The following is a 288,358-nucleotide window of genomic DNA, read 5'->3' as shown; positions in this document are numbered from 1 at the left end:
AAATTCCAGTCTACTATATTACCCATCCACCTGCACTTTGGGAGACGTAACTGGACCAGGAAAAAATAGGACTCATAGTTTGGCAGAAAGACTTAATGCAGGTGGATGTAGAAGAGACATATTGCCAAATGCAATAGGATGCTGATCCTTTTCACCCACCCCAGGAGCTGCCTGCTTTTCCCCCAGCAGCAAAGGCCATAAGGACCAGAAACTCCCGCAGCGGCAAGCAAGTTAATAGTTCTCCTAATGGCCTAAATGCGCTACATGCATCAAATGAAATGAGTATGAAAATGGTTCATTAGCTTCCTGCGTTCCAAGATCAGGTTTTTCAAAGGAATTCAGGTACATAAAGTTGCAGGTGGACAGCTAGTAATGTTTTCAAAAGCACTCATGTGCCAGATTCCCATGGATTTCAGTATAGGTTATACCCATGAAGATAGAGTATGTTTAGGCATCCAAGTCCTTTGAGAGGTGAAGTATTTTGCATTTATTGCAGTGTCCTTCAGGGTGCATAAGGATTATTACTACAGAGCAGCTTGTGTGCTGTCAGTCCAACATACTGGCTTACTCTGCAGTGGCTTGTTCATCTTCCCATACCCAGTGGTATAAGATCTGTTGCATACATCCCGTGTATCTACCATCCAGGGAACCATTCTTATTTGTGTTCTGGAAGCCTTCTCTTGAGTTCACTTTTCCTATTAAGAAGTGAAAAGTATGGTGGGGTGGGGGAAGGTGGGAGGTGGAGAGAGAGACAGGCATCAGTGTCCAGCACACAGCACATTACCAGCTACCCTGCCAATTAATGTGCCAGGATTCCCTCACTCGCACATGTTATGTTGTTTTGATGTAACTAAATGACAGTTGCATTCAGCTGCTTCTTTCTATGGAAAAAACATCTTCAAGAGAGCAGATGAGCGTGACCCCATTACTCATTTTGTTTCCCATTACTTTAATTGTATATATATTGAATATATCATCTATCATGGAAAATTGCTTTCGTCTCTGTAACATCTGCAGGACACTATTTTAGCAAACACTAGTGCATCTGCTGATGCAGCTTTTGCTCTCCCCATTTTTTATTCCATTTCATATTCACAAATTTCAAACCTGTGCTACTAGAGCTATACTGTTAAACCCACTGATTTCACTGGGAACAGCAGGTGCTCAGTGACACAGCCGATCTGGTCATTTTTGTTTAGGTGTCTAAATATGCCTTCACTAGCTTAGACATTTGGACTCAATGTTTTTGCTCTGGGAACATTAATCTTGCATCTCAAGTGTACACTTAATTCCAGTTTACTTCCTCTGTCTCAGTCTGTTAAAAATTTGGTTCCGTGTTTTTATTAATACCATTCAGCCGAGGGTTTTTTCTTTGTTTCACCACACTGTCAACCCGCTGCTTACTCATTGGTAACCCCAGAATGATCTACAAGTAATGTCCCATGTATGCATACAATTTTTATTGTTAGAAGATGAATGTAACCCTTATGCTGAGGCCAATACTTATAATTTCTTTGCATGCCAGGTTTGTGTGATTAACACTGAGGCTAATTTATTCTGTGAGTGGCTCTGCTTAATCCCGTGACTGTCTGTGTGCGGTGCATGCATATCATCCCCGAATGCCTTGATACACATGTTAACAATGGGAAAAGTACTTGGTGGAAGAATGTAACTTTCAAACTCAGCTGCTGCAGTTGGCACAGGCTGTTTGTCCCTTCATCCACAATTTGTCTTACTTGATCTTGTGACTGCCTGTGGAAATGCCCCAAATTGTTTTTCTTGCATTTTTCACCTGCAGGACTTTAAATTAGAGACAGGAAAAGCATTTCCGCACTATTGAAATAAATGTTTTTCTAAGTGTATGCTTTACTTTTTTTTTTCTATTGATTTTTTCAAAGCATCGCTTTAAAGACAAAAATACTCTAGTTGGGAAAAAGAAGGAGGTAGGAAACTGCAAAGTTCCACATGCTGAGTACTTTTTAATCTTATTTTTAGGGGAGTAAAGACAGTTTGCTTCCCTTCAAATGAGTTGTCAGTTTACTCTCCAAAGTGAGTGGAAGTCTTTCTGAGAGCCACAGAGATACTGGGATATATGCCAGGGATAAGGACATTCGTGACAAAGTTCAGTACCTGGTCTTACTTCCTGCCTTTTTCTCTTCCACTCAGTAATATCACCACACCCCAAGGGCTGAATGCCACTTGTGAATTCAGAGCCAAGAAACATATTCGGGACTGCGCCTGCAAATCATTTTTACCCACTCCTCACAGTACCATCAGTTTCTTCTCAAATCCCATTTGTAAGAGAGCCAGTCCAGCAACAAGACCTTGCAAGACAATACTGTAAAAACATCTCAAAGTTCTGTGCATGTGCATGTGTGAAGGCCAGTTTTTGTGATAGTTAAATTTTTTTATGTCTATATATATATATATATAGATATATAAAGCACCTTATATATACTTTAAAAATTTAGCATGATTTACTCTGGTTTGCTTAAATCCCAGAACACCCTAGGCAAAACAGAACCCAGGTTAGAGACAGTGAGAACATTTCCAGAAGCACTGAGCCCTGTCTTGCAGCTCCCATTCCATTGTATCCAGTTCCAGAGGCACCATCTCTAACAGTGCATGCATAAATCCTTACAGTGTTTTGAATCACCCCTATATTGTACCTTTGATCAGATTAATTGAGATTCTTGAAAAAAAAAAGAGTATTTTGTAGTGTGTTTGGTAAGTAATAATTATCAGGGAATTTATTAAAGAATAAATCTGATTTTGACAAGGAATTACCCAGAATCATAAATAAAGCTTATAGCCGAATTTTTAAAAGAACTGAACAGGTAATTTACTTTAAATGTATAAACGCTCACATGTAATGTGTTCAGAAAACTTTGAGTCTTTTTACAAGAGATCTACAAGTTCCTAAGTTCCTGCAACTTTCAGTAGGAATTAGGCTTGCTAAATTTTCATCGCAAAAAACCCAGAGAAAACCCAACAAAGATTCATGCTTCTAAGTCACTTCTGGTTCTTCGCAAACATTACATTACATTACATTACATTACATTACATTACATTACATTACATTCAACTCAGTCCTTATTTACAGCACAAAAGCTGATATCTTTACATGAAAGCAGGTGTTCTGTTCTCCTGCTGGTCTATTCCTTGCTTGATAGAACTGGCTTCCTCTTCTGTTTTTGAGTCACAACAGAATAGCTTTACAGTGGCCAGTAAACTATTTTTGTTTTTAAACAGACTAGCACACAACTCTTGTAAATTCACCACAAGCTATAGATAAGAAAGCAGGAGCTTACATTAGAGCAAATGTAAAAACATGCATTTAGTGTTTGCTTGTATTTAAGCCATTTACACATCTATGCTTCATTCCTGTGTGCAAACTAGGAGAATATGTGCTGAAAGCTGTGGAAATAAAATTGAAAGAATCCCAGCACATTTATTAGGAAAAAACCCTACCACTTTTCCTAATGTTTCCATCCCTGGATCTAGACAGTCTGCCAGGTCAGTCCTCTGTAGAAGTCAGTGGGAGTTTGCCACTCATTTCAATGGAAATAGGTTTTGGTTCTTTTACTGTATAATCCCCTCCTAAGAGAATCCTACTGGTCAGTAATGATGCATTCAGAAGCAGAGCTGTTTGAAAAAGCCCTTTTCTATATTCAGCATTGCTTAAAATTTATTATTTAAAAATTCATATAATGAATTAGCTCAGGAAATACAATTGAAACATTTCCTTTTAAAACCAGCCTCTTCCTCTCTTTACCCAGCTCCTCCTCCTAAAAAAGAAAAAAATAGTGAAGTATACAATAATGCCAGTAATTATGTGTTATGTGATTTTTATTGCTTTGCAATTTATTACAATGTTTTTGTGGGTGGTACAAAGTATTTGAACAGGTTTTAAAACTGGTGAGAAATTTATTAAATATTTGTGATTGTTATTACAGGTTGTGTTTTATGATCTAAGGTTGATTTATATGCACAAAAACCGAAAGGCAATGCAGTGTAACTCTTTCAGTATTCTTCTTCAGTAATGCTCTACAATGCACAGTGAGCCTCACCAAGCTGAAGGGGCCCTATGTATGCTCAAGAGCAAAAAGTGACCATTACTGAAACAGAAACAAAAAACAGAATATTCTGCATATCCTGTTGCTTCCACTAACTTAGGAAAGGTTTCTAGATAGTATTTACAAAGAGCTTTTTGCAAATTTTAAGAAACTTGAACTTCAGATGTTGAATTAAGAACATTTTGCTAAACTAAATGTTCAAGATCACTTGAAATGCATATGTAGAAATGCTTTCCAAAGGAGGAGTAAAATAATTGCCATTATGATGTATGTATGATTGATTCAAGGAAAGGCACAAGGCACATCATGTATAACAGCTAGACTATAAGTTTACCCAGATTATTTCATGATGCACACATTTTAAACTGCGCAGTAATGAGTAACAGTCGAAAAAAGGACACATGGATGTATCTGGCCAGCAGATGTCCTGCTATTTAGCTGACTTTCTCAAAAGTGCTGGTGGACCTTCCATATCCTATCCCATTTCAAATACAGATTGTAACATCAACCACACCGTGCAAGGATTCCCCATACATCTTCTCATTTGTTTTATTTTCCCTGTTGGTCACCCATCAGAAATGGTTTCCATCCTGACTGGTTTGAGAACAGATAATAATGAACAGCAACTAACCACAGAAAATCTTAAATCTGAACAGGATGTTTTCAGATAAATAAGAAACATGCTTCTGCCTGGAAAAAAAAAAAAAAAAAGAAAAAAGAAGAGGAAATTCAAATGCAATGGCTGTTTGTATACATAGAGGCTTTCCCTTCTTTCCCCCTAGCCGCTAGAAAACTATAGATTGCTGATAAATTTAGAAGTGGGTATTTGTTCCATCTTACTTTATGATGGAAAATCTTGAGGGAAAAAAGCATGGCTCTTGCAAGGACTGAGGTGGCTTCACGTTTTCTCCACAAGCCTGGCATATAAGAGCTTATAGACAAGTATCTTGCTGGCTCAGAAACTGGGCAGTAATTTGTCTTCAACTGTCAGAGGTAGTGGTGGTTGGGAAATGAGTCATATCTCCCCCTGCTTCTGTTGTTGAAGCAGAGGGACTGCCAAACTAATGACCTGCAAGACTGTCCAGGTTTCTCAAATTGTAAGGTCACAAAGTAAAAAAAAGCATGGCTTGTGCTTTGTTTGGGCCATCTCTATGAACTTGCATTGCAGCCAGCAGGAATAGGTTTCTGCTTCATTTCAGCCTTCAAAACCCATGGGATTTTTTTCTTACGTCCTTGAAGGCAGTGCAAAAAGATTGGTATTCCTGAGCATAGAAAGAAGTTGTCCAAGTGACCCTCTGGACTGACAGCAGAGGGGAAAAATCCCAACAAGACATATATTCAAATCCATGGTGGGCTGCTGAAGAATAGTCTACATTTTGATCCAAGTTCTTCTGGCCTTGAAAGCAAATCCTGTCTAAATCAAGCAATGATCCATGTGAACACTTTCTCTTCAGCTCTTTCCCCCCACCATACGGTGACTGTCAGCACACTCCCAAACCTTGCCTAAATTAAAACATGACACTGCACACTCAGCTCTCCCCTAAATAGCAGATGAAAGAAATGTTGTATAGCTTAAGACACCTTTGGAAAGCATAAAAGTGTTATACTGATGTAAATAGAAGTGTCATGCTGAATGACAGTAGAGGCTTTTATTTATTCATTGTCTGTTGGAGATTTTGATTGAAAATTTCTGTAAGCTCTTAATCTTTGGCGCAAGTTTTACGTCTCTGTTGAATCCATTAAAACACTAGGTTCTAGCAAAGAGGCACATCATTCCTTCTTTAGGCACTTTACTCCTATTTATATCAATGGAAATTAGATAATTCACACATCTGGTCCTTCGTCTAACTTTTCCAACTGTGTCCTTGGGGTAATGAACTTGAGACACTGAATAGGGCCTATTTTTAATGCTAAGAAAGTCACTTGCAGCATTCTAGGTACTGTTACAGTGAGTAAAGCTTGGCATTCCAGAGTGGAGGCACCTAAAGTCCCCAATTACTTTTAATCTATTTGATACCTTTATTTGCTTTTATGTAAAGGCAGTCAAAACAATATACAGCTTCTCTAGCTATATTTGTATCTTCCATCTTTAATTTCACAGTAACACCAAGGTCGTGGGTTCAATCCCCATAGAGAATGACTTTAAGAGTTGGACTCGATGAACCTTGTGGGTCAATTCCAACTCAGAATACTCTGTGAAATCTGTCCATTTAACATACATTCATAAGTAGGCCTCTTCTTAACTTTGAGGAAGGTTTCTCTTCACTATTCCTAGCTATTCCTTGATCCATCATAAATGTCACCTTTCATATTTATTATTCTGACTTTTCAAATTTCTTACTAAAAAGGCACACATGCACATGTGCCAGTACACATACATGTACATCCATAATTACTGTTTAGGTGATTGCACATATGGGACATGCATTTTGCTTGATATAGTAAAAAAGCCTGATTAAAATACAGTTTTTATTGTGCAGTATTCATAATGTCCATTTAAGCATCATTCTCATTTATGTAATATGTGCATTTCAGATGTATGTTTAAATTCAACACAGCTTAAAAGGAAGGCAATTGCTTTCCTCTAAAGAATTTATTTTTCTCTAGGTAGGTGAGACACTTGCTTTTAATTTCTCATCACAGAACATTCTTTCAAGTCTCATGATAATTTCATTGTTTTTTGCCTAGAACACTTCCAGGCAGTTAATTGGTTTCAGAAATAAATACAAAAATTCAGATGATGTCAAAACCAGCATGAAGATCCGCATGCTGATTTTACAAAGTAATAAGTACCCTGAGTGCAATACAGAAAATACATTTATCTGTAAGCATGCCCTTGTAGTATTTGTAGCCCGTGACTGAAACTTTCAATACAGCCAAATCAAAGTGAGATCTTCCTTTCAGCCCTGTAATGCTGGGGCTCTGCCCTGCCAATCTTTAAACCCTGGGTTGTGAGCACACTGCTGTACAGCTTGGGATCCTTATATTCAGTGCCCCCTGCTCTGTGACACTGCACCTCCCAGCAGTGCCTCACTGTGATCCTTCTCCTAGAGCACTAAGTGTGTATTTGGGTCAGATAGAATGACTTTACTTTGTGTCTTCCTGGACACACATCTAAACATCATGTAGGCAGTTTGCTGGGTTGTCTCTGCCTCAGAAATATGCTTGGTGGCCTTTCTTGGCAGTACCTGTAAGAAGCCATCATGATGCAAAATTGGGGCTAAGTATGCTAATCATATTCTAGGTACTGGTCTTTGCAAGGGACTTTTTCTTTTTTAACACAGAAGAGTGCAGACAAAAGGGCCAAGGGTTCCTGGTAGGGACACTGCAGCAGACAGCAGCTGAACATGGGTAAGTCTTGTGTGAGAGTGTATGAAAAATAAGGGTGGGCTCATCCCAGCCCTTACATTCACAAGAAGCCAGACTAAGCCAGACTTTGCCCTTTTTCAGAAGTCTATGATTTTCGAATCCTTTTAAGAGTACCATGTCTGTGGTTCAGACATTCTTCTGCTTTAACTTTGATCCTTGCTTTCGCATCATGTTGTCCTGGTGGGGAGGTTAAACTGGAAGTGTGGAAACGCTCCCCTGAAGCCCCAGATCAGTTTCCAAGAAGTGTGCATGAGCCTGGGGCAGCACAGAGTGGACTGGCTGTCCTGCAGGGTTTCACCTCCCTGGAAAGGAGTTGTATGAACTCTGGGGCTCCAGAGAGTGCAAGGGGAGGGCATTTGCCTCAGAAATGTCTGGGTTTGAAGCAGGTGGGACCCCATGGATTGAGCCCACTCACAGCAGACTGGTGACCTTACACAATGGGACTGAGCCAGGTTGTGACAGATGGTGTCCCTGGATCTGAGACTGGGTCCTGGCTCTTACTGTTTTGTTAATTAATTGGGAGGAACATAAAAATTAACTTGGTAAATTGTGTATACAGTATAAACCCTCTGATTTTGTAGACAGCGAATCCTGTGCTGGAGTAAAATGATAAGTATAATCAAAGTTGTTGGTAGATTCTGATGTTTTTCTCATAGCTCTTGTCAATTGACTCCCAGAAGTAAATTTGGAAGGACATTGCTAAAAGACCTATGATCTGATGAGGTTTATTGGATAGGCAGGACTGATGGGATAGAGCCATTCCTGGTGCTCATACATACCTCAGTAGAGTTTATCTTTAGTAAGTCCTCCTAGAAAAGCCGACTTGGTGGAGTGTATTTTTCCACAGCTAACAAAATCACCTAAGTGATGTATCTTACAGCAGCTACGTGTTGAAGTCTGATTTCTGAGACTGTTGCCTTAAATGTTTTACCTAGTTAAGAAGGAAAGAAAAAGAGACGGAAATATCCACCCTCTGTTGACACTGGCTGACACCCCTGTGCCAGTGGGAGAAATGAGTAGATTGGGTTCCTTGCTGTGCTTTGGGATGCAGGCTGCTGCCTGGGGAAGGGCTGTGCCTATCAGATGCAAACCATCATTTTGTGTATCCAGAATGTCACAGGAAATCAGAAATGGCAAGGCAAGGGTGAGCATTGGCATGAAGCCTTTTCTTGCAGGCACACCATCCATGCCAGCAGCTCGAGGGGAGTCAATTGTCCCAGTTAAACCCTCAGAGGAATGTCTTTCCCTTTGGTGAGATTCCAGATAACACACACACACTTTAAAGCATTTTTCTATCCCAGCGATGCCAGTCTCAGGGCAAGAGACCCATCCTCTTTAGTCAGTCCTTTTGAGATGTGGGTGATGCCTCTGTGCCAAGATAGTCGTTTACCTCCAGAGTGGCTTTTTCCAGCAGGTTTCCAGGAATGAGAAGAACAGCTGGAGAAACTGAATGCTATGCTTCATTGGTGGGGGAAATTCTCTGTACTGCAATATTAGTACTCACTGCCTGTTGTGGTCACCAAGCACTGTCATCAAGGAGCTTTCAAGGGGCTGGTAAGGAAGTGGGATGTACTGAAGCTCTCACGCTTGAGCTATTCAAATCCAGAAGGGTAATGCAGGGAGTATGTTTATCATGTAAACAGTGAACCGTCTGTAAAAAGGGAAGTTTTATGCAGTGATGGAGTTGTGGGAAATGAGAAACCACAAATTAATGAGAAACCCTACTGAGGTTGAAGTTATTTACTGATTAGTTTTGATTTCACTTTGTTTGGTCAGAGTGGAAGGGGGACAAGGCGTAGCATTGCATGATAAATCTTTTATTGGCACAGATCTGAGATTGTTCATAAGTGAGACTAACCCACATCAGTACTGATAGCTTATGCTGTATCATTCTGCCAGCTGGATGTGCCAGCTGAACAGCTGTTTCTGGCAAATTTTCTTAAACTTAATAGAAATTGTCTCTTCTCTGTTTACCTGTAGAGGTCCAGTAGGGTTTTCTGGTATTTATTCTTTAGGGGGATTTTGGAGAAATAAATAAATCACTAAAAATACCACTGTAGTTATATTGTGGCTAGAAGCAACCCAACTTCCCAGACTGACTTCTTGGGACCTTCCAAGTATAGTTACCAAGTTGTGTAGAAAATCAGGAATCTCCCCTTTCTATTCCGGCCATACCTTGTCCTCAAGGTCATGCAGCAAGTTACTTCTGTCCAATATCAGGATTTAATCTGATTGCTCTTTTTGGCTAAGGCAATATATTTGGGGAGTGTTTCTCCAGTTTGAGGAAAGACTGAGAATGGTGGGATGGTAGAGGATAGTTTCATTTCTAGGAGCAGAGATGAGGCACAATTTTAAAGGTTGGATACTTTTTTGTTGATGCGATTTATGACAAAATGCCAGTCTCTGATTATATAGAAATCAGAGTAATAACTTGTAGCCCAGGACAGTGACATTTGAGGTGAAGGAGAGGGGTTTTTACTAAGATAGAGACAATGGTAGAAACTTACTTTGCAGCAGAGTTTCAACTGTTTATTAAACTTTTGCCTGCAGGAAAGGAAAGGAAAGGAAGGAAAGGAAAGGGAAAGGGAAAGGGAAAGGGAAAGGGAAAGGGAAAGGGAAAGGGAAAGGGAAAGGGAAAGGGAAAGGGAAAGGGAAAGGGAAAGGGAAAGGGAAAGGGAAAGGGAAAGGGAAAGGGAAAGGGAAAGGGAAAGGGAAAGGGAAAGGGAAAGGAAAGGAAAGGAAAGGAAAGGAAAGGAAAGGAAAGGAAAGGAAAGGAAAGGAAAGGAAAGGAAAGGAAAGGAAAGGAAAGGAAAGGAAAGGAAAGGAAAGGAAAGGAAAGGAAAGGAAAGGAAAGGAAAGGAAAGGAAAGGAATCTAAATTCTAAAGCTGGTTTGGCCTAAAGAATTCAGGACATACTTATCTCACATATAATTGCCATGCATCCATTGCTTCTAGCATGCAGCTGGCTTGCATTTGACCAGCTCAACACATGGCAAAAAGTTGTTTGTTGCATCTCTCCTTTGGGTTTGGCTCAGTTGCTCTTGTTTGTTGCAAAGTAAGGTAGTTTATGCAATATTGCTGTAAAATGTGCTTGAAAGAAATAATAAATCTTCAGGAATGTTTTTCCTGTACTGTGGTCATGTTTCACTTGTACTTTATGACCAAATTGTTAATTCCTTGAAGTTACTATATCACTATGATCTGAATGTACGAAATTATTTATTAACGAAGTAAAAGCATGTGAGAAAGAGACAATATTCCCCTCCAGGTTGCATCATATGAGAAAAAAATAGCCATTTGGGAAATTACTGTCTCCTACACACAAGAAGTAACAGAGGGGAATTTTAAAAATGAAGTGTCTGCACAGATTGAGAGCAAAGCTTTTGAAATTATTCAGAACTCTAACAGATGAGACATGCCTACAATGCTCACAACTATCAAAGTCTACATGAAACTATTTTAACTTTCCAGGTGATACAGATGTGTGTATCGCTGTTTCAGAGCATCAGAATTCACAGTGTTCCATGTCTAGAACTACGGCTTTGACTTTTCGTGTATAAGCCAAAAGAATAATTTCTGAATGTAAATGCAGCTTAGGACAAGGTCAGGTCTGAGTTCAAAGAAGTCTAAGGTTTCAGTTCAGATTTGTTTGCTCTGAAATCTTGCCAGACCTCTATTGTCCGTTATGTCCTCTGTGTCTTTTAGCATAGCAGTTCAGTGATGGTGATTAATACACAGGAGCCCACAAAGAGCTTCTTTGTCATGTTTTACCACCTAATTGAAAATAAAGTTGAGTCTTCTTTTTTTCTCATGATGCTGATGGAGAAGTGGTATCCCTGGGACTCATAAAAATATTCCTATCTGTATCACATTTTGCAACAATAAAAGTTCTGACAGATAAAATCCATCTCCGCATTCCAGCTTCTCCCCACTAATAACGCCTATTGTGTAATGCTGTCATAGTTACTGGGTCTTATTAACGTAAAAGCTCTGATAATCCTCGTATCTAGACCAAGAAAGAGCAAGATACTTCCTGAGATTTCTGAAAAGAAGTTCAGAAGACCTAAATAAAAAGTTTTGATTTATGAAAATATATAACCATTTTTTCGTAAGGCAGGTCTCTCTTAGACCACTTGACTGACAAGTCAGCAATGTGGAGGCTGCAATACTAAAGTCACACTTCTACTGATATTTCTACCATCAGGTCTCAATATTTCACTTGATATCAAATTTGAAGCAGACTCAGTTTCCACTGAAAATTCACAGTGCCTGAATCCAATGGCCCCACTCACCTTTGGCATTTTGCATATGACTTCCTCATTATGGAGTGCTTGTGGGTTTTGATTCAATTATCCCCCTAAGACCCCATGCACAGAAGTGCATCATGGTGTTGTATATTTGGAGTGCTATTCTCAGCATGAGCAGTTTGTCAGAGTCAGGGCCTTTCACTCTAGTTCAAATGTTCCTGAAATCCAGAAGGGCTCTGATTTCATAGATCTAGTAGAGGTTTCTCACAAAACCAGAGGTATTTTCAAGATACCCAGAACCACAAATTCAGCCCCCACTGAATTTCAGTTTCCCTTACAGGTCATTATTGTTTTCACCACTTTATAGCAGTACTGGCCAAAATCAATCTTTTACAACTCCACTTCCTACTCATACTAAAAGAAAAAGGTTGGGGCTTTTAATTAGAGCTATTTATATTTTCAAAATGAGGAAGACATTCTGAAAAAGGAATTGTTTCTGCAGCCAATTCAGGGACCTTCTGTCTATAAAATCTGCTCTAGACACTTTCCCACCACAACTTTCTTTCCATTATTAGGAACTTATACCACTTTGTATTTAGCTTGGTATTTTGCCAAAAAAATGTTCTTTAGGTCTCTATAGTACAAAATCTGACAGAAAGCATAACACAGGGAAAAAAAGGTATTTTTAAGTCCCTACTTTTTTCCATTTTCCCATCAGAAAAAAATTTCTAAAATATTAGTAATATAAATCCATCTCTGTTCCAGTTTTTGCTCTGGTTATTTATACCCTTTAAATGTGATCCATGTAGAAAATTAAAAGTTATTAAATCCATTCAGATAGTTCTTCAATCTATTCAGAAGCTGAGTGTACCTGGCACAGGCACCAAATAATTCCTTTTAGTTTCTAAGCTAGAAATAATACTTGAAGTAAATTATTTTCTGCTATGATAATGATGATACTACCAGACGTCCTGAGTGGAAAAGGCCAGGGAGGTTCTGATCCTGACTCTCATTCTGATATTGTGTCTTACTCTTTTCCCTAAGAAAACTCATTTCAGATTCTGTCTGTGGTTTTCAGTAAAAACAGTCCTTTTCCCTTCTTCCTGCACAATTTTTCAGCCAGATTGACTGGACTTCGGAAAGGTCAAATGACTTACTTGAAGGGTAAAACATGAGTCAGTAGCACAGCTAGCACTGAATCAAATCCTTTCCTGTCTTCCCATCCAACCACTAGACAACACACAATTGCTTTCATTGACCAGAGAGCTTTAATGAAGTCAGCATTAGCTGTGGTATGTGCTAGCATGAGTCTCTGAACAGTTTTAGTATACATTAGTATGAGTCTGTGAAAATCAGTCACCTTCTACCAGCAATTCATAGGGTATGTGGCAGAGAGCAGACCTTGGGTCCCTTTCTATGCATGCCTTGTGTCCTGTCTGTGCCTTTCGCTGCTTGCACTCTCAAGCCATGCAGCTGTGCTCCCGTCTGCACTGGGAGCTGGTATGTATGGTCCTGGTCAGGGGCTGAACTACAACCTTCATTCTCAATCCTCAGTTCAGCTGCCTTTCCTTTACAGTCAAGAAGAGGGGAGAGGGACTGTTATTTTTTGCTGTAGTCATATGAGATCATGGTTTGGAAAATGTTCAGAAACACTGGAAAAGATAAACTCAACAATATATTTCGACCTTAGAGTCTACCGATGTTTGTTTAGCTGACCTATATGCATCTGCACATATTTTGGCAGATAGATGTCCGGAAACGCTGTAGAGAGGCTGATGGAAAATACTGTAAAAAAAAAAAAAGAAAATAGAAAAGGAGCTTTAGCAGGCATCTAATCTCTCCTCATCTAAAGCAAGATGGGCTTTGTCTACATTACTTGTAGCAGCTGACTCAACTGCTACCCTCTACCTCTCCAGGCAGTCTGTGGTGTCACTTCACAACTCAAATTCTTAGGTTAAACATTCAGGGAGTATTTGCTGCCCTCCCTTATTGAAATGAGAGTGTCACTTATGTATATGATGTAAAACAATCAAAAAAATAGAGCTCATGCAATACAGAATGGTATGTATTACAAAGTCAACAGTACAGAAGTATCCTCAGTGAGGATTTCTTTTCTCTTATTCTATCTTTTGCAGTACAGAGAGCCTTCCCCCACCTCCTCTTTTTACTGAATAATGCCCGGTACTGCCTTTCTCCTAATAAGACTCTATTTGCAAAGATTTTCCAAATGTTATTCTACACAGTTGCCTGAGTATGTGAAGAAAAGGTAATAGGAAAAAGAAATGGTTTTAAAATGACACTGAAGATTTGACTTTTCGGTTCTTCAAAGCCAGGAAATTAATATTGAATCATCTGACTGTGCTGCGCTGCGATGTTATAGCTCATATGCCACACAAGATAACCACTGTTCAGAGACCCTGCAGTAACTCAGCAAAATGGGATGCCTGGAGGATGACATTTCTGCTATAAATCATCAGGTCTGTAGTGTATATGTGTAATAGACAGGAGTTGGGAAGTAAGGAAAAATGGGACTGTTACGGAATGCCAGAAGGACTTTTAGCATATTTCTTTTACTGATGACTGGTTGGCAGCTCAAAAAAATCTCTCTAGTATAAGGTCATCATATAAATTAAAATGGGAAGAGCTACTATTAGATCCTCTTTTCCATCCCGTCACTGTGGAATTGTTCCCTGCAGTGTGTTCTTGAGTGTTTTGTCCAGTCTTCTCTGAAACAACTTAAGCAACAGGGTTTTCATTGCTTCTCCTTGGAATCCTACCCCACACTGCAGTAGATCTCATTAATAGGAAATGTTGCTCTAAAGCATAAATCTTCCTGCTCTCCATTTCATCTCATTAATTCCACTTATACTCCCTTCTCTGGTCCTAATCAATCCCTTTGCCTCTTAAGTGTTTGTATCCTCCTAAGACTTATGGGGAATTATCCTACCCAATTAGATATCATTCAGCCAAGATATGTGCAAAGCCCATTCCCTTCATTTTCCTTCAGCCCACATCTAAGCCCTGGCTCATTTTTTCCTCTCTCTGAAGTCCCTTCAGTTTGTCATCAAGTTGCCCTCAATTTAAGTAGAGGAGAGTTCTGGTCCCTACACTGCAGCCGGAGATGTGGTTCAGGTTTCCAGAACACCAGCGATCCCCAACTCACCACAAAGTCAGATGGAGTGGCCACAGAGACCACTCAGGAAGAGGAAAATAAAGGAGAGTAGCAGTTGGCAGGGAAAGAGCAAAGTAAAATGGCAACCAAACAGCACAAGCAGTGGCCCTGCAGGGAGAGGAGCCACAGCAAAGCTTTGCAGGAGTCCTGGGAGTTACACCATCGCAATGAGGAATGGCACCGATGGCTTACACCTGGCTGGCAGCCCTGAGGGGCACTGGTGGGGTAGAAACGCCCTCAGATCACTCCATGACCACCCCACACCAGTTGTGGCCGGCAGGGCTGGCGTCACCACTTCACAAACCACTCTGCACTGTCCTGAGCCATGACCTCAGGAACAGCAGCGACCTGGGTGTGCGTGTGTTTCGCAGATGGACAAAGCCCACTCTGTGTACAGGTTTTTTCCTTGTGGCTGTAAAACTAAGGAGTGGGAGAGAAACCTGGGCTATATCATAGTCTCCTGGTGGTCCACTCCCTCCACCCAGCCCTGCAGACCATCCAAAACGTTGTCATTTTACCCCAGAAGGCAAGCAGGCCTGGGGTAGATCCAGAATGGCTTACAACATAATCCAATTCACAAGGAGGGGTATTTTTGAAAGAGGATTTTTTTCTTTTTTCTCTGGCTGACTGCCAAAAATAAATAAATGCTGTAAGTATAATGTAATGTTTTTAGAGAGCACGGTGATGGAAAGAGAAAGCTCGTTTCTATATCCACATTAAAGGGAGGGAGAGGGTAATTTGATTTTTTGCAGCGTTGTACAAAGCAATCTGAGGGTATGAAAGGTATAAATGCCAGTATTTCACAGTGGAATTTCAAACACAGTCGTAGTCTGAAGAAAGCGGTGCTTCATTTCTAATCAGAACAATGTACTGTGGCTGTTTGGTCTGCATTTCAGCATCAAAAAGCCTCTGCCTGAACCTTTTGTGACCTTCAGAGAGTTTTGCATAATTAGCTTGATTAAAGACACAGCACAGTTTTAGCACCAGAGACCAAAAACCACAAATTACTGAGGATCACATGTTTTGCAAAATAATACCATTCATGTGATTATTTGTTTTGCTCTCATCATTTTTGAAATATTACTCCATTGCTTTGACTTGAATTTCTGGTTGTAACAGATAGCCAGTTCCCAAATAAAATATAATTCTCTAAAAAAATGTTTCCATTGCATAAAAAACTGTTATTGGGTTTCTGTAATATCATAGAGTTTGATATTTATATTAGGGATATGACTGAAAAACACCAGCAGTACAAAGACTTTCAGCTATGTAGAATGTCATTTCACAGGGCCTTCCTTAGACTTCGCTTTTACCATTTTGATCTTAGTATGTTAATATCAAATTTTAAAGTGTGACAAAGCCAATAAAAGACCAGATCAAGAACGTATGATAGATAATACATCAATCAACTTTCACATCCAGGGAGCATTGGGTCATCTTATGGAGAGCAATTTGGGGACTGCTTTTATCAAAGAATCCACAAGATAGCTGTGGGGGCTTGCAACAGAGAGGAGTACTGCCACAGTGTTTTCTTAGACCATGCATAGACAGCACATGCCCAAAGAACTGCCCAAATGGACACACCTGGCAGTGGCACCCACCTACCTCCTGCATTCTGAAATGGCGACCTCCTAGTTCTTTTCCTCTCCACTCACACAAGAGATAGTAATTTCCCACTGCCTAAGGGTGGTGGAAAGAAAAGTTCTCAGACTGTCCCAAGCATTCCATATGGAGAGCTCTTTTACAGGATCCTCATCCTCTGCCAAACACCATTTTTCCTTGCTGCTTTGGTGCAGAGTGGCTATGAATCCCAGCCCATCCGCTTGCCTTTTCTAACAGGTTTCCTGACATACTCCCTGTTCCTCTAACTATGGATAAAAAGGACTTGGGCAAGTGCACTTGGGCTCATACAATCTGTGTTCGTGTGCCTATGCAGCTATGTAAGGTCAAGTTTGCACCTCCTTCTCCTCTGTCCTGTTTCCAGTAGCTAACAGGCTAAAGAAAATGGTCAGCTACATTACAGGGCTTGCAAGCTGTTTAAAGTAACCCTGCCCTTGTCCACACTGTACCTACAGCCTTCAGAGTCTGCTGGAAAGGCTGCACAGATTTATGCAACCCTCTGCTGTTAGCACACCCTCATTGCTGCAAAAGATCTCAGCTTGAGACCTTCATGCGTTAAAAGAAATTAAGGAAGTTGCAAAATCTGTTGGTACAATAATAACAGTGGGTGTTCTTACAGAAACCAGTATAAGCTGGTTGAGTGGCACATCTGGGATGGTTTTAAGAAGAAACTTGATTAATACCACAGATGACTGCTATTTAAAGCCATTCATTTTGATGCATAGTTTGGGAGAGGTTCAGTTTACCCCTAAGGAAAAAGCAGGAGTTAACACAGACAGTGAGTGTTTGTGCTCCACTGGATAGTATTGATCACTGGCAATTTAGGTTTGATATTTTAAAAGTGGGGAACTTGATTACAATAAATATGAGGACATTTCAGAGAGGCAAAAAATGCAAGAAAAACAGTAGCAAATCCCTCTGCCCATTAGATCAGACATTTAAACTGAAGTTTGGGTGTGACAACCTTATTGGGAAAATAAATGCATTTGCATGTTGGTCATTCAAAGATTCCTGTTTCCAACACTCTTCTTTCAGGGATTTATGATCAGGGTTGAAGACTCTTGGATTGGAAGAACTTGGGAGAAACTTGTATTCAGTACAGTAATGGGACACCAGAGCACTCATCTGAAGGAAGTGTGAAAAAATAGGTGAGATACTGGCACAGGTATATATCCTAAGTAATTAGATATAGCTGTTGTTAACCAGGACTAGAAAGTCCACACACTGACTATTTGTAATAGATGAGAGGAAGAAGCTGGAAACCTTTTACTTCAAAGGATTAAGCTTCATATGCATCCTTGAGAAGGTGAGGAGTGAGTTAGCAAAAGTGAAGGACCATATTTGCAGTGTACAGCTTATAAAGGACCAAGGCCACACAGACTCTGCTAAGGAAATTCAGCTCTGCTCTTTGCCAGAGAGCCTGATCTGAGCATCTGTGTTCAGAAGTAGGTGGAGATGGGTGGTGAATCCTCTGTTACCACACTGGAACTCTTCAGAAGACATATGATAATGACTGTATCTTTGTGGGATGCAGGGAAGTGCTTCTCTTGGTGTAAGAGAGCCTAAGATGGATACAGCTTTTGGGATGAACAGATTTTAGGCAACATTCAGTTCAGCATACGGACTAGTTGCGGCACCATATGGAAGGTGATGATATTATAGCAATAGATGTAATGGATCTGATTGTGATCTGGCTTGCACCAGTTCTAGGCAGATGCAGCTCCTTCAGCTTTAATGGACTTACCACAGCTTCACACTAAATGAAGTGAAACAAGTTTTGGGTACAATACATCTACATTAAGCAATGAAAGACTGGTGATTTGTGTGATATCTTTTTTAATTTCTCTCTTTTTTTTTTTTTTTTTTTTTTAACTAAAGTGCTAGCATATTGTGTGGGGAGGCATATTTTATTCTTATTAACAGTTGGCATTCTGTTTGTTGTAAGCTCTGTGTGGGTTTCTGTGCAAGACAAAGGCATGGCACTGCTCTGGCTAGGGAGCTTTGTGCGAGCTCTTCACTGAGGAACTTCACAGCAGTTTTGGACATATTTTTCTACATTGGGAGTGGAGGGAAGAAAACAGAGCATGTGTGCACAGCAAAGGCGAACTTTCCAAACCTGGTTAATCTCACCGTACCCATGCTGTGCAAACTTCGTCTGCTCTAAATTAAATGGAGCTGGAGGAAGCAAAAGCACAAGGACTAAAAGAGAGAAAACAAAGGAGAGAAGCAGTGAAGAACATGAGGAGGTAACAAGATAGTGAGAGATCATTGAACATAAGGCAGGCTGTGATAGTAGTGCTGTTCTTGGAAAAGAAGCACACAGAGAGAAATATTTTTTGCAGATAAAAAAGACCTAGAGATTTGGAGCTGTGCTGCCTTTCCTCTCTGTCAGAACTTACCTCCTGACAATCCATTTTGCACCACTATTTATCAGCCTTTCCTGAGAATAGGTGGCTGGAGAAAATGGGCAAATACTCTTCTAAAAGAAAAGCTCCCAGCTTGGTTTAGGACATATATAAAATTCTCCTTCAGCTCTTGATCAGCCCTCAGCTCTTCCCATAGCTGCATAAATTAATATTGCCTCTTACAGGCAACCCTGCTTTTGGAAGGACAGGGAGTAAACTGGGGGAAGGTTAACAGGGTAGGGAAGATGGGAAGCAGCAGAGAAGGTCAGGGCTGAAGAAAACAGCAAGAAATTAATTCCATGGCCCTCTTCCTCCTCTTCTAGCCTCCTGCTTGGCTGTGGCTGGAGCACATCTGATGTGTAGGCAGCACCCGGGGCCCAGGAATTTGTATGGCCTTGACATTCACAGGAATAGGCTTCCACAGTTGTTAGAGATGCTTTTGTCTTTTCAACATGGAAAACAGCCTGGTTAAGTTCAGGCCTGGGAGAGAGTTGCAAATTAGGGAAATTGTCTTTAGAATTGTTTGTATGGGCCAATGTAAATTTGAAAAGGACAGTATGCTATTGCTTTACTTTTTTTGGCCACAACTAAATAAAGAAAATGTGTTGTAAATATAAGAGGTATCTACTTTCAGCTTTGGAGGCTTAAAAAGACTGATGATCTGGATTATAATCAAAGTTTGGGATTTCATTTTCCTATAGGCTGCTTTGATGAAACATGAAGAAAAATTGGCTTTTAAAATGTTACCCTCTGTGCAGAAAGACACTGCCGATTGTTCCAGCTGATCTGTTGCCTTTGCAATTGCTATCTGGCTGTCAAGTAGAAGTCAATAGAAGAATGTGCTGCAACAGCATGGTGGAGGGACTGGAAAGGCATCCCACAGGCTGACAGCATGTGATATCCACCTACCTCCACTACAGCTGTCCGTGCCATGATACGGAACAAGGGTAACCCCACAAACTACATTTGTGTAAGACCAGGGCTTCAGCTGCACAAACAAGGAGTTAGAGTCATAGTGTGACCACAGGCAGTTGAGCAAGATGCACCATGAGAGCAGCTCCTTTACCACTCTGTCTCTTCACACACAATCATTCTGCCCAAGCTCATTGAGTGAGAGTTGGGCCAGCCAGCAGAAGTGGCCCTGCATCATTTCTCTTTCATATTTATCTGTTGGACCACATGACCTGTTAGAAAAAGCAGACAAAGAGAAACTCATTTACAGTGCTTGAAAAGGGGAAAATAATTGTTGAAGTTCCCATGGTTTCTGGGGAAGTGATGAGGTGGAAATGCAACACAAGACACACCATGTGAGTGCATCAGCCATCCTTGCACTCATTTAGGTTGCCACAACAGCTGTGAAATGCCAAGGGCCAGGGTATGCACTTCTGCAAAGTTGCAGAAGGGAAAATACAGCATTTGTTCTGCTTTTAACTCAGCTGATGTCATAATCAACTCATATAAAAAGAAAGGCTTTTCTCTTTTGGTGTTTGAATGTTTTAATCTGTTCCATACTTCTATCACCAATAACCTGCCTTTGAATGTTGGAACAATCTGCATTATTCTTAACCCCTTATTAATGTAATTTTTTCTAATATGTCAAATGCTGCTAGGAAGCTACTCCTCAGTAAGGACTAGCTGTGTGGAGGATTTCAGCTCTTGGAGCTCAGCTGGTTTTAATTACCCACACAGATAAGTGTAGCCATTTATTTTCTTTGAACTGGAAAAGGTTGCTTTTCTATTTTTAACCCCTGAAGACAGCTGAGTAATTCAAATGAAAGTCCTCAGTCCAGAAATAACCTTTTTTTTCTTTTTGCCCTATGAGGATCAAATTGTTTCTCATGAGCCAAGGTTTAACCCATAGCTGTTCAGTTCAGTTTGATTATATTCAGGCCACGTTTTCATAGACTGGTAATAACCAGAGCCTCTGGTGCTCATCCAGCACAGCACTGAGCAGCATGGCTTGCAATTTTCTTTTGAGAGAGCGTACTTTTGCAGCAATACTCACATGGAGAGGTACTGCTTAGTAGGATTCCTCACTGAGTAAGATGCTACTCAACATGTATAAGGGTGGCAAGGTTTGGTCCAAAACAAACATGTATGACCAATTTTCTAAAAGAGCTCAACATGTTGCCATTAGTGCCACAATGGGGAGAATCTTCGTGCTAAGCACTTACAAAAATCTGGCCCTTGTTTGAATGTGAATGGGGGCTTGAACTCTTTAGAAAATCTGGCTGCAATTGTGGGTGCTGAGTACTGAGGAAGATGTGGTGGTCTTGAACCAGGACTGCCATTACTGATTTACACCCTTGTCAGCTGTTGATTTTCAGCAGAGTTACACTCTTCTGGAATTGGAGCAACACAGTCAGACTGCCATCATTTATAAATTAAAGCACATATAGATATTTATTTTTTTATTATTTTTTATTTTTTCAAGAAAATTCTTTTGAAATATTACCCTGTTGCCTGAATCCAGACTGCTCCTGACTGTCTGCCAGTTCCCAGATTAAATGTAAGTCATTACGGAATGTTTTCCTCACATGGGAAAGACTGGAGTGGCCCGGTGTTAGTTTTGCCCTCCGACATTAATTCTAATTACCTCAAAATGCAAACATGTTTGAATTTCCAGCAGATGACATTATTTTTTCTTTGACATCAGACATCAAAGAAAGAAAAATAAACATGGGACAGTGACAGCATTAGGCCTCTAGTCATTTTTCAGAAGGTTTTTCATGTCCTGTTCCAGACTGGTTCTTCTTTAAGTCTTGTCTTGGATATTAGGGAGGGGAAAGGTTTACAGACTCCAAGACTGATGGAGTCTTTTCCCTTCCAGTTCTCTGAGACAGATGGGGGGAAGGAGAGAAGCAGTCTGGTTTAGATCAGGGTTGGAGTCTTAGTTCTTAGAGACACACACACGCCCCCAATAGTTTGGTTATTTTCTTAAATTTTTTTTAGCTTTTCTTCTGAATGTTAATGGATGATAGTGCTGCATTTAAAAATTGCAATAATTCAAAGAGAACAGAAATTTGATAAATGTGGGTGAGCAAACACAAGAGCAGAACCTCAGAATTTTGCAGATGTTTAGTACTTTTGAGAGATCATTGTTCGGACAGGTGTCACTGCAGCTGAAAGCTGATGTTGCCAAATATTCCCTCTACAGAGCACTGACCTTTCAGACCTTTCAAGTCCACAGAATTTAAAAATGGACCAATCAAGGGAGCTGCCTCTACTTCTGTGTGTCAGGGTTTGGGATGTGCTAGCTTGAACCCACATGGCTTTCATGAAGCTGTGGCAGTGGCAACTCCCAGTCAACCTTCATGGATCCTGACACACTGTCGGGATCCTCTCAACTGCACCCCTGCTTGCACCTAGAGCCCACTTCTCCCCAGTTTTTCCCAGGCTCCTGGGCTGGCCCTGGAGCAGAGCATCTCTGCATCTGAAAATAGACATAAATGGAAATACCCCTGCTCAATCTGAGAGACACCGTGGAGAGATGTAAAGGCTCCATGATTAGAGACCCTGACTGTGCTTTGGTGAGGTATGCTGTCGAAAAATCCATGCAAGAAATCAAATTATGAGAAAATTACAGAAGTCTCTTCCCAGGGCCTGGGAGAACAAGGTTATTGCAGGACATGGCAAAGATGTACTATGCTGGCAGAGTTGTGCAGGGAGGCTCAAACAACATGTCTGTGCCACTTTCTCCTCACTTTTTGAGCACTAAACCTGACTCCTGAGCTTTAAAAAGGGTCAGCTTGGGATGGACCCAGCCTGCAGGAGCTGCTGCAGTGGCTTTACAATGCATCAGTTCAGGATGCTTCTTACTTTCGCTGATAGAAAAATAACTCCTTCCACTACATGGGGCAAGTAGTAGCTTTTTAGACCACGAGCCCTCCCTCCTCCACACTCCCAGACCTACCTCCATTTAAAAATTGTAGAAACAAATTCATTTTCAGTCAATAAATAACAATAAATAAATAAATAAATAAATAAATAAATAAGCCCTGTGCTCTGCAGTTGTTGCCTGCAGTGTGAGCTCTAGTGTTTTGAAGTGTTCTCATTGGGACCCACAAATGTTTGTAATAAAACTGACTAGCAAAATGTTGGGCCAGAGCCTCTAGGCTGCTCAGCCAGCTTCACACCCATCCTCCTGATCCATTTTCCCTTGATGCGTGCCCAGGGCAGGCAGCAGTTCCCCAGAAGCCCTGCAAGGGCTGTGTGCTGGAGTGACTGGGCTAAAGGGCATCAGCCAGCTCACCTCAGGCTCCCTGGAGAATGTTAATCCTCATGCTGAGGCAGCTGAAGACGGTGGAAAGATGCACTAAAATAATTTTTGCTTTTCTGCCCTCTTCTTGCAGTTTGACAGCATAGCCTAGAGGCTGATGCTGTCAAACTGGTTTTTTTCCATTCTCTGTAATACCTGGAAACTACACCATGACACTATTTCTCCCCAGAAGCATTGTAAGAAGGAACATGGTAGAGAGAAAACATTTGATTGAGGTTACCTTTCCAAAACTGCCTACAGACTCTGAGAGAGGTCTAGCAGGAGATATCCTGAAGGGCTCATTTGAAAACAAGAGTACTGAAAATCAGCCCTACAAAAGTCAGGGTTTCCATTTGAGTACTCAGAAATGAATGTACTTAAAATCAAGCTTTGTATGGAAATCTGAACCAGCCCGAATACTAATATTGGCAACAGCTCTGCATGTTGGTAGAGCATTCCTCTTCAGGCAGAGTGTATCGTTTAGGGGTATGTTTTCAAAATTAGATAACCCAAATGTTCTTACAAATGGCTTTGATTATTTTCTGTCACTACAAGACCAGGTTTTTGTAAGGGAATGGACAACTGCCTGAGGAGAAATGGTGGTAGGGTATGTGAGTATCCTTTTTCTCACACATCAGTGCATATTTGGTATATGAGGTGGTGCTTACACAGTCTTCCTCTCACTGTTCAGGCAGCCAGTTTTTTAAAATGTGGCCTCTGGTGTTTCTGTTTCTTTGATGTTTTCAAACGGGATCTAGTTATTTTAATATGTCTATTATATCTAATTCTCTGCTAAGGCCACCTCAAGGCTCTAGAGGAAATCAGAATTTATGTTGTCCGAACTATTTCACCCATCTCTAAATTAAAAGAAAAGGGAGCTGTATCCTCTGCTAAAATGACATTCATACTGCTTGTTTATGATGTGAGAAATTCTCTTGGTTCAGAAATGTGCAGTCCTTCCTTTCCACTTAACAGAGCATCCATTAGCTGCTGGAAACATTGGGCCAATGAAGAGTGGGTGACTTCTCATCTCTTCCTGGTGCTGTGTGATGGATGAGAGTTGTAGTTACATGCACACATTCAGAATCAGCCTGATGCTTCACCCAAGGTCATAAAATGAGACCAATTATATTGGAGCAGGATTACATCTTCAGCAAAATCTGAACAAGGCAGGCACTTCTAGGACTCCACCAAGAGAACAAGCCTAACCCAAATCAGTTTGTGCTCAAGCTGTTGCTATAAACCAGCTGAATATTTTACAGGATGTAGGACAACTGGTACGGCATGGGCTTTTTCATGAGTGATACTGGGCATCCCCAGCCCTTTGCTGGGATCATTGCATGTACAGAGACAGCTCAATCATTCCTCAGGTCAAGTCCTGGCTAAATTGTATCACTAGCAACACTGTAAATGTACAAAGCTGTACAAAATTATGTACGTGTGATAAGTAGCAATGTGTTCATTAATATTCTGTGACTTGTTAGAAGAGAGATTTTCTAGTGCAACTTCAGAAGTGCTTAGGACAACAAGATATTCTCTGTGGGAGCCGTCTACTTTCCATGTGGAAAATGCATGATGGGGTTTTGGGTAGGATTGGATATATTTTGCTGCTTTGAATTACTGTCTGGATGAGTCAAGCTATTTTTTGTCCTGTCGGATCTCTGCGGTGTTGGTGAATAGTTATTTCTGCATGGACGGTGCATTAAAATTCCTGCTAACAGTCAGGTTCTCTTCAGCAGCAGATGTTAATCTTTTTATATAAAAATAAGCATTTGAAAACAAATCCTCTGTTATCAATACCTGCTTGGCAGTTTCACCCTTTGGGAAGCATATGTCTGGATAGGAGTCAGAGCTTGTTTTGGAAAAGATGGCCTGTTGCCATACCCCCTTGCTGTTTCTTTTAAATCTGGCTGTAGTGCATCTTTAAACGTTGTGGAGGTTGTTGTTTCTCTCTCTGTTTCAGGACTAGCAGTGGGGCTTTATACAGTCACTAAGAAGGAGTCCAAAGATAAAGATTAGAAATTTAGGAAACTGTAAATGTCCTTATCTCTATTGCTGGTATAGGTAGAATGAGTGCCCCAGAGAAAAGTATTGTTTTGTATGAGGTAACAGCTGCTGTTTCTGTAGGTATTGAGTGAGGCTGTGATGCAGTCATTAATCTTGTACTGCTCCTGTAGCCTTTCACTAATGAGAAATAAAAGCAAGACCATCACTGTTTGGGGATTAGAAATGGAGACTGTACCATTCAGGAAGGAAGACCCAAATCCACTAATGATAGTAGCTGGGCATCTTTTCAGATGCAGCTTGGACTTCTGAGCTAATACTGCTTAGCTAGGAGCATCTCTTACAGTGAAATAGTGTCTAGGTGCTGTCAGTAGTTGCTGTGTGGACAGGAGGCAACCTTCACATGCGTGTTCATATTAACTGGGTGGGAACTGTACAGAAGTATACCATTCCTTGCTGAACATACCAACAGCCAGAACCTCTTCACAACTGTGTGAATGCCAGTAGAGAGCTCCCATCACAAACTGATTTATTATACATTATCACCATGCACCTAGCACACCAAGGAATCATTGTAATGAAAAAGTCATTAAGATTTAGATTTTTAAAACCAGCATGTTTTGTACTTGCTTGAAATTTTAAGAACAATTTGAAAGAAAAACATACCTCCCAAACCCAAAAATATAGGAGAAACATGAACAATGTGTACTGTGCTGTCCTGAACTACTGATGTTTGGATAGTAGTTGCTTGTTCCTCTCTGCTGGAGATTAACCTGGCAATATATCAGCAGCAACACCTACAGAAGTTCTTTGTAGCATGTTCAAGATTAACTCTTTCAAAAATGCCACAGAAAAAGAAAAAAGAAAAGGAACAGGCAGTCAGGATATTCTAGTGATTTACCATGTGCTGGGAGGAAAGCAAGTGTCTTGGATGGCTAACAAGTCTCTTGTGTGTGCAGTGGTGATGCACCGTGAAAACTGGGCAGCTTTTTTACTCTGAAGTTCTCAGGGAAACTGGTTAAGGAAGGTTCTAGATACTGCCCGTGTCATATGTTATGTGAGATTCATAGGGCTCCAGTTATCCTGCATGGCCTCTTGACAATCCCACTTCAGAAGGTACCTTTTGCACATGCCTTTCTCAGCACATCTGTGAATTCCTCAGTGTGCTGTGGGAAATACAGACCAACCCTTCTGTGATGGTGTGACTACATCAGTGGACAAGAGAAGGGCTGCAGATGTCATTTATCTGGACTTCTGTAATGACTTTGACATCATTCCCCAGAGCATCCTTCTCTCCAAATTGGAGAGAGATGGATTTGATGGATGGACTATACGGTGGATAAGGAATGTGGTTGGACAGTCACATCCACAGAATAATGGTCAATGCCTCTTCTGGATGGAGATCAGTGACAAGTGGTGTCCCTCAGGGGGATACTGGGACCAGTGCTGTTTAATAGCTTCATCAATTACAAACAAAGGGATGGAGTGCACCCTCAGCAAGTTTGCAGATTACACCAAGCTGAGTAGTACTGTTGCTTGAGAGATAGGATGCAATCCAGAGGAACCAGGATAAGCTTGGGAAGTAAGTCAAACACAGGAGTTTATCTACCAACTTCCTACTTCACGGCTAAGAGAAAAGCAGTGTGTTTAGCAGTTGCGGCAATTGCTTAACTTATTTTATGCATTTACATTGATATAGGAGTGTAAACACCATTACCTTTAAATTACCTAAATTACCTTTAAATTGGTAATTTAAAGTGCAAGGAAGGTGAGGCCAAAGATTATGAAGTTGGATAAAATAAGGCTTCTACAGCTAATGCTGTTAGTGGTGTCTTTTGATTTCTAATGCCTCTGAAAGTTGGAGTCTACTTCCATATTGTGGCACCAAAGCAGTCTAGTTTTCAAATGTCATTAGCACTAAATAGCCCAGTTGAAACCGGGAACTGAGACCTCTCCATCAGACTGTTTATGCAAGATATCAACAAAAAGCTTCCCTCAGTACCTGAAAAGTTCCTGTTTGTCATTCCAGAGCTGCCTGTAGCCTTTTCACTGCACACATATACTGCATGTATACCTCAATATGAAGTGTGTGCAAGGACTAATGCTTCTAGCACAGTCCAACACCCACAGCTTGAAAAAGTGCTCATTTTTCAGAATATCAGCTAGTAAGAGACCAAAAGAGAGACATATCGTCCTCTCAGGATTACTGGGTTCAGCCTTAAACCATGGGAAGAAACCCTTCAGTTTGTAAACACAGAGACTGGGGCTGAGTCTGAGGAGATGGAATGGAAGAAAAAGAAGTATTTTTAGGATCATAAAATGGTACCAGCTGGAAGCAGGATGCACCAACTACCTGGTTGCTGGAGAGGGGGCAGCATTTTACAGCAGAGATATGTTATAATAAGAAGTTCAAGGAATCCACTCTTATTCAACAGCTGGTTCAATCAAACCAGATGAAACTGCCTTCAATACCATCCTGGACCAGATTTTTCAGAAGAATTCAGCAGCTTGGTAGCTAAGCCCTTTTGCAAAACATCTTCCACTTATTGTCACAATAGAAGCTGCTGGATGCTGACCACTTCAGAGAATCTGGACCAAATGTGAGATGCCAGGCACTTGAAACTCTGGCACTGGACCCTGTAGAGAATTCTATCCATTATGTGCTGCTCCACTTCAAAGTGGTTAGCAGCTTGTGACAACCGTACAGCATCACAGCAAATGTCACTTTTTGTGCAAACATTTAACCAACATAAAGCGGCTTTTTAGCATGGTAGTAAATTTCACCCAAATCTCAATTTGCTTTGATTTTTTTTTTTTTTTTTTTTTTTTTTTTTTTTTTTAATTTTCACTGAATGGAAAAGAATTACTGAGTTTGGGCCTTTCGGATGGAAGCATTTAGAAAAATTTTCAGGGTATCTTCGGGTGCAAGGATGACACAGGAGTGTTTCCTTAATCTTTAATTCCTTAAAGTGTAACCAATCTTGTTTACCATTTTCTGATACAACAAAAAAACATTATTAGCACAAGTTTAAAAACAGAAAGAGAGATGAAACCGATTCTCCTGAGATTTTTTGTTGTTTTCAGCAGTTTCTTGTTTTAATTTTAAAAGAAGAGAAAGGACACACACACCTTCTTGAAGGAAAAGAGGAAGACAGTTTAGCACAGACTAAGAGCTGAGTTTCAACTCTGCAATCTGGGTTCATACCCATTTTCAGCTTTCAGTATAATCTTTCTTTGCGTATTCTTTTTTTTTTTTAATCAAACCCAGGAATTATACAGCTGTTGAGATAAGAATAATTAAGAACAATGCATTTCCTTTTAAAGCTCCTCAAAGGATAACTTCTAATAAGATGAATTGAGCGTCTCATGCAGGCCACACACAAATGATTGCTCATATTTAGTAAAAACATTTTTTGGGGTAAAGATAAGCTGATTTTGCTCAAGAGCAGAGGGTGGTCTTTAAGCCTTGCATTTGTCAAAGAAACAAGCAGTTTTTTATCTATTTCCTATAATCTTCTAGAGCTCAAGAGGAGTACTGTAGGGGGAGGGAAATTCAGTCAGTGTATTTATGTTGGAGCACAAGCCTGAGCATCTGAACAGGCCATAAAGTTAAAGAGACAAGGGGCTGGATTGTGGAAACCTCACTTGCAATCCAAGATTTGTATGTGCTGATGCTGTTGCTCCTGTAGGTACTCAGCCTTGCAAACAAGTGCTGGGTGCTGATGTGCCACAGAGCTCATTTGGCAGTATAAGGCAACTGGAAAACAGTTTCTCATAGCATTCATGCCTGTTGCTTTTTTAAATGCCCTTTTCTTTCTATGGAAAAGTTTCACTACTGATCTACATGGAACATCAGCAACATCATCACAGTGGAAGTGAGCCTGCAGGGTGCAGGGGGATCCCTGTGGTCCTCTGTTCCCTCCCAAAATCTGCTGTGATCTATGCCCTCTGGATGCTTAGTATTGGATGAATGGTTCTGTTCTGGCAGTATCCAGAAAGACACAATCAGGTCAGGCATTAGGATCCACATCTATGTGGTCCCTAGAGCCCACAGAGAGACTTACTCACAGTTTGCTCTCATGCAGACTGGTGTGAATCCAGAAAAGCACAGTGACAATGCTCCTTGGAAGCTTTGTGCAGGGTGTTGGAGAGCAGACCAAACTAGTGCTGGTTCTTTGTGCTCATGAAACTGACCTCATTTGAATAGTTCATGGGGGAAAGCCTAAATATGAAGAAAAGGCAAGACATAGTGCAAAACATGCCACTGACAGGTTCTCCTCCTCCCCTCAAGACATTTCACCTGAAAAAAGAAAAGTACCAGCTGGAGTTGTAAATTATTTCAGCTCCTAGTTGCCAAATGTTTCCACTCTCCCCTTTGTATCTGTTACAGATGCATCATCCACATATGAATGTTTCCTGGAATTTGGTTCCAGAGATTTGAGCCTGTGAAGTTTTGAGGCCAGACTCACTCAAATGGAACTCCCAGGGAGCAGAAATTGCTTCTCTGTTTAAATCAAGAGGCTTATCAGAGAATGTTAAATGATTTTTTTACAGCTTGAAGTCAAAAGACCTAACCATTCTTCTTCTTGCTATTTGCTGCATAGCTTTCAAATTAAAAAAAAAAAAAAAAAAAAACAAAAAAACCCAAAAACAAACAAAAAAACCCCAAAACCCAAGAAAATAAAAACAACAACAAAAAATCCCCAAACTATTTCCAGTCCCCCTTGTCCTCCAGACGGCTAAGTCTGCTCCTGTCACCACCCTTCTAATTACTGGAAAGACCCCACTTGGCTGGAGAGATCAATGCAGGATTGTTTTACACCAGCACAGATATTTTGCCTGCTTAAGCAGAATCTAAAAGAGTAACAGAGTGATCCATTAGCCGATGAAAGAGCATTCAATCAAGCAGTGCTCTTCATTTCTCCAGAATTTTTCACGGGAAGCAATTAAGCATTCATTGATTACAAGCATTAATTAGGTCTAATCACATGCCTGCATATGAGGCATTATGAAAACATGAAAATGAGTGCTGTGTTTTAAAATGGATTTTGGTGGTGAAGAAGGACATAGCAATCATGGGATTCCCAGAAGCTCTTCATGCACAAAATTCATAAAGACAAGGTACTGATCACCTCCCAAAAATCAGACCCTGCTGGTCTATCCCAGGCAGGGCTGTCAAACATTGAAGCCTCTGATTTTCTTTTTAGCTGAACTTCAACCACTACTCCATATTACTCCATTATAATGAAACAGAGCACAACAGGGGAGAACAGGCAAGTGAGCCGGAGGCCTGGCAGCACTGAGATCAGTGGCACAGCCATCCCGGCCAAGGACCACACACTGCACAGGGAACTGCTGGGGACAAGAGTAACTCAAAGCAGTTGCAGAGTTTGCCAGACTCCCTAGGACTACCTGGTGTGATTATGCTGTCATTTTTAATCCAAGGGTTGCTTTTCTACTTTTTTTTTTTTGGCAATTCAATTTACACATATGCCCATGTGTATTTAGTGCTTTTCACTAAAGGTGAAGTCACCTGGTTTGTTCCTGAGGTTGAATAGCAACTTAGAAAAGCTCTGTTAGCAACTCTATACCTGTCTGTTCTTTCTCTGTCTACTGAGTTGGTACTTGGTGCATTCATAGCACAGCTATAAGACAATGTCTTACCACTTAAAAGGGCTGTTCTCTCCCAAGCCCGGTCCTGCTTTTCATAAACTCAACCTTCTTGTTTTACACACTCCTCCATTCCACTCTAATTTCCATTGTTTAACCTCACCCAGCTCTTTCTGTCCCTCCCCTCAGCAGGACACAAAAAATAAAAATCGGCAATGCCTTCATTTTGCAATGTTGCGGAGCTGGGTGGGTTCATAGGAAAATATCAAAACAACAAAGAGGAAACCCAATCTTTTCTCCCAGCACCCATGGCTTGATTCCAAGGCCAAGAAAAGAAAAGACTGCAAGGCTGCATTCACAAGGGCTAGCATGGGCACCATGCTGCATGGCTGCAAGTCTGCCAAATTGCTCCTTGGGAACAGCATAAATCACGAGTGAAGCCTGGATCCTCCCTGCAGTGTGCACACACTTAGCTTTTTATGCATCCCTACTCTTTTTATGCAACCTACTCTTTTTCTAAAAGTTAATCAAGTGCAAGGACGTGGGGAGACCCAATGCAGTTGCATAGGTAAACATCAGTCGGCATGTAAAACCCTCAGCATCACGACACAGACCGCTTTCCTATCCCAGTGTAGCCCGCTCCGCCTTCCTCTATGCATGGGGCACAAAGTAGATCCTCAGACTTCCATTTTCTCGAAGGCTGCTCTTGGCATTGAAGGTGGTTTGCACCCAGCATAATGCCTGACTTCTCGTGCATGGTGCAGCAGCAATTCTTGTAACACACAGAGGAGGGATGCTCATAGCCCTCATGTCTCCAGTCCCTACACATTCAGAAGGGCCTATGTAAAGAATGTTGCTTTGACTTTGACTTTTCTCTTGACAGCAAAAATGAGGAGGAAGATCAGAGGTGTAGCACCACTGTAAACCAGAACATATGGCCCAGCACGTGGGGAAAAGGCAATCCCACAATGGGGATGATAATGATTACAAAGGGGTATATTGCAATTAGGATACTGGAAGCAGAGCCTTTCAGCAGAGAAGGTGCTGTATTAGCTCCAGCATTAAAGTGGTTGCAGTATATGAGAGTCATTTCAGAGGGAAGAGAAATCTGGGCGCCAAATGGTACAGCAAAGGACCCTTACAAAGCCTGTGAGCTGGGATGATGTGCAAATGGCAGAACACAGATGTTGACCTCCTTGTAATACTGCAAGGAGATCCAAACCAGAACAGGTCTAGATAAACTACTGACCTCTTACTCCTGGAGGTGGTCCCCCGTGGACTCAAGGGTAAGGCTATGAACAAAGCCAATCACAGAAGCCCTTGCTAGTGCCGCTGCTATTGCTCAATGGATGAAGTGTTTGGGAAATGCCTGCTGTTTCTTGGCATGGCAAGTAGGGTGGCAGCATCTGAGTCTCCGCTTTCTTCTGTTAGTGTTTAATGACTCCACAGGTCTCAGTGGAGTTGCCTCCATGTAAAACTGGCACATCAACAAGCCAAATCAGGCCTCAACATCTGTAAAACTGGATAGGTTCACAAGGATTTAATTCCCTCTTAAGTATGTACAAATCACATGGGATGACACTGCCTAATTCCCTGCATTTCTGCATAGCATGGTACTGTTACTATTCACTGGGAAAGAATTTAATATTTGCATTTTTTCAAATGCGGTAATACTGACATTGCTCATCTTCTCCTAACATTCAATAGCAATAATTTTTTCTCTGTCTCTGAAGAAAAAGGCACAAATTTTCCATATTACATCATACTGCCTATGGGGGTCCTTGTCCTGATTCAATCACCTCTGCAGTGAAGTGGAGAATAAGCACATCTAACCATGCATGCTTAAAAATCAGAAATAGAAGCAAACACAGGTTTTTACCTATGCCACTTTCGAAGTTGCAGACCTAGCTGAAGTTCTGCCTGCAGCTATCTGGTAAGTGCCAACAACTAGTACAGGCATTGGAGAGCAGATGAACATCATGCAATGCTTGTGTCAGTTGCTGACTCCAGCTCCAAATCTGGGAGTTCTACAGAGCCATTGGGAACCAGAACTTCTTGTCTCAGGTGCGGTACTAATAACCTGACTCTTCTTTCAAGAGTCACACTTCTCTTTTCTCATGGATTAGTGAGCAGTTGAACTAGCTCAATTGTCTGCACCATGCACTACTAAGAGTGGTAGGGCTTGCTCTGAGGGTGCAAGCAGGGTTTTCTCCTTGAAGAGACATAAGTTTTTTGGGTTTTACTTAGAGGACTGTATGTCCAGGCAGCCTCAGGAAAGGAGGTTATGTCCAGGAAAAGTCACAGACTTTGCTCTTTACTTAGATGACAGTCTAGCTCAAGTGCAAGAATACAGTCCCAGTTTAAATGCCCTAGTCACCTAATACCCTTCTGAGTGCCAGTAGAGGGCATGTCCCAGTCCCTGAAGCCTGAGGTCCTGCCAGGTACCCCAGGAGTGCTTCATGCTTATGCTAAGGCAGCTAGATCTGTGCATGTGGTACAATCGGATCATTTCAGAGTGGGTATGTCTGTGATTTAAGGACCTGCCCCTGCCCCTATGGGTTTCTTTCAGTGCAAGAAACAGTCTTACAGGACACCGTCTGACAGTTACCAGTGAAGAGGTGACATTCCTACCCCTTCTGAAAGGGTTGTCTCTCTAGACAGAGACATGAAGCTGCACAGGTGTTACCCATCCACCTACATTCCAGCTTGGCCCATCCTCTAACCAGGCTTCTCACACCCAGGAAAGCCAGTCTTAGGATTTATCTTGAAGAAGAACTTTCTTCTCAGCACAGAGACCCCAGTCTATCAGTGCAGGCAGTGGCAGATTCATTGTCCTGTTTGGAGCCCTGGTGAGGGGACACAGTGTCATGTGGAGGTGCATCATCAGTGGGACTGCTGTGTGATGCCATCAGCCCAGCTGCTTAAAGGCTGCATTGCAGCTACCACACCACATTCTGTCCAAACATATTTAGTGTAAGAAATCACACCTCCAGGCCTGTGTTCACCACAGTATGCTGGGGCTGTGTTTCATTTCACCCAGGAGTAAAAGGCTGTGCTGATCTGGAGCAGGGTCATTCCCAACTGTCAGGAGCAGTAGAGGAGGGAAAGTTGGCTGTGGTTTTTGCTCTGGGTCCAGCTCCCAGAGGCTGTGCAGATCCTGTACCATTAAACAAAGCTAAGCTCATGAGCTATACTTGTGTAGCTATTGTCTTTGCTGCTGTTTTTGTTGTTAATACTTTGGCTGCTGCTAGTATGTCTGGTGTTTTTAGCATGGGAGCCAAGAAAATAGCATTAACTGAACAACCTCAACGCAGCAGAGGTTGCCAGGTTGAGAAACCCTCTGATGCTGGGAAACAAAGCAAATGTCTCTCCCCACTTCAAGTCTGTGACCTGCGTTCACTTACGACCATGGAAACCCACAGAGCCCTGTGGCTGAGTGATGAGTGTGGTAAATACAAGTGTAAATGGCAGGTGATTGGGCTTGGTTATATTGTTTTGTAAATTACACCTGTCAAAGGTGAGAGTGAAAGCATTGAACAAACAGGCTACTTGAAAACATAGCAGCTACAATATGAGAAAACCAGTTGGTTATATTGGGTATTTTTTTAATTGCTCTGAATTATTCACAATATCAGTGGTTTCCTGTGACATCAAACTTCTGAACATTGCTTGATTGCCATAAACTGTGGTGTATCCAATTTTCCATTCCCGACTACACCCAAGCCACAGTTCATCTGAGAAGCTGCTTCTGCAGAAGGCATGTACAGGCTGGCAGCTGAATAACTCATGGATGGGGGTAACACAGAGGCACGTGGTACGGGGCACTCAGCACTGGCATGGATGGATCCATGTGATTTTTTCATTGTATTTCCAGAGAAATTATGGTAAAACAACTAATGAGTCAAAGGGAGGAAATGAGAGCAGAGGCTAACTAAGTGTGTGAAAGACAGAGCTCTGTGGACTGCTCTGCCTGTGCCAAGAACTGGGGAGTTTCTGTCAGCTGGTTGGGAAACTCGAGCAGACAGAGTATAAACTGCTGCCTTGACTGTGTCCGTGTGTCCGTAAGCACTACTGCCCTCTTTCGGGTGGAATTAGACCTGTGTGGCTGCTTCATCCACCAGCACTCGCTGCTGCGGCGCCTGGGTGCAAGGAAGGGGTCCTGCGGCAATGCTGGCAGCGGTGCTCCCGTGGGGAGAGCTGAGCAGCGGGATGCCAATGTGCAAAGGCTCTGCTCAGCAAGGATGCTGTCCGAAAGCACAGTGGCCATGGCATTACAGGTGTAGCACAGCAGCCTTGTCACCATGCTCTAGTCCAGCTGTGACAGGCCCCTCAGACAGGCTCCAGTTCCTTGGGTGAATCGTGACATCCAAGCTGCAGTTCCTTCAGGTGGTGCCTTTCCCCACGTCTGGCACTGTTCCACTCCATCATCTGCTGTGCAACAGGAAGAGAATGACTGAGCAGATTTGGCTCCAGACTTGCTGCAGGCAGGTAATTATGTCAGGTGTTGCACACCAATGCCAAGTTCTGCTGGAAACAGTACATCTGAGACCTTCACTGTGGAGGCACCAAAACGTGCTTTATTGGGGCAACATGCACCTTGAACTGAGCTCCCCCTCCTTTGTCCTAGTGTTTTGCTGGAGAATCTCTCATTAAGATGCAAGGGCTGTTGTTAGCAGCAGCATAGATTCAGGATATGGGTCAACCTAATGGTTCAGCATATTTGGTGACCTATGTCCAGCAACAGTCAGATCTTGTGGCAATGCTATTTGTCTCGAACAAGAGAACACATCCCTCTGAGAGCCCCCTCATGCCCCCAGACATATCCGATTACACTTAATTCAGCTTCCTCAGCTACGACCATGCCCGGTCACAATCTGACAAAGTCCTTACAGTGACCCAGACATAAAATTTGAGTTGATGAGTGACACTTTTTATAAGAACAACTGTTTCATTATGAAACTTTTGAGGTTGGAAAAAAAAAATCCCAAATAAATAAGAACATGTTCCTATTAAAAGACTGTCGGAGCATTTTAATGTATCCTCCTTGTAGCAATTGTGGCTGCGTGTAAAAAGCAAGCATGCCTTCTGATCGTGAGAGAGTGGCTAAAAAACATGAGTCACACAGTTGAACCTTGTGACTTGGTAGAAATAAGGAGGTCTCCTTAAAGGCAATTTGCGGAAGAATTGGAGAGAAACGCAATTTTTCAAGGTCAGCCAAAGGCTAATGAGCACTCTTTCATAGTGCGATTGTATTGCCTGAATTTCTGTGTTTCAAAGCCAGTCTAACTACTTTATTGCTAAAGCACTGTAACTGAAGAGGCTGTAATAATATTGACAAGTAATCCTGCCAGAATCTGAGATGGTATTCAGCATAATATGAAACATTTTCTCTTTGCCTGGACAAGTACAGAACAAAGAGTTAAACAAATATGTGGTTCCCCAGAGTACCACTTATCTTTCTTCCCGAAGGGCATGTGTACAGATGCTTTGTAAGTTGGGTTGTCAACAGTTGGGGCTTGTGGCCAGATTCACATGTTCCCCACCTTTTGCTTGTGAGCTGCAGGAGAGTCATCTCCAGAGGGACAGTTTTTCATAACTTAATTAGATTGGCGCCATTTGCACAGCTACAGTTTCAGGTTGGCTCAGCTTTACTTCTGCTCCAGCTCTCCAGTTCAGGGGATTACAGTAGCACTGAAATTGGTTTTGAACGAAACATTTGGCAGCTACCTCGGGTCAAGGAGGCAATTTGTGTTACTGCTGTTGCTAAATTAGAAATAAATAAATAATCAATGTGGGGCCCTTAATGAGAGACTAAGAATGAGAGACAAAATGTTTTTGCAGCTCTCCAATGTGAATGTACTTAGGAATATGTTGCCTTTTTTTTCCCCCATGAATGAACAACTCTAGTCTAGTAAACCACTTTAGCTGAAGAAGAGCAAGCTCCAAGTGCATTCTCTTAGCATGGTTTTGCACTATGCTTAATTTAGTGTAGCTTTAATCGGCTGAGAATCTGGATGGGCTAACCAAAAATCAGCCAAAGTGTTCCCACTGGAGTTTCAGTAATTTAACTGCATCAGTTTAGAAATGGATAGGAGTGAAATCACTGAGATTTTTAGCATGGAGACAAAGACCTTAGCCTTGACTAGCTTCATACTACTAAACTGCAACTCAAGAAAAAGATTTGGAAGCAGTGAGTGTAGACTGGAGGAAAAGTAAGAGTGGGGCCACCTTTCCAAGCAGTACACATAAAATGGGCACGTCCTGCCTGTGATGTGCAGTGTTCATTAGGGACAATCTATGAGAGTGAATATCTAGGCTCACTTCCATGCACTGTGAGCCACAGAGACTCACAGCCCATACTGCTCCCCACAAGCTCCTCAGTGTGGCTCATGGTGCATGTGGGTCTGCTGAGGTTTTAAAGTTTTGTCTGGGCAGCCGGTAGCTGGAAAGCTGCACAGTTGTGACTTCTTCAGCAGATTCAGTGATGGATGATAGCCCATCCCTATCATGCAGTTTTGAAGATGTCAGTTGATAAATAGCACTTTAGCAGGTGACAGATGTAATAAATTAAAAGGCATCTGGCAAACCTGCTGTAAAGGAAGAAATATAGATGTTTGTAGGGATGGAGAAAAATGACCACTACTCACAGAGAGCAAATAAGAGAGGAAAAAGTGTCTTCATGTCCCTCCTGAAAGCAAAGAAAAACACAGACAAATACACAGTCTAGATTTTCTCATAGAATCACAGAACTTGGGGGGTTGGAAGGGACCTCTGGAGATTATCTAGTCCAACCCCCCTGCCTAGGGGGGGTTATATCACTTGGATATAAAGAAATGCAATTAGACCTTGTTCTGTCTAACTCAAGATTTTTGTTGCAAAAGGTTTTCCTGCCTCAGTGCTTGCAAGAGTGGGTTTGCCTGTTTACTGAAGGTACTGATTGTTTTATGAGTTTTCACTTTCTCTGTGATATGAGCCATTTGTGAACTGGAAGTAACCTGTGAAAGCCAGCTAGTTGATTCTCTGCAATACTGAACAAATACTTTATCAATAGAGTCAAGTCTGTTGGGGGAGGATTGTAACCTGTTTGGGGCAAGTGTTTTACTCAGGGTCTGAGTATTACAGGTCGTTTGCTGGATCTTCAGAAACGGCCACATGCATCATTTTCACCAGTGCCTGAATTCTGACCTTTGAATAGAGCCTGTTGCACTGATTTTCCTGTAGAGGATTTTCCCCAAAAGTAGAAAGAAGTTTGGTGCTATCCAATTGCTTACCTGGCACACACCTGGCCTCCCTAAGATCCATTGATAGTCAGAGGGTAGGAAGCAGGGCAGGGGGAAGGTGTTTTCCTCCAGAAGGCATTTCAAAGCAGATGCTGAATTTAGGCACACTGAATCATCCTCTGTAGGAGTTTTTATCTTTCTCCATGGACCAGGGAGAGGCTAGAGAGACTGGCTGAATGACTTTGCTGACCGCAGTTGGTGGTGTGAAACCTTTCCTTGCTGAAGCCAATTAAAACATCAAGAAACAGAGACATCCACAACTTCTTTAAGTAATTTATTCGCCCTCGTTCTTAACACTTGGTACCAGCTCTCCATTTGGTCAGGTTTGAGTTCTCCTGCTCGAACTGTTGTGATGGCTTTCTCTGCTTGATGGAGAAAGATTTAGTGGGGACCGTTTCTGTCCTTCATGCAGAAATTGAGACGCCTCTGAATCTTCTTTGTGATTGCATGAATAAACCCCCCTCCCAAAGTGCCTCACTTAGATGCAGTTTTGCCATTTATTCTGTGGCTTTTGGCAGGTTTTTAACACTCCTTTGGCAATCATGCCTTGCAGCTGCAGCCAGCACTCCAGGGCCAGAGAGCAAGGCTGCAGTGCCCTGTTTGTCCCCTGCCCCTGCATTCTACTCCATTCCACCTCCCACTCCCAGCCCAGAGGAGAGGCATATTGACCTTTCCACTTACCTACAGCCCAGCCGGCTATTACGTGGTGTTTCTGAAGCAGAGCCCTGTGCAGGACGCCTCTTGAGACCCCTGTGGCACAGCTCTCAGGCAGAGAAGATGCTGCTGAATTTTAATAGTTATTTATTTCTTAATGGACTGGTAGATAATTTGCCTTTGCATATAAAATAATTTCCTTGCCACTCATTTCCAATACTGAAGCAATAGGTAACTATTTCAACCTTTTCTGCATCAACTTTGCCAGTTTTGCTAATATAATTTTTATTCTTAACGTATTTTTAAGCTTTTTGTTTTACCTAAATATGGAAAGTCTGGATATTGAAGCACCATTTCCATCAAGGCTCACAGCTTCCCTTACTGCATTTCTTCATTTCACAATGTCATCAGTACTCTTTACTTTTTCCTCCTTTTTTGTTACTGATTTAGTTAGTAGTTTCCAGTTGCTGATGAATTTGAATTAGTTTTTAGCTTAAGTTTAATTGTGGAGGGAGGAGGATTAACTCTTTCTCTTTTATTTTTATTATGCCTGCACAATTTTCATTCTTTTTTTTTTTTTTTTCTATTTAGATTTTTCATCTTAATTAATTTGAATGTAGTTTACAGGAACTTTCGGAAATCTTTTTGGTGCAACAGTTGGGTATATTAATCACTACTTGCAAATTTCTCCTTGCCCATGGAGACTGTAATCACATCACAATGAATGGTCCTGACACAACAGGCCTAAATGAGGTCCACAGTAAAGTCATCTTCTGTATGTAATTGCTGTGTAAGTATTACCTGCTAGTTTTAGAAACTCTAGGCTGTTTCTCAGTGGTATCAATAGAACCTCAAAAATATTTCAAACTCAAGTCACGTGTAACAACCAATACATTTTTTTTCTTTCCTGCATATAAAAAACCCCAACTGCTGAAGGAGTAAATCAATCTTCCCTTTTCCTTGGCCAAGTGGTCATGAGAGCTCCCTGTATTTCTTCTTGGGTTTTCTCTGTGCAGTCACCCAAGTTCAAGATTTCCTGGTCTGAGTCCCTAGAAGGTGGTGACACGCAGAACACATTTGTCTTATTGCTTCTTCCATTCCTGATGAGATTACAACATCCTGGTGTTGGAGGTTTTTCAGCCAGCCTAATGTCATTTTTTTATCTCATTTCCCCTTGCCAGCTATACCAACTTGCAGAATTCCTATGCAGGCATTTGAAAGAAATTGTTCATTCTTTGAGTTAATTATCAGATCAGCTTTGTTCATTTTTTTATGCCCAATTTGAGATTCATACAATGAAATTAATACAGTTGAGAATAAGAGTTTATATTGCATTTATCTTTTAACAAATATTTCTAATCAAATAAAACTATGACTTAATTGCATAAGCTTTTAAGTGAAAAAAAACCCAAATACATGCTTTGTTTAAGAATAGCACAATCAAGTATTTTACTGATTTTTAGACCTACATGGGCATTTCTCTCATTATTTGTACTTTAAAGTAACAACAAAAATTACTGTTGTTCTTTTCTTTTACTAATTAGCAGTTCCCTGCAGTTGTTTCCATGCAAACAGTGCTTGATGTGAATAGGAAAACCCAACTTAAAAACTGTCTAGAAAGGGAAACAAGAAACTGTATGTTTCTTGTGGAGGCTGTGTCTGTGAAAGTTTCATCAGCCATCTCTCAAAATTGTATGTTTCTAGTGAGGGCTGAATTTTTTGGTAAGTAATGTGTTTTGTGTCTCTTTTGTTCTCTCAGACTTGTGTCTTATAGAGAACCTGATTTTCTGAAGGCATTAACCATCTACTGTCTTGTCTTGGGTTTGTCTTGTCTTAAAGTGTTTCAAGTTGATTCCATAGAACTGAGGGAACCAGTGACTTATAATTGTTCCGTTGTTGTTTTTAATCAGGCTCCCATTAGAAGCATGAGAATGTTTTTGTTTTCGATTCTTTTTTAAAATCAAGTCAGATACCAAAATCTGGAAGTCCCTTTCAAGATAGGGCTTCCCTCTTCATGCAGTTCTCTGGTTACTTCATCACGAATTCCCAAGATGGAGCCATGAAAAGAAGACAAAAGTGCAAATGCTGCAAAATGAATTGTGCTTCTCATTGTTCTTGTGGTGCTTTAACCATGGGCAAGTTAAGCCTATAAGTAGTGGATTTATAGTGATTTACCTTTAGCCTGGCTTTGGCCCCCTTTGCCACAGTACCTGGCGAGGGCCTGAGCACCTGGGCTCTTCAATGAATCATCCGCACTGGCTTCGGAAGTAAACCTTCCCAGTGAAATAGCAGCAATATCCGGACTGGCCATAGGTTCCTATTCTGTTCAGCCTCAGCTGATATATTTCATATGTTCATATGTAGCTGAAGCTGGGCCAGGACTTCTCTAGCTTTGACAGGAGGACTAAATGAGAGCAGGGAATTTTATGTGCCTCTTCCCACAGCATTCCAGTGACCATGCAGGAAGTCATTGATCAATGGGATTTAGGCAACGTGCACAAGAAAGGTATGTGTGTGTGGCCTGGTGGCCTCTGCAGCGTGTGCTGTGACGCCACCAGTCTCTGATTCAGTAAACGGAGGGATAAGAGCCTAGGTGGTGAGCCACATGCCACGGCTGGGATGCATCTCTGGCTGAGTGAATGCAGTGTGGGCTGTTTAAAGCCTGCTCTGTAAGGCTGTATGTTCCCTGCTAGTGCTACGGTTTAGATGTTGTCATAGGAGGATGATTTTCCTGGGAAATTGCTTAACGTTCTGTCACAAACAGAGGGCGAGTTCCCTGACCTGCTAGCTCATCCCACAGGAACAGGATCTGACCTCTGGTAGATCACTTAGTATTGTTTGATTGTCCTGATCTGTACGGCTTCTCTGTGCCATTGCCCAGGAGAAGAGCTGAAAAGCCATGTCATCTTTTCAGATATCTGATATTCAGGCTATTCAGCACTGGGAGGGCGAAGGAGCTGGTGCGCCTTCACGCTGAGACAGAGCTGTTAGCAGTAATGGTTTTGCAGGGTATTTCTGACGCAAATGTCATTAAACTCATTCCTAGGATAAGTTTGTTGACCTTACTGGAGTTGCATGGAAAGAATACTTATCCTGTTGTCAGATATGTTGTGGACATAGAGAGGATTAAAAAAAAAAGTATTTATCCAATAAATGTATGTAATTCCTGTGTAACTGCTTTAAAGCATTAGAATTGCTGTGGAGAGGTCTTCCAGACCTCTACCTTCCTACATTGTATCAGGAGCTGTAAAGGAAACCTCATTGCAGCAGTTTGTGTGCATTAGCATGGAAGGTGACAATTAGATTTTTCATCTTTCCTATGCCACAGTTTCTCTATTTGGCCACATTACATGGCTTGGGGCAGGATTCAGCTGTGGTGGGGTGGACAGGAAAGGGGTTGATGTCAGTTCAGCGGCTCTGTCATTGCATGACTCGGAGCATAAATTAATGAAGTAAATCTGTTTTCCTTCTCTCTCTCTCTTTCTTATCTGTGATTTACCATATACAAAGGAAATGAAGAGAGGGAGGCAATGAGAGGTTATCATTCAATTATGAGACAGGCTGTGGAGAAAAAGATGCTACTCCTTCAGCAATCTCAAATGTGCTCCCAAATCTCAGAAGAGCTGAATATTTCAGCTGAAAGAGTCAGTCATGAAATAATCTTCTCCCCGGACACCAAAATAGTTGTCACTATTGTACAGCATCTACAGCCCACTGAGCTGAATGGGGGCAGCCTGTGCAGAGCTAGTGTTTCAGTCTGTCCACCTGCAGCCCAGTAAATAATGGCAAGGATAGTTTACAGTTACAGAGGGATCGGAATTGCTGGCTGAATGGTCACAATCCAAGAAAATGTGTTTTAATTTAGCTAAATGAAAGGTAATACATCTGGGAACAAAGAGTCCAGTCTGTACCTACAGTAGAGGAGACTCCGCTTGGAAAACAGGATTATGGGGTCATTGTGGTAACTGCCTGCACAATAGCCACTGGTTCAATGGGGCTAAGAGGCCTCAGCTGACTCTGGGAACCTAGAAGCAAATAATAGGACTTGGGGATGGCAGAAGCATCGGCAGGAGCATCCCTGGGCTGCAGCACCAGGTGGTCTCACTGTGTCCACACCTCAGTGAGAAAGAGGAAACATTGTGGAGGACCACTGATAGAGTGGCTGGGAATTCCTGCATGGTCACTGGAATGCTGTGGAAAGAGGCTGGGAATATAAAAGCCTTTATTAGGGTTAAAGTGTGCGATCCAGTCAACTTCTCTAAGGCAAGGTTTGTTATGTCTTTGTAATGCTGGATCACAGCAGTGCAGTGAGGGTCCACTGAAATGACTTTAATTCAGCTGAGACGTGAAACCGTCCATCCTAATGGTGGGTAATGCTGAACAGGCAGGAGATGGTAAAATCACCTCAGGGGGTTTCCTTTACAGACATGCCTGAGTCCACCGCAGGACAGAAACTCAGAAACTCTCCAGAATGAGTGTGTAAAATTCGACTGAAATTATTACCTCTCAGTTCCTATTCCAGTTCCTTTCTGTCAGGGTGGTGGAAAAAAAAATCTACATTTCCCTCAATTTGCTCATTGATGCAGCTCTGCACTGAGAAAGTGACGGTGCCCAACCACCAGCTTTCAGGGTTTGGGCCACAGGTAGTGCATTGTTGGGTGTCTCTGGAAGCACTGGACATAGATGGGGGTAAATGCTTTGGAGTTGTGAGATGATGCAGCATCTCTCTCTCCCCTTGGGACCTGCCTATGGCCCTGTCTGTGGCTGCCACTTCTGTGAGGATTTGCTGAGCATTGCCCTGCCTCAGAATTGAAAATCACTTGGTAACATTGCATGAGCCAGTTCTCTGCTTTGGTCTTTTCTAGTCTTTTTATGTGGCACCAAGCAGCTTTGCTTTCAGAGAACTGGGGTGTCTTGGTCTGTCTGAAGCCTTCCGGCTCAGTGCTGACACTGCTGACTGCCCTGAGCAGCACAGGAGCTCTTGCCAGTTGTTCACAACAGGCTCGATTTGAACCATGAGAGCTGGGGGTCAAAACATGATTTTTTAGAAAGCATCAGGTCATATCAAACAACAGGTCCAAGTATGCAGTTTCCTCTGCAAATAAAGGTCATGAGATCTTAAAATACATGGAGAGAGATTAAGGGCACCTAGGGACAGAAGTCCTATGTTATCATCATCATCATCGTCACCATTATTATTGACATTAACTTTTATCTCTCTGTTGTCTTATTTGCTGCTTCTGGAAGGCAAGGCAGCAGTTGGCTTTCCCAGCCTTCCTTAATTACTTTCTTTCCATCAAGGAGTGCAGAAAGCACATGCTAAGGTAGAATTTAAGTCTTTGCACATTTCTTTATCCCACTACAACTACAGACTGGCCTCACCTACAGAGTGTGCACTGCAACCTGTATTTGAACTTCTCCAGCTTGACCTTGGGTTTTGGATCTGTACTTTAGTAAGAGGAAGGCCAGCTGGGATGAAGGGATCTGACTCTTCCTTCAGATCTTCCCAAACCATGGGAGTGTGCCTCTTGCACAGCTCTGGTCTGAGCCCATCTCTAAATATAACCATAATGCAATAAAATGCACAAAAGAAACTCCAAAAAAACAAAAAACAAAATAAAAAAAACCAAACAAAACAAAAAAAAAAAGCCCAAACCAAGAAACATGTCCAACAGTGGTTATTACCACAGTTACATCACAGCAGAAACAGGTGCAAGGAAATAAGCCTCTCAAAAGTTTCTATTCAGGAGGGAGATGACTGAAGAAAGCAGAAGGAAAAGAGGAAGGCGGAGGTAAGGGTAGGAGCCAGGGGACAAAGCGGAAGTTGTTTCTCTTGGGATGTGGCCAACTTAGTAGCTGTCCAGACCCAGGAGATGTCTTGGATGCTCCTTCTATTACTGTCTTTGCTTTTTCCATTTTAAGGCTGCCTGCTAGCAGAGTGCGTGATAACGCCAGTGTTGCATTGCCCTCTGAGTGCCCTGTTGCCTGGAACCTCCACAGTCTGCTGAACTGTATTCAGGCCTGATGCAAGAAGACACACATCCTTCTGAGCAGATTGTGTGTAAATTTCAAGGAATCCTTCAAGGACTCATAAGCTGAAATAATTCTCTCTGCCCCAAAACTATGGGGAAGGAAGAGAAGTGATTTTGGGAAAGCTCACATTCCTCCAGCAGCTGCAGTCACTTTGGGTGGGATTCATTTGACTGAACATAGATGCCTCCATCTAAGCTAGTCACTTTAGACTCCCTTTATGGGGGAGAATATGGGGTAGCATAGGCACAGCTATGAGTCGCCCCTCCTCATTTCAGTGTCTAGAACAGGTCAGGCAAATCATGCCCATTTCTCTTTGCTTTTAAAAGGAGCTGCAATGAAGGGGCCAAGTGTAGGTCTGTAAGTTAGAGAAAGCTTATCCTTTATCAATTATTTGATCTGGGACCAAAGGGCCAAGCTGTGATGAGGGCATTGCCAGCAAATGCTGAGTAACCACAGCAGAGTGGGGTAAATTGTCTCACCCACAGCTTATTTCACTGTGGGAAAGGATGCAAGGAGTGCAGTGCTGGAGAGGAAATGGCCTAAGAAAAATGCCTATAAAACTTAGCGTGGGATGTTGCCCTAGTGCCAAGACTATGTTTATTTTGAGCCAGATCAGGTACCTCTGCTTTTCTGTTTGCAGGCAAAAGTTACTGCCCTCCTGACCCCACTGCAACTTGCTGTGTGACCAGTTACTTCCACACTCTCAGCCCCGCTTTCCTTCCCAATTGTCCTTTCCAGACTTCAGTACAGCAGGCCCATCTTCAGATCCCTGTGGAGCACCAGGGGGGTCTGTCTCAGCTCTGCCATGTCCTTTTCCCGGACGCCTGGTTTTGTGCTGAGCTGTGTGTCAAAACAGGAGCATTTCCAAGGCAATGTGTGCTTCAGGGACACATAGGGAAAGGAAGTGCAGAGATTGCCAGAAGCAGCAATGAAGTTATGTTGTTATCTGATGAGAAAAGTAATGAAACAAGAATGCTTTTGAGCATGTCATGAACCAGCTCCCTTCTTGAGGGATTTGTGCTGAAGACCCTGAAGATCTTACGTGCCCCCATGCATGTAACCCACGAGTAAGAGTGTGAGGCCTGCACACAAGGTAAATAAATGGTTAGATGAAGCTACTTCAAGTCAATTCCCCCTCCCACTCTTTTCGCACCATTGAAAGATAAACAGAAGCTTAAGTGATGCCATGGGGAGCTGCATTTGTGAAGTTCCTTGCTACTGCATCCTAATGTGCAACAAGCCTATTTGCTAACACTGGTTTTGCATTTGCCAGAGGTGATGTGCAGAAATTATGGCAGAGCCTGGCAGAACAAAGTAAAGTGCAGAGGAGACATGAGGCTGTTCAGATCTACTGCAACTGGTTCTGCTCAGCACTAACCTGCAGCTAATGCATAGGCCAAATGCCAAGTTTCCAACTCCCTGCTGTAGTTTGTTGGCTACAGAGGGAGGCTGGTGCCCTAGGGGATTTTAGTTTCCCTCCCAGAAAAAAAGCAGAAAAGTGAGTTAATTTGCTTAAAAATAGACAAACAAATGAACATGTGTGTATATGTATATACCTGCACTTGCGCATTGTGTTCTTTGGAAAGACCTTCAGAAGCTGATGTTAGAGAATTTAGTACCTCTCCTGAACTCAGGACTTAGGCTCCTCAGTCTCAGCAAGATGCTCATGGACAATTTGTGCTGGAACTTTTCAGATATCACCTTTCTTTAGCTGACAGGCAGAACTATCGTTCTGGTGCCTTTAAACCTGCCAAAGGATTTGGTATCGAGGCATCTCCTTCCTCTGTGCTCTGATACTTCTGGGAAAGCTGGCTAGTAAGTAAGGAGAAGTATGTTCATCAAGTGCCCTCACTTGGAGTTAAAGGGCCAAGCACACTCCTGCTCCTGCTCCTTCACCCTTCTACAAGAGGCTCACTGGGTATAAATAAAATGGTTAAAGGTACATGATGAGAAAACAGCCTGTTAATTGCATTACCCCCATAGTGGAGTGGCTGCCGGTACAGCCCTGGGTGAATGCCGGTTCCTGTTCCCTCCCACCAGCCACAATCCCTCTCTGGTACAAAGAGCTATCTTTTCTTCTCATTCATTAACACCCTGGCTGTGTGATTTGTGTGTTTGAGCCAAGAGGCACAATCTGACCTGCTCCAGGATCAAAACAAGCTGTCCCAGATCATCACCTCCCTCACCAGAGATGCTAATGCATGGGATGGGTTTCCCAGAGATCCTGTGTGTCTGCACCTCATGGCTGCATTGGTACTAATGCCTATTAATAGAAGTAGAGGAAAAGATTGGAAGGGGAGAAAATCCCAGTTCTTTTCTGACAGTGCCTAGCTCTGCTTGGGTGGAAACTCTTCCTCACTGTAGTGCATCACCCCAGTCCTTATACACCTTGTTTTCTAACTATTGTCTCTATCAGGACATGGATATTTTTATTTTTTGCTCAAGAGAGCTAAGAATCCCCCCCACACACAGCTGAGCCCTCGTGGCACCCGTATGGTGTGTTTGCCTCACATTGAAGCAACCAGCTCCTACAATTTTGCTCTCAGGTTCATCCTTTCATCCTTTCATACTACTCTCAGTAGTATGGATTAGAACCTTTAAGCTTTCCTGAGGGTGATGAGGGAGAAACAGCTGAAACCATGGATATGCCTTCTCCACCAAGAAATGTATCCAAAAATGTTTCACTATTTCAGTGCATGGAAAAAGAGAGCTGGACTGGACCCTGTGCAGCTCTGGGCTTGCAGTGCTCCAAGAGCCAAACAGGCATGTGGGCACTCTAGCTTTAAGAATTGATTTCCTAAGTGAACTGTCAGCTCCCAGTGGCTGGAAAAATCTGCAAACAATTTCTAGTCACTGAACAAAGCAAATCTTTGTACTGTGCTGTAATAGCTCATTATTAAATAAAAGCTCCTTTGTTAGGCTATAAGAAATGGTGTATACTCCACCACTCTTCACAATGTGCCTTGGTCTGACTTTGCAATGCATATGAAATTCTATTTCATGTCCTGTGAAAAGATGACATGGTATGTTATTTTAATTTTGATAGGAAAAGCTCAGGGTGAAGCAAGCTCATGGCACAGCTCTGGTGATTGAACTTCATTGCTGATGCATTTGATTCACAACCATACAAGAGAACATGAAGACTGGACTTTATCTCATTTGCAAAAGAGTAAATGAGGAACAACATGGGGAAAATGACTAGTGATGACACTGAAGGAAAACTTTAGCAGCTGCAATTCTTACAAGGTATGTCACTTACTGGGCTGTCTTATTGCAGTTCCAGGCTTAAATGAGTCAAAACAGGAATCCAAGGGCGTCAGTGTTTTCCCATCCAGAAAAGTAAATGTGTTTCCAGCTCCCTCTTTTCTTTCTTTTGCTCTGCACCCAGTGAATTCCCAGTAATCTGCCAGTTTGGGCCCTACAGCCACAGAGCCCTGTTACCCTGCTCAGCATCTGTTTGTGTTGCGCATTGATGTCGCTTTGCAGCAGACCAGGCTGAGGCACAGGCATGGCAGCTGTAAGCCCTTCACCTGTACATTTTGTCAGGCTGTGACCTTTTAACCAACCCCATCAGATCATGATTTAAGATTGTATCCCTCATAGTTTTTTTTCTCTTGCTATATTTTGCGTGGGGTTGGCAGTGCATGAACAGGGATCTTTGATCCTTCCTTTCCCCTGTCACCATCAGGGCCATGGGAGACACCCAGAGCTGGTGCTTCCTTCTCAGCTGGTAGAGGTGGCAGCCAGGGCTGAAGTGGGCATTGGGCAAGTGATTTCTCTGAGCCCTGTCCACTTTTGTCTCTTGGCTGGGCTTAAATGAGCCTTTTCCAATAAGTGCCCAGCTCGGCTCAGGCTGAGGCTGCTAATTCCAGTCGTGTGTGGGTGATTCATATGCCATCTAATAATAGCAGCTTCTGGCCATGCCAGCACAATAACTGACCATGGAAAACTCCACACTGCTTTGGGCTGCTGGCCCATCAGCCTTCCCAAACTTAGCTGGCCACGGCTGGTGGTTTTTCTTTGAGGGCAGCACTGTGCAGCTCAGCAAGAGGCTGCAGATTGTGCTGTGGGCATTCCTGTGAGCAGTGCTGGTCCTCTAGCCATGGGCCCTCTGTCCCAATGGCAGTGCCACCATGGGGTCAGTTTAGGAGCTGTGGAAAATCGACTGCTCCTCCTGCTGCTTTATGTAAAGCAGTTGCTATTAATTACCTGCACCAGCAGCCCAGATCAGGTAGTTTGCTTTCAAGGGCAAAGCTGTGTTTGTCCTTACTTGCCATCCAAGTACTGTTTAGGGCATATGCAAAAATCTTCTACATGGCTGCCAAATTCATCTTTGAGGCAGAGTCACTGCTGTTCCTGCTACTGAAAGGCAGCAGGGGGCTTGCTTGGTATGCCTCATTCACTTGTTTGGATGCTTCCTGGGAGGAAGGGTGATGGCAGGGCAAAATGACACACGTGTTCCCCAGCCAGACTTCTACACCACCTTTTTCCATGCTTCAGTGGGATTTACTCTGCCTGGTGTTTGACCATCCAAAAAGGAAGGCAGGAAAATGGTGGTGGAAGCTGGAGAGATCTCAGCCCTAGGAACATGACTGAAGCCTCGACAGGTGATGGCTCTATGTCTTGGCTGCAGACCAGAAGCCAGTCCAGGGTGGGGGCAAGAAGCATTACAGCCTGTCAGTCAATTAAGAATCTCCCTTCATAGGGTTACAGTGGTCCCAGCAGAGCCAGTGGATGGAGCGGCATGCCCACAGTGGGATGTCTCTGCAGCCAGGCCAGCCCCACACATGAGCCATGATTCCCACGGCGTGGCAGCACTGGACGGCTGATACAGCCTCGGGACCTTGGGCACAAAGATGGTTCCTGCCCTGCTGCTTCCAGCCATGTGAGCTGTGGCCCAGGGGAAAACACACATCCACGGCAGACAGTGTCACTGCTGAGTCCTCGGAGGTGAGCATCAAATACTGGAGGAGGATTATTAGAAGCTAGAAAGCCAAAGTGGGATGGAGCCAAGGAGGTGTGTGAGACTGAACAAGATGTGACAGCACAATGAGCAGTACTGCAGCGCAAGCCAGGCACCCAGCCCCACTCCTGGGTGGAAGGACAGGGCAAGGTGAACCCCTTCCCTCCTGCTGTCAAATCCTGTGGCTGCTTCCTACACGGGTTCTGCACAGGTATCCCAGAACTTTTCTGCCTTTAACTCATAGGGATGGCAACTGGTTGGGCAGGTCAGGCTGTGCAGGACATGTGCTCCTTGGACGCCATCACTGCAATGCCCCTGGCTCCCACAGCTGTCCAGAAGGGCCTCAACTTCCTAGCAGTCATGGGGCTGTGCTCCCACACCACCCACACAGCAGCTGGGGGGTTTTCCTTGTAAGCAACTGGCTCATTGTTTCACTTTTGCCATCTGTTTGCCTTTCAGGAAGGATTTTCCTTTGTTGCTCCCCTGACCTAAGCTGGAGTTGGGGTTTTCCAGACCCAGGGTCAGGGTGACACAGGTCAGCTCCCTATCCCAACTGTGCTACCTGGGGAAGGACCTGAAAACCAGGCACCAAGGTCCAGCTTTCCTTGTACCAGTGGTGAGCAGCAGTGGTGCTCAACTCGTGAGGGCTTCAGATGTGCTTTTTGGAGCCCTGCTGTATTGCAAAACATATGAAATGGTCCCTGGGCAGAGGAGGAAGAGCTGGCCCTAGAGTCAGGCCTGAAGTGCTCATGTATGGCTACAGCTTTCAAGGACATCCCCAGTTTGAAACTGGGCTGGTTCCACTTTTGCTGAGTGCTTGTGGTGTCTCTAAAATTACTAAATGCTGTCTTTTTACTTTGTTTTTCTTCCTCTAAATCTGATGTTTTCATTGCAGTGGACCAGCACTTACCAGTTAAAAGAGTGACCAAATACTTATGCTCAGCAAACATAGTGGCACCAGCAAATCTAAGCAATGCCACTATCTAGGGCACACTGGAAACAACATTTGGGGTTTTGAGGCTCTCCATTTTTAAGTTTAGCACAAGACCAGCCAATGGGATGACTTAAGCCAGGACAATGCTGTCATAAAACTCATCATCTGGTGTAGGACAGAAGAGAAAGCCTGCCAGTCTGCAGCCTGTTCTCTTGAAGAAAAATACTTTGTTTGAAAATATGCACAAAGAGAGGAGGATCCAGTTCACCAGGGCTCATATTTAACTGAGTAGATCAAAGCCTGCACTATTTGCTTCAGGACTGTTGATTTTGGTTTTGACCAGCTTCTCTTCCACAATGAAAAGTCCAAGGGGATTTTGTATTCTCGTGGGCTTTCTGCAGAATGGGGCTCTTTGCACCAGAGCTTCTAAGCAAAGCTTGGCACACAAGCTGCTGAAACTATGGAAGCTGCTAAAGGCAGAGCCAACCCTGCAGCAGGCGACCCCAACCCCCACACCTGTTTCAAACAGGAAAGCCAGGCCCTAGCCTCGGCATCAGCAGAGATGGGGGCAAGAGGATTCCCTATTACCTTTTGCTGGCTGGTGCTCCAGCTTTCCCTTTCTCTGCTAATGCTCCAGCTAAACTGGAGCCCAGCATTTTCCAGCTGCCCATGCCAAGCAGAGCTCAGGTGAAGAGCAACTGAAACCTAAGATTGAAACCTAAGATGTCTCAGGGCACAAGGGTAAGCAAGAAGTGCTACAGTGGTTCAAGACTGCACTCCACAGTGCTAAGAAAGGCACTGCTGCCTCCCTGGCTGTGTGGCTAAGCCTCTGCACAGCTTCAAGCATTTTCTGTAATTGGGAGAAAACAGCAGCAATCTCCAAGGGACCAGCCAAGAAGAGGAAAAAATAGCATGCAGTATTCTTGGTTTTCCCCTATGCTACAGCCCAGCCTTGAGAAAAGGGGGAAAGGGCAGGGAGAGGCATCCAAGCCAAGGAAAGGACTGGATACAGGGCAGGTGCAGGAGCTGTGCCACTGGGCTTGCTGACACTGTGCCAGCCTGCAGTGAGGCCACATGGTGGGCCTGGGCTGGGACACCGCACCACAAACTTCAAAGTGACATGAATTGTTTGAATTCCCTACCACAAAAGCCAAGCATGGCATGGTGTGTCCTAGTAATGGTGTCCAATGGAGAGCTCTTGCCAGCTGGATCACCAGCAGGAGCTTGCCTGCTCCAAAGGTGATCTGAAGAGGAGACAGCAGCCCTTTGGGGGACCAACCATGCTGCTTCTCCCTGGATGGCTGCAAAGAGCAGCTTGATTTACTGCTTCTGGAAGGGAACAAAGCCCAGTGCCCACACATGCTGCAGCACACTTTGCCACTTACTGCAGCCCTGCAGCCCTGCAGCCCTTGGCTTCTGCTGCACCACCCCCCAGCCTCACCATGGGCACTGGGACCTTTGCCACTGAACTACACAACTCTAAGGGTTCAGTGCCTGATGACTGTTTTCACAGAAGGTATGACTTGGGGGTTTTTAGCCCTCTTTTACATCTATAAACTTCTGATGAGAGCTCAAGTTCAGCTTCTGAAGCAGGATGATGCAGACCATTTTTTCTTCTTTGAAGCTCCGTCCAAAAAGCCGTATTTAAGCAATGCCATACCATGGGGTCCCACAGACAAAGCTGAAGGAGTTTACTGAAAGCTGGAGGCTGAAGTGGTCAGCAATGACAGGGATGAGATATATCTGCCTTTTCCCAGAAAAGCCGTCCAGATAAAAAAATTTGCTAGTGAAAACATTGCCACAATTCCTTGGCTCTGTGAGATGTGCTGTAGGTCTTCAAAACAAAATGGCTTCAAGGCAAAATAGGCAAAGTGAACTTTTCCTGTGTCTTGGGAGGGCTGGCTGCTCATATAATGGAAACAGAAAGTCTTCAAGCAGCAAAGGTGCAGCAGGAACCATGCTCAGGATGAGGAAGCACACATTTCTCATGGTTCTCCCTCGGGGGATGCTGCCTGGAGCCACAACCCTTTTTCTACCCAGCCCTATAGGTGCCTCTGCTTTGGGATTTTTTATGAAGCGTTGCTATAGGAACTTAATTGCTTCTGTTCATCCAGGTCTGAGCAGCTTCCTGCTCCCACTCCTCCTCTGCCAGGGCTGGCAGCGTCAGGGCTCTGAGGACAGCAAAGGATGCTCAGGTACAGCAGGAGTGGGGTCATTCAGCTCAGCTCATTAGTGCTACTATTTCTGTCTCTGGCCTTTTCTCTGTTCGTATCCATCTGGGGCTCTTTCAGTCGTTATAGAGCTTTCCACCCTCTTCTTTTTTTCCTTTCTCCTCCGCTGTCTTCCAGATTTTTGCCACTGTTTCATGTTGCTGTCCAAGTTATTTGTCTCTTCTCTCTTGCTCTGGTCGTGGGAACATTAGTAATGTTTTTCTGCAGAGCAGGGTGGCTTAGAGACCGCCTCGCAGACCTGACAGCCATCCTAGTGCTGCTGGCAAAGGCTGGAGCAGCTCAGCCAGCCCATGGGAAACGATCCTGTTTATGGTTCATCACCATCTGATCTACCCACTGCTTCTCACTCCTGCCTGGGCCCAACTGTGCCTCTGCCATGCGTGGCCATGCACGGGGTGCAGTCCCGCTCTCTGCTCCCCGCTCTCCTGCCACAGCCACCCCGCGTGTGGGGCGAAGGGAAGCGTGACTCACATGGGCCTCCCACCCATGAGTAACAGTGTTGGTCTATCACGTCTCAGCCAGCTGGGGCAGCTCAGAGGGAGGGCAGCTGCTTCCTTGGCAAGGCATGAAATAGGTCACTCCATCCCCAGAACACGGATGAAAACAGGGGACCAAGACTGCAAGATATGGCAGCAACGAGCAGCCTCACATCAGATGCAGGAGCAGTACTCCATGACAGCGGGGAGGGGGGCGGGGGGGCAAGGAGGTACACAGACATGGGCTGCAGGGATTCCTGTCAAACACCGTCAGTTCTTCCTTCTTCCTTGCCCAAACCTGCTCCTTTTTTTCCTGGGAAATGCGCAGGGAGAGTCCAAAGCCAGTGAGGGAAGACGGGCGGAGATGGTGGGAACACAAAGCAGTTATGTGCTTCTTGGGGTGGAAAGAGGCCCAGGTTATTAAATAGCAGGCAATTTTAACATGAGTTATTAATACTAGTTGTTTGTACTGGGAAGTGGTGCCTAGGGGCTCCCATTGCACTAATCATATAACAAAGCCATGTTCCTAACACAAATAGCTTGTGTTTCAGCCTGAAGAGAACAAGTCATCTCCTTCCCATTACCCTCTCTTTGAAAAAGCAGCTTGAAGATTACACAGTCGAGCCCGCAAAAACTGGGAAAGGAAAAAAATTACATTGGGCTGCCCTACAGTGCCATCACTTACACCCAGCCAGCCCAGTAACTCCGTCAGCACTGTGGGCCCACGCTGTCTGCTCTTCCCCTGCTTTTCCCAACCATGGCAGGCCAGGCCTTAGCATTATTGGTGATTTTTGTGTTACCCATCTTTGGGTTTGAGCGTAGTAATGTCATGCCACCTGTTTAGGGTACTGGGGGGCTGTGGGGAGTTTCTTCCCCCGTTGCTGATTGATGCTGTATATCTCTGTTGTATTTTTTTCAGGCTTTGCAAACTACAGTTCTCTCCTGGGTACATGCCCTTCTGAAGTAAGAGACCAAATTAATGAATTAAATTAATTCATTTACAGCCTTGGCACCAAAGCACAGACTAAAGGTCAACAGCATCTGCTGATTTTGAATGGTATGAACCACAACTTGGCATTATATTGAGCTTGACCACATGGCAACACAGGTCCTCCTGTCTCTGGCTGCAGCTTTGAACATACAGTTTTTCATCAGCCCAATCCCATGGTCAGGCTGGAGGACCAGGAATACAACCTGGAGCCCAGGCCTTCCCTAGCAGTGCTCAGCTCTGGAAATGCTGTAACCTTGCTGCCTGACCTCACACTGCCTGGCAGCACCTTCATCTGCATGCTCAACACAGCAAACCAAGGTGCTGAACAGGACAGGGGGCCCCTTGGCATCCCCTGCCCTCTTGACACTCATCCTGAAGTAGATCCAGCTGGTGGAGGAGATGCAGCTGGAAGATGAGCATGCAGGGGATGGTTAAAGGTAGAGGTAGTGGTGCAAGTTTGGTGCACAGAGCAGAGAGAGTGGCTGTCAGTCCAGGTGTGTGGGTCCCTTACGGCAGCAGGTGTGCAACGCTACTGACACTTGTTTAGCACGATGCTCTGCAGGTGTGCATGGGTACAGGACTTCATTGCATTAGTATGTAAGAAGTGGGAGTCCTTTACCTCCCACTACCTGCAGGCAGCTGGTAAGGCTCAGAAATGCCTCGATCAGCTCTAAGCCCCTGACAGCCATGATCTGTGGTCAGCATGGATCCTGCTACTGACTCCCCAGTCCCCACAGGCCTACTCGCTTCTGTGCTGGTCCATCAGGTCTTTGTCTGAGGCTTGTTCCATCCCTGCTGCTGACCTCCTGTTGGCTGAAGTTGTGGGGAAACCACTGCCACACATACCCACCCCCCAAAGTGAGCTGATGCTGAAGCACTGCCAAATTTCGGGAGAATTTTGCATTGCAGCACATAAGCTAAGGCACCATGGCCACCATCAACCTCCCTTTCAAACTGCAGGGTCCCCTTCATTGCTATCAGGCCACTCCCAGGGCTCTCCTGCCTCACTGGCTTCTCAGATGGGCATGCTTTAGGCTTTAGCTCTCCATTCTACCCTTTGTCCCTCCTAAGCCTTAAGGCCTGTGCCAAATGACAAAAGCTTAATAACAGCTGAAGGGTGAACAACAAACCCCAACAAAACAGGACACACAAAAAAAAGAAGTTAACATGAGCAAATAACAATGCAAAGTTACCTCCCTCGGCCTGGGAAATGGCTCACTTACTTTGGCTGAGGAAGGACTAAGGCAGAAGCTGAGCACTGACAGCTCAACAGAGTGGTCTGGGTCTTGCCAAGGTACCAGCAAGGGAAACAAAAGGCTTTGAAATGAGAACAGCTCACACACCTTAAGACCAAGGAGCATGACTATTTTCTATACTGTTTGCCACCACTAACTTGACATCATCCATAACAACTGTACTCAACAGGAGCACTCATTACAGCTTTGAAGATAACTGCATCTAGTTCTTTGCAGATCACATTGTAACCCACTTGAGTGGACATCTACAGATTAATCCAGCCAGGGGAACTTCTCTTCCTCCTTGCCATGCTTCTTCATGGGTGGGCAAGCCTTTGTGAGACACCCCTGGCAAGCAAAGCATAGAAACACAGCCCCCATAGAATAGCCCAGAGTTTAGCACACCTTGGCTTTGGCCTCTGAACCGACTGCTCCTTCAGCAGCGTTAACCAGGTCAGCCTGTCTCCTCCTTTCAAACACTTTTATCTGTATGACACTGCATTTTCTTTTTTTTTTTCCACCCAACACCCGTTAGCCATTTTTCTTCAGAGAGAAGGTGAACACCCTGTTTTGTTTTCCCATCTGTATTTAAACTGTGAATGGAGTGAAGCAACAGTCTGGGGAGCAGAAAACAGCTCTGAGTGGAAGTGATACAAGCGCTGATTGCAACCAGGCTTTTCAGACATATGAAAAAATAACTCCCTCCCCCAAGGAGATACTTTAGAAGCTGAAAGCTAAGAACTTAAGTACAAAGGCTTTTGTTTTTATTGACATTGTAAGAAACATTTTTTTTCTTTGTTACAAAAAAGCTAAGTGGTTCTGAAAGCAGAAGTACAGTTCATATGTACACAGTGCTACAGACCCTTCAGATCAACCTAAGGCTTGAGAAACATCAGATCATAACTGCAGGTTTATCAAATGAAGACCACTAAGGTCTGTTACAGCTGAACACTATTCCTACCATACATAAATGTATTTACACATTCTCTTTTTTTTTTTTTTTAAAAAGGATTACAAGCTTTATAAAAAAAATTTTAAAAATTGAAAAAAAAAAGCAACACATTTTTATCTTACATCTGCAGGACTGACAACAGTAACTGTTCCATAGGAGACATTCCACCAACCCAAGGACAATAACACGTGAATACCAGAGGTTTACAAGACATTTCAGACACTATTAACAGTGGTATGTGCTATTAGCTGAATGGCAAGTACAGCCTCATCAGGAAAATTTGGCAACACATCCTGGTCCCTCTCTTTTACAGGGTCAACGCAAAATAAGGCACATACATTGCAAGAAGTTAAACACTGCTGTTCAGGGGGACAAGCCATTGCAGGACAGATGTGGGTGAGCCAACCAGCCATCTCACTGAGGGGTGGGAGAAGCAGTGACTGAAGTGAGCAGCCAGCCAGCATCTTGATGCACGTACCATTTGGGGCCATTCTCCAAGGAGAGAATAACATCATCTGCCATGTGGATGTGTGGGACCATTGTACTCCCCAGCAAAGCCTATGTGGAAGCCCACTGACTTCCCTGCAAACACACCTTTCCTTCACCTGGGTTTAACTGACAGATAAACTCTTCACTGACAACTTCCACTTCGTGGAAAGTAAAACTGCCTGGAGAAACACTCATGCTTCAGGCAGGCTGGGTGTTACTGACGTGTCCAAGGCCAACAGTAACAAACATGGAAGACTCTCAAAGGGCCATTAGAAGAAATGGTGATTTAGGCTTAGGTTGCAATGCTTTAAAAATAGAACATTCATGATATTTTGTGCATTTTCTTCTACTCTTGGGTGAGCAGTGGGTTTCCAACAGCTATGCAAAAATCAGCTGATGTGCCAGATACACAAAAGCAAGCTTTGACTCTGTAACTGAAGAGGAAGAGTAGAGGGGTGCTAGTAAACACACCCCACCAGTGTTGATGGGACTTTCCCCAGACTGCCATATGGTGAGGAGGTTGACAAGTGAAAGCTGGTGTCCAGTGTAACAGTGCCATGCTCAGAGAGACCAGTCTACCTCATCAAAACAGAACCAAAACCCAAGATAGCCGGGCTATGATGTATTGCTACCTTCACAGGTACCAAAAAACAGGCTCTTTAGTACAGAACAGAAAAGCGTGAGAAAACACTAGAAACTGAAAAGTGACACATGAACATAAGTGGCACATACACTTAATGTGAAAATGATAAATCATTTGAACAAACTCCCTAAAGACACAGTGGAGTTTCTGATTCTTCAGCTTTGCCAAATCAAATGGGATGCCTTTCTTGAGCATGTGGTTTCTGCCAAGACACACTTTTGGCCCAAGACAAGGGTAAGTGAGTGACAAAGGTTTGTCAAATCCAGGAAGGCAAATTAGCTACTCCGACAGTCCCTTTTAGCCTAGAGCAATATAAATGGCTCCTTCTAAGCTCTGATGGATCACATCTGTTAATAGCTTCCCAGCATCAACTGCACCAGCAGATACAATTATGAACTGGAAAATTGAGTTTAAAAAATAGTTGAGGATGCTTGGGGTTTTTTTTAATGTATTGGCTCCATAACAATAAAAGACTTCTCTCCCAAGCCCCCTACTCCCAGGCTGGTCATAAGTCTCCCTGTTGAAGTTGTTTATAAACATGTAATTGATGGCTTTAATAAACAGCCAGTTATTGGTTACTGAGAACTATCTGAAACATGTCCAGCACAGCCTTTCCTCATGCCTACAGTGCTGCTTCTCTGCAGGGCTGTGAGCTGTATCCCAGCGCTGCAATGCACAGCATTGGCCCCTGGAGCATCCCTGCCCCTGGGGACCTGCCCAGCGGGATGCATCCCTTTTTGTCCCAGCAGCAGGGCAGGGACGATGGTTGTGTACAGGCAGCAGGTCTCTACAGGGCCTTTGGGCAATGAGAGGGCAACAGGGAGCAGCTTCCTCCCACTGCCACAGCAAACCAGTTATTTGCCATGATGAGCTGTGCCCAACTGGCCGTGCAGCCCAGGGACCACTGCAGGCAGGCTGTGATAGCTGGTCAGGGGCAGGGAGGCTGGGAGGGGAACTGGCAAATGGCAAAGCACAGGATGAGCAAATATGTGTGCATGGGAGAGGGGAAGAAAGAAATGCTGAAGATACAGAGAAAGACAGGAGCTAGATCATGATAAAAGGTGTAGGATATTTGCATTTGTCTTGATTTCTGACATTCCAGCTCACAGTGCAAATCTCTTGGTATGTGCTGTGATAAACCCAAATATGGCCCCTGCACCAGATTCCTATGATGTTTTCCTACTGATTTATAGCTTCATCCTCTAACAGCTGTTAATGTTATCTGACGGCTTTACTGAGGTTCCATTCCTACACATTTCCTCAAATGTCGTGTCCTGAATCAGCTGGTATTTCACCTTTTGCTTTACAATGGAAAAAAATGCTATGGCTTTCTAGCCTACAGAGGTCACCTTCTGATTTTGACTGGGCTAAAGTTTATTTCAAAACTGACCATACTCTCTCTTCTCACTATATGTCTACTATAACACCAGCTCCTTACAGACATCAAATCCATGACTGTAAGTGCCTGCACAATTTACATCCCGTAGTAGGACTTCACTATTGGGATTTAACTGAGAAGTCTGCAAGGGCTGGAACTCCATGCAGCTTCTAGGAGTGGGTGAACTTAAACCGTGGTCTTGTGATTGTTCCCCACACCAGCCTGTTCCCAGGAGCACTGTGTGTTTAGGGGTGCAGACATGGAGGCCAGCAGAGCCACAAACAAGCCAGTGCTTACAGAACAAAATGCCATTCACCTCTACCAGTGAGTAGCTTCATGATCACAGTGCATTCATTTCAATTTTTGCTGGTGTAACTGAGCCTGGGCATTGACCCACTGGTTTGCTTTGAAATTGAATGCACGTGGTGTCACCGAGAGAGAGAGAAAGAAGCTGGGTTGGTCTCTCTGAGCTTTGATTAGTTGCCAGACAACTCAGTTGGTTAGAGCATGGTGCTAATAGCATCAAAGTTGTGGGTTTGATCCTCATACAGGCCATTCACTGAAGAGTTGGACCTGATAATAATTCCAAATCAGAATATTCTGTGATCTGTGAATACTTGCTGTTCTCCTTATTTATTTGCTATTTTTAATGGCAGTTTAAATCTCAATTTTGTAAAGCCTGGGCACAGTGGAAAAACATTTAAGATTAGCAGATTGCTTGCAACTGCTTTGATTTATTTGGCTAGTCTGAGAACTGGGCCAGCCATTCATTTTCTACTTTTACATGTCATGCCATGATGCTTTTGAAGCTGTATGTATCCATGGAGCTGGATATCTGGGCTAAAGGGGATGTACACACAGTTCTTCCAGCAAATAAGAACCAGTGGCTCAGCAAATTACACCTCAGCAATTTGCATTAAAAAAAATATTTCCCCAGTATGAAATACTGCTATTTTGTTATTTCATTGCATGAAATACTTCATAAGACACTGATTGTATCTCCACAAAGGGGGTGTGCAATGAGAAGATTATAGTCTACCCAAGTCACTACATATGCCCATAATTTTGCTATCCGGCCATTTTAAAAAGAAGGCTGAAAACCAGAATACCAAATACTGCAAAAGATGAGAGTTGGACTACGAGCAGCTTTCTGGTCCTCTCCTTCCTCTGAAATAGGTTGAACATTACACAATCTCAGTATCATTATTCAAGGCAGTGACAGCTGTCTCTCTGGGTGTGTAGAAAAAAGCTTTTGCTAGAGATCAAAGGGCTGATGGTTTTCACATTTCTTATTTGCTTGAACCTCCCAACTTTTTTTGCTCCAGGTCTCTGAAACTGCAGCCCAGGGGTACCATGGCAGTGCATTTCTAAACTGGTCTTCCACCTCAGTGTGATGTGTCCAGTGCATCCAGAGAGGATTTCTTCTCTGCTCACTTCACATTGTGCCTGGTTATAGGTTCAAGGGGAAAAGTTGCAACAGTTTTACAAGGTCTAGCTTCGTTTGAGCAACAGAAAATTCCCAAGTCATTTCATCAGGCCTTTCTTTACAAAACAACCCCAAAAACAAAACAAAAAAACCATGCACTTCACATGTTTACATTGGTTTACAATTAAAAAACAAAAGAAAAAAAAAGAAGCATACAGACATTCAAAATGAGTGAGAGAGGAAAGAGAGAAAGGCAGGGAATGGGTGTAGCAATACTGATTCAAAACGGAAATGGAAGACAGTTTCTCCCTAGAACACTTTAGGGTTTTCAGAGTCCTTATTCCATAAAAGGAATATACTTGAAACACATCCCATTTAGGTGAGATGAGATTGCTAAAATACATACACAACTAAAAAATATGAGTCTTTTTTTTTCCATCTGTTATCTCCTGTGTTTTTTGTTTTTTATGTCTATTGCATAACAGCAAGAAACTTGCTTTCTTCTGCAAGTGAGGTCAACAAAGAGCTCATGTCCCCAATAGCCATGTTGGTTGTGCTTACAGGCATAGCTGGGAATGTAAGAGATGCTCGGGGAGTGGTGAGGCGTGAGGAATTGCGGGAGGCATTTTGAATGATACTTGGGCTCAAGGCTCCCGAAATTAAGCTGACATGGTCCCCATCATCTATGATAGCATCAAAATCTATCTGCACACCCTCTAGACTGTTGCTGTCAATGCTGTCAACTGTGCTTGACACTTGGTTAGCCCCCGGGGAAAGAAGCTCGGATGAGTTTTCAGTTGCAGTCCCCTGCAGCAGGCAGTTGGCTTCCGAACCAAAGAAAGAACCTGTTTTCATAGCTTGGTGGCTAAAGCCCATGGATTGGTCATATAACTGACCAGAGTAATTCTGCATGTTAGAGCAGAACTGCTGTGATTGACCTTGCATTTCCACCTTAATGGTGTTTACCCTGTACGTCTGGTTGCCATCACCTACGTGTCTTTGCTGTTGGGACAGGTTGTTTCTCAACACATTTTGCCGTCTGTTGCTGCTGTAATTAGAGCATGACTGGTAACTTTTGGCCACTGACAAACCTGAAGGCTGGCTACCAATGGTGTGAGACACGAGTGGACAACTCTGCAGCCCTTGATAGAGGCTGCTTTGTGAGGTAGGACTAACCTGCCCTAGCATCATTTGACCAGATTGATTGACTCCCTGGTAATGAACGCCATCTCCGACTGGTTGGCTTTGCAAATATTGCTGTTCCATCATATTCCTGTTCTGCATCCCATTTGCCATACTGGTGGTTTGATCGCTGGATGCCATGGGATGGCTGAAATTTTGCTGGTTCCCATTCACTGGCATGTTGCTGATTCTCAGCTTCTGCCCTTGCACTGCCATGCCACAGGAATTGTCTGTCACCCCAGACATCATTGCTTGCCTGCCCATGCTTTCACTGTAAGGCTTGTTGGACTGCATGCTGAAAGAATTCCCGGCTCCGCTGCCAAGAGCCATGTTTTGCTGTAAATTGTAGGAAGTGTTGTTCTCCGCCAGGTTCTGATAGCCATTCTGCTGGGCCATGTTGCTTCTCTCCAGGTTCTGCTGCTGAACCATCATATTGTTATACAGTCTGAAGGCCCGAGCCTGCTGCACTGCTGACCGCTGACTACATTTCAGCTTTGAAGGAGATAAGTCAGAACTTCCAGAGCTTACTTCATTCCACTGAATAGGCAAGTCGCTCTTATTTGCCTCGGGACCTGCCTGCTGACTGCTCGGTGGAGGGGCTTGGTCAAAGCTGCTGGGGTTGTTGTTTCCTGAAACTGAGCTGTGGTGCATTTTGTTGCTGTCTAGGACATTGTTCAACAAGTGGTCGTACATGCCCTGGTTCTGGGAATTCAGATATTGGACCACGTCATCTGGCAGGAGATCCTCATCATTCAGACTGCCACCTGCTTCCATTGTAGCAGCCTCCAGGGCAACATTCTCGCTGATGCTTGGAGGACAGGGGGAGCTGAAGCCGTGGAAGACGCCACCCTCAGAACGGGTGTAGTTCTGAAGAACAAGGTTGCGCTTTTCCATGGATGGAGGCAAAGCAGGAGGGTTAAAGCTATTAAGACTGTTGAAACGCTGGACTCTCGGAACAGAGAGGTCGTCGGAGGCCATTCTGACTGGATCACTGGCTCTCCTCGTCCCATTTCCTAAAGTTTCATGAGACAGAAAATGCCTCCTGCTGTAACCATTTGCCCCACCATCACTACATCTTCGAGGGGCATTCACTGGAGGCAGTGGAGATACTCCTGACTCCCTGCAGTCACCCAATAGTGCCATCCTTGTCTTGAGGCTCATCCTCTCCATGTTAGGCAGTGGAGTTGGTGGGGGTCCACCAGTAGCTGCTGCATATTTAGCTTTCAGCCTGTATTGCTGGGCTGGGGTGAGGCTGAGAAGGCTTGGTAGGTCATCACACTGGCTCGCTTCACTGGAGCGCCGGGAGGCATCTGTCGAGATGGGGTCGTAGGAGTCTGCAACGCTCACGTTCTGCGGTCTGCCCTCTGCCTGGGAGGCATCGCTGGACCTCCGGCTGGAGAAGCAAGGAGAGATTCCAGAGGACCTGCGGCTGCTCAGGTAGGCTGAACTGATTGTGCTAGTATTGCTGTCCCTCCTGTTCAGCATGTTCAACACAGTGATGTCCGTACTTGAGAGTTCATTCCTGTTTGGCAGAATAGTCATGGATCCTCCGACACTGCAGCTGCTGTTCGACTGGGTACCTGCAGGTAAAAGTCACAGTTAGACAAATAGGTCTTATCCAGAAACTGGTGTGGAAAACACGCAGTAAAGAAGCAAGTGGGGTATAGAGGAAGAACGTCATCACAGCCAATCACAGCAGTACTCTTTCTTGAAAGAAGTGGGGATAAAAACTGTGTCCTTAGGTTAAAAGCTAATTCAGAGACTCAAGGGTAACATTTCAGTGTGAATCCCAGCAGAAAATTTATAGCCCATAGCCACAAACTGTCATCAGGTGGTGCAGTGCTCCAGCCTGCAGTGCAGCTATGCTGGCTGATGTGCCAGGAGGACACATTTGTAAGGGAGCTTTTTATAGGTAAAATATAATTGAACAGGCATTTGCATGGAATGGCAAAATATACAAATTGGAGGCTATTCAAGGTCATTTCTAAGACTTCTTGAAATAGTCTTGAAATAACTCCTAACAACTGCAGAACATCTTTGCTGGTTTCCTTGTTTTGTTTTGAAGTAAACAGGATAAATTTCTTAATTTTACACAGTTTCTTTTGATTGAATGGGTCTCAGAAAACCTGTCACTGCTGGGTGGAACACAGAAACCTACAGGCATGCTGTAGGCAAAGTAGGGGCGGCAGCAACATCCATTTTGGTCATGAGCAGCTCTTTGGAGGAAAACAACCAGGGATCTTCAGAGTTCTACCTCGCCTTGCTTCCATTCATGGATATCAGCCTTTGCAGCAGTAGCATCTGTACATATGATTTCTTCTATGTGTGGGAACAGGTTATTTAAAGGGAAGCCCAAAGCATTTCTGCAAAGGGTGCCTTGCAAAGGCCTCAACAGAAAGACTTCCATAAAATAAACTCACAGGTATTTATTTCTTCTGCTTTGCCTCAAAATGGGACAGAATTATGATGATCTTGTGTCAAAACCTTTAAATGTAAGAAATATTTAAATTGTGATTCACAGCTCCCTTGTTAGACCCTGTTCTATAAAACACAGAACTATCAGAGTCCTCAGAGGGTGGGTAGTAGGACTTGCAATGAGGGAATAAACTGAAAGTGATCAATTTACAAATCATTTCACAGCTGCTGAGTTTCCTAAGCTGTACAACTCCTGCAAGAGTTGCAAAATTGAGCTAGTAAGCAACAAGATTAAGGACAAAAAGTGTTATCACTCCTGTTACGGATATCTCACCATTTCCTATGAGAGGTGGCAAGGTCGGGGCTTTGGAAGGTGGAACGGGGTTCAGTCTTGGAAGCATTCCATTAACTTGTTTCAACCTTTCTAATTTCACTTGCTCCATCCATTTGGTCCCTGTTATATTCCTCCTGGCCTGTAAGCCAAGTGCTGTGGTGGCTGTGGAAATGGTAGAGTCCATGATTGGGGTTTCATCGATGACACTGAGGTCTCCTACACTACCACCACCGGTCAGAGTAAGCTCGATCCCATTGTTGGAATAGTTGCTGATGGGGGACTGTTCGCTGCTGCATGTAGACTGACCACCAGGGCTTGGCTGAGATGTCTGTTGGAGGGAAGTAAGAGATAAAAGAATGTGAGGATTAAGCAAACAATGTTAACCGGAGCACTCACGCTAAATGAAGGTCTAAATGGAGCCAAAGATATAGGTACAGAAAAGTGATCGTTCATAAAGAGGCTTTCTGGATATTGATTTCAACTAGCGAATGGCATTGTAAACCACAAGACTAAAATCCCCTTTCACATCTTGCTGATGGTATACAATATATCTCCATAAGACACTTATCTGAGTTATTCCCATAGTTACTTCTATCACTTCAAGCCATTTGTGAGCACGTATGGATGGATACCCTACTTTGCTCATGTGCTGTTCCCAACTGAAGCTGCAGCTCAGAAAAACCAAACCAGAATTCAGCCATGTTACAAGGTATTAGTTTACACTGGTAGGCTTGAAAACAACCAACCAACCAACCAAGACTCCAACAACATTGGAATTTGGGTTTTTTTAATTAGACTTGTGGCTAAAGAATGTAAGCATTTTCCAGGCTTAAGGCTCATTGTTACAAGCAGTGGTTGGCCTGAAATGCTGGCATGTAATAAAACAGGAACAAAGCATCAGTGCAAAAAATACTGTATCATATTATCAGCATCTCATGACCCTGGCAGCATTCAGGTCTAAATTATACCTGCTCTTATACCTAACTTATACCACCTCTACCCTGAATCAAGAAGGTGATGATCTACTAAATCAAATCCTTTGTTTCATTTGAATTTAAGATTTTAAGTACAAGAATTTAAGTAGACAATACAGGCTGCTAATCTGCAGGGATATAAACATGCCACAAGAGCATCTTCTTTCTTAAAAGACAGTGTTCCCTGCTGCTCTAGCAGAACTCTTGCTGTGGGGAAACACAGGCTTGATTTACTTTTTATAAAGTGCTTGCAAAAGAATGGGAAAATTGACAAACTGACAGACAAAACAGAGGAAGACAGACAGAAGTCTCTGGACTTAAAATCCCACTGTAAGGTTCTATCAGTGTGATCAAAAATCAGTGGGGTACGCAGTATCATTTTGCTCCCAAGAACAGTTTCATGTAAGTATTTAACTTTTAGGGTTTCTGATGTGGTTTTGTTTGGGTTTTTTTTCTGCCACTCTGTAATCTTTATGTATATTTGTACTGAAAAATGCTGTCTAGAATTTCTGAAGTGGCAGGGACGACTCTCACTTTAAACATCAATGAATGAAGACACAGATTCATGGCAATACTGTAGTTTCATATGCCCCTAAGGAGTCCATTTGAGATGCAATGACTATTTTATTATTTCTAAGTTGAATGATGATACTTAGAATTTATGAGGCCACACTGAGCAAGGTCATTTCCAAATCCTGGCCAGAGCAGATTTGGTGACAAGAATAGAAACAACAGTTATTATGTGGAAGAAAGTTTGTGCTTCTGGACAATAGCTCCATTCCATATGGAAGAAGAGTAATAGTGATCAGAAGCCTGTTCTTGTAGCACATGTCAAGATCACAGTGAGGTAGTGTACAGAAATAAGAACTGTATTATGCAGAACATAGAACATATATTTCTAGATGTGCAATACAGAAAAAAAAAAGGATGTCTCATCTAGAGGGGAAAGTACAAAGACATTTCTGAAGATGTTTCACCAATATAAGCCAGATTTTTCACATGTCAAGTGTTGCAAAATGCTCACAACACATTACAACTGGGAATACGCTGGATGGATTGCACATTACTAAATAAAGGAATGACTAAACAACAGGCAGAAGACTAAAATAAAAACATAAATAATGTTGCAATAAGAAAAACAGCAGAAAAGTTAAAATGCCCTCACCTTATTACCCACTGTCCTTAGGAAGTTAGAATAAGACATTTAAGAGCATTAGACAGAAAAGACATTGGATTAGTTGAAAACCAGAAAACATATCTTCATTCATACATGCAAGCAAAAGTAATAAACACAGAATTATTTTTAAAATATAATTTTCAGTGAGAAATATTTAATACTATGTAAGCTACAGGCATTAGTACCCTTTCTCTACAAATTTTCATGTTAAAACTGTGTTCAACATGCCTTAATAATGCTACACATTTACCTAGCAAAGCAAAAGAGGTTTTCTTCCTATGCAAACTAAGGTAGTTATCACCAAAGGGGGCAGAGGACCTCCTTTAGACTTCAGCAGGAGCTTACTCTGAGCCCTTGGAAGTTTTTGAATTCAGTATTAATACTGAACAGTTTGAGCATAAGCCTTAGGCACAACATAGTAGTAACTCGTATTTCAGTGAGTAATCACTTTGAATTGCAGCATGATTAACAGTATGAGCAGAATTTGGAGGGCTCATATTTGTAGTCCCCAAGGGCTGGATACAGATGAATCATAGACCCAGATGGGGAAGAGGATGGAGTGACTGCCTTTGACTTAACCCTTGTGAAGAGGGCAGATGGCACATGAAATTCAGGCAAATGAAAGAACTTGTGTATTTAAGATAGCATCTCAAAAAATGGAATACATTCCTTTCAACAGTTTAATGCAATATGTTAAGGTAAATCAGAGAAAAGACCTGCAGACTCTTAACTCAACTTGATTTAGTTAAACTTGGATTAGGTAAACTTGAGTAAGTATCAGATAAACATAAGAGCTCATATCACAACAGAGATGATATGTTATTAAAAGATGCCCATCTGCTGTTTAAGAAAGTCAATTCATCCTGCTTCAGTTTGATCCATGACCCAAAAGCCTCAAGCCCCTAAAATCTGATTACTTTCCCAGGTTCTCCAAAAATGATCGTCATCAATATCATCATTTTAATCATTTGGACTTGTTGTGGTTTGGTTAGGTTTTTTTCTTGTTCTGGCTTTCAGCCTGCAAGATTCAGATTCACCATCTTTCTTCTGGAAACAGGAGAGTGGAAAAAATGTGGTTTTTTTTAAAATGAAAACTCTGATTTTCTTATACTATGCTTATTCCAGAAGATGCAGCTTTATAAGAGAAACAAGTGTTGTGACAGTTGCCAGCACTGCACTTATTCCATATTGCACAGACTAGATGGAATCTTTTTATTTGCTATTTCTTAGGCTTTAAAAACATTTTACAATGTAAACATAGAAGAAAACCTCACAAAACCAAACCTTGTGAGCTAGAGTTTACAGACTTGAGCATTTCATAAAGGGATTACTAATCGGTTGCCAGAAGAAAAGGGACAAAGGGAGTGGCATGGTGTATTGCATACCATTGGTTTTTCTGACTTGACCGCTTTCACTTGGAGGCATTCTTCACGCTTTGAGGTAGTGTTGCTGAGGTCCTTCTGCTCACCAATTGCACCCTGAGTCTGATGGCCTGGTGACCGGGTCTGAGAGTGGCTGCCTGGGTCTCTTGGTGGTGGAGGCCTTGGGTGGATATCCCCCCGCTGCTTCTTGGTGACATGTGCCTCCGGGCCATGCACGGTCTTCACGTGTTTCCGGAGGGAGCTGGGGTCTGTGTAGCGCTTTGTGCAGCCCGGTATCTTGCAAACATATGGTTTCTGACAAGACACAAAAACCACTTAAGTTAGGTTTAATTCCATGTGGGACTCCTGAAGAGCTCCTTGGAGCTGGTGTCACAGCTATACCTTTCACAGTGAATTTGTTACCTGATTTATGGTCTCTACAGCAACTGAATCATAGAAGGGACCTTAAAGATTATCTAATTATCCATTCCCCTCCCAACATGGTCAGGTATTACAGCTGGTGAGGGGTCAGCGGCTCTGACCCAGGAAGAGGTGACCAGCCTGGAGAGATGGTCCCGAAAGGAATCGCCTTCCCAAGGCCCGGTGTCTTCCCTCAGCTGCTAGCCAGGAGGGCCCGTGCAGAGACTGTCAGCTCTTTAGTGATTATCAGCTCGTGATTCCAGCTCAGCTCTGCAGGGCAGCCTCCAGGCCAAGCCAGACCAGAGAGAGACGAGAGGCTCGTGTGGCTGGTTCCGCATGGAAGGTAGCTTTGTTGTTGGTCCGTACTCCGGCGAAGGGGAAAGCCAGGGACGAGAGTTCTGTCTCATAGGGGCAGAGGGCTTGCTTTTACAGGGATACAGGGGATGGGTAAAGGCCAATGGGTTACAAAGGATCCGCATAGGGTCTCCTAAAGGATTGTGGGTCTGTCTTTTCTTGCAGTGACTAAAGAAGTGGTTGCCTTCCCAGGGAGTCCTGCTGGGCGATTACGCAATCTCAGCAGACATCCCTCCAGGGCAGGGGCTGGGCACACCCCACAGTCAGGGACACCTTCCACCAGACCAGGTTGCTCAAAACCACATTCACACCTGGCCTTGAATACTTCCAGGGATGGGGCATCCACAGCTTTTCTGGGCAACCTCTGTCTGTGCCTCACTATCCTCACAGTAAATAATTTCTTTCTTATAACTAATCTAAATCTACCCTCTTCCAGTTTAAAGCCATTATCCCTTGTCCTATCAAACTGCGACTACGCCTAGTCAAGCCCATTAGTTCCCCTTGGTTCAGAAGGTAACAATTAATGCTGCATAGTTGACTGAGGGGGCAGAGTCTCTCATGGTACCAACTGGCACAGCTTTCACTTATCTCAGCAGAAGAGTCAACACAGCTATGGCGGTTTATGAAGACAGGTCTAAATTTCAATCCTTGCCCTCAGCAGTTTGATAGTATTTCCAGTATGTCTAGTACCTACTACTTGACAGTGAGAGGCAAACAGCCCCTTCAAAAGATGCCGGGCCACTTGTTCAGGCAGAATTAACTGAGGAAGCATTTTTTTCTGGCTACTTAGATCACCAGTATGATGTCAAAGCATAAGATACAGTGCCATGAGCATTTTCATGTTGCAGCAATACAAGCACTGGTACTATTAACTGCTACTAGCATAACTCATCACTCATTTTTTTTAGAAACCACTTTATCTGTGAATTTCTATAGTTCACTAAGCTATGTAGAATAAAGTAAATTCACTGTCTTATAATTTAACAAAGCCTTTGTTCTTGTATTATGAGGGGATTAGAAAGAAGAGTTGAGCACTTCCTAAATCCTTTAATTGCCTCAGGAAGCAAAGTATTGTTCACTCACTTTTATTACTGAATTGTTTCCAAGAAATTACTATTTTAAAGGGGGTTTTTATACTAGCCTTCAAAAAATAGAAAGAGACCCTCATGCAGAGTTTCTCAGAGGGGTTCTCTGCTTACACATGGCACTGTGGAGCAGAGTCTTTGACAAATACAGCTTCTTCATAGCTGTCTAAGGCCTGAGCCTGCTTTCACTGGCATCAGTGGAAAAAAACCTCCCATTTACTTGAAGAGGAGCAAAAATGAGCAATTTAAACATGATGTTGAGATACTGAGGCAGGTTTTCTCAAGTTGCTACAGAAGTACAAGTCACTTAGCTCTCTTTTGCATGAGTAAGGCATACCTTCATCAAGATATGTCAGCTGCTTTTAAAGCTCTCTGTAGGTTACCTACTTAAAACCAAAATGGTACTGCAAGCAAGTGCTGAATTTGGTCTGTGCTTTTCATGGTATTCACATCACTCCACCAGTATACCCTGCCCTAGAAGATTAGTCTGTTTTGGTGTGAAGTGATGGTGAAGGAAATGTTTCATTTGCCCCTGTGGCTGCACCTACCAGAAATGATGTGCAGCATAAAATTTCTCTGGTTGACTTACTGTTAGACACAAAATTCTGATTCTTAACACAGGGGCAGGTCACATCATTAAGTATGAGAAGGTCTAACTCATCAGCTAGGCAACGTACAGATTGGTTCAGGCAGTGAATGAAAAAAAAAGCTCAGGCAGCTATTGGCAAGACTTGGTGAACTTCCTTCTACCTTGGTGACCATTCACAAAATCACTGCAGGGCTTCAGTGCCATTATTAGTTGGGCTGCTGAAAACATACACAGCAGGGATGAGGAAACTCTGAGATGTGCAATGCCCTCTGTTCCCCTTGTGACTGAAGAGATGCTGCAGTGACCAGGGACTGGAAGAAGACGAATGCTCCCTGGAGATCTGCCAGCCCTAGTGAGTGCCTGCAACAGACCCGACAGACAGCCAGAGAAAGATACAAGCTGTGTGGAAATGGATATAGCTGCTATGGTATGTCCTGCCCTTCCAGGTTTAGCCAAGAGGTGAAGGAGTATAGCAACATGTCAAGGAGGAGAGAGTGGACTCTGAGATGTGAGATTGAGATGATGTGACTCCGTGCAACTTGAAATGGGGCAATAAAACATGGACAATGCAAGAAGATGGTGTGATTCCTGAAAAAGGAGGCAGCAGTAACAGGAAACACAGTAATAATGAGATGTTACACTGAGAGTTTGGGAAATGGCTGTGACTGCCACAGCTGGTTTCCTTGAGAAAGGTTGTATTTCCTCTGCTGCATCCCTAGTCCATGAGGTCTGTTCAGGATGGAAAGAAAGACTGAAAGAGGCTAGAGAAGAAGAAAAAGGCATAACTCAGAACTTAAAAGGCAGCCTCTGACTTCAAATGTGCAGACTGTGGCTGTCTGCATCACCCCAAAGTATGCTGGGGAAGCTGCATCCCAGCAGATGCCTGGTGCCAACACAGGCATGGGGATGGCTCCAGGCACTCAACAAGCTCTTCCCGCTCCAGAGGGAAAAATGATCCCAGCTCTACAGAGAAAACAGGATCTGTCCCTCGTTAAAACATGTGTTTCCATTAGAGTCCCTCATTCAAAACTCTTCTACATGTAATAAAATGCCAGGTCTGTATGACATACTGTGCTGGTAAGAGCCATCCAGAACTTACATTCCTTTCAGGTTGCTGAGGGTTGCTGTGCTTGTCCTCAGTAATACATTGCTATGACCACACTGTAAGTCTGTTCAACAATGAATTATATTAATCTTTTGAAGCTATGCTTACTTACCTCATTGGAATGAGTCCTGTTTTGGTGCTTGGCCCTGTCAGATGCATTGGAGAAAGCTTTGTTGCAGCCTTCATGTTCGCACACGTATGGTTTCTCTCCAGTGTGAGATCTCAAGTGCGTTTTCAAGTTTTCTAGTCTGGAGTAGGCCTTTGTACAACCTTCAAACTGCAGGCAAGAAATAAGTCTGGTTTAATTTTACCCTTTGGACTTGCAGGAAACAGTAAAAGTGGACTTCTAAAAGCTTAGGAATTTTCAAAACCTTCATAACCTTGTCCAATGTAGTTTTGATTTGGAGGGTTTTAATTTTACCCAGGCAAACTCCACCACAGCTCAAGCTAAAATGCTTCCAGCATTATGTAAATCTTCTCTTACAGGAGAGCACAGTATTTGTGTCCTTCAACTAAGATCAAAATCCATTGCAAAGCCATCAGGAGGCTGGTGGCCAGAAGTAATATCCAGCTCTGTAAGAGAAAGTGCTTTTAAATAATTAAGCAAACTGAGTCCTGTTTAATAATGCCTTTTGGGGCTTCTTTGTCCTTTTAACTTGAGGAAGTAGGTCAAATCATCCAGGGAATCCCTCTCCTAAAGCCTTTGTGATCTGGTTGGGCTGTATAACGAAGCAGACATGGCAGTCTCTTCTCCACAAGAGTCTGACAGACAAGAGCTCAGGGAATGCAGCACTTGTCCTGCTCTGTTTGCTCTCTGAACAGCCCCAGCTTCCCTGTGTAAGCCTGGAGCTCAGGCCCCTTTACTCACAGTGCATTTGTGTGGCTTTTCCCCTGTATGTCTCCTCATGTGGACCACCAGCATATATTGGGCTTTGAAAGGTTTCTGCTCCCGGGAACAGTCCAGCCATCGGCACACAAACTCTTTCTTCTCACCATGTATGTGGTCATTGTTGATGTGCTGTTCAGGTAGAACAGAGATTACAGATTAACAGAAATACAACATCAGCTGCAGCCTTATTGTAATTTCACATTGGAAGAGTACCAGAGATTCAGGTGTGAACCAGTTCCTTGTGGTACTGAAAGAATAAGATCACCTGCACTCCCAAGTGACCACAGGGTTCAAATTATAGATCCTACTGGAAGTCCACTAAGGCCTATGAATTAGTTTCTACTGAGATCAACAGGCTTTAGATCAGGCCTCAGGGATACAAGCTGATAAATGGATCCTGGATAATCTTATGCACGTCTCCACTTGTGTGATTCACATTGGATACTGCTTTTGCAGAGCAGGGAAGCGTTCTTAAGTACTGCTCAACATAAACAAGGTTTACAAAATCAGACCTTTAGAAACATATCCTCCAACCTGAAAAATCAACAGAACTGCTAAACCAAGTTTCCATCCCAAATTTTAACTCACTCCGTTACCCATGTTTTCTTTCAGTAAATGTATTTGGTTCAGTAAATGTACAGGTCATGGCATGGAAAATAAACCCCTACACACTGTGAAAAGAAACTCTGAGTACTGGAGCATACATCAAGCCAGTTTTTGCCACTGCCAAGTCTGGCTCTGTCTGAATGTGTGTGGGAGTGACAGCTGCCCCAGCCCTGCTGACTTGCAGGCACGTCTTGCTATGGTCAGTCTCATCCAAATGAGTGTATCCGGAAGCAGGAGAGGGCTGTGTACCTTGTACTCTTCCACAAAAGTAGCATGTTCTGTTTCTTTCTCTAAGATCTAGTTCAGAAAAACATTTTAAAATGGATTTAATTCTCTGTGTTTAGTGGAAATAGGCAGGTGAAGCAGGGCCAGCCTCAAAATTGTTGGGGTTTTTTTTTAAGGTTTAACTGTTTGAATTTTTTTTCACAGCTTTAGAAAACAACAGAAAAGAAAACTGTACATGGACTTCAGAAGTTTTTTTCCAACAGGAGCTACCTGACTCATCCTCCCAGACTCTCTTGGAGAAACCATTCCACACTGCCGTACTTCCGTCATTGTGCCACTAGATGGCTGCATTACACAGCGAATGACATTATTCCCACTAAGGTACCACCAAAAATGTCTTTCCACTTTTTATTTGATCACAGCACAGGGAAAAAATCTGTATCTGTTCCAGAATGGGCCCACAGAAAATGCCAGCCGTACAGAAACTCAGTAGTTCATACTGGAACACAAAGAAGATAATCCCAATCTTTTCTAAAGTCTTGAATTCAAAGAGAAAGCCACATAAAATCAAGTATGTTCAAAATTATGCACCATCACCATGGGAAACAGACATCCCTTGTCTATAAAAGATGATAGCTCATTTTCTGAAACATTACTTCCATTTCTTAAAAGTTGTTATGGGGCACAGGATGCATGAACAGAGCAGAGGTGCTGGGCAACATACAACTTGTAATCTGCAAGAGTTTATGTTTCTGGTGCAGGTCTGTAGCCATTCGTAATACACACACCTGTGCCAGAAGTGTACACATGCCCTGTGCTGTGAAATGGCATCAAAAGGGTACAATGAGGGTAATGTGTGCTCTTGAAAGAGAAAGAAATAACAGGACAAAATTCAATGCATTCAAGTAATTAATGGCCAAATCTCTCTGTAAACTTTACAGACTTTGCGTTATGTGGTTAAACCTACACAGCCATGAAGAGGATGAAACTTGAGTGTGTGACACAGGCTTTCCATTTGATACAAAACCTCAAGGTTGGATCACTCACTTCACAACAGCACCTCCTTTTACCTCCTGCTGTGCGGACACTCAGGCATCATGGAGGCTCTTTCAGAGAAAATCTCCATAGGACAGTTTTTTCTCTTTGTCCCCACAAATGAGCTTGCTCCCTGTGCTCCAGACCTCTAGCCTTTAACAGCATGAGCATCCTCTAAAACTGACCTTTCTCACGGGCCTAAAAGTCCTTTCCTCACTCCCTCCCCAGCCCAGGCTCACTGCAGCAGCTGACAAAGCTTGCCGAGAGTGGTGACTTTATCATTTGCCTCTCTCCATCACTGGCTTACCTGTCAAATATCGTGTGATCATCCTCTGGTCTCTCCAACTGTAGCCCTCCATGCACATTTGCCTTGCTCTCTTATCCTATCAGTCCTTTCCTAGACTCTCTCCTCTTCCTACAATCAAACCCCTCTTTGTGCTGTTTTCCCTGATTGCTCTGATGCTCCAAGTGGCCCCTGAGAGCTCACCTGCAAATCCAACCCATTCTCATTCAATCCCTCTGAGGAGCCTCACTTTTAGGGAAAGCCTGGAAGAAATGAGCCTGTGATCTGCTAAGCTGGGTAATTTATTTGGTTCACAGGTGAGCTGCCTAATTGCTTTTTGCAATGGGGTGATATTTTAGCAGACGTACAAACATGTCCAAATACTGAAAGGTTGGTCTGGAGAAAGAAACTTGCTGGACATAAAATCAGCACCAGCAGTGCTCTCAGGTAAGGAGATTCACAGTGTTTGTAATCCGAGATTCAAATACCCTCACTTGCTCCAGTTATGATGTGAAAACTCATCAGTCATCTCCTATGGACATATAGGCAGAACTTCACAAATACAAACCAGGAACTAAATATACATTGGGATTTTTCACCATTACCATTTGGCAGAAAGAATGCAATTTTTGCAACATGTTTAAAGAAGAGGGAGGTCTCACTGTGCAAACAATACCATTTAGAAAAGTTCAGAAGTTTGTGAACTCTGGCATTTAGGTTCTTTGACTCAGATAATTACCTTTGGATTTTACACGGTGTTTTTGGCTCCCTGGTCTCTATTATGAGAGGAAATGAACAGTTTTGAGCTTGTAAAACAAAGAACAGTCAGGAATAAGAGTATTATGCAAAGCAGAAGCTTTGGTTCAGTACAATAAGGATTTATAGGGTTTCAATTTATAATCTGTTTGTAACCTTATTACACCCATGAAATGTCACATTCCAGGGACTAGATCAGAAGGATTTTTTTTTCCTGGTGAAATTGAATTTTGATGCAGTTTCAGGGTGTGAAAAGGCTTTTCTTTTAATTTCGTGGGCCCAAACCTGCAAGTTTTACTTATGTCCGTAATCCTTATTACAGTAAATAGGCGCATGAAAGCCAATGATATTACTCCCTAGTGTCGGGTTTGCTAGCATAAGGCTCTGAAGCACCAGCTCAGAATTATTAAGAATTCCTGACCTGAAAAAAAAAGCCCCCATTAAAAGCCGGAATTCTACAAGCTATCTCCCGTTGCACACAGCTCCAAAAAGCTGCTAAACAGGGGTCATTTGTAAAATACCAGTCACTTTCATGCTACTTCAATGCTCATTACCAAACCTCTGTTTGTCCTGGCTCATTTTCTTTTCTTTAAAAATGTTACTATTATCATCCAGTTCCAAAATACCCTAAAACGAACAGAGGGAGCTGACCTAAATACTGATTTTGGTCTCAGAATGACCTGCCTTTGAATTCCAGAGCATAAAACCCCACCAGATTAATTGAAATCAAGGCTGAAGTTTGGCTGTCATCTCTACTGGGCAAGCTTAAAAAACAGAGGTAATGGGAAACTCAATCCGCAGTATCCTGGAAGCATAAATGCTAACATAGTAAGAAATACTACTGAAAAAGGGAACGCCCTAAATCATGCATGTTCTCATATAATCCATAACCACCACACATGTTACTTCATATTGTAGCAGATGAGGTGAGGTGGCACTGGAGGTAGGATCTGCAATAATCTTAGTGTTCCATTTCCCTCCTCCACGAGGGTTTTTAGGAGAAAGGAGAATATACACGTCCTATCTGACTGCATGGTACCCGTTAGCTCTTCAGTACATAAACAAAGGCCAAATGTGCTCTCACAGTAGTCAAACAGCAGGAGGAAAAGCCTCTCCATACCAATGGAAAAAGTTAGGAACATCAGAAAAAGAATGTCGCTGCAACTGAGATTGCATCTGAAAGTCAAGAGCTATTTGGTGGCAAGAGCAGAATACTCTGGGAGAGTCTCACGTTTCTGTTTTCTAACCTAGACATACTATCCTAGAGTGGAGGAGAAAACTGGGAAGAGACCATGCTGTATTGGTATAATGTGGTAAGTTAGTGGCAGAGTGGAAGGCATATCACCATTGCCAAAATTAGATTTACTTTCAGTTATACAATGACAATTTCAGACTTTTATCTTCTCACAGTTATTTCCCTGTATTTTAAAAATTTTAAAAGGAGGCTCTAAATTACTTCTCACTAGATCTCACCACTGACATCAAGCAGAAGCAGTATTTAAACCATCTTCTAGCACAAATCTCCCTCTGTACTGTACTGCCACAAAAAGTCCCTCAAGCCAGCAGAGTTGCTGCATTTGATGCATGGGGGACAAAGTACAAAAGGTGCAGAGGCATCGAAGTGGAACAGCTGCTAAACACAGCTCATCCTGCAGCTGCACAAGAGAGCTGTGGAGCCCACAGGCTGCAGATAGGAAATGTGCAGAGGCTGTGTCTGGCAGTACCAGACTGGATAGCTCTGAAGGTGGTTTGGAAGGGGATTAGCTGTCCCTGACCTGCAAGTCCTGCACTTTTATTTCTGTGTTTTGCATAGGGAACGTCCTTAAGCCTACATACAGTTAGAAAAAGGTTCCTGGTCATCAAACCCATCCCCTCGCTATGGCAAGCCCCACTGCACATAATCCTGGTCATGAACAGAGCTTCATCTTCTAAGTACATTGGCTATCAGCCCCCTCTGCTCCCAGTGGAAGGCACTTCTAGGAACTCACTCTTCTGCTGGTTAGCAACTAATTTCTAGCTTCGATTTATTCACAGCCAAGTTATATTCATTTGTTCTCGTGCCAACACTATCCTTTAGCTTAAACAGCTCTGCTTCCCTGCAGAGTGTTTAGTTCTCTCCCTTCCCCACCCTAACTAACTGGCAGACAGCACTCTCCTCTCTGTCTTCATTTGCTGGATTAAATAAACTAGTTCCTTCTGGTCTTCTCTACAATGACCAAGTCCTCATTCCCCCCTTAACTTGCTTTGACTTGAGGTGGGGAAGTCCCTGAGTCCCATTTGTCATTTTGTTCCTAGGTTCCCCATTGCTACTTTGAGGACTGTATTAGTCCATCAGTGGCTCTCTCAGCCTCTTCACCTGCCCTAGTACAACTTCAACCTTCTTGATCAGAATAATGTCAGATACACCAGAGCTCACCAGACTTGGTGTAACAGAATTCAAACTTCCCTGTCACCACTTAGGTGTAAGTACAGATCTCTCACTCCCTTTAGACTTGAGGCTATTACCAAAGCCTCTGGGTACCTCATAGCTTGTGAATGTACCTCTCCTAACAACAAACCTCAGAAAAGACTATCTTCTAGATAGCCACAGTAAAGGCAGAGACTTAAGGCCCAGGAAATCTAAAGGCCACATTCATAGAAGTATTTAGATCTTTGATTTCTACTAAAAGTAGTCACTTGTCCATGAGTGGTGTGCATAATTCTGAGGTTCTTGACCTACACAGCTTCCTGAGATAGCCAAGTGACTGCAAAGAGAGTATCAGTGTTCAGAATACTGACAGGGCAGAATCTAAGCAAGTCCCCAAGCTTGCCTGCTCCCCAGGGATGCAATATGCGACTCATCACTGCTCCTTGTTACCATTTTAGGTAGTCAGACAACCGAGAGATGACATCAGATGCCTCCCTACCATCTCATTAGCATCTTGATAAAGGTTGACTCCACGATCCACAGCAAGATGAACAGACAAAAGCATCGTAAAAAAGTCAGGATATAAAGGAGGTCCTGGTGAGCCAGGAAATCTCCTGTGACAATAGAAATCTCATTGTGAGGAGGAAAAAAGATGCATCTCCATGGAGTGAAATTGCCAGCAGACTTCTCGGACACATTCCAATCACTGCAATCGAGTCTCTCTCTAACCTCTGTGACTCTCTGTTAGAACAATGCACGCATTTTAATTTCCTCTTATCTGATGGATAATAGGCACAGATCCCTGAGTCCTTTCCTTACTAAAGATCATTTGCAGGCATAACCAGGTTAACAGCCCCAAGAGACCAATGTTTCCTCCCTGCTGCTCAAGTTGAGAGTACACTTTTGACCCCATGTCCTTAGGGTGGCCTAAGTACTTAAGCCATTTTTAGTTCCTGAGACAGAAGAAGCACTTAAGCTGCTTTAAGCCCTTATGGTGGCATAAATGCTTAAGCTGGTTGCAGTTCCTAAAGCCAAGTCAAAGCTATAGCTATACATGAAGAACTCTGCACTTTCACATGGGCACATGCCTGTGGAGAAGCTCAGATAATTATCTCCAATCCTGCTTCCTTTCCTTTGGATGCATTTCTTGTTATTCTATTAGAGTTCTTGCGGCTGTCTTTCATACTTTATGGAAGATTTAAGAAATGCTGTTGTGACAGGTCTCTGCTAACACTGATTAGCAACATGACAATTTATACAATTTGCTGATTTGGCCCAAAGAAGGTCAGTGCCTCCACAGTCTTGACACCTGTGCTGAAATGGAATACACACAGTTAAGATCAGCTGGATCTTAAAAGCACTGCACAGCAATTTCCTCTGTGTATAATGAATACACTAAATAGTCTGTTTGTGCACTGCACTTCTCACCTCACAGTGTTTGATCTTGTCAGTCCATCTCTACACTTAATTTTCAACATTTTCCACTATTAACAAACGAAGCCCCTTGCTCCCCCTAGATATGGTCATGATTGTAAACCTAAATGAAGACTAGTGGCATGCCACATTTCATAATCAGGTATTTTTGGGTTACATGTGAGAGGAATGTGACTTTTTAATACTTGTAGCAGTGTAAAAGTAGCCAGCAACTACCTACCATGTTCATTCCCAACAGGCCCTGCCAGCAAGATGGGGTGAATTGGATAAAGGTAAAATACATGGCTTGAGATAAGAAAAGTTTAAAATCCAAAACAAAAACTATAATAGCTCTAATAATGATAATGATGAAAAGAGGGATAAGAACAAGGACATGAATAATAGCCAATAGAAACAAGTGATGCACAATACCCTTGGTCACCACCTGCTCACTGATGCCCAGACTGCCCCTGAGCAGCAATCGGTGCATCCCAGCAAAATTCCTCCGGTTTATATCCTAAGCATAACGTTCTGTGGTATGGAATATCCCTTTGCTCAGTCTGGCTCAGCTGCTCCTGGCTGCATACCCTTCCAGCTTCTTGTGCACCTGCACCCTGGAAGAGCATGGGAAACTGAAAAGTCCTTGACTTAGAGTAGGCACTGCTCAGCAACTACTAAAATCTTATGTTAGCAACCTTATTCTCATACTGAATCCAAAACACAGAATGTACCAGCTACTAGGATGAAAATTAACTCTATCCCAGCCAAAACCAGGATAAAAGCATGGCCACAGTAAAGGCAGAGACTTAAGGCCCAGGAAATCTAAAGGCCACATTCATAGAAGTACTTAGATCTTTGATTTCTACTAAAAGTAGTCACTTGTTCATGAGTGACAATTGTTCATAAGCACAGTTATATATATACTGCAAATATTTGTAACTCCAGTGTGACTAAAAATGTTTTACTCATTAAGAAAAAAAATCACTACATAAAGAAAGTTTCAATTAAAAAATGGTTATTTCAAAAACGATTGCAGTACGTGGAAAATGGGAATGTAACTTACTTATTTTGCAAACTTAACATTTGAGCTCTGTGTCCATGACTGTTAATAATTATAAGAATAAAAAGAGACTCCAGTCAGCACTCCAGCCGAATTCAGGCTTGAAACTCATTTATTGCTGTGCTGTCCTGGATACCCATTTCTGTCCCTTGAGAACTGGCAATAGCAAATCAATGAAGAAAGGGAGGGATCAAAACTAGAAGCCTAAGTCAACTGAAAAATTATGATGATTTATAACTTGAGATAGCCTGTGTACATAGAAGGACAGGGATGACAGGCACAGGAGAAGGGCAGCATGGAAACTGACAGCTGGAAGAGAGGATGGAAACAGTAAGAAAGGAGGACTCCAGGGTCTGAGAGGGCATGCCCAAATAAATGGTAGACTGAAAAGAATCTCAGAGATGTTGCAACAAACAGTTGGGGTCAACAGCTTTCCTGGACCAGCACAGCTGCCACTGGGAGAAGACTGGGTTTACAGTCATATTTAAAAATTTAGAAAAGATCTGGGGTTCAGTGCAACACATGGACAGACACTGTCCCTGTTTCATGGGGCATACAAGTTCAGAAGAAAGGAATGCACAAGGCCAAGAGAAATCAAACTAATAATAACTAATGAACTTTTGCATTTTGTGGAGTTTACTGTATGCTGAGCAGAAATCATCTTTTTGCCTCAAATGCTGTTTAACCGAGCCATGGTGAATCAAATGACTTTTTATGTATGGGACGGGGGAAGTCTGTACTACTGTACTACTAATAAATAGGAATATGCTAATTCAAAGGACACAGCTCACCAGGACTGTTTGCTTTTCACCTCCCTCTTTCAGCTGAAAATATAGGTCTCGTTATTGTTTTTCATCTCGCTGCCCTAACACCAGCAATAAAATTTCTAAATCCCCCACTTAAAAAAAAGGTATTTTCTTTCTGCTTTTCCTTTTGTTCTCTTGCAGTAAATCCTTCGTTGCCTATCAATAGGTTAAACATATCCAACTTGTATGTTTAAATGCTAAAGACAGAGAAGTCCCCATGGATACGTCAATCATTGGCTCTTGTACAAAGAAAATACTGTATTTTGCTCAGAAGAGCTTTCTGTGGCAATTTAAACACAGTGAGACAGACACAATATCCTGGAGAGAGGAAAACCTGCCTTATTACATTCCTGACCCAAGAGAAAGGACCTGCCCTTAGGACATAAAGAGAATCAGTGGGGGGAAAAAAAAGAGAAAAGTTATCTAATCCTAAAAATAAAGACAGTGGTTCATAATACAGCATGACCTTCTTTTAATCTCTGATATAGTAGTTATCCAGTATAGATGTGACAGAATGCCAACAGGGCAAACACAGCTTGCTCGTCAGGCTGGGAACAAACTCCCTCAGCCTGTACCTGTTTCCAGGTTTTGGACAGCTTTTTGGTAGGCTCTGGGATATTCTGTGGAGTGAATGGAACTTACGGGATATTGAGGGATTCTTTCCCAATAGGATCACATCTTGTTTCATTTAATATACATATATTGACGTATACAGTACAGTTAAGTCTGTTAGCAGCAAAATGCAGCGCCATCAAGGGCAATGTTTTACAGCTCTCCCTTGATTTCCTGTGTCAGAACATGCAACTATAAAGCAATGGGTAGAAATTGCATCTTTATTTGCTAAATCTGAAAATCTAATAAATGAGATTCTACCAGGATATCAACATAAATGTTGTGGACATTAATCATTCCAGTTTTACAATGGTAGAAAGGGTGCTTTGATGACTCTAAGGTTTGTTTCTTCTCTGATGTTCTCTTCCATAACTCTGTCAAAAATCAAGTGCCTTGTTTTTCTTGAAACTTGCATTCTTGTATTACTGTCTGGGACGCTAATAGGAGAAGCTGGTATGGTACAGGAATTCCAGCTTTTTTTACTCTTTTTTTTTTTCCCAGCTGTAGAGAAGTAATTTTTCAATACATGCTGCCATGATAACTGGGCTTTACCATCTCCACCAGCAGTGATGCTCTGTGTCACATTTGCCTTAGTTCAAGCAAAGTATCACAGCTTCCCCGTTTTAGCAATGTTACAAAAAAAAAAAAAAAAAAAAAAAAAAAGCTCCACCTCTCTCTTCAACCATCTGCCCAATCTGTGACTTGCCCAAGGACAGTCTAACTGCATTTTTGTGAGGAGGCTGCAGCAGAGAAGGAACTGGTAGCGGAAACCACAAGCCAAATGCTCAAGTCAATTGTTCTCAAACAGGGATGTTTTGGTTAAAACTCTGCTCTCCAAGAAGAAGCCCTACTCTCCTGAGATCTGCTGAAGCAGGGAGAGATGCAAAAGGGTTTCATGAGGATGGCAAGTTCTTGGGGCACCGGGATGAAGGAGCTCCTAAAGGGAGAAGAAGGGAAGAAGTGCTCCTAAATTGCTCCTGGAAGGGTACAAGGGGCCAACCACAAGCTGAGCACTCCTGGTATTTCTCCCAACCACCTTTTCCTACCTGTCTGCTGTCTGCAGTGCTTCCCAGCTCTCCCACTTGCCCTCCTGGCTGCCTCCGCCGCAGCACTCCCTGCACAGCTCCTGCAGGCTGTGTTACATGCTCCACACCACTGCATGGGTGCTGGCAAACTCTCCTCCAACTTCCACTTGCTCCAGGATTTTTCTTGATGTAAACTGTGTGTGTTTGAGATACACAGGCTGCTCTGAGCATCTGAACTGCTGTGCTGACTGCACAAAAGCCTTTTGCTGTAGAGTTTTTCCTTTTTAAAAGGCAACATCACAGGTACAACTCCATTACAACTTTCAACTTTACCAAGACTTCAGCAATGCGCAGAATTCACTTTTACAAAAATAATCTTATATATATGTGTTTGGCTCACTTCTACTTTGTTTTTTTAATACTCTTCACATTTAGGTCCCCAATTACACCTACATTTCACCTGTCTTCTATGTAAATTACAGGGTAATTTGGTGCCTGCAGCATAAACCAAGAGACCAGAGACAGAGTAGCAAGAAGAAAAGCAGAGGAGGAAAAAGACAGGTGAAGTGTGCAACAGTGATAGAGAATTCAAACTTGGCTCAAAAGACCACAGCTGGAAGAAGAAAGTTGACAAAGGCCATTTGCTGAAGGGTTTAAGACCCACTGCTGACTGTGTGATGAAACTGTGATGTTGGTCTTTACAGTGCAATTGCCAGTGACAGTGGTCTTTCCTCAAATCCTATACCCTGGCTCTGCACTGATGGTCTTCAGCCTGGTCTGCCTGCTTTTCTCTCATTCTTCTCCATCACACATGCACCCAAGCTCTCCCCACAGGCTTTCTGAGAAGTGGCTACAAGCAGGAGTTCTACAGCTTGAGTTGCAGGAAGGACTCCTGCCTTCAGGAAACACCTCTACAGCATGATTGCAAGGAAGTGCAATGCCTGTTCCAGTCATAAGCTCACAAGAGAGGAAATTCACATTGCAAAGTGCTCCACATTCCCGTCAACTCCATTAGACATTCCTCTCTCAAACTAGTCAAAGCAGTAGTGCACAAACGGGGGAGAGGTCTTCCTACAGTTGGATGGGGAAGAGGGTAAAGATTGGCCAAACATCTGCCCTTCACTGCTTCTAAGACTGCCAGTGAATGTTGCCTAGGAAATGTACTGCCTGATACCTTCTAGGAGTGGCTGAATATGGAAGGAGAGAAAACCACCTGAGGCTCAACTACAAAATTTTCTGCTTCATGATCTTTGCATTTAAGGATAAAAATTGATTTTACGTGCAACTGCTGGAGAATTTCCAGGAAAACCATGTTAAAAATCTCCCTCACAGGCAGTACCCAAGGCGAGCAATGGCTTACTCTTCTTTACAAATCCGAACTCACGTACAGCTGTGTACAATCTTTAACAAAAACATACAGGACTTACCTTAAAAAAAAAATTGAAAAACTTAAACAGCTCGACACTTAGCACTGCTACAGATGTTAGTGTAGCACACTTAAAAGCATATATTCTATTTCTGGATTTTTCTCACTGGCAAAGACAGACCACAGAGGACTCCTGCCAGCACACATGAGAAGGAAGTAATCATAAAGAGGCATTACTATAAGGTATTTCATCTTATTTGCAAATAGTATGAAGAATGAAAATACTGTTCCTGCTTTTTGACAGAAGCACACCAGCACACACGAGGCAGAACTAAATACTTTGGATGTTTTCCCACATTTCTGCAGAAGACAAAAAACTATAGGCCTCCTTCCTGCCACCATAACTCATCTGACTTCAATGGAAATCAGACCTGCTGTATATATTAAACCTGAAATTAACTATTCTCCCCCCATATTGTTTGGCTTTGATAAATTCCAGCCATTGCTCCTGGCCAAGATGCACTGATCCTGGTTCTGTGAGCTGCTCTGCTGACATGAGCTCTTATGGCAGCCTGGAGCCCATTAAATTTGACTGGGTCCAAACCACTGAGCTCTCTGCAGGAGTGGGGCTTTAGCAACTCTTACAGTTAGTTATTGAGCTGTAGGTTCAAACCATGCTAAAAGTAATAATATTCTCCTTTAACATAGAGCATGTTCACAAGAAAATAAAATTGGAAGAGATTCATAATCTTTACATTCCACAGCACAGACCAGAGTGGTGGAGCCAAGAAATAAAAGCTCAAGAGTAAAGATACCTAGAGAAGAAAAAAAATGGAGGAAAAAAAGTACCCAGCAAAATATCCCAACAGCTGGTGCTCCAAATGAATGCATAAAGACAGAGCTGTTTTATAAAAATTGTAAGGCTGTAATGACAAAAATCTGTTAAAATTTACACTGCCTTTCAGTGCATGAGTTTGGAAATATACTGGAACCAGTTTAGAATCAACAGGCTCTTTGAGTTACAATGTAACTATATATTACAGCAGCTTTATATGATCTTTTATTAGCAGAGACAAACTGCTTAATCCCATGAACCAACTTAGAAACCTACTAAAGGCTATAGCAAGAGAAAATAAGGAAAAGCTAAAAAGTACCATTTTAACAAGATTTTGAATTCTTCCAAACTCAAGGAGTGGTACAATGGGTCATCTATCTATGCAGAAAGATTAGCAAAATACTCGATCCCTTAAGAAAAAGTTAAACCACTGCCTCTTTTACTGAATATCCTTTGTTCCTAAAGGGGATAAAGAGCAATGTAAAAGTCAGATATTTAAATGGGATCTGCTTTTCAGGGTGCATTAAGCATATGGGCACTAGCACTAAGCATGTAGACAGGACTTGCTGAAAAACATGCACTGCCTTTAGTTTAACCTTGGGCCAGATTTTGTAAAACCATGCACTTTCTTCTACTTTTAGTACTTTATAATTACAGCACAGCTAACACTGATCCACTTAAAATGAAAGAAAATATATTCCTCAGCAGGATCTTCCTGTGTAAATCAATCAGTAAATCTTTCTAATTTTTTGTAAAGAGAGCCCTTATGCTTACCATATGGACACATACAAATTGTTCATATGATAAAAATACCAATGCTTTGTCTGCAGAAAGAGACTATTGAATAACAGCTTTTTTTTCAATAAATGCACTTAGTGTCTCCTTATACATAAACTATGAAAGCTGCAGTTCAGATTAGAGATAGTGCCTGATCCATGTTTATCAAGGAAAGGCACTAAAAACCCCAACAAAAACTGGGAATATAGTGACTTAAAAACACAGAACATTTTTCACAGAAACTACAAAGAAAAATGCTGGCAGTGATAAGCAATGCCAAAATCTTTACTAGGCAATAAATGTTTTAATATGTATTTCCTCACAGAGGAGATCCTGATAGAATTAATCCAGCCTCAGTATCTGACAGAAGCAGCAGTGTGTTAAAGCCACGACATCACAACTGGATTGGAGGAAGTAATTTGGGCTCTTCCTCCTAACACCTCCAAGAAACATGTCTAACAAGCTTCAGCACATGCAACAGTTTATTTCTGCTCTAAGACCCCCCCTTGGGTTTTTTTACCAGACTTCCACTCAAAACTTCCCTTCTACATCCATGCTAGGCTTGGTCATCCCTGTCACGTCCTAGCAAATTCAGGGCTAGCAAAGGTCTCTGTCCCATTTTAGCAGTTAGTAACACTTGATATTTCAGGCAGTGGCAGCAGCATTACCTTCTTTCATCTTTTTTTGCCATGGGATAACATTTTTCTATTCTCTCATACATGCCATAAACAGTCCTGTGTTGTATCTAAGGATGTATGTTTGAGCTGTTGCAATGAAAACTGTGCAGGACTTCTTAGCAGAACATGGGAGTATCGCCTAACACACTTAGAGAAGAGCCAAGGCAAATTTTTTTTCTGCCCCTGCATTCCACACACTAACTTTAATTGACTTCCAGTGAACTTACAAGGGCTTTTGGTAACTAAAAATCAATCCTAAATAGTCTGGTTTATCTCAAAGATTCCCATCTTCCCCTATATACCACTGTGGCATCATCTGAATGGGACAGACTTGTGCTGGCAGTCAACCACAGAAATCTGCAGCAGCAAACCAGAGGGCAGTCCTGTATCTCTGTAACTCTCCCTCATCCAAAAACTTATCAGAACTGGAGCCTGGCGCCTTCAGAACGTCACATAAAACACACTTCTTTGTTCAGGCTTTTTTACTAACCAGAAGTGTCAGAATCCCCTTGGCAATTAATTTCCTGGCTGGTAATCCCTTGGCTCTGATCCATGCGGAGAGAGTGGCTGCACTGGAAGGAGGCGTGCAAGGCACACGGTCTGACTTTGCAAAATGAAGTGGTCTCTTCATTTAAATGACAGTGGCCAAGCCTGAAAACTTCACACTTGCCCTGCATAATGGAGTAAGGTAAGCTTACTGTTAAACACTTTAAAGCTGAGTATAATGTGGCAAATGGTGGGGTTTTCTTGGTTATCTGAGGCAATATTACCAGTAATATAGGCACAATAAAGAAATGTAAACACTACCCCAATGGTAGTGAGGTAGAGAAATTGTACAATACATTGCTCAATAATTACCACTGATAACAGTTTAAAGGAAAAAGCCTTCATTTCACTTTAAGAAAACTTACACTAACAAAAACAACAAAACCACTGCATATTCACAGTGTATTAAGATTCTCTACTCTCCGCTCTTGTACAGAGGTACAGAACTCTTGTGGTAATCCTGCCTGATGCTGGTAACTGGCAAAACACTCTGCAATGAACAGACCAGGTACAGGAATGCCACTCCCTAGCAGCCAGGCCAGGTGTGCTTGATCAGTTCTGACATACATATGTTGTTTAAGGTATTCTGAAACAAAGGGATGGAGAAGCTCCTATAAGTAGCCAAACTCTCAGAATTTTTTTTCACTAAGTTTCCTTTAGTTTTAGACAAAGGCTTTCACAGGAGAAAGAAAGTTGGTACCATGCTCACATGTGCTGTGAAGAGTGAGATACTATCTTTTTAATTAATTCAGCCTAAAGTAATGCAGTTCTAAGTGATGTGCTCCAATCCTGGATTCCTCAAATTAGGAAGCATCAGAGCTAAATAAATACAGGAAAGACACTTGTCCTTCATGCTATAGAATCCTAAAATAATACACCACAACCCTCTCCCATGCAAACTATACTGGACCTCCCTGGATGCATTCAAGGTGTGTTGCCCTTATCTGGCAGGAATCGCTGCTGAGGTAAGGTGCTAACCAGAAGCAAAGGACACACTTATCTGTATTGTGCTTCTCTCTGAAAATTTAGTGAGTGCCTACCTGCTGCTGTGCTGCTGCTGTTCTTTCTTTTCGTGCTTTCTTGGCACATGTAGGAGAGGATAAAAGCCTAATGGGTGCGAGTGTCAGCACAATATAAATTGCTGCAAGGAAAAACTTGATGCATGGCTTGGGATCTGAAAGAAGAATGTCCACCATTGTTTGTGATTATGGATCACATCACAATCTAATAGCAATTTTTATTTAATCAATAATTTCCATGCTGAACAGACAGCCCTGTTACAGAGAATCGACAAGCAAGTACTGATAGCGACAAGGCTTGTTATTAATCTTTACCCTGCCAACATTTCAACCAAACTACTGTAAAAAAGCACCACCAAGATGGATTTAGAAATAGGTCTTTCTATTTTTTTTCTGTCTCTTTTCCTTCTCTTTTTCTTTCATTCTCTCTCTTTCTTTCTTTATCCCTTTCTTCCTTTTGCCTTTCTTTTCTTTTTCGCAACACAGTCCCATTACCCTTCTCCCTTTTCAGGTATGTAATGTTTCATACACTTTACATTCTAAGTTTATTTGAAAAACCTGGGGCTTGAATTGCACAAAAAGGCAATTCATATTAAGCAATTTCACAAATCAGTGGGACCTAGCCCAGTGCTGAGTGTTAGCCATTATAGGCTAATAAATCATACTTTCTCTTTGAGATGTCAATCGCCAAAGTGCTTTGTAAAAATGTTGGCATCTGTAATTCAGCGAAGCCTTTTCATCTTGAAATAAGATGCTCCAGACTGATAACAAGAATAATCCTCTCTTGATCAAAAAAAAAATCTGCATTTTACCAATTAAAGCTGCTGCCAGAAGCCAAACGGAGCAGCACTGAGACTCCACTGTAGTTTATCTCTGCTAAACACAAGGAGGGATACAGTTGGAGCTTTGTTTCATTTTCAGCTTGACTACTTTATCTCACGAAGAACTGCGGCATCTCAGCCCTGTGATACACATAAGAATGGTATATGCAGACCTCATACCTACAGTGCAAGCCACCAGAGGACCCACTCCTGACAAAACCACCACCCATTCATTTTACAGATTAGGTACTCGACACCTTGAAGAAAAGTCACGCTCACACTAAAGTTTAAGCAAGGGAAAACACTAGATTTGTTTCCCCATGATAAAAGGCTCATCTGCGTTTCTTTTTTCTTTTTCTTTCTATTAAGAGGTTACACAAACAATAGAGACTGCAAAAATGAATCCATGCAGCCCAGCCCTCTCAAAACCAAATGCAGAAACTTCACTCATGCCTGTATTTAACTTGCCTGTCTCTGTCTCCATTTGCACATGCTGATCTGCCACTTCTGTCTCAGAAAAAACACTTCCACATGCAGCTGAGCCAGCACTCACAGATTTCTATTCTTCCCAGGATTGGTTTACTATGGGTAGATTTTTAGGTAGAATATGGGTGACAAAAGCAGTGCAGAGACATACCACACCAAACACATAAGACAGATCTTCCACTGGCTCACCCTAATAACACAAGCTATGTAACATCAAATCACGTAACAACAGCAAGGCATGAAAAAACTGCACAGAAAGAACAGCTCTGCCCAGGTCAATCTGCTTTGTCCTGGCCCTTTGGTCAGGACTGAAAGGTACCTGAAGTCCATGCACAAGCCCAGCCCCCCCATGCAGCCCTGAGGCAGCAAAATAAAGGCAGGCAGGGACTTCCCTTTTCTCTCTTCTCCATGATGTGCCAACAAGACTCAGGAGCTGAAGAATCAACTCAGTTTGCAGCTTTACTCTTCCCTATGCGTTTGTCATTCAGTCAGCATGGGCTCCCCTGGGACTAGGCTGGCAGCTTTTTATTCTACATTTCTCCCCAAAACTTGAAGTCAGCTATAAAATATCAGTAACTTGGAACAGTTCACCACCTGAACTCTCAGGCATGCTTACCCTCAAGTAAGTATGTATATCCACAAACTACTTGAATAGTGCTGTGTGATTAAAAGCATGGACCAAAGTCAAACCCTGCACAGCCCTTTCCACCCAAGTGCCCACTTATTATGGGTGGAGTGGGTAGAGTAACTTCCCAGGGCACAAGGGGGAGCACTGCTTGTCCCTACCTACAATAGTGAAAAACAAGTGTTATTTAAAGGACATGCCATAGTTTAGCAACCCCTTTCAGGGATACCAATTCAAAGACAATGACTTTGGCAACTCATACGAACAGAAGCCATAGCATCAGCAGACTAACAACAAGTTTTCCTAATGCTGTGAAAGAAATGCTAATTACAGAGGAATTAAAATAAAAAAATGATTACATTTCTCTCTCTAAATCCCCTCTTAATACTTCACAGATTAGGGTGGATTTATTTTGTTGTAAACCTTTCTCTATCAAAAAAGAAATCCCCACATTATTTTTTCCCCCTTCTCCTCTGTGATTCATCAAAAGCCAGACTCTAGGCAGGGAGACTGCTGATGCACTTGTGTAGTGGAGTGCTTAAGAGGACCTGAGCCAAAGCACAGCTGGCCTTTGTGTCAAGCCCAGAGTGAGTATGATCTCTTCACAAGGCAGCACTGATGACTTTTAACACTGCTGGGAGGCAAAGGGCATCACGGTGACTGACACAGAACAAGGATGTGCTGAGAAGCACAAGCAGGGGCTGTGCCAGAGCCTGGGGGCTCCCGAAGAGCAGTGAGGTCCGTCTGTGGTTACTTAACCTTAAAACCCAACAGCACTTACATGGATACCTTTATGGGGGTTAAAGACTTGCTTAATTTAAACAAGCCTGTGTTAGGTACCCAGACAGAAACCAAGAGAGAATGAACATGCTCTCAAGGGCACAGATCTGCTTACCAGCTTTGCTATGCCATCTAATAAATTGCTGGCCTATAAACAATTCAACGATTCTGGCACAGTTCAAAAGGATGGGTTCAGCAGCTTATAAATCCAGCACAGTAAGGTGGTGTCTTAATTAGAACTCAGCCTTTAAACAGGTAATGAGGAAGAGATTTCAAAATCTAAAAACTTCTGTACAGATGTTTCTTATGATTATTTGCTATAAGCTCTTCTTCCTTTCTCTTCGTCTTCTTCCTTTTCCTTGTAGTACCCCCATAGCTACAAAGATCAAATACATTGCAGAGATGGACAAACAGAAAAAAGCCTTCCCATGGCACTTGCTTGCCACTGAAACAACTCCCTGCCTTCTCCAAGTTGTCCCAACTTTCAGCCCAAGCCTTGGGCTTGTCTCACTTTAAGAACTGATTTCTTTTGTCCACAGCACTGCTTCTCCAAGTATGAGCTAGGGTCCAGATGCAAGTGAGTAAAAAATAAACCAAGGTGAAACAGAATAAAACCTCCAACAAAACCCCCTTTGCTGTTGTGCATAAAACATTCTCCTTTTGTCAGGAAAAAAAAATATTACTATAATGGATTTCATGTTCTTATCTAGTCCTTACTCTTTGCAATTTAAAGGAAACATTCCTGAACCTTTCAGGGCAGTAGCTGTCACTGCCATGCACACTGAGCCTGTGAATGGGCTGAGGCTTCTCTGTGTTACTGTGCTAGAGCCAAATAAACTATAATGAAAATGCACCGAAAACTGCCTCTGCAAAGAAGAATTAAAAACTAAGTAAATCCCTGAACATATTTCAAGAAGCATGCAAACTGGGATGTGTGATTACACCTCTTTGGGATTGTAAGGGACTTGCTTCACAAAGCTGGGACTTCATCTGCACCACAACCAGTTTGCAAGCACACCTGCAGGACCTAGAGAAAAGAAACCACTAATGCATGAAGGATAATCTACTTGTTGGGCCAAATGTGAGCAAATGCCTCCACAGCGCAGATGCCTACTCACAGCTGCACCCAGCACCTGCTTGGCTTTGGCAGCTTGGGGCTCCTTGCTTACAGGGCAGTTTCCCCTCTTGCAAGTGGTCGGCAATGTGCAACTCTCAGGATCACTAACAGGTCTGCTGCACTGTAGCTGACACTCAGGGGAACTGCTTTAATCTGGTTTATCCTCCTATTGTAGTTGGATCTCTGTTTAGAGAAGAGTGGTGAAGCTCTCTCCAGTCCTTACCTACGGCTCTCCTGCAGGAGAGGAGCTGAGGAAGAAGCCATAGGCTAAAGACAGCACGGTAGCAGAGGAGATGAGACTTTCAAATCTATTGACTTTGAGTGTCCTTATTTCTGGGCATCCAAAATCAGCCACTGTAAAGAGGACTAATCCTTCAGAGTGGTGTGTTCCCCACCTCCTGATGATCTTAAGTGTTTTGAGCTGCACAGGATTGATTAAGGTGTGGCAGCACCTCACAGATGCTGTAAAACCTGAGCAGAGGCTGGCTGTGGGCACAGTTTGGGGTTTATGTAAGTCTCCACAGATGGCTGGCCAAATTCTGTAGGTCAGGGTTGAGTCCACCCTTTTCTGTAGGAACAGAGAGCAAGAACATTAAGAAACTCCAGTCTCAGAATTACATGTAATGGTTCTTTTGGGTACCCTCAGTGCACTGCAATGCCTTGGGAACACGTGGGTACCTGAAAAACAAAAACAGCTGCCCTCTGGTGCAAGAAGGGAGCCGCATGGAGTAGTACAATCCCCAGGGATTGCCAGGGGAGTGCTCCAGTCACCACGGCTTTGCAAACAGGCAGGAAGACCTCAGCAAATGGAATCCTGAATGTAAGCCATTGCTGTCAGTTTAGGGCTTTTTGATCTTGTCTAATCAAATGTAACAACAATGAGAGAATTTTATTGCTGTACAATTAAGGAGAAAACACTAACAAAAAAATAGCTCTACAGTTCTTCAAGCATGTTTTTGAATAAAAAATAATTATCATCAAGGCTACGCAGCAAGGGGGATGAGAAATAGGCAGCGCTGCGTTTTTCTGATTGCCATTGTATTAATATTTAACAATAAATTCAGTCATTTCCTTGAAGGATAATTTTCTTAAACAAACTTTTATCTTTAGCGTCTAACCCTTTTGCAATATTTTATTCTTAAACTGATTTCTGGGGGAAAAAAAGGACAAACTGCAACAAAAAGCAGATTTATAAATATATACAATATCTTATTAGCTTCTAGGCGCTCACATATTTAAAACAAACTTGAGCTCAGCTAAGCCCAATTATAATATCTCGCTGGGCAGAGAAATTAATTAAAACGCTGAATGATAAAGACCCCAGCAGCAAACTGAGGTTTTAAAATAAATAAGATCTTTTTTAAATTTTTTGAGGAGAAGAAAAAAGGGAAAGAAAGAAACCTATAATACACATTTCAAACAGTAATGTAACCAGCCTTTTCAAGAGTGCAATGCACTGTAAATAAGACTACCTGGCAGGTGAATGCAGTGGCAGCTCTAACGTGGCTCGCCAACTTTGTGTCTTGCTAATGTGCAACACACGCACCCCTTTTGCATCAACTTCAAATAACCCTGGGATCTCAGCAGTGCAGCTCAGCGACAACCAGAACAAGGGCAGAACTTGTCAGGATTTAAGAGCTTTCAGCAAAACCCTTCAATTGCAGCCAGTACCCTATTCCATAGAAGGATATCAATTATAGATAGTGACTTGCTTTAGCAGTGCAGTCGGTACTGTCAGACGCTAGATAGACAACCATGAAGAATCATGAATCTTTCTATTAACTGTAAGGGGGGGGGGGGGGGGAGAGGAAGGATGGATAGGTGTTATAAATAAGGCAGAGCATCAGATGGTTTAACACCTTGCTTTTTGGTGTATGCATCATGAAAATTTAACCATGCTGAATTCTAAGTGGCACATATCACTTGAAAATAAGAGCACCCGTGCCAAAATCATTTCAGTCAACCCTTCTGGGTGGGTCAGTAACGATTCTTTAAGTAGCTTTTCACTTATTTATTCATAGCAGCTCAGGTTCTGTTCATAAATTCAGTCAGAAAACATTGGGGCCTAAGAACGCTTTCACTGGCAGCCACATTTTACACTAATAACTGCAGGACTTTGCTACAGAAATGCAGAAAAATAACATCAAATGCTGACTATTGGGCACAACATTGAAATTTCTGCTCTAAAGCTATACCACATATTTAGACACAGATTTTATCACTTCATACATGCTATGTAACACATCACTTTGTAATGCTGATTCACCTACAGTTGATTTTGAAGTAAATCACATCTCATAATTCCCCAATAGATGACAAAGCTATCCTTATGTGACAGAAATACCAGAATATACACAAACTCATATTTACCTTTTTCAAAACACATGCATATGTGCTTGTGTACACACCCTATTCATAGGGGGAGTAGTGAAATCTGTACCATGAACTGTGTGTACTATGTGTTGTGGAAAAGTTTTTTGAAGCTCTGCTCAATCTGGCATGACTAGAACTCACATAGAGTTACCTAACCCTTGAGGAAACAAACCAAACATCTAGAAACACTTCCATCTCTTAACACTGCAACTCCTCTAAAATTTCAGTGCATTGGGAAGCAAGGCTTGGATAACAGGCTGTCCTGTGCCATTGGACAAGATGGCAGATGTTATCTGGATAAGTCTTGCTAGGGCAATTTAAGCCTTTACTGCCTTTATCTATGCCAGTTGCCCCTGTATTGGTGATTACTACCCCACAGCAGAATCAACAAAACAGGATGGTTATCTATACTTTTGACATCCAATCCAGCACCTTACTTCCAAACCTTCAAGCTCTTCAAGCTTAGCTGGAGCAGCTCAGGCTCTGCTGAGTCAGCCAGTGGGTTGGGGATCACCAGGAGAGCAGCAGCACATGCAGCCAGGAGAGGCATGGTGGCAGAACTCTGCTGCCAGATCTGAAGGTTAACAGCATGAACCTATCTCCAGTCCTACCTGCACATGAGAAGGCTCAGGTAGCTCCAGACAGCACGAACAGCCCAATGTACGTGGCCCCAGAGCTGCAGGGTGCAGCTTGTGACCTTGTGCCCATGTCAGGTACATCCCTTCTCCCATTTGAGCAGTGTCTGGCACCGGCAGGCTCCAGCCTTGGCGAGGCCTCCAGCTGGTGCCACAGGCTCAGTGCTGCTGAGCCAAGCGTGGGCACAGGCCCTGAGACACACCCTGCCCGTGCCTGGTTCAGGCATACACACGCACATGGCACACAGCACTCAAAACTGTGCTGACACCGATTTAAGCGCAGCTACAGCAATTTGTATCTACTTGGATTTGTCCACAGTATTTGGATAGGAGGCATACGTGAGCCACACCGCTTTTTCCACTGAGATTTTCAAGGACCTAATGCTCAGGGAGGGAGCCCTTTCTGCCAGAGTGACACACCTAGGCAAAACCAGGACTGCCCTCCTGTGAAGCCCTACCGAGACCAGACCTCATTTCCCTAGTTGCTGCAGATGTACATCAGAGGGCTGAGGCAATCAAGGGCAGAAAAAATGTGCAAAAGGCAGACTGGGGTGAGCGGCCAGGCTTTCAAACAGAGTTAGAAGTCTAAAGGCCTTTGCAATTCTGGGCAGAAATAACTTGCTCGAGTCCCCACAGCAGGGCTCTGCCAGAGCAGAAAAAGAAATCACAAACCATGGCCCCATCGCTGAATCCCGCTGACTCTTACAGCATGATTTTTGCTACTTAAATGTGATGGTTGCCATGATGAATTTATTGTCTTCTGGGTATGGAGTCAAGTCTTGTACCTTGTAATCCTAAACACCATCTTAACACACCTGAATCCTGCCAAAAAGAACTCCCTGTGTCATAGAAAAACTTTTTATATTCCTTTTCTATGTCTAGAGAAACCTGTTTCAGATGTTGCCATTGCTCAGAAGCATAAGAAATACACTTTTTTCAGTCTTGCTGTTGACCATTACAATGCAGGCAGATTTGCTATAAAAATCCCACCAAAACCAACAAATTAATTTAAAAAAACTCCAGAACAAATGAACTACCACCCTGTCAATATAATTCACTTTAAAATACCAAAAGTGAGCTATTAGCTAACATGCTCAGTGGATTTCCATTAAATTTTACACCTGAAACATCAAAAAATCCTTTTTCTTTTTTTCATTGCCAAGGGTACCTTTATTCGGAATTTCTCTTTTATTACATATATTTCTGTGTCTATTATTTATCATCATCACTGGGATGATTTCTGAATACTGAAGGGTTTGCCAGGCATCATAAAGCTTCAGCCTAACAATTACTACCAGATATAAAGACTATGCAGAGCCCCAAATGATGTCCACTGTCTGTTTGCACAGAATCAATTCAAAGACCAACATTTGATCTTTTAATTTAAATGTGTCAAACCACTTGCAGCAGCCATTTGTATGGCATTTCTTCCCAAAAAGGTACTGTGACACCAAAACAGTTTCTCCACACATTTCATTTTGGCCTATTAAAATGCTAGGGAATTATGTGTGCAATATGTCTCCAAAGAATTCTTGGAAAAACGTCCTATTTCGGACATTATTTTAGTTTTTTATAGTCTTTCATTTATCATTATTGTTGTTACTGCTGCTGCTACTACCTAATAATAACAAGAACCTGAAAATACATCTTGATGAGTAACTGCAACACTAAGAGGTTCTCGCACTCCAGCAAGTGAAAGCTGACATTGCTTTACCAAAGTCAGCTTTGCAGGATCAGTTTACCACTTTGCATAGTTTTGGAAATGTATGGTGGGTTTGGTTTTATTTATTTTGGGTGAAAAAGTAGATTTTTCAACTAGCTATTTCAGTAGTACTCTCCACATTTTGCAATAGATTTTGCCTGATGTCCAGTAAAGTATTAAACAGTTTTCTAAAGTAAATACAATTCTGTCACACTGCTCATTTGCTGAAGAAATTCCTCTCAACTCTGTACTAGGAATTCAGGATTTTTTCAGAGTATTCAATATGTTCTATGATGACAGTAAATAAGAGAGATGCTGCTAGTAAAGGAGGTTAGAATTGTGGGGGGATGGCACTTGTCAGGTTGTATTCTGAATTTTGATCGCTCACTTTCTATCTTACAACACTACCGAACAGTACAAATTGTTTATTTCAGAGAGGTGGCAGAGAGGAATAAAAAACAAGGGAGATAAAATTTCCTTTTGCTAAAAGGACTGAAGTAACTCAGTTCCCATATATTTAGCCAAATAATCCCTTTCAGTTTACGCACAACAGTAAATTGATAGCAAAACCTCCCTTAGGGAAGGGAAAAAATTCCCCTCACCCATTTCTACTGTTACAGCCCCTTTGGGGAGAAAAAAATCAAACTTGGCTAAAGGTTAATAATCATTCATGTCCAGCTTACTATTACTCAATAACTATCAAAGTCTCTAACTCAAAATAGCGTTTGCTGGCTTACAGGATCAGAGCCATTACAATCTCTGTTGAAGACTTTATTGAATTTTACACTAAGCTTTAGCTGACTGAACAGGTCAAGCACTGTGGCTTCGAGTTTTCTTTATTCTCAGAAACTCATAAACCCCTCTCCAGTTTGCAGCTCTGTTAGCTAAGAAACTTGACTCAGCACAGGGTCAGAGAACCTGACCCCCATGAAAAAGGTCACGTAGTTTTAAAACCTAGTTCCTGAATACCATTAACTTACATGCACTAGCTGTTCCTGCGTGTCAAACTCCCGGGAACAGCCTTCCCAGTGGCAGTTTGTCTCATAGACCACTTCAGGCTCCTGTTTGCTTTCATCTTTGTCCCCTTCCTCTTTTACCAGGGTCATTCCTTCTGGCTGTTCCTGGAGAGAGGAAAAAAAAAACAGGGGTGAGAAGAAGAGAGAGGAAATTCTGAAACCAAGGAGGAAGAAAAGTGAATTATTTCAGCATTAAAAGAAAGATGATGGGGGTGTGTGTCTGTGGAGGAGGCGGGGGAGGGAGGATTATTTTACTCTCACTTCACTATGCTACTCCATTCTACGAAATACAGAAGCCCAAAATAGGCCTGATAAGCCAGAAGCCATTTACAAACTATATATGTAAAATAAATTTTTCTTTCCCAGAAGTACTCAATGCAGAGAACGTCTAAAAAAAATTCCCTTTACATTTCAATTAAAAATAAATCATAATGGCCTGTCTTTCCTCACACTTTATTTAAACAGCTTGTTATTTGTGCACCTGGCTTCATGATTCAGCGGCACCCCTAATGTGAAAGGCACTATTCAATATAGTTGAATTAATTGGAATTTGATTTTACTACTAGGGTTGGACAGAAATTGGATCACCAGTAATCCAGTGTGTTTCCATTCTTAAAACAGTAACAGGTTTGCATGCTAAAAGCTTTCCAAGAGCAGACTAGTAAATTTCAAGCTACTTGTTAGTCTGTTCTTTTCCATAACATGTGCAGGAAAGGAATGAGCGGGGGAAGAAAGTATTTAATTTTGGGGTTAAATTTCCCACCTCCAGTACATCAGAGTGCCTCATTCTCCCCAGCTTGTTATTTGCTAAGGGTAAGAGTCAGATGTTAGTGTAAACATTTGGTTCAGATTATGCACTCCTGCTATTTTTCCATTTCAAACCTGTTGAAGGATTTAGGCAGACCTCTGCTTTGTTTTCATGGATTCACTCACAAGACTGAGGCTCTGACTCTCATCTCCCCTGAGTCACTGTAAATCATGAGTCCCCCTACTAAAACCAGTGGCATTAACTGGTATAGAAAGTACAGCAAATGAGACTGGAGCCCGACACTGAGGCCTCAGTGCAGTACAGTGCTAAGTCAAGGCAGCCTTAAGTATTTTTGCTGAAGAGAAGATGTGTCCTTAATAAAGACCTGAATGTCTCTTGTTCACTTTTCCATGGCAAACAGAGGGTTGAGCATGCTCTGACGGGTCAGAGGTACCTCTCCATCAGCCTCCTTCCTCTTTGCCCTCATCCTGTCACTGACCCTGCACCCTAGGAGCTGTTCCCATTTAGCCCTGGCTACCACAAGCCAAGGCTGCCTGTGTACTCAGTACACAAAGGAGCCTGAAAACACGTGTGCCACAGGCAAGGTTCATTTTCACTCCAACAGCAAGAGGGAAGGCTCATGACTGGAACCTGGCTGCCATACCTGCATGCTTCCTGCTCCCGGGCTGGGGAGGTCCTCGTCAGGCTTTATCTTGGAGCGCTTGTTGTGCATGGGATCTCCTGTGCTGCTCACTGCAGATTCGCTTGTGGGTTTATTCTGCTGCAGGCAGGTGGGGGGTTTTTTCCCCCCCAGAAGAAGACAAAATTAGACGGTGATAAATATGTGGCTCCAAACAAAAATATGCAGCACCTGCTCAGCAACTTCGTATGGAGAAGCTGCACTGTTAATTATATTGGATATACAATTACATTGTCCTTCAATTATACAGCATTAACTCATGGAAGAGCTGCATTGCTCAACCTTGTAGCGGAGCAGGGAGGGAGTGGGAAGGGGAGCATTTGATGAAATTGCTTGCTACAAACCAATGCTGGTTTTGTCAGAGCAATGAGAGGTAGGAAGAACTTGATTTTCCACTTAATGACAACTTTGGAAAGGCAAAATCACAGCATACTCAAATAAACACAAGAGAAACATTTCTTTTTTCACATTTGAAGGAAAGGTTTTGCATTTAATATCTGCACACAAGATATCAGCTCCTTCACTTTGTTTCCCATTATAATGGGTGGATAGGAAGAAAAACTGAACACTAGTGTGATACTCAGCCAAAAAATCCTAGATGAAGTCCTGGATTCTCACAATTTAATAGCAAAATAGCTGACATAAACAGGCCAGAATCTTGTTTTTCTTCTGTGCTCGACTGAACACCATTACCTACACCTGCAAATGGATCTTGTAGGAATCCAGAGATCTTTTAGAGATATCTGAACTTGCAGGGACCCCACAAAAAATCAATATGTTTTCTACAGCAGTATGTTCTTCCTCTACATTTGTAAAAGCTAGCCAGGAGATCAACAGCTTCCAGACTGATAAATAACCTATTCTAGGTCATCTAGAAACAAACAGCACTAGTTAATAACAGGCAAATCACACACCGTGATAAACTCCACATTAGGGGCCTGATTCACTGCTGCTCATCCCCAGCTTTTGAGAATACACCTCACTGAAATGATTAATTCAAACTCAGTAAGTCCAATTTTGCACAAATCAGAGAAAAAAACCTTCAAACCTCTTCACTATCTTTGAGTTACTCTCTTGCTCACAGAATTACTCGCTTCAAGTTACTCACAGCTGTACAGGGAGGGCAGAATATGACCCTGTGTATCCTACAGTCAGCCTAATTTGAAGGTGAAGCTGCTAATCTTTAAAACATTGGGGTTCTGATGTGTTTTGCCTCGTTTCTTACTCCCCACCTCTACTAAGTTCCTGTATAAGATCGACGAGAGGCAGTTTGGAAGGAGAAGCTGCTGCAGCACACTGGAATATTTATGAGGACTAAAAAGCACACTACCAATCAGGAACTGCACCAACACTCCTGTGATTCATAATGAAGTGACTGCAAATGCTAGAGCTACAAGAAAACTGTTATCGAAGGGTCTCAGTGACAGCGGTGATTAATTGCCATCGAGACAATGCCATTTATTTAATTTCTAAATTAATGGGGTGTAAAGGTTTCTTTTGTTGCCTCTCACCTGTGTGGACTCAGAAGGTCCAGAGCTGACCTGGACAGGGTTCAGGACACTGGGAATGCCAGGGATAGGTCTCTGGGTAGGAAAAGTTGGAGCAGGATGGATGAGTGGAGGGCTGTGTCCAAAGGCTGAACCTAGGGTTTGCTGACGACTTATAATTTGCTGATGCATTTGCTGGAGGGATACTGGTGTAGGAGGGTATGTGAAACTCAGAGCAGGGCTGAATTTGGGAGAAAAAGGAGGGAAGAGGGAGGAAAAAGATGAGGATCATTTCAGTAAGGAACCATACAGATTAAACCTTTAAATATATTTCATATCTTTAAACCACTTGAAGCCAGACTTTCCCCTCCCGCTCATATCCTTCTTCATGCCCCAAAGGATGATAAATCCTGATTTTAAATCCAGAGTTGCCCTGGATTTACTAGTGAATACAAAAATGATACCATAACAAAATGTAACATTTTTTCCTAACCTCTACCAGGAAACGACAGAAAGCTGACTGAAATAAAATTCAGAAAAACTGAAATAAAAGGCAGACAGTTCAATAACAGCTATTTATTGCAATAACAAACTTTATATAAAGAAAAAGAATGGGTGCCTACATTCTTTATAGTACTTTTATTGATAATGCAGTTCCCCTATGTTCTTGTGTATGAAGCAGTTCCTTTAATCTTGGCTCATGCTACGCTCTTTCATATGTCTCTAGATCTTATTACAAGAGGAGAGAAAATCAATTGGTTAAATGTGTTCTGAACACCATGCTTGTCATATCACTCATTTGTTTGCAAAGATGGAAAGCTCAGTTCATCCAGAATGTCACCTAAAGAATTTCCATCAGTGCCGTTTGGTTACAGAAACTGATGGATTAACCTTTCCCCTCTGAAATTGGTGATCAATGACTTCCAATGTAGAAATATTCCAATGGGAAAGCACTTCTCCTTCTTCCAGTTAAACAACACTAAACGTCTATTAAGCCCATTATACATGTTAATACCCGTCATCACTTCATTACTTCACCGTATTTCCCAGACCACAGTGACTTAGGAGGAAATTACACTGCCATCTAAGGACCTATTTTGTGGCTAGTGCAAAAGCATTCTTTGTGTCACACTTGAGAAATAAATGGTGTGGAACTAAATGTTCACGCACAGGAATAAGAGATCCTCCTGTAAATATTTGCCAATAACTTCCAATCATAAAAGGAAAAAAAAAAGAAAAAGAATATTCATTGATTAAAAAAAAAAATACACTGAACTACCAGACATCAAAAGAGCCATAGGAATTTAAAACATTTGGTCTTAAAAGAGAGGGGTGCAGGCATTATACCTTCCAAGAGTCAAGGCTTCTTCTAATGTCAAATTTATCCAAATTAACAGTCTGGAGCCTTAATTGCTGTTGCTGTTAAGTGCATTAACTGAAAACACTGTGATACAAAGAGCCAAAATAATTTCAACCATTTAAAGTAATAATTCTACAAAAATTCTGTGTTCTTTAATATGACTATACATTTTGTCTGTTTGACTACAACCCATAAAAAGACAGCTTCAATGTGATTATTATTCCTGGTGAGAACTCTGCATTACAATAGTTTGCCCATTTAGGACAGAATATCATTAAGAATACCCTCAGAGAATTTTACTGGTCTTTGAGGAACTCTCTTTTCATTCTGCATTGTATTCTTTCTAATAAAGGGAGGCAGAAACATAGTGAAAACAGTAATTGTTCACAGCAAGAGTTAGGGAGAAATCAGTAATAATATTCAGTTATTGAAGCTCTATAGTCCCTGCTAGTGTTCCTGTAAGCAACCATGAATGATTACAGCATGACTTAGCTAAGGTAGCCACTACGGATGATTAATAGGACATTAATCAAAAGATGCATATCAGGCTCAGAATTTGTTCACAAGCTTTCTTCTAATAGCTGATTTCATGTTCACTGAGCTCTATGCCAGTTTGTTCAATTTATTCTTCAGTCTACAAGCCATTCATCAAAGAACATAATGATTTAACACCCCTTTTCCTTTTTAGTGAACAAACATTACTAAGTGTAACTACTCTGGTCTGCTCATTAAAAAACACACAATTACACTGCCATACACGAGGCTGAAAAAAAAGCCTCCTTACTATACCCAGGTGCTTTTTGCTTCCACACATACACCATGAGTTCACCTCATACACTTCAAACACTAGACGGCACCATCCTGGAAGCTGCTGTCAAATTCACCAAGATCAACAAACAAAACACAAACAGTTTGGGTGAGGTGTTTTATTTCTCTGTGAGCAGTTAAAGCCTAGGACACTTTCACCCTTCAGATGAGTCAGTTTAAAAGGAAAAAATAAGTGGTCTGATTTCATTGGCAGCTACAAGCACATAGCAGCCTTGGAAATACAGGTTGGGTTTTGGGGGGTTTTTTACTTTTTTTCCATTTGACCATGCACAACAATACCTAGCTTCACAAGTCTAGTTTCAAAATTCTGGTAATGTTGTTTAGATCCTACATGGCAAAAAGACAATTGTATGACTCAAGCAGTGCAGTGCTTAAATATTAAGTAAGCATACTTGCTGTTCCCCTCCCTACATAAATTAAAATGGCCTCCACCAAAACGAGAGATTTTACCTCATGGAGATGTCCTCGTTATCTACACCTGTCCTAACACTGTACAAGCAGTATGCAGAAAGAGGATGCTAAGCCAGGCATTGACAAAACTGTTGAATACAATAGAGGAGATAGACATCATCTTAGCTGGAGGTTCTTACTGGAAAACAGCGATAGCAGCAGCAGATGCATTAAGACACAGCTGGACAGATGTGCTAGGGGAAGGAGGAATAGTTTTTTCTTTAGTATCTTTCTTTGATCCTGTGCTCATCAGCAAGGGTTGAGTCTAAGGGACTAGGATTTTCCTATGGAGCCTGACAACCTGTACTTAATTCCCTCCACCTCCAAACTTCAAACACCTCAGAATGAAATGAGAAGGCAATTGAGAGGGAGCAAAGGAATAGCCAGCACAGCTAAGGGGAGTAACTCAGAAATTGAGACAATGGTTCAGCCATCAGGGTGACTTCTTAAATAGCTCAGATAGCTGCCTTCAAATAACAATTTTCTCCAGCTGTTTCTGGAGAGCTCCTCATAAGGCAAGTTGACCTGGCTGGGTTTAATGTCACTCACATGCAAGATGCTGTCACTGGGCAGCCTGGAGGATTTTTCTGATTTGAACAGATCAGAAGGTTCTGAAGAGAACAGAAGGTGGTAGGTCTATCTCTGCCTTTCAGAAACCATACAATAAAGTCAATGTTGAGGGCCAAAAAGAAGAAAAGTAAATCAAAGCTCTCAACATTGCTGGCATGGCGTGCTCTATTGGGAAGGGAAGACCTGGATTCCTGCCCTCCTTCCCAAAGTTTTTCACTGCACTTTGTTCAGCAGCTCTTGAATACAGGATGGATGGGGAATCTCTGTAGCCCAGAGCCCCATAAGATCCCTCTGCTTTGACCAGTAGCCATACGTCCTCCTGCTGGCCCTATCAAGCTGACACTGCTTCCTAACCTGGCAGCCAGCATCAGCAGGAAGGGTGGCACCAGCTGGCCTTGTCCAGTTGTTCCAACCATGTCTGCTTAGAAATATGCACCAAGATGGCAGCAGTGTCACTCGGGAACCACCTAAAATTTATGCCCAAAAGCAGTAAACAAGAGCTGAAAGTAGTAATTTTCAGACTCTGGAACTACTAAAACCAATAACCAGGTTTTTCAAAAGCAGTGAGTAGTTCCAGAGGCTTAATTTTGAGTCATGTTTCTTTTAAGACAGTTTTAAGAGGCACTTCAGACAAGGAGAGCTCAAGACTTCCAAAATCCAGATGCCAGAAGAATGCAAGATGCCTGCCCCAATGGTTAATGTTTTCCAAAACACCAGTCATTTCCAAAAAATCTTGGATTCACAGAAATGCAAATGAACTACGAACTTTTTCCTTCCATCCACCTACTGAGAAATGAAAATTTACACCACTGGAGGGAATTTCATTTGTATTTCTGGTACAGACTTTTCTTTTAAACAAAGTAGAAAAGGAAAAGAAGATGAAAGCATGTATGGCCACTAAAAATTACAGACCAGTTATTTTTTTAGTTGTTGAGTTTTATGAGGAGTAAGGGTTAGAAGAAACATGTAATATTTCTGCTTGAGCATTCAATAACTCATATACACTGACAGAAAAGCCCGTCAGTGATATCATTTATTTTATCATACTGTGGGCTTCTGCATCTGTCTATCACTCTGTCTCTCTCTCTCTCTCTCTCTTTCTCTTCTCCTCATCTGCAAAGTCTCAAACTCCCTTCACTGGAGGTAAACCAGGGCAGTGAACTACATTGCAATTACATGAGCACATCAAATTTTAAAGAACAGACTTCAAGAAGAAGAAAAACAGACGTTATAATCAAAACCAAACTTTGTGGCTACTTTGTGGCTGTCCTGCTAACAAGGTCATCCAGTTTCTGGTCACAGCTGTGGAATTTACCACAAAACATCTGTGAATTAAAGTCAGGAAAAAGTCCTTTTCTCCTATACATTGCATAGGTATGCCTAAGGAGGCAAAAATGCTGAGGAGATTCCAATTTTGTGAATACTGCAAGGATTGTTTCATTATATCGCAGTAATTTTCTTCAGAATTTCCAAAAATTCTGAAGGTACCCTCTTTGTATTACAAAGCACAAAGTTCTGCAAGATCTGATGCATGGAAGTCTTGCAAAAGTACCTCAGTGCTTTTCCCTTTCTAGTTCTGCTTTGCAAGGTTTTAGGACAAGAGCTTCCCAAGCATGTAGATGAGGGAGCATTTAATGAAAGACATAGGGCAACAACTTGCAAGAGAGTAAAAAGAAAGCGTTTGTGGACTTTGGGAACAGCTGCAGACATAGCCAGCAGGTTCATATGGATAAATCCAAAGACAACAGGTGCATAAAGAAAGACCAAAGGGAACAAGCAAGAGTGTATACTTTGGGATTGCTAACCTAAAGAACATCGATGCTGGGAGAGCACTAAGAGAAAAAAAGTTAGAAAGCAAGGGCATTCATAACACCTCTAGTTTGACCCAGTGGGATATTTCTGATGTTTTCAATATCTTTTCCCTTCATTTTTAAATTTCAGAAAGACAAATTTGTTTCTTTGGGGTATCTTTATTTATTCATACAGAACCACATTATGTTTACCATATTAAAAGTTTCTTTCCTATCCTCTATCTTAAATCTTTCCTGGGCCAAATGAAGACCAGCACTTTGTTATTCTACACAGCACTCATTATCTGCCTTCGCCTTCCCAGACTCTTCCTCTCTTTTCTTTTTTAAATATTTGAAATTATTTCTATACCCTCTTCCTGTCCAGTCTGGAAAGAACAGGAAAATTCTATTTCAAATCATCCATATAATTTTTCCGATCTCTGATCCTTTTCTTTGCTTGTCCTTGTAGTACCCCAACTGTCCAACATCTTTTGAGACAAAACAATGCAAAACAATGCAGGTCACCGGACAGGAACATGGAGCACAGTGAGACACACTGTCTCCATCTAGATCATGGGGCAGGAGAGGGCTTCAGGCCCTTTGGCCTTTGAAGGGTCTTTGATTTCTGGGTGGTGCATTCACAGTCCTAACATTCTCTTCATGAGGGAGGGCGCAACCCGCACTGCAAGGGAACACACAGGCCCTTCCTGACTTGTGGAAAAGCCTTGGCACTCCCTGTTTGCTCTATAGCGTCCATCATGTGTGCTTGCCATCAGGGACTTACACTAGACAGACCAAATGATACAAATCCCTCCAAAAAGGACTCCAGTTCAAGAAAAGGATAAGTAATTTGTAGGTGGACTGGCTTCATGTTCAATAAAGCTGATCATCACGTACTAGGATAACACCTGGCTCATGCTCAAGTAGGAACAGATGTCACCACTTTGTCTCACTATCCCTTAGGAGTTGCCTGTGGACAAGGGAAACCAAGAAACTGGGGTTAGTAGAAAACTAGTAATGTTGGATAAATTGAATTCAATGATATTTTTATCCTTTACTTAGACTAGGCCAGGATTTCACCTTTAGTTTTTAATTTCAATTTTCAAAGTCCTTATAAATTGTTTATATAAGTTCTTAAAAGGCAAACAAGCACCTTTACTCTTTTACAAATGGATCCAGCTACTGTTCAGGAAAACACCCTAATAACTCTTAATACTTCTGAAGAGTGACTGACTTCAGCAAGTCTTTAAGTGCTGTCCTAAAGCCTAGATCCTACAGACAAAGTAATCTTACTGAAGTGAGATCACTCAGTAATCTTACTCAAGAGAAGTAAGTCATAATACATAAATTAACAGTGATCAAATACTGCTTTTCACATGCTCAGATGCTTTTTTTCAAAATAAAAACTAATATAAGAAAGAGTTTCATTCATCCCATGATAAACTGCCATGTAGGAGCCACCGTTCAAAACAGGACATACGTAAGCGCGGCTGGGAGCTGAGCCATGGGTGCTGAGGGGATCTGCATAAGCTGACTGCATGTGTAGAAGTTTTCATATACCTTTTGACAGAACAATGTACATGTATAAGATGCAGCCAGGAACACTGCCTAGTCAGATGTGCAAAGCTGTGGACAGTCAGCAGGACAGACTCATAGTGAGACCCCTGCAGAGGTGCAGAAGAAAACAAGCCAGTGAGTTCTTGTTAGATAGGACCCAGAAGATAAGAAGCAACCAGTAACATCAGGTAAGAAAACCATCTCCTGTTGTTTGAGTTGGCAGAAACAGGAATTGCGTACGTTCCTTGTAAACATACAGGAGTGAGTAAAAAGAAGTTTCCAACTCTGTCCTCTACTTCTCCTGATGGAAACAACCTGCAAGAGTGAATGTTCACAAATTGCTCAGGACACACAAGTGACAAAGCACTTGGCAACCTTGCAGCCTTGAAGAAATCTGTGAAACTCTGACTGTTTCAAGTATCTTAGACAAAAACCAAAAACCAAATGGCATTACAGGAAGAGAGAATTTAAAATGCACTTCTATTTGGAGCAATTTACCTACAATATATATGTAATATTTTTAGTAATAAAAAATTGTGCTTTAAATTCTGTTCCTCTCCCTGAATTTTTTAACTGAGCTTTGAGTAAGCAATGCAGACAAGTCATCAGTAGTTTTTATGGCTTATTACTCAAGTACAGGGGAAAACAATTTCAAACTTTGACTATGAAACCAGACATCGTGTGATCTTAAATGCAGGTAAGAGACTCGAAATCCTTTGAAAAAATATTTCAAAAATGACTAGGTTTCACAAATATCCCTCTGCATTTGTAATGTTGACATGTTGCATTAAAAATCACTAACTTAGAGACAAGTCCTCTAAATTAATTTGTAAAAAGATGTCCTGCATCTAATAAAGCAGAGCATGTATTGTACCAGGTTTTCCAGTTTTCATCAGATAATAGTCATCATTGTACAATCGTATTTAATTCACATACATCATTGCCTCTTTTTTAATTTTTTCACTTTTCTATTACCAGTTTAAAATTAACAGTCTGTGGTTTGTACTTGCTCTTCAGCTTACCTTATTATCTATTCTCTTTTATCTGCCAAGCTAGGTGAATTTTTTCTTCTTGAATACATTGCCATATGCCAGAGTAAAACGGCATAGTTTCACTGAGAGCAACGGGGCCACACTGATTAACCTTATGTGCTCAGACATCTTTGTCCTTCTCACTGGATTATTCCTGTGAACGAATGCCTTAGTATCCTAACTGGACTTTGTATTAATGGTACTGTCCATAATTTATCTGTGCTCTCTCCATGCAAGCTTATGCCACTTCTAGCAAACATAATTTTGAATTAAATTCATGGCTAAGCACTTTTGGGCTTCTAAAGCTGGTATAATTTATTACATTCAAAGTGCTAATTAATACTTGCTTTTAGGGTCTGGAAATGGAGTAACAAAGTGCTAAACTCCAGCACACTTGTCTTAGCTTGAGAACTTTCCTGGAACTAATACTGCTCTGGGTTCAATGACTTCAAAGTCTTTGAGTAACACTGAGCCAGTCTGAAGCAAGTTGCTCCAAGTAGACTTGTAATTACAAGACCTGTGACATACACATTTACGGGCATATATACATAATTACACCTGTATATAGGTGCATCTGTACATGTAAATGTGCATGCAATATGTGCCTGCATAGTCTGCATTCTTTATGTTGCTCAGCTTCTTAGATTTTACGCTTTCCAAAGGCAGAAATCTTGCCACTCATGTTTCTGGTGAGAAACATCCACCACTTTCTAATGCAAGATGTAGGTGACCTCCAAAACAATCTCCCTGAATGTCACCCCCCTATAATCTATATGAGCTCTCTGCAGGAGGCTAGCTGCATGGTTATATTTCCACAGAGCCTGATATAGATGCAACTTTCTGTAATACTGATGAATTTCCTTTTTATTCACTTTGTGGCACTTCTCTGTCATTTACACTGCTTGAAAGCAGGTATGAAATGAAGCTATTATGGCAGGACAGAGCATTATATTCCCTTCTTTAGATTACCACAGTACAAGACCATGGAGAATAAAGCCCTATACTGCACATATGTGAAGGTCTAGTTACAGAACTGTTTCAGTAGGGTTACACTTGGACTGAATTTGACTCAGTCTGAATGGAAACAAAGCCTTCATTTACAACATATCGCATGTAATTAATTAGAAAGCTTTTAATGCAAGAAAGGCTTTCAGTCAAAGTCAGATTTGCATCTAACTTAGGCAGATCCCAATAAGAGTGATAATAAAACAACAAAACACCTATAACGCTGACAAAATTAATGAACTCTTTATCCTACACATCCTATCATAATGAGCTTCTTGCAGAACATAGTTGTGAATGTATTTTGTTCTACCTGTGTTACCCTAAACATGTCCTTTTTAATTTCATTAACCAGCATTTGATTGTGTCCTTTAACACAGATAAAATTACAGAAATATAAAAACTTAAAACAGTCTAAGACACAAATCAAAGGTAAGAATTAAGTAGTTGGATTTAAGTAAAGGTTAGATACAAATTCTCAGATGGGGTCTTCTCTTTCGTATGCAATTGTCAGCTATCTGGGCATGGAGCTGAGAAATGAAAAAATTGTATCTGCATATGTGACAAAATTATTTTGAGCAGCATGGTGAAAGCTAAGTGGTTATCTTTAGCGCCCAGTACGCTAGATGAATGAGCAATACTGATAGCAAGATGCATATCGATACTGAAAGGGAGTCAGAGCTACTCATACACTGGTTCTAAATTAACTGAGACAAATGACAAGAAGCACTTGCTTGTCTCAATGCAGAATTCAATGAAGGAATGAAAATTTGATCAACATAAAGGTATGGCAAAAACATGTTAAAACAATTGGCTGGGGAAAAAACACAGAAAATCATGGTGCATTTAAATTGCTGGTCCTCTCCTGGAATATTATTGCATGTAATAAGAAGGAGACTTTCAGACAGTATCAGCAGAAAAGACAATGCAAGAACTCTAAAGAGCAGACTGAAAACAACATCAGAAAGGAGATGAATAAAAGGAGACATAATAAGAATATATAAAATATTGAATAAAGAAGGAGGATTGAGAACATGAGGGCTTCCTGTTTTATAACTATGAGACACTCTGTTAAATTCAAAAACTGGATAATTTAAACCTGATAAAAGGATACTCTTTCCTTTTTTTTAATAGAGTGTATAATCAGACTGTTGAGCTCTCTGCTAAAGATACTTTCACTTTTCTCTGTTGATAACTTTATGCTTCGTTTGGATATCTTAACTCTATTTTTATTTTTCTCTTGATTTTCTCTTTGTGTTTGCAAAGGAAAACTGGAGAAATTAATAGCTAGTCACTTGTCTCTAGATACAACACAGTGCAGGGAGGAGGGCACTGACTCATTATACAACAAGCATTCTATACAAGGAGCTTAAATGAGATGAGGAAATAATTGAGAATCCAATACCTGCTTGCAGAAACACAACTCTTGTCTTCCTCACTGATGTTAATCCATTTCTGTCTAAGCTCACCCTACAAACCTGGCTATTCCTTTCTAGTGCTCTTTGTGAAAGTATCCTTGCCACCATTCCCTGATGCTACAGATCAGCCCAGAGCAAACTGACAGGGGCCAGAGCAGCCAGGGTGTGCTGTAATCAACCACACCATGTTTAATTGCTCCTTCGCGTTCTCATACTAACAGGGAAGCAGGGCAGCTCATGCGGAAAAAAAAAGTGCTGCTGTGCTTTCTCAGTTTCTTTCAAACCTTCGAGGAGATCCCAAAGGACTCTTGAGCTCACATGAAACTGAATTTTCACAGGTTATGGCTAAGTTATATTCACAGTTATATCTGCCTAGACCCAAAGAAAGTCTCTTGTAGTAGGTGGAATTCCTGACTTAAACACCTTGGGTCTGACAGGGAATTTGGCTCATTGTCTAAAAATTGACTTTGTAAATTTTGGTATCACAGCATTGCCAAGGGACTAGAGGTTCTGAATTTCAAATCTCATAGAACATGAAGTCACAGCCTCCTGTGTTTATTAAAGACCAGTTAATCTTTTGTGAAGGTTTTGAATCAGTACTCTTAACATCATGGGAAGTGATTACCCCCTCTATACCCACTCTAGACCATGCTGTCTCTCAAAAAGAAGTGCTACTGAAGTGCAAAGTCTAATAATTGTCACAGGTAGCAGATATAACATTAAGTATGTCTTGACAAAAGATTAATAGCAGGGGTGCTGCACTGCAGGACTGAGGCAGGTAACCAAATGAGTAGATGTCAAATGAAGGATTATCCTCATTTAATGCTATTTCACACATCTCCTTTCTGCATAATCTCTCCCAGCTGAGACCTAAACCAGGTGTTTTCAAATGCACAAAGTAGAAGCTCTACCTGGTGTGCTAAAGGAGATCCACTATTAGCTGTCAGCAGGAGTGTCATCTCCTTTTCAAGTACTCAGCCAGTAGTCAGGATACAGCACTACACTGCCAGCTGACAATGGCAAAGCAACTGCCAAGCCGAGCTCTCTCTGGATTATGCTAAACTACTAGTATTTATTATTCAAACTACAGTAGTATCCATGTCAAAGACCAGAGGCCTCCTGTGCTTGGCTTTGTAAAAACAGAGACCAAAATGTGATTTCATCCTCAACATCCCACAGTGCTCATATAGAGGATCCAATGCTGAAAAGCTGTGTGAGGCACAGGATGTAATCTTTCAGCCAAGGATGCCTCTTTTTTTAGCCAATGCAAAGAGCAGTGAGGTCCTGGAGACCCTTTCTTAACACAAGTAGTACCTTTGAAAAAATGGGTGTAAAAGAGCACTGATTAGTGCCCACAAGATTAAACATACCAGAACGAAACCTGCCCATATCTTCATGTGCTGACTCATCAGCTTTTAGTTACGTGACAGCACACCCCTTGTCCCCTCTGCATGATTCATAACTCATGCAGTGCACAAGACACACAGTAGCCTTCAGCAAGAGGCCCTCTGGTATTTTTCTTCTCTGTGCCCAGAGTAATGCCCATAGGCCTTCCTTCCATTGTATTTAAACCGTCAGTGAATAAATAATTACTGACACCCTCCTGAGCTTCTCCACTGTGCTCATCACTGTATAATCTAATTGCTTCACAAAACATTAATGCTTTCAACCTCCCTCTGAGGTTAAGGGGAAGGATTCATTTTGAACAGGAACATGAATCAAAGAAAGATGGAGGCAAAAAGTGTCACTCATTGCGGTTGCCCAATTTCAGGCAAGAAGATCTGGGCTAGCTAACATGACACAGACTATGAAATGTTCAAAACAACTCTCAGTATCTTCAAGTCATGGCTGTGTGCAATTTGACTCCTCTGCAGAATTAAGAGTGGTAGGCTGGGACTCCAGAAAACAAACTGTATCAGTCTGGTGGTCACTTCTGACTAGTTCAGTTTACCCAGCATCAGTCTGGGACTGTGGTGCAAGAGCACAGTCTGCCCTCCAGGCAGCAAACAACCAGGTACAAGGCTCCCTCCTCTTTTAGGCTGCCTGGAACAGGTGAGGCAGTGTCCTGTGGCTCTCACTGATCCACAGAGGATGTTCACTGAAGAAGACAAGGGACCTACAAAAACTGTGCAACCCTGAAGTTAAAGATGGTATCAGAGCACAATCACAAGGGGGCAGTACCTTCATTCTCCGAATGACCGGCTTCTGCATGCCTTATTTTGCAGCCTTTTCTCTCTCTTCTGCTGCAAGTCTATGTTGCGTTACGTAAAGGCATTTCGTGCCAACTTGCTTGGCCTGCACAGTTTCTGGGCTGACTCCTGTCTCCTCTAAAGACTGCTTTCTATTTCACAAAACTTATGGCTGGACAGACAGCTGAGCCTCCACAGGCTTCCCAAGGAGGTACCAGAGCTGCAGTGGCAGGGAAAGGTCCATCTTTCTCACTGTGGGCCCTGGACTGGAACATGCTGAGTGATCAGTTTATTTAACACATGCTAATAGAAACCTCCCAAGGGCTTATCACTTGGCTGAATGGGACAATTTCTCAAGAATAGCAAAGATCACATCTACATCATCTAGGCAACATTCCTGGCAAAGTTTAGCTTCTCAGTAAAAGGTAAGCAACAGTTCTTCTAGTTTCTACAGAAAAATCTCTTCTTCCCTAACTTCATTTTGATAAATTAATAACCTTGCTGATGCTTTTGGGAAATATTCAGCACTAGATAGGTATTTGCCATGAAAAATGCTGCCACGTGTAAAATATTTGGACTAAGTTAAAAGTGATTGGAAACAATATCTAAGAGCAGGAGGACTGTGTAATGTTAAATATAGTTAATGCTACTGATACTATATAAAGTAGAAATCCTTCCTGTCTTGCAATTCCATCTAGTGGCTTGCTGAATTGTACCATTTTCTTGCAGCAACTCCTATGTTGTTAATCTGCAAGTTTAACAACCTGTAAGAAGCTGGGATTTTACATGAGGAAATGTTTTTTTCTAGACTTTGATCACTTGCTGACAGGATATGAAATGGGATGAACCTATCTATGGTTCTATTCAATACAACAGTTTTTTTACTGAATGCATTATTTGCAAGACAGTGAATAATAAATTAGGTTTTGCTGATAGTCCTGTTGCTATTTAGTCTTGGTATTTATTAAGGCAATGAAGTGTGGTTTGGGTTTAATACCTTATGTTACTGTTTATTTTGTTTTAACTGTTTTATAAACAGGTTCACACGGGAGAAGTTAAAGGGCACCAACAGAGGCAAGTTGCAAAGGAAGAAGAGGTCTCACTTCCCTTCCTTTTGACTGAGAAGAATGGAGGTGTACATTTCCAACTCTGCATGCATACTCTTATCAAAATGAAAAAAAATCTTAATTCAAAATCATGTGAAATTTTGTATTATGCATTCCTGGAAAGTATGACCAGGAAGGGCTGAAAGCTTTGGTCAACCACAGGTTCAGTCACACAAGCACTGCTTTCTTCTGTGACACCAGTTCACAAGACTCACTGTGAAGACTCCCTAGCATCCTTACTCAGTCTTGGCCCACAACTCTCTCCAGTTCCACAACTTTGTCTTCAACAAAGCTATTCATCTGGCTCTAGCTTTGCTTTGGAAGAGCAAAAGGAGATCAGACTTACTCTACTGCAGAGACTATGCCAGCTTTCCTGTGCTATTTGTTTTACCAAAGTTACAAGCTATGGGAAAGGCGTTTAGTTATTTAGTGCCATCCCATCTTAATGACAGTGCAGACAGCACACCTCCACACAGTACAGGTATTTGACAGATGTGGTCCAACTGCTGCCAGCCATTGACACAAATCATATTCCTCATTAAGGAGGTTCGTAACTGGGACTGTGGTTCCATTGACTGCGAAGCAATACTGCAGAGCTGTGACACTGTGCCTGTGAAATACTACACACTACTCAAGCTACGAACCACAACTACTTAGAAGTGCTTAAAAAGGAAAATACAGCACTTACACTAATACCAATAGTTACGAGGCTGTCACTCTCAGAGATTTTCAGGCTCACAGTTTCTAACACACCAGTTGCATGCCCCATTTTCCCCAAGAATGAAAATCCCCATAGCCAGTTTTTGAAGCTGTAAATGTGTCATTTTTGCCAGAGAGGCATTTCACAGATTTCACAGAATATTCTGAGTTGGAAGGGGCCCACAAGGCTCCTCAAATCTGACTCTTTAAGTGAATGGACCATACAGGGGATCAAACCCATGACCTTGGTAGTATTTTTGAGCATTGTTTAAAATGGGTGTCCCATCTCAAGAAACTGCTGTAGGGACTTGCTCCTTTGCCCCATTGCAAATTGAAGGTGGAAGCTACCGTTAAGCCAGGGCCCAGAAGTACTCTTTGAGGCTTATAAATGCAAATCCAGTATTTTCTGACACTTTGGAGAGGTGGGGATTTTTTTTTAGAATACCTAAAAAGCTTTTCTCAGTTAACAAATACAAGAATGTTCTGCAGTTGCATCTCCATTTTTTTCTGCTGCATCTCCTAATTTTCTTCCACTCCCTTTATTATTTTTACATTATTCCTTTTGTTCCCTCTCCTTGTGCCCTATTTCCTTCCCTTTTCTGTACAACTTCTGTTCAGCTCTTCATTTGCTACTCTGTTCTTCTGCCTCCAGAACAACCACTTCTGACTGTTTTCTTGCACACACAAGTGAAGCAGCCAAGTGAAAATCACAGCATTTCTGATGATACTGTACTTCCTTGGTACAAAAAAAAAAAAAAAAAAAAGAAGATTATTTAGCCACAGAATGTCTAATCTTTCAACACATGAAAAAAAAATTGGAGACAAACACCCAGAAGTTCAAGCCAAACATTTTAATTGAACAGTACCATATTTCTCTTCTTTACTTTCTGATGATTGCAATGTAGGAACATTTCACTGTCCATCATATCTGTGGCCAGAAGAACCCAAGTGACTTAAGTCACAAACCTATACTAGAGTTTCTTCTCTGAAAACAGATTCCTGGACACACAAACACTCACTGTTCCTGCTGGTCAGATGAAATATTACCTGCACTGGACAATAATAGGCCAAAAAGTCCCTTGTGGTTACCTTTCTGAGCAAGAAAAAAATATTTTATATTTTAGATTAAGCTCTGTTGAACACACATTATAGAAACTGCAAAACACACATATTCACAAAAAAACCCCCCACAAGTTACTTAAAGATGTGAGTATATGTTCACATTTGTGTGCGTGAGACACATAAATGAGAATATACAGTTCAGGTAGAAAATACAGTTCTTACCTTATTGCACTTGCAGATAAGTGGCCGTAAGAACCACTGGCTGACGAACTGCTGCGAGAATTATTGAGAATTGTGACCAAGGAATTTGGAGATGTCCGTATCATGGTCTGAAGGTCAAAGCTGTGATCAGACAGGGGGGATATGGACAACGTGCGCTTTCGGCTCGGTCTAGCTGACAACCTCGGACTCGGAAACCTGGCGCCTGTTATGTAAACACAAATAATTATCCACCAGGGTGCTTCATTGGATTTATTTGTTATCAGTGATGGGTAGAGGGAGACACCAGCACACTGTGACAGGCCCACTCTCTTCATTTGTGATCTACTGGCTACGATTGAGGAAAATTAGGAAGAAAAATCTTTCTTCCTATGGTTTACCTCAGGGGAGCTCTGTTTATTAATGTGCAAGCAAAATGATAAATTGCTAAACAAAAGGAAAAGACTTTTATGAGTTATCCCTCTCATTTCTGGTGATTTATGAATCTGATGGCTTCTTAGACATGCACATCATTAATTCAACCATGAGCAATGAGACAGTGGTTCAGATCTGGGATACGAGCAAGCCCAAACCCACAACACTTTAATACATACAGCCAAACCTATACATGTCAAATACAGTATAGAAATGAAGAGGCAGCTTTTCCTTTGTTGACCGTAATTCTGCCAGGTGGATATTTGATGCAAAATTAAAAATCAGGACTAAAACAAACACTAGAAGGGCCAGCTCTATCAGCAGAATTCGAATTGACATTCAGAGCATTACGCTGAGAAGCAGTAGGCTTTATGTGAATTTGTCTAAGATCGCACAATATTGTTTTGTTGGGGTCTATAGGGGCCTACAGCTGCTAAATTTCTTTAAAACTGGAGATTAGGCTTTTCAAAGCAGCAAAGTGAAGGCAAATATACAGATACCACTTAAATAAATTACATTTCATTTTATGTCCTGTTCTGAAAATCTCTACCTCTTCTGATCTATTTTACCATGTCATTCCAACTCTCTGCAGTCTTGACAGAAGATGTATCACCTTAAATTTATTCCCTTTATTTAATTATTTTCTATCTTGGTTGAGAGCAAGGAGAGAATTAGCTTCCCCACTGCACACTGAACAATTTCCTTTAACAGTACTGCTTCTTCTACCTTTTTAATCCCTTTAACCTGTAGTAAAGGACTGAATCCTAATGATCCTGACAGCCAGGGTCATGCAGGTCCTGGGTTTGATGCCTACTTTACAGCTACTTCTAGAGTCCCTGACATTCTCTGTAACTTGCTAATAATTCACACTCGGCCACAAACATCCGGTATAGGTCTGTCTTTCCTAACGTCCTTGTGTCCAGGATCCTGTTTTAGCAGGGTATTTAACCAGGAGAGGAGCTCAAATGACTCTAATTAGACTCATCTCAAGATCAGAGCTGGATTAGAATCTACTATGCTTTTCTTACACACCTGAGTGGGTTTCCCTTCTCTCTGTGCATGCTAGCCAGGATTTTAGTATGGTATCAAGGGCTGCCATTTTATTGCTCTTGTGACTGCGTGATCAGATCTCCATCTCCATCTCCATCTCTCCCTTCTCTTCTTCAGCATCTGGGTACTACAGAGTTTTGTTCTTCCTGCTCTGTCTCCAGAATAAGCCTTAGTCCACACAGCTCCAGTCTTTCAATGAATATTCAAGCTCTTGATCCATTATTTAAAATTTAGGTATAGCCATTTATTTATTTGTAAAACCTACCACATGCTATTTTATGTAATCTGTTTTATCTCCTTTTTAGGAGCTTGTTATTGTACTGTGTCTGATATTTTATTAGTGCAGTGCTTCATGTCTTTCAAAGGCAGAGATCTTTTACTTGTGCTAAAATAAGAAACAACAATGATCAGCAGCTATAAGAAACTGCAATATATCTAACAAGGAAATATAATATACATGTCATGGTAAAACAAAAATAGTAGTAATTTGCACTTGCATCTTTCATCCACAACTCCTCTCTGCTGACTGTTCAGCCGGAATGAATTAAAACAATGCCTCTGAAGTTAGTGCTTGCAATGTAATTTACCCCAGATGAGGATACAATTCAAGTGCTTTATCATGGTTTTACAAGGGCATAGCTAAGTACAGGCATTATATTCCCTGCAGTGCCCTGCACATTCTCAAAAACTGCAAAGACTTCCCTCCGCCTTCTCCTCCTTGTCCTTTCTGAACTGAACCTGTCTCCTTTACTCCTTGTCTAAGTCATGCTATGGCTCTTGCATGTCTGCCCACTGCTTGTTTCACCTCCCTCTCGCCTGCCAGCTGCTGCCAGGGCATCCCTGTGTCCGCTCTGGTTGCACCAGATCTGTGGCCAGCAATGGAGAAAGACACTCCTTACATCTGCGAGGGGCAGAGCCCGGGCTTCAGCCATGCATACAGTAGTCTGAGGATTCCTCTTTTCCTCCAGGCAGCACCTGGTTCGGGTCCCATAGAGCTCTGGGAATTTGGCAGTCCCCTCCATCTACCTGGGACAGGAACAACTTCCTAAGGGCCAAGAGTATCCTGCAAAAAGGGAACATTTCTGCTTCACAGAGGAAGCCAAAAGCTGAGACCAGGCAAGAGCTCTACAGAGTCTGACCACAGGAGAAAGGGATTCAGCTCAAGGGGGACCACGACTTTTGAAAGTAAAAATACAATTAAATGGAATTACTGTTTTTTCAGATATTCATGGTTTAATTAGGTCTCATATGCCTAAAAATTCTTAAGCATGAGCTGGCCACTCATTACAGGACATTTGCTTAACCATTCATTTGGCATAACATGAGTTTTAGTTAGTATGCTACTGTGAAAAGGAATAGGTCACAATTTGTCAGTGCCTCTGAATACTAAACCAAACTTTCCAGTCTTGCCCAGCATTTATTTTAAAAACAAACACTTCAATATTTATTTACACAGTGTTCTCCCACTGAAGTATTACATTCCCTTCTCAATAATACTTTAAAATCAGAAAATGAAGGAGCACTGATTCACTAATAATCCATTTACCTCTGTGGAAGTGCCGATAAAAAAAATCAGCTTTGGCAAAGCATGCAAATGGAAGCTGACAGTGACGATTTGCTTAGAAATGTCACCTTTTTGGAGTAGACATTATAGAAATAAAAAGTCAGTAGTTGACATTAAAGACTTGAGTGTGACAACGAAAAATCCAGCAGATGTCAGAAGAAAAGATCTTCTTCTGAGGTGGAGATCAATTCTAAAATAACAGATATCTATCTCCATCATAAATTTCAAAAATGGAATATGCCATCCAGCAAATTTGCCCATGAATTTGATTTCTGAGTTGAAGTTTTTAGCATTGCTTAATCATTTATAAGGCAATCTTCAGACATGTATCATTTATTCCATCCCTTTAAATCAAACTTCATCAAATCTTTTTTATTCCCTCCCTTTAAATCAAACTTCTTTGAACATGTCTCAGGCACTAGTTTTTATTGGAGGCTGTGAACATGGGACACTTGGGGTGGGGGAGGTTTAAAGTCAAACCTTTTTTCTTTCTTTCATTTCCCTCTGGCTTCTGTTTACAGATGTGTAAAAACTTTGTTTTCACTTTATGAAAGTTTATCATAAATTTTGTCTTAGTTTTCAAAATGATAAATCTGTCATCAGTATGAGGGAAGACGGAATGCCTTTGATACTCCACCCTTATTCTCCAACTGTGCTTGACAAACAGAAACCAAACCCAGTCCAAAGCTTCTCACTCTGGCTTAACTCTTTGGGCTGGTGTTTAGGTCTGGCTGAGATGGCGTTCATTTTTTCCCACCACAGCCCTCACAGTGCTGTGCTTCGCACTGGTAGCTGGAAAGGCATTTTGGCTGCTCCTGAGCAGTGCTGGCACAGCATCAACACTGTTTTCCAACATTTCCCCCCATCAGTAGGCCAGAAGTGGGCAAGAACCTGGGAGGGGACACAACCAGGCCAGCTGACCCAAATTGACTGAAGGGATATTCCACACCATATGATGTCAGCTCAGATATAAAGGCTAAGAAAAGGAGGGGTGAGGAAGCATTCGTTATATACAATATTTGCCTTCTGGAGCAACCCCTCTGCATGCCGGAGCCCTGCTTCCCAGGAAGTGGATGGACACTGCTTGCTGGTGGGAAGCAGAGAATAAAAATTTTTGTTTTCTCTTTGCTTCTACACATGAAAACTTTCACTTTTGCATGAGTAAACTGCATTATCTCAACCTACACGCTATTTCCCATCTAATTTTCTCTTCCATGTCCAGCTGAGAAGAGGAAGTGATAGAGCAGTTTGGTGGGCATCTGGCACCCAGCCAAAGTCAACACACCACATCTGGACAAACTCTTTAGCTCAGCTGGGTTACTAAAAGTGTCTCTAATGCCAAACGGAGTAGGTCAATGCCAAATACCTTTGGAAAAGAGAAACCTCCTATTCTGAGTGAGGACAGGTAAAAGTTAATCATAGTGAGAGTATTAATAATCTAGAATCTTGAAACCTCAGGGAACATGCTTGTGTTCCACTGAACACCATTTAAGAGAGTAGAACATATTCCCCAAGTGAATAATGCAGGTATCAATTCCAAAAGACAGTGATTTTTTAAATTGTTTTAGTGCTTCAAGACAGTTTTGGCATACAATACCTTTACAGCCACAACAAGCAATTTCAGTTGTTGCTACTGCGGTACTGTCAATACCTTCCACATCTACTCCACTCCTATTTTGATGCTATACTTAAAGGTAACAAATCTTTTTAGAACAAGCAGGAAGATGGCAAGGCTTGCTCAGGGTCTCTGGCCATCAAAACTGCAGAAAAGCTTTATAGAGCTTTTACAGAGAAAATTTTGGTCCAGTTTTCATGTCACTCAGGACAGGATGAAGAATTACAATTAAGCATGCATAATCTTGGCCTTATTCTTCTGCAATGTATTAGTTCTTGAACAGTGAAGTTCAGAGCTTCAAGAAGTCTACTGCTCTTTGTGTAAGATTTAACCTCTGAATAACAATTCTCCCACCCTTTCCCCATCTGAAATCAGTTTTCCAGCACCACAGAGCAAAACAGAAGTCCCCAACCTACAAAAACTCTATGTAATACACTTTGGAACTCAGTGCATTCTGGTGTTGGAATTATTATTTGCACTACAGGAGGGGGTAGAGATTGCAAATTTCTGTGCTAGATGCTGCATAAGCACACAATTAGGAGACAGACTGGCTTCACAAAAGAAGAACAATGCCCTGCTTGTATCCATTTGGTTGTGTGGGATAAATGAGCAGCAGCCTTTCAGTCAGTTGAGTCAACTTGCTCAGAATTTGATAGCAGATAATGAGGGAAACTACTCGTGTGTCTTTCTGTTTCCTTTGACAAGACTGGGCAAAGGCGAAAGACTACTTTTAATATCACCATACAAATCTTTAAGAAGAAAGATCCAAACAAATGGCATTGCTTCGCACTGATTGCTGCACTTTGTTATTAAATGCATACATGGGCATTCTTACTGGGTTTTTTTTTAAAGTCTTAATATCATCTTCCTGCTAATTGTTTTGTTCTCGTTTCTAATCTAAAAATCTGACAAAGAAGAAAGGGGTTTTCTTTAGCATGATGAATGATAGGACATTCAGATTCCTACTTAATGACAATTAATTTACTGTATACCCATGCAAGTTAAGATAGTTTTAATTAGTTTTTACAAAGTAAAAGGGTAACTTCATACTCTGTTTAGATAAAAGCAGCTATTGCCTGACTAAACACATTCTCATCAAATACAGAAGGTGAGCTGAGTGACCTTACTAGGATTCACTCTTATTTTAATTCTCTATTTACTGTTTAAAAATAACCCATTTGCATAATAGCGCTACACAATTTTGTCTCTAACTCTGAAATAATGCCTAATTGAAAAGTTGCTTGGTATAATTAATCTCAAATGTGTGATCTTAATTTTTAAAAACAAACACAAAAATTAAAGTATGCATTTCAAATGTATCACAGTTAGAGCTGGTGAACACAAATATCCTTATAAAAGATGGTGTTTAAGTACCTTTATGAATGGGCTGAAATTATGGGTAAAGGTCAAAACATTTCCTCTTAAGTTAGAAGAGGTAACATTTTTGGGATGCAAAAGCTGCAACTCTGTGTAGATTACAGCACACACAATCTCTACTAACACACGATGTTCCTTCTGCAAATGCCATTATTTGTATGAGTACTGCAATGTCTTCTGTTTTTTCTTAAGTTTTCTGGCATATATATTGGAATCTACCTTTCTAAAGGCTGAATAAACCCATTTGATCAAATCTGTATCCAAGTATGTGGTTTGGTACCACTACTTGTGTGCATTCAGACACTCTCTCACAGTAGGAACCAAAACGCTTGCAAATTTAAAATATCCCTGCTCATTGCAAGAGAAATTGGACTAGATGACCTTTAAAGTTCCCTTCCAACCCCAACTATTCTGGAATTCTATGATCCTTTTCAATGAAGCCATGCCCATTCATACAAGCTGGGGATTTGCCCTTCTGACTGGAACTCAGCAGCAAATCTACATTACCTGAACCACGCATAACAGAGTTTCCATTCTGAAAGATATTTTTAATAGACATTCAGTGCTTTAGCAGTGTGCCTCATCTCTCCCTATTTCTCTCAAAATCCAGATCAGGAATTACCATATTCTTAAGATTTCAAGTACTGAAGTCTGCACATTAATCTCTGGTTTAAGTCCAGACTACTTGTGTGAGTTTATTGTGTTTCTGCAGTGGGCTCAAGATATGTTACTGTAAATTTTTTATGCATGCTACCAGTGCAGTGAGACTGATATTACAAAATGAATTTTAAAAAATCCTTCATTAGCAAGGAAACAAAATGAAAATAACTCTCCTTCCCAGTTTCACAACTATCCGTCTTGCCTGATTCTTGAAAAATTATTGGTCAGTCACACTCCAAGGCATGTGCTCTGCAGGGCTAGCTCTATATATATTCCTATATGCCCATGTAAACCTCCCAACACCCACACTCCTTGAGATCACCAACTATGGTATGCAGCCAACAGCAGGAAGAAGAAATTGCATGTAAACAAAAGGTTTAAAATTCTACAGCAAAACAAGGTGGGCTGATACTATTGTATTGGTCTGTACTACCAAGCAAAAGTCAACATCACCACCTTTTCTTGCCACCATTTTTTATTGCCTTCATTGGAAGGAACAGAAAGCGTGTAAGCATCTATGACTACAGGGGAATGCTCTGCATAATCCTTTCTTGTTGATCAATAGAAGCAGTAGCAAGCAGTTTGGAATGGGGTCCTCTATTTTCCTCCTTCAACAGAGAAACAGAGACAGATAAGAGAACTGAAAGATGCTGAATGGATAAAGAAAGCTCTTAGTATTTTGGAAAACTAAGTCAGGATCCTTGAGAATTCAGCAAACTGCTTCACTTTAAAAGTAGTCTCTGATCTATTGGTCTATGATACACAACTTGTAAGCACAACTAGCACTCTCTAAAACGTGCAGGGCATGCTCTCCTAACAGAAAAACAGATGTAAACTTTCTGTTAACAGAGAGCTCATCAGGGAAATACTCAGCCTAACTAGGAAAGTGAGTTACTGATTGCAAATAGAAAAGGGCATTTTCAAAAGCACTCAAGCCCCACTAGAAACAAAATTTATAACCTGTTTTCAGGAGCAGTCCTGCTCCTCTCCCCACTTTCTTTCGAAGTTTACTTTTAGGCTTGACATAACCCTTGTGCATTTGGCAATCAATTCTCTGGCCCTCCAGCCTCGTGAGGAGGCTTATGTTCTTATGTTGACTCCCACTTCTCTGTCAGCATGGAGGCCTTTTGGGTCAGACCGCAAAAAACCCACGTGGTTCCCTTTGTAGGACCGTCTATACTTCTAGAAAATATCACTCACTATCCATGGCGTGAAGATATTCCATATGAAGCGCCCCAGCTCCCGCAGTGGCAGCTGAAGGAATGATGTCTGCATACGGACTGCGCTGGCCTGCCAACAGAGCCATCTGATGATAATATTCAGCTGGACTGACGCCAGCATGTGGAGCTAAAAAAAACAACATAAAAGTACCGTTAATGATGTAAGATAAACAAAAGGAAAGTTTTATCACATTGCCGGTTTCTCTGGCCATTAAAACAGCTTGTTTATTTTTTAATGTAATGCAATGTCTGCAGTATGCCACCACTGGTCAATATATTTCAACCAGTGGTACTGTAAAGACACCATTCAAAAAAACCAGCAAGACATAAAATATTAATGAGCTTAGTGATCTCATATTTTTGTATTTATTATTAAGTGACTCAAAAAGTGTCAGGCTGACAGCAATGGAAACTAGTATGATTTATTTAGTGACATAAAAAAGCAAGAAAACCTTCCTAGCATTTTATCCCATTTACCTCACTCCTGACCCAAAGGAATCCATTTCTAAGGTAACAACATGGCTGAACCTCCATAAACATTCAAGTATCTGGAGTCTCTGCTTAGAGGACTAGAAGATTCTCCCTCACCATGTCCCTCTGTGTCTATGCTTAGGAGTAAACAGGGGTAAAGTATGATTCCAGGAAAAATAATAGTTGTCCATGAACAACACAGGGTCAGTTTTTTAAGAGGAGAGACTGAAGCCAATAAATGTGACCATCCCATCCTTCAAAGTTCATGTATAAGTATATTTGACACACAAGCCCGTTTGCAGAGTCAAAACCACAGACTGGATAGACTCTACATCCCATCAGTGAGGTTATCGTGATGCAGTCCTCTGCATCATGCACTGCATGCAATGACTGTATTAGCTGTTATCTCATGTAAAAATTAGAACTTCCTGTTCCCCTCCAATTTTCAAGCAGGCCTTCAACTAATGGGCAACCCTGGACAAATAGAAAAATTGGCATCACTCTAAGATCATCTCCTCTCAACAGGCTTCAGATGCTACTGACGGCAGAGGGTCATTTCATGAGCCTGTGTAAGAAGTACTCATAAAATAAGCTGGGCTCCTTCTCCTTGATCCTGACCCTGACTTGCCATGAAACCTGAGGTGAGCAGCCCTTCTCTCTGGTCTCTCCCTGTCCCACTTGCAAAACAGTTTACACTCTGGTCACCACAAGATGGTATGCAAGCTTGCCTAAAATGCTTCAGGTTCCTTAGGTGAACGGGCTGCATCCCAAGCTGGTACACCAGATTATTTTTATATTCTTTCATATCATTTAATGAGATTTTTTTTTAATCTCAGCAGCTGAATCTTGAATGAAAACAAAATTTTAGGCTGAAATTCTCTGAATATTGTTACCTACACAGCACTATTAAAAAGACCATTATACCTTCATTAGAGAATCAGACCCTAAATGCAAACCTTAGAAACAAAGAATCAAGATTTACACTTTTTATGTTCTGAATATAAACAAGGCATTGGAATTTGGAGAAAAGTTTATTCAGCAACAGATTTGTTACTACCAAATAAAATGAAAGAATGTGCTTTTGATGTTAAAATGTTAAATCTATAAGGAAGGGTTCTGAAAAATAGAAGTACATCAAACAGGAATAGGAATGGCATAAAAAACGAGCTGAGACAAATTAAAGCTTGCTGGTATTTTTTCCAAATTGAAAACTGATTTCACAATTCATTACTATCTTTCCACTTTCTGTGAAATGGTAAAGAAATCATTCAGACCAAATTTTAAAAGATGGATAACTCACACTGAATCACTGATATTAAAGTTTTACAGTAGTAGGCAACCATGGTATATTTCCAGACACACTGAAAGTACTTCCTGAGCTTTCTGACATAAGTGTCTGGGCTAACTAACAATAACATTGGCTGCAAACTTTAAAATTAACTGCTGCAGAAAACATAGTTAACACGTAATTGCATTACTAAATGTTCCATATGCCAAGAAATGCTCTGGTGCTCTTTAAAGATCATTCCTTACTACCTCCCTCAAACATAAAAAATTAACCTACTAAATGATGTATTGCGTGAAGGGTAAATGAAAGGTAAACTGGTAGGCCTGCAGCCCTGAATTTTTTCCTGTTTATTCCCGGGTAGCTTCAGCTTTGTTCCCATTTTTCTACAAGTGGAGGCATTTGCTTCTGCACCATAAGCACAGCTGAGCTTCATTTGAGCACTCTCCTCTACACACACCAACAATCCCATCCCTACCCCTGCTCCAAACCTTTGGAGGAGTCCTCAGTCACCCCTGACCCACCAAATCTGCTGGGTAAGGTGAAGTGACAAGAGTTATGTTCTAGATAGTTGTGGCTCCTGGCCATCCCCAGATATGTGAGTCAGCAGACCAAGCCCAGTAGTACACTGATATAATTATCTAACTGTCCTAAAGCAATTAGGGTAGCAAGAGAAATCTCACTATGGCTTTCAGAAGAGGAATAACAACTTCCAAGTTTTCATAGTTCAAATGCTATATGACTTAAGCCACTGTGTCCATTATGTTATTAGTACGTTATGTGCATGTACCTCTTTAAACCACAGAAGTGTTTTATTTGCATTCTAGCAGTGCTCAAACCATGATTCAGATTATCTGATCCCAGGAACCCACATCCAAAAAAGGCTGTATACCTGATTGATCGTACAACAGACTATGGATTCCAGGGAACAAACTTGAAGCTTTTCAACAGCATGCTGTTTGACTGAGATATCTTCAATGCCTCAATCAAGTTACTGTATTTTCATTGGATGCTGCACAACACCAGGGCTGTGGTAACTGATCAAAGATGGGCTGTGAGCCTATAGGAAGTGTGAAGTAACATGTATTTGTTCAAAACCTGAAGAAAGATGCTTAAGCTAGTGAGTTTAGCATGTCCCCATGACAGATTAAGGCTGCGTATCCAGTCAGCAATCAAAGTTCAGGGAATGAGCATTAAGACAGAGCATACTCAGCTGAGCTGTCCACACCTGAGTGTCTCATTCCATCTGAAAGCCTTGGAGAACCCAAGCTACGTAGGCTGGCAGGAGAAAAGTGTCTTTCTGAGGTGGCAGGTGGAGTTGAGGCAGGGTATTTACCCTGTGACATCTCTGGAAGATCTCTGCCTTTCTGGAGTGTCAGTTGGGTGCTGGGACAGATAGCCCAGTGTACCTCAGAGAGCACTATTTGCCTACATCTTTGCAAGTGAATTCAGTGTGGTATAGCTGAGACCAAGACTGTATACAGCTTAATGTCATAAAGTTCTGTGATGGGTGGTTTCCTTCACACCTTCTTTTGTCTGCCACTGGAACATACCTTAAGTATAAATGAAATTCTGCATGAATGTGACCTGAAGAGTATTGAAAATAGCAAAGTATTGTGCATATTAGCTCCTGTGAAAAAGCCCAAGCATGCATCACATGAGTTTTCCCAGTATATGCCATTACATTATAGCTCTGTCATGTTTATCCTATATCTAAAGCTCCAAAGCTCCTGAAGTCAAAACTTCCCTTTCTGAGCATTCATATTTTTTTCTTCAAAATGTTTTTTTTAAAAATACATCTGCTAAAACAAAAGGGGTAGAGTTAGCAAGAATTCATGTAACATCCAAAGTGCTGCTAGGAAAACCCTATGTGCATGCCATATACCTTGACTGACAATAGGTCATTAAAATTTATTCTCATAAGAATATGTGCCCATAACTAATGGATTAACTGTAAAGGTATATATTCTTATAAACGAGGATTAATTAGTTATCCGTTTGGATAGGGTGCACTGCTCATTTTTCAAATTCAGCTAAAGGCAGTTTAACTCTGGTAAGTTTCTGAATACACTAGGAAGATCTTTCCCATAGTTAAAGTACCAGTTTAATTTCCTTTCTCTACATAGTCATTTCTGAATATGTTATATTTTAGTTCCCTTCAGCAAGTGCTACCATTTTGGAATGTCAAAGTGCTTATGCTTACCCACTATTGAAAAACCTACTATTAACAAGACAGCCTTTTTTTTTGCAACTCTGTTGACGGCTCACTTTGGCAAAATTCCCACTGAAATGAATAGGAAATGTGCTAGAGTAATGACAAGAGTGATCACGGGAGTTCACTTCAGCCCAAATAGCCTGGAAAGTAAAAGCCATGGTCACACCAAGACCTAAAGCACTGATATTTCAAGTATACAGGCCACCATTTAGATTAAAAGGGACAGTCTTGATCATCAGCCACTTCTACATAAGCATCACTTCATTTGGCCATACTGTTGGCTAGGATAAAATGAAATAATTCTACACAACTATAATAGAATTATTGACTAAGTATAACTAGTCAGTGCATGCTTTATATGATTGAAAAATACTATTTTAATTAACAAGCCTTTTGTGCCTGAAGAACTCCATGGTTATACACTGACATGCACCCATGAAGAATCTGACTCAGTTCAGTGCAGGTACAGTAGATTTCTTAGGAGATCAGAATTACACCCAATGTCAGCCCCACAAACAAAAGATATCACAAGACATACACCACCCTTCCAGCATAAATTTTGAATGAGGCAGCTTTTTTTTTTTCTTCTCCCTGAAGTTTCAACATTTGTGAGATGTACAAATGAGCCATGATCGGCTGATGAAGTATTGAAACATTTATGACATAATGAATATGTCTGACAAACCTGGTGAAGCTGCTTTGAACAAGGGGGAAAAATGTTGACAAGATTAATATAACTTAAGTTGCTACAATGACAGAAAACAGGAAGCCTATCTTAACCCACCGTCTGTTGGGCTGAGTCCACGGGCTGCCGAGATCATGGAGAGAGACGGGCTGCTGTGCAGGGACCTGATGTAGTCCATGTAGGGGTTAATGTATGGGTGAGGGGTGCTGAAGGGAGACTCTGATGTTGCAGCAGGATTTCGGTGTGGGGAAATTCTAAGGAATGGAAGCTCTGAGTATGTCGGGCTACTAGATAAGGCAGAAGGCCTGGAAGAAATAAAAGGAAGAAAAAAGAACCGGTCAGGTTATCTATACAATAAAGAAAAATACTGTAAAGGTAACACACTTGTTTCTTGAAGAATAATAACTAGTTGCTGCATGTGTAGGTTGTACATGTACTAAAGTCAACTGCCTGGAAAGAAAAAGGATGGGAAATTAATTCTTCTCTGTACCCATTATTAAAAACATTTCTCTGACCAATTTTAACATGATTTTATATTTGTTTTAATCTTTACACACCTCAGTACCCTTTCCCCAAGCATTTAAGGAGAAAATCACTTCAATTAGTACAAAATATGCACACTGTATTACATAGTAATTCTTACTGCAATATGAAATACATACTGAGATTCAGAATCATTTACATCTTCAAAACAATGTGGCTATTGAAAAAGGAGCTTTGAGAGCCATACTGCACCCATGCCCTTCATTTGCCGGCTTACTTTCTGAAAGTGCAAGATGGCATGTCTATATAGAAATCATTTCAGGAGTCCCAAACTTTGTAAGCTATTAAAACAGATAGGTCCTTTGGAGCATTTTTTTGTTGCTGTCCATTCCCATGAAAAATGCACAAAACTTCGTGGCAGAGGAAGAAAGATTGCTGCATATGTGTGTTTTTAGTATGGCGCCAGAGACCAATGTTTTTTAACAAGACCCCATTAATTAACTACTCATTTTTGGGAAGGGAAAGCTGTGGTGCCCTCTCATGCTATGTGTGATGAACCAAGGCTGAAAGCTGAGTTCACAGCTGACAAAAGATAAATAACCTGCTGTAACCCTCCCCATCATCCCACCCTGTTGATACGACAGCGTCTGGGCTCTGCTTAGAGACTTTTCTCTCACAGCACCCCATCTCCAAAGGAACTGGAAAAAGTACAAATTTCATCAGAAGGGGTTGGAGTGCCTGCCCTTGCCAACCTGCTCTTTGGTGAAAGACAATGATTAAGCCTGTCATGCATTTGCTGTAGTCCAACTGGCTGACCCGAACTAAATGCCTTTTTGTCCCTGTTTTTCCAATTAATTTAGCATATATACAGCACAGACACAGGCAGCAGCTGTGAGAGCAGTGAGGGCAGCCTGTTCCTTTGATGCTGTTGGCTTACAAAGAGTAATCAAACAAGAAATGTATTTTTTTTCCTTTAACGCACACATATCATGATCAATGGAGGTAGTTGTCATCACCTAAAAGGCCAACAGAACATAATCTTACATCGGAGCCAATTCTGCCCTGCCATCAGCTCGGAAACGCTAGCATATGAGTGGGACAGTGATCAAAGTCATGAATTCCTAACATGACGCCAGCTTCCGTGCCACTAAATCCATGAGGGCTTGTAAAACCTGAGGAATGAAGATTTCTCCTGATGTGTTTGTCTCCCTCTTTTCCCTTCCCTTTCCTATTTGACTTTTTTTGTGTTTCTTGCCCTCCTACAGCTTTCTGCAAGGTAAGCCTGTTTAGCCTTCCTGTATGAAAATACCTCCTAACTCCAAAGTTTGTTAGAGAGCTGCATTTTGCATTAGCAGCAGGTACCAACAGTGCAGTCACTCCACTGGCACCTGAGCAAGTAACCCACATAAAGCTAAGTAACTCACTAGCATGCCTTCACCATATTTGAAATGCACTGAGAATCTGAAACCAGAAGCCACTTTCCACCACTGTGCAAACCAGACATCTCCTTTCCTCAGAGAACTTTTTGTCTACATAGTTCTAAAGTAACTTTGTTTTACAGTGGAAGTGCATATTTTATCTTGGTACTATGAAACCCCACCAGACATGAAACATTTGTTGTCTCCTGGTTCCCTGTGAGGCCAAGTTTGGTAGGCAGGAGCTTTAAAAATCATGGTGATGTAGGAAGCAGAAGTACTACAGCTGGGTATCACATTACAGAGTGAATTTCCCATCCTGGGAGTGAGGAAAATACAGTAGTACAGCAAATTTAATACAAGAGTAACAAAGAAACTAAGTTTGGATATCATTTTACAAGGGTTTTTTTTAAATGGGATCCCAACTCATAGTTAGAAACACGAAGAGCATGCAGGCAAGCTGGGGCCCTGGCCTTATCTGGTGCATATTGAACAAAAAACTGTTTAAATGCTTATGCAAAAAGGCTGAAAGTCTGTATTGGCCTCAGTGATTCACTCTCCAGCTGGCCAACAGCCAAATGCTGCCGCAGGAGCAAGATTAGGAGTCAGGCTGTCAGCTTCTCCCTCCAGATCCAACAAGAGCCATTCAAGGACACCAGGACTCAGCCGCTCTTCTCCTCCTCAGCCCTGCCTCTTTCTCTCTCTCTCCTCCTCTGAGCTCCACAGTTTTCCTAGGATGCTAGGGAAAAGGCACTGACCTGGGTATCATCAATCAACAGCTGGCATATAAACAGTATTATCTAAGGCAGAAATAAGGAGTCATCAGATTCCACAAATAATTCCCAGCTCTGGACTCTAATGTTTCCTAATTTCTCTCCAGCATCTGATTTTAACATGCTGCTAACTTCTGTGCTCACTTTCAGTCTGGACTTTTCTCACTTCTCTGTGTTCCCAGACCCTCCTTTCCCTACAGACCCATTTTCCCTCCTACCTTTTTCATCTGCTCTTAGTCCCACAGTTTGAGTCATCCTGATTTATTCCAATAAACATCACATATCCTTTGTTTCCCTCTGTGCTTAAACTACGGTGAACATCTTTCACAAGTATTAATTCCCTCCTTCAAACTAAAATGTAGCTTTTAGAAAGGGTGCTGCCAAACACCTTTATTGTTGTTTTGCAACCTCATTGTATACCAATAAATAATGACTTTTGTCCTGTAAACAGCAAAGAGAACAGCCTGGGAGTGGCTCTGCAGATACCCATTCAGTAACAAGCAAATAAAATCTCCAGATGTGGGTGTCAGTCCCTCCCCATAATTTTTATTTCACATGTATAGAATAATAGAATGGTTTGGATTGGAAGGTACCTTTACAGGTCATCTAGTCCAACTCTGATGTCATGAACAGGGAAAGAAGCTGGGGACCCTCCTTCAAACTCAGGACCCTTAGGCCCAGCATCCTTCAAACTAGCCGTGCATCCTGGTGAACGGTGTTCTGCCTTGGGTCTGAGGCTACTTCATGGGATGCAATGAGGCTTCAGCACAAGAAGGGGCAAGGAGATTTTCAGTGATACTGCCTGACAATTTATGGCTCACCTGTAAACTGTGTGAAGGCAGAACTTGCCCTGGATCTTCTCCTGTGCAGGGGCTCTTCTGTTATACAACATATTCAGACCACTTATGGGAGGGAGCGAAGCAGATGTATGCTCTTTTCTGAATCAGAACCTCTGTGTCTACTTCTAGAGATCCTGAAAACTCAACTCCAATTTAATACAAAGCTGATCATACTTTCAATACATACTGTATTGACATAAATGAGAAGGAACTGAGTACAGTGCTGGCTGTGATGGCATCTCCTCCTTTCAGTCCAGAAGGCCTTCCTGTTCACTGCTAAGGTACTGAAATAGCATGAGTGTCACACAGCTTCCATATCTCCACAGGACTTCCCACTCCCCATACACATCCAGCCTGCCAGCTTCTTCCTGTCCCAACTCTGATGCCACGGGGAATCTCAAGCACTCAGCCTGTGAATGGCACACATGTGATGAGGCAGTGAGATCAGTGTAAGGGCAAACAGGTGTATTTTTTCCTACTAGTTATGACTTTATTTTGATGAATGTTGCAGAGGTGTCTGCACAGTCTTAAAAACTTACATAGTCACACCAGTTCAGCAGCTGTGAACAGCATCAGTTGTAGGGCAAATCGCAGTATGTGTAAAGCCACTTTTTTTTTAATGTTTTTTTTTTCTGATCACTGCTGAACCACAGGTGAGCTACCTGTGGGATTTCAGTTATTACTCATGAAAACCATGTGTCATTTAGTTTTGTCACTTACAGCTTCAATAAATGAACTCTGCACAAGAAGACTGACTAGCAGCAGGTTTGGATTTTAACCACCACAAAAACTGAATCAAATGCAATTCCCTTTTCAGCCCATACAGCCCTTTTTTAACTGGTGAAGGAAGATCATGGGAATCTGAGAGTTGATGAGGCAAGAATGAGCAAGTTATACATATTTCAAAATGATCTGCATGCACAGATCATTACCTAGTATTATCTTGAAAGGATCACACATTCTTTCCAACAGCAGAAAGAACTGGGATACTGGGATACTTCAGGCTATTTTTAAGCATTAGCCAGTTTTACAATGAGGAAGATCAGACTGCCCAAATTCAAATCTTATCCCTTTCTTTGGTACTAATGGAACAGCTAACTTGTACAGGTGAAATACTGCTGTCTGGCTACAACTAGAGGTGAAAGTCCCTGGGTAGGTAAGCCAGCACAGAACTTGTTAACTGTGGGTCCTTTCAACCACCCTCTCAGTGCCCTACTGATAGGATCAGAAGACTAGCCTAAAGTTCATGAAACTATCTTACTTGGATTCATGCATGGAACTGAGTTAGAAATTGAGGAGGGGGGAATGGAAAGGAAAGAGAACCAGTTCAAGGTGCTGGGGAGCAGCAAAGGCCAGCTTCCTCCTAAGAAAAGGCAAGCCAGGAGCCACACACGGGCAATGCACTGCATGCCACCAGATCTGAGCGAGTGACCAGAGCCAGATGCTGCTTACGCAGTCAATCAGCAGTCTGAGACAAGGCAAAGTGACAAACCAAGTCTGGGTTAGGACAGTCAAGTGCAGAAGGAGACAGGGACAAAGACAGGTCAGGAGACAAGTTATGCCATAGTTCTGAGGGCTCTATCTAGAACAGCTCCCTACAGCGCAGATCCTGAGCTCAGCCAGGAGCAGGACCAGATATGGGCACTAATTATAACACCAGTCAGGCAGCTCAGCTAAAAAGGAGTTCCTGGGTGCATGAGGTGTTGGTAGAAGTCTCAGGTGAGGACACTCATGACAATTATAGCCAATTAGTGGCCTCAGGGTACTTACTTGCTTTGGAGTGCTTGAACTGTTTTAATACATGCCAAAATACCAATACCATGCAAATTGTCCCCATTCTTGTATCTCTCGCAACTGTGAAAACTACAGCAGGCCCCACAGCTGACTACAACCCCCACACTTGCCACAGGCATTTTTCAATAGCAATGTTTTCTGGAAGCAGATGTAAAGCCATTCGGAGCAGCCACAAAGGTCTCTGCCACAGGAAAATCTGGATTAATATTTTTGAGGTTGGTTTGGTGTTAGAGATCTGTCATAAATGGTTTCCAAATAACTTTAAGCTGTGCTTGGACAAAAACCTCTTCTAAGCACAATCTATCTTAAAAAAAACTCATGGTGATTTAAGCAGTTTCTGATTTTAAAGGAAACTATAACTCCAAGAATGGAAATCTTAATGCCAAGTTTTGTCCCGATAAAATTTTAAATGGCTCTTTTATGAATCTGTTGAAAAATACATTTATATTGAAAACAGCAAGTGATCCTTAACTATAACATTGTAAATATGACACTGAGCTGAGGTTACAGATGGATCAATAATCTATCTCACAGAACAAAGCTTGTCAACGAAGTGGGATGAAATATTGTAACATAACCTAATTTATTATTGCCTTTTCATCCATCTTGTTATATTATGAACGTGTCAAAGTTCAAACCTCGATATTTAATCATTTAACAGTACGTTATTCAATGCTGGAGCAAGCACTGATGGCATAACTCCCATACCAATGATATCTACACTGTTTCTCTGATACCTGTTCAATTCAGTCCTGTCTGGAGAATTGAAAAATATTAAACTCATTAAACTGCCTATGGTACTCTTCTTTTATCTTTTTCTTTTTTTTCTGCAATAATCTTCTGATGTCTGTCCACAAAACATTTAACACTTTTATTTCTAGTAGAACCTGGAAGACAAACAAACAAGGACTTTCTTGGTATGTAGTGACTCCTATTCTAAAGCACACGGCTCAATTCCTTTGGTAATATCTCCCATGTTAAATTTCTATTGTTTATTTATTACCATAGTTGCTCGTACAGACTGACACTTCAGCACCAGCAGCCAAAAACTGGCTAACAAAAGGTTTTTATATTAATAAAGTTGAGCTCTGAGATTTCAATGCAAGGAGATTGAGGCCAGCACTGAGCATTTTTAAAATGCAATCCACAGTCCTTTTCTCTTTTCACTTCTAATTGAATTGGTAAACAATCAAACCCATAAATACATACTATGGGAAATCAATAATATAATTTTTAATACCTAATTTTTTTCAGAAAATCTAGCTTCAAATAGGCACTCCATTCCCCTAGAATCACTCACTGCCTCAAAGCTGCTATATCACATTCTTGGACTTAGGAAAATTAAGCAAGTAACTATGAACATATAAAGAATTATTTGAATACGTGGAAATGTCAGAGCACACCTCATACAAAACAGCTCAAGTGCTGCAAAAGAGTAAGCACTGTTAACTATATTTTCTTAATGGTGGAAATGAAGAAAAAGGAAAACATGAGCATGTTTTTTAAGTCCTAATACAAAAAACCCCTCTTGATTTCCTGTATCATTTTCCATGTGTCAACACCTAGTGAATATTTTCTCACTTTTCCTCCAAACTTCACACTGGAACTGTAGTCAGCGTAGGGAAGTAAGTCACAGAATCTGATTTGGTAGCAGTCTTTCACTTAGTAGATATATGTTCAAATAAATCATGAGTGGGTCCATGCCTTTGTAGTTCCCATATAAGAGAAGATACATCAGGGTTTAAGGTACACAGGCTCTGGTTTGGTTTCCAACACTTATCTGCTGTCCGCCTTGCACAAGTTTGTTGTTTTCCACTCTTTCCCCATCTTTAAAACTGTGGTAAAGCACTTGGAAAATGTTCAGTATCTACAGTTGAAAGGTCAGATCAAGAGATCCTATGTTATAAATGTTTTCTCACTGAAGGAAGGACAATGCCTTACAAAATGTGTGCAGTTCAGGTATGTAAATTCCTAAAATATACAAATAACCTCACTTGAGGTTAGAATAAAAAGTTTCTCCCACATAAAGTTAAAAGGAATCATTTCCAAAAAAAAAAAAAAAAAAAGAGGACACAAATGACTGTACAAGAGATGTTCGTGGTGAGGGAAATCATGCACGACAATTAGGCAATGACCGACAGCAAAAGAATATTACTCTGGTTCCCCTTTCCTTCTTTGGGAAGTGTTAACATTATGTAGTTACAGTTAAAAATTGACTACATTAATCAAGGCACTAAATCCTTAGTCAGTGACTGTATTCCTATTTTTCAACCGACAGACTGCCTGAACACAGACCCAGGTTTTTTACATACACTGTCTGCTACTTATAAGACTTCATAAATAACCCAACCATCAGCTTGTGGATTTCCTCAAGAATAGTTTATGCCATGAAAAGCAATGAATATTCATTCTGTTATTTAACATGCTGTTTACATAAGGTCAGCTCTAACACTGGTGACTTTCAGCCCACAGTAACACCTGTACTGACTACAGCAAGCAACTGCTGCTTCAAGTGATACAGACTTGACTTGGAGTCTTGACATGCATTCCTTAAATGTGTATGCTGATACAGTTTTGACTGTTTAATTTCCTTTGTTATGAAAAATGCAAATAAAACTATCTACTGTCCCCCAGTATTTCTGAAGTCAAGTCCAGTCTTCTTGTTCTCTTCCTCACATGCTGGTAATCTCCCCACAACAATATGCCTCTCCTTTTCCTCTTCCTTCCATCCACCCACCACTGTTGCTGCCTCCTGGCACTGCTCTGAAACACTGTCCACTTGGCCTTTGCAATACAGAGCAGCCCAGCTTTCCTCTCCTTTCTCCAAATCCTTCTCAGGATGCTGCAAAGAAATCAGTGTCTGGGGGAGGATTATACGGATTTACTTGGCAATTTCTTTGCTTGTACAAAGGATGCAAACATACAGAAGAGTAACCAACTATAACTACTCCCTCCAAATGCCACTTGCCCATTCTAGGCTTCTACCAGAGGTTATCTGGCAAATTTTGCGGCAGCTGTGTAAGCCTCTGAGTATCCAGCTGGTGCCCCTCCCAGGCAGCACATCTCTGCCTCTGACCGCTTCATTGCCCAGTTTCAGGGAGCCAAAGCAAAGCTGTGAGACTGTAAATGGGGCAAAGGCACACAATCCTGCTGAGGGATAAGGGATAATCCCCAGGGCAAGAAAAACAGCTGGGGCTGGAAACCCCTAAGGCCATCAGAGCTGACTCACCAGAGTTCATTTGCCAAAGAGGTCTGACTGTGAGCTCTTCCTGGCAGAGCTCTTAGTATTTGCACAACACTCAGCAGAGCTCCAATCCTGCACAGAGCTGTTGGACACTGAAGTAATGTAAACAGTAAATAAAAGTAATGGTAACATGTGATTTCCATCGCTTGCTTCTGCTAGAGCCTTACCAAGGTATTGCCTTATTTTGGTCAGCTTGCACTGATTACTTACTACTTATAAGTAAATAATACCTTATACCTTCACAGAGCTGCCCAAACTCAGTGCTGGTAATTTTTTCCTCCCCTGCCTTCAGCTGGCTCCAAGTTTACTTGTGGTCATTAATATATGGAGGATAATGTATCAATGTGGCATTTGATGCAGAAATCATCAGCATGAATATAAAACAGATGCACAGGACAAGCAAGGCTGCAACGGTCCTCCACACACCATTTCCTCTTCAAACTATGCTGTAGCACAAAGTGCAGCAGGAAAATCGAAAAGCTCTACATCCTACCCATTATCTGCTTTTAGTAATAACAGTCTGGGCAGCGAAATTACCAACTGCATTCCTATAGCAAACTTCTCTGCTCTGCAATTGTCTTCCGATGCTCTAGAGGTGGTCTCATTTGCTATTCAAATTTTAGCCTCCTCTAGGTTACAGGCAGAGCCTGCCATCCTTCAAGTATTTCACCACAGAGGCACCATCATATGAGTATGTGGACATATACAAAAATCTGGACCACAGTAATGTACCCCTTCTTGCCTCCCTTGGCCCTCCTCTCCCCCCTCAGAAAAAGTGGGTCAAAGGAGTGTCAGAAGCTTTCTCACACTTAATGCTGTTAAGCCAGCTAATTGAATAAACATTTGTTTAACATTTGCTCCTATTTCACTAATGCACTGTGAGAATGAGAAGAATTTTATTCCCCTTCTTCCCCGTCCTCCCCCTTCCTCAGGAGTGCCACTAGCTGTTATCGCAGTGACTAATGTGCTGTATGTTGCCATTATAGTCCTCAACTCTGAAATTACACCCAGGATGAACGATAGGCTCTGCCTGTATGCTGATTGGAGTTGGATGATGATTGATTAGAAGAAAGTCAGACTACGTAGCCATGCAAAGAGAACTGCACTAAGCCACAAGCTTAAACACTAAAGAGCATTTCACCAGTGGCTTCAGAGCTATTAGATGTTTTCATATGAACAACATTTCTCACATCCAGGTTTGCGCATTTTATCTTTATTCTTTCAAATACTGAAATTGCTTGGATAAGAGGGTTATATATATATTTATATATATATATTTATATATATATATATTTATACACATTTCTAAGAGTAGCCTGAACTTTTAGGGGAAATTGAAGAGGCTTTGTGTCAAGTACAGCTAAATCCAGCCTTTCTATATCAAACCCCTGCTAGAAAATTACTGTGCAGATGATAAGGCTGAAAGATATAATAAAAAGTGACTCTACTCAATTTACACTGCAATATTGGTATGACTGAATATTTTTCATTCAGGTGACTGATAAAATCACTAAACTGTATTGCAGATAAATAAAGGAGGCTTCTGTCAAGAATAAACACCATTAATCATGAAGTCTCACCCTCTGAGTGGCTGTGCTATGCAACTGCACAAATGCACCATCACAAGTGGCATGTGACCCACTGCCTCCTTTCTTCCCCCAGCTCCCCAGCGATACTGTCTTCTTAGGAAACTTTTCTGTTGCCTTTACAACATTTGGAAGTCCTGGAATGTTTTTTTCCATTCAAGTTTATACACAACTGTAACTGAAATCTAAATTTTAGTAGCAATGCATTCAGCTGAAAATTTAACCCATGAGACAAAGTGAAGCCCTGCAGACTGTGGCTGCATTGCTGTAGATCCAGCATTATAGTGAAAAGTCTGTATTTAAACTGGTAAGCCTTTATAACTCTAAAGCTGAAACAAGTAGGAAATTTTTCCCCCAAGCCTTCTTCCCATTTTCTTCAAAACCCACATTTTCTTACCGGTTTTATTACTTAGTTTTGCTATTTCAGAATAGGTGCTGAGTTTCTTTTTGAACATACAAATATAAAATTTCTTAATGTCATGGTCTCCTTTCAAAAAAGCAACTTACATGCTAAAAAATGGACATGTGCTGAAAGAAACTTACCCGGCAAAAGCACAGTCATACAAAAACAAAATCAGACAACTTAGGTAACCTTTTTGTAACCTGTTTTAGAGCAAGTGATGATTCAATAGTGGCCATGTTATTAAGCTGGAATGAAGCAGTGCCCTACACACTAATGAGGTTAAAAAATGTAGTTAGGTCTTCATGTTAAAGGCACTTAGCAAGCAGCCTGCTCGGCAAAGACCAACTGTGTGTTGGAGCAGAGGACTAATCACACAGGCAGGAATCAAATCGACTGGAAGAATTAGGAGACTTGCGGCCCCGAGGAATGTAATTCATGCAGAAAAGCAGTTGTCAGAGTGAGGCCAGGGAACTGTGTGGGAAGAAAGCAAAATAAACAGCTCAACAAAGAAAACAAAGACGCTCAAATAGTGGTTTTTCTAATGCTTGAGTACACTGAAACTTCAGTGGGGGCATATGACAAAAAACTCATCAAAGACGACCTCTATAAAAGCAATATACCGGTAAATAGTGAACTGGTTCAAAAGCACTCAGAAAATGCCTGTAGGTCTTTAAAAAATACCCTTGAAGTCGTTATGCAGGACAGAGAAAGTACACATTCATACATGTATGCATGACTGGGAGAAAAACAACCAAGTGGTACAAAACTAAGAGAGTTGAAATGGTTTCAATTTTACAATTTCTCCTCATTTCTCTCTCTACCATTCACAGATGAGAAGAGGATGCAGTCTGCATGCAAAGAGTGCCCCTGCCTGTGTGCAGCAATACTCTCCATGGAAAAACAGCATTGCTAATTAGGATCCACTCCCACAGCATGAGGACCAGATTACTGCATCCACCAGGGGGATTATCTGACCAGAAAGAAGAGCTTGAGGCTTGTCCTAAATCTCAAAAGAACTCATGTGCTATTCATGGGAAGTTTTTCTTGTGATGGGTATGACCCATGACAGTAAAATTAAACTTTGAAATTGACTGATGTGTGAATTTCACAAATACTTTGTTCTCTTGAAAAACAGTATTTTTAATTAATGTGTTATTAGTCTCATAATGTAATGGGGTTTTTTTATTTTTAGAAAATGAAGCTTTTACCACTTTTGGTACTTTGGAACCTTTCTCCTCATTCATTCACTTATGATTTTTCTAAACTCCCCCTACCTCAAACTCAAGAATGCTATGCTCACTATTGTTTCAGCAAATCTTAGCTTTTTTTCCCTTAACTCCTTCCTCCCATCAAGGCAGGTATTCCTTCTCCTGGAAAAGCACCTGAAAAGCTTCTCACATTACCTCAAGTGAATACTGTCCTCAACATCTGTTCTGTGATGCTAAGAAACACTTTTCCCAAATTCAAAACCAAACCAAAACAAACCATTTCATTTCCAGTGCCTACTCTAAGTCACGTCCACAATATTACAAAACTGGGATCTGGGGAAGAAAGAAATCTCTTCTTTCTTTCTTTCTTTCTTTTTAATTCTTTTATATGATAAAATAATAACTTCACTGTTTAAAACAAAACCAAGTTGGCAATACCAAAAGAGAAATTCAGTGACTGAATATTTCTCCTAGTGCACTTGCTACCCATATTTGGTTGTGGAAGGAACATTTGACTAAAATTCTAACTTTACAGGGCTACAGTCCTGACAGAAACAGTGATGTGAAGGTTCAGTATTAATCATTTCTGTTGAGGTATGGCTGGATTTGCTTCAAATCTCTGTACTATCATCAACAGACAGCCCAAAATTGATATTCACAGGGATTAGTGACTGTTACTGAACAGAATATCAGCAAGAATTTCTCATCTAAAACTACCTGCAGCAGAAAAAAATTATACAAATCTACAGAAACTCCTGTATAAAATCCTACATTTACACATTTCTGTATAAAACACACAGATTATTTTCTGAAATGCATCCTCCTCCCCTTCCCTTAGACAAACACATGGTTTGGGAAAGAAAAGCCATTTTGAGAGTGCACCTGAGTGATAAATATCAGCTGTACAGTACAGATGTATGCTATACCCAGGACTGGAGTCAAGGGGTGACCTTATGAAAACACAACTTTCAAGCTTCTCCCATCCTCCGAGCACCACCACAAACAGCAGGTGTGCAAGTCACAGATCAGCACCAACATCCATGAGGGCAGCAGGATTCACAGGTATACGAAGCACCACTTATATCCAAGGTGAACACTGCTAGGGTGCAAGGGGGGAAGAGAGATATTCTGCTAACAGCCCCTTCTTGTATTTTCTCTGCCAGTGTCAAAGCTCCAGGTATGGGAGCTGGTTGAGGTGCAACCAGAGAAGATCAGGGAAGCATTCAGTTCTCATGGTGGGCTGAGAAGTCTTGTCTCAGTCAGGCCAGCTTTTTGATCCCACAAGCGCTGAAAGCCATTTTGCTGCTGTGTAGTCCAGACTGCAAGTTGGTCCTAACAACTGGTAAATACAGAATGGCTGGAACACCATAGCCACCAAAAGAAACAAGAGATAAAGTCCTTGCATTGCTATTCTTGCTCTACTTGTGTGAAAAACTGGAGCTGAAAAAAACATTTCCTGGGCAAAGCTGTAACTTTGAACAACCACAAGAACCAGAAATGGGTGGAAATATCATTTCTAATGTGACTGTAGAGGGAATACATGAAAAACAAGAACTAGACATAAAGGAAATTAATTTTCTGGCTGCATACATTTTTTGAAAAGTAGTAAATTCAGTTTTGAAGTCTTTGAGGTAAATGCATTATCTATATTCTGAAAGCATTATTAGTTCTCTGAACAGAGTAGGTAGCTGGGGGTGTAGATTAAAAGCCTAAGGGGAACAAACTGGCCAGCTTGGAACACACTTGCACAAGCTACGCATCTGCTCCCTCAGGATCTCTGCAATTCAGTCTAAATCACAGGACTAGAAACTTCCCAGAGTAGAAAGTTCCCAGAAAAGGTGTCAGAGTCGAAGCCTGATGTCCAAGGAACAAACATGTTCAAGGAACAAACGAAGACAGAGGTGGGCTACACAAGCTTTCTTGGTACTGTCTTGATGATATACGCTGATAGTGATCTTCCAGAGTAAAGCAAAGAACACCTTGGTCATTCAGCTCCTGCTCTTTCTGCCAAATCTGTCTACAATGTTTTTAAATGGGGCTATTTGCGTTGGTGGCCTCTATAAACTGGACTGGACTATCAATCTTTTCTTCCACGGGCCAGTGGAAAAGGCATGATAAATCTAGGCTGAATTTCAACAGGAGATACAGGACTGAAAGATATGTATCTTTAAAGAGATAGCCACTTAAATCTGATATGTTTAGAAACTCTCCCTTATGTGAAATACTCCCTAATTTTCTGTTGATCCTTAACACCAGTGGTCACAACACCTCATAAATAATGCTTTCAAGAAGATGATAGGTTAGTTCATTCCTTCAGAAGCTTTGTACTCCTGACTCATGGGCTGCAGGATGTTTTGCCTCTGTGTCTAACCTCCACAGAGTCTCCAGAAAATTGCCAATACCCCTATAAAACTGACTATAAATGCAGTCATAATCTATTGTAAATTCAGACCTACACATTTGGTGCTAGAAGGGATTAAGCTCCTGCTCTTTAATGGCAACTTCATGGGGCCCAGCTTCAATGTAAACCTTACTCTAAAATAAGGTCCCAAGCCATTTCTTGGTCATGCATCCTAAAAGCAAAAATCAAACAGAATAACATTTTTCTTTAAATTGTTTCCTCTATTAATTAATAACATCAGTCATCAATGATAGCTCAGCCTGGCCCAAGGCGCAGTGATAAAACACCCATTGAAACACAATCCTTTCAGTAAAATTAAGGTATCGTTGGGGTTTTTTTCCTAGCATCACATAACACAGAATATACAAGGGATGGCTAGTTAGTCTCCTACATCTCAGAAGCACAGCTTCAACAGCCTATGTTTTGCTACACATATGTAAACAAATATAGGCTTACACACACATACATATATATATATATATATAAAATATATGTAGTGGGATGAGTAGGTGGGGGCAGAAAGGAAAACAAGGTATTAATTTAACTTCTGTCTTTTCATCCTTTGGGAAAGAAAAAGTCTCAACTACATTCAATCCATACTCCAAGATTCAAGGACTTGATGTCTTTGTTGGGGGAGGATGGACTCTAAGTCAGGGAAAGATTGTGTGAGAGTGTGATGAAGATACTCTGTGTTCCTACAACATATCCTATTCATCACTCACATTTCTTGGAGTTTATACCTACTCTAACTTTAGGGAACTTCCAATTCACAACACAGGAATCTCACAGGTACACTTTAAAAAAAGAAAGAATAAAAAAGAGAAAAATCCCCACTAAGACTGTAACATTTCAGCTCTCTTTGAAGCAAGATTTAACATGAGTGGAAGAATTGTACTGAAAAAAAAGGAGTCTGTCACAGTCCAGTACCTCACAGGCTACTGCAACAAGTTTGACAGCAGCCTCTATAGAGTTGGCTTGCTTCTGGTTCACTGCACGTGAATACCACAGTCAATATCTGCTCACTCGACTAATACTGCTGACTACAGCACAAAGAACACAGGAATTTTGTCCAAGAAACCACAGGCTCAGAGCCTTTGAATGTGTGCTATATTTAGAGCTTGCATTCTTTGCAGCTGATAACAGAATGAGATAATAGAAATTTCAAGCAGCAGAACGCAAGCACTGCAGCTATTCTATATATTTTTGTTTAACTGTTAAATTAAGGTAATGATCCACATGTTCTCAAAGGTTTTGCCCATGAACATTTTTGTCTAAGCATTTTGTTAACATTTTTCCTCTAATTTTCCATCTTTCTCAGACTCCGAGTAGCTCCTGGGATTAGTTTTAACTGCAGAGATCTAAAATTACTCAGTCCATGACAAGTGTAAGCAAAGATATTCACCCTATTATGTAAAGAGGATGGATGCACACACACACACAAATATGCACACTTGTATACATATCTGCACACAGCGAGCACCCAAACAGCTTGAAATCATGTCTAGCTATTCCTCAGTCTACAGAAAAATGTTACACAGAACAGTGACCTGAGGCATAACTTTGCTGGCCATTCTTTCTGCTTCCATCATCTCTTAATTCACGCTGGTTTGAAAACCTGCCTTAGGGAACCACTTCTCACTGGCAGCCAAGAATTCATCTAAAGACTGTTAACTGCCCAGATGGGGTAAATGAGCTAAGTGGCAGTGCTGACGAGTGCTGATAGACACCTTACTGCTGATAAACCTTGGAACTGCTTCTCTGCAACAGCATAATCCATAAAAACCTCTTAAAGAACCCCTTTCGCTGGACTGGGCTCCACCAGACAAACCTGTGCCACTCTATGTCTCAGGTGGGGATGAGGCAACCGATCCCCTTTAGACCATAGGAGGAATGTTCCTGAGGGTTTTTCCCAACTTTTCCTCCCACTGCGTTACACCGGGAGGATGCCCTCTGAGTTACTGCTACTCTGGAGTGCTGAAGAGAGGTGGTCAGCCAGCTGCCAGCCACTGGAAGCACGTCCTGATCATTAGGGCTGGGGGCTGCTGCCATTCGAGCGCTTTGCTCAACATTAAAAAAAAAGAAAAACAACCGAAAATTTGGAGGAACTTTCTACCTAGGATTTTTAACAAAACAAACCATTACATTTTACAGGCTTTTCCTTCTACATTAAAAATCTCACCAAAATTTTCCTCTTATATCAATTGCTGCAACTTCCCCAGACAGCCCGAAATCAGACTGTATGAAAAGAACAAAGAGCCTCTATTAACGCAATATTTATCTGCTGCTATTGTTTCTCCTTTATAAATCTGTAGTTCCTTGGCATTACAATTAGCTACTCCAGAGAAAATGATTATGTCACAAAGTGTTATCCACCAGAGAAACAGAAGAATGATGTGAACCAAATGTAATCTGGTGCACTTAGAGGCAATTCTGTTGACTTCCATGTAAATGTGCTTGCTAAAAACAGGGATGAATTTTAGCAGTGAATCCTTATTTGATCTAGAATTTATTTTCCAACAGAAATTAAAGCAAAGCAGTGAGAAATATAGACGTTTAATTGACTGTGCAGTAACTCCAGACCACCGAAACAAATGAATGCAACTGAACTTACATAAAACAGCTACATCAAAAATATTTATCTATTTTTGTCCACATTTTAACCTACTTTTTTTTTTCCTTTAAAATGTTTCTCAGAATCAAAAATTTAAGAAAACACCCTTTTTCTTCTGCAATTCCATATATGTCACCATTATTTTGCTTTCCAAATGTTTTGCAGTTTCAGATAGTTTTTAAAAACACTCTGTTTGTGAAGCTACTCTGCAAGCGTTACAAAGCTTACAAAGGAGAATTTATGATCTGCAAGTCTTAAGGTAAATACCACTAAACAAGAATGAACAGCTGAACAAAACACTGATTCACTATTTTCAATGATGCAAAACTATACATTGAGTGAGTATCACAGTTTTGACCTAGACAGAGGCTTCCTATTCCCCAGCTTTGTAAAAGGCCTGGCACTGAATAAAAACTAATTGCTGAAGTTTATGTGCGGGCATCTGGCCCTGGTATTTTACTTCCATGAATACCACTAAGAAAAGAGGGATACACGCTGCTTGCAGAGCCTGCATATCTGTGGCACATAACAAACTCTGAATAACCTTAACGAGTCACCAGACCATGCTGATTCCTTCTCAGAGACTTGCTATAAAAATCCTCCAGGCCATTAGCAGCTGCTTCTTCTCCATGCTGCACTTCCAGGGACAGGTTTCTTGGGGTGTTTCCCATTTAATACAAGATTTCTCCCTGTTTACAAAAAATACTTTCACGGATGATTTTGGAAAGCTGTAACTACAGTCATCTTTTCATGTCCTCTAGAGCTTCCCAGTCTTTCTTCTTTGATGGCTCCTGGCTAAACCATAAACCCATTCCAAGTCTTAAAGTAATTAAAGACAATTCAATGAGTGATGTTTTTCATGCTGGGTGGGGCTCTCCTTCCCACTGTGAAAGGATCAATGAATGCGCTGACAAGCTGACAGACTCCTTGCCAAGTCTACAGCTTAGAGGTACACTGAGGTAAAGCAGCAGGTAAAAGATTTAAGGGGTTTAAACATTAAGATTAAAAAAAAAAATTAGAGCTTAGAAATGAAAATGAAAAGAAAAATCATAATGTCAGTGACAAGGCTGGGAAAATGTAAACATCTTATCAAATGTGTAGCTAGCAGTTTCTCTCATAACAGAGGATATGCTTTAATCTTCTCACATATTGGCATCCCCCATTTTGCTGCATGGTCCAAAATCAGAGGATGATGAAAGCTAAGTATCTGGGCCTGCCTTTCCTTTCCTTTCCTTTCCTTTCCTTTCCTTTCCTTTCCTTTCCTTTCCTTTCCTTTCCTTTCCTTTCCTTTCCTTTCCTTTCCTTTCCTTTCCTTTCCTTTCCTTTCCTTTCCTTTCCTTTCCTTTCCTTTCCTTTCCTTTCCTTTCCTTTCCTTTCCTTTCCTTTCCTTTCCTTTCCTTTCCTTTCCTTTCCTTTCCTTTCCTTTCCTTTCCTTTCCTTTCCTTTTTCCTTTCCTTTCCTTTCCTTTCCTTTCCTTTCCTTTCCTTTCCTTTCCTTTCCTTTCCTTTCCTTTCCTTTCCTTTCCTTTCCTTTCCTTTCCTTTCCTTTCCTTTCCTTTCCTTTCCTTTCCTTTCCTTTCCTTTCCTTTCCTTTCCTTTCCTTTCCTTTCCTTTCCTTTCCTTTCCTTTCCTTTCCTTTTTCCTTTCCTTTCCTTTCCTTTCCTTTCCTTTCCTTTTTCCTTTCCTTCCCTTCCCTTCCCTTCCCTTCCCTTCCCTTCCCTTCCCTTCCCTTCCCTTCCCTTCCCTTCCCTTCCCTTTCTTTCCCTTTCCCTTTCCCTTTCCCTCCCCTCCCCTCCCCTCCCCTCCCCTCCCCTCCCCTCCCCTCCCCTCCCCTCCCCTCCCCTCCCCTCTCCTCCCCTCTCCTCTCCTCTCCTCTCCTCTCCTCTCCTCTCCTCTCCTCTCCTCTCCTCTCCTCTCCTCTCCTCTCCTCTCCTCTCCTCTCCTCTCCTCTCCTCTCCTCTCCTCTCCTCTCCTCTCCTCTCCTCTCCTCCCTTGTGTAACTGACGTGTATAAACTAGATATGAAATAACCCATCTGAGAATTGGACTCCCTCTTTATCAAGTTGGAGCTGACTGCAATCAAAACATATGCTTTGGTTTAGTACCAGAACATTGACAAAATTCAAAATATCTGTTCAAGGCATTCATGTTGTGCACATGCACAGTTATCTGCACGTGCATCATTTCAGGGAGTAAGACGGCCAAACTTGCTAGTCTCAATCAGCAGTTAGGAAAGAAAAAGAGCTTAGAATATCATTGATCCTAGGAAGCTAAAATACACCAGCTGTACCTTGCAACTTCCTCCTGGCAAAGGCAGTCTCCCCTGACTGTAAGCATATGGGCAGCATCAGTGCACCTTCCCTTACATTTCCCTGCTCACTCTTCCTTATGTGTAGTCCAGAGCTAAGGCAAAATGGGATGGCAACAGAAAGAGATTGAGACTAAATGGATGAATGTTTTGGAACATGCATGACGCATCTTGTAATACATTCAGCCCTGAAACTTTAACCTTCCACTAGCCTCCTGCAGCACGTGCATTTACCACTCCAAGATGTACACAAGCCACGGCCTAGAGCCGTTCCTGATACTGCCACCTGACTGTTGTCTCCTGCCTCATCTCTGCAGGAATGCATTCCCTCTACAGCCACAGTAACAGCACCTGAAAATATCACGATAGGTCACCTTCAAAGGCTGTCCAACTCAACTTTGAAATGAAGCAGATTGGGAAAAACCTCTTAATGCAACTTGGTTAAAGTATGGGAAAGAATGAATAACCAAAAACAGTACGCTTCCTAAATTGCTGAATTTAAATCCATCAGTAGAATTTTGCCTCTGCCTTAGGAGTTTGTTTTTTTTTTTTAATTAATGAATAAAAGCTCTCATCCTGGCTAAGTCAGATTTTAAAAGTTGTGGGACTATCGAGTTGTTTACACTTGCACTGTCATAAAAATAGACAAGACACCCTTTTTCTTCTGTTCACTGCTAACAACTCTCCTTCCAAACAAAGACATCAAGCAACTGGAAAAGTTAGCCAATAATAAGTTTGTGATTTGGATCTTGAAGGAAAAATAGCATACTCATGGTATTAATTTAAAATAAACACCCTCATTAGAGGCACGATTTTAAATCACTGCACACCAACCAGAGAAGGCATCACACTCTAATGGATGACCTAGCAGAAGTCAAGGACTAAAACATAGATGAGCTTCAGCTCCTCCTTTATATCATACTTTAGAAATCAATTTTGGAAATTAGGAAAGAGATGGACAAAAACAACAAAGAAAAACAAAGCAAGGAATGGGATTACTAAAGCCATGCTTCTTTTGGTTTGTTTTAATCGTATGATGATAATCACATAATTTAACCTGCAAAACTGAATTACAGTCTACTGAATTTTAACTGAATTTGAGAAAAAATAATAAAAGGAAAGCACAAGCTCCAGCCTCAGTTCTTCCATTCATCCATTGCTGCTGTAGAACAACTTAAGTTTCATACATCTTCCTGAAGTATAAACCAAATATGTACTGTAGAAATTCCAAGATAACTACACAGTCCTAACAGGTTTTGGTAACACAAAGTGACACATTTCAGTACATATTCATAAGGGTTGGGGGTTATTATTGGGCTGTAATTGCAGTTGTTCTAACACCTAATAAGCCATGGCTGGAAAAACAAAGGCAGGTTAATTTGTGATTTCCTCTACTCATTCAGAGGCAAATTAAGTGTCAAACAGCTAATACAGAACATATTTCATTTTATGAGATTTTAATTTAATTCTGCACCATATCGTTGATGCCTTAATGTAGGGTGGTTTATCTAAGAGGAAGAGCAATTTATAAACCTCTTTCAATTGAAATCTTTAATGATAGGATACGATAGCATAATTACAGCAATGCCTGCTAGTCCTACTATACATAAGCATCTGTCAGCAATTCCATCATAAACATAAACCCTTATTTTAAAGGTTTATAACTCAAAGTATAAAATTTGGCTCCAGGCTGAAATTTGGGATGGAACAGGTCTGACCATCAGCAATTAAACTATAAGAATCACACACATAAATGCATATACCTTTTTAGAGCTGCAAGTATGTAAGAGCCCTGTAACATCTTTAAAATTCCTGCTTTCTTTTTTCTTTTTCACTTGGCCAGTGTTCAAAATTATGTGCAGACACTGTAGACAAGTACCATGCAGACAAGGCCCTCTTCACATTTTTTCTGCACTTGTATTATACCTAAACTAATTCCACTAAGGCTTGACAGGTTCTGGAACATATTTCTAGGACCTTGGATAACTAAAATCATGCCTTTTTTTAAATTTTACTTTTAATTTATATTACATACACACATTTGAGAGTACTACAACACTGCGGAGAAAACCACTCAAGCAATGAAGTCATTGTGAAGCTGTAGGTAAACATTTGCATCCTGACTGGTGTTCTTGCCATTTTCTCTCAGAATTCTCAAACACCATCTCAATCCAGTTCTTTCTTCTTATTATTTTCTTTTTAATGGATGCTAGGACCATTACCAGTTCAAGTAATGGCTCCAAATGATCCCAGGTGATCCTACGTGATACTCACACCAGGCTCTGTAAAACTTGTAAGAAAACCACTGGTTGCCTGCCTCACATATATGTACATTAAAGTATTTTCCTGAAAACTGCAAAAGCATGACAAACCTTAACATTTACAAAGATGCTGAAGTCCAACCAATTTTTTTTAAGTTGCTTAATTGCCTATTTATATTTAATTACACCAACCACAACAGCTCCAAGGGTCGATTACAGCTCATCATTTCAATGGTCACATAAACCAAATGAGCAAAAGAATCAACAGAAGTTAATGGGAAAAAAATGGCCAATATCAAGGCAATTTTGAGTTTAAAGCTTGGGCTGATATCAGAGTGTATTTCTAAAACAGCTTTCTGGAGTCATATCACATCTGGCTAAGACCTCCTTGACTCTGCTGGGCCCTGCTGAATCACCACTTAATCAGGGAGCAGGGTTGCACAGCACACAGCAGGGCACCTTTCCATAGAAGGAGCATGATTTTGGGGTCAGAGGGGACTACCCCTGAATGCCAAACAAGGCATGAAACAGGCACTTCCAATATCTTTTGGGCTCTTTCAGAAATCCTGGCACTAAGAGCAGTGTAGACTGCTAGTCCCGATTTCCCACTGTCACCCAAAGCAGGTGACAGTGGTCTACCCACCCAAAAGCCCTGCTGCGGGCATGGGGTGCCATGCTACGGACTGGGTTCATGGGACTGAGGCTCCAGAGAGGGCTCAGCTCAGCAAATGCAGTCAGGCAGGGTCCCACACGGTATAGATTTCCAGAAGCCTCTTAGAAGCTAGCAAGCAGTACTAGTGTCTTGGATGATGGTCCTCTGCTGATGCAGGTTAAAACTCCCTACCCCATCTGCCCAATACAAAGAGAAAGGCAAATTCCCCACTAGCTTCAGAATGAGCATGATCATCTCCCCCAGCTCCCAAAAACAGCCATCCATGTAGAATATTGACTGCACTGCAAAATCTAGGATGACCCCTTAATGACTGTCTGAGCCTGCCACCTTCAGCTTACAACAGTATTTAGCAGAAAATTTAAGCATGTATTTGAGTGTATTTTATTATGTGGTAGATTGTGGTGTAAATGATGATGCATCTGAGGAACCCTGAGGAATAAATCACAAATTTCTGTGCTCTCTCTTTCTATAAATACCCACTTTTCCTCTAATGCCCAAGAAGACTGCAACACAGATTTATTACCTACCTCCAGGCAAATTTGCTCTGAAATTACAATTCAGTAATAGAAGACTGACCCAAAAAAAACTGTTAGTAAAATATCATGTGTGTACTTGGGCATGTAGTTAGGATTGTTAATATCAATTAATTCTGCTCACAGAGGAGGACTTGTTTTAAAACAACTTCATTTTTCTTCTGCATATATGTAATTACACAGCTGTAACTAATAGCCATAGAAAAGCAATCTGCCATCTAAACAACTAGCATTATTCTTCAAAGTATTACTTGCGCTTTTCTTCTTGTATTTTCTCAGTGTGAGAGGTGATTAGTAGATATGATTAAATGTATACATCAAGCCTTTTACTGAAGTACCAAGCCCTGCTTTTCGGCTCCATTTTAAATGGTACTTAGCAGTTTTCTGGACACATCTACTGGTTTATTCTGCAGTGCCGATAGCCATCTCCCCATATGGAGTAAGATAAAATTTATTTCTACAGGATTTCACCACTACCACCCTTTTCTAATGCATGTTATCACTGGTATTCATTTCTTTTATCTTTGTGTAAACCATGTGCTCTATCACATTTGCCATTTTGTTTGGGTGACATTCCCATCAATCAACCGTTTGCCTTTATGTGCACACAACAGGGACTAAGAAAATTTACCAAAAATTTCATTATGCTTCATAGCAGTCACCAGGGAAAAAAACAACCTTTTTGGTTGTTTTGTAAACAAATCTTTGGCATGAAAGGAAATTTCAGCTATGAAGAATACCAAGCTTAATACAGATTAAATACATGTTTATCTGGCTGTATTTCACAGGGCTCAGCACTTTTTAATTTAGTCTTTATAGAATGACATAATACAGAATAAATGTCAGTAAAACACACAGGTAACCCTTGCCAGCTACCTATTATAACAGGAATTCCTCAAGCAGCAGCATGGGTTTTGCTTTATGAACAGATAACCACAATGCTTTCCAAAAGTAAATCTCGCACTCTGGCAAGACTGGAAACATGTTCCAGGTGCATGGTTTCAAGCATTGCAAAGGGTCGTGTATTTGTCCATTCCTTCAGGAAGCAAGGGGAACATTGAATACTCACACATGCAGAGGAGGAATGGGAGATGGCTCATAATGGTAGCGTCCCTCATGATGTCTTGCATCAACTGGTACAGGAGGGTGGAATGCTGGAAAGAGGTGAGGTGGATCTGAAAAAACAAGCGAGGTTCCCAGATCTGAGTATCTCCAATGACTCTTTAAAAACAACATTCATAAACACAGAACAGATACTAAAAAGCATGTGTTAACAGTGCTACAATTTAGGGGTCACAATCTCCTTCCATGCTCTCGTCAGTCAGGTCTGTCTGAGAGGAGAATTTGGCCCACAGTGTTTGCATGAATATGTATTTACTAATTTTAATATTCTCTTTTTATAGCTTAAATGGAAAGGGGAGTAAAAAAAGTCTTTAATAAATAATTATGTGTCCATATGTGAAGCATCAGATCAAAAGGACCATCAAGGCTTTCATAAGCATTCCTGATTTATTTATTTAGTATTAAAACAAGAAAAAAAATCATCCCAGGACAAAAAGCCTAAGCAGAGAATACAATGCAGTAAAAAAGTATACCCTCAGAGATATACACACAATCCTACAGCAGAAAGCCAAACTGAAGTGACATGCTGAGAAACATAAGTAAAATGAGTAAATCAGACATCGATGTTTGAAGGGAAATGCGACTGGGAAAGGCCATATTGGAGATGTTTAACTGCACCACACCAATGGCTGGACCTGGAGGAATGTCAGAGGGACTCATTTCATACCCAGCTCTTGAAAAGGAAGGGTGCTTTCTTTGTCCCTGTGACTGGAAACCCAGGGACTCATGCCTGCATTAAGCTCTCCTGCTCTATCTTCTCCATGGCTTTTACAGGATGGGGGATTTTGCAGCTGTCAGAACTCCTGTTCCCCGCTGTTTCCGGAGAGCCTTGGAGACGGGCTGACAAAAGGGGGAATGCACCCCTGATACCCCTATGGGCTCTGTCCTGAGGCGTCAGACACCAGCCTGCCCTCTCCATTGCTTCTGCAGCCAAACTGCCTCCCAGCTTTGACTGGCACAGTTCACACAGACCACAGCTCTCCCCACCAGCACACCGGTGAAATCCGTGTGCCTCAAAATGCGACACGTTGCTCACCACTGCCTCCCAAGTGAGATGTTAAGCACCTCCAGCAGCCTGAAACAAACTGATCCTGCACAATCATTACCCAATTGCCACTATGGGTGATGTCATGTGTTTATCTGTCGTCAAAAGCTCAGAAGTACAGACATTAGGTCATGTCATGGATTTGCTAAAATGTTTCCAGAAAAAAAGAAAAATTCAATCATGCACTGGCAGTAAAACTAATTCTGTTCCAGTTTTGCCCACCAACTCTTGAAGGTATCTTTTCTTTTTATTTCCTGCCTTTCCTATTCAGCAAAATGTAAACGTCCTCTTAGATTATATTATTTGTGAAAGCATTTCCCTGGTTCCAACTAGAGATGGTCCAAAAAAAAAAAGTATTTTTTCCTCATCATATTTGTAAAAAGTTGGGTTGCTTTATTATTGATTTTGAAGTAGGAGAAGAACAAGAGGAACAAACTTCATTGCCCTGAAGGAATACACACAGGGGAAGAACAGGAAATAATTTCTGAGGAAATATTCCCAGTATTTCAAGTATTTCATTTGGAAACATCTGACACAGACTGCCCAGTTACATGGCTTGATTTTGTTAAAGGACACAAGCATGTGATTAGCCATAGCACATTTCAGCCATTTACTGACTTAGGCACCATAAATGAAAAGTAATTGTGGCTTATGATGCAAGCTGGGATCTCAAACTCACGGTATTTTTAAATATGGTTCTGCTGCACCAACTGGACCTTGGCATGCAATCTGTTATGAGCTTCAGTCCCCATGGTAAGCACTCATGGTCTTCAGTGGAGGTAAAAAAATAGGTCACAGATGATCAGGAACACAATGTCATTGTCCGAGTGGAGGATGCTTGCTGCCACCTCCTGAAACATTCCTCAGCAGACACCAAGACAAAGGGGAAAAGGGGCAGGGGAAGTGTATTTTAGCACATCTCCCTGCCTGCCCTCTTCCCTGCTAAACTGGTGTTTGACTACAGCAGCATAAGCCAAAGGGAGGAGGTTTCCAAACAGATGTCTGGCATTTTACAATACAACGTCTGCCATCAGTTTTTCAGCAAAAAAGGAAGTCACTCACACCCTCATGGATGCACAGGCAAATCCTTCTCTGCCCTATGTGTCTCCTTCCAGGAGTGAGTCTGGAGAGCACAGGTAAGACCATAGAGATTTTGCTACCCGTATTCATGTCAAATAGGATGTGGTTCACCTGGCCACAGACATGAAATCCCACTAAGGACACCACGCCTCCTCGCTGTCCGACCCTCACCCAGCCTAAATGCCCACCCATTAAAGCAGTGCTAGTAATTATGTAGTGAAACACCATTTGACCCTCCTCAAGGTATAATTTCCTTTCCCCTATCTGAGAAATGGAAACTTAGTATTAAACAATGCAAAAAAGGTATTCTTCTCTGCGGGGCTTATGCAGTGCAGATCATCAACAAGTTTTATTTACGCATGGGCTATAAATCTCCAAGAAAATCTTTTTGAGTCCTCTCACATTAAGCTCCTTTGTATATCTTGGTTGCATCTTGTTTGTAGTTTCCATCTGGGAAACAGCCGTACTCCATCACGGCACAGGGAGCTGTCTCCGTCAGCCCTGAGCCGACCGGAGCAGAGCTGCATATCAAACCCCAACATAATTATCCATCTCACAGTTTATTATTTACACATGAGCAATACAGCTGGTGAACATCATAACTCAAGTGTATGTGTAATAAGTTACTACACTGTAGCCATCTCTTGTTGCAACCCTTAAGAAAAACCACATGATGACTTTTCCAAAGCCAGGCTAAAACTGCTGAAGCAGAATAAAGTGCCACTAAACCTGGCTACCTCCTATTTATCATACAATTTCCTGACTGATGGTTCCACAAACCAGCTGCTAAGTGCTGTGTACTCTACTGTCAGCAGACTAACATGCTAAATGGGAGACAGGGAAAATAATGTACAGAATTATAGAACTGGTGGAGTCAATTTTACAGATGGAAATCAAATCCTGCCGTGTTTTGGTCAGCCCTCAGCACAAAAGTAGTAAATTCTACACGCTTGGGGGCCCAAGACCACTCCACTTTGAAAAGTACTGAATATTTATACGGAAAGACTCTGAGATCAATCAGAGAGCTGCCAAAGCACCCATCGTCCAGGGCTCCACTTGGAATTCAATTGAAATGGCATAAAATGTAATTGGTTGACGAGTATTTATATGAAAATAGATAATAATAAGTTTACAAAGCAGTAACTGAGGCTGTAGCCAGTTTCACACTGACTTTTCATATCCCACCCAATAACTGTTTCATTAAAGGAACCATCAGAATATTAATGGCACATTCTGCCATGATTATTTATACTGTAGGTAAGTAAAGAATGAGGGAGACCAGTCAGACTAGAATTGAATCTGAACCAATCTGACTCATGGTTAATTGTGTGAGATGCCTTACCTATCTAGCAAACCAGGAGAAAAGCTCAATGTAAAAGACAGGATACCTGTTCTATGTTTTCATTCATTCATTCGAAATGTGAGGAACAAAACTCTCCCGTTTAGAAAGGAGAAACTCCTCTCACCAAAACAAATCAACAAAATCTAACTTCCTATTCTGCTAGGAAATTACTTATCTTAAAAATCTTAAAAATTCTGGCTAAGATGCAAACTTAGAGTATGCCAGGCACTTTTCTTACAGACATCCAAATGCAATTGTGAATTCCTGGGCCAATGACATCCTTGCAGAGACTCTCTGATGTAAGTGTACAGTATCCAGACAGATGCTGGTTGTGAACTCTTAGCCCTCCATTTCAACTCAGTAGAAGTACCTGATTCTGTGCATAAATTCCACTGTTTCCAAGAATTTGTAAGGACACAGCAAAGCACTGGAACATCTTGCTCACACATTGCTGAATTTGGTAGCTGTTGCTTCCTTCTGAAATCTCTGCTGCCTACTACTGTAAGCTTCCTTCAGATGCTCTACTGTGTCCTGCACAGCCAGCGGGGTCTCCTTAAAACAAAGTGGGAGATACTACTGCCTCAAATGCTACAAACTCATCAATTTTATCACAGTGAGATTTTCTGGAAAATATGTCAATTTATGCTGACTTTCTGTTGTGTAAAACCTGCCTTTTTATTTCTCCTTCAAGAATCATTCTTACCTTCTTAAAAAAGTGAATAGGATCATCTCTCTCCAATTACAATCATTCCCATACAGGAAAAAAGAAGACCTACTCTTGTTCTCTGAAAGTCGACAACCTAAGTCTCTGCTGCAGCATCAAGGGAAAGAAACTGGGAGAAAGGACAGGTATGTATGATCCTTGATGCTGAACAGCAAACCTGAATTGAAGTCTGATGAGATGCAATTCACAGCAAGACTTGTTGGAAAGGGGGATGATGCCAGCTGGCTCAAAGGTGCTGTGCAACACCTTGAGACGATCGCAGAGCGGTTATGCTGCTACGAAGGTCACTGAAGTTAATGATAACTTTCCTGTACACTCTGTAGTTTCCCAAATAAGCCTTACTTAGGGGATCACTACATTTGGAAAGTTCAGCTGCGATGGTGATGCTAGTAAAACACTGCCCTCAGCTAGCAGACTTGTTTAAGCACCTTGTGATTCCTGCCAAATGCTTGGGGGAGATGGCTGCCGAAATGACAGGCTGCATTTTTGAGCACATCAAGAAAACATCTGCTACCGTAGAAGATGCCTGCACTGGCTTGAACTCACCCAGTGTGGCCCCAATATCTGCACCTGTGTCATGAGGTCAGGGCCAAGAAAACAGAGGTCTCAAGCCCAACACAGGAAGCCCTTGTTATGCTTCAGCACATTTGTCCTTAGGACAATCAGCTCACCAAATTACATGTCAGAGCTGAACCAGGTGCAAACTTCTATCTCAGATATAACCTCATTTGAGGTGAAGTCTCCTTCCTGCTTAAATCCATTACAGTCTTGAGGATGAACTTGACAGTACCAAGCTTTCACACCAGATGTAACAGATACAGTATGATGCAAAATATAGCCTTCCTGTTAATGTCTTTTCAATATGCAGAAGAGTTTTGAAGAGTTTGCCAGCAAATTTCTACACTTCCTTTGGTTCACAAGCTGATCACCAGATGAGAATTTTCTAATATTCAGCTTTGCAGAGTCCCTAAGGGCATCACTGTTTCTTCCCGTACATTTGCTTCAACTGATCTGAACTTAATGGTATTGCCAGGTTCTATGGCAAGAATTAGGTTCTTAGTTGCCAAGCAAAGATCTTATTTTGGATTTCTTTTTAATTATAACTTGCATTAGGGCTCAATAAGACCACATGTTGTCTCTGAGGGTTTTTTTAGTTCTCTTTCAATAAGGGGTGATTTATGTTTCCTATGTCTGCTTATACAGAGGCTTTACTCAGGAAGAAAAAATGACTGAGCCACAGCTACATGTTAATGCATGCACTTAACTTTGTGCACTTTGAAGAGTCTCCCTATGGTGACTGGGGCTGCTGCTGCAAGCATGGCTGGTTGCCATCTGAAGCACTGCTTGTTTGCAGGCTGATCCGCTGCCGTGCTACAGCCAGTTATCTCAGGACGGTTTTCCAGGCGTCTGTGTGCGCATGCACGCACACACTTCCAATGTGGCAACAGTCACGTTGACATGGACACAGCTAACTCACCATCTGACTTCTCAGAGAAGGGGATTCTAAATAGGAAAAAGGCAAAGCCATGGCAAAGCTGGAAAAAAAGTCAAATAATTGTATAAAGCCAAAAAACAGACAGAAGGAAACTGAGGAAAAGAACTTTTAAGGGGCAAGCTCTCCCCATTCCAGTAGCACTAAATGTTAATTGTGATAACATACAGTAGATGTAACACATTCAGAGAATAGACAAATTTCCATTAGATTGCTTCCCTTCCATGTGTCTGTGTGTTATAATGATGATCAGACTTCCCCTCTCTACCCTCTGCTGGTGCTCACAGAGCCTGTGTACTGATCTTAAAAAATAAACCACAGGAGTTCCAAGCCAAAGCTCACAAACTAGAGCACACCTCCAGCTCTTGTTATGGCTGAAAAATAATTTCTATCTTTGCAAAAACAAAAATTAAGACTTTGGAGCATCTTAGATTCCTGCCATCCATTTTAATACTTTCAGTTTGTAAACCTAAACACCTTGTGGGAACATGTTTTACTGTTAGCACAACAACCATCATGCCAAACACTTGAGGGAGGAGCTGGAATAAAAGTTGCTGGAACTGATTTCATCAACTGGCCCTGAGAGGTGTTTTTATATGCCAGATTTGCTGCAGGTATTGGCTAAATAGCTGCTGGATTGATTTCAGTTTGAACACTTTATTATTCCTTCCAGTCAATGCAACTCTGCTGTCTAAGGAGCTGGACTGCCTTCTGGAATACTAACTAAACTTTCTCAAGTCCATTCAACAGACTCCAGTTCTTGCTGCCATTTGCCCATCTGGAAAAAAAACCCCATCTATATATATATAGTAAGAGACAGACTCCCAGGCTAATAAATATATTGCATGTCCAAACACCTTGAAGAGAAGTCTCCAATTCTTTCGGAACATAATTTATGATTCATCACAGCCCAGTGATTTGCAAATAACTGTTTCCATTGGGACAGATGCACTGGTAAGCAAAGAAAGAACTCCTTGTGCTGCTCTGATCAAGCAGCCATGAACTTGCCTAGTGAGTGGGGTGGGAAAAGCACTGCTGCCCCACAACCATCTTGGGGACATACATTTTTAGAGCAGAAAAGCCAAGTCACTTCATCAGCCCAGCTTTCCCAAGAACAAACAGCAGATTGGTTGAAATGCATCAGGAATATCCTGCCTTCCACCCAAGAAACACTGGCTGCTTCATCCTATAAGCAACCTTAGAAAACCTTCATGAAGAGGAGCACAGCTGCATATATCCAGCATCTGTACATTGGCCCATGATCTCAGGATGAGAGGATGACGATGTCTTAGCTTTACCATCCCAGTACTCGGAGGTGTAATTGTTTCATCTAAACAGCTGGCTCTCAGTACAGCACAGCTCATCTTTTTCATAACCTCTGGATCGCATGCAGCATTTCTTAAAAAACTTAATAATGTGGTTTCTGCAAGAATACAACAAAGTGCCCTCTGCCAGGAAGCTGACAAAAGAGATCCCTCCCTCTTCTACCTCCAAAGGACCTGCAGTAAAAAAATAATTCAGCTTCTGCCTTGCAACACAGTTGCCATCTTGCTGTTCTTGCCCCTAACTTCTCGTGCCACCATGCATCAGTGCAGCCTTCACCACTTCAAATTCCATCCCTAAAAATTATGAAAACCAAAATGAGCAACCATGTTTAACTCCCAAGAATCCCAGGCATGTGGTTTCACCCAGCTGCTCTGGAATGCTTCCCACCTTTGATTACACATGTGTATGAAGGATCACATCCTCAGCATTTCCTCCTCTGCAAGCAGCAAGTAACTAGATCCATAACCACAATATATACAAAAATAATTTGCACCTATCTACCTGTTCATATCCATTTTGGTAGCACACTGAACATTCCAGTGGTTGAAGATGAGCTACAAAGTGGAAACTGAGGAAATGAAAAGATTACAAACAAAATAAATCCTGATCCACACTGGAGAGAACTAAAGAAGAAATCTCATAGCACAGCTTTCAACTCTAAAGAAGTTCTAAGCAGAAGTTTAACATGGACTTCCTGACAGTAGGAAGGAGGTGCTGCCACAGATCAGCTTGGTTATTCCCTAATGCTCAACACAGCTCAAAGAAGGCATCTGAATGCCTTGCTATCAGCTGCATGCATTAATTTAGCAATGACAAATATCTGTGAGAAGCAAAGGTAAATGTGGCTAAGGAGAGGCAACAGAAAGCTGGAAACAAGGGTGAGGGGGGGAACTAGAAATATCCATGTATTGCTGCTGATTTGATGTGGGAACAAATAAAGACAAGCTGGGTAATTCAACAAGCTTTGGTGACATTCTTAGAAGTTTGTAAGACGCAGTGAGTCAGTGTGCAAACGATGGTTTGGAGACTTGTGTGCTCTTCTGTGTAGCAGAATCAAGTTTAAAAGCTATTTGAAAGGCCAAACCTCTAACAGTTTGGTATCAGTATAGCACAGTAAAAATCACTGTAGCTAAACAGATTTTCAGCAGCTGAAGGTGTGAAAGACTTGGAAATAGGTTATACTTGGCAGGTTTGATTAGTATTTTATGGCATGATAGGAAGTAGAGAGGAAAATGTATAATTAGATCAATTACGTCTATTTTTAGATATTAAAACTGCTCAGATTCTATGGGATGCACCAACAGATGAACACTCTGAGAGACTTCTTTTTCCCTGCTGTTCAACCTGATTTTTAAAAATTTCATTCAAATATTCATAATTATTTAGCTTCTCTCTGTATCATCCTTAACAATTACTCTCCTTCTGTGGTGTTGACATTCTTCAAGCTCTTGCAGATGAGCAGATAGTTATTACATGTGCTGTCAGGCCACTTGATAATATACATTTATTGCAACATTTAATCTCTCTGTCCATATTCTAAATTTATCACAGTCACTTGTTTCTGCTTTCTGTGTTTCTTCCAGCTTGGGTTGTCATCCCTGCACTCTCGGGCATCAGGTTCTCGTGTAGGCTGACACTGTTTAAGAGGAGGCAGCCTTATAAATACATAATAAAAATAAGCTATTTCTGCAAATTTCCCTTTCCAGCAGGGGCATGTATTTCTTACACAGTGTCTCAAAACCATTATCTTTCATTTTTCCACTCTGAGACAATGCATTCATTATGTGGCAGTGACCTTACCTACCATTTCTAGGAGACTGCTGGTGCAATGGACACGGCTCAAGCCAAATAAAGTCAACACAAGCTGGCTCTTGGTTATTACTTCTTGATATTTCTAAATACCTGACTTTAAGCTGTTTTCTTCCTCCATGTTTTCTCATCTTCCCTCAGCTTCTTAGAGAGCTTTTCCTCTGTATTTCATTTTTATGCTGGTTACTTTTTGTTTCAGATCATTACTGGAGATGGAAAGCACAGTGAGTTCCCTTAATTTGCCCTATTGACACTTATTCTAAGTGCTCACTCAGCCTATTTTTGAGAATGTCATATTGTCAATATTCCAATCAATCTTAGTTACTTTTACAAGCCAAAATTTGAGGAAAATATTTTTAACACAAAGGGCCATAGTTAAATTATGTCACTTCCCTGGGCCTCAGCCTGGTCACTGATAACACAGAGATACCCTTTCTGAGACACTCTAAACCTCTTCATGGAAAAGTCCCAATAAAGAGCTAAAATTTTATTAATTCCCCATTATTTCTTTAATACATTAAAAAGAGTGGCTCAATTGCCTGAAACTTCTTGTTCTTTACTAATCTCTCTTGGCCTTTTTTCACCATGTTTTATTAAGTTCATTTTTCTTTAGACAACTTCTCTGTTTCCCACTACTCAAAAACAGGATGACAGTATCAGCTTTAGATATAACTACACTTTTTTTTTTTTTTTTTTTTTTTTTTTTTTTTTTTTAGGATTTTTGTTAGGATTTAAGATTCCCCAATTCCTCTTCCCCACCAAAGGGCATTCTCTTTATGGGAAAGTATGGAAGTTCATCATAAAGTCTTATCAACACTTTCATCCTCTCTCTTGTTCTCTGCAGATGTAGTGGCAGGATCTGATGTATACTTCTCTTGCTTTGGGAGCTAAATGCTGCTTACCCAAAGTGGCTAACCCTTTACATCAACCACTTAACGCTGGCACTGCTGCTGAAAAACAGGAAGAAGGGCACGTATGTCTGAGCACACTTATTTAAAAGCACAAATCAAAAATGGACAACCTCAGCTTAATTAACACCTTTGGTCCCTACACCCTGTGAGGACAACCCCGGGTCAGGAGAGTCCACATCAGAGGTGCAGAGCAGAGGCACACAGCTGCAGAGGGCACCTGGCTGCAGAACCAGCTGCAGCATCTCCTGAGGTCTTTTGCCTGCACTGTGTCCTACTGACACCAGCATCATTGCCAGGACTCATGGGTAGGTCAAGCCTCACCAGTGAGGAAAAACACTCCCACTAATGAGATAAAAGCAATATTGGAAGAACGGAGACCCAAACAGGCAGAAGCATATAAATACAATAGTGGGCAAAGCAGCCCATGGCATTAGCAAAGACTTTTCTGCATAGCAACAGCACAAAAGCAAAGTCTTCAGGGCAGTTTCTATCTTTACATCCCCTGTCTACAGTGCCTACCACAACAGGGACCCAGTCTCTGACTGAGCTTTCTGGAACTATCATAGATGAGTATAACTGTATAGCTTTCTCCAGCCTCCAGTCCAGGCAGACCAGGAAAAAAGTTACATGATCTGCCTGTGCACAGCCATGTTCTTCAGCTTGGTGACTGAGGGACAAGACAGGATAAAATGTAGAATTGGGTGGAGCACAAACCCACAAATACGAGAGAAGAGGGAAAGGACTGTTCTGCCCACTCAAATGGGTAAGGGGGCACTAAAGTGGAAGTTGATTTTCATTCCTCTCTACATCCTAGATGGGAAGCCAGGGGTGCTACAAGGAGACAAAAGGAACCAGAACAGAGGAAAGATGGCCAAATGAGGACAAGGCACACCATTCCCTGCCACACAGCCAAGTGACACAGGAGGCTATGGACACAGGAGGTTTGAATGGCCCCAAGGGGAAAGTCACAGTAAAAAAGTGCAGTAAGGATCTGAAAGTGTTGAAACCATAAGACCAAGGAATTCCTCAACTGAAAATTTTGTGAAATTGACAGAGGGGCAAAAGGATAGGAGAGTCACCTGTCAAGTTCTTACATTAACCCCTGGGCACCTGCTTTTGGTCATTGTTTGGAAAGGACACCAGGCATGCCAATAGGGTCCCTTATACTCTGCCCACTGCTGGTGGGTTCTGCAAGGCCAAGATGGCTGCAAACCCCTTTCTCTGACACTTAGCCAGTGCATCACCAAGGGCAGTGCCAGAGCTGCAGGATTTCAGCTCTGTGGCATAGTCACAAAGACAGCCCCAGCCTGTAAAAGCCCATCTTTCAGCTGTAGGTTTGCATATTACACTGCATAAGAGGTGGTGGTAAAAGTAACTTAAGATGTCTGTCTCCTGTCCACCAAGACACAATCCTCTCTTCCATGTTTCTGTGCAGAGTTCAGATGCAATCAGACTATAGGAAAACAGGGGACTTCATTTACACTTCAGCAGAAGAAGGGAAGACAGTTTTCTTCAGTCCCGCCCTCTGGCAATCTTGGACCTTTTCCAATGCATTAAGCATCAGTTTCCCGCCAGTGAAGTGCTTGATGCTCTATTAAATGCAGTGGCAGTGAGAGAGGTATAGTAACCCTCCATATGGAAAAGCCATTTGACACAAAGGTTGGAGGTCAAAAGTTTAAATGTTCATGACAGAGACCACAACAGTCCTTTTCTGGTCAATAACATCAAAGGATTTGCCAGCTCTTAATGCTACTATTGTCGCTTGTTTGGATCCCATTGAAATTCTAGCATATTTATTGCACTCCGGGAGCATAAGGACTTTTTGTTTGTTTTAATCTCTATGCTGAACCCAAGGAGTCTGAAGTGTTGTGACTCCCTTTGCTCCCAAGGAGAATGAGCAGAGAAACAATGCCAGAGGATGTGGCATTGTAGTCCCAACCAACGTGGTGCTTTCTTCCCCGCCAAAAAATATAAATGATGGATGGAAACATATGGTCTCTATTGGACAGGGCTGGAAATCTCTGCTCCTGAAGTCCCCACATGCCCGGTTTTAATTGTTCTGTGCTATGACAGGAGGTGAAAAGCACTCCCCATCATCAAGGTCTCTGTTTTGCCAGTCATTGTTGAGAAATGTTGTGCTGCAGTTGACTAACGCTCCCATCAGGCACAACTGTGGCAGAGCCAGGAGCAGCAGTGAGGTTCTCTGAGACAAACTGAAATGCCTTAACCACAGAGAGTTTCACTTCACACAGCCCTCCTTTGCTCTCTGAACTTCTGCTTGTGGTTAGGCAGAAACTTACTGCCAGAGCTCTGCAGAGCATGTTCCAGGCATTGTATCGCCATCAATACCTCATGCCTTGCCAGGAGCGGGATCCGAGTTCATTTGTTCCTACCTTCCTCAGATTCCTGTTCTCCTCTCCACAATGAGGATTAGCAGTTTAAGTTATGTTGCTGACCTCCATGTGGCTAGGCAGAAACAGATGTCTGCGCACTCGGGCACGATCTTATTTCAAAGTGGGGACTCTGGGTTACTAATGACGTTATAAAGGCAATAGCATATGTTGGCTCTCAACAGCCCATTGTCTAATTGGGATGGTTTTAATCAAATATGAATGTACCCAACTTTTCTCAGCTAATGAATAAATCCCCCTTTTAAATAATGACAGCAATTTTGAGCTCTCCATTGAGGCAGCATCCTGAGGAATGCCTACATGAGCAGCAGTCATCACTAAAGGCCTGTAAGAAGCTGCAGCAACATCCGCTGCAGCCCAGTTTGTTTAAACAGTTCCTAACTGCCCTTCCCAGAGGTAAGCTGCAGCCAAATTGTTTTCCTTCATTTCACAAACCAGATATGTACGGCTTATGTGAACAGCCCTAAAGTTTACTTTAGTCTCTGTTTAAATACCTTCTACCACATATTTCAAACAAACAGTTCACTTCATTAGAAAGGCAAACAGCGTAGCCACAGAATACGAGCACTTGAGGAGAACCACACCGGGCAGAGAAATCCTCTGTCCCTGTGTAAACACCGCCTGCTCTGCAGCTCCGGGCAGCATCCGCCTGCAATGCCACTTCAAAAGCCTTTTCACAAATACTTCACATGACTGTTTGCAAGTAAATGATAACCTGAGGAGATTATCTGCAGGGCTGAGAGCCCTGATGACTATCACTACCGCTGCACAGGCAGAGAAAGAAAAGCCAAAACACTTGCTGCCAGCCGTGGTGAGTTATGAAACTATAATAAACTCGGTGGCAAACCAGTAACATCAGCTAAACCTGTTAAACTGGAAAAGCAGTGCTGCTTTGGTAGCCTGCCCTGGTGTATTTGGCTACACAAAGGGCAGCAAGTTTTACCCTTAGCAATGAAAAGGTTATTGTACCTCCATCGTTTTTTAACTGAGTTGTTAAACTGGCACACATCAAAGAGCTGTACAAAAGAGTGAGAAAACTGCAAAGCCAAAAAATCACCAGATAAAGCACTAAGCTAATTCCTTCTGGACAAAATACACATGGGCAATTCAAATGCCTCAGGAGCACACAGCTGGGATATAAGAGAAATATATATACCCCAGAAACAAGTACGGAAGGTGAAGGGAGAAAAAAGACAACTGGACACAGAGAGGAGAGGCAATGGAAGGCAGCCGGTGCTAGGAGTCTCCTCGCCCCGCTCTCCCCTTCTCACACCCATGTGATTCCTGGGGACACTCACTGCTGAGCTGGGAATGCACCTTCAAGAGACAAACAAAGCTTAGAACTGTTTTATGCCAGCTGAAGAATTTTAAATGAAATACTGTCATTTGTGCATTTGAGGGGAAGGACATAAAGCAGTTTGCTACAAATAAGGGCACTTTCACCATGTTCATCAGTACTGTCATCATCAGAGTGATCACAGCAGGCTACAGGGATGGCATCTCTGTGTCAGTCATAAGGCACAGAACCCCAGTAAGCCCAAAACTTTCCCATAACCTATCAAAAATAAATTATCAACTATCCATATGCTCTAAAATCAATTCTCAGGCAAAAAAGAAACAACCAAAAATCTAAATATCCTTCAGAAAGTTTGTAAACAGGGACACACTACACCTGGCTGTACGGTGAGGGCTCACAAGCTGTGAGAGCACTGAAGTTATTCCAACTATCATATTAAGAGGAGAGGAACAGATAACATTTTTATTAGGGGGCTTCAAGTCTCATCAAATACGGACATGAAGGTTAGGACACCTCAGCAACTGTAACTGTAACCCTGCAGTGACCCAAAACATACTTTTCAGTTATTTCCATTCTCAGGGCAAAATTAAGTCCCACTAAGTCAGAATTGTTTTATCATTAATTTCAGCAGTCAGCATAGCCACCTCTTGTGATTTTATCGTCTTATTTTTCTTTTCAGTGTTTTATTTTTTTCAAAGCTCCAGTATTTTCAGACATGTCACTAAGTAAGAATCTCAGCTTTCATTTAAGAGGAAAAAAACCCCCAAAACCAACCAAAAACCACACATATGTTTCCAGCTGTTATGGTTGCAGAGAAAAGCTGGAAAATGAGAAACCTCCAGGTTCCATAACATGTGAGCAAATAAAAAGATCCAAAAAACACATACATGAGCAAGTATGTAGGTGCAGAGAGGATCTTGCAGTTGGTATGTATGTGTTGTGCATGATCACATACACAAAGTTATTATTCTGAACACCTAGATACTTGGAGATGGCAGAATAGTACATCCATGTTACAAATGGTATCTGTTTGCATTAAGATCTGTGCATTTTAACTGTGATTATCTTTAAAGTTGTTTGCAGAGTTTACCAGAATTGCTCTTCATATTTCAATGGTTTTTTTTTTAATTTGACTATGTAGATGCTTCCTGTACACAGATTAATTTTCGTCCTATTAAGAGTTGAGAATTCTTCTAAATTCTCCTTATATACCCAGATGATAGTCTTGAAAGATTGCTTACTAAAAGACGTAAGGTAGAAAGATCCTTTCTGAGAATTTTAGAGGAAAGGCTGAATTCAGGTTTAAAGTGGAAATTAAAAAAACTAAGTTTCAGCATGAACTAAAGAAAATTACAGTCATAGCTCTTTTAGGGGCTACAATAATACAAGCAATATATTTACTATTATTATTACAATGGATAACACAAGCTGACCTAATGAAACCAACATATCTTCTAAACCAATTCTTGGAGAGCTGATAATACTAACCTTTAGGTGCCAGGAGTTGGGAATTTCCCAGCATACCAAGCCAGTTTACTTATTGACACTAAAAATAGGACTCCAAACCCTGCTGCTCTTGTGGTTTAGGTACAGTATGATTTTTTTCAAGCAACTCTGATCCATTCAGAAGGGTGAAAGAAAAATAAAAATACATTTCTTTCAAGGCATTTATGGCCTGAGGCTTTTCTAATACAAGAAGGGGAGAAACAATTTATTTTTATTATGCCATTCCCCAATCTTCAAGTTAAACCAGACCACTTCTGCTGTTTTTTACAACATTCCAGCAAGTCCTCTGTTGCAGTTTTTTGTTCCCTAGCACATTCAGCTAGTAGCTGAAAAAAGTTATGCCTACCCAAACAGCACATGGTTTTGTGGGGCTGGTGGTTCAAGGTGCCAGAGTTAATCTAAGCTCTATCTCAAGCACCAGCCAACAGACCACAGCTTTTCTTCCAAATCCATTAAAACATCTTGCCACAAATATTCAATCTTCATGGAAGAGTCAGTTCGGAGAAAAGGAAATCACACATCCTCTGACACACAAACTCAGAGAAGAAGTGTCTTTTCTGCTCCTCTCTTTACTTGAGCTGTCTGCAGTTATACTGCAGCAATAAAAATCTCAAATGAGCTAAAGGGAACAACTCACATAAGCATCTTATGAATGCACTTTTAGGAGTGAAATACATAACAAGCATTCACTGAAGAACTCCAGGTCTCTATTTTAGCTCCATGAGATATCACCATGGCTTGTCTTTTCCAAGTGTTTAACTTGGGGTGACATCTCTCTGGAAAAAATGACCTCTCACTTGATGCCCAAGCCCAGGGTCATCCTTGAGAGACTCTCAATCACGCTTGAGTTCAGCAGCCTTCTTGATAGAGGAATGTGAACAATAGCCTGTGCCCCTAGATTCCTCTTGATGACATATTCTCATTAGACAAAACAAGATGGCAACCCTTTACTGATGTTTACAATAATGGTGGCACAAGCTGCCTTTCAGTGCAGTTGAAGAGCACATAAGAGGGGCTTGACCCTTTCTCATGCATAAACACCATCAGGGCTATAAAGCAGCAACAAGTACATTTGACATCTTCTTCAATATACTAAAATCGATCTCCAGAACTTGCTGAACACTCCCAAATGGTTAAAGCTGGTACAGGTTAGTAGGTGGAAAGCTATTTTCATATGACCATTTGTACATTATGGGTAGAACCTTGGGAAAACCAACAACAGAGATAATCACCACCAACAGCTTTAACTGGGATGTAGTGAATGATCCTATGATGAGGTATGGCAGAAGCTGAAACTAACAGAAGCTGTTTCAGAAGGGCTAGTATCTACCATCTTCTCCTTCACACAAAAAGCTGGCCTCTGGCCTGTTCTGGCAGAAATCTACGGAGCTACTTCCTTAAGCACCCAGGCTATAAGTTCCATTTCAGGAAGATGCAGCATCTAAATCCTCCCCACTTACCTGAAAGATTTTGGGAAGGTCAAAGTGAGGCAGCAACAACCAGGATTAAATGGAGAAGACACTCAACATTTGAGACAGGCCCTCATGGGCAACTCAGGGAGGGCTGCCCCATTGTGCCAGGCACATGCAGGGACTTCCTGGCCAGGTGGGAAAGCTGTTTTTGAGATGAAAAGCTCCCTTTGGCTGCTTTTGCTTCTGGCATTTATTCCTATTTGTATCTGATTACGGGTTTGGCATAGAATTTGCCTTTTGAAAAAAAAAAAAAATTCAAGGGAGAGTTTCCTTTTCAGACACAGGCTTAGAGAGAAAACAAGAGACTCACATTCCCTCCTCTCCCAAGCTGCACATAATGGGGTAGAGGTCAGGGGGTGCAGCAAACTCTCTGTAAGTAATCCCCAATTAAGTTCATTCTTAACTGAAGCACTTGGCTCATGGGCAGATGGCGTTTCTCCTGTGCACGTGAGCTCAGCAGAGAGAAATCCCCAGCTCGAAGCTGTGTGCCTTGAACAAAGGGAAACTCCTCCTCTGGCACTGAGCTGGTCCTCACAGAGGACTGTGAAGACCTTGCTGAAACCAGAGCCAAGTTAAGGAGACATGTATAGCACCAGAATTGCACCAATGGCCAGCTGTATGCTGTTCAATAAGACTGAAATCTCGGAAAACACAGTTTACTCCACAAACCCAGCAAACTATACAGCAGACTTGGAATATAATAACTTTTTGGGGGCCTGAAAGAGAAGGAACTTAACCTATCTAAAGTAGTCTTGTTAAGTACTGCAATGTATATTCAGTTCTTTAAGGAAAGCACAAGTCTACCAGGAGTAGGGACATTTGGTACATATATAGAGCAGCCCACTGAGGCTTTGCCTGCATGCAAGAGATGTGACCAGCATATGCAGACATCAGACAATAGAAAAGCTGTGCTGAGGACTGGGAGCAGTCTCCCATGCACAAGCCACACAATGATCTGGTATGCTCCTCCAGCCCAAAACTGCCAAGAACAGCTAAGCTATCACAGGGACTACCTCCTGCAGCCACAGAAAGAGGCCACAGTCTCCCTCTGCTTTGGCAACACTCTTCTCCTTGTCCGTCATCACAGCCCCCTGCCATTGCTAATACAGCAGGGACAGTGGAGTGAGGTGAGAAGCCTGGAGCTGCTGACCCACATGAGCAAAGCCATGCCTGCACTGTACCTGCCCAGTCTGATTCACAAGGAGCTGTGGTAATATAAACCATGATAATATAAACCCTGGCACTGCAGCTACCATCCTGGCCTGTTTATTCAGGCAGTGAGCCTGGAGCTGGGGTAGCCTGCATGGTGCCCACCACACTTGGCATCGAGCTGGTGGGATGCTGCTGGGCACAAGCACCAGCAGCAGACATACTTCTGTCTGCAATGGATGTGCAGGCTCCATGCAACCCCCCCCAGCCCAAGGTATGTGGGCACAAGCCCAGCCGTGGCCAGCAGAATGTTAAAGTAATGCTGCAATTATTCTCCCCAGGCAGCAGTGATCAGAGCCAGTGCCTTGAGTGGGGCTCTGCTTTGACATATACGGACATATTCACTCTCCTTTAGAAGATCATACCTTACCATCTCCTCAGCAGACTGAGGGCTAAAGCGGGCCAGGGAGTTTCCAGCCCGTCAAATAAAAGAGGCGTCTGTTGGGAAGAGCTTCTCAAGCCAATGTTCTCTATTTAATATCCTAGTGCCTCTTCATATGGTGTTAACCCAATCACGAAAACAAAAGAAATAAAGGGGTGTGGGGGGGTGGTGGATAAAAATCAGACTTTGGACATGATCCAAAACCCACATTCCCAAGGCAGCTGAGAATCACCATGGGGACAATTCAGTACACACTGTTTTTCATTTGACAGCTTCAGACTAAAACCCCCAAGCGCTGGCATGGGGTACTGTGCATTTAAATCCTGCCACACTGCTCCAGCCACAGCATCTGGAGTGGTTGCAGCAGCCACTGCCGCCATAAACAGGTATTACTTTTGCTGCCAAACCAGCTGGGGAAGAGGTATTGGCAAAGATCTGACATACGGATGTGTGCAAGGCCTTTTAAACTCCTTTCCCCCACCACTTGCTGGCAGCAGCCTGTACCAATACAGACACTTAGAAACAACAGAAAAGAACAGCAAGAAATTTGAAGGAGAATCAGGAAATAAAGTACAAACTAAAAAAAAAATCCCCAACAAGCCAGAGTCCAGCATAAATGCACGTTTTAGAATCTGTGTGGATAATGAGCAATACTAGGAAACCTCTGTGAGAAGGCCTCATAGAGCTCATTTGTTTCTGAAATAGGTACAAATCTGGCAGGCAGCAACTGCAAAGAGGAGTAAGAAAGGAGAAGGGAAAAAGAGACCGGAGCTTGGCTCAGGGATGAAGAGAGAGAGGGAGGGAAACTGGCCTCCTGCCAGAATTTTTGTGAATGGGTGGGTGTGTAATATCCATTTCCTCCCAGTTCCAGGGGGGAAAAAACAACAAGGAGGTAGGGAAATGCTTCGAATTATACGTTATTTGGTCATGCTTCAAAATGTGCAACTACTGTCCCACAATTTGATATTTTCCTAGTATTATGGGTATTTTCTAGCAGCTCAACTTCTTTCTTAACAAAAGTATTTTTCATTGTGTGCTGAATGTATTCAACTTTTACACACTAAATGTCTATTCATAAAAAATGCAAACCCTTTAAGTGAAAAATTCTGAATTTATGAGTATAAAGACTTTAATGTACCTTAACTGTCTTAAATTCTCATTCTGATTTCTGCTGAGCTAATATTTGCTTCCAGCATAAAGGGGCAGCAGAAGTGTTGCAAGAAGTCTGAGACAATTGTTGCAGAAATTACAGTTGCTCTGAAGTATGTTTAAAGCATAACTATTGTACTGCAATGCTGGCAAGACAAAGAAGGAAAGACCAACTGATGACAAAAACAATAAATAAACACACAAATTAAATTAGAGCTCTAACGTGGTAAAGTTTGAGGTGTTGCTGCTTTTTCCATAGCTGTATGATCAAATCTTGTCCTTGTCTTTCATTGTTTGGATTTAGTTTTTAAGTACAAATATGTATTAATCATAAAGCTGTCAGTTGTTGGTAGAGATACTCTAAGCTAAAATAATCATGTAGCATTGAAAAGATTACATCAATTTGAAAGTTAGCTGCAAAACAAAGCAAGCAAAACTGTCCAGAATATGTCATAAAACTCACAGGAGGGACCAAACCTAAGAGGAAGGAGTACACAATAATTAAAGTAGGGCTCCCCAGAAGAGACTGAAATACACAATTTGTAGATTTCCTAAAGTTATAGTTCCCTAAAGTCAAATCAAACCCAAACTTTGCCATTATTGGCAGTTAGTTTTTCAAACATTCCAGTTCAGGTTTTCAGAAAGCTTGGTAGTGTTTTCAGTGCTTGGTGAGAACTGTAAAGCTCACAGTAAGATACTGTAATAAGAGAATAGTATTTAATTCAGGGAGAATACCAAAAATGAAATATAAAAGCCCGGCCAGCACCAAAATGACAGCAGTTTAGGTTTCTCCTAACCAGCAGAAAAGATGCAGGACTGTCCCATGGGAACTTGAGCAGCCATTTGTATAGATTGTATACCAACAGGTTCATCAAAGAGCTTCTAAATGAACAGCTTCAGCTGTCACAGGTAAAAGGGGGACTTCTGCCCACCAGCCACAAGCCCCAGAGTGAGTCAACCTATCTGAGTCTGTTTCTGTATCACAAAGAGCAAGTAGGGACCAGCAAAAGTAGAAACTCTGTTTGTAACTCCTCCCCAGCTCAGATTCACTGCAGGATTAAAGTAAGACCTCAAGGCCTACCTGTAAAAAAGAACAGCCTCCAGCCCTAGAAACTAGTGCATGCTTGAAAAGCATTTTGAAGATGCAAAGTAGAGGCTGTCACTTAATAGAGTGCAAGTATTAAATAATGATAACCATTTAACATTCCTCCAGAGCCTTTTGAGTCAACAACTTGTCACCTTGGGCTCGGCTGACAGAAGAGCAGAACAGCCATACAAAGCAAAGTTCTCCTTGAAACTCTTAAATCTCTCTCTCTTTCTTCCAATATCTTACCTTCAGAAAGGTTATGTATTTTGGTGCTATCCTGCCACCTTGCATGAATTCAATTTTTATTCAAGTACAGACATAAAAACAAAAAGAGAAAAAATTCCTTTTGGCAAGATTATTTAAAAAGAAATATATATTCAATCCCTGAAGGCTACTGTTGTTTCTGGAACAGCATATTTTGCTTTGGTTTTTTGTTTGTAGTTTTTCTGTATATTCAATATCATAATTACACATGGATCTGGTAAGTCGTGTACACTTAACTATAGTATACCATACATGTTGTCCACCATTCCATCAACATTCTTATTTTCAGTTCAGCACAAGTTTGCTCAAACACCAGGATGTGAGCTTTATGCTGAACAGATGTATCAAGGCATATTCTTTCACCTATTAGGTAACATCAGTTAGTCTGAGAAGAATCCATGCTTCTAAAGTTAAATGGAAGTTTTATTGAGAAAAACATCTATGAGGTAGCTGGGACTACAGAAAAACCTATCTCTTCAGGCATGTTCTAAAGACTAGCGAACACAGACACAGGAAGTGGACAGAAATTATGAGGTTCTTCTAAAAAGCCCTGAAAACAGACAGATCCCTTTCTAGTAATAGGTAAACTGGAAACCAAGATCTCCACAAGAAAATTTCGTCATGTAAGATGTGAACCACAAAGTGGAAGAACAGCTTATATATTCAGTGGGCACCTGAGAGTTTGGTGACAAGACTGACATCTGGACATGTTTTCATCCCTAGGATGGTTATCCAGTTTCTGGCATGCTGTTTGCACCCATTTTTACATGTGTCCTAGACCAGGCATTTGAGTGAATGAGAAGACTGGCCCATCCAAAAGTTTAGTGCTCAGTCCAAGGGTTTTTTTCTACACTGCTGGAAAAATCAAAGACTCAAATACCTGCAGGACCAATTTACTCCATTTTAATGAAGGTGTCTACATGTCAAAGGCTGTCCTGAACGCTTCCAGCTCTCACCACTGACTACACAAGCCTTACACCTGTCACCAACATTAATCTCCCCTTATTATGCTCATCTTAGTTCTTAGCCTTCATCTTTCAAGCATTCTTTTCTCAGTAAGTACAAACCAAAGGAAGCAGGGAACAACCAGAACACAGGCTATGAATGAATGAATGCTCTGCAATACAAGACACATACATACATGTACAGAGCAAGAGAAACAGAGAGCAAAAGTATTCCCACACCAGGAAGTTGGTTATGACTTCCATGTGAAAATAATTAACCACAGGCAGGGCCAGAGAAAAATATACAGAGCCTCATCAGTTTCTTTCACAAAAAGAGGGAGATACCTATGGATCCTGGAGCATGGAGAGTAAAGACAAAACAAAGTGACGCATCAAGTAAAACCTGTGGGGTACTAGAGAGACCCAAGCTGAAAACAGCTAACAGCTGCACATATGTATTATCAGGTGCATATGCAGTTTTTCCCTACATGGTGGAGTCCAAATGTATGAGATTGCTGTTTAAATGTGATCACCAGAATGAAGTATGAGAGCGCTCTATGCCCTAAAGTTTGCTGCTTTATCCTCTGTTAAATGAAAAATTCACTGTAGTCAGGCGTTCTGAGTCAGGGTACCCATCAATCAGTATCTAAGCATGCTGCAGAGACACTGTATGAAATGAGAAGGTAAAAGATCTGACTGAAATAAAGTACAAAGTGAGCAGAATCCAAAAAAAAAAAAAAAAAAAAAAAAAAAACAAGTAGGAATAGAAGCAATACAAGTTAGGAATAGCTGGAATAGACAAAATTAGACATTCCTTTTTTCTGTCATCAGAAAGATGTTTTCAGTTTTGCTGAGAGACTTTGTATCAACTTCCCCTGCTTCTGGCTGGTCTGTAACACAGCTAAATTGGGGAACATGCAATAATTGGTGGCATGCTATAAATCACAGAACGCATCAGCATGGTTCTAATATATTTTCTGGGTTTTATTCTTGATTACTTAAGAATTTGTACACACAATAGTGAATAGCAGTTCATTAAACACCTCTAAGACAAATTCCTCTGACTTCCTGGGCACCTCATCCTGCTTCCAAAATTATGTATCTAGAGAGCTCATCAGAATAGCCCCAAAGACACAGTGAGGTTAATCCATACAGAGAAGCTGAAAGCCATTGACTGACCTATTGATCGCTGACACCAGTGAAAGACTTCAGTGGGCCATCAGCTCATATGTTGAATCAGGCATATTCTTTAACGGGGAGACACTTATTTTAAAACAATTTTCTTTCCCTTGCAACTAGAATCCTATTTCAGTTTACTAACACTTAATACTATTTTCAACATTAGAAAAACAACAGAACTCATGAAGAAGCCATATTTACATATATTAACAGTTAAAATTAAATTTATACATGTTTACCTAGAAAAAAATATGGGTAAGATCTCTCAAAGACTTTGTGGTTATTTTTAGCTGCCATAATAGGCTGTTAATTCAGTGCAATAAAACCTATTATTAACTACTGACTACAAAATCACTTGCTTAGTGAAGGTGAAAGATCTGTACTGACTACATTCCAGTAATTGTTTTCTATGCAGAAGTGGCTGCTGCCACAACTATTTTTTTTTATCTTGAATAGCATTAGATTTTACTACAAGAGCATAAGGAAAAGAAACTTGAAAACATGCAAGCCCACAATTTTTAATGTCTTTTACATATTTGTGGTGCCTACACAATTAAGCAGAGCAGTTAGACACAGGATAAACTCAATCAGCCCTCTTTAGCAGAAACCTTAAGACTATAAATTAACCAAAGTTGCAGGCCCGTTCTTTCTCCACCTTGCTTGTCGTGAGCTCAAGTCAGGGCTCGGAGATGAGAAAGCTCACACAGGGGCCAATTGCATAAAGATGCTCTTTTACTTTCTCCCTGATACACAGTGTTTTCAAGATAAGGTTCTTCCTGTAGCTTTTTTTTTTCTCCTCATTGCTATAGGTTAAGATGGCAAAAACTGAGCTATGATGGTTTCCCCTTACAGAGGAGCAACACAGCATGTCAACTCAAACTCTCCACATTCCCCCTCAAAACTGAGCAACTCACCTCATTTCCCATTGACAACATCCGATTCTAACCAAGTCACTCCTCAGCCTAGCCCCAGTGGTGTATCTGTGATAAACAGCATGTACTTTTCCATGAGGTCAGAAGAAATAGTTAATTCAAATAAAACTTTTATATTTATGAGCTTGCTTTGGCACCTGGTTTTCATGTCAGCATTATATGAGTATTAATAGGGATGCAGAAGTACGACAGAATCATCCAGGCAACCGTATGTGTAACAGCATCCATGTACATCAAACCGCTCAGGTACCAGTTTTGAGAAGAAAGATTCCTTACTGACAACAAGTCACTCATGCTAATTGAAGTCCCACGCTAGGTTACGGTAAATGACAAACATCTCTGGATCTTACATGAGAAAGCTTTCCTTTGATACATTTGCAGGCTTGTCATGCTTTTTTGACTTAGTGTAAAATAAAGACATGGGACAGGAGGTTTTGAGACTCCAAAAACATGAAGAAAAATAATGGAACTCATTACTGAGCACAGTTTTGACTTGTTTAAGGTCCGCATTTGCTAGTGAATGGAAGAAATGATGTTATGGGGTAAAAGCTGCCAAGTTTCATTAGAGTACTTCTGTGAAAGTGTATGATCTCCGAGGCTATACGTGTTAATTTACAGTAGAGTTTAGATTAAAGTGATGAATGTGTATCTAGTATACATTTAAGTGCAATTTTAAAAGAAAACCAAACTGGGGCCTTCCTGTTCAACATGCCACTGCAGGTTCTCCAGTGTAAAAGCAGAACACCTCAAGCAATTGTTACAGTCTCTGTTGGAAGAATGACACTGCATTTAATTAAATGTCCACTAGAACTGTAAAGTTCATTTCCTAACCCTGAGTTCAGCTATCAGAATACAAGTAGTTTGAACAGTGTTTCATATCTGCTTGATGGGGAAAAGCTGTTAGAAGGTCCTGTCAAACATGAAACAGAGTAAAAGATTAATTTCTCGGTAAATTTAGTTGTGTCTTTTTTTCTCTTTAGCTCAAGATGCTGGCTAGCATTTAGCTGGTTTGTTTCACAGTGAGCAGACCGAATAGAGCCCAGCTTCTATTCCTATTTGTTTTTTCTCACTTATCTCTCCTAAAACAATTGTAGTACTTTTTTACTCTTTTTATACATAAAGTATAAACGAGACAAGCATGGCTGCTATGTATTTATGTAGAAATGTGGCAAGAACATTCTTCAGTGAGGATGCATTTAGATATTTTTGTTTGTCTCCCCATTTATAACACATGCCCAAACCACAGCTAGAACTCCACTAGTTCTAGTGGAAGTAACTTACACAACTCTAGAACTCCAATTCTGTCATTAATGTAATAAAGCACACAAGCAGGCTTCCTGCTTATGTCTCACAAACTTCTTTTGAAAGCAGTAGGTGATGTCAGGCCAGCTGGGCCTGCATGAGAAATTACATATTAGCCACAAAAGGTAAAACATTGCAGAGAACCTCCAAGTCAAAACCTCCCCAACTGGTAACTTACCATCAGAGCAGAGCAGTGAACAGATGATGTTCTGGGGCAGGACACCCAGCTCAGCCCCAAGTTGGCAGGAGCAGCTCCCCAGGCTGCACTGGCACCTTTGGTGCCCCAGAACTGCTCCAGGCAGCAGCTGGATGTGCACTCCTGCAGCTGAGAAGCACAACTTCATGCAAAGTAGCTGCATGCATTTTGATCAAAGTTCGCTTTCTTTTTTCTTTTTTAAATCAGGTCTGTCTAAACTGAAATTGAACATTGTGCTTGTAGAAACAAGATCTACCAGCATCTGCTGACAGCTGTGCTGATACAAGCACAGCGCGATGTAGGAAACTGGGGAATGGATTCTGCTCTCTGTTATGTGACTGCAGGTCTATTGACTTCAGCCAGAGATGCAGAAAGACACCAGCACGAGGACCAGGAACGCTGCTTCACAGAAAACACTGCCTAAAAATCTCTACCATTCTCCGTGAACTGTAGTAATATCCTTGCACATTTAGGTGAGAGCAAGACTTTGAACCATTTAAGTAGCTGAAGAACGAGATAATCAGTGGCAAGCTAAGGTACAGAAAATAGGTCCGTGTTTTTAAATGTATGGGGATATTTCAGATGATAAGGGGATGTGTTGTACATGAACAGTAAGGCATCAGAATGACACTCAAGTGGTATTTTCTTTTACACTGAAGCCTTAAAGTTAAAAACAAAGGCTAGTAAAATAAGTTGTTGTGTTTACTGGGTCCCTAGACTTGCCATCTAATACAGCTATTCATCAAAATACTGCATGCTTTTTGCATGACACGTGCGTCTTATTCAATCAATGGAAAGCTGCAAAAAAAATCTCCTAAATATTCTATTCTAAACAACACTTTTCAGCTACAACCACAGCCTGATTTTGATTTATTGAATAATTTGGCCGGAGAACACCTTAAGTCACAACAACATTAAATGCAATAACTTTTCAGTCCTTTGCTGAACACCATATGAAATTAAACAAAATAAAAATTGACAGCACCAAGTTATCCTGAATCTATTCCAGATGGATTAAGTTCACTGTATGTATTAAGTGGAGATTTTAGCTTAGGTTTGACATTGCATTTCACTGACTCCCCAAAACAAATCAAAAATAACCTAGGATGTGTTACCAATTCCATTTTAAATCTAAATATTTCTGATACTAATTATAGAGCAAAAGGATAAGGTTGAAGACATTTCAACTTTAACAGCCCTGCCATTCTGATTAAAAAATATCAGCTTTACATCTGCAAGAAATTTATAAAGTGGACTCTTTACAAATTGTTAGGGAGCAATTTGTGCACAGTTAGTTCTTTGTTTAATCGAGAGATCTGCCCAAGCGCTGATTGTGTGCTTATTTCCCTAAGGCTGGGAGTGAAGGTTATTTCATTATGCCTTTTGGGAGCAGCAATCTATCTAATACGTTTCTGAATTATTCCAGACTGAGCCGAAGCTGAACATGAGAACAAAGCCTTGCTTCCAAAGCAGAAAGACCAGACTAACTCCCAGCTGGGAAGATTTAGGCAGAGATTTATAAGTACAAACACTGAAGAAATTTGCAAGTAATTGCATGTATTTACTCTCTGTTGTGGTATGCAGTAAACTAATATTTATTAAAACATATCAGCACAGTACTGCTCATTACACCCTTCCTAGTCTCTTATTGCAAGGCTGTAATGAAGGTTTGTTTTGCTTTTTTTCCTTTATTCTTTCAGGATAAGAGGACTAGTGGTAGAGGGCAAGAAAATCAGGATCACTGAATAGCGCCTGCTGTTTATGTATGTTGTAATGCAAACAAACCCTATCTCTATAATTGAATAGAATATTGTAATTTCTGCCAATGAACAGTACTCCCATCTGTTCTATTATGAAAAACAAAAAATCTGGATACTCAACATTACTATTAGCTATCTTTGGCGTTTCTTGCTACATACAGAAAATACCCATTTATTTTATTAGCACCTACACACTCTCCAGGTTCATGCTTTGAAACAATGGCCAGTTTAATTTTTGCTGAGGTTAAAGTTTTGGCTCAGTGAGAACTGGTTAAGTCTCACTGGGCTGGAGCACCAGTTGCTTTGGAGATCACTCAGTGTGCAGGAATATGACACTAAGTATCAACACATTTACTTTTCCCTGTGGGACCCTCATTCAACTACAACACAGGTACGGTTTTTGGAAGATCAGGATCCACCTTGGTGGTATCTACTTCTCAAAAATTTTGGTAAAGCTCAAGGCAATTTTAAAGCCATTTGCCTTCCAAAGGTTTCCTAACAAAGGGAATACCTGGAGAAGTTATAGCAATACCTGCTTTTGGAGAGTGCCAGGGATACCCAGGTTTGTTCCATTCCATGATAGTTCAAAACTGCCTATTCCAAATACAGCATTTCAAAAGTCTGTTTAACACTGCTGAGTGACAGAAGCCTACCTAGCTCACACATCACTTTTAAAACCCTAGCAATTTAAAAGTCAAGAAAGGAGTAGCTGTGGACAAAATCTGGCTCTGTCCCTGTATCCTCATCAGATAAGGGGGCCCTGAGATTAGCTCAGCTGGTAGGAGCATGGTGCTAGAACACAAAGGTTTTGAGTGCAATCACTGTCTGGGCCATTCACTTAAGGGTTGGACTTGATGCTCCTTGTGACATAGCTTATCCACCTACCTGAACTTACAGCAACATGGCCTAAACAGATGAGATTTTACAATTATCAAACTGTTTTCCTTTAAGAGAGCACATTTTCTGTCTTGTAAGTTTATTTGAGAGCAGACATTCCTGTTTAGCACTTAATTTCAAAAAAAGTATTTTCCTGCAGAATTCTGTACAAAGTTCAAAAGGATATGTTTATAACACAGACTTTTGGTAAAAACTTAATAGATAGTGACTTGTATTTGGAGTCTTAGGTAACAGATCATTAATAAGTACTTAGCATAATATACCAGTTCTAGTAACCTTTCATACAAGATTTTTGTGTAGTTCTTAGTATTTGACATTACAGTTACAAGAGCAGCACTTGGGGTTTTCCAGCCAGAGTCTGAATTTAGCCTGTCTCCTACTACAAAATGAAAATTTCAACTAGTAATTACTTGGGGTTGAGTTAATGTAGCTTAAAGTTGATAAGAATTATGTGCTTATTTACTATGAGGCTAGTGTAAGATTTATGACAGCCTTAACTATTAATTTTCACATTTATAAGTGCAGGGATTGTATAAACTATGAGACAGGTTAATTCCACTGTTGTCACTAAGTAACTGCAACTGGCTATTAAAATGAGTGTTTTCTTTAGGGAGTTTCCCCATGAAGTCCCTACACTACTTTCTGTGTCCAAGTTCCTTTGGTTTTTTTCTTCTATTGGGATATGCAAAGTTTCAGCCTTATGGCATGAAAATCCTGTCTCAGGGACAATTAAGCCAATACTCAACTATAAGCGACTTTTTGAAACAATCTGCAGTTTGTGGGTTAAAATGAAAAGAGTACACTGCAATATGACAATAAGCTTAAGAGTATTAATTTTTTTTTTTAAATAGAAAAAAGCCCTCAAAAAACCAAAACAACCAAACAAAAAATAACAAACAAAAAAAAGCCACAGAAACCTCTTTCACTAAGTGGGGAAAAAAAAGAGCCCATCATGTAAAAATCTAGGTGTGAGTAGAGCTGGCCAGGCTGATAATTGCTCCTCTGAGACCTGACACACTCACTGCACACTTGACATCATCTGAACTTTCATTATGAAGCAAAATTAACCACATACATTACAGCAGAGTCCATATTCACCTTGGTTACTGACAAAAACACACAAAGATATCCAAATTCAAGACTAGAAACTAGGACCAAGATTTTTAGAAAGCAGAACTTAAGTTAGGCTTTAAGAGTGAGTTAGAGAAAACACTCTTCATTTTCACATCACCAAGCCCCAAAGAGCTTCCAGAAAAACTTCTTGATGCTCAGCACTTCTGAAAGTTCAGCCACTCACTTACATTGCTGCATCAAGCTGTAGCTTGACTCCATGTAGTTCTTGAAGCAATGTTTACAGCCTAAACAATAATCAACCCTCAAATTACTGTCCCAATCTCAGTTTCTAAGCTTCATGTGAAAAAATTGTGGCAAACAACACTCTGAAAGGGTATCTAAAAAATAAAGGGTTAAAAAAAGTTACCCAACTTGAAACCCAGACAAGGAAGAGATATTTGAATCCACTTTGAAAGTTTTTCTAACTAATTAGTAAGGCATGAGCATAGCACATTAGACAAAGATTTTTATTTGTGACTTTGCCACAAACTTCCTTGGAGATCTCCAACAAATCTCAAACTCTCTGCCTGTCAGCTGCTACACATGGGAAATTGGTCTGTGCATACCTGCTTTGAGAGAAAAATAGCACTCCATACAGAACATGACATGGGGCCTTTCTTAATCAGTCCTGGAGTTTGGTTAATTTTTTGGAAAAACAAAAAAAATGTGCGTCAGTGATGATAAAACCTTCTTGACTCATCACTATTCTATACTGACTTTATGAAAAATCATGTTTAACAAGTCCTTTACTATCTTAGAAAACTGCTTGCATGAGCAGATGGGAAAAATTACTTTCCTTTTCCCTCACCAAAGCTACATCTTGAAAAAACCAAGATATGTAGCACGAAACAGCAAAATACACAGTAGATCAAAATTCCAGAAAGGGATCACTTCTAATCAAGCTATTTTTAGAACTATCTGTGTTCTTGTTTTAAGATTATAAAATCTAATCCTAAACACACTAGAAAGCCTCCAGCTGTTTTGGGTGTTGTGGGATTTCATCCCTAATGAGTCCAAAATCAGTTTGTTTGCTCTACAGAATAAGCACAGCTTTACAGAAGTAGCTTTGCCTACCTGCAGAGCCAAGACCAATGTTTCACACTACAGCGCCCACCACAGAAAACCCCTGTTGGCCACCTGATATCCAAGACTTGTACGTAAAGCTGCAGAGTGTTTAGATAAAAGGGAAATGACTGGACACCTAGTGAATGTCCAAACCCTGTCAGAGCTGCTTGAGCAACATTTTGATTTTGATCTGACACCCAGTATTCAGGTTCTTGCTAGACCTTATAGGCCACAGTTGTGCTGCCTTTCCCAAGACAAAAAGCTTTGCAGCACATGCAAGCTCAAGACAGGATCTAACAGAGCAGAGTCCGCAGAAATAACATAAGTTTTGAGGATTTTCCTCTGAGCATGAACAGAAGACAGATCAATAAATCCAAAGCAGCTCTAGCTCTGGGAGACAGGGGCCAGGACAAAAGTATACAGAGCAGTTAGGAAAATTAATGATCCTGTGCATATTTAAGCATTATGAGACTGAGATCAGAAGATACCAGAGAGTGCATAAGACTTCACAAAAAATAAGGAGAAAACTTGACAGAAAGACAAATCCAAAGAAAGAGTGATGCACAAGGAAACTCTGAAGGGCTCTGAAAGAATACAATTTGAAAATTCATCCAGTTTTTTGTTCCTAATTAAACTCTTTGTTAATATATTTGAATCTTTACTTTGTGTTTAACACAACAGTTGGCAGCTAAATTTCACTGAAGCAACTTAACTGAGGTGAACTCCTACAGTTCTCAGATCACATTGCATATAACAGATTTTTGGAATATATGTTTCACCTTACAGGGCTAGCGACTACAATTGCTACAGACACTTCTGAGAGTAATTTGTATGTTCTAACAACAACATTCGGCAGCTGTATGGCATCTGTGTAAGCAAATACATAAACACAATACTTGATACACACACTTCTGCTGTATTGCTTTTTTGAATTTTCATGTTGTTAAGTATTTTCTAAACACAAATAAAGACACTGTGGCATAACCATTGGACTTTGAACAACTCCTAGCCCACTCCACATTTGTTAGCATGAGATCAGTTTTGACTACAATTTTGTTCTTTCCTAGGGAAGGAAAAAAAAAAAATCCACTGCTAATAATACAGAATGCAGAATTTACTACTATTGAAAAAATTCAGACTCATGAGAGGCATAAAGTCCCAAAGCTGCAAAGGAATTTTTAACATATGTAATACAGATATATATACATGTGTATATGTATTTTTACACATATATAGGGAGAGGTTTGGGTAGCACCTGTTGCAGTGGATTTATATAATGTCTTACAAAACCCTATTTTTAGCCCATTATAACTTTCTGAAAACTTCTTTTTCAGGAGTTAATTTTTCCATGACTGTTCGACTGAGCAGAATCAAATGTTGTATTTTTGCTTTATGTCACAACAGAAAAAAAAAAACAAAAACAAACACCCAGGTTTTCATTTTCATTGATTGTTTTACTCTCACAACGAAAGAATGGCTGAACTTTACACCTTGAACTCCCAGGGTGGCTAACTTCCACTGATTTCTAGTGACTTTTGTTATCTAGAAAACACCAATACTATTATTAGTAAATGTTTCCATGGTGTATGTACAAATGGTGCAATGGCCGGCCATTTCACTTCCTTGGCTCCAAGAAAAATTATTTCTTACAACCTGGTTAAAGACAAGCCCAGAAATGAGCCCAGGGCCCAGAAGGAAGCTCTATCCATTTCCTGCCTTGCTGTAGACTGTGCAAATGAATCTTTGGACCATAGCATCACATTTCCAGCAAGCTGTCTGAAACCAGCCTTCCCCTTTGTCCTATCCAGCCCACTTGTGAAAAAGGAGCCAGGGCTCTTTAGAAAACAGGTCACAACTTGGCTTGGTGTCGTCAAGCACATTTTTTCATCTGAAAAACACAACTTTTTGCTGAACCATTTTTAAACTGCAGTGCATATGACATTCAGTTGAAAAGATGCTTCATAATGACATCTTCACACTGAAATTACACAGCCATTAAATTCAGTTAAACTTAGCACTGCCAGTTTTCTCGCATTTATCATCAGTGGAATAAAAAAACCATCGCATTCCCTGTATTTATGAACTCAAAAATGAAACAGCAACCTTCCGATTAGTTCTATACAAGTGCAAACTGCTGGCAACTAGCTCTAACGTGAAACTGAAGAAGGTGAACAGAAATTTAACATCATGTTATTCAAAGCATTTGTACCTTAGAGACAGTAAGTACAGAATATTTTATTTACAAACATATTCAATACGTGCATCAAGACAACACCTACAGCACCTGACTGCAGATGCATAAAATGGCACACCTGTCTGATTTATATAAAGTTAGGCTGCCAAGAATATGTCTGTATTTCTTCAGACAACAGGTCTTCTTGGAGGGATCTACAGCACCTCACATCATGACTTTTCATTACCTTTATTTGAGTTAGTATTTTTTTCCTTAGTTTCTGCTTCTCTCATCTTTCCATCCTCTCAGAATTAGCTAACAGGGAAAAAATTGTATAGGCAGAATTTAACAATCTTCATAAACACAGTAAAAATTAAACCTGTGCACTAATTTTAAATTATGTGCAGTGTATGAAGGTAGCAGGCATATTTATGGCTATAATGGCACTGTATAGTTTTATATAGCCAGCATTACCTATAGGGTTTCCTATAATATTTTTATATATAAAGAAAACTAATCTGCTATACATACATTACAAGCACTCTTTAACATACCAGATAACTTCCAAACAAAATGCTTAAAACAAAATCCAGAAGGTTTATGAAGGTGCTGTTTTGCTTGCATTTTATGCATAAAGTAGAATCACTATGCAACCCATGACAAGTTATTCTGTAGACAACGATGCACAACTCATTATTTTAAACCAAAAGGATTCAACTTATAGCTATTGCTGAGTTTTCTAGGTAGAAATGGTTTGTTGCCTTTTTTTAAAACTAAAATACACTATGACTTGTCATAATAATTGAACTAGGGCCATCAAGCTGCTTGATATGGGTTCAGAAGTGCTAAACCTAAGGACTTCCACTGCAACATAGACATGAGTCCCTTAAACTATTTATTACCCTCAGAACAGCAACTTTACTTTCACCTGTCAGGATCACTGATACTGTTTTCAGCAAAACCTTTGTCATTCTTTTACTTCAGCCACCATCTTGAAGTTACAGTATCAAAATGACTTTGTAACACTTAGTTCAATTCGGGAAATAATGAATGACACTGGGAAAAGATATTCCAGTTCAGAGTAATGTTCCTTTCTTTGGCATGCCTTTTCCCCATCTTCAAGTGGCAGATCTGTAACAGAATTACACAGAAACAATACCAAGAACAGAATGTATCGGGGAGCTGGAAGGCACTTGCCTGCTACTGCATCTCCAAAACTAAGTATGATTCCCACGAGTGGGAATTTCAGCAAAAGCAAGTCATTTCAAAGTGGCAAATGTATTTTCATAAACAAACCCTTATAAAGTGCTGATATGTTCTTTTTAATAAATTAATGCTGATAATTGATGACATTCCCATACCCTGAACACTGAGCAGAACAGCACAAATGCAAAATCCACCAGTGCAGGCTTGGGAATAAAGCAGCAAAAGGATGATTTCTGATTCTGAAGCCAAACATCATCACTCCCTTCTTTTTAGAAGCAGAAAGTGGGGTGGGTGAGGACAAGAAAAGAAAAGAAAAAGAAAGTCTGCCAAAACCAGCAGGCTAAGTAGAGTAACCGGAAGCGTACAATTTACTGCTAATGGTTCAGTGTCTGCAAAGGACTGCTCAAGCTGTGCTCAACAAAAACTCAGTAATAGCCAAAGAGGGAAGTAAAAAAAGGCAAGATGTTTGGCTTTACTTTCTGTCAAATACTGTTAAATATGAGCCACTTAAAAAAACAGAATGAAAGAATCCAGTAATGCTTTGTACAGGTGGTAGTGAGGTCCCTGGCTGGGCCTTCAGACAAAACCATTCCCGTGTAAACCTTAAAGAGGATTAATCCTCAAGGACCACTGTAATGAGACCTTAAAAGGCTGAACAACAGCAGCCTATCACGGAGGGAAGCAGTAGCCTGCTCCCAGAAGTCTTCTCTTGCAGAGTTACATCAAAGCAAACTGGGACCAGATAGCAGGATTCTGCAAGAATCCCTTATCTCGGCGCTAGCGGATGCTTCTCCTCTGATTGTCTTGAACTGCCACCTGTCCCAGACATCTTTGAAGGCAATGCTAAGCCTGTGATGGATCTGACCTCCTTGAGCTGAGATTCTTTTATGTCTTTCTTCATTTTCTGCTCTGTTACATTCTTTCCCTGCAACACACACTACATGAAACAAAGGGAGTTCTCACTCCTTGACTTACTGTCCCCAGCTATTTGAAAGCAAAAAAAACAATGTTAAGGATTATACTTCACCCGCAATATGGAGCTGTCCTCAGGAGACAAGCCTCTTATTTTTGAGAGTTATAACTAGATGGCTTTTACACGAAGGGACTTTACAATGAGGTTCAACATTTCTGGGAGCCAAGATAGGAAAGCTGCATATCAGAGATAGCTTAAAAAAACAAAAAGGTTCATAATACAGAAGTATATGAAAAAATCACATTACAAAAATGAGCAGGAAAATAACCAGGAAGCACCAAGCCTTAGAGAAAACACCAAATTATTGTGGTATACATATGCATCCCATGTTGCGCACCAATAGCCTTTAATACCAGTGTCCACCATACAGTGCCAAAATCATCCTAGATTAAAAGAAAAAGAATTGGTCACTACAAATAAAACAGCAGGCCTTCTACCTGAGACATATGCCTACACCGAAATAAGGCATACACCCAGCTCCCACGAAGGGATATGGCTTCACCGTGAATGTTGTGCATCAGGGTTTATTTGTAACCAAGAATGCACTGGCAACCACTCTCCCACTGACTTGGTGACATGTACTTGCAGTAGGATCAGCCAGAGTTACAGAACTGAAGATAAATTCAGGGGAATATCATCAGATTTCTTTCTCATAGCTACAAGCCATAATATATAATTCACCATGGTTCTTAAAAGGCTGGGCTGAGGAGGAATACTGCTACAGCTCCCACCTCTGGTTTCCCACTTTTGCACTCAATTAATTCTGGACTATTTTATAAGTCCTTTTCTTCTAAGTACATGGCACTGTCTGAAGAACAAGAAGCAAAATATAGCTAGGCTGAACAGGATTGCTGCCTGCCAGCATCACCTCTCAGTTCCCTGCACTGACAAAATAAAAAGGTGTCATTAGTTGCAGTTAGGTGGGACTCATGGAAGCACTCCGCAGCAGGATGGAAGCAGGAAGAGAAAGCACCTTCTTGAGTGCTTTTGAAGCTCCCTAGGAAATCACAGCTGGAAGAATTAAACCAACAGCTGATCTAGACTATGTGAAATACTGTAGCAAACAATGAGCATACATACAGAGTCTGAATGTTAAGTAAAAAAAAGGCATTACATGGAAAACACTGAGCAGGCCCCAGCATTTTCTGGAGCCAAGACCTACTGGCATGTGTTGTGGACTAGAGGCATGCTCAGAAGGAATTTGAAGATGACTTCTTCCCATCCATATAACACTTCCTACAACAGGGTATTGTGCTTCAAGACCACAGAGCAATGCCAGGCTAAGCACCAGGCTCCCATAAGGAAAATACAAAAGTCATTTCTCAAAAGACAGCAGAGCACACCATTTCAGATGAGTGTCCTCCTCAAAGAGCTGTGCCAATATCTTGTGTAACCTTAACAAACAGTATCCATGTCTACATCACTTCCTAAAGGCAGCCCAGAGGCCACCCCCTCATGGTAAGGCATGTCAACCTTGCTCTTTGCCAGCCTCCAGGCACAGCCTCAGCAGCAACTGGCCCAACACACCTCTGGTCCAGCAGGACCTGCATGCCCAGGCAACCCCCACGTGTTAAAGCAACACACGCAACACTCCCACAGGCTATCTACCAAAAAATTCCAGACAGGGAGGCTGGTCACAAGACAGAGACACAGCATGCTTTAACCCACCTGTACAGACCACCTTTTCAGAGTGGAATACACACAAAACTCATGTCTATGGGAAGAACCACAGCAGCCCTTGTCCTCCCCAACCCTGGTTTATAATGCACAAAGGATGAATGGCACTACTAAACATCGGATGTCTGTTAATCTGATAAGTAACTACTGACTTTGAAGAAATGTGCTATTTCCCCACAAGAAGCGGAAACATTTTCACAGACCAGCATTCTGTGCTTCATTCGGGTTTTTAATTTATTCTGTGGGATCATATGAAGCCAAATCAGGCCTTTAGCCTTTATTTAAAGGGGTTTCTTCCAGTTTGCTTTATGTGTTTAAATTAAAAGCAAAAAAATTAACCTAAAAATTTTAAGAGTGAAAAAAAAGCATAGACCGTGGTCTTTGACAGTCTCATGCAATGTAGGGACTTATATGAGCAGGACATACATCAGGCTTTCCAAATCAAACATCCCAAATACTGGGAAGCTCAATAATTAGCTAGCAATGTATGATTAGTGCTCCTCCTTTCCCTCCTAGCTAAAAGAAAAAAAAATTCCACTCCAATCATAGTGGTAATTAATGTTTTTGATGTCTGGCACCAATTTTATTGTTAACAGCACTGTTAGATCAGTGGTGTTTATGCCAATTCAAATATCGTCCAGCATGAACAGCTTTGGTGCCAACAGCTTCCTATCATTATACCATGCTGGTCCATACCAGTAAAGTGAGCAACCACTGTTTATACCTAACATAGGCCTTGATCCAAATTTCATTCATCCAAGTAACCCAGTTCCATTTCAACAATAATATCTAACAGAAGTCAAGGCCAAAGCTTGAAGCTTTCATAAGTTGTATCTGTAGATAGGCTGGTGAAAAACCCCACACAAATCAAATTCAGTACCTTTCACACTAAGGAGTCTGACATGCTGGAATGAAATTTAAGTCAACACATTCTAACCCAGTTATTTGCTTCAACACTTGGTATGGTGTTACACTCAGCTGTTACCATAATCAGCCATTCATTTGAAAGTATTTCATATGCCATTACTTTTGGCTTGTTATCACTGGCTACTTCAATGGGGACTGTAGATAGAGGAATAACAATATTCATCTCTTCATTTGCAAAATGGTAACACGGATCCTTGGGAATTATGATTTTAAATTACAACTAGCATGGAGAACAGGTAAGATAAAAGGGCAGAATATAATGCAACCAGGGATTATTTCAAAGTTCATTGAAGCCAGCAGTTGTTGATTCATTGAATTCACTGGGTTCTGGATCAGCATCATTCAACTGCTTGGGAAAAATGATGGCTCAGGGCAGCACTGAAATGTGAAAGGGAAACTAGAATAAACAATGGGGGACCCTCTATACTACCTTATTCAGTGTGAAACATGAAACAAGCATAACTGAGATTAGAAAGCAGTTCTGTTATCTGGTGAGCTATCTGTTTTGAACTCAAAGAAACTGCAAGACAATTTAAAAAAACAATAAAGAAAGCAACATCAGAAGACTCTTTTGTAAGTGATAAATCTTATTTTTAAAAGGAAGTATGAAGATGTACGAACCTGTACATACAAACATTCCCATGCATATATTGCCTTTCCTGCTGCTGTGTACCCACACCACACATGCTGACGACTACATGGCAACAGAGCAGCTGTACTCTTTACACAGCTATGAATACATCAATATTGAGGATAACACTGCTTTCCTGCACTGGTGGTTGCAGCCTTGGCTGTAAGCTATACTATCAGAAATGAATAAAGGTAGCCTGTATAAGTGTGACTGAAAGATCCTGACATGATCTGCAGACTCAGATGTGACCCACTCAGCAAGCTCAAGAGCCCCAGTTGTAAGTAATTTGAGCAGTGTTTTAATAAGAGTTTAGAGAGTACTGTGTAAACTACCAAGGCTAAGAGGTAAAGAGCCAGGCTAAGAGGAAGCTAATTGTGCTTCTAGGTGTGAATAAAAGGAAGTAGAGGCTATGGCTAAGTGGCTCTCCTCCTAAGTACTGAGGTCAGTCAATAGCAAAAAAGCTGTATCTGCTAGCAATCCTGAAAACGGTTCAGCAACCAAAGCATTTAAACTGTCTTAAAAGTAAAGGCCTCTTCAACCCAGGACTCCAACAGGAGGCTAGAACTGAGAGACTTCCGTGGGATAAGCTTGAAATTGCACTTTGACAACAGGGACCATGCCGCCTTTCAAATCCTCCCTTGACGAGTCCATGGTCAGTGCCATGGAGAGAGCAGGCCCATGGTGCCCCCACGCTCCCATTACTCCCACTGCCCACCTGAGGCATCCTCTGTGACACAATGCCCTCCCTCTGAGCCCACATAAGGGCCAGGGGCAAGTGCAATGAAAAATGGGGCACGTCCACATTTCAAGCACCCAGAATGCAAGAAAATTAACACAAGAGAATCAGGACAGAGGAGCATTCTGTATACATTAGCTACTCTGCAAACTAATTATTGCTATGGTTTTCCTAAAAGCTGGACAATGACAGCAGAGATGGAGAAAAAACCCTGAACTTAAATGTTTATTGTCTACATTTAGACACAACAACTGAGGATTCTGCTACCTGAATACAGACACATAGGGCCATCTTAGTTCCCTAATATATCTCAAGACATTCAAACAGAGTTAACAGATATGACCCAGGATACAAGGGGTTGACCAGGCTGGCAGTCAGACCATTTAGGATCCTCATGGGCATGGAAATGGCACTCACATTCCAATCTCTACTTAGGCAACTAAATTCCCTGTAGCAACACTGACCAGAGAGAACATCAACGCAAGAGAACCATCTCACATTTTTCCCCACCTTCCAGCTGCTGATACCATAGAAGTAACATTGTAGGCACACAAGATCAGCCCAAATCCACTACAGATCTTCTGTTTTAAAAGCATTGTGACAAATGTCCATGTATCAAGGGATACAACAACTTTGAAGAAGCTTTTCACTCTCTCCTGATTTAGGGACAGCTGATCTGCCTTGATGCTCAAGAGATGGATTACATTATTTCCTGGCTTTTTCTTCACAGTTCTTAACCATGATTCTGTGGCTCTGAGCAATGAATTCTGAAGACAGTATACAACAAATACATACTGTAAAGCAGCTAAAAATGCTTTAGCTGAAAAAAACAAATCAAGTCCATTAGAGAAGTGTTTTTGCATTTGTCCTGTCTTTATCTTCCCTGTTCTTTAAAAAAACAAACAAACAAAGCAAAAGAAAAAAACCACCACACATAAAACCTCACCCCACAGCTTCCTTAACATACACTTGAACACCAAAACAAGGAGAGATTAATATAAAAGTTTCAATGTGCTCCTCAAAATATTTTTAGAATTTTGAAGTCCAATAGAATTATAGGGCTAGAAATAATTTATATAATTTCAACAATTTTTTATTTCTTATTTAGAAATAAGAAATATCAAATATTCTATTCTCCCCACAAACAGGATCACCTCTTTCCGTATAATTACCTGTAGTTTCCAGCTGAAATTAATACTACTGGTAATGACAAGAAAAGAATCAACACACAGAAAAATATGTATTCACCTAAACTTGAAAACAAAACAAAGTAAAAAAAAAAAAAACCAAAACAAACCCAAAAACCCCAAAAAAACACAAACCTACAAGATCACCTTTCAGTTGCTCAATCACATTACACTTCAAAGCTTTCCAAATATTGGAAGTTTTGGAGTCTGCCTTATGCCAAGGAGAAAAAAAATGCATAAGAAGGAAGAACATCACTACATACTGTAAATCTATAGGTGCAACTGTTACTTCCAAAGGAGACCATCACACAGAGGCAGCAGCTCCAGGGCTCCCGGGGCTTGCTGATTTCAGAAAAGGACTCAGAGAAATGGGCAGGAGTACTTGCAATGAGCAGTTTCAAAAACAATGCAGGAGGTTTGGAAAGCATCTTGGAGAAGCTATTTTAACTTATAAGCTGCTAAGCTTACAAGGTCTGCAGCACCTTCCTAAATTTCACACTGAAGTTGCCTCTGTCCATAAGTTGGAATCTGAGAACAGTAATGTTTTTTGTCGGAGGCTATTGAAAGATACTATTACATTTTAGACTTTTAATCCCAAAAATGTTTTTGCAAACATGCTAATTTTTTTAAAGACTCACACTTCAGTTGCTCAGCTGACATGAGCAGTCTGACATTCACTTTTATAAGAGACTTTTTTCCTTGTGAGTTCTATTAAAAGCTTTAGATTTTACTTTTTTCAACTACCCCTGCTTGACAACATTTGGAAAGCACCCCATAAATCACTGTCAGAGGAGAGTTTTGTTACTAGAGTGCTTAAGCCTCTCCCCTGCAAAATGCTGCACGGAGTTGAAGTAGGACCCAGATTCTCAGAGGCCAAACTCACTTTGAAATTGAAGAGCACCTAAATGTACTTAAAGCCTCTGGCCCTAAATCTCTATGAGGATTCTCCACTGACATTCTCCTATCACTGTCCAAGCAGGCCAGGTAGAAACTCTCTACAAAAAGCTGTCCTGGTCTCCTGTCACCCAAAGACACTGGGAAACTAGAGGTGAGCTAAGAAAAATGCTTGCTTTGGGGCTATTCAGAAGTGTCTTGGTCTCTCCTGAGTCTTCCTGAGTCTCCCCTGAGTCTCAAATTATGCCAGGGAGATGACAAGGGAGGCCACCACCTACCCCTCTGTAAGCTCCTTCCATGAGCCCATCTGCTGGTGGTTACCTGGACCACTCTCACTGTCAAATGTGCCATGCATAGCTGGCCATTGTGGTTCAAGACTTGCTGCCATGAAAAGTCGGTGCTTACCAGTTACTGCATTTTAAGACAGTGTTTCCAGTTAACAGTTTGCATTTTTAGAAACAGAATCCAATCCCCTTTTTTTTTTTCACAGTCCCTTTTCCTTTCCTATGTGGATATGAAGGAAGGGGAATTCTTGTCAACAGAAATTAAAACCTAGTAAATGACCAAGGGCATTGTGAACCAGCATTGTGCTTGTCTTGCTGGGATTTTTCGTTCATGTTGCAAATTGATTTTGAGATGACACTAACACTGGGTAACCTAACTCAGGCAGTTATGCATGGCCCAGTCCTTACAAAGCTAAGTCCAAGAACAGTCAGTGGGAACTGAGGGCAATCAATACCTTTGGAGGGCTAATCCTATGAAATGTGCACTAAGCAGTTCCCCCTTCCCCAGATAAATGCCGAAGCTTCAAAACCAGCAAAATAAATCCCTGGTAAGGAGAGGGAAAAAATAAAAGAAAAAGGAAAAAAAAAAAAAGAAAGGAGTGAGTTCCTGCTTTCAGCTAGTGCAATCTCTTTGAGATGAAGTGATTTACTGGAAAGAGAATCCTGCCAGGGCCATACATTCCTGTATATACAAATTTTTGGATCAGAGCCAAGTGAACTGTCACTGCTTTTTACTTAAGATAATTCTTCAAGTTTTGCTAATTAGGTACTAACAGTTCTTTCAGATGAGCTGTGAAACCCAGGGAAGAATATCAACAGTATGTTTTAAATCAAAGTGTTTACTTCAGGAATGATTCATTTTTTCCATGAGGAATGACTTGTGAGACAGGCAGTCTTAGCACTGCCATAAATCTACACGAAAATTAAAATTTTGGAAGAGAATAACAAAGGCAAGTTGCTATCCCCATCTCCCCTGCCTCAGCCCCAACTCTAGAGATGGAATTTACATTAACAAGGGGCTCCAACTAACGCTGGAATTAGTGTTTGAGAAATGCAGGATTTTAAATCCTTTTAAGAAACACTGTGATTAAGGTCAGTAACCCTGCTCTCCTCAACAAAGAAAAGGAACAACATATGAAGGCAAACTCCAGCATTTCTGTCATCTGTCCTAAATCTTTTTTAAAGAAAAAAAGTTTTTAAAAAGTTAAGCAAACAAAACCAACATCCCTCCCTTCCTTTGTGCGCTGTGTTTAAATAGTGGTTAAGAAATCCATAACAAAAAAGACAGAAAAGAAAAATTTCTGGTTTAGGCCTTTTTTTTCCCCTTTTATCTGTTGGAAGATAGAAGGCTGTGAGCTGAGCATGGGACTGCACTCACATTCTCAGTTGCTAAATGGTTGAGGGGCTCTCTGGTGGTGCAGAAGGGCCACCAACTCCAATAGCATGTTTCATCCCAGCTGTTTGAAAAGCTGGTTCACTTGAATCGCAACCATTATCCCCACCCACACTCTGCAGGAGAGCAAAGTCCCCCTCAATGAGGGATTTATTCCACATTTATGGTAACTATTATTACCAACATTTACAACATCAGTCATTTTAATTAGAAAAAAAATTAAAACAAAAAAAATCCTGCAATGCACAAACAGACACATACATATTTACATGTAAAAATGCAAAGTACTCAAGTTGTTTCTAATAACTGCCCCTCATGGAAGGGACATGCCTTCCACACACAATTGACTTAAACACTCTTTTTCTTCTTTTTGTCATAAAAATATACAGATGTCCTTCTTCAAAAAAATTATTTTCCCTTTTCCTGTGTTACAGGAAGCCTGCCCACACTTTTAAATACAAAGTGGGTATAAATAGAAGCATGAATTAGGCATCTTGAAAAGTCTCTATTTTCCAACCACAGGGAAACTAAGAAATTACTGTGAGTGTTAACATATCTGACTATGTTGAATTAAAATGTTTTCCATCCGTATGCCCAGCAACACTTGGCAAGAAACTAAGAAAGGAAACAATAGACTCCCTGATTCTTTACCTGTTGCTACAGTGGGACTGATGCACGTTTACATTATTCAGCCTTCTTCATATGGACCACTGAAAGTGTCAGTCTGAATACAGTCGCCACTTTGATGAAAGCATATCTTACATATATAAATGATACAACTACTATGAAAATTTCAGTAAGACTGTCTGGTTTCCTGTAAATCTAACTAGACATTTGTCTTTTTAGTTGTCTCTCTGTATCACAGCTATTAAAGGTAAATAAAAGCATGATGGCTCTTTTTATGACGTTAATAGCTTGAGGGGCTTTATAAATCAGTGAATACAAATGTACTACTCATTACAGGAGAGGGAAGCAGGTCTGTCCATCTGATGCTTTCTGACTTAGATTTCTGCTTTAAGATCTTGTTGCTCATTTAAAATTAACTCATCTCCTGTTTCTCTACTGTTGTATGCTGGGTAACTTCTGGTGCTCTCTCAACTTCTGACATCAATGTTTTTCTAGTAGTCCACACAGCCTGAATAGCTAGCATTAATTGTCACAATACCACAGAGTAGCATCATTAAACCTTGACAACTCTTATCAAAAGGTGAATTTGGGAAAATAAACCAAAATAAACTCATTGCAAACCACTCAGACACATGCGGACTGACCAGATCTTTTTCTTCTGTCTGAACCTTCAGTAATTTCAATAACACTTTGAACAGGATTTAAGGGGTGAGCTGGCAGCTGGTCAGATGGTCAAAATGGCTATCTTCCCCACGAAATTCAGCATAAGGTTTGTTGTTTGTTTGAGGGTTGTTTTTGTCACACATTTCATTTCTCCCCAGCTGTACTGCCTACAAACAGAGAAGCTGTTTTGCTTCCCCAATAATACTTGTTTGTTTTGTTGGGGTTATTTTAAGCTAGATTTGGGCGTTTGTTAACCAGAAGCTAGGAATGGTGCCTCCAAGCCCCGAGGTAATACTTGTATGCACTGCTGCTTGCGAGTGGCCGTTTGCAGTGCACGGTCATGCCTCTCTGGCACGAGTCTGCCGCTGGTGTGCTGAAGCACATCCTCCTCAACAGAGAGATGAGTAACTCCCCCAGAGGGTTTGAGCAGGTCTGTACGAGAGAACAGGAGAGGAGACTGTACAAAAACTAACTGACTACACTGAAAAAGAGCTCAAAAGCTTAACTGCAAACTTTTTCCTTAAATACTGATCTAAACTATACAGACAACAAGTGTTCGTTTCCTCCATCCTTATTAACAATCAGGCTTTTTTTTTTTTTTAAAGGAGGTTGGTGAGACTTAAGGTTGTGCAAGACATACTTTGATCTGCACCCTGATGAGTGAACATTCCCCTTTGCTGCTAGCCCAACTAATGAAGGGATAAAATTAGCTTTTATCCCTGGCACTTTCTTTAGCAAAAAAACATGCACTAATCAGCTGTCCTCACTAATCAGTCGTCTGGCTAATGACCTTTTGCCTTAAAACACTAAAATTTCTGAATGATGTTTAAAAAAAAAGAAAACCAATGCAGACTTCTCTCTCTTTGTGGGTCTTAAGCCTATCATCTGGCATTGGAGACTGAAAGGTTAAATGGCAAATCTGTCTCCTGACTGGGTGATAAATCTATAATCAAAAGGCACAAGCCTTGACACTTCAAGATGTACTTCATTACTACACAACTAAATGATCTTTTTTCTCTTTTTTGGTAAACTAGAAACAGATGGAAAAAAAATTGCTTAACTCCTTCATACTTTGCCTGTGGAGAAATCCACTCCACATCTGTGTTCAAGTGTCAGTTAATTTCTTACTTTTTTATTAATGCCTGAGCAGGAATTCAGAAGTTGAAACCATTTGCCTTTTCCCTCCCCCTTACAACTTCAGGGAACTATAGCTGGGAAAGAAAATTGCAAAACCACTCCATCAGCCTGCATTCTCAAACACACTCATGAATGTCGAAAAAAACCCTCCAAAACAAAACAAGAAGTCCCAAAGCACAAAAATAAACCTTCCAATTCCCCAAATTCTCACTGTACAGGGCACAGTCCTTCCTCTTCTCAATAACATACTCTAACATTATTTTAAAAGAGGGATTTTTAATGCCTGTTTCATTTTCCTTCTCTGCTTTCTACAATGAGGCCCTTTTTCTCCACGTATTAAGGAGGTGGAGCAAAACACAACCCTGGATGACTGAGGAGGATTAGCAACAGATGAGATGTCCTGTGGAAGTTGCTTTGCAGAGGCCTGCGATAATTTCTAGCTGCAGTGCAACTGCATCCTGGTTTTTAACTTCAGGAAACAAAGGATTGCATTTACCACAAACACCGCTCCCTCCAGACAAAGCAGTTCTCCCTGGAGATGATGCAAAGTGACAAAATCACATTAAATTTGACAGCCTTCCAACTTTGCAGCCCCAAATAAACCAGCAATCAATACTCACGGTAATGAGGGTCCATGTAACCATTTCGGGGGTCCATGGTAAAGAGCGTCCCACGGTAAGGTATGGAAGGTTCGGGAAGGTGAGATATAGATCCATGGATCTCCTTCTTGATTAATGAGGCCCTTTCCTCACTCGACGTGGAAGGCTCTTCACTGATCTTGCCGAGGCCTTGCCCACCCTGCGGCTGCATTGTGATCGCGTTCCTTCTCTCTCTGTGATAGGTCTGCCCAGGACTTTCATCCTCTGCAAAAAAACGAGGGAGAAGAAAGAGAGAAGGGAAGAAAAAAGAGAGACGCACACTTTTAGCCCATTTATAGAAAATACAATAAAGAAAAGTTCTCCCCCCGCTGCCCTCCTCCTCCTGGTGTAAGTTTGTGACAGGAGGTGCCTGTGTGGCTGTGAGGGATGGCCTGGGGATGCCTGCCCATTCAGAGCTGGCAGCAGCGGAGCAGTAGATCACCGTCACCCATGCACTGATGCTCCTACCAGTGGGGCTATCAATTGTGCAGGAACAGACAGAGGCTTGCTGTTTCCCTGCCTCTGGGACAAGGAGCTGGGAGCTCCCTGATGGGGAGTCAAGAAATTATTTGTCACACACAGGAGAAGATGAAGCCCACCAGCTGGGCCTAAATCACACCCAGCCACCCACCACAGCTCTGCAGCCCAGCTCCAGGTCCCTGGGGTTTGTCTGTGTGAGGGGCTGAAACCTCGCAAGGAGGTCAGCAGTGATCAGAACCAAGGAGGGCAAGAATAAAATGGGTTCAAGGGCTCAAGATACAGGACTAGCAGCATCAGGCAGGCACAAGCAAGGCCACCTGCTCTGACAGTGTCACCATGTCGGTGCCTGTGCAGGATTGTTGAGTACACTCCCCCTACCTCTTTTTCCCATACCCACACAAAGCCACAAACTCTTAATGAACAAGGGGGAATAAAAAGAGGAGCAGTGGGAATAATAATAACTAAGAGGGTCAAACCCCAGCCCTAGTTTGGAGTAAGCCTCTAGGTCTGTGGTACCACTTGTAAGAGGAAAAGAGCCTCCTGACCATGGCTCCACCAGCCTTCCTTGCAGACAGCTCCAGGACTAGGTGCTAAAACAACCCTCTGCTCCCATATGAACTTTAACCCCTAGGGACTACACACACCTTTCAAAAACTACACAAAATGGTTCTGTTCCTCAAAACCAAGATGCATGTTCCAAGGTACATTTCACACATGCCATGTGGCAGACAGGCGTTGTTAGGTATGTCGCTAATGTAAATGCTCTCCCGCAGTTGCATTATTGGTTTAAAACAGAGATGATTCTCTAAACAAGCATGATTGATTGCTGGCTGTAATCCTTGGCCAACACCAATGCTCCGGGTACAGCCTTGTTCCATCAACCATGCTGCACATGCAGGTGTACACAAATACATCTTGAAGGAGTACTGACAAAGACTTCATCTCAAAGTTGCTCTGCAGTTCTACAAGTACACAAGGAATCTCAAATTATTAAATGCTGGTCACAAAAATGGTAACTAGAAAAGGAAATTAAAACACCCTTAGGAAATAAAACTGAAGTGCTTTTAGTCTACAACCCACATGCAAGGAAGAATGATTGACACCAGCACCAAGATTGCACTTCAGTTGTCAGAGATTTGAGGTCAGGGCTAAGTTTTCACTTGTACCTTTCCCTGGTGTACTTGTTCACAGAGCACAAGCAGCAGCCAGCAATTCACCAGGTGACTACTTTCAGCAAGCCTGACACCAGCGTAACTTAACCTATGTGCCTTTATACAAATTAGATTAGAAACAGGCTCCGTACATAGAGATATATGGCCATTATATGTATAAACTAGATATACCATTGCTTTGGATGAAATGCTCACCAGTTTTTTCCCTGCTTCCTCTCCTCCCAAGCAGCAACAACACAAAACCTCACCAGCGTAGCCTATTGAGCACTTAATTATTTTTCTATCTCCAAGTATTACAGCTACCAGGGTTTGCTAACTTATCAGCATCTTCCAGGGACGGAATTATTTTTACAGCCAGTAGTAATTCTACATACAGAGCTTTTCCAGGATTTGGGTCTGAGGAGAAAGAGTTAATGGAAATAGACAACAACATTACAGAGTTTAAACCCTTTGCCCTTTTCTACTTTTTATTAATATGCACAGGCACTGGTCCCTGCTCTGGATTAGCAGGGTTTAAGGTTTCAACTTTTTACTCTGAAGCTGGTTTTAGTTAGAGAACTGCAAAATGGGGACTAAAACTTTAAAACTTATATGAGGTTTTTAGAAACCTGCTTGTATAAGTAAAAAAAACAACAACAAAAAAAATCAAAGATATATTTTCCATCAGGTTTCTCTTTAGCCAGAGTCTTTTATGTTAAATTTCAACCTAGAGTGAACTTTCACTGATGAAACGTAAACTCCTATAAAAATAGGGTCTTACACTCCATTTGAAATTCTGACAGACTCTTAAGTAGAGCAAGCTAACCAGTGCTACAACAGTTCGGAGAGAAGAAAGCTAGAGTGATTTGTGGGGCTGTATAATCATTCAGATGATCAGATAGGATTTCAGTTCTTTTACTCTTCCATATAAAGATAATATTTGTTAAACCTGCCATCCTTGGATACAACAAGAAGCTGACATCTGTCTGCAGGCTCCACTTTCATACTTTTCTTCTCAAAACATGCATGTGTCATGAATCAAGGTACTAGTGACTGTTATGGAAAAGGCTGATTTTTCAAACTGCTGAATGAAATTCAAAGCCTACTTTCAGTAACTTAGAAACTAAAGGAAAAATATGGTTTGTTTTAATAAGCTTTTCCCTTTTTGGGTTACTTGAGAAAAAAAAACCAAAAAACTATTTTTCTTTCTGCATCAACGATCTCTCTCCCCATTATGAAGTTATTGACATGTGCCATTACAAGTCAAAGTTTCAGTGTGCTTTCTGCCACACAAAAATTGCCCCAGAAGAATTTAACTAAACATGATGGCATTTTTACTGTAATAACAAGGCTTATTCATCAGCCAAACAGCTTGCTAAGTATTTACTTCACATCACTGGGTTGCTTTTGATAGGGGCAGATGAGAAATTTGACAGCACCCACACTCCAGGACATTAAGAGCCAAGCAGTTTGCAGGAGCTCCCCTGGCGCCAAGCGGGAAACTCTTGCAGTAACGCTGCCGACTCTCACGGCAGGCGAGCCACTCCAGTGTGCCAAAAGGGGAAAGCTGTCTAATCTTGTTCTGGTTCAACTGAATTGTTCAATAAAGTTTCAAGAGTAAGTGCGGGCAAGGCACACCAGGCCAAATTATTGACAGAAACACACTGTCCACCATGGCAACAAGTGGGATTCTAAAGCAAAAATGTAAGCAAACAGCCCACTTCTCCAGCAGCATCTGCCAAAGGGGTTTTACAGCCAAATAAGTGAAAACTGTTCTGTTACTGCTCTGCTCACGTTTTACAAGTGGCCAGCTTTAGGGTCAAAAGAAACATCTGATTTATTAAAATGTTGCAGAGAGACAAATGCCAAAGCGAAAGATGAAGTTGGTGGCAGCCCACCAACTCCAGTATAATTCCTCCCACCTTTTGCCAGTGTAAGAGTGAAGGGTTAAATAAGAAAAGAAAAAAGTTATCATGCCCAAGAGCAATCTGCATAAGCTTCTCTTTCTTCACATACACCCTTACTCTGACTTAACAAGCCAATAGCCAGATACACACATTAGAAGTGCCCAGTCTTGAATGATCACATTAATCCAGGATTTTCACATCCACTGAGAAATACCTGATTTAGTCCTGCTATTTTGATCAGAAGCAATTTTTATTAGAAGTGCTGAGCACCTCACTTAATGGAGCACCTCTCACTTAATCAAAAAGCTTTCTCAAAAAACTCACACTGGACAGCATGCCTGAATAAACACACTTTTAATTGCACAGCTAATTTACTCAGAAAGTTTAAAAAATCAGCACAAGCCAAAGCCTAATGCAAAAATCCATTAAACTTTCTCTACCTGTTGAACTTTTTTGCCTTTTTTTATTATGGACCAAGACAAAGTAGAAGCTATTTTACTTTAAACCACCTAAAGTCAGCAACTGAAAAAAAGTTAAAATCTATTGATAGAGCACATTAAAAGTCAATGCCAGCACACTTCAGAGACACCCCTGCTTAAACAAGACAACACCAGCACAGTTAAATCTCTTTATATATTAAGTTTCATCACCATATTTCTGCTTGCAACTTCCAGAGAGCATTACTATCTCATGAGAGATCTGACAACACACCTCAGCTGGGTAAGAGGAAAAAAAGATACTTACAACTCAGTCCAAGAGACCCTGGCTGATGCTCCCTCTAAGCTCTTCTCTTCTCTTGACCAAAATTCTCTGGCTACCAGGACATGGGCATTCCTCCCTCTTTTCCTCTCTCTCCCTTCTCCCCCCCCCCACCCCCGCCCCCATCTCCCTCCCTCTCTCTCAGAGGCAGTGCTTCTCCCATTAGAGGAATTAAAAGTGGTTGGTGCCATGCTAAATTTAACAAGCTCATTAGTATTCTTCCTGTGTGCTTCCTAGTGAACTCTCCCTATTCAAGCGGCTCTCTCTAGCTGAGGGGTCAGGCGGCTAATCATTAAATCAAACTAATGTCACCCTATCACAATCAGCCTAAGAGAAGGAGGGTTTATTATTTCAGTTTATGCTAAATAAACGGTTTTACAAATGGTCTCCAAGCAAGGTCAACAGCAGCTTCAATTACAAGACAAACTTAACAAGAGTTGCTGTAAACCAAGTGCTCCATATTGACCTAAGCACAAGCTCAGCTCTGCATATTGCCACTAGCAGGATTGTACAGGAATGCATATTGTAAAATAAAGGAAAGGGTAATCTTTTCTTTGCCAGAATTTGTGACTGCACAGAGACTGCTCATTCACCTCTCCCCAACCAGATTGCTGCTCAGCTCAATTCACCCCACACAAAGGCTGAAGACCAGACCTCAATGGACCGAGTGAAACATGTTCAAAACTAGGCTCTCTATTGTGACTGAATTTCTTAACATCTTTTCAAAAAGCGGAGAATGCCTTGAGGCTAAAGGAAGAAACAGGCTAATGGTGAATTGGGAATACTGAGCAAATTTCAGAGCCCTTTCCTCCTAGCTTTTGAGGTTGAAAGCAAGCTCTTTCCTTTCAAGTTTCAAAGTCCTTTTTCCTCCCGCAGTGTCACAGAAGGATTTGAAAAGAAGGTAATTGTGCTCACAGTCCCCCTGATCAGAGCTTACGTCCTATTTCTGGTATTTCAGAATACTTCTTGCAATAATGGTGCATATAGCTCAATCCCTTAACCGTCCTGCACTCTGCAATTGCTCATTAAATGAACAATTGCTGGTATAAAATGCCTTTTATGTTCAAGGTCTGGATATAAGATAAGCATTCTAGTACTCTAAATTTGGTTTACTAAGGAAACTCTCCATCATTAAATTACAAAACTGAAGTCAGAATATCAGTCTTTCCCAGAAAAGTAGCATTTTAGGTGCTGTGAGCCAGAAGGGGGAAGGTGGAATGTAAAAAAGATTGACTACTTAGATTCTTAACAGAACAGATACCTAAGTAAGAAAGCAATTTCCTTGCCATTTAAGAAAGTCTAAGTTTTTGATACCTGATATTTTCTTCCTTGAAATGATGCAATAGAGCAGTTGCCAGGTTCATTAGCACACGCATACCTGCACCTTCCTGCATACACAGGCTTTTCACTACTCTCTGACCACCTTAAGAGCAAAGTAGGAGGAAATATCTGTAGGATTGTGCCTGCTTTTAAAAATAGCATATATTGTAAGAGAAATTTTGTTTTGGGTGAGTACGGTAGTTTAAATTGGACACCCTTGGTCCCAAGTTTGTTATTTTCCGGCATTTGCAGCAACTGCACAAGAAGCACTCTGGAAACACTAACACGGATATGAAGAACGATGCTCATAATTGGTTTTAAAAATAGACATCAATCACACAAGAGGCTACAAAATCTGTTAGATAACAATACTGTACTCACTTTATTTGCAATGCTTAGGCATACCTTATACAAGACTACTGTGCTTATAAATAAAGTACATTATCTGAGCTTACCACTGAAAATGTATAGTTTTCTATTCCCACTTACAATGGATTTTTAGCTTAGTTATTTTTCCATTATCCTATGTATAGTATTTTCCAATAACTGATTTGCAACCTTTAGAATATGAATACACAGCTCTTCTGTGGTTTTGTTTGTTTGTTTTGAAAAACATCTTACGCTCTTTTGCTGTCAGCCTTAGCTTTCACTGGAAGAAAAGGGATTTATTAATGAAAGAGAGAGATGACCCAATCCCTACAATACCTACCTAATACTCCATGCACGCTCCTTTATTTTCCGCAAATGAGACATACATTCATTTTTGCTGCATCTACTGCACAGCTTGGTTCAGTTCCTTTTTTGACAGTACAGAGGAGGACAGAACACAGAGCACCGATACAGTGCCTATGGCTTTGGAAACAGAACCTGATCATGCTTTCCTCTGGGTCAATGGCAGAGTTCCCACTGACCTGGACAAGACAAAACTGGGCCTGAACAAAGTCCACACCGCTCCAATACTAAACCAGCAATACACTGCTAGCAGGAGAACATCACTCGCAGCCTTTTCCAGCTGTGTGCCTAACTCTTCCCCAAGACTGATGGGGAACCCGAGAATGGCATGAAGCAGCTTAAAAAACTCAGGCAAACCTTTTCAGACCCCTAAATCAGAGAGAGCCTTGTTAGTAGCAAATTCTTTATCTCAATTTTTTGATTACCCAGATGAATTTACAGTGTTTGTTGCCTCCCCAACCACTCCCAACTAAAACCAACTGGCTGAAGCTGAACAGACATATAGGAAATTATGTAAAATAAAACCACCTTTAAAATTTCATACAAGCAAACACCTACTGTATTTAACTGAGAGTCTGCATCTACAAATCCCTGCATCAGATCTATAGGGAAATGCTAAAAATCTCATATAAGCTGAAAAATCCTACTTAGGAAACACAAGAGGTAGCTGTGTCCACAGCTACCTACACACAGAGTACTGTGGAAACTTCCTTGTCAGTCCCAGGACTCAGCCTCAGACGGCAGACAAAGAGGGCAGGCAGCAGGGCTGGGCTGCCTTACACATGATCCTGCATCTTGCTGATCATGCAGGACATGTGGAAAAAAAAGGAGTAACATTTGGATATACGCCTGAAGTTACTGACCTGACACTTGAGCCATCCCACTGTCTTCAATGACTTCGGAACAAGCTGTGGAAGTTGCTTGCTGTGAACCAGATTCCCACAGTATCCTGTTGGGCAAGTTTGCCTTGAGCTGCCCAGCTGAACCACCAACTAGCCAAGACGTGGAGCTTGAACCCCTGCAATGCCCAGCCACAGCCCCAGCCTGCAGGGCTGAGAGTCTCTGGGAAGCTAATGGAGGGACTAATTCTCAGCAACTGCAAGGTCAGCCTCCAAAGAAGTGGGAACCTCACTTCTGAACAAGCCCTCTCCCAGCCCCTTTCCACACAGGCTTTAAAATAACAAAAACAAACAATTTAAATCAAAACAGCTGAAAACCATTTTCTCCCTTCCCAAGTTCAGGGCTACATGTTTCTCCCATGGCCAACAGTGGATTATTGCAATGATACTTAACACCACTGGCAAGTGCAGCCCCCAACACTCTGGTTTAGGTGTTAGTGACGACATTGACTGCGGCAGGAGAAACACTAAACCCTGCATCTAGGTACCGAGCAGGTGGCAAGATTTTAAGCTTACCTTCATGGGGCCTACAAGGCCCAAATTTTGCTTGCTTTACTCACACTGAAATCCTGGGGATTCAGTGAAACTACTTGTGCAAGTAGAGCAAGAGGAATTCATGTCTAGCATCAGAAATGCTCCAACCATTGGGCACAAATAGTCTGTCTGGAAAATGCACTGAAGATGTTGGTTAGCACATGGAAATGCTGTATCATTAGCTTGATGAGAAAGGGGCTCTTAGTAGTACAAGTGCTTTGTAGTTCCAGTGGACAAGAAAAAGAAAGCCATAATGCATAAGCAGAAGACATCTGGAGGTAGAATTAATTGGCAAAATTAACATGTAGCGTGTCATTTCTCCTTTTAAATTTGCAGAACTAGAAGGTAGTCAAAAGCATTTCCCTTTCTTGGTATAATAAATTTTATGTTTTGATTTTGCTACTTGAGGATTGGGAAACTGAAATGAGAAAAAAATATTTCTTTCAAAAACAAACTTACTTTTTCATTTCCCCTTTCAAAAAAGTATTCCAACTTACAAAATTCAGCAAAGACTGCAAATTACTGTGCAACTGCCTCAGCAAAATAGAACGTTTGCTCAAGGTCTTCTGATCAGGGCTAAAACTCAGGCATTGCATTTCTCCAACATCTAGACTCTTCAAAGAGCCAAGAGACATAAGTTAAAGACAACAACAGACATCAGGATGTGACTATTGGCAACCATTTCTCAGAAGGAAAAAGCTCCTCAGCCTATTGTAAAACTCTCAAAAGGATTCTGATTTAAAAACATTATGAAGTTACTTCCATTAGCCAGTTATTAGACTGTTAGTCATTGCTTACTTTGAGCAGGCTAATTAGTTACATCAAAGGCACTACAATAAATTCCCAGGAGGGTTTTGAGGGGGGGATATATTTCTCAACCATCTAATAGCACGTTTATGCCTATCTGAGGGTAACTGCCTCATTTCACTCAGACACTGGGGGACATATTCTGTGCTTTCACTTTCTACCCAGCCAGCAGCAAGACCAGGCCTTAAAGCTGTTTGAAGCCTGATATAAATTTGATTAGCCATGCTTAAAAGCCACAAAAGAGTGAAAGAGGAATTATAAACCCTTTGGTGCACCATCTCCTATTGCAACATCTACAGCACAGACACCTTAACCTCGAGAGAATAAAATAAAAAGTTATTTATAGTGTTGCATACGAACAGAGTTATATTTCTCCCCTTTTTCCTTGGATGGGTTCAAACTGCTAAATGAAATCATTAGCAAATCACTAAGTGGTTTGCAACAACCCAGGCAACCCTTCAGTTTAGATGGCAGATATCACCTATTTAGTTGTGAAATTTACTTATTGCTGCATCCTTTTGCACAGTTGCAGTAAGAGTTTTCTTTCCATTATATCCCTGTACTTTTGGTCTCTGAAGCATACCAGTTGTTTAAAAATATGCTGTGGGTTACTCTGCCCTGATTTACAGTGTTTTACTGGACAGTGATTTTACCAATGTTTCAGGACAAAATCTGAATGCCATATACATATCTCTGTGCAGATGTGTAGGTACTCCTACATACAAAAGTGTGGTCACAGGCACCCACAAATTCAGCTCCACCTTACATTCCATAAAATCCAACCAATTGCAGATGTGTGATACATGTCTGCAAATAAGTGTCCACACAGGCAGCCTGGATACCTGAATGTAGAAATGAGACTGTTCACATTCCTCAGCAGTAGTCTAAATAACTCAAAAGAATGCTGCAAGACAAACATAAGGTTTATAGTAAAGGATATTTTCAAACTAAGGAAAACTCTCAAGCCCTGTACCCAAAGTGATTTGATCCTTTGAATGATCTTCTAGACATTAGTGCATTAGTTTAGAACAGCAGAGCTACTAATCTACAGATACTGCAAAATATTCCTTTTATCAATACTGCTTCTCACCAGGAATATATTCTGAAGGCCCCAAACCTGGCACCATCTGTTTACCTCTAAAGTTAAAGTTCAGAAGCTGTCTTCCCTGCCTGAAGATACTGCTTACAAAAGAAAAAACTCTCCTGAAGCCTTAAGAAGAACTTGACCTTCCCAAAGACCAATCTATTTTTTTCCCCTCTGCTCACTTTCTTCTCAGTTTGCTCCACTAAAGAGGATGTACAAACCTCTGGCAGAGGTGCATGCTGCCATGCTACCTCTCATAGTTCCTGCCTTCACATTCCAGTCATCAAAAATACTGCTAATAGCCAGCAAGCAGCCTGGGTCTCAGGATGGGTGCATGTGAGTGGGCAAAGAGGCATGGAGACTGGAGAGCCTGTGAGGAAAGGACAGAGCTAATTCTTCATACCATGATTTCCCCTCCCCTCACCTAGGCCACGGAATCCTCTTAAAAGCTTTGGATCTTTTGACAAGTGGAGATGGAGAATTAAGACAAATGACTACCACTCACTAGCTTACTTGTCAGTGCCTCTCTCCTCCCTTGTTCACTACCACTGCATGCTTCTGGCCAGGCTTTCCAGCCTCTGGTAGAGTCTGCCAGTCCTGCCTGCTACATTTGAGAAGAGGCAAGAAAGCCCAAGACACACCAGCTTTTTCCATCTTCTCAACACAACTCCAGTGGGGGAGGAACTGAAAGCCAACCAGATCACTTCATGGAGGAAAACAAGTTGATGGTTAATGTTTTCTGTTGAGTTTCAGGGATGAGCAAAACTGGTTTTGAGATTTCGATTTTTTGACTACTTATGCATTTGTCTTTCTAACTTTGACACTGGATAACAGATTTTAAAAGACAGTGGAATACTGGCCTCAAGCTTTTACTGATCAACTGCATACATGTACGTAGGTGCTTATAACTGTCTTAAGCAATATTGTGTATTTCCATTTATCATAATGCAAAGGGCACCTGAGATCATAAAGACAGCCAACTTAGAAAAACACTGCTATGTTCACAAAGAAAGTGTCAGAACAATTTAAAACAGCACTCTCCTCCTACTGCAGTAGTAATGAGAGCTCAAAAAGGGTATTCTTAAATTGTTAATCAGGTTTTGCTGGCTTCATCTATGCACAGTCTGGCAGAAGGAGGTTTCAATGTTTCCTTATTACTTTTTTCATTCTTGGCTACCTAGATTTTCAGGCAACGTTCATTTCAAAGAAAAATAAACTAAGTTTCATCCCTCAAAAACATTAAATAAGCATGATTTGTATGGAAAGAAGGCTGGGGAAGGGAAAGGGAATCACCTGCAAAGTTCATTTGGCTATATACAAAGCAAAAGAGAAAAAAATCACCATGTAATACCCAGCAGTAGAATCACTTCCATGACTTCTGTGTGCTGCATAGGAATGCAAAACTGTAGTCAGCACTACTTTGTCTTCTTCACTCACGGAATGCATAAAATACTGATAACTGATTCCATAAGAGAAAAAATATTTTTATACATTAAATAAGCACAGTATGATTGAAGGATTCAAGGTCCATTTGATTTATATACAGAAACATCCACTTAGATTTGAAGGCAAAATGTGTTGAAGAGTTAGCCCAGAGCTGCCCTACAATTCACCCTCCATATTACATGTTCCAGTTCTGAAAAAACAGTGTGCCTCCCATTTCTATTACGTAAAATGCTTGTCCACAACTTGCAGAACTTGTCCACAAATACATAACTGTTGACTAATAACTATTTACCATGTCCCTCTGAAGGCAAAAAAAAAAAAAGAAGAAAATGAATAAATTAACCTTTAAGGTATTATTGCCCCGAATTCAAGAGGCCTATCCCATCCAGACTCCTGCTATTCTACCAGCAGCAGAGAAATCTCATCCAAAACACACTGCTTCCCCCTCTTCATACTTTAAGTGTTGAATCATGGCTTTTAATAAAACAGTGAATATTGAATAACAGTGGACCTGATTTACCAGCATCTCACCAGGCTGCTAAATACTCGAAGAAGCTTTTTCTCTAAATAGCAGCCACGTTCTTTCTTCCCCAAGAAGAAACTTCTGCAGGACAGAAGTTCCATCTTGCTGGCACCAGCAAGAACTCATTTTTTTCCTTTATAAACCATAGCCTTTTGGAACCACAATACAGATACCTCCCACATCATACTGTAAAATTCATCAAATTAAGAATAATACTTTTACACTAATCTCATTGTTCATACCAGTTTTACCACAAGTCTTGTAAACATGAAAACTAGAAGGCAACTTGTAGTTTAGATACCTCCAGGTACTTCCACAGTTATTCATGACTATGTTGTCAGCAGTGCCACAATCATTTGTTGTACTAACATATCCTCCTTGCAGAGGATATGAGATTTAACACTTTTGTCCTATAAAATTCAATTAGCCATTTCAGATGCACCAGAGTTGTAACATCAAAACCAGCTAGCTTTAAAGAAGAAATTCCCATTAGAAATCGCAGTTTTTTCATGGCACAAAGACTGACAGTCCACAGCCTTCTCACAGCAGATTACATATTGGGTTTGCTTGTTGCAACTCCTTTCTAAAGACTAGACAAAAATCTTTTCCAGAGCAGTAAGGTTACCACTGTCAGCTGCACTGAACTACGTACTTCCCTCTCTTTCGGGTCTTCAAAAATCACGGAAACAAAGATGTAAACTTGGACATTAAAGAGTGTTAACATCAAAGCACATGCACTACTTTTGATATTAACCAAAGCCTTGAACCAGCAATCTAACTGGCACAAATCAGGGGTGTCTATGTAATTTCAGAAACAGCTGAACTAAGCTCTGTGCCGTGGCCTGCATTTGCTCACCGACCTTTCAAAGAACAGTATCTCTGTATGTTTTTACAACTACCTGCCAATCAAGGAAGCAGCAGGAATCCAAATTCACTTCTTGGCATTTTTGCCATTCATCTGTCCACATTTCTTAACACATGAAGTTTTTTATTTCTTTCTTTTCCTTCAATACATTTTAAAAATTTTAACATCTCCATCCAGAGCAATTTCTTTGCTTTGGATCAAATCATGGCCTGTATAAGATCCCTGCGCTTTGATTTACATAAAAACTACTGTATACCATGATTCAGCTGAAAAAGAAGAATATACAAGTGCACAAAGAAATTAGAAATTATGTAAATAGACGTCAATAATAGATTAATATTTGTGTATTATCTTACCTGTAGTCCCCCATCCTCCCCCCCATTCCATCTATTATCTTATGTATCACTCTTATGGGTCTGCATATCGCAACAGAGCTTCAAATTCTCTCATCGAAGAAGTAAGAAAAGATATTTATGCTCTCCTAATCTTCACTAATTCCCACAAAAACCTGGGTTTTCATCAGCAGTCACACACACTCCTCCTTGTTGAAGACCATTCCAATGCCATCTTCGTAACTTGCATTCAAATGAGTTTACGCCAGAACTTACAGGCAGGAGTTAGCATAAGGTTAGTGAACAAACTCAACTAAGCAGGAGTCCTACAGAAAACACAGTGCAAAAAATGCAGGTAGATAACTGGACAACACTTTGAATTTTAACTTTCCCTTGTGCTTTAACTCACCAGATTAGTCTAAGTCTTAACACTTAAGTCTACACAAGACTCTCAGAACATTTTAACTCATACCATGTCATAAATCTTTAGCTGGGGCAACACATTATGGCTTGAACTAGTATAGCATATGAATCTCCAATTACAAGTATAAATTTCAGGATAAATGGTAAGAAGACAGAAAAAAAAAGCTCAAATTTGGATTCCTACCATTTTTGGTACCCTATTAATTTTTTATATTAACAGGACAAAACACGGGATGCCAGGATGCATGCTGTGATGTACGATAATGTAATACTTAACTGTACTCAGAGGGATGGCTCTCCTCCTATAATACAATGTTCTTTTGCCTCATTCCTGAGGGAAACAAGGCTGAATAATATCAAGGGAAGGCTGAAAGGAATTTGGTATCTATTCTACATAGCTTTGAAACTCATTGATTGGATTAAACCGTTTTTGTCTGAGGCAATAGTTTCTATACTAGATTTCTACCAAGAAAAAGGCAGCAGCTAGGTAGAAGAGATGCTGCATTACCAACCCTCTAACATGGAGGCTGCAGAGTAATTTCTGTACATCATACAGAAAGTATTAAGGAGCAAGGTGCAATAAGCATCCCACCAGAAAAAAAAACTTTGATCAGAGCCAGCATCTTATCAGGCACCAGAGAATGAAGACAGAAAGACATGCCCTGGAGGCAATTCCCAGGAAGGCCCATTTCTACTCCAAGCAGCTTTGCATTTTGAGCAGAACTGCTGATTAGGAATGTGATCTGGAGCAAGTTTCCAGGATAAACAAATCAGCACCAGAGTGCAACAGAATCACATGAGGTTCTGTGGGCTTCAGCAGTACAAGATGATTCAGACATCTACAGTGATTGCGAGTTATTGAGTATTCTCTTGAGGACTAGGTATTTGTCTTCCACAATCCCCCTCAACCACCGAGGAATAGAATGACCAGGAATACTTTCATATACCCAGCAGTTTTATCAACCACTCATGAAACTATATGCAGGCATGAAGACGGTGATCAACTACAGAGCCTGTTTTCCCAGGCTGACCATAAATTCCATCACAAACTGAAAACATATACATGCACAGCCTTGATGAATAATAGCAAATAAAAGTGCGGCACAAGAGTGATCTTTGTCATCTTCATAGACCAGGAGCATGGCTGGAGAAATATCAGACTTGTATATCAGAAGCTGGGTTTACTGGCAAAAGGCTTTCTTCTCAACTTCTCAACAAGACCTCTCTTCACTTCAGTGGAAGCAGGAAAAAATGGCAGAGTGCGCCCAAAGGAAGCTGGGAACAAATTGCACCTTAAACCAATAAAATACCCATGGTCCATCAAGTTGTCTCATTACTGAGGAGTCAGTAATTAAAATTTTAATGGCATGCAAGCAGGTTTCTAAATCATTAGGCAACAGAACACAGTGTCAACAATATCGCTGAACAGAGGGATAGAGAAAAATCAACCACCACTGCTTTATCACCTAGGACTCTGTCCTGCAGCTATTCATCTGTGGAGCACCAGTCACAGAAGTCCCTTACACCACTGCAACTACCTGGTCTGTAGCAGTAGGTCATTAATTTATCCTCCCTCATCTCAAATTGCAATGTTTTACTTGTAAGGACTTGAGAGTAGGTACACATTTTTGCCACAAGTGTAAAAGAAAATTATCATGTACTGTCTATGAAGCATTACACATCTATGCACACCCAGAACTGTTAGAACACAAATAACACAACAAGAGAAAGGACAGTTTCAAAGCCCACAAGAGAAATAGCAAAGTTATGGTTGCCTTTGCAGCATTGCACATGTAACTCCCATCTGATTCAAGATGCCTACAAAGTAACACAATATTTTTTTCTGCAAGACCCCAGCTTCATCCAGCACCACCCACAGGGTGGACAGTGTGTGTTTCGTAAGAAGTTTATCACTACCTGGTTCTCACCTTGGAGTTCGACATGTGGCGCCTCCGCTCCACGTACTGGCTTCACTGAAGCCCAGCTCTGCAGATAGATTATTAATTTCCTCCTGGACTTTCTCTGGTGCTCATTAGACTGTCCCAGTGTTTCATTAGTATTAAGAAAATGTATTTTACAATGGTTCTGACAAGGTGAAGAGATGGTCTTGTCCACTACCGACAGAGACTACCCATTTAGCATCCCTAGTTGTATATGCATAGTCTAGAGAGACTGAGAACACATTTTCAGAGAACACATTTTCAGAGTATTTAGCATCAGATCTACTTTACACAGTTTGTGTTTTCAAGCAATATCTATAACCGTATTTGTTAGCATGCACACATGCTTGTCTTTCTGAAAACCAGATGCAAGTTACATACCAAAAAGAAAAAACCTTCTATATTGGTGGTGTTTAGTTGCTCCAAGTAGTAAGAGCTCTAGATTCAATGTAATTAATGACACCACAAAAATTCCTACATATCTGCATTTTCATGGTTAAGGTATATAAAAAGGTGGGAGTTGTGACTGAAGAATTCCTCATTTCTGGGGCCATTTATAAAAAGCCTCTCTCCTAGCAGGTATTTTATTCTCTAGAAGATGAGTTCAGTCTGTAAAATCTCCTTCTATGGTAGCAGGGGTATATTTTGTCTTCTTCATTATGTATTTTAATGAAATACAGAAATTTTTATCACCAAGACCTCTACCTCACTGTCAATGAAGCAAAAGTTGGCCAAGGGGGTGACAGACTATTATAAAAGAAGAAAGTGGGGGAGAGATAGAGAAATATTACAGCTGCATGTCTGTTTCTTCAGGTCACCACAAAAAGAAGGGATGAATGCACAGGTTCATATCATTAAAGACTGCACTATAATGGACAGGCAGAGAGAATTCCATGTTGGCATTCCTAATTTTGTGATATAAGTAATATTCCTTTAATTTTATTCCTTGCATGTACCTTCACAGTATAAAATAAAAGCAACAAAAGAAAATGCAAAATGAGAAGATTTATGGCAGCCATAAAAAAATGGGTGATTTAATTCAACCCACTGACCCTTTGAAAGCAAACAAGACACCTTGTAGCCTTAGTAAATTACAATTTACCAAGACATTCAGGGCAGAAGATGACAGACAGCGTATCAAGGGTTCACAGACAGTTGGTGATAAGAGGAAATTTTGCATGTTGAATCCCACCCCAGGCTTTAAAGAGGAAATTTGCTCTAGTGAGAACAAACCTGCTGCTTCTTCCACTAAAATGTATGTTGTCTGTTGCATCTTCCCCTTGTAATTTTGGAAATGCTTCATCTTCCCCACTACTATCTCCTCCTCCCCGTCCTATTTGCTATTCCAACACTGCACTCCACAAACCTCTCATCTCAGATGCATTTTCTTTAACCAGTATCTGTTAGCCATGAAATCTAAGCTCTTTGTCCTATTCCTTGTGGGAAGAATCTCCTTGCATAGTTGTTCCTATCTTCTCTCTCAATATGTCTTTTTCTTAATCTTCAGTCATGCATGCCAGTCATTGTGCCTCATTCCTGATGATTCCCTGTCTCTCCCTCTAGGTTCTCTGTCCAATCTCAGCACACTGAGCTTGGGCTCCTTTCTTCAGCTTCTTTTTATGGGATCTTTTCTCTCTTACTCCTTTTCTCCCTTCTGACAAGGCTCCCACTCTCCAACCCACACTCAAGTAAACAGAAACCTTCCCCCATCGTTCTCACCATCAAACCCTGGACTAGCACAGGAAAACTGGTGGAGATGTCTTTCACATGATATTCAGAACAGTGGATCCTGTAAGGGCTTTGTCAGTTTCCTCTCGCTGTTCCCTCTGCATTGTCAGCAGTGCCTTTTCTTTGATGCAGCTGGCTCATAATAGTGATAGACAAAAAACACAGTCCTAAGGTCCACTTGCATGCTTTGCAGGAAGAAGAAAGATAATACCTGAGGAACAATTATCTCTGCAACTCTCACAGCTGCAGTTAAATGTATGGAAGATGAGAAATGCCCTTTAATACAATGAGAGTCATGAAGTAGGATCCACCTCACCTAACTCTAATGTGCTCTTGTTGTCTAGGCCACTTCTATTGTTGGCTGAGAAATGATGCCTCTAGACTGTGCTTCAGCCTATCTCAGAATGGAAGAACTCATCCTTTGAATGTGCATCACTGACTATAGATCACCCAGTTAGACATTTACCTTTCAGAAAGGTAAGGGTAGATAAGATGACTCTACTATCCAACCTTTAGAAATATGGGGAATGCAGAATGTTTTTTCATAGTTTTCTATAGAAGGTACTGTTCTGCCATCCAGTAATAATAATAATAACAATATCTGCCTTTAATCTTCAATTCTGAAACTATTAGGTCTAATTTAATCTTTCAATAACATAAGTAGCCAAACTGAAGCTAACAAATTTCATTCTCTATTTCATTACAACAACCAAATACTGCAGAGGAACTTGAAGAGCAGTGAATAATTCTGACTTTCAGATGATTCATCTAATCTTTATCAGAAAAACTTAACTCCCAATGATACATGCAATTTCTTAGAACAGACCTGATCACCTTCTCTCACTGCTTAGATAAGGAAGCCAGGCCAAACAGCACCAAAACTGGAACATCAGCACTGAAACGGCAACCAAACAATATGACTCATCTTGATAGGTTTTTTTAATCAAATATATAGTCTACCATTTTGTAATAAAGGTAAGATAACACAGCCAAATCAATACAGCTGAATTTTCCTAAAGTCTAGAGAAGAACACCAAGCATTTTCAGCCTTATAACCTGTAAGACTACAATAGGTGAGATGAGATAGTTTTATGAGATAGTTTTATGAGATAGGTAGAAGGCCACGTTTCAAAATCAGTTCTCTGGGTCAGATGTCACACTTCAGAGACACCTCCCTATAGACATCTGAGTGTCTGAGCTACAAAGGTACTGAATGCTGATAAAACCACTTACATCAGTGAATCATTCAGAAACCTTCAGTTTCAAAACGATAAGGACTTTATCATCACTAAGATTCACTGATCTATACTGTGTTTAGCAACTGAATTTCCAAAACATGTGTGTCCTAGTGAGCAACTGGTACTAGTCTGTGCCTACAGAGAAGTCTGGAGATGCAAGGGACCAAGATCTCCACAAATGTTGTCCAGCCAGTACTTCCGTGATTTGTGTCTCTCTGCCTGTATCTGTTTTGGCTCTTCAGACTATAAACTCTCCACAGCAGGAACTGTCTGTTATCAGATATATATCCACAAATGAGCAAAGTGAGGCCTCTCAGAATGGGTCCTTCAAAAGCACCACAAAAATGTTTTGGTTTTTTTCAGGCTACACAGTTTGAGTCTCTCAGAGAACTACTGGAGACCCTGTATTTAAAAATCAGTTACCCAAATAACATATGCTTTTTTACCTTTGAAAAAAAAATGGTAAACTGCTCATTCAGTGTAAAACATAGTGAGGTCTCAGGATGTTGGAAGTACAAAGGAAGTACAAGAAATTTTCCCATGTTTAACTGGCATCACTAATGTTTTATGAAATAATCTCTTGAGTGCAACACTCAGAATAGTCACCCATCCCATCCAATTTTCATTTGAATGTGCCTTTCTTCACCACTGCAGAGGCAGTTTGCCTGGACAACAAAAGATTGTGAACTTTCAGGTATTTCCCTCTACCTCCATCACTGTTACTTCCAATAACAATTGGGAAACATCATTTGAGTTGGGGGGAGCTGTCTGGTATCACTGGTCTGACCAAATGGAAAAGAAAAAGCACATGTACCCTATCTTGCTGAGAAGACCTTGTTTTAAAAAAAAAATCCAGGATCCAGTGAAGATTGATGAACTGTACAGTACAGTTAAATGTCACTGTTCCCAGATAAGTTATTAAAGATGTGGAGTAATTAAATCACATCTCGTCTTTCTTCTTGCACAGCCAGGACAATCTCCATGTTGGAGAAACGAGGGTAGAAGAAATAAGAGACAAAATCTCTAGATTGCTTTCCTCGCAGAGCTTGACTTAAGACAACTTTGAAGCAGCCCACTGCTGGGATACAAAATCATCCAAGAATTGTTTTAAGTGTGGGTGTTTGTAAATAAGGCCAAGGGTAACCTTAGCAGTTCAAGAAAAATTCTCAAGTATTTCTGCTTGGCTGGTATACATTTAGATTTTATCTTTTGTATTTTAACTTGCATTGTCAAAATGTTTAATTTCCAATTTGGGGGAGGTTATATTTACCATTGAGGGATAATGAGTTTTAAAACACTGTTACCGTTGCTCATCAGCTAACCAAACTGGAGAGAAAATCAACCACAGAACAAAACTGGAACAAGGGAATTGTTAAAGAAAAAAATACTTCTCCCTTCAGCTCTACAAAGAGATCAGAGAACAGTTCTTCACTCAAACCAGATTTTAGATGCTTCCTTCCGTGCACAGTACATATGGCTTGCATCTATTTTTTCTTTAAAACAGAACTACATTTCTTCCTGTTAGTAAACATATAAGGCTTTTATGAGAACTAACAACAACAAAACTTTTCTTGCTTTTAATGTAGATTGAACATGGGTATTCTAAATAGGAAATCATTTCTCTGACCATACACATAAGCTGAATGGCTTTGTAAGAGTTAACAGGTAAAAAAACTGCCTTACAAAAAAATTCATTCATTTTTACACAACTAGCATTTGAGGAGCTCTGTGTCTAGCACAAATGTACTTAAACAAAGACTGAATTTAACTTGACAAGGATACCTGAATTACCTCTTCCCCTCCAAGCTTACTTTCCCACCTTTCTCCTTATCCCACTTTTTTCTTTTATATGCCACCCCTTTCATACTTGCCTTTTTTCCTCAACAAAAAGTCACTGCTGAGTAAAATATAAAACTCTAGCACAGGAACAGATAATTCCTTCCCAATGCCCTATCACCTCTTCCTCTGCCATCCTGAAGGCAATAGTCACTCAGAAAGAAAAGCTGATAGCAATTTTAAGCAAAGCTAACAAATGAAATATCGCAGGTTTTCATGCTTCATGCTTCCAACCTAACACAGCATTATCCACCCACTCCAGCAACTGGCTCCAATGTATTTTATTTCCCTCCCAACCTTCTCAGTTTGGTATCAAATACAGTAGTGAATTTGAATGTACGTGTAAGTGGATTGCTAGTCCAGACTGCTAGTAATGCTATTTGTCCGTTTTGCACCCAGAGGGTGGTGAATAAAAGCAAGGAATCTGCATAGAAAAATGTGGAAAAACTGATTCAGCAGCTACATCTTGCTAATATTAATGATAAACCCAGCTGGCAGAAACCCAATAGAAAACGAGAGCATAACTGAGATGTAGAGAGATAACAGGATCTGGGGGCAGCTTATGCAAATACAGGCAAAAAAAGCTCTCTGCTGTATGCAGAGCACTGGGGGTGGGGTGATGCACAGCAAAAAGGAAATCCTAGCTTAATCCCATGGGCTACTCAGCTCTGGATGTGGTACTGACTTCCAGCAGCAGCATAAGTCTTCAGTGGAAGACAAGAAGGGTACTGTGGAAGAGAAGTCTACAAAAGAGATGTTTAAATGCTCTATAAATGAACTTCAAATACTATAGACACAAAAGAAAAATATGCCACAGTGATGGCATCCAGGATTATTTTAGTGACAACTGTACAGTACAATGAGCTTGGAAACGGTCAAAACAACAACTACAAGCCAGTAATTTTGAACAAAAAGATCTGATGTATCCACCCCACTCTGACAGAATAGTTATTTGATACTAATTGGGCTCTGCTAACAACATGGCAAGAAGAGGCTGTACTGTGGGGCTACAGACAGCAGTCATTTATCTAATCTTAACATCTTAACAGATCTTCGTTATTGCATTGCAGCTTGGCATCAATGCCGCACTCTGGAAAGTACTGTACCCTGAAAGCCTCTCACTCTGGTATTTCCACAGTTGCTCCTATGCCAATCACAATGACTTTCTCTGAAGCATACAACTTTCCCAGCAAAAGGCACATACTAAATAATGACAAGCCAGAAGCTCTCATTAACAGCCTTTTTCATCCATCCATCCATCCATCCATCCATCCATCCATCCATCCATCCCCCCAAATTAAGAGCATGAAGTGCATTGTTCCAACCTTTATGCATACCTTCTCTTCCCATGGTCAAACTGCCCAGACATCACTGCACACAAAGGCACCACAACAGTATCCTTTTTTCATGGGTACCACGCATCTCTTGACAGAAATACCAAACAAACAAGGTTTCTTCCCTCTCAGAATCAATACACATAAACTAGCCTACTGTCTTAGCAGGTTTGCACCAACTGTATATCATAGGTGTTATCACTGTTGACATTTTACTTACAGCCTTAAAGCCTGGGGTCTTGTCTATATAATAAGTATTTCTTTCAATATAGATGACCACTCACAAATATGTTGTGGCAAGAAGAGCAGCTGAGCTGTGTCTACCCACCATTTGGAAGGGCCCCGGTTAAATCGCTTGTGCTTTTCTTGAATTCATTTCTAGAAGTGTCTGGCCATCTACCCCCAAAGTTTTAAGCAGGAGGCAGAGTGCAAGCAGACCAATGACAACACACACTGGAATGTCTCACTGCGAGAAACTGCCCAAATCACACATAGAAGGATGATTACAGCAGCCCATTGAAATAAAGGCATGACTGTCCAGCAACAGAAAACAGCAGTTCTTATTCCGCTGGCCTTCATTAGCTTTCAGGATCCGATCACACCACTGCTTATAAACTCTTCAAGTTTATGAAAGAGGAGGTAGGCAGGGTTCAAGACAGGACTTCTTTAAAGCCCCTGACAGTTATCCCTTATTAGTAGAGACGAACATTTCTTGGAATCAAAAAGACAAAATTTGAGGCTAAAAGAAGAGCAAGTTTGGTGTCACGGTATCCAGAAGGACATGACTTTGAAGTGTTTCTTCTTTGAAGTACAAGGAGTAATGTCAGAAATGTAAGATTCTTGTGAATGAAATTAAGCAACAAGGAAAAAAGTCAAAACACTTCTAGCATTCCTGAAGCATGCCAATAATCAAGAAACCGCAGCTAGGCTAGGCTACATATACTCCCACTCATGATACTGGGATACCTCAACCAACACAAGATATACTGAGGAAGAGTTTTAACTCACACTATCCTATAAACTCCCCCTTCTTTCTCCTCTATGTCCTTTCAATTCCCAGAATGAAAAGAAAAACAAAAGAGCAAACTAGAGAAGATTATTTCACTCTGTCATATCAGCTGCCAGGACCAGCTTTCCAGGACAATAAATCACCTGACTATGGATACAGAAAGTTCACATATTATTAAAGTTCACTTTAATGGTGAGATCCATCCTTTCTACAGCAAAGTCTCTGTACTGAGGATCCCTCAAACAACAGCACCTCCTTCTGCAAGGCCTCTAGATTTTCCTAGTAAGACAGTGACAGTCAGCTCCAATGACACCCTTGAAGGACGTTAGCAACATCAGCCAGTTCCCAGAGCCCAGGGTTCCAGGATTTGGAACAGTGCACACTAAAGCAGAGAGATTATGCTATCAGTGACAGAGCTGGAAGTACATTCCAGCAGCTGGAGTTTGTCAGAACCACACCCAAAACACTCATCATCTTCAAACTGCAAGAGCCCATGTGGTCGAAAAACCTTCCTCTCAGTCGTGGCAGTCAAAATTGTTGTTGAACTAAGTCCCACATCTTTTAGCAAGCTAATAACCAAAAAAAACCCCCTCAGTCCAAATGATCAGTGTTTACTCAGTGTGATGCTGTTTACTCAGTGTTTACTCCATTTAAGATCAGTGTTTACTCTGTGTGACCTCATGTCGTTTCTCTGACACATACTAGCTTGATATACTGGGTCAATATTAGCTCAGAGCAGCCTACATTATGTGCCAGCCACTCTTGCATCAATTTTTATCGTCAGATGGAGTTGTTGTATCCAAAATCCAAATGTTTTGTTTTATACCTTTCTTGTACAAATTGTTCAAGGCTTTGCACTGTTAAGCATCTGGCAAAAGTTGATTATGCACCATTAAGTCTCTTCTTGCACAGGAGCATAAGTGGGTTCAGGGCAGCTATTAACATATGCCAAGGTATAACAGCATGATCCAGTAATATCTCCATTTGAAAAAACATCTTAAACACTGAAAAACACAAAGAAAACACATATATTTCTGTTCAATATTATACCTCTTCATTTAACATCTGTGCTGTTATTCTTCCACTTACAGAACTTTCCCACCTTCTTGGGTGAAGACAAAATGTGCAGCCTGCTCCTTTAGACGAGAAAGTTTTCAGCAAGCCTTGTGTTTAATACAGTAAGCACCATCTAGGTGACAGCCAAAGAATGTACATTTGATTTATCCAGGCCAGAGAGTTGCCTCAGAGTATTAAAAAATCCCCAAAGTACTCACATCCCCAGAAATCATTCAAGTAAAAGAAAATACAGCAGGGTGCCTCAAACTTCTTATGCGGTTGCTCAGAACTTAGTCATTAGACTGGCTTAGAATCTAACATTTTTAATATTTACATCACATATACTGACAGCAACTACAGAAATTACCTGTCCAAAAAGAGTAACTGCGTGCACCTACTATCTGTGCCTAATGCATTTTAGCAGCTTCAAGCAAGCAAGGAGCCACTGTTATGTGACCAGCCAGCAGAGCAGCAGCACAGACAGAGCTGGTCAACAGGTCACCAGCAGTGCATCAGTTTTTCCTGGAAATAATCTGGTATGGACTAACAAAATACTTATGGACCTGTGCATTTAAACACAGATGACAAGTCACACTCAAGTTGCCACATACACACAGGTATGACTTTCTCCACACCACTGGAGGTTCACAGTGGAGAGTGAATACTCCAAATCTTTTACAGACTTTGGCATGGGGAAATTATTAGCATGTGTATTACAATGTTATAAGATATGCAGCACACACAATGCAAGCGATAAATGTGATTCTATCTGAACAAGTTAGTGAAATGTATGAAATACACTAAAGGATTTCAATGGATTCCACAGAAATCTTCACCTTACTTGCCTCCCAAAGGTATGCTAACAAGCACAAGTAGCCAAGTATCAAATCCTCACTAGTAACTCATAGTGTTACAGACGTCATTATTCCCCTTTTTTCAATGAAAACCAAAGACTGCTCTTGCCCACACTCATATCATCCATGCTGCAGATAGCAGCTGTGGGAAAAACTTGAAATATAAAGAGAATGGGCTTTTCCTTTTTTTTCCTGGATTTTTGATCAGTCTCGGCAAGCTGAAAGAGGAAGCACTGTCCTGGCTCTGAAGCTACCCCAAACACTGCAACATGACCTCTTTAAAAATACTCATATTTCAGTCTGAAGAAATTGTTTTCATGTTTTGTTCTGAGTATCAGAGTCTAAGTGCTGACCTTTTACTGTGATGTTGTATCATTCCTAGAAATGTGATAACACAGAAATCAGAGAAGATATTCTCTCACCGCTTTATACCACAGAATAAAACACATGTAGACATTAATTTTAGTTAATTATATTGTGTTCATCATCATATTCAAGGAATCTGTTGGTAACAGTTGATGAAGCGTAACACATTTGTTCTTTATCATTTCTGTTTATAAACCACATGGAACACATCAGTGCTACCAGTTCTACACAGAAGGCACTCAGCAGCACCAGCACTGCTCAGTAGTGTTCAGTTGAGTCATTTCAGCTTTCACAGAGCTCTTTGTAGTGCTGGTCGCCACCACTGCAACTGCAGACAATGCCTGCCATACTGATGCATCAGTAAGATGACCTGTTCAATAGGTCACATTCCTACCTGAGATCTTCAGAACTAACAGCTTTTCTGCTGACTTAGCTCAAACCAGCCTCCAGGATGGCTGCTGAATGAGAGAGAAAAGCTGCTCGACACCTGGACTTGGAATTAAAGGCAACACTTATTTTATGTTGGGCATATTTCTGTTAGCTTTTCCCAATTCCCAGGACAGTTTTGGGACAGGACTAACAACTTCCCTGTCAGATTCATCTGGAAAATAGCAACCAATTAGCACATCAAAATAAATGACAATGAAAACAGAGCAGCAGACAGAGTATAGGTGAGGGAAATGACAGTTATGAAATAATCCCTCTTTGCACCTTTAAACATATTCTGACAAACTTCGTGCCAAAATTTGTGGCACCCATATCACCTGTCAGAGTGAAGCCCCTTCACAGCCATGAGAACAACACCTCAGCATTGCTGACCAGTACTCAGAAGACTAATCAAAGACTAATGAATCTTGGCAGAACTTTATTTAAGAAATTCACTTTTCATTAGATCAATATTTGGCATTGAAGTAAACATTTATAAAAAGAGAAACAGTCTTCTTTGGGCATACACACTATGAATAAAACACCAACACATACTGTTTGCTTACTGCAAACTTTGCAATAATAAAATCTGTATCACACTCATTTCTAAACCAAGTTTCAATGCCTACAGCTTGTAAACTTCACCATCATATGTCTGTGGAGAGCTGCAGTGCCCGTACGTGCAACTACTTATGCGATGTGATTCACAGATTTTTCTGTGTTTTGTGTATGTTGGCATATCTTGAGGGCATGCTCCGTCTAGTGTGTTGCCTGTTTTTCATTAAATGGGTAGGCTTTTTAAAACAGTAAATATAGGTTTTCATCAGAGCCCTGAGGCATCAATTCATCACCTTATCTTGTCCCAAACAGTTTTTGAAGGGATATAATAAAAGCATTCTCATTTTGCCAATTGCATAAAGGATTTAGGGGTGGTGAATGAACAGAAACAAAATCTAGTTACATACTTTCTAACTTTTATTTAAACGTACTAGCAAAGCTGCCTCTTTCATTCTCTCCATCCTGCAGTGACCAGAATTACTTCACCAACTCAGTGCTCAAGATTCTCACTAAAACTAAAATACATACATAGCAGAAAAAGGGAAACTTTGATCGATCTCCAATCACCTGAAGAAAACTGGAATTGCTATTTCCATAAATAAGCAGAGCTGAAGAGCAGCTCTAGAAAGCTCTAGGAATATAGAAGGTAGTAAATTCTGCTCCAGTTGCATCAAGCAGTAAGTAAAGCATCAGAGACAGGTAGTGCTGAAATCAAGTAAGGTTATGCTGCCAAAGCAGCAACCCAAGAAAGGCAACCAGGCTGAAAGATGTAAGGAAAATCGTGCAGGAGAACTTCACAACAAATGGAACTGTGGGGAGGGTTGTCGTGAAGACAGAGAGTGTGACAAAGCAGACACTGGCCTCAGAATTGCAGGGCAGTTTTAAATGGGGTCAACTTAAGAAATGGGCAGAAAAATTAGAGGGAATGGAAAAAAAATTGAAATGAACATATGATAAGACCATAAGACCAAAAAAAAATTTGAGAGTGTAAATGAGGTGTAAACAACAGAAGCCTGGAAAAGATAAATACTTAGCAAGGAGATCAGAAGATCAGGATAAAAGGGTAACTTGAGAAAACTAAGTGAGGAAGGGAAGAAAACAGAAGTGGAGGGAAAGGCAGGAGAAATAGAAATGGCCACTCTTGCCACAGCATATACAAACAGAATTCCAGTTCCAAATTCTGGCAAATTCAGCAATTTCTTGTGTTGTTTTTCCTTCTCTCCCATTTATGCAGCCTTATCTCCTTTTCCTGAAGCAGGGCATGATCCTGCACCAGTAACAACTCCTGTCATCCTCCCCTGGGCAACTCTACCAGGAACTCTGCCACCAAGAAGCCAATGCCAGTTGATTTATGCTGGTTTTGTAAATCCCACTCTACTTCCTTGTTTACCACTACACACTACACCACTCATCACTTGTAGACTTAAAATAATAAGAACCCTGGTGACTCTTGAAATACTTGCAAACTGAGGTTTCCTGTTGTGAGAGTCATCAGATGGGGCCTGACTGAAGATTGCCACCAAACTGTGGGAGAGGTTATTTTTGTTTCAGGTTTGTTTGGCTTTCTTGAGGAAAAAAATTCTACAGGCCACTTCTTATGCATGAGGTTGTTTCAGCAGAATGTCTGGATTCCAGCTCAAGCTGTGATCTCACCATCTCCTCCAACTTAAAAACACTCATACAGACTGTTTTTCTAACTCTCACCATCCTAACCAAAACATGTGACATCACTGTTTCTATAGGTGTAAAAATGCCATCTCTCTTTTCCACACACAGTATTGAATTACTTCATTAATCAGAAGGAAACTCTGAGTTTGAGAAGCAGGGCTAGAAACTGGGGTTCGGTATGTTAAACCAACAGTGTGTTGGTTTGTCATTAAAATGTCTTTTTTTTTCCAGAAACAGATCTCTCTTGGATGTTTTTCTCGACTTGGTAATTTTCTGTTTGTTTCTCTCTATGCTAGTTCTGCTACCCTATTGTCTTTTCTCTTCAGCTTTTGATTTACCACAGATGTCCTTTCCCAAAAAAATGCTCACACGTTCATTTTTCTTTCTTTTTATTTTAAGCTTACGTCTGTCTTCCTCCACCCACTTAATCTCTTTCTCCTAGTTATCTAACACTTACTTTCAGCTTTGTTTTAGCCATCTTACCTTCTACCTGTCATGATTTTAAAAAGGTATTTCTCCTGAGTTTCTTTTTTAATCTAGATGTCATTTCCCTTATCCTGTCAGAAAGTCTCCCTGTTTTTTGATCTACCACCTTTCACTACTTCCCATTTTATTTGCCAACATCCCATAGCCCAGTCTTTCCAGTCCAGGACTGTACCATGCCTCCAGCAGAGTGCAAAGCATAGGCAAGGAAAGATGAACCAAAGCAGGAAGCAAATAAATACAGCCCTGATTTAAATTCCCACAGTCAAAACTGGATTGATGCCCCCACCAGCTGATGGGAGTCCATTCCCTTTTCTGAAAAAGAGGAGCAGCTGCCTGGCTGCAATGGCACCCAAGCTTGTGAGCCCTTGCTTCCTTTGATGTCTTAGGAGAGCACAGGACCTACCTCCTGCACCACTCCTACAGCACAGCAGGTTCCTCCCCATTTCTCCTTCCTTGCCCTGGCAGAAGGAACATCTACAGCATTAGCCCTACTCTGAGCAAGGCCAGTTTGATCTAGGCTGCTGCCTTTGCCAACATCTCCAGCTCTAATATCTGCTGCCTGTTACCACAGAGACAACACACCGTGGAGGCAAAAGGCCTGGGAGGAGAGAGCAGCAGGAGCTCAGAGCGGTCTTTCATGGGGATGCAGCCGACGCACCACCCTCTGCTTCCCACTGCTTCACTCCCAGGCAGCAGGGAGTGAGAGCCTGAAGAGATCCTCCCTCCCATAGGCAGCTAGTGGAAGCCACTGCAAACTGTTCTATTGTCCCGACTTTCCTCCTCCTCCTCCTCCTCCTCCTCCTCCTCCTTTTGCAAGGGTGGGTAAGGAAAGGAAAAAGATCTCATTTTTCTGGTGAATTGAAGCTGCATGATACATGGCTTCAGATTAACAGCAAAGTCCTCCAGGAAGCAGGACAACAGGCCTCATGCTCATCAAGGTACCAGCTTAAACATCTGCATCCAACAGCCCCGTGTATGCAAAATTCTTCCTAAACAATAGATAATTAAGTGGAAGATATATAATCCTATATAATCCTCCCTTTACAGAGGAAAATAACATGCTCTGAAAGAATAAAGACCCAAGTCACACAGCAAATTGATCAGACTCAGATTGCAACTGGTTTGGTCCCCAGCTCTCGCTCCCTACAAAACAAGGCTGCCTCATTTTAACCGTAAGAGACAGCTTAATATTTAACAGCCATTTTTTTAAGAAAATCTGGCTAGTGTAAGAGTTCCTTTAATTGCTCATAAGCAATTAAGGAACAGCATTTACAGGCTCTGTAAAGCTGTGCCTGAAAGGCCAGGTGGAGGTGATTACAGCCAGGCAAATCACAATTGCTATTTAAAATTTTAAGGATCCCACCTCATGCTCAAATAGTCCTGGGGAAGACCTCAGAAAGCACTTCCAAAGGGCACATGACACAAAGTGCTGTGAACTTAACACTGCAAACTTGTTTACACTCTCACTTAAAACCAATGTAAACCAAGAGGAGCCATTCAGAGAAGCAACACGGAGATAAAACTGATCCAAGCCTCTGAAGGAGCACTGCCCTGGGGAGATGAGTTTCCCCCTTGAATAGGCTGGCTTATAATCAATGAGTGTCATTGTTCTCACTGCTGACTTGTGACTTCAGTGACTCTTATCTCATGAAGTTTCATGAGCAAAAATTACTCTCTGTATAATAAAGCCTTCCTAGGGCATACTATCACTGATTTAGTTGCTAAGCCAATCTTAGCTAGTCTGCAAACACCAGTAGCTCCCTATTGGCACCCAAGCTGACCTTTACTGTGTTACAGCACAATGGCTCTTACCATACCTTGATATAATACCATTGCCTGTTTGATTTCAGCTCTCACAGGTTACTGCTTACTGTTTTGTTTTCATGTTTGGAGACCAAGATTCCTTGTTATAAAACTAAGAAAATATTATTAAAAATGCTTTGTCACTGACAAATGGAGCTGCAGCCGTGCTGTAAGAAACCAGACAGAAATCAATCCACGATTCCAGTAAAATGGAACAAGAAACTCCTCAAAGACTAGTGGAGCACACATTGCAAAATTTCCAAAATTTCAGGGCTTATCAAGACCAAATAAAATCTGGAACCTACACAGCAGTGGGCTATTTAGCCTCTTCATTCCATACCAAAATGATTCTTTCAGAGACATAGAGTCCATATATACAACAAAGACTTATTTTTCCTGGTGCTCTAGTGATTCCTGCAGAACTGGAAGAGACTGGCAAGAAAAAAATCAGAAAATGTTTATACTAGTTTCCTGCTAAATACAAAACTGAAATACCTGGCATTATTTTGGTATTAACTTGCCAGTGTAATTACAGTGATACCATGCTCAAGTGAACATGGCTGGCAAGGTTTTCCAAAACTGAATACTTTTATACCACCATCCCCACTGGAGGTAGCATTGAAAATTTTGGGCTATTGCACACCAAGTAAAATGATGCAATCTGCCTTTCGATTTCAAACATTCAGCTTGGTTTGCATTTGTTTGCACAGTACCATCCACCTGCAGCAAACAGTTTGGTGCAGCTGAGAAGACAGCATTTTGATCAGAAGAGAGCCTAATAGATAGAGTCTGGGAAGGTGTCAAATTATTCATCATCAAGTCCTCTTGAGTTTTGGTGGGGTTTTTCCCCCTGTGTTAAAAAGGAGACAAAAAAACCCATGATGAGTGTTTTCAGTGCAGTGGCCATTAAGAAGTTTGAAGAGAAGGATCAACAGGCTGTTTGCGCTGATGCAGGTTGTGCTGCAGAAAACTCACTGATTTCTCTGAAAGCAGAGTTTAGACAAGACAAACTATAATCCCACAGTAAATTCCTGCCAGTGCATAAATACTGGACAATCTTCTTTGCTCCTCTCATCCTCACAGTCCAAATGTGTGCTCTGCACTTCACTGAAAGCAGACCCTATGCCCTTAATCCCACAATTCCATTCTGTGACAGACTGACTCCTGACCTCTTTTATTACCATGTTCCTTTAAAAAATGAAAATGATACACAAGAGACACTACTGAAGTAAATCCTTACATCAAGAAAGACTACTCCTGTATTGTGAAGTCTAAGGTTTTGTGGAACTCAGTTTAAATCAGTCTAATGTTACAATATCCCTATTGTTTTGGCTTCTATCAAAATGCACATAATCAAATTAGTCAAAAAAATAATCCAGAAAGATCAAGATATCAATAAGAAAAATATGAAAAAAATAGCAATCATACTTTAAATAAAATATGACTTCTGTGAAACAAGTATTTATCTTGGAACGAACTCTCACCATCACACCACAGGAAATCGGCTTAGGCTCATTATGATGGAACGTTAGTAAGAACAAAATTCCGTGCTTCTTTATTCAAAAGTTACAAACTTTGAAAAAGAGATTTAATAACCAAATAAACTGATTATTTAAGCCCTCAACCTGTGAGCAGTCTATGCATATACTTAGATTTACAAAACAAATAAGTAACCCCATTCCTAGTAGCGTGCGTGTTTCAGGACACACACATTACCTTGAATGTTAGTGTATTTTGGTTATAGCAGTACAAGTCAAAACCCAAGGGATCTACGTGACTGTACAATGCAGCTGTATCTACAAGTTGAGAATTACTGTAATCACTGGAAATAGAAACCCAGATTTCCTCTAATATCGCAAATTTGCTCAGCAAAGAAAGTTAACTAGAGACAGCTAAAATTGTTTTCTACTCAGTAACACAGGATAAATGGGAAAAAGACTGATCCTGGACATTAACTATATTCAGCCATCCAAGTATTACAGTTCCTTGCTAGCAGTCTGCTAGAACCATAACCAAGTTAGGTTATCAGTATGAAAATGCACCGATCAGGCCTTCAAATATTAAATAAAATATTTCCTTGCAATTCTGATGGTGTGGGGAATAAAAAAAAAATATTAAAAGGAAAGAGGAGAGGGAAAGGGGGAGGAGAAGGGGGAGAGAGCCCATGTGTGTATGTAAGGAATGTGGGCTCAATATACAACAGCACTAAATATTTTATCTTTCAACCAAGTTGCTACAAAAGAGTCCTGATTAACATTTCATTGCAAAAGATGCACCACTATACTGAAGGCCTTAAAAATCTACATTTAAATGGAATACAAAAAAAAAATGTTATTCAAAAGCATCCTCTAGACATTCCCTTTTAAAAGCAGTAGGTTAAAGGTTTGATTTATATAGACTTTAAAAAGGTTATACATTGCCTTTGACACATCACAGTTTAACTGTGTAGTTTCACCTCAGCTTCACATTTATGAATTGGATGAAGACAATACCATTTCTGATGTGCAAATTCAGACTTTTTTATTTTTTATTATTTGCCTGTTAAAAATTCCTTTTGGTACATATAAATGCTAACATCTAGCCTTTGAGGTGTTACTCTTTTACTCTTTTTTTTTTTTTTTTACTTATTTCCCTGAAAAACTAACATATGCTACAGGTTTTAATTTTATTTTACAGAAAACAGCACATGAAAGCATTGCTGGCATATTTATTAGATTCATCTGTTATCGTTTTGTTACATGATCTGCAAAGAAGAAAAAACCATACTCAGGGTTACACTAAAAGAGCATGATTGCTGCACCATGACTGGTGCCATATGGACTGGTAGTTCCTTACTGGTCCCTACACCACAAATGTGGCTTAACCATATTTTGGTGTGTTAAGCGCTTGCACAAGCAATGTTGTTAGAATTAGCTAAGGAGTCCGCTGTGCATCACCTATAGATTAATAATTCTCACTCCATGCAAAATCCAACTGAGGACAAGCCCTAAAGATAAAACTCAGCACTTGCTAATCAGTAGTTCAGTAGTGAACAACAGCACAGAAGGGACTTGCACAGCAGCCAGCCTCCATGGGATGCCAAACTGGGGGCCCATCTTCCCATCTAACCCCCAGTGTTTACACAGGGAACTGGTGAGATACCAAGCAAAGGCACCAAGCCACAGGAGAGAAGCCAACAGTAATAAATGCAAAACACATCACAACCTAAATATGTTAGTGTAAATGTTGAATGACTCCTAATTATTTATAATCAGCAGTCATTAAGAGTCATGCTTTTCCCCCTTGATTCCTTCAGCAGAGAGGAGGCAAGCGTGAAAAATGGGTTAGCAGCCTTTCTGTGGGCCAATTGCTCCTGTTCTCAGAGGGACTCAGCCAAAGCCCATTAGGAAGGTACTGACCTCAATACACTGTGGATCAGGCCCTGAAAGCCACAGAAGTCTCTAGATTCCAAGAAGGTTATGCTCCCCCTGACTTTATAGACAGAGGGAGAAGATGTGAGAAGCCTTATGCTACAGTCTCTTTTCCAAAAGATTTTTAAACATCCCATGAGACACAGTCAGAGGTTAACTAGTGCATAACACCCCCTCACACACCCCGCTTACCTCCCACAGATTTGCAAAGTGGGGGGCACCTTCTGCAGAAAGTAAAGGAGGCAGGAGTAATGCAATTATGCAGAAACTCAAAGGAATGCCAGGTGTGCCCAGCATTGATGTGCCACTGCAGCACACATTTGCACCTGCAGATTGCCTGCTCCCACCCTTTACAGAGAACCTGGCTGCATAGATGTGCACAGGTAGGTCCTCCAAAGGAAATGGTGATCTAATAGCAAAAAAGCATTTTTAAAGCATTCTTCAGCATTCAGACAAAAGAATGACTTTACATATCCTGCCTCAAATCAGACCTTTGTTATCCTCAGTGAAGCCCACTGCTTTTCTGCTGGGAAGGTCCCTTACTCAGAACAAATGCAGACCCTCTGTAAAGCCTACTAATTAAAAGAGTTTCAGCAGTCATTAGCCAAATTCTCTCCCCCATCATCCTCACCCAACAAAATAACACTTCTAACCAAAAGTTCAGTGATGCCAACTGGAATACACCTTCCTTGATGGTGTTGAAGACCCTAAAGGAGAAACATTTGACAAGCTGTTTGTAATGTTTGCAAAACATTAGAGTCATGGTGCAACATTTTTGAAATAGATGATCTGGAAAGTTCTACAGAGCTGCTGAAAAACATGGTTTGTGTTTCCAGCTACTGCCTACAAACTCATAATCACAATGCTTCGAAAACTCCAGGAATCTGCACCATAGGATACTTGATGACATAGCAAATAACTCTTCCATTGATGCAGCAGTAGCAGCTCTCAGAAACAACTCTGGCATTTATTCCCTGAGAAGTAAACATTGACTTAACAGCATCTACCAGAGCATATGCAAAAGCCGCACGAATGATTGCTTCTGCCAGTGCAGACTCACATGTTCAGAATCACACCTGCCACTTTATTCTAAATCGTTGAACCATGTAAATCATGAGAGAGAAACCTCCTCTTACAACTACAGTGAAAAGAAGCCAAGAGACTCTCTTCTAATTTCATCAAATCTGTAACTCTGTTCTCAGATGGGCATTTTACATGCAACATCCCAGTCCTGCCAGCATACATAAATGACTCCAGGGGAGCAGCCTGTGCAACACCCATTGGCATCCAGAGACTATTGGACACTATGTGGATCTGGGATTTTTAGGTCAGGTTCTTATCTTTAAGCAATCACTGTTTCAAGATAATTTTACAGTAAAAGTTGGATTAAGACAGTTTGGAAAGCCCTACACAATGAAGTTTCCTCCACTCAGCTTAATGGACTTCAGGCAAGGAACAAAAGGACTTCTCAAAGAATAGGAATGGACCCCACCAGTTAGGCAAACAGCAAGGAATTAAGGTAACATAAATGATTGCTGTACAACCCTGTATCACCTCAGCTCAGTGACTGCTGTCATTATCTAACCCACTTCCCAGCCTTACACTGCCCTCAACAGATCTGCTCCACTGTAGGTCTTGCTTGTTGTGCCAGGAAAGCATCTCTCTGCTCTGCCTGAGAGGACCTTCATGTTAAATGGCTCTGTGGATCATTAATACCCCATAGGTTTCTTTTTATCCTGAAATGTATCTTAGAATGTATTGTCCTCATCATTCAAAGCCTTTTAAGAGTCCTCATGGCATTCCAACCCTCAACAAGCACAGTAAAATGCAAATAACTAGCATCATCAAACTTAGTACCCAATAGCAAGGGTACAAAGCTGAGGGCAATTCTTGATATAAAATTAGTCCAGTAGATAATGAAGCCAGATTGCTACCTACTGTCACAGAATTTTGAGAGCATGACTTCATGATTCTGCACTAAATAACCCAAACAGAAGAATGAGGTGGTAAATTGGAACATGTAGAGCTGTATCCAACATGTGCTCATTTGCAGGTTCCAGTAAGAAATGTGCATTCATAGAAGAAAGGGATCTGCCTCCACCAACAGGTACTTCCCAGTGCTACCACCATGGCAAAGACAAGAAGATCCAGTCGGCAGTGCTTAGAGATTCCAACTGTCTCATTTGCCCTAATGGTGACTTTATAATACTGGTCTCAAAATGTGAAATGCACAAATTTCTGTTTGACAACAACAGTTATCCAATGGAGTAAGGACAAGGCTTCAAATCCCATCTTAACTGCAGCACAGCAAAGAGCTGAACATACATCTACAGAGATAAAATCCCAGCATGTAAACAAGCTGTGATGGCTTTATTCTTGAAATCCAACACGGCAGTCTAATAAGGCAGTCACACATCCTTAATTACACTGGCTCCAAAACAAGTTTAGCTATCATTTAGGCAATTCCAAAAACATGGCAATTGCAAAATAATGTATAACTCAACCATAACTGCTTATTGTGAGTAATGTACACTGCACGCTATTTTCAAATGATAGCAAAGTAGAGAGGGGTAGCACTCTGATTTGGCAAAGGTTTCTAATGACTGTCTTTCGTTAACCCCAGAAAGGAGAGACAGAAACAGCCATCATCATCACCACCACCACTACCACTCATCTATTTCTGTCATCCCGCAGCTAAAGGGAACATAGGGATACTTACCCTGATACGACGAGTTACAAAATAGTCTTCCCCAGAGGATACAGGCAAGCTTATATAAGCAGCAGTGAAACTGGGCGACTTTCCAGAAAATTTATCCAACTGCCTGCAGTCTCCCATTTCAAGGTAGCTGGAAAAGCTAACTGCTGAATAAAGTAATTTGATCCACATCCCATGCATTTTAATAAAGACTAGAAAAGAACAGACACCTATTAGTGTTTGCTAATTTTTATTTCCTAAAACACTGAAATGTAAAACATCTTCCTCCCTTCACCTGCCTTCACTGTCTCTTTTAGTTTAAGATACTCAAAAGCATTTCCAGCACTGAAACAAAAAGAAATACATGTTTATGGACAGAAGCTATCTGAGTGTTTAAAAAAAAAGTAGTAAAAAAAAAATTTATGAAAGCACTGTAAATTTCTAAGTGGAATCTTCTTGTCCCTTTCTATTGCCCTCTATCTCTCTCTTTCAATTCCATTTCTTGAAGTATACTGGGATCACATGGTGGCAGTCACATGAGCCAACTTCACAGTCTTTTCTGACCTCTTAAGAGAAAATTTAGACTGGACGGATCTATCTAGAAGGGAACAGCTGAAGAAAACAGGTCACTGTGTGCAACATCTTTAGTTTTATTACACATTTTTATCTTCATGTCTCATTTTTCAGCTTGGAGACTGATTCTGTCTGAACTCCAGAAGAAGCAGAAGAAAAGTCTATAACCTGAAGGGACACAAAGCCAGGAAACAGATTTTCAGTGAGATCATGTCATACCTCTTCATGGCTTATGTTTACTCTAGTTAACAGCTACCTAACTTCAAGGACTCTTTACATTTTGAAGAATTGCCTGTGGCTAAGTTTTGAATGCTCTCCCTTTCAACTACTTGATAGCCTGCAACATAATGCAACTCCTCCAGCAGAACCTAGGAAAAGCAATTTCACTGTTCTCTTTATTGCTGAACAAAATATAAGCCCAACATAATAAAGGGTTTTACTTAGACTCCTCTAATTTTCTCATTGTTTAGGTATGTTCCACATTAAAATGTGTTCAACCTTGCAACACAGGGGACTTTCACTACCAGACTACCAAGGATTTGGTTTCCACAGCAGCCCAGACTCCTGGAAATCCAGAAGCATCTGTACAAGGCAATACTGCATGCAGCCAGACCACAGCTGACACCTTGCAGATACAAGGGATGCCCATGAAATCTCCGCCGAGCCCATGCTCAGGGAAACCCCACTTGCACAGAGGCCTGGCCAGTAAGTCTGACTTCTCTGGGATGTCAAAAAGCCAGCAGAAAATGCTGTGCCTACATCCCAAACTGTTCTTTTGTTGGGCTGAAGTTCTGTCTTCACCTCCCAAAGAAGTGAAGAGCCTACACCTCTCAGAGGGCAAGCAAAATCCAGTACAGTATGTCTGTGCAAATGCAAACAAAGAAACAGCAGCCCAAATTGTGTTCACACACTCAAACAAAAAACTCTGCTGCTCTTACTTCATGACTAAGATTTGTTTCTAAAGGTAACATTTTTCCCCCATAATTAAGGAATCTGAAACAATATTTTTCTCAGATTCACCTATTAATAAAATTAAGTTTTTCTCTATCAATTATTCTGCACCGACTTGTAAGATCTTACATTCCTGCAGTTAAAGTACTGGTCCCATGAACAACTATGACTTCTGTCTAACAACACTAAAATACTGATTTTTTGACAGGTTCTAAGTCCAACATGACAAGCAAAAAATCACCTGAAATCTGCTTAAATGAGAGCACCACGGAGGAGCACAGAGCTTGCTCTTTCCCGTTTTCTTTCTTTCTCTTTCTTTTCTTTTTCTTTCTTTTTCTTTCTCTTTCTTTCTTTTTCTTTCTTTCTTTCTTTCTTTCTTTCTTTCTTTCTTTCTTTCTTTCTTTCTCTTATTTTCTTTTTTTTTTCTTTCCTTCTTTCACTCTTTAAATACCTGGTGGAATTTTCGATATCTTTGCTCAAGGTTCTTATTCACTTATAGACATAATTATTATTTTTTTTTAGGAGTAGGCTTATTTTTAGCATCTGTTTGAGCCTAGAAGATAAATGTAGCAATAATTACAGTCCCTTGAAATATTTTATTACTTGAGATATTTTGGTATCATTCATACTAAGGTTATTTCTCAGAGGAAAAAAAATAATTTCTTGGTGCCAAAGAAAATGTATGCAAGGCTTTAATTCTTGATTTAAGTTTGATGGCTGAAGAAAAAGTTCTTTGGGAATTTAAACAGCAAAATGAATCTATCTCCCCCTATCCTCTGAACAATCAAAAGAAAGTGTTCAAAGCTGAGAACAAGACTTTTATAATTATTTCCACTCTTTTATATGCAACATTAACCTCCACCATATCAGCAAAGAAAATGGTGTCTTGGAACAGATATTTTAAGCTCAGGGTGACTGTCAAAAGAAGATGCTGATGCACCTTGAATTGAAAATACAAAATAAAACCAACTATTTATATTCTTCTTTGACCAATGCTTAGAAAACTTGGCACTGACTTAGACTGAGATGAATGTTGGAAATTAATTTGGTAGAAATCCCCTGAGCGATTCCAGATCCATGCTTTTTTTTGGCAGGGACACTGTGATCCTGTACCTATCGCCATGTTTGAAAAGTACCAATGTCCATTCACTCAAACTCTTCAGCCAAATATCTCTGAAGAATAATTCATCATATACACCTTCAGAAAGAGGCTTAAAATAATGTTCAGAAAGCAGCTTACAAGTCTGGCATTTCTCTAAGCAAAATTGTGCTGTTTTCAATTTTGCTGAAAAAAATGTGAGAGGTGTGGTTCTTTGTGAAGGCCCTGAAAATGCCTGTAAACACCAGCAGGTTTTATAGCACTTTATGACTGAATATTTAAATATCAATTAAAATAAAGGATTCCCATGCTCTTCCCATGGAATTCAATGGCAGTTGACTTCAAGACAGAGGTCAAGTCTGTATCTCATCAAATCTCTGAAACCTGGAGTAGATCAAACTACAAGAAGTGATTCTAATACAAGTGAATGGGAACTAAGACATCATTATTTTTCCCGTTCTTTCTGATCATACAGAAGAGCCTTCAAATAGAACATTTGCAAAAGTAAGCATATTTCCAGGATGAGGTCCTGAGACAGCTTCATGAGAAGCTATCTCAAGTTTCAGAGATGTGATAATTCAGTGATCAAGGGTGCTGGGAGCCCAGACATCTTACTGAAGGGGACCAACTGAAAGACAATGGCTTGAGTAAGGACTGGAAAGAGACACCTAAGACTGAATATTTAAAGCCTGGACTAGTTAAAGTTGCTAAAAATCTTTTCAGCATTTCAGGGAGTTGTGGACTTTGGCCTAAAATGGAATAAAGCTCCATCTTGCCACTAAAGAACAATATGAAATCACAACTACAACTTACAGACACCTTTTATGGGGTTAATTTTGTCTCATCTCTCAGTGTGGATCCTGCAAGTCATACGCCATGTTTTGAGTGCAGACCCCAGAAAGGGATGGATTTTCCTGACCTGCAGGGAGCTCAGAGCAGCCCCATGAACCCTGAGGGGTTCAGAAAGCTCAGGCTCCTCACCAGGGCAACCACCTCTAACTCATAGAAGCTTGAACTACCAGCAAGTTAAGCAACACCTGAGGTGGGAAGAGAATACCAAACTTCCCTCTGACCTCTGGCAGATGCAATCCCCAGCCACAGAGAGATCCTGGTTGTGAAAAGCTGAGGATTCCCAGACACTTCCAGTGGGACAAGCTCTAGAGTTGAGAGAGAAACACGACACATAGTGCAGCCATCTCCTGAGTGAGCCCACTTTGCATCACTATGCTGTGCAGTCAGGCTTAAGGGCTCATCACAGATGCTGAGCACCCCAGGGAACCGCCACCAACCAGCAGGGTCTAGCCTTCACCCTCCTCCTCTCCAGCAGAAATACAAATTCAAAAATAAAAGCAGGAGGACAGTTTATGAGGAGCATTTTATCTGAGTTAAAGTTGGAACGGGATGTAAACTCCCACGGGACATCTAGGTTTACACGCTTCAGATGAAACCATAAATTGAATATTAAACACACATTTTTATCAAATCATATTCCTCCCAGAGAAGGCTGAGGACTGCCTGTTTATTTTTTTAATCTGTTTCACTATGTTTACAAGTGGTAGGAAAGCTGGTTATATCAGCCACTCCATCTTTTTAGCTCTATTCGAATGACTTTGATTTTGTTTTTCTAACACTGCTAAGAAAACTATAATGCAAAAAAAGAAATAAAATCTATAATCTGTGAAAAAGCACTCTGAAATCCATCAACCAAGTTGTATCCATAATTGCTTCCCTGGCTTATCAAAAAAAGGCTCATTTGCATTATCTGTTATCTTTAGATACCCATCCTGGTCTATAAACAGAGTTATCAATCCCGTTCAGAGGCCAGTCCACAAATTGAAGTTTTCTATAGAGGGAATTAGCTATAAACAAGCCCGAGGCAATTTTCTTTGACAGCCAATGGTAAACCATAGGAAGTAACTTCAATAGTGATTTACAGTTCTTCTCTGGTTTCCATCCAACTTTTCCTTCTTGTGCTTCTGTTCCATCCAAAAAGGAATTTTTCAGATGTTCTAATTTCCCATTCAAGATGCAATCAATGCCAAGTCTAGGTGTGTCTAATCCAATTTTTACGGTATGTTCATGGGCCAGCACCAGAGAAAAAGAACTCTTTTTTTATTTTCTTTCAATTGCCTCTGCTGCAATCACAAGACTTGTCATCTCCTGGTGTGAAATGCACAACAGCAAAAGAGAGAGTGAAGGAGATTTGAGAGAGAGAGAAAGAGAGAGAGAGAGAGAGAGAGAATGCCAACCTACTAAAAAGAAAGGGGGAAAGAGATACACAAGAATAACTCTGACATTTTTTAATGACCCTACATACTGAAAACTTGCATTTAACAGAATAATTAATTAATTCCAGCTTCTTAAAGTCTGTGTGGAGTTTTTAAGTCCTCATTCAAATCACAATATACCATTAGAAGCAGGATATTTAGGAATAGACTCCAGCTTTGCACCACCCATCCTCCTCATCTATACCATAGTGAAGTCAGATTCAAGTCCTGTAAGGCTTGCTCATGCACACCACTCTTCTGTAGACGAATAAACCCCATTGTCCAGCCTCCCACACCACTGAGAGTCAGAGAACTGCTAGTCTTTTACAAATGAAAGATCTTTTCTCTTAGCAGCTTAACATACATTTTGACTAGCCCTGACCTTCTGAAAGAAACGTGAATATTTAAAATATTTATTTTTCAATCTCTAATTAAAAAATATCTGTAAGCCACTGACATGCACAGTGGATCTTAACGTGCACCACAGGCATGGAAAAGAAGTAACAAGCAGGGGCATGATTCCTCTCTGGGTAAACTACAGCAAATGAAAGTAAAGCAGCCAAAAACCCAATGTGAGAGACACATATATGGATTTAAATCTGTGAGAGAAGCTGCAGAAGAACAGAGAAGAATTACACCCAGGAGTTTAGCAATTAATAAATAGTCCCTGTGTCAACACAGACCAATAAAAACGGTTTCCTTTTATATTAAAGGAAAATATATTTATATCTCTGACCACAGAGCCCGCACACTTTCCTCTTCCTTTTCTCTATATATGCATTTACCTGTGGGACATACATGTGTGTGTATATGTATACACACATGCACGGGTTATTTTTCCCGACTGAAAGCTACCCTAATGGGTAGGCACTAATGGATTTGAAGCGATAAGGTAAAGGCAGACATGCAAAATGCTCCAGAACTTCTGTTCCTAATCAATCACCAGAGATCAGTGACATCATTCAAGCCTTTGATCAGAGCTCCCCTTTCAAGCTTAAAAAGAGGAATAGATTGACCCACACCAGTGGAGGGACTGAAGAAACACCTAGGATACAATTCACAGTGAAATATGAGAAGTCACTGGCATCCCTCTTCAGAAAAACTATCCCTTCCCACCTTCCTTAAGGAATACAGCATACATTCCAGAGCAACCAAGCACAAACAACAGATTTATCTCTTTCCCCAATAATTAGAAAACAGCCACAGAAAAAACATATCACAAAATCCTTTCAGATTTTATTTTTTAAGCCTGCACATACATTTCATCCTGAACAGGCAGTTTATTATACTTGCTTGCATTTAAAAATCTCCTCAAGTCCATTAATTAGAAAAAAAAAGGAAAAGAAAAAGGTAAAAAGGAAAGGGGAAAAAAGAAAAAAACAACCTTATTTTTCCAGAATATCTGAGCAGCTTTGAGAACTAAAGGCTGACATCCATTTTTAGAGAAGAAACAACTTTCAGGAGAACCAGCATCATGGCAAGCCTTCAATAAATTTAGCACCAGCCTTTGTCCACATCAGGGCATTCAGAGAGTTTGGATCACTAATCCCACTTCAGCTAAAATTGAGCTCCATTGTTTCTCCTTTCATCTGAGTTTCCATGGCACTTACTAAGACTTAAGTGTTATTTACTTAATGCAGTTTGTTAAAAACAACAACAACAACAAAAAGTAAGTCTTAACATGAGCATCAGATTTGTTTTACTTTCAACAACCTCAAGGCACAGTCAACATTTTACAGTCTTGGAGATTTCTTCCATGTAAAAAATCTTCAAGAAAAGCAAAGTTGAAAACAGACCTAAAAACATTCATGTCATTGTTTTGGTTTGGTTTTTTCCCCCATCTGTATTTTTAAAAATCTAATTGAGCTTCCTGAACTGCAGCAAAAATGTAGTTTATTATCTCCCTCATCAGGTGATCAATGATTTCATTAATAAGACAGATAACAAAACTGTCATATCATCGACACAGTTATGAAAGATGATCCTGGCTTCTTGCTCCATTTTCCAAGGTCTGGGATTCTCTGTGGCAGCTCTGAGTCCATTCAATATTTTCCACAGACAGAGAAAAGTGAAAATCCATTTTGAAACCAATTTCAATTAGGATCCAGAAGCTGTTATCACAGGTGTCGCAGAATGGGCCCATAAGTGGAAATGTCGCCTATCCATTCTGAAATGAAACCTTATCAGGGGCTACGAAGATGGCTGAGGACAGCCTATCTGTAAATTACTTTTCGTCCTGTGTTAACTCAACCCTAGTTCTGTCATATGGAATTCTTTCCAGCCCCTCGTAATAATCTAATGACTAACTAGGCGCTGTACCAAAACGGCTTTTATTCTGCTCGGACTTCCCCTGCTGAACGAACGGGGCTGCAAATGCAAATAACCGGAGGCGGCCAGGCAAGCCAGCGTATTTAGTAATATCATTTAAAGCTCTCATAGTTTATTACAGGGAAGTAACGGGCTTGCATTCTGAAGCCTGTCTCCACCCATTGCATTCCTGGTGATTTTTCAATTGCAAACTCCAAGGCCCAGTTATTTCATTAATTCAGCACCCAAGTAGTGAGGCTTTTCTCTCACATCTTTCAGTCTCCTTTTAGCAAATTATCCCATGACGGAGGATTTATTCAGTCAAAGACCTCGGACTTTGAGAGGCAACAAAAGAATCAAGAGACTTTCTGGTCCACCTGCCTGGCGAATGATGAGGCAGGGTAAAGCCTCCCCTAGAGAAACCAATCAAACCATTGTGTGGCACAGTCAGACCTTTTCAACTGTCAAGCCAGGAGAGCAGGAAAAGAGATGAAAGAACTCAGGATGAAGCTACCATTTACAGAACCATGTGGGAATGGTCTCCGAAGATTTAATAATTGGGATGGAACTCAACTTTCTGAAAACTAAAAGAAAGGGGGGGAAAAAAAGAGAAAGAAAAGAGAGAGAAGAAAAAGGGGAGAGAAGAAAGAGGAGAGAAAGAAGGAGAGAAAAGTGAGAGACCAGGAGGAGGGCAAAACACTGCTGGTCAGCCCCAGAAGCAACTTTTCCACACATAAAACCCTCTGTTGTTATGTATGAACCCCTACACTGGAGAAGATGAGAAAAGCAAGCACACGACAGGGGCACAGAGAGAGTGCATGGTCTACAATACTAACTTCAGTTTCAGCAATTTGTTATCCCATCTTAGGAAAACTGCATCATTACAAACCTGTTCTATTTAACAGAACAAAAAAAATCCCCTTAGTTTGGGACATCTGTGTGCATTTTCAAGCCATTGTATGCATGGGACTTAAGTTTCCGCTTGGCTGCATGTGGAACATGCAGGAGAAGTCGTACTAAATGAATGGAAAACAGCATATTTTAAGTAGCTAGCATGTGCAAAGAATGTGCTCCTGTATAGCAAGACGCCAGCTGACTGCAGGCAGAAGATGAGGACCTGCTTTTTGATAATCTGACACTTAATGCCTTATAAGCCAAATTTTAAAATCATCTGCACAAAACCCAGCATTTCCTGTGTACTTCTCTCTTTCAAAGTGCCTCTGCAAACTTGAAATATGCATTCATCAGTAGGTCCAGATCACATTTACAAGCAAGTCTTTTTTCTGAATTGCCAGCCTTATGAACAAAAATAGAATCGGCAAATTAAATTGTGACCGTTTGCAGTATACATCAAAGACTTTTAATGAGAAATAAGATAATAACACAGCACTAAAAATCCGTCTCATTCCCTTTTAGTTCAGATGGCAAAAGAATGCATCTCCCTCCCTTCCACTCTCACCCCAAAATAATGAGATATGGCTTGGAAAGAATACAGACAATGTAGTTTTAATATGGCACCTTCTTTACATAATCACAGACTGTACCCTTAGCTCACTTCTCCCACTTACTGGCATATGTGTTTAGTAATAATTTCTATGTAAGCAGAAGCTGAAGTTTTGATTCCTCTGCAAAAGAAGAAAAAAAAGAAAGGGGGGGAGGTAAATAGAAACATACAGAGCAGGGCTATAATCAAACGCAACACTGATTCCTGATTATTTCCTTTTAACTGGAAACAGATATGAAATAGAAAACATCTAGAAGAGAAAAGATGAATGCCATTTGAAAACCTGTTAAGTAATTTAATTACTTCAACTGCCTTAATTTACACAGTTCAGATCGTAAAGCCAAATACTGTGCCTGCCAGAAGGATTGCCTAGCTTTAAGTCAATTAGAAGGATTTTTAAAAAATCTTTTTTATTTACTTTAAGAAGATGATCTGCTCTGCATAGCTCCTTCTTCACTTGCAGATTCTCTTTTTTGGGACCGAGGATCCAGAAGTTTTCTGTCTTCATTTTTAAGTGCCCTTCCAATCCTCCCAAGCAGCCTGGTACCCATTTGTTTGTTGACACCCATTTCCAGCAGCTGGGAGGAAGATGCCATCACTTGGAGCAGCAGTGCTGCTGCCATACAGCCTCCCCACTTCGGTGGCATGGGCTAGAACAGCAGTGCAAGGTCTTTAGGAGGCCTGTTCTCTTTTAGGTACCTTCCCCTGAGACCAGCACTTGATAGCAGTGAGCGAGCCTTTTTTTGGAAGGCTAACAATATCACTGAAGTTTCAGCTGCCAGCAGCCTTTTTCCTTCTAAAAATCAAACCTCTTGGTTGCTTCCTCCTCACCAGTACTGTGGGCTGTAATGGGTGAATTTTTTGAGTTCTAACTGACACTAGACTCCTGCAAAGCACAAGATACAGAGCATGGTACCATCACCATACTGCAGAGACACAGTAAACCCTTTTATTATTACCATTTCTATGTCAAAACCCAGGTACAATTTTAAAATGGTTGTTTGGGTGTTTTAGTGTTGAGTCATTTTTTTTGTTTTTCAGGAAAAAAAACTCCCCAGTGTATAATTTCCTAAATTTAACTTCCACCTTGAACAGGTGGCAAGCTTCTGCTGCTAACTAATGTTTTCTCCTGATTCTACCCCGTGTTATCCAGCAGGATGATAAGTCATTACTTACTGATTACAGTGATTGCAGGGATAAGCCACTCAATCATCTCTTTCTGGAACTTGCAAAGGGATACAGGAGGATTGACATTTAATATCCCTTATGCTATTAACCACTGCAGGGAGGGGAGAGAAGGGGGGAAAAAACGAGGGAAATCTCAGCAGAATTAATGAAGCAATGCTGTATTGCTCTTGCACATCACTGGGTTTACAGGGGGGTAAGTGTAGGGACGGCTCACTGAGGAACAACACTAGAAAATAGTATCAGGCAGAATGAGTTATTACAGTCAACAGTAAGCCATAACTTGATGACTGAAATTTTATTAGTAAGCATAAAGGACCATGGGTGCATTACTCCAAAAGAACATGTATTTAATTAGCTACTCACATCAGATTACAATACACCAAGACATGCAGTCCCCACTTAATTACAACCTCCAATACTTTCACTTCCAATACTTCCAAGCATCAGGGGAGCCTATTCTCCCCTAGGAAAAGTACCTTCTTTTAAGTTTATCCTCTTACAACCTGGCCACAAATATTAGAACAGAAGGGTACAAAAAAATCTTACAAGTTCAGGTCTTTGCCTTTGCTTTTTTGGGCACATGTGGCCATTCTACCCTTAACTTTCATGCTGCTCAATACAACTTGTAAATAGGAATTACTTGCAGAATTTGACATGCTGAAAAACAAATTAATCAGAAGAACATGTACACTGAAGTCATCATTTCCAGCATCTAACACTACAGGATGTTGTTTCCTCCTTGACCTGAAAATGAGAAGTGAAGACGGCCACTCCATCCCCTTTAATTTCAGGGGAAGAGGATGGCATCTCCTGATCATTTTGTAGAATTAAATCTCATATAATCAATTCAGGACTCAATTTACAAGTCACTAAAATAGTACAGGCAGTGTTTCTTGATACCTAACAACCTCTTTTGAACCCTGACCTCTCAACAGGACCCTGAGCACATCAATCCAACAAGGGGGCCAAGAATGGGTATTATGATTAACACCTATTTTATGGTGAGGCTTGAAAGCAAGCAGCAGGACAAGCAACCAACTGAAGGTTTAAACAGGAAATGTGATTCTTATGGGCTTGCAGACTGCCGAATACTTCCTTCAATCAATCCTGAAAGTACTAGGAAGAAGGAAAAAAAAAGACATAGATGAAAACGGCTCTTCTTCTGAAAGAATCAAAGTGGACACATGAACTTCCTCTCATTTATTCATCTATCAAGCTTGGTTTTAAGTTACATCATCATTAAGATAATAATTTCTGCTTTCTATCACTTTAAAGTATGTTCTCAATAACTATCTGATTCTTATAAAGGTAGTCAAGACCACAACCTACATACGTTTATAATTAGCTTTTTTTTAAGGCAGAGTAATAGGTTAATAAGAAATATCAGATTACACTGGAACAAGCTCATGGGTCAAAAACTAGACAAAACAGATCAAACTGAAAATAAGTGCTTGCCTGTCAGACACTGAAGCAGTTCCTATACAATAACTGCATTGTTTTAATGCAACATTAAAAACATCAATTTTGAGCCAAAATGTCCAAAAGAGGAAAGCATTCAAGTCACCAACAAAATTCACAAGCCAAACAGTAAATAAATCAGGTTTGAATACAGCATCACAATTTCCTAATGTTATCCAAGCAATGCTGTGAAGTGCAGCCTTGCCTTGTACAAGTATCAGCTCAGTCCTTATAGAAATTCCCTCTATTTTTTTAAAATGAAGGCAAAAAAATACTTATATCTATGGTACAGAGTAAGTGGAAAAAACAAATGGCATTGAGCTGAGGACTATGTTAAATTAGCATGGGGTTTTTGGTCAACGCCTCTTAGGAAGTACCCTAACAATAAATCCAGTTCACCTACAAAACAGAACGCAGAGTTAAAGCAGCCAGCCTGGTAAGGCATTGAAGCCACTACCTAATTGTAAGCATGCAAATACCAACATTATTAGGGCAAATAGAACTAGTCCCGTGGCTAAAGCAAGGCATTTGCCTAAGTTCACCAGACTGGAGTTCATGACTTTATTGCAATGCCTGGGAAGGCTGGCGACTCCCGGTACCAGGGCAGCAGGAGGGCACTGCACCAGCACAGGCAGCACAGCTGCACAGGCAGGGCACAGCACTGCAGTCTGAGTGCTCCAGCACTGCAGCACTCAGACTGACATATGGACTTGGCATGCTGCTGCTGTCAGACAGCTCGTCCGTCAGGCTGCGAGGCACAGGGGCTGAGGAGCAGGCGTGAGGCACAGGGAGCAGTGCCTGAGCATGCTGCCGAGAAGCAGCATGGAGGAGCAGTCGAGAACAAGCCTTCACACAGGCATTCATCACAATTCAGCAAGACAAGTCACCGTGCAGACTCCTGCAACATTTCCAGCATTCACCTGATGATTTCTTTCTAATCTTGGAATTACTTGAAATTACAGGAGGTACTGTATTATCCAACAGAGGTCTAGCAAGGCAGGTTTTGTGACCTGCAACACCAGACAAAGGCTCTCCAACAGGAGCTCAGAACTAAGGTTAATGAGTTTATCAATGGATACCACCCGAAAGAAAGACATTATTTCCACAACTTGATAGAAACTGGTGTGTGCATGCAGCAACCTTCAGATTGACCTAAATCCACACTCTGACATGGTAAGGAACAGGGTCTTGGTGCTTTGTCTCCAGAAAAGTGGCACGAACGTGCAGGTGAGAAGACAAGACCTGACAATACAGCCCCATGTTAGTGAGGTGGTCCAGGGCACTGGCCTCTATTCCAATGTAATACAAGTGGCACAGTTATGGCATAAATACAATTTATTTGTTGTTGTTATTACCTTGCCAAAGCAGATCAGTCTGAGGTTATCAACTCCCACCACACACAAAACTAAGCTTACTTTATACCGCAGCTCAAACTTTTTATTCATACAACCTTTTGTGGATTAACATCTCCATTAGCAGTTTTCTTTAGCAGTTTTTGTCCCCCTGGATATTAGCCTAGCAGTAAATATAGGAGTCAAACAAAGGATGAAAAATAACAATTTGCAAAGGAATGTATCCTAGTAAACTGCATGCAGTTTGGTTGAGACACAAAATGAAACACAAAGAAGAAAAAAATCAAAAGCTTGCAAAAATGAATTCAAAACAAAGCAAGAGTGGTCCTGCTGGGAATTAAAGTGCACCAAAGATTTTCCTTAGTTATTGCAAATTATGATTTTTTTCTTTTTAATCACATGTATTTTAAAAGAAATTTTAATTTGCTCCAGTAGATGTTTTGTCCTGGAGCAAATTTTAATGGCTTCATTATAAACCCCTATATTTAGGCGTTTATAATGGAAATGCTGGCAGGTCCATATCTAACACATTGCAAGCATCTCAGCAATACAGAGTTTGCAGTCAGGTGAGTGCAGCAGAAATCTTTATGGTACTAAGTAGTGACAGGAACTCAGCAGAAGTGGCTAACGTGAACTGTGGCCCATGCCTGCTCACTGTTTGAGACTAAGTGGAGCTGCTGTCTTCCAAAAGGCAACCCTTAGTCTGAGCCCCAGAACTTGTACTGCATTGTTCAAGTTAACATGTGAGTTACCCTCCCAGCTCACCTTTCCCACTTTCTTTCCCTTGCACCTAGATTTACACCAGATTCTTCAATATACAGTCTGCACACCATATGATTTAAAACTTTTCCACACTCAAGGTAATAGCCATATTAACATAGATCCTGCTTCTGGTTGTGTCACTCCTTTCTGGGAGCTGTTGAAATAATGGCATTTTCTTTGTTTCCTCATGACTGTAAGCTTTGCATAGAGGCCATAACTAGCAGCTTTCCATCTGTTTATGATCCAAGTTCTGACTCCTTCAGAAGACAGCAGAGCTACTAAGAAAATACTGGTCTGTACATCACATCTCAGACAGGTATCACTTACATACGTTACCCTGCAAACTTTGTTAATTCATGAGTAGTCCAGAAGAACAGAAGCACTGATATTAGACATGATTATGAGGTGACATTGGTACGATAGGCAGATGTTGCTCTGCAATGACATCAGTCTTCTGAGAAGAATAGCAGGGATCATTCTGTCCTTTTGTTATTTTTAAGGGTACCTTACCTTGTTTAACAGAGCATTCAAATGCAAATCACAACATTTAACATTACTGCATCCCTTTGCAAAAAAAAGAGGCACTGAATCGACAAAAGCTGGTGTTTTGTAGGAGTGGTGTCTTATAGCAACTGATGATGTTCCTGTAGTAATACTCATTCCAGCATTAAAGAACAAAAGATGCAAATGCATGCAAGCTCCAGCTTTCATGCAAATTGTCCCTGTAACCAAAATTCATTATCATGACAATCACATCTGCAAGAAGCAAAACTTCTGAAACACTGCAAGAGTAAAACTTAACATCTAAGTTCCTAAAGTTTTAGTACTAGTATTTGTTTTGATACATGCTCCACGAAGTCTCTAGACTAAGAGGAAATTTTTCATATCAAAGAAGGAATCTAATTTTTTATCCCTTTGAAGCCCAACTCTGTATCTCTTGAAACTCATTTGCTCTGTTATGCATGAAGGTAGATTAGAAACCCAAACCTTGGAGATCCTGGTATCTTCCTTAAATACAAAGACCCACTGAAAACAAAGTTAACTGTCATTGTCTTAAGAAAACGAAGTCTTGGGCCCCAGGAGCTTACTTCGTTAGCATCTCCTTCCATTAACAGGAGATAATTCCAGTGACACAACTTTGTAGTCATTCACTAGACTTTAAGTCTTTCCAGCTCTTGGGAGTTTGATGCCCCTGCCATGCAGTAATACTCCACACAGGAGAAGCATGTAGTTAAGAACTAATACTACCATTAAAGAAAGAAAATTACTTGACCACAGGGTAGATCAGTGTCAGAATTAGGCAAAAACATCTTGCAAGCTTTCATTTTAGCCCTCTAAATGTTTACCAATAACATTCAAGCTACCCCAAACAGTCAGAGATGAACGTTTGAGTACAAACCCCTGACACATCAAAGAATATGCATAAGTGTTTAACAGTCATCTGTTTGAAAAGTTGGGCCAATGTGGAAAATCCTATTATCGATTAAAAAAAATACAATGGGGACCCCTTCAGCTAATGTGAACCACTGTAATTCTATTGACAGCAACGGATCTGCACTGACTTAACCAGCTGAGGATCTAATTTCATATGCCTTAGAAAACTGATGCAACTTTTTCCATAGCTGCTCAGGAGTTTTATACTCTCATGGGGATCAATTCCATCTAGTAGGCAAGCAGGTGTTGAGTTTGCTTTGAATCTGAAGTCCAGTCACATAGAAGGATACTGGGACATGTGCCATCTAATTTTTACTGACCCACGGAGATTCCCCTCTAGTATGGCTGTAGGATTCATGTATTTTCTGCAGTAGTCTAGTGGGAGATACCGGTTTCTTTGAGAAAGCAGAAACCTTTATTCAAGATATCAAAGTGAGAACCTGACCTGGACCACAAGCCCAGATGAGTGAGCATGATGGAAGCAGAAAGTGTGAACAGAAAATGTTTTGCCAGAAATACACCAGGAGTACAAAACATACAGAAAGGCATGTTCTGTTTTTCACCATTACTAGACTGATTTGTAAAAAAACAACAGTTAATCTGCAACTACCCAAAATCCACAAGTCTAAACTCTGCCCACAGCATTTCAAGCAATTTTCTTTCCTAATGCAACAGGAGTTCTGCATTAGTAGGAATCAATATGCTCAGCCCTCTTAAACCAAACAATGAAAAGGTCTAGGGCTGGGATTAGCTCACACTCTTCAGAGGAGCAGGGTACATGTAAAATTGTCAACTGAGATATAATCTCTGGGGAGAATTAAGCAAACTACTCCAGTTTTGCAAATCTACAAGCTGTACATTCACAACTTTGAAATTAATCCACCAGAGGATACACACTTAGCTTGATGTTTTGTTCCGGGCATTAAGGAACTTTGGGGAGGTGGGACAGCCCTTTGTGAGAAGGAAGCCTATTTGTAGAAGAAGAGAAAAAAAAAACCCTTTGACACTAATTTTGACAGACCTACTTCTGCCTCTATAGTAATAACTAATTACCTAACTACTGTAAGAGATTTCAGTGACCAAATGCAAAGCACTTGCAGGCCCTGCCAGGCTAATCAAGACAATTTCCAAAATGCCAGAAACAGGAACTTCCTATAATAAATAACTTAGCACATTTACATCTCAAATTAGAACATCTGGAAGAAAGAGACTATGCCTGATGCCAAAACAGGCCTTATTGTATCCTACCACTTTCCACCACCACCACCCCTCCCCCATTCATTTTCTTTAGCCTTTTTGTAGAACAAACACTGATCCAGGTGCAAATGCTCAATTCACAAGGAATGCAGTGAACATAAAATTTCTGTAGGTTTGGCTGCTAGTAAATCCCTGCTGTTACTCACCATTGGAAGTTGTGCTGGAGGCAACAGCTTTCTCACTGACATCTGTTCGACTGGAGCATTTCACGATGGAATTCTCCACTTTTTTCTTCTCAGTTGTGGTAGAGCTATGGGACTGCGCCTCCATGATGACTTCTCATTACTTCAGCTCTCCTTGCACTAATACCTGAATGAAACAAGAGAGTCATAAAACTTTAAAGACTGAAAGCTCAGCCCAAATCTTCTCACCCCTCTCACCTGAAGAAGAGCCTGGAGCACAACTGAATTAGCAGTTCACAGTTCTGTAAGCTCATCAAATCATGTTTGCATGCATGAATTCCTAAGGAATTTAAAGAAATACTAACACCAAAAATAAGCATGTTTGCCTTTAAAGAGAATCAGCATCACAAACCACTATGCTGTTTGATGGGTAGGTCCACTTTTTTAAATTCTGAAAGGTTTTAATGGATCCAGGGGGAAAAAAGGCCAGTATTTTTCTCTTATGCCCAGAGCACTTTGGAACAAGGCAAAAGAAAAAAAAAAAAATCAAGACAGACATTCATGTTGACTCTAGAAGCCAAATATTTAAATTTCAACATTCATGGTGTTGGAACACACTGCAGCAGGAATTATCCTGTCTATCTCTACACCTTGTTACTCATGTAAACATCTCTCGCTTTGTTTGTTCAGAAATCTAACTCAAACAAAATTGCATTGGTGAAACACCCCGAAAAACCACAGAGAAAGACAAATATTATTGCTGGTGGCAGATAATGAGATCACTTTCTTTTGCATGTAAACGCTGGAAATAGAAAGCTCTGTAGCGATGTGTATCTGGCTATTTTGCCTTTCCTGGATGTTCTCAGTGTCATCTCCAGTGATATATTCATTTTATACCCCACAAATCTTTTCTCCTTATTCTCAGATATTTTATATTACTGATGGAAACCCGAGAAGCCCAGAAACTTCCAAAAGGGTATTGGTGCTTGTGCAGCAGTGCAGGCACACCAAGCCCCAAGACTGCAGGGATCTTAGGCTGTGAAGCACACAAACATTTGTTTCCAAGTATTGGTCTGCAGCTTAACTTGATGCACACCTGCCTGTCCAAGTAAGCTTTACACAAATCATCAATATTCAGCACATATTGTGTGTAAAACCAAATACCTTGGTACTTTGGTGGTTTGAACATGAATCTATGCAACAACAACAAAAAATAATAATAAATAGTTTTCTGCTATGAGCAACACTGCTTGTTAGTCAAATGGGTCTAAAATGGAAGGAAGTCACACTCTTCTGGGACACCATTTAAATAAAATTTTAAAAAAGCTTTAAAAAGCCACAAGCGTAATGAAGTGTAATTATATTAGCAACCTGCTTCCCCAATCTTTGACAGTCAAAAAAAAAAAAAAAACAAAAAAATCTCCAAACCAAAAAAAAAAAGAAGAAACAACACCAAACCAAAAAAAAGGGCTGCAAAGCCAATTCATCACAAACACAGCTGTCTAGTAAACCTTCCCCTTCCCACCTTCCGAGTAGGAGTTCTTTTTAATAGTACAATAAAACACTCCAAAGCCTCATTGTTATACAGTAGGGATCAAAGTAGAGCCCAATCACTAAATGAATCATTATTTAGCTAGGCAGCACAGCCATGGAACTGGGCTAGATATCAGACTCTCTGCCACTGACCTACTGTCTAAGCTTTGGCAAGGCATTTTTCTTTCCTTAAGTTTCTTGCTTGCTAAAAACAGGAATAACAAAGCTCTGCCTGCCATAGAAGAGGACTTCTAAGACTACTCTCAAGATCTATCTGTGAAAGTGCTATAAATATTATTGTGATCTGTGAAACAACTTCCTACCAGAATGCTAATGGGAATGTCAAGTGTCTTCAAATAGAGAGTAGAAGAGATCTAACAATACTCAGCTTGCAACAGCCCTGAGTTTTACCCAGCAATGGGTAAAAAAAATCTCCTTGAGGAGACACCTCACACGAGCTTTGCAAACAGCGCCTTCCCAAATTTCTCATATGCTCATATGCTTCCTCCTTTTTTCCCTTTGCACACCTCATGCAAGGGCGTCCCCAGTTTCGTTAGTTAGCTCGAGTATCTTGCTTTTCAGTCTCTTGCATTAGTAGAGAGGGGGGAGGCTTGCACTACTGCCAAGCTGTTCACCCCACACTGAGAGGAACGTGTTTGTTTGCTCTATACAGCCCTGGCCACATGAACACCAAAACCTGCCTCTACCCAGCCTCCGACCACTGCATGAGTCCTTCAATGTACCCTCCTATCCTCTGACTAACCACCTTTGAGTTATTTAACATTAGCTCAAATTAATAACTTTCTAGGCATCTCTGAAGGAACTAAAACAGCTATACATCTTCAGCTGTGGTTATTTTACTTCTGTTGCCTTCTAAGGGCCAAGACTGCTATTGAGGGGGCATCTTGACTTACACCAAAGAGTATGACTTTGAAAAATTGGAAGAGGAAGCTGCAGAACTGGTCCCCCTTTTTGTTTGGTCCTTCGTTCACAAGGTGTTTCTTTTGACTTAAAGTCATGAAAGGAAGCAATTATACTCCCTATTTAACTAGAAAGTAAGAAGCCACACACTCTGCCTCCACAAGGCCAGTGGAGTGGCATGAAACATTTCGGTAGAGGTCACAACAATGATGACAGGTGGCTAAAGTGGTTCCACTGCCTCCTGCCACACAGATGTCTATGCAGGTATGTGCAAGGAGCCTTCACTTATCTCCACCTCCTCCCTTATCTCCACCTCCTTCCCTGTCTCATCATGACAGGACAGGACCTCCATTACAAACTGATCCTACCACTTCTCAGAAAAGGAAGGTAATGAAGGTACTTCAAGGAGTTAAGATGGCCTTAATCTCATAAAAAGCATCTTTTGGTCATCTGCAATTCAAGAGCTACATGTGGCTGATCAGACTGACATCATCCATTCTCTTGGCTACTTTATTTCTTTCCCCAACACACTGCCAGTGAGATTTTTCTGGTGCTTTGGGATCATCTTCTTTACTGGAAGTAAGACTAGCAGACATAATTCCATTCTCTTCATCATTCTCTATCAGTTCTCTGTTTTATGCTACCTGGTGTGGACAACAGTACAGAACAGAGGCCTAAAGCAGCACTTAAATTTTTGGACAGAAAATTGCAGAACTGGCCAAGAACTAATAAACACCTGCTCTTGGTACCTGTTCTGGTTCATATCTATTTAGTTTACATTCAGAAGGCTGCTTTTATTCATGTCAGCATGGAAGAGGGAACACTGCTAGAGTGAGTTTTGTTACTCAGCTCTATACCCTGCACCACAAACCGATGGCCTGGGCATTGCAGGCCTTTCCTCCTGTGTCCTCCGTCCTCTGCTCCCAATCCACACACACGTGACACAGACACCTCCAAGAATTCCTGCAGATCCAGCTACCTCCAGTGACGTATCAACAGTGGTACACATGGTGGGGAAGGTATGGAAGGCCAGAAGAGATGGCAGGACTAATAATTAGAGGGATGTGGCTTACTATGTTTTGCCAAGCACGCCCTTTAGGGAAGCAATCATCAGGAAATCAATATGGTGCCCCAAAAATCTTTTTTTTTTTCATGAAGACTACCTTAGGACAAAGTTGAAAACACAAGCCAGACGCACGTCTTCTAGAATAATTCTCGTTAATTTTGGCTGATTTTTATTTTCTCTCAGAAATTGTACTGAAATACAGGAGCTGCAGCTCACCAAAAAAAAAAAAAAAAAAAAAAAGTCCAGATTATGTAAAGTTTTCTTTCTGCTGGTTGCTAGCCCCTATCAAACAGCATTCTAAAAATCACCCAGCCAGACATCCTCTCCACATTAAAATACAAAATGGCTTGTATTAGGGTGTACATATCTCTCTCCAGTGTGTGGGTCAGTGACTTCCCTGTTCTGGCCTCCAGGCCTGAGACAATCTGCATCTATTCACAGCAAGGAGTTCCACTTTCAAAAAACCTGAAAGCTAATTTCATCAGCTATCCCATCTCCATGTCTATATGAATGGCAAGAAAATGCTATAGCAGTACATGGGGAAAAGCCTAAACTTCCATAGGTAAATAGAGGGATAAACATTCTTTCCTGAAAGCAAACATTCATGGCTTTTTCCCATTCAGACATGCTTGAACCTTTTGTAATTTCCCTGAAGCCTGAACCCATTGCACAATTAATTCCAGATCCCCATTTTAAACCTAATCCCTCTCAAAACAGTAACCTGCCTGCAGGTGTGTCTCTTCTTTTTAAAACATAAATGTAAGCCTTCCCCAATTGCATATGATATTGGAGGAATTTTAGGAACAAGCTACTGAAATGAACTATTTAGATGAGGAAAACTGTCTCTTTTAAAAGGAGTGTCAACAAATGACAATGTTGGAAACTTACTTCGAACAAAAAAATTCTTTCAAGTAACTACTTATTATGTACTTTCCGGTCCTTATGTGTGTTGATTATATAACTGTGCCCTACAATAGTAAAAATGATCATATTAATATACTGGGGAGAAAAAAATCCACATCTTTTCATTCGTTTCTTCACAGTGCAAACTAACCAAAACCAGTGGAGCAGCCCTGTGCTTGGAAGAACAAGAAACTTGACCCTTTCTGAACATACATTTCAATTTTCCAAGAAATCTTCACTCTGTGTCACTTTTCCTCTCTGAACTTCTTTCTAAATCATTTTATTTATATTGCATACATTAGTTTTAAAGACCAGACCATGCAAATATTTATTCCTAGGAATACGTTCTCTGATTTCAGTAAGACTGCTTGCTTTGGTCTAAATACTGAAGTGCAAGCATTTAAAATTCTCAATTTGCATGTTAGACTGGTTTATGTTTCTTGTGAATTTAAACCTTCTGCCTTCAGTTTATTTTTATTTTTTGAGGGGTATCTTTTAACATGCTGAATTAAAAAAAAAAAAGGCAAGCAAAACCTTTACCTATTTTACTTGATGCTGCTATAGTTGTACTCAATTCATTAACAAGTGGTTTGCATCCGCTGAGAAGAGCTGTCTGAAATAGCAGTGTCACAGCATTCATCATCATTACATCAGCAGTAGGGAAGTTCATACTGATTGCTATCAGCAACCAGAGTGCCCCAATCAGCGTGCAAGCAAACATAGCATGTTTAATTTTTCAGAAATGACTCTGGGTAGTTAGGGTGTTCATAGGTACTACTTTGATCCACACTACTGGAAGCAGTCTTTGGGGATACAATACATCTTGAATAGCTCAACTGTATGAAAGTGAAAAACACAAGGGGAGGCACAAAGAACAATCAGGAAATTACAGTCTCTCTCAACCATAAAGGACCCTTTATCAACTTTATCAACATGGGTTACACTGTTCCTTGGGATTATTTAAGGATAAAAAAAATGCATCTTGTTCAGCCACATTCAAATGCCAAATTTACATGAGACAATCTTAAGCTACTATACAGGAGCTGTTTCACACTGATTTATATAGGCTTGATTCAGGTACACTTAACTTCCAAAACCCACCTAGATTTCAGCATTGCTTTCCATCAAACCTGCTGGCAAAACTGCACTGACAAAGTTACCCCTGACAGAACCTGATGAAAAATGTTCAAGCACTCAGACATTTTAAGAAATATGTTCCAACTGTAACATTAACCTCTTGGTATATCTCACTATTTTTGTAATAGCTATAGGAACTAACCTGAATATTTTTAAAATAGTTTTATCCTTTCCCAATTCTTTGTAAGCTAAACCAGAATTCTGCAACCCTCATTAACTACTCTAGGGTAAACTTTATTTGGGTTCTTCCCTGCTGTGACAACTACTCTCAGTAAGAGTAAGACCAATATAAACAGCACAAATAGTTTTATATCCACTTTATATAAAACCACAACAAGCAATAAGGGGGGGGGGGGGCGTATCTGCGTACATCTAAACCTGTTTTGAAGAAAGAAAGAAAGAAAGAAAGAAAGAAAGAAAGAAAGAAAGAAAGAAAGAAAGAAAGAAAGAAAGAAAGAAAGAAAGAAAGAAAGAAAGAAAGAAAGAAAGAAAGAAAGAAAGAAAGAAAGAAAGAAAGAAAGAAAGAAAGAAAGAAAGAAAGAAAGAAAGAAAGAAAGAAAGAAAGAAAGAAAGAAAGAAAGAAAGAAAGAAAGAAAGAAAGAAAGAAAGAAAGAAAGAAAGAAAGAAAGAAAGAAAGAAAGAAAGAAAGAAAGAAAGAAAGAAAGAAAGAAAGAAAGAAAGAAAGAAAGAAAGAAAGAAAGAAAGAAAGAAAGAAAGAAAGAAAGAAAGAAAGAAACATCCTGACAGATAGGTGGATTCATAGCTTGAAATTGAAAAATACCCCCAGTTAAGGGACACAACATGTATTAATACAATCTTTCCAAATTCATTACCATCTGCTGTCTTTTCCTTGTTACTTTCCTTTGATTTCTTTCCCCCCATAAAGACTGAAAAACAACTAGACCTAAAGCCTGGTTAATGACGATCTGATCTATTCCTGATAGGTTAAATAGCTTGTGGCAACAACAACGAGGATCACAAACACAAAGGCAATCAGCTAGGCAAAGCAGTGCTATTAGCATCCTTGTGATTAAGATCCTAAGCAAGAAAATATTCTATGGCATACACTGAAGTACTGGTTGATTGTAATAGTTGCTCGACTCCAGGGGAATTATACTTGCTTATGTATTTCTGCTACTCAGTTACCTAAAAGTCCTGAAAATATTTAAAACATACAGTAGGATCAGTAAGTAGCACTTTCTACTGAGGCAGCACCTCCGTTGCTTTAAATACACATCAACCACACAATATTACAAGTAGATTATATCTACTTTTGTTTTCGGATTTAAAAAGCTGTTAAGTATAACCCCAATTAAATGTTTGCACTATTACTTCAACAGATTAAACTCTGTATCTAAATAAAACAGATTTCTGCCAGGAAATAAATTATTCATTTTCATACTCAGTGAACAGAACTTAATGGATAACGACACTGAAGGATTCAGGTTGAACTGTCCATCTCCACCTAGTCTATCCCTCACAGAAGCTGCTGTTTGGGAACATGCAACACGAAGCTGAGGGAGACAGAGCCCCAACTTAAAACATATCTCAGTGGCTTTACAAGTCAGATATGATAGATCCTCTGAGGTAAAATTTTATAATCAATTCGCTGTCTGAGATTCTTTACAATAAGGAACTGAACTTTAAAATTAAGGAAAAGCAAACGAGCAAACAACCCCACAACCAAACCAAAACAAACAAATCAGGTCATTAACCCTGCATTTAAGCATTTGTTATTTTAATCACATGGTCTTGGGTTTCCTTATTCCTCTCTTACGAACTACCCAAATACAATGGAAAGAATAAAGTTTATTTCTCAAAAAATAGAAAGTGCTACATATCTTTCAAGTCTCCGAATGCTTTAGTATATTTAGGGAGGGGGGTTGTGTCTAAAACCAGTAATGCACTTACCCAGGAGGAATCAGAACTCCTTCCAATTAAACTGCCTCATATTGCTCAAAAATTCAGAATAAGCTGTGTTACTGATTGTTTTGCAATCCTACTTGTTCTTGTGCTTCAAATTCTGCAGCAGGAAAAACTAATAATTATGTCAAAGTAAGATTAGCTGTAAAAGAATTAGCACAGAGGGGTAGAAAAAAAATCTCCTGTGAACTGTACTGTTTGTAGCACTAGGTGACAATGAGGGGTGACACTTCAAACTTCCCTACCAAGTCTATACTCTGCTTTTGCCTTATCTTTCTTCAGGAATTCAGCAGCACTAAGTCAAAAAACAAACTTAAGTAACAGTGCACGGATTTTCTTTGGCAACACATTCGTTTTATGAAACCTGAATTTTTGTTCATTCATACTCTCAAGATCTGAAATGCCAGGAATATTCTGAGAGAACAGCGAGGGGGACAACAGCAAGACTTGCTGTGTGGATAACATACTCTATGATTTCCTTGACTGATACTGCTCCTAGGAATACTTATGATGACAATACAGGCTGGTTTTATCTTTCCCTTCTTGTCGACAAACAGCTTGGTAAAGCAAATTACAAACCTCTGTAATGGATGTGCTTTGCACCACTTACTTAGTTAAGTAAGAAGTCACTACAACTTCCACAGAAAAATGCAGAAGTACTCTAATTTCAGGCAGTGGAGCTCAACATTCCAGTGAAATGAACACTTTCTTCACACTTTTTGTTTTATCTCATCAATCCCAACAGATAAAAGTTTCCTTAGAATCAAAACTTGATCTATATATCAATGTCAATCTATACAGGAACTGAGCTCAAGGAAGAATGCATTTAATGTACATCTATTACAAAGATGTGCCTTCTGTTCCTAACTTATGATATGCAAATGAAAGAAGAAAAGTCTGTATTCCATATTTTACAATTAGCATTTTAAAACAAGATCAAAGGAATCAAATAGAATGTTTTTGAAAGTGCCATGTTTTGATCACAGTCCCATTCCTGGAAGCCTGTTTATCTCCTCAGCATGCTCTCAGGTTAAGGGATGCCTTCATCCAGAATTTCACATTCTAACCCAACACAGATGTTTTAACATGTAAAAGAGCTAGGAAAACTCCATATACCCAGGAAGAACTTCAAGTGTGAAAAGTACTTTATAAAACTTTATCTTCAGCTTTTACAGTTTACTTTAGGTTTTACACCTGTCTCATAATGGCAGGAAAACTGCGTCATGATTCCTTCACGTTTTTGTAACTTCACAAAACATAACAGCACAACTCCGAACTGCTGCATTACAAATGCACAATCCACTTCACGATCAACTATCCTTGTTAAAATAGTGTAACCACAGAATTATACAGCTATATTATTTTCCTAGGAAAAACATCCACAGTGAATTGAAGAGCCAAGCAAAACCTCACCAAACCATGTCCTGATAGTTAAGAATCCATAGTACTAGGATTTCATTTTAATATACACGGTTCAGAACAGCGTATTGAACTGACACTAACTTGATCTGTGTTTCTGACTCTTCAGTTTCAGGTATTCATAAATCTTATCTAATGAAGGCTTCATTCTCTGGGCAGCTGGATGATGTATTCTTTACACACAGTTGATTTTCCTGACATTAACAGATTTGTATGCAAAGAAAACAGTGTCATACAAAGCAGCAAACACTACTGGGGGAGGTTCAGCTCTAAACCACCGAAAGGTCTGTTTGGCACTTTACCCTGAACTAAATATCAGATACCAAAAAAAAACACAGCAGCATTTTGAGCATGAATAAAGAAAGAATAAATTTTTTAAAAGGCTTAATCATCTTGATAATCAGTGTAAAAAATAACTTGACATTTGAGTGGCAACTTCAGCTAAGAAAATTATTCAATCAGATCTCCTTGTAGTGGATTCTGATATTATCAGTTCTGACACCCAGCAACTATTTAGAGACAAACACATTCTATCCCAATTACTTTGTCCCTTGATGTAATCTAAATAACCTCGCAGGGGTTTTTAACATCACTATATTATCTCGTTTTTTATTTTGTTCTTAAAGAGAGAGAAACCAACTCTTCAGATCAGCAGCCAATTTAATACACTTTCAAGGTAAGGCAGGTACAATTTACATGTACAGAGTACACCACAACAAAACCACAGTATGATGCCAGCACAATCTTTAAGAAAGTTTTCCCCTAAATCTCTGCAGAAAGCAGCCTTAAAAGAAAGCAGGGATTATGGTGAGCTGGAAGCTAGGGAGGGGACTTACCTCAAAAGCAGCCAAGCGGAAATCAGAGCAGTAATTCTACCAGTCGGCAGAGTACACTTTTAGAGCTATAATGGTGCGAAGAAGTGCTGGGCAGCATTGCCTGAAGGCAGCACTAATACACTGCTGACTAATGACTGGGCCATTCGGACAATGAATTTGGGGGTTGAAAACTAACAGAAACCGTGCAGTACCTTGACAAATGGGCTTTCAAAATTTCATTCACTGAATAACCTTTAAGCACAAAATTGGCTCAAGTTCTCTCGGGAATAATATGACACGTTGTTGGACAATAAGTATTTTCCTTTTTAATTAAAACTATTGCACCGAATACATAAACATTATTACAGTGAATAAAATATAAGAGTTAACTATTTAGCACCTAAAAAAACCAGACTCAGAACGTGCAATGCCATACGTTCAGAAGGGTCAATGAATGCCAGGTTAACCACCTGATTCACTGAAATTCATTCTTGGCAGAATGTATTTTCCTTTTTTTGAGACGTAAAGGAGAACGAGAACTTCAAAGGTATGTTTAATGAGCTGCTACAAACACAATTGGTTAAAAGAGGCTCAGAAATTATGTACTAAAAGCTGCATTGTGCTTAGAATTACAACTGAAAAAGTCTTGTTTTAAAGAGCCCAGTCAAAGTCAAGCCTCATAAAACAAATCAAGCCTCGTATAAACTTTGTCACCTTGTGTACTGACAAACACATTAAAACAACAGAATCCCTCTTTAAAGGAGCTCCTTTTTTTCAGTGCAACTCGACTTCTAACTTGAAAATAGTAACTTTGGCTCTTTTTACAGACAGGATGAAATACCTAAAGTGTCCCTAAATTAATAAGTACCACTTGCCATAGACAGCATCGCCCTTAGCAGCTCCTAAAAACTTCAGAAAAGGATCTTAAAACAGGAAGCTTAGTGAGCTCATAAAACTGTTGTTGGAGCCAGGAACACATAGCATATTTAATCTGCAAACTGTGAGAGTCTACAATGATTTCAGCAAGATCTGAGGCATGCCCTCAAGGTTTGCTGGGATCTGGGATTAGGGAGTTGATAAGAACCCTCTACTGCCCATGGACATGTTTTTCTTCTGCAGTTAAACACAAATGCATAGAGACGTTTGACTGCTGCTTGGCGTTACTGCTCAAGTTATATAAAAGCTTTGCAGCTCCTTTTGCTGTCAATATATCAAAGTTTAAAAAAAATCATCAAAGTGTGAAATTTCATTTAAAGTCTGCCAGTCTACAGCTCTATTTCACAGACCTATCAAATAAAAGTAAAGATGAAAAATGCACTGAAAGAACTTGAAAAGTTTGCAGCAGCACCCATGCCCTATTTTTGTTTATTCTGTCTCATTTTATTTGATTTTAAAGTATAACAAATCAATTCCCTTATAAAAATGACAAAGTGTAAAAGGAGGATGTCTATAAAACCTGTGGTTAAAAGACAACTTGAAATCATTATTACAGCTGAACCTTTTGTTGAATAAAAAGCTTCCTCTGTAGCCATTTTAGCATTTTAATTGCCTAACTGCAACTTGGCAGAAAATATCTTGAATCTTCCAAAACAACCAGAATTACTACAGAATATGAGTGCCAGAAAAACTAAAGCATTCTTCAAAGTATTCTTTAGCTAGGGATTTACAACAATTGCATAAAGAAGAAAAGCCTGACTTTTAAGGTAATCTACTATAGTCTAAAAGCATTAACATTCCATTACTAAGGTTTTCCTGAGGATTTCATGACTCGTTGATTCACTTTTCCTTCAAGTCTGCTTTTTCTTTGTACATTACTGTCTCCATATAGTTGAACACATGCAACACTGATCATTAAAATGCCTCTTTCCATAACTCTAAATAAACCCTGCTTTAATAGCCCTCAAATTCCTTATTTATCAGGCAAAGATGACTAACTTTTCACTAACACTCTACAACATAAAAATATGCCATTCCTTCCTTTAATATGCAGGATGAAATTCAAACACACTACAGGAGTGCAGGTAATTAAATAGCTTTCCCCAAAACAAGGCAGGAAGTGTAACTGAAACTTTCATGGGTCAGTATCAATGCATACATTTATCTTAAATTATCTTATATATGTTAAAAATTCAAGTAATCTGCAAGGTGAACAAATTATATTGATATCTCCAAACTTGAGTATTTTGGTTTTTCCAACAACTATTCAGAAAAAAAAAATCATTTATAACCATTGATACTTTAATTTCTCAGCTACGAACTGTTTTTGTGTTTGAAAATGAACAATCTTTCACAACTGATGATTACGTATAGCAGTAAAACACTGTCTTGGCCACTGCACACCTTCTCAAGCCAAAAATGCTACTCCACTTAAGCAGGAAAATGCAGGTGATGTCTTTGTTTTGCAGTACTTCTACAGAAAAGCTTTGGAAAACAACATGTCCTGCTGAAAACCATATGCTATTATCAGAATGCAAGAGTGCATTCATTTGGGCACCTTAAGCCATAGTTTTGCTTCCACTGCTGCTTAAAAAAATACACATAAACTGAAAGAGTCCTTTTCTTATTCTTTCTGCTCATTCAAAATCACATAATCCTGCTTTTAAAGAAATAATCCCCCATCATTAAAATAGCCTTCTCTCATAGTTACTATTATTTATGCTCTTAGAATTGGGCTATACACAAAACTGAAAGTATTTACATACTAGCTAGTTATACCCAAACCTTCATTATATAAACAAACTCTCAAGAGGCTGCCTACAGTTTACATTGCTAAACTGATTCACCATTACTTTTAATATATATTTCCACAACTGAAATACAGTGGTGTGAACACGGCAGTTTTTACATTTTAAGGTTACTTTACTTTTAAAACACTGCATTCGTCTTCCTTCAAAATAATCATGACATATATAATTAAGAAACTGTCAGATCATTATTAATTTTTAATAGAGGACCTAAATGAAATAATTATAGGAATCAATCAGTGAGGCACATTTCCAAATTACAATGCAATTGCACAAATATTCAAACTACTTAAGGCCAGTTCTGGCACATTTCAATCCATAATCTCATTGAACACCACACCAAAAACTATTTTGTAACACAGAGAAACATACTGATTTCTCACTAGTCCACTGACTTAAACGACTTCAAAAAAGATACCTACATCACACAGAGAGAGAGAGAGGCAGCCATGCCCTCCTAAAAATGTTTGTTGGTTTAATCAGCCACATATCTCAAGGCCTCTGGAAAATTTCGCTTCCAAGTTTTTCTGTAGCACGCACACAAAAGAAATGAAGTCTGCACGCTGAAGCTTAAAAAATCATGTTTATTGAGCCTTGGAAATGAAGCGGGAAGTAGCAGGGGTGCGACGGTGATGAGCATTTTGCTGGGTTGCTACTTAATGCTCCTTTAGTGAAGTAGCCTCTAAAACATGACACTGTGTATCAAACGGACAGCTATCCGTACCTCTGACTAAAAGGCTCTTTGAGATCCGTACAGTCCATCATTTCAAACTGAAGTGGCAGCTGGAAAATGTGGAACAGCTGGCAAGGAGCTGGGAGAAAATGTTTTACATAAATATATCTACATACAAACTGGCAGAAGGCCACGGACACCGTGCCCGGAGGACCGGATCAAAACTACGCACCAGAGGGTTAAAAACAAAACTGGGGAGTGAGATGGGGAGCGGGGGGCGTGTGTTTCCTTTTACCTTTTCTCTTCACGTGGTGCGCGGGTTGGGGAGCGGGCGCTAGCAGCTGCGAGCCGGCGGGCCCGTCCGAAGGCGCGGGAATTGTGCCAACACCCCACCGACTTCACGGGACAATCGGAACCGCGGCGGACACGCTCTGCTCCCTCCCTCCAAAGTTGGGCGGCGCACGGCCGGGCCGCGGTGCCGGGCCGGGGCGGCTCCGAGGAGCTCCCGGGGGCAGCCTCCCCGCTCCTCCCGCCTGGCCTCGGCTGGGCCCGTCCCGCCGCCCCGCTCCCAGCCTGACCCCGTGCCAGCGGCGGCGCGGAGCGGGCCGAGCGCTGCTCTGCTCAGAGAGGCGCCGGCAGCCCCGCGCCCCCCTCCCGACCGGGACCCGACCGTCCCCTTCCTCGCAGGGAGCAGCCGGCAGAGAACGACGGCCCCCCGGGCGCCCCTCCGCCCCGCCAGATTTGACAGCGGATTCTCTCCCGCTCCTCTCGCCTTTCCCCCTGCGAAGTTTGTGCCGGCCTCCCGCTGCACGGGCGTGAAAACGCCTGGGAGTCGCTCAGGGAGTTGGGGCGAGGAGAAAGAAGGGGGTGGAAATAAAACAGCAGCTGTCGCCCGCACATCGGCAGCTCCGCCGCGGGACGTGCCCGGCCGAGCCCGGCCCGGCCCGGCCCGGCCCGGAGGGGGGACTGCCCCCGCCTCGCCCCGCACCCCGCGCCCTCGGCCCCCGCGCTCCGTGACAGCCATTTTGGGGGTTAGACACCTCGGTCCCCCCTGTCCCCGCCTCCAAGTTAGGGAAGCGGGAAAGGGGCCGGGAGCCGGGCCGGAGCGCTGGGAGACGACAAGAAAGTGGCCCGGAGTAGAGCCGGGGGAACAAAGAACTTCTAGCCCAAGTGGGTACGTACCTGCCGCCGCTGCCGCCGAGCCCCCGCGCTGCCCATGGGCGAGGGCCGGGGCCGCTGGCTCGTCCCCGCGCCGCTCCCCCGCCGCCGCGGCTAGCGGGGCCAGCCCCCGTCGAGGCCGGCGGGCATCCCGCGGGGCAGGGGGACGGGACGGGACACAGGCGGGACGGGGGCGGCAGAAGAGGGCCGGCGGGTGTTGGTGGTGGTTGTTTTATCCCTGCCTGCCTCCCGCGGGGAGCAGCCCGCGCCTCTGCCTCCGTGTGGGGGTGTGTGTGCGCGGGTCCGACATCAGTTTCAGTGATCTTGTAATCTGATCCCTTCTGACTCACTCGCACTGACTGACATTTCTGATTTGGTTCAACAAAAAGAGCGGGGGGGAGGAGAAAAAGGAGAAAAAGAAGAAAAAGAAGAGAGGGAGCAAAAGAAAAAAAAACATATATCCCCAAATCCACCGCCCGGTACCAAACAGTTTTCGTAGGGAAGGGGGGGACCCCTCTGTCCCGTCCCGTGCCCCCCGTCCCCTCCAGCCCCGCCGCCGCCCCGCATGGTTTTGGCTCGGCGCAGCCACCGAAGGAGGGGAACAAACACATCGCGCCGAGGTACTCACGTGTCGGAAAAGTTGTCCCTCTCGCTTTTCTCCGTCTCGCGCGCTCCTCTCCGCCGCCTCCTTCAAGTTTTGCAGATGTTGCAGGGCTTCTCGTCGTCGCCGCCCCCTCCTTCCAGCGCAGCCCTCTGGATCAGAGCAGGGGAAAGGCTCTTTAGGGATAACTCCCGATTCAAACACCCTCCGCTAAACTTCCCCCTTCCCTCCCCTTCCTCCGAGCGGCGGAGAGGGCTCCGCTCTCCTTCCCCCCTTCCCTCCGCCCGTTCGGGACGCGGCTGGCTGCTGCCCGGGGAGCGGGGCCGCTTGCCTGGGGGAGCGGCGGAGGGCTGCGCCCCGGGGTGCGGGTCGGGCCGCGGCCTGCCGGGCTGCGACGCGCGCTCTCGGCATGACACCCCCGCTCCCCCCTTCCTCCTCCTCCTCCCCCGCCATCCCCCCGGCCCGGCCCGGCCCGCCCCGGCGGCGGCCCAAGGGCGGCGACACCCCGCCCACAGCCAGGAGGCAGCGCGGGGCGACGGCGGCCCCCCCCGGAGCGGCCCCTCCGCCTCGGGTCGCGCTTCCTCCCTCTCCCTCCTCTCTCGCTCCATCCTTCAGCTCAGCCTGCATCTGCAGCCCCGTTTCCCGCGCACCGATGCCTTGGACACCCCTTTCTCCCGCCCGCCAAAAATTCAGGGCTTTTGGGGGGAAGACGTGCCCCCCGGGTGGGTTTTCTCTGTGTGCTGCGGCTTCTGGGCTCGCGTTTGCTCTGGCGCCGCAGCCTGACTTGACTGAAGGACTTCAAGGAAAGTTTCACCTAAGCCATGTGACACTGAAAAATAGCTCTTTGGAGGGAAAAAAATACAAGTGCTTGGGCGTGGGGAAGGGTGGCGGTGATGCCTTCGCCTGCTCCTCCTTTCCCAGCCTACCTGCCAGCCTCCCCAGCACCCTGCCAGGCTGCTCTGGCCTTCACCCTACAAAACAAGGCTCTCCGCTGCCTCCCTCTTTGGCCCTCATCTCCGTTCTTCCCCCGGGCTCCTTGCGAGCAGGTTTCCCACAGCAATGCACGCTGCGGTTCAGAAATAGCAGGAACTAGGATGGCACTTGTTCCAGTATCTCCATCCTTCGGGAAATGATACGTCCTGACAAGACACCTTGCCTTTTTCTAGTTCTGCAGATTGCTCCCCTGATATTAAAGTCTGAGAAACCATAAATGAACATTACCACAACCATTTTCCATCAAGTCACAAGGTGGGACTGCCTCTCACGAAAAGTATATATATATAAAGTTGTTGCCATCACAATGTCAAATACTTCCTATGCACCTTTGTTCATAACCTGGCTCATACTGCCAAATAAAGATTTGTTACTGATATATACAATTTAACAAGGTACCCGGGCTCGGGCTGCCCTAAGCATTTGGGAAGTCCCAAAAAAATTAGTGGTTCTTGAAAAAAAAGATATGTGTGCTGATGAAAATGAAAGACTGGTTTTTGATGCTGTGCATTTTATAAAGCTTCCCTTAGTCTCACTATGGAACATGTTAATTTTATTACAAAACAAAGCTGCAGGTATTTATGGTTTGAGGTGACTTGGTCCATGAGATTTTTAGAAACAGAAGGCAATTTTATCTGACTCAAAAGGCTACTTCAACCCTAATTTCTTCAGACTAACTGGTTTGGAGTTGTTTTTCACCTGGAAATCTTTTCTGGGTGCAAAGAAGTAGCTTTGGAGAGATGCCTATGGATATCCCTGGCATAGACTAATTGCCCTGGCAATCTCAGGGATGCCTATTTGTGTGCAGGTTTTACAGCACCAGGTCAGCACACACTGGCTTTCAGGGCAGACACAGTAGTCAGATGCTTTCACACTGAGTGAGAGGTGCACAACATCCAAGCTGCCACGCACACACGTGCACTGAGGCGGGCACCAGGACAGGATGAGAGCCTGTGCCCTGGTGGCACGCCTCCGTAGCCAGCGATTTCACAGCACACCAAGGGACAAATCTGCCCCTGCTCAGAAGGAGCAGCCCCTGGTTGCCCAAGCGATTGTGCTGACAGGCATAGCGCTACGCAGGGAGGAGGCATGTGCAACACCAGGATCTGAATACCAGTATGAAGAGCTGATATTCTTCCAACTTTTTTATCGTATAAGACTTCCTTTTCCAGTCTCATGCTCCCAGGAAAATGTTAGCTGTTTCATGATATATGATAATAGTGATACAGTACTGCGGATGTTTTGTTTTCAGTATATGTACTATATATACCACCATATGTATGTACTTTATGTAACATGTATACCACCCCCCGATACATATATATATGCTGGGGGATTGGTGGTGTACAGAATGATTAGGCAAACCTCAGCTCCCTTTACAGATCTGTTTAAGAGCAATATGATTCCTTCAGCCCATTGTATCCTTCTCTCATTTTCTGCCTATTGCATATTCCTTTCTATTTTATGCAATCAATTTTCTTAAACTCTTTTTTTCCTCTTTGTATAATGAAAACCCTTAAAAGTAACAGGGGAAATTAACCAACATCCAAAATGGTACTTCGTAAAAGAAACAAATTAATGTGGAAAATCCTGTTTATCTAGCCATTTATAATTCAGTATTGCTGATGTTAAGATACTGCTTTTAATAATAGCTTAAAAGACATTCAAACTGGGGCATGATTTTAAGTTGAGACTGGGCCTTCAAATCAGTATTCATCTTAGACATTTTAAAAAATAAGTTTTTTCCTCAGAGTTTGGACATCTTGTTACATTAGAAAACAACTTTTTTTTTTTTTTAAGTTTTTGCTTGTTTGTTTGTTTTTACTACAATTCACACCAACTCGGCTCAAGACATATATTTCTAATTTGAGATAAAAAATAAAAAACCCAAACATTTCTCTACACTCAACTCGCATCAAGACAGACAAAAAAATTTAAAAACTAAAGAGGTGATAGAATGCCTTAAGGTTTGCTTATGAAAAATAGCCTTCTGATGCATTTCAGAGCAGTGAAAGTCTTGAGAGAAGGGAAACACAGAAACAATATACGAAGTTTCTGCCAGTGCCTGTGTCTGGTCAGGCCAAGCAGAAAATAAAAACCGACGGTGAGTGGGTGACATTTGCCATTTGAAACATATTGTAAATGTTTCAACACCTTGATAATGAAGAGTGCTAAAGAAGCTTAGAGCATCCAAGGCCCTTCAGCTAAACAAAATGAAAATGGGCAGCTCTGTTCAGGGAGGTGCCTCTCTTACCATCTTTCATGTCTTATTCAGAGGAATCATACTTCAAAGATGCAATGGGAAGAGTAAAACTACACATTAATAAAATGTAATGATTTTTCCGTATGTCTAGATTGCCCCTCCAAAAGAAATTGACCTCTGAGATATGTCTGTGATGTTTCCTTGCAAGTAGGAATGGCTCTTGCAGAAGACCTGTTGACCTGTGCCAAAGCTCATTTCTCTGAGACAGTATGCCACAACCACAGAACATTTCTGCCGTAAGTTATATCATGAACGATACTTTTGCATTTCTTCAGCCTACCTTGTGTCCCCACTTCTTCTCAGCCTCTGACTGGAAAATTACAGGTCTCCAGGCTGTGTGCTTGTATTCCCTTTTTGCTGCACCTGTTGTTCCAGGAAAGCACAATCAGAAGGAGCAGGGACTCTGCTCACACAAGATGCATGCAAAAGACCTGATATTCAGCGACACCAAGAGCCAGTCTTGTCACCGCTCCCAGTTGCACCACCTTTCACTTTCTCTCCAATGCCAATGAATGTTCTACAGGACACATGCAAGGACCTTAACTGTTGCTATTTATCCAGGTGACATCCACTAGAAGACAAAGGTTTTATGACAGTCACCTTCCTGCCAGTAGGCTAATACCTCATTGGAATAAATTCTGTTAAATGGACAGGTCTGCTGTGCTTTCACAGGGGCAAAATCAGGTAAAGCACTTGGAATATGGAGCAATGGCATCGATTTCTGGTTATTTATGCAATATCCATCACAAGAGAACTTGACTGGTGCATCTTGCCCCCACCTATGCGTCTCCCTTGCTGCATGGCTGCCTCACACAGCAGAGAGGTCTCAAGAGGTACCTAGCGGAAGAAAAAGAGGGGTATGACATGGTACCATGTCAAAATCCTTAAAGTCTGCAGAAGCTGCAGCTGGGGACACAAGTAAACGTTCACGGCCTAAGGTGGGATGCAGAACTGGTGTGTGGAGGTGACCACATTTGGGAAGGATATAAAGGTCAGGGCAAAAACCTTATCTGGAGTTACTATCGGAGAATTAATTTAGGAAAGGCAAATGGGATGGGGTCTGATTAGGGACAGAGCTAATTGTTTAGAATCTCTTAGTTTTGAAAGAAATTATAAACTGATGTACCGCTGCACACTAGTGTAAATTAGTAACTTTGGATCCTTTCATTATTTGGATTTTTGACTGTTATTATTGCCATTGAAAAAACCCTGGAAATTTATCCAGATGTGTCAAAGTAGCAACCTTTATTCAAGAGTCTGAGTTTTCTAAGGATGCTCATTGTAACCCTTCACAGACTTGATATACATAGTTCCGTCTGGCAGTCCATAGCAAGGAACCTCTATGTCTTTCTCCTTCTGCTAACACTGAGGATATTGCTAGATTTCAGTGGAAAAAGGACTGATCCCTAGTGATCAGCTTTATCTTTCTACTCCAGCAGATCATCTCTTGTATGCCATCCTATTTCTCTGAAAGTCTAATCTAACTAACCTAGCTATTTATAACATATTCATCACAAGGTTTTCTTGAATGCTGTATAATGAAATTAAACAGATCAAAATGCAATAATTTTTTTAGCCCTATCTCATAAATATATAAAATTACATATTTCTTTTTCAAATTCTATTGTGATTACTGAAGGAAAATTAAGGCTAAGAGCTGGGGTTTACACACAGAAAAAAGGACTATTTTATGCAGAAAATTCTGTACTTTTGGGCTGTCTACATAGAAAGTCTGAGCTCTCCATCTCTTAAATACAAAGTTTTGCTCAAAATACTTTTACCCTCCTTGACTTCAGATATAAGTTTGTTTTAAAACACTTCATTAGTATGAATATTCAGAAGAATATTTTCTTTTTCCAGGAAATTAAAATGGTGTTGTAATTCCTGAGATATTTTTATATATGACCATAAACACACCAAACAAACAAGCAGAGTGAGTTTCCTTTGTTTGCTCTTAAAAGCACCCTATGCATGTTAATTATCAGGCAGGTAGCATATGGGGAAAAGCAGAGTGTCTCTAACAGGCTACATCCAATAAAGACACAAAAATCGTAACATTTCACACAGAATTGGCATAAATAATCTGTTTATCTCCTTTTTGCCATGCTATAATAAGAATTGAAATTTCTAACGGTGGTGATATTTAGGTTGTTATAATTAGTTAGATCATCATTAACATCCCCTTTAAATGATCTGGGATACTTTCAGCCTCTCTCTAGGGAGTTGTCTCAGCTTCTTTCCCAGCTGAGCCATTGAACTACATGTGAAAGGATTTAGCAGTATTTTGCAGTGTATAGCCACAAGCCCTTCTCCAGGAGATGTAATTTATATAGACTGTTCTGGTAGAATTTAAACCAGTTCCTTTAATGAAATCACCTTTATCAGAAAAAAAGACAGTTTTTTCTAGCATATCCAACCCTATGTTAACATTGCCTAGTGTCAGTCAGGATGGCATCCACTTCAATGAAACCTGGGAACCTCGATGGGGATGGGGAGAATATCACATATATAAAGGATCCATCAAAATATCTTTTTTTTTTTTGCCAGCTGTTGATGCACTGAATTGAACAGACACATTCTGAGGTGAATTCAGACATTCCCCTAGGAAATGACTAGGTTTTCTCCTAAGCCTTAAAGCTACTAGCCAACATTTTAAAACATTTTCAAATACCATGGAAAGTTTGTAGTCTTCAGACTTTTTGTCAGCCTCTTAAATAATTATTTCAATAGGTGGTGGATGCCCATTGTTCTAATCCAAATGCACATACAATGGCTTTGTTTGCCTTTTTTTTAATGACAATAGAAAAGATAGATTAACGGCTTCTAAGTAATTTCATCCTGGCCTTGCATACCTATAGAGATACTGCTTAGTGGGCATTTGCCAATGTCTTTTTTGTAATATGTTAATGCTCTACAACTACACTACTAGCAGATCATCCCCAGTTAAAGTTGTCCCAGGTAAGGTGTGACAATAGCGTTTGTAAATCAAGTAGCATCCTATGGGCATTGAGGGACCCCTGAGAACTGCTAGTTTATCCGCTTGGCCACCTGGGTGCAGATTCCAATCTAGTCAGGAATCCAGCCAATCTACTGGCCTTAATCTGTCCTTGGTGGACATTTGTCCTTACAGAAAGATTCAGTGCATCATATTTGATGATATCTACTCAGGAGACATCAAGATTAGTGAATCTAAAGCATGAATTTCTCATCCATCAAGACCTCATCTGATGTATCTATTTACATCTACCTCTCTCAATCTCTGTTTTACATCTATCTGTCTATAGCAGTTGCTGACTTAGTCTCACTCTGACAGGGACATTGAACTGTGTATGCACTGAATGGATTAAATAAAATACATATACTGCATCAGACAATACTTTGAAGGGACTGTCGGTGACTGTGCTCCCACCCTTATTCCTGTCGTACTGTTCCATATGAGGCTCCAGTTCAGACAGACACTAAAACTCACTTTACAACCTCTAGTACTGGATACAAAATGCCACACCACTTCAATATAAAGCTATTCTGTAGATAGAAAGTCGGGACATCAAGAAGTACTAAGGAGCTTGTACAGTCGGGATTTATATCAGATAAGATGTTTCTACTCCTCTGCAGTCAACATAAAAACAGCACAAGCTCTGTCTGCTTCATTTGGCAGACAGGTGATCAAGTACTCACAGCAGATCAAGTTATTGCTGGTGTGTGACCCAGCAGCATGCACAGCTGTCGTTAATGGTAGAGGACAAGAGTTCCATGTACGTATACACATACAAAAATGCTGTCAGAGCCTTTCATTTTCCCTACAGTTACTTTTCCTTGTGTGTCATTTATGTCAGACTATTTGAGTTCTCTCTTTCCCTCTTCTGTAATGAAGAACATTCACAAGAACCTAGGAAGAACTGATTAGCAGGAGATTTGCACTGTTTCACAAGGGAGTAACACAAATTACACCTCTGTCTTCCCCAAACTGGAAGTCTGGGTAACACCTCAGATGGAGACCAGAAGGAGTCTGCAGCTTAAGGTCACGCAGTCTTGTTCAAAGGGAAGCAAGGACCTGCTACTCCAGAAGTACAAAAAATGCACACATTCATATGCCATGTTCCTTTTACCAGGGTTTAATGGCACACCCTTGCCTAAACACCTTTAGCAAGACAAGCCAACCAAACATGGGATTCTGGGATAACAACCGATCCCACAATATGCCCCCCTTTCTTGAAACATCATCATACTTAGTTCCTTGGTACTATCTTTTAAATTTCTCAATTTCACAAAACTGAGAAAGATAAAATACAGTAAAGTTGAGCTCTTTCTATCCCGATTTGAGGTCTTGGACTGAAAGACTGAGTAGATAGATCTCAAAAATACACCTTGCTAGTTATACAAATTGGAAGTTTGGAGAGGAGCCCCATGGATCAAAATCGGCCATCCTTGGCACTGGTCTGGCTGTAAGGCTCACCACTAGCGGTCTGGAGTGGAATACAATGCCAGCGGGGAGATAACAGTAACTCAACTTTCTGGCTCTTTTCAGGGTTCTTCAGCAAGACAGGGCATCCAGGGGTCTGCAAGTCTTAAGTGAAAGCAGATGTCACATTTTCATCAATCATGTCAAATATGAATCTTGCCTCCCAATTCAGTATCGAGGTTCCCAGGTTTCATTGAAGTGGATGCAATTTTTGCCATAGATTTTGGTGGGCATGAGGGATATAATTTCAACAGTAAATTCTCAATTTGCTGGAGTTACCTACACCCTGAAAGTAAATAGTAATCCTGTGTATGTTTGCAGGATCTCATCCTAAGAAAACTATTTGGAAAATAAGGGATAGAAGAGCATTTTCCTTAGGAAATTATGATACTTTGTCAACATGCCTCAAATTTGTCAACAGTTGGCAAGAATATCTAAAGTATATGTGACAGACTGGAAGAGCTACAGGTTATTTTGTTTGAACCTAAAAGGCTTCTGCCCTGTAGTACTCAAGCAAACAAAAAGTCTGTGAATTTTACTTGAATAAACATTGCAGGCTGGTGCTAACTTGTTATTGGTGCTGACACAGACCAGCAACTGGCCAACTAAGAAAACAGCAGACAAGGAAAACAATATGAGAGGTGCTATAATATATAGTCCTGAGTTTTGAACCAATAAGACAAAGCCAAACAAAAGTTTAGAAAAAAATCACCAGAGTTTTTAGGCAGGAAATATCTCTTCACAATCTGTGAATTTACCTAGCACAGTAAGATCAGTGCTCCATCAAAGGCAGTAGAATATTTTACAATGGAGACCAGCCATGGTTTTCTGATTATCGTCATCAGTTCAAGTAACCACCACAAATAGCTGTGGAGAAAAAGCAAGCTTGCAGAGTATTTCAAAGTCAAAAAGTAAGCTATTAAAAATGAGACAAAAATTTTACATGCATTTAGGGTGAAGTTCAATGCAAAAGAAGAATACCAAATACCATAATGTGCATCTATCCTATGTTCAAAGTAAGTTTTCAACTTTTCCCTTTCCAAAAGCATAGCTATGGTAGATGGATGAGTTCTTACCCTTTTACTTGATCTATTATTTTACCCTCTCAATTTTATTCTGTCTTTGTATTTATTTGTTTACTTTATTGAACTATTAAACTAGACTTAGAAATCAGATCCTTCCTACCTTTTAAAATATTAGTTACTAGGAACACAAACAGGACCAAACCACTTCCATTTTTATGTAGCTTTCTTAATTTATTTGGTGAATGATGCACATGCTACCACACAGTACATAATAAAAAATAGAGACATCAAAGTGTTCGAAACCAATAAATTTGACTGATACATCATGAGATGTACTTAAAAAAGATTAAAATTCAACTGAAATACTACTGAAATTTCTCGGATCCTTCTGGTTACTCAGATAGTGAAAAGAATGCTATAGAAATTGAAACTGCACTATACTTAAAATTTTGCTTTGCAACTGTGAAGGCAAGGAATACACAGTATAAAGCACTATGATAGATGATGCTCACAGGATTCTGGGATCTGGAGTTTAAACAAAGAGGAATAAGTACTCACAAAACCCCTCATGACATAATGGGATGCCTGAGTTAAGAATTGGAAATCGGAGGACACTGCACAAGGAAAAATTTGACAAGCCTGAAAGAAATAGAAGGTACTTTTCATTTTCCCAAGTACATAAACCAAAGGAAGTTCATAAACAGAAGACTGTAATATGATCAAAAGATGACAGAGAGCTCTACTCATCCTTCACCATACACAACTTCATGACTACTCATACTATGACCCAGATATAGATTAAGATCAGCTAATGGATGGAAAACAGAAAAGCAAAGTAACAAGATAAAAATTATGCTGGTGAGCAATGAGAGCTTCATGGAGAACTTTTAGTTGTGATACTGTGGCCATCTAAATATACAAAAGTGTATAAAAGCTTTTGGGCAGTGCATTCCACTGTTCAAAAGAGCCTAATCTTCACTTATACTTGTGAGCAGACACCATGTCAACTGTACTTTAATGGACTAAAAGCTCATTGTCCAGTTTGAACTTCTCATCTGGATGCCCTTGACAGTCCCTGTGTTGCAATTCATCTCTCCTAAAACAGGTGACTAAGACAGGATGCATCAGTCTTTGGAAATCCAGGGCAGATTAATCTTGCCGACTGCAAGGAAGTCATGGGAGGAGGTAAGCATCTGGCTGCCCCAGCACTGTCTGGTGAGACAAATCCCACCTGGGCTCTAACCTGCCAGCTCCCTGAGCAGCGCTTCCTTCCATCTGTGGTTCCTTCCTGGCAGCCAGTGACCTCACCCCTGACTTCTGCCTTTGCCTTCTTCACCTTTGCCTGATAGAAGTATCCCAAACCACACTTCTGCTATTAAAGCATGAAAAAACCCTGCTCATGAAACTTCCTCAGCAGCACAGACCACTGCAAGCAAATTGAGCCTGTCCTTTGTCCTCTATACTGGTTTCCCAAAGAATCCCAAAGAAGATGAGATTCCTCAGCTTACTGTAGATAAAAATATGGCTAATGCTTTGAGGTGATAACCACATAACATCATTCCTCAGACACACTGGAGCCTACCAGAGAGAATCTTGTTTGTATAGGAAACTGGGCTAAGGCTATACTGAGGCAAAATCTTTACTGTTTTCTGTTCCAACCACAAAGCTGCGAGCTTCTACCTGCCATCTCCATACAGGGAAGAGAAGCACAAACAATTAAAAACAAACAGAAAACCTCCAACTGTCAAGGTAGGCCTTCAACATTTGTATGCAGGAAGACAATGAACAGGGCTTACTCAGCTCTGCAGAGCTTGGAGAAGGTATGACTCATGAGCAATATGGAGGACGAAACATTCTGAGGTGGAGTTGAGGAAAGCTTAATTTATAGTTATGCCCTCCAAATCCCATTTAGCAGGCCAAAGTGTGATTAATTTGTTCTACCACATTGGGTTGTGTAAGAGGATGTGCTGAGAGCTAATATATGAGCAGTCTAATATCACAGACTGTATAAAACCATTAGAAGCTCCTTTATCCAGAGCCCAGCCTACTCGAGGAGGTTACAGACAGCCAGCAATCTACCTATGCTGTATGATCTTTGATGCAATTATATCACTTTATATCTTTTCAGAAAGAATAGAAGCAATGTCCAGAGAATGTGGACTTTATTAAAAAACTCTTGGATCACACATAAATTCTTTTTATATTGATATTCTTTACATACCACACAAAGAGCAGCATATCTTTATGGTCTAAACCAGGCAATTTCTATGGAGCAGGGAGAAAATGTGTTAGCTTCAGAGTCACAGGTATATTGTACACTTACACATACTATTCCAGTAAGTTTTTATAAGCCCAGGTATCAAACCTGATGATTGATTTGTGCACTCTGCTCCTTCGGCCTGGGTGCAGATCAGTGGGCCATAATCTGCAGTCCTTATCCAGTTGCTTCTTTGCTGTTTTTTACTGCCTGAGTCTGGTAGACATCAGTGAGAAAGCTGCCTTCAGCAAGATCAGCTGAATAAAAACTTCAAAAACTGGTCCTGTATTTGTTCTGCTGTCTTTTGAAAAAACTGTTGAGACTTGTGGTAATAAAATGAGGCTGTAGCTTCTCAAGACCCTGAATAGCAAACAACCCAACAAGCCTATTTTGCAGAGAAGGACAAGACCTCCTTGCCTCTTCCCGAGCATGAAAAAGAGATGAACTCTGCTACAGGGCCAGCAAACGTGATGCCCTCAGGCTGGAAGAAGCTCAGGGACTTACTGAGGTGCCTTCCTCCCCAGGGGTCTGCTGGAGGCAGGGGAATGCTGCTGATGTTGCGAAGACGCTTGGCAGAGGGTAAGAGTCATCCTTGCAGGTAGGCCAGCTTCAGGACAGCATGAAGCTTAACAAATCAAAGCCACGGTGTGCTCAGAGCAAGGCAGCCCAGCTGGAAGCTTCTCCCACTAGGCCTGAGATGGGGCCTTGGTGGCAATCAGTGAGGCAGTGGTGAGTCTGCACATGATAAAGGCATGAATCACAGGAATGAGGTCTGCTTTGGAGAAAAGGTAACCCGAGATAAATGTGAAGAAAAATGTCCTTCTCAATTAGTCTTGGATTCCAGTTATGCAGAAATCTAACCAGAACTAGGAACATGAGTAATAAGTGGCAGGTACACACCCTCCAAAAGGGGCAGATATTATCCCTACCATAGCTCCTGATTTTTTTCCCCACATTATTAACAGCAACACAGTCTAATCTAGATGGCACAGCCGCCAGCTGGCCCGCCCCAGTGCCCCAACTTCATGTGCCAGAGGAGACAACCAATCCTTCCAGCCAAATCAGTAAAGACAAAACCAGCACTGCACTTTATCTGCAAAACCAACAACACACAGTAACCCAATAATTCGCAGTAAACGCAGTAACACACAGTAATTCGTGTTCTCACTACCTGCCCCTCTTGAGTTTAGGGCCAGAGATAAAGGACCTCAATGTCCTGCCCCAGAGAAATTTGTGGCAAGCTGAAGGGCACACACTTGGACTGCTCTGTCTTCAGCATTTTGCCTCGCACTTATTCCCAGGTCAGTTGTGAAGCTGCTACTACTTAGACTCCATTTCATGAGCTGAGGAACCCCTTCTTTCTATAGGGGATAAGGCCTCTTTCCTTTCCTTTCTTTCCTTTCCTTTTCCTTTCCTTTCCTTTCCTTTCCTTTCCTTCTTTCCTTTCCTTTCCTTTCCTTTCCTTTCCTTTCCTTTTCCTTTCCCTTCTTCCTTTCCTTTCCTTTCCTTTCCTTTCCTTTCCTTTCCTTCCTTTCCTTTCCTTTCCTTTCCTTTCCTTTCCTTTCCTTTCCTTTCCTTTCCTTTCTTTCCTTTCTTTCCTTTCCTTTCCTTTCCTTTCCTTTCCTTTCCTTTCCTTTCCTTTCCTTTCCTTTCCTTTCCTTTCCTTTCTTCCTTTCCTTTTCCTTTCCTTTCCTTTCTTTCCTTTCCTTTTCCTTTCCTTTCCTTTCCTTTCCTTTCCTTTCCTTTCCTTTCCTTTCCTTTCCTTTCCTTTCCTTTCCTTTCCTTTCCTTTCCTTTCCTTTCCTTTCCTTTCCTTCCTTTCCTTTCCTTTCCTTTCCTTTCCTTTCCTTTCCTTTCCTTTCCTTTCCTTTCCTTTCCTTTCTTTCCTTTCCTTTCCTTTCCTTTCCTTTCCTTTCCTTTCCTTTCCTTTCCTTTCCTTTCCTTTCCTTTCCTTTCCTTTCCTTTCCTTTCCTTTCCTTTCCTTTTCCTTTCCTTTCCTTTCCTTTCCTTTCCTTTCCTTTCCTTTCCTTTCCTTTCCTTTCCTTTCCTTTCCTTTCCTTTCCTTTCCTTTCCTTTCCTTTCCTTTCCTTTCCTGTTTTTTTGCAGAACATCAAGATGCCCAAACATGTCTGGGCTTGTACAACAGACTCAGAGTGATTTTCATAATCCTGAATAAAATATATTAACCAGAAATGTTTTCCTGACAAAGGATTTAGAATTGTGGGTTTCCTACAAAATCTCAATCACTGTGAATTCTTTTTTATTTAGTGTACAACTGAGACCAGTGTACCACTCTGTTAGATACAATACTCATAAAGCCATTTTCCCTATTTCAATGCCCATCTTACTTTGCCTTACTTTTCAAAAAGCTGAAGATTTCACAATGTTTCTCATAACTAAAAAAAAAAAAAATTTCCACCAAGGCAACCGTGATGGCAATCAATGGGCTGCCAAGAAGAATAAAATAAATACTTATTTTTCTGAAACAGTGTTACCCTTGCCCACCATACTGACCTGTGAGACAGCGACTGCTTTGAAAGCATCATCTCCCTCATGCTATATAAAGATGCGGTATAGACAAGCTTTTCAAACAATGTCAGGCTGGACATAGTCCACTTTTCATCATATTTCAAATGGATTGCCTTTCAAATGCAGGTAGAGTAAATCACCAAATTGACATCCACCTTCCTACATCATTTGCTAAGGTCTTTCTTATCATACAGAAATGTTACATCTGTTACTGAAGATTCAAACATGCAACCGTATATGGACTCACATTTGTGCACAGACAGTAACACAGTATTTCTGGTCTAATCCTAGGAAGATTCCAGATACATTTGTGGCTAGGCCAGAGTCCAAATCTGATGGGGGTGGGGGGGAAGTGCTTAGAAAGTTTTAGACAAAAATCTTGTTAATTTTAGTGCAAGGTAAATATCTAAATACCCAAGCTGGCTTTGGAAATGTCAGTCGTAATCTCTTAGTGAATAAGTTTCTAGATTTCCTTTCTCTTCTCACTGAAAAAGGCTAAGGTTTCCTTTATAGTGCTCAAAACTTCTCCTTGTTATAACTGTTACTGCATACAATCCATGAGAACCTGGTTCTCCTGGTATAAATAGGTTGCTCTCATTTCGCTTTCCCATGTGAGTGACATATAGAAGAACATTTTTAATTCTCTTAAGTGTTGACGTTGGGAAGGGATTCTTTAAAAACAAGTATGCTTGTTTTTCATCATCCTAGAGCATATTCAGAGCAATTCTGCTGATCTCAATTTATCTCGGGTATAAATCTGGTTTCAATGAGGCAGACTTGAACTAAAACAAATAGGTATTTTTGACCAGTCATTGTCAAATTAATGTCTTTCACGAGCAAACTCAGAGGGCCAGACTTGCAACCAATTTCGATGTCATTGCATCTACTAACATTAGAGGTACGTTCGAATCAGAATCTTCTCAAGCAGTGTATTAGCCAGACAGTAGATCAATAAACAACACAGAGAAGCAAGTATCTTGTTTAGAAGTGTGCAAGTGTTTCTACAGAGGAGGGAGTATGACCATCAGGACGTTTTTTAAACTGTAAACACATCATTACCCAGATGTTTAATTACCCTCTTAGACTGCACAATAATAAATACAAATAAACACTTTAAAAAATCTGGGTAGCATTCTTTAGAACAACTTATCAAACTATTATTTTTTCAAGTCCAGGAAATTCTATTTGCATTCCTGCTTCTTCACTACCACACACCTAGTATTTTTGCTCTAATGAACCTCAAAGCTGAGTATCTTCAAATCCCACAGGAGTCAGGAAGCACCTTGGATTGTTGAAGCCACTCTTTCTACATCTTTAAAAGATGCCTTTCAAAATGAATTTTGCTTATCTGTGAATATTTTAATAGACAGAATGTAATTCTGCCAAAAATATTCACACAGGAAACTGAGAAGGAATCTATTCAGTGTTTATAGGGAACCCACTTCCATTAAGCAACTGATCTTTGTCAGTCTCATGAGTGCTCACCATAAACAAGTTCACTGTATCTGTCCACATTGCCTATCTCTTCCTTCCTCCTGCAATCTGCAGCACAACTGATACACCTGGAGCTTCTAAATCCATTTGTTTTCCGTCCTCTGGTTACTTACTGCCCTGGCAGGCTTTGCCCCATCACTTACATTGGGAAAAGCTCTTAAAACCTTGTGGGAAATAACAGGGCTGTTGGGACCAGACAAAGAAATTCAGCTCCAAGTCCAGAGTTAGGGAAGTGACTGGCAATGAAAGGGATTCATTACACAATGATGGAAAGTGTTAGGGGTGGAAGGAAGAGAAAAGGCATAATAGTGGAAGAGAGTCAGATATCTGGCTGGAAAACTCAGGAAATATTAAAGAAAAAAAAATAGAGGCTAGAAATACATCAGCCCACAACTGGCACTTTCTTGAGTTGGTTACAGCAGCAAGAGCTGAATTCAAGATGAAGGAACTGGTTAATACTGAGGAAAAAAAAGTTGACTTCTATATATATTAAAAAAAAAAAAAAAAAGGAAAAAAAGTAGGCAAATGGAGTGGGAAAGGAATATGTATTCTTTTGCTTTGACTCATTTCTTTTGACTTTGGGTTTTTTTTCGGTAAGACCTGGCAGAGATTTGCTCTGCCAGAGGCACATCACTGTGCTACTCCTCTGTGTCTGCACTGGTCCCATTTCCAGCTACAAACTGACTTGAGGGCACTGCTAAGCCAATGGGAAGTGCTTTGCTGGGGTATGGTCAGGGCTGCAGACGGTGATGACCCAGGCAGTTAGAATGCAGGGAAGCAGCATGTATTTTCTACAAGCAGGAACCACTTTTCTGAGTGTTCTGCCACAAAACGACTTTGTGAAGCATGAAGAGGCTGCCGTGGCATCCAGCTGCTACAAACACTTCAAAAGAGCCTATTTGTTTAGACACATAAAACTTCATTTTCCCAACCTCTCAGGTTCTAGGTACAGCTTTTTGGGAGGAAAACATACTGACTTCTAAATTTCTGCAAATGCTGCAATTTCAAATTTCAGTAACTCTCCCTTTTCATATTTTTCTTCCTTTGGTTGTTTTCTGTTCCTTTTCTTCCCCCCCCCCATTACATGTTTGGAGATTGTCCAAAGAAATTAATTAAACTTGAAGGACGTGATATTTGTTTCTTGTTTCAACCCCTTTCCCAGATTCCTTCTGCTGGGCGTTGCCCCTAATTAACAGCATTTTTGTTTGAAATCACATACTTAATGATCCCTATGTTCTCACTGTTTTGTTTGGTTTTTCCTATTTCCTTCTTCTGTTTTTTTTTTCCTTTTTTGTTGTGTTTTGTTGTTAAAAATGTAAGTTTATTTATTTGTGAAGACTATACTGTTTATCCAAGTGAATTGTATCTTTAAGTGGAAAAATAAAAGCAAGGCAAATTTCGTCTCTACTGTCTCAGCTTAATAGCTCTGTGGTTTCAATTTTTTTTCTTTCATTTTGTGTGTGTTTCTAATTCCAGCTGTGCAACACACATCAAACCAGACTGTGGTTACACTTCTTGGTGAACTATGCTACTTAACATTTCATTTAAAAAACAATTAGACTTTCTCCCCCCCAAGAAAACAAAATGAAACTACAATAATATTCTTTCAGTTACATCCACAGATACAGGATAATTGATTTCCGCTGTACATTAAAAAAGCTTTTTTCTGTTTTGTTGGCAACACCAAATCTTTTTAATTTAATTAATGTTTCAAAAGGTAAACTGATTCAATTAGGATAACTTTTCAATGGAAATAGTGAGATGCAGAATAAAGCATTTTCTAAGTTAGTTGAAGGATCTTGTGTGACTTCCCCATGAGAGGAAAGCAGCCAACTTGAAATCAACTGAGTTTCATCAATAAAAGGAGAATGGGGCCTAGTGGAATCGCTCTGGAGAATTCAGCTGCTTGCAGAAAACCCCATTTTATTTCCCACACTAATGTTAAAAAAGTGGGGAGCTTGTAAAGACACTTTCCCCCTCCTCCTCACCTGCCCCCCACCAATAGCCAGCCTCATTAAGCCAAAACAAGCAAACAAAACACTTTCACAAAAAAAAATCTGATTAACTCTTTAGAGTTGCAAAATGAAGATAAGTTCTTGCAATAGATAATGGATGTGAGAGGAGTATAAAATGTTTATGGCTGCATTATGTCTTGAACAGAAAATAATGTTACACCCTCCTCAGCACCTCCTTTGTGGTAGGTGGACAATTACACTGATGATGTGCTGGAAACCATTAGAGACAGGTAGCATGCATGGAAGGTGACCTACTCGGGCCAGCAACAGGGCAGTGAAGCTAACACTCCTTTCACATCCATCTTCTCCCCCTTGCTCTGCCAGTGCACCAGGAAAAGGACTGCTCTTTTTCAGTCTGTGCGAGGATGGACTTCACAAAAGGACAAGCATGAGGAGAAACAGCCAGCTCAGGCAGTGCAGTCTGAGGACTCAGGTCTGAAAAAGTCCATGACTAACACCTCTAAAGCCCCTGCCCACTTTAATAGTTCACAAGAGCAGCAACACTGTTTTATGAGACCCAAAACTCATCCTCCTCCCTTTACCACTAGGAGTGAGATAATGTTACCCTGAAACCAGCAAGAAACAGTAATTCTACTTGCCATAGTCAAAACCAGACACTTTTTAAGTACAGGTTTGTGCAGTTCGTACTGGAGCCCCAAAATGCAGGAAAATCTGGTCTTCATTAAGACTTTGGGTCATATGCCATTCATCTGTGTGCATGGCACCCTACTGATAGTGGCTTGTGGGACTGACACACAGAAGAAAACCAGCGGGTAGCCCGTTTCAGGCTGCATTTCTCCAGTGGACATATTTCAACCTCAAGCTGTAAATGGCTTAAAATGCAGGTACTACCTCTCATTGTTTATGCCCAAACCACCCACTGATGCTACTGAGGAGGGGCATGTAGGAAATGGAGGTATGGTGCCTTATCTCATGAATGGAGGTTATGACAAAAAATAATTTTCTTAATCATCAGGAATGACATCTGCTTTTGGTGGGAACAGCTCAAGTCAGCTAAAAGATTATGGGAAATGGTCTCCTGCTTTCACCCCTGAAGTTACTAGGTAATCATTTGTCTCTCTTGTAAAACAGGAATCGTATTCCTTTTAAATTTAGATAAGGGAAATGGAACACATCAGCAAAATGTGCTAAGTATCTTCCAGCAGACCACAGAAGTCAGACAGATGCCAGCTCTGAAGGAGGCTCTCTTAGGTAGACAGGAAAACAACTGAAAACCGTTTTTCACACACTACTTCTTCCCTCCCCAAATTGTGCAATAGAGAATTACAAAGTCTTTGAGAACATGAGCTAGCAGAGTGTGCATGACACTCAGACATGTAGCGAAATCTAAAGGACTGGGTTCTGCAGGGTGGTCAGCCAAAGGAACTTCGTATTGATGATGCAATATTTGTAACTTGATAATCTGCTTGAGAAATGTGATGAAGAAGTTTCTAGAACTATTTTGATCTGCATCAGAGCCTCCATGTGTACTTGCAGCTGAACAGTTAAAATAAATCCATGTTAGGAAAACACCAATTTCTTCGCTAGTTGAGCCTGATGGGCAGCACAAAGCCCATCTCTCCTCACAAGACCAGCACTTTGGCTAACAGGCCAGACAGCATTGTCAACAATACAAATTACTAACTAATTCCTTTCACACACCTTGCTAAGGAGATAAGATAAGCCCAGACACAGTAGGGGTGTTTACACTGGTGTGACACCTTGGTATCTCTGGTACCATGTCCTACTCTCTATTCATCTGCCAAGGAGAAGTCATTGGGGGCCAGGAGGGGAGGATGACCATTCTTCACACACAGTAATACTGCTCAGAGTATGAACAGTGACAGGTGGTTTACTCTTTTCTGCTTGTGAGACTGGGCCACAGAAGTGAAAGAATATGCGTAGGATGGGGAGAGGAACAAAATAAAACAAAAAACTTTCCTCCCTGAGTTAGGAAAATGGGGACTTTTCCTGCTCCCATCCATGTCTAGACACATTATCATGATCCAAATGGAAAGCAATTAATTCATATTTGGGACAGGGAATGGGATTCACTCCTCCTGTGTTGAGGGAAGCCCACTCCAACAAACCCCTTTGCTATCTCACTCTTGTAAACTCAAGGATATCAACCACAAGCGTAGTTTACAACCTGGTATTGTAAAAAAAATTTACTCCATCAGCACATTAACAAACCAGGCAAGTACACAGTCACCCTGCTTCCCACCTCAGCTCCTCTCCTAAATTCCCACTGGGAACATATGCCCAGGGCTCCCAGTTCCACCATCACCATTCTTGTATCACTTACAGCTTTTAGGTGACATTCGTGGAATGAGGATAGCTACAGTTCTGGCAAGAAGATTGTATTTTCAATATGCCTCATGATATTCCACACAAAGCTGTACCAGCATGTTTTCAGAAGGTAGAAAAAAGGTGCAAACACAATAGAAATAATAATCAAGCAAGCTTAAGCAGTGGGGGAAGGAAATGAGCTAATTTCCAAATACTCAGTGCCCAGTCATGGAGACCAAGGGCAGGTAAACAGGAAAAGAGAGGAAGGAGGAGGTCATTACACCTTTGGCCAGAGAAGCTTCTTGGGGTAGTTGTTTGAAGCAGCTGCTGCACTTATATTTAAGAGGTGAAGAAAGACGTAGGCTGAAAGACTGTCTGAGAAAGGCTGGATGTTGAACATGTTGTGGAGTCCAGACAGCCTGCTATACAAGTCAGTTGAAACATTGTGGTTGTTAGATGATTATTAAGGGTCTTGCTAAATGCATTTTGTTCAATTTTTTTAAAATTTTACATTACTGTAAATCTATGTTTTTAATTCTTACTTTGAGTTACAAGTAAAAATACATCTTGGGTAGGGATAAAGTTGATTCTTATCAATTTAAATCATTATATACACATAGTGAGAAATGAAAACTCCCCAATCTCAGATCCCTCACACTTCATTCTGTTTATTTTCCTTTGAATAATGAGGGCTAAAACCTGAAAGAATACAAACTCAGATCTGTTGAATGGGCCAGACTCACTCTGGTTCTGTGGTGATTTGCAAAAGTGGAAGCCCATGGGCTGAGAATTCACCAGAACAATGTGCTCCCATCTCAAGGTACAAAGATAGGTTTTTCTCCATACCAAGGGTACCAGGAGTGGTCAGGGGCATATTCCATAAAGAGATTTGGGGTTTTGGTGCCCAGCCCATTGCCCATGCAATACACAAATCAGGCAGCCTGCTGCAAGGGGCTTCATGTGTCATGATCCAGTTGTCATGCTTCCCTGCAAAACACATCCTAGGTGTGAAAGTGGAGGATGCTTAGGACACCACAACAGCCATGCAGATTAGCACAGGCCCAGCAGCATTTAGACATATGAAAAGCCCCTGAGTCTCTAAATGGATCTTCTCTTAATCCTTAAAAAGGTAGAGAGGTAGGGCCAGGGAAACTGAGGAATTTGTCGATTAAATGATTTCAATCAATAGGAATTTTGGGGGATTCTGGATGCTGAGGATCTGTGGCTATAGGGCACCAACAATAATATGGGCTGTCTTCCCTCACAGCTCAAGAGAGACACTGACACAACAAAGTGTAATTTTAATTTCCCTGCTCATGTTTCAGGGAATCTTTGAATCTGCATTTAATTCTCTTTTTTCCTTTGCTGCTTGTATTATTCTCTCCTTATCCCAATAATCCAAAAGTGTTATTTTCTCTCTAATTTGTTCCCACAGATGGCAGGGTAGGGAAATAGAAAACAGAAGTCAGAGACCTTGGGAGTATAATGAAAATAAAATCATGTGCCTCCAGATTAAAAAGAGGAAACATATTAAACCTTTAAAAATACAGATTAATCAATTATGTATGCAAAAGAGGACACAAGAATTACAGTCATGAAAAGTGGAAGGAAATTCAGAAGTACAGTATATGCCTTTGGGATCCTCCTGACTCAAATCCAGCAAAGGGATGTATTTTCCCTCCATGCATGCCTATAAATCCCATGAATGTCAAAGGGACACTGTTCATTTAGAATAGGCCCAAAATTTAGGTTTAGAGAAAAGAAAAAGGGAAGAGGTTTCATGAAACACTATCATTACCGCAACAACTTTAAAAATTTTAAGCACATTTCAATGGCCACTAAGAGGAGGAGGAAAAATCGAGGATGAACAACTGCTGTCACATTGTTACAATTCCCACACCAGAGACCATCCCCTACTGACGCAGCTACGCTGGCTTTCATTGCCTATTATACTAGTGGAAGAGGCCTGTGGCTCTCCAAAATGGATGCACCAGGGAGCAGTAGGGGGAAGCATCCTGAAAAGGATGCCTTCTGCCCTTTAGGATAATCCAATGACCTGGCCTGCCAGCAATACTGTAGAAAAGAGAGGGATCAAAATGCCACCACCTAAATTTAGTGTTTAGTTTTCTGCTGTTGAAGTCCTTGAGAGATACTCAGGGTGTCTTCTGGATAAGAAAATAAAGAAGGAAAAAAAATTAAGTGCCCATTTTTATGTGTGCTTGGAGGGCCAAATTTTACCCAACCTGTCTGAGACAGCAAACTAATTCTTAAAACCAACAAAGAAGTGACTCCTCACAGTGTTGGTGGTGTTTTCCTTCAGTTCTTCCATTATTCTGACTAGGTTTCCAGGACCACATCTGTTACAATGAGGAGTGAATTCCTCCCTGTTGTGTCAACAAATTACATAAAGGTAAAACTTACATCACTTTATATAGAAATATCCTGTTGATTCAAGTCTAAGTATTTACTGTCTCAACCAATCAGCAATACATTAAGAACATTTTAATTACTGCCAAACCAAAACCAATGGAATATTTCCCTACACCGTATTTCCAAAATTCTCAGAACTTGCCCTGAACTTACAGTAAAACTAGCTGAGTTGCTTTCTAGGGTCTCTTGCAGGAGAGCCTATATAGATCTTCACCACACTGATGGTTCAAAAGCTTCTAATATTTTTTTAATTAGTTTTTATTAATTTTAATTAATATTACTTCAAAAGCTTTAAATATAGATATATTTGTGGCCAGTGGTTTTCCTTTGTGTTTGTATCAACATTGACCTGAATAATGCTGAAACACTGCTTTCCCTACCCGCTCTTTATCCTTCTTACCACTGTAGAATTATATACTTATTATATACTTTGCTTTGCCAAGTCTTCCTGCTTTCATCTGATCCATCAAAGTTGCACCTCCTGGATCATCCTACCAGTTCTTGTATCTGCTTTAGATTCAGTCATTTAATATGGAAGGACACACACAGTCATTCTGGCTGGCTCTTACTCATACCTAACACAACACTATTTTAACTTACCTATCTCTGCTGGAAATACCTCACCAGTGCAATTGGGATGGCATGTTACTGCTTGTGGCCATGTATCCATCAGTGTTTTTCCACAGCTGTTGGCAAAACAAAAGCTTCTGGCCTAGGGCAGAAATGCTAGGTATTAGATCCTAAATGAACATTTTTTGCTGCTAACTGCTGTTAGCTATCATCACATTGCTACTAACTCACTTCTCAGAATCATTCATACAACACCTTTTGTAGAGTATTCTAATTATCTACAAATATCAGCAATGCCTTCCAATTTGCAAGGTCTAGGAAATTTTGTTAATATAAATCTAATTGTGGCATTCATTAAGAAAAGTATTAAATAATGTCCCACACTGGCTACTGCTGACTTCAGCTAGCCACAGCTTAGAAAGCACTGAAAGTTTTTGCATAGTTAGGGTAAACCAATGATATTTCTGTTGAAGAGAGAACCATTTGTCACGGTCAGTAGTAAAAGGTGAAGATTAACAAACAGAGGAGATGGTTATACTGATGTTCAAAGAAATTTTAATTCTGGGTTTCCTTCTGTCCCGAAGGAATCTTTAGGTCTGTGAAAGACACATATCTTTTCTTACCAACATATCTTTCCATAGTGTCAGAATTGCCCATACTAAATAGCTCACATTTTATTCCTTCAGAAAGCAGCTTAACACTGTTGACATTATGACAGCTTTTCTGTAAAGCCAAAAAGTTGCACGTATAATGCAATGCGTAGTTACGACTATGCTATTCAAGTGTTGTTGTAGGTGTCATGGACCAAAACCTATGTAGAATCTGCATCACTTTGCAACAGATGGGCACTTCCTCTTTTCCTGTAGGTTACATTACAGCTTGCAGCAAACTACAAAATGCAAATATGCTGTTTTGTCTTTGCCCATCCACTGGGCATCCACCAGTTTTCATGGTTAGTACCAACTTCTATAAATATAAGGTTAACTCATGCTTAAGAGATTTCTTTGAGATCCCTGGGAACAGCCAGATAGCACAATCTAGTACATTTTCACCCAGTAAATTTTGTTTCCATTTAACTTATGTATGATTTATTTTTCCTCTATCATTATACGTAGGTATATTATTCCTACCATTCCTCCCCCAAAAAAGCATATCAGCCAATGGAATTTTGACTTCAGAAGGATCCTTTTTCTTTTCCACCTTGATTTTTTCCAATACTTCATTTCTTCTTTTTTTTTATTTAGCTTCTTATCTGAATCCACTTACAAACTGCAATCCTCTTTGGAGAAATAAAATTACTTAATTATATCAAATATACAGAAAAAAAAAAAAACAACCTGAAAAGAAACAGATAAGCAAACAGTATCCCAGTGTGTATGTCTGAGGAAAGTACTCTGTCTTCACGTTTCCCAAAGAACCAAATGCTGCGATTTCCGTGAAAGGAAGCAAAGTACACTAAGAAAACTGTTGTGATTGCAACTTTGGAAGTTTTGTCATTGTACAAGAAAAAAGAAAAAGACCTTTTGTTGCACAGTGGCATCAAGCTGCAGTAGTACATAATAACTATCACTTGCTATAATAAAAGCTGAGAATTTTTACAATTATACACACATGCCATGCTAAACATCACAATATTCTAATCATCTACAAGCAAGAAACATTTCCTAATTCCCTTTCCAATTTGTTTCAACATTAAGGAATATATCCCTTTGCAAATATATACACTGACTTTATGAGGCAACTTAAAAGGAGATGTTCAGCCACGGCAGAGAGTATCATGAAGGAAGCAGAAGTGGGTGTTTGGGGCAAGGTCCTATTACATTAGGTGCCGACTCATTCAAAGTTGGTTGCAGATGGATAATAGGTAGTACACTGTGATTTCTGTGCAGCAAATGGGGGTGCTGGGAAGAGATGCTGCATTCTCTCAGTGGTTCTCAAGCTGTTTCTGCTTCCGTGATGTTGCCCTTCCAGTGACCTGCTTTCTTCAGAATTTGTTTCAAAAATAAAATATGCTTTTCAGGCTACTTTGAAATTACTTCACTTGAGGATCTGCTTACCTTAAAATAAATAAAATTAATATAAATTTGTACAGTGATAATTGTCTGTTCATTTCAAGTTTTTAAACTAGAAGTTACTGTGATCACTCCACCTTTTTGTCCTGTATGCACTTAACTTGTAAGCAACCACACAGTATTAGGATTTCATATAGTGTAGGATATGTTTACCATAGTAGCAGTAAGATGCTGTCCCAGTAGCTTATTCTTACAGTGCTTTTGTCCCTTAAAATACAGATCAACTCACAGGGATTGCCACATAAAACTGTTACTCTGTTTTAGAGGTCCAACACAGCAGCCTGACCTACTTGTGTTTACAGGACTGAGCTTAATCTCTGTTCTTA

At 41.1% G+C, this 288,358-nt stretch overlaps 1 protein-coding gene and 1 long non-coding RNA gene across 2 annotated transcripts; both read right to left on the bottom strand.

Moving 5' to 3' along the window:
* Window positions 1–56,147: 56,147 nt before the first annotated feature.
* On the bottom strand, window positions 56,148–264,053 carry GLI3 (GLI family zinc finger 3). Its single transcript, XM_069007783.1, has 16 exons — window positions 263,966–264,053; window positions 263,662–263,786; window positions 248,766–248,928; window positions 196,781–197,023; window positions 151,706–151,811; window positions 128,206–128,411; window positions 123,431–123,577; window positions 115,554–115,755; window positions 100,294–100,510; window positions 98,747–98,863; window positions 97,299–97,439; window positions 72,311–72,460; window positions 71,555–71,719; window positions 67,914–68,204; window positions 64,378–64,705; window positions 56,148–63,208 (listed from the first exon to the last, which is right to left on the bottom strand). Exons 3-16 carry the CDS (start codon window positions 248,887–248,889, stop codon window positions 60,918–60,920), a joined length of 4,728 nt encoding a protein of 1,575 aa, XP_068863884.1. The 5' UTR covers window positions 248,890–248,928; window positions 263,662–263,786; window positions 263,966–264,053; the 3' UTR covers window positions 56,148–60,917.
* On the bottom strand, window positions 261,767–262,355 carry LOC138105761 (uncharacterized). The gene is made up of 2 exons (XR_011148668.1): window positions 262,171–262,355; window positions 261,767–262,014 (listed from the first exon to the last, which is right to left on the bottom strand). It is a non-coding gene; the product is annotated as an uncharacterized lncRNA (long non-coding RNA).
* Window positions 264,054–288,358: the final 24,305 nt, after the last annotated feature.

This window comes from Aphelocoma coerulescens, chromosome 2 (assembly GCF_041296385.1).
Source record: "Aphelocoma coerulescens isolate FSJ_1873_10779 chromosome 2, UR_Acoe_1.0, whole genome shotgun sequence".
NCBI classification, from domain to species: domain Eukaryota; kingdom Metazoa; phylum Chordata; class Aves; order Passeriformes; family Corvidae; genus Aphelocoma; species Aphelocoma coerulescens.
Note: the sequence above shows the minus strand (reverse complement) of the source record. Positions and strands in the feature narration are given on the sequence as shown.

Bases quoted from the DNA above. Each gene is read 5' to 3' on its own strand.
- GLI3 (XM_069007783.1), bottom strand. From the start codon at position 248,889: ATGGAGGCGCAGTCCCATAGCTCTACCACAACTGAGAAGAAAAAAGTG. The intron at 72,461-97,298 runs GTAAGTTAATGG...CTACCTGAACAG, and splicing joins CGCAGGAACAGCTAGTGCAT to CACATCAACAATGACCACAT. The intron at 64,706-67,913 runs GTATGCAATACA...TCCCTCCAACAG, and splicing joins TCAAGTCAGAAAAACCAATG to ACATCTCAGCCAAGCCCTGG.